Source organism: Desmodus rotundus, chromosome 2, assembly GCF_022682495.2.
Source record: "Desmodus rotundus isolate HL8 chromosome 2, HLdesRot8A.1, whole genome shotgun sequence".
Taxonomy (NCBI): Eukaryota; Metazoa; Chordata; class Mammalia; order Chiroptera; family Phyllostomidae; genus Desmodus; species Desmodus rotundus.
Genome location: NC_071388.1, coordinates 172,424,065 through 172,708,622, shown reverse-complemented (window position 1 = coordinate 172,708,622; position 284,558 = coordinate 172,424,065). Strand labels below are relative to the sequence as shown.

General features: G+C 36.0%; 1 protein-coding gene across 1 annotated transcript; it reads left to right on the top strand.

The window, feature by feature from the left end:
* Positions 1-139,605: 139,605 nt before the first annotated feature.
* COL5A2 (collagen type V alpha 2 chain) lies at positions 139,606-277,167 on the top strand. Its single transcript, XM_024563989.4, has 54 exons — positions 139,606-139,973; positions 208,623-208,847; positions 211,597-211,610; positions 216,040-216,072; positions 217,248-217,280; positions 218,747-218,800; positions 223,834-223,944; positions 225,256-225,333; positions 226,873-226,917; positions 227,894-227,947; positions 228,353-228,406; positions 229,452-229,505; positions 232,342-232,395; positions 234,054-234,107; positions 234,995-235,039; positions 235,516-235,569; positions 238,330-238,374; positions 239,968-240,021; positions 242,304-242,402; positions 242,718-242,762; positions 242,876-242,974; positions 244,641-244,694; positions 244,921-245,028; positions 245,831-245,884; positions 246,473-246,571; positions 247,734-247,787; positions 248,504-248,602; positions 248,708-248,761; positions 248,854-248,907; positions 249,854-249,907; positions 250,642-250,695; positions 252,260-252,304; positions 252,629-252,727; positions 253,720-253,827; positions 254,103-254,156; positions 256,183-256,236; positions 256,488-256,541; positions 257,107-257,160; positions 257,536-257,643; positions 257,751-257,804; positions 258,368-258,421; positions 259,109-259,270; positions 259,925-260,032; positions 261,159-261,266; positions 262,152-262,205; positions 264,536-264,643; positions 265,156-265,209; positions 267,307-267,414; positions 267,807-267,860; positions 268,877-268,984; positions 270,823-271,114; positions 272,549-272,736; positions 274,527-274,766; positions 275,280-277,167. The coding sequence occupies exons 1-54, from the start codon at positions 139,877-139,879 to the stop codon at positions 275,424-275,426; spliced, it is 4,500 nt and encodes a 1,499-aa protein (XP_024419757.2). The 5' UTR covers positions 139,606-139,876; the 3' UTR covers positions 275,427-277,167.
* The last annotated feature ends 7,391 nt before the right edge of the window (positions 277,168-284,558 follow it).

Here is a 284,558-nt window from a genome sequence, read left to right as displayed (position 1 = left end):
TATAGTAATCTTGGACGTAGGTCCTTGCGTTTAATCTTGGGTAATGTAATTATGATGTGTCTTGTTGTGTTCCTCCTTGGGTCCAGCTTCTTTGGGACTCTCTGAGCTTCCTGGACTTCCCGGAAGTCTATTTCCTTTGCCAGATCAGGGAAGTTCTCCATTATTTGTTCAAATAAGTTTTCAATTTTTTGTTCTTCCTCTTCTCCTTCTGGCACCCCTAGAATTCGGATGTTGGAACGTTTCAAGGTGTCCTGGAGGTTCCTAAGCCTCTCCTCATTTTTCCAAGTTCTTGTTTCTTCATTCTTTTCTGGTTGAATGTTTGTTTCTTCCTTCTGGTCCATACCATTGATTTGAGTCCCAGTTTCCTTCTCATCACTATTGGTTCCCTGTACATTTTCCTTTGTTTCTGTTAGCATAGGCTTCATTTTTTCATCTGTTTTTCGAATAGATTCAACCAAGTCTGTGAGCATATTGATAACCAGTGCTTTGAACTGTGCATCCGATAGGTTGGCTATCTCTTCGTCGCTTAGTTGTATTTTTTCTGGAGCTTTGAAGTGTTCTGTCATTTGGGCCATTTTTTTTGTTTGTTTGTCTTGGAGCGTCTGTTACTTTAAGGGGCGGAGCCTTAGGTGTTCACCGGGGCGGGGTAATGCTGGTCGCTGCGCTGTGATGCTGTACGTGGGGGTGGGGCCGAGAGGGAGCAATGGCGCCCGCTTCACTCTCCTCCGGATTTCAGTCTTTCACTCCGCTACCCACAATCAAACTGGGCCCCTCTGGTGCTGGTTCCCGAGTAAGTGGGCCTGTGCACACTCTAGGCCCCTGTGGGTCTCTCCAACAACCTCTCCTGTGAGGCTGGGAGTCTCTCCTGCCGCCCCAACCCCCAGGGGCGCTTTCAATCAGAGGTTTGAGGCTTTATTTCCCCGAGCTGGAGCCCTGGGTTGCGCAGCGGTCTGCTTCTCTGCCCGCCGTTCGTCCGGTTTATCTGTGGGCGAATGTGGTGCCACAATGTGCTCTCCGCCACTCTGCCTGTCCCACTCTCCGCCACTCTGAGTCCGGCCCTCTGGGTTTATCTGTGCAAATGTGGGACCGCAGGGTCTGCTAGTGCTCGGACTGCCTGCGCCATTTGTCCCACACTCCGCCAGTCTCAGTCCCGCCACAGCCACGCGAGTCCTCTCCACCCCAGTGCCGTCTCCGCCCCTCCTACCAGTCTGGATGAATGATTATTTTCTGTTTCCTTGGTGTTGGTCCCCCTTGCTGTTCGATTCTCTGTCAGTTCTGGTTGTGCGAGGAGGCGCAGTGTGTCTACCTACGCCGCCATCTTGGTTCTCTGAAAAAATATTTTAAATGTATAACTAATTAAGCTTAGTGGAATGTTATGGAATGAGAATTTTTTTAATAAAAGGAAATTGAAAAAGATCTTTGGATTTTTGATTGTCTCTATTTACAAAGAAAGCATCTCTTTAAATTCTAGAACTCCTCTATATTGTTTTGAAATCAGATTCCTCTTCCCTTCCTGTTTTATCTCTCTCTACTCGGAAAGTTTCATGAGCATTTGGAGTTGATCTTTGACATTTGGGTTTTGAGACTGGGGTCATTGGTGACTCACAGGCTGTGTAGAATGTGGACCTATACAAATTCCAGCTGTTGATGGTACACGTAGTTCTTTTGCAGACAGGCTTCTTAGGCATGTTGCCGAAGTTTAATTTCCATGTGTAAAGTCATACTTAAAGTATGTAAACTGAAACAGATGTTAGTACTCTGAGAATGCATTTGGTGCACGAAAGAACAGTTCCTTAGCCTCTGCTTCCACCCCCACTTTATTTTGAAAGCCCTTTTGAATAGAAAAAGGCCTCTGGAGAACCAGAGAATCTAGTATCTTTGACCCCTAAATTAGTATGTAGCAATTCATTCCTGGGAAACAGTTGCCCCAAATAAATGTTAAATTCTGCTTTAAACTTCCTTAATAACTGCATGATTTTCTTTCCTTCCCTATAAGCTTTGTTCTTTAATTAGGAAGCTATTCACTCTAATAACGCACGTTTTCTTAAAACCAAACTATATCTTACTTATATTATCATTTAAATAATAACTTTGAACTTTCATTTATGTACAAATTAGCAGCCAAGGCCGATGTTCAACCTACACCTGCGCACCTTCTCACTGCTGTGGTGGCAGATGTTAAAGCACTATATTTGAAAGTCTTCCAATATCTGAATTATGTTGGTTGTAGTTAATAAATGGAGTACAAATTACCATTTGTGCTCCCAATAATTTTCCAAAGAACAAAAGGCAGAGTTATTAGAAACAACATCTAATTACTTTCTTTGTATCTTCTTCCTCTGTCCTTTTCTCTTTTCAAAGATACTTGTTAAAGGCTTACCTCAGGTACTATGCTAGGCTCAAAAAGAATTTTTTTGACAGATGCAGGTCTTAAGGAATAGTCAATATAACTTAGAAAAGAAGCACATATTAAAAATCTTTCTCACAGCACAGATGAGCCAACCCAAAATTGTGGAGAAGTTAGGAAGGCTTTGCAGAAGAGATGATATTGGAGCTAGGCATTGATGATGGAGGGGAATTTCTCTAGGCAACGGGGTCGGGGGGAACACATTTTCTAGGCAGCAGAGTGGAATGAGCACTGGGTTTGTGGAACATGCATAACTCTGGTATGGTTTTCTTAATAGATGCATGGTGGTGGGGGGGATTAGGAGATGAGAATAGAGAGAAGGGCCAGGTTTAGTTACGTCTAAAGGTTTGGAGATATAAATGCAAAATCTTTCCTTAAACATTTATGATTATAGTCCAAAGTTTTGATGCATGTTTTGATTTGTGATAAAGTTTTAATTTACGTTACTTCAAGGTGAAATATATGACCTTTTTCTGCATAGTAAAAATTAAGATAGATATCATAATAGCTGATGTTCTTAAAATTAGTGAGTTACTGTCTACATGTATCAGCAAAATGCATTGATCGACTAAAAATTTGTGCAACTCCATGTATATTAACATTTTCGCTTTGTTATATAAGCATAAACAGTCTCCTTGAATTTGCCTTTATATTTAATAGTTCAAGTCCATAGATATTTAGCTTCTAGATTAAGAAGCAGAGTTTTTAGTCCTGGTTGGGTAGCTCAGTTGGTTAGAGCATCGTCCCAATACACCAAGGTTGTGAGTTCTATCTCTGGTCAGGGCACATATAAGGAGCAACCAATGAATGCGTAAATAAATGGAACAACAAAATAATGTTTCTCTCTCTCTCTCTTCCTCTCCTTTCCTCTCTCTCTCTAAGAATCAATAAATAAGAAAAAGAAGCAGAGCTTTAGTGAAAAATGTATATCGTGCATTTGTGTAATTGTAATACAGGTGTATAATATAATGTATTTGTAATTAATTGATAATTTGACTTTTACTAATGGCCAACTTGGCTAAATGATAGCTCTAGTGTATATTAAATGCACCAGGAATGATTTAATTGTCAATATAGTATTTTCCTCAAAAAGTAAAACCAAATTCAAAGTGTTTGTGGAGAAACTTATGTTCAAAAATTAAATTTCATGTTATCTTGTCTAGCTTTTAGAATCACTGATGGAAGTGTTTCAGTAGCTGCTTTGTTAGATACATAATACTGTTTAACTCTTTTATAAAAATAGGTTAAATCTTCCACTTCTGGTTTTAATATTTGCTTTATTCTCAAATCATACATCTTTTAATCTTGACATTACAGTCTTAGTTATGTTGAAATAAGTGATGGTATTTGTTGGGACATATGTGGATATCTTTAAAAATATTATTGGAAATTTGGCCTTAGAATATTTATGTATCTTATTTTTCTATTGGATCAGAAAAAAACATACTTCTAAATTAAGAGGGAAACATTCATATTGCTGTCTTCCATTTTATTCCTGATATAGAACTCCGTCTTTATTTTTTTTAGCCTGAATTATAATTCTAAAACAAACAGATTCTAAATGCTCTACTTTCCATTTTAAAGTTTCCATCAAACTGTGGTCATGGAGTGGATAGAAAATTATTATGGCACTCTTTAGGTATTTTAGTCTGCTTGAGTCATTTCATAAATAAAGAGTAAAGCTTCAGTAATTTCATTTATGAAAGCCACTTGAAAAAATAATTGACTACTACTATTGTCAGAAATCAATTCAGTCTTATAAAGGGGTGTTACAAAGACTGTCTTTTTATTTTTTACATTAAAACAATTCTATTTTTAGGATGCAGCGAATAGTTTTTAAAGGATTAGTTGGTAGTTATATACTGAACCTTGCAATTACTTAAGGATTCCTTGCCTCCCAGTTAGAAGTAGAATCTGTCATCTCTAGGACTTCTCAGAGACCGTCTTAAGGAGACACTAAAGATAATTCCCTTGTATTATTAACCTCTTACACCACAGGTGGCAAACACAAGGTCCCTGGGCCTAATCTGGCCCTCCGCCTTGTGTTATCGGGCCTGGTACCTGGTTTCTACCCAGCGGCAGCATCCAGCTCCTTGCCCCTAGCTAATGAGTAGTAGTTACACTTACACAGTCCTAAAATTACATTCGGCCCTTGGAAGGCAACCGTGAGGCTGATGTGGCCCCGGGTGAAAATGAGTCTGACACCCCTGACTTACACACTACTGTGTAACAATGCTAATTGAGCAATTATCTGATTTACTAGGGCAGTGATTTTCAGCTGGTGTGCTGCAAGAATTTTTAAAACATGCAATACCTGGCGCTGACCTCTTTTCCCTTAGATTGTAAAATAAAAAATGACAATAGCCCATATAACAATAGTTGTCTGGTGTGGGTGTGAATGAATCAAAATTATACCTTTTTTTCACATCAGCAAAAATATATTTTTTGGTGCGCCGCAGAATTTTAGTAGTTTATGTGTGCCATGAGATGAAAAAGGTTGATAATCACCGCACTAGGGCATATGTCCTACCATTTTGAGTGGATTTATAAAAATCAATAAAATGTAAGGGAGTTTCTATAACTCTGTGAGTAGAGTCTATCCCGTGTCATTTTGTGAGTGTAATTTTATGTTGAAAAAAAAAGAAATAACAGTGACTTTCAGAAAGAAATGTATCACTCAACAAGATCAATGCCATGAGGTGAACATTTTACACAACTTCAAATAAGGGAATGGATTCATGCTGATTTTCAGGTAAGTGACTGTCACCATAAAATTAAACTTGCAAAGCACTGAGATCATGGACACCCTCAGTTCACTTTCCTTTGATTCTGTCCAGGCTGGGTTTCTACAGCCAAAGTCAAGAGGATCAGTTGAATGGAATCCAGTTAATTATATTAAAACACCTGATAGATTGACAGATATCCCTGGGTAATTCCGGATGATGTGCGTAAGTGTTTTTGCCAGTACTTCCGTGAAATGCCTTTCATCACTACACACCACTGTGGTTCAGGCCTATATGTGGTCAGTGAAATAGTGTGGTGGTGACTGTATTTTGTCTGGCTTCTGTCCGGTGTTTAGAAAGATGGTTTAAGGCTGGTCGTAAGAAGATAAAACAGTATATTTGAATCATGGTATTTTAATTTTTATTACAATCCAATATTTTTTTTAAAAACCCTCATATTTATTTTTGAGATATAATTGACATATAACACTATGTAAGTTTAATATACAATGTGTTGATTTGATACATTTATAGTATATTTGTATTTAAAGAATTATTATTAAAGGTCACTGTGGTCACCGAGTTTTATTCTTTGAGTTGCCTTCCTTTTTTATGATTTATATCCTGTGGTCTTCAGACCTGTAATAAGAATTGATAGTCATAGAATTTTTTAAAAAACAGCTTTACTGAGGTATAACTTAAAAATAAAAATCCTATACCTTTAAAGTACACAGCTTGATGTTTTGATAGTCACTCGTGTGTTTGAGTATAAATGGAATATCCCAATTCCAGTTACATGGGAGTTTTATCTATGTACTTTCTTTCAACATCGCACCACCTGAGAGGCAAAAAGGAAAACCGTGCGTGTGTCCAGGTGCTACAATATATAATACAACGACTACGACATTACTGTAGATGTAAGTAACACCTTTAACCTCAGTGTCAGCTGTAGCTTCTCATTTCAGATAACTTAGTGTTACTTTCACCCAGATGTGTCTTCACTTACTTTTATCCCTCCCTTAGAAACAATGGCTTTTTGACTTGAAATGGGTCCCTGGTGCTAAATAATTGGCTAAATAAATAAAATTGTAAACAATTTTTTCTAGCCCTCCCCAAATTAGGGTGGATTACATCTTGACATTTAAATCAAACACATGAATCTGGGTCAAGCGGGGCCAGAGGAACAGACAGTCGATCCAGGCAGGATTGGACGGCCTTAAGTAATGCACTCTACTTTCACCATCAAAATTACTGCATTCGTCCTTAATGGACGGTCTTTAAACTGACATAACAAGATCTGGTGTGTAAGTTCCTATTACTGGAAAGGTAACCTTAATATTTTTTCCCTCAGAAAATGAAAAACAGAGAAACCCTCATTTCTTGATTATATGTCAACTGTTAGAAATGTCTTAAAGCAAGGAAAATGGAGCCTAGGTTTTTCAGTCCAACAGCACCAGGGAAGAAGTGTTGTCCTGCTCTAGTATTCCCGCAAGTTACTTTATCTGTTGCTTTAAAAAGAAATTTCGTTTCCATTAAAACTATGTCTCTAGGTAGGTGATTCATAAACAGAGGACCTGGAAATGGAATGAGTCCTTGAACCTATTTACATTCTTAATGATACACAGCTGCTGTGTTAATGGAGGATTGTGGATTTTTCAAAGGCAGAAAGAGTCTTATCTTTTGTGATTAAAATGTTAGTGTGGTCACATTAAAACAATGCCACATAACATACTTCCTTAGCTGAGTTTTGAAGAAGGTGGATACCCCTTTCAGTGTGTGGTGAATCTTTTTTTAGTTATTTTGAACTCAGCTTTTAGCACATTTTAAAAACTTTTCCTTTGATGCAAAACAGTTGTAGTTATGTTTTGAGTGATATAAACATTTCCCTTCTCCTTACACTTTCCAGCCTCAAGGCAAAGGGTTTAAAAACTTTGCCGTTTCTTCTTATCATGCACTTCCTACAACTGTTTACCTTTTTAACTAAATGACACTGTATAAAAAACTTCTACACAGATGGAGTTTGGACAGTTACTTGAAACAAATGACCTAAAAATGGTTGCAAAAACAATTGTGTTTTAGAAATTTAGTATAAAACCTTAAAATACCTTCTTAACAAATTTTACTGCATTTTCCCCTTGGGAAGACCGTGGCCAGCACAGATGGTACAAATTTATACACGTTCAATAGATATCTGGGTTTAAATGGGCAAGTCTGTTACAATTCTTTTCTCTTTGAGTTTATAGGAAGTGGCCCTTTCAGTGTCTTCACCCCTTATAAATTATAGTGCCCTCTTTCTCGATTTTGTGATGATTTGTCTATGGGCTCTTTGTCTGAACAATGTTACGATTTTGCATCATCATTGGTGAACTTCCCACATCTTAGAAACTGTAGTAACAGATTAATAGTTGTTTATTGGCATCTTGTATTTGAATAATATCATGCACAGGTGGCTTTTCCTATACAAGTAATCCAGCCTAAACCAATTTTTAACCTTCCCAGGCACATGGCTGGAAGGCGGAGTCCGGTCAAACGTGCTTAGTTAGAGACGCTTTTCCCTGTAGAAGTTTTCTTGTAAGATCTCAAGGAGTACTTTTTCTGCTGGAGCTTAGTTGGGGGGAAGAACTTGGTTTTAGACTAAGTTTAAGTACAAGGATAAGATTTTAATTCATGGCAGGAAATATAGATAAGAACTAGTTTTTTAGATTTTAACAATAAAAGCTTTTAAATGGCCTTGGAAATTTCTGAACATAGTCAAATTTTAGTAGTGTCTGAGTTGGTATTATCTCAGAGATGGAATTTAACACCTCTTTGTTTTAATTTTAAAATATGCTATTACACCAAAATACTATACAGCAGAAGAAATATATCTTTAAAAGCATTCATTCCATGTTTTTAAAAGTATAGCATGAAAATCGAAGTTAGATTGAAATTAAAATTCACAATTTCCAACATATTTTTGACAATGACTTTTTCTGTTACTTTGAACTTATTTCTTTAGTTGTTCCTTTATTAGAAGAGTTACTATTAGCATTTGGAAATGTGAAAATTAGTTGTTTTGTGCTTTGATTTTGGCTGAAATATGTTGCTTGCCTATTTCCCTTTCATCACTATGAAGTGGTTGCAAATATTCTAGGAACTAAGCTACTTGGATTCATTGATTTGAAAAGAAATTAGGAAGTTCAAATGATGCAACAGATTATTTTATTTGTCCAAAAAGTTTCTAAAGGCTCACAAATGTTGGCTAAGTTTCGACAATAGCTTTAGAAGTTGTCAGAAGAACCCTGGGACAACAGAGCTTTTCCACTGAAATGTGCTGTACATCTATATTGGGCTTATAGATACCCATCTAGTCTTACTCGCATTTTCTACTGCGAGCATAAAATAAATTCTGTGCAAGAGTTTCGTGTTTCGATTTTGCATTGTACTAGGTTGCATGCCTCTGCTTTGTATTTGTAGCCTAGTTCTTTTGGGTCCATTTCCTGCACGCCTCCCCAGTGGCCAATGTGTAGTATATATTTAGAATGCTACAGTCTTAAGAAGTTCTATGACACTAAACTTGTTGAAAGGAAATTTAATTGCAAATGGATATCCTGTGTCATTGTGTGATTTTTTTAGTGTTTCTTTTTATTTATTTTCTTTAAATTAATTCTAATACCTTCCCATTAGTAATACTTATATTGATAATAATGGCTAATACTTATAGAGAATCTCCCATATGCCAGCAAATTACTTTTACTGGATTATCTGATTTATTTCTCACAGCTACCCTATAAACTAGATACAGGTGTCATCATTTTTTCAAACCATCACATGAGGACATTTTTCATTGCTTTGAGAGAGAGTGAGAGAGGCAGAAGCAGAGACAGAGACATCCATAGGTTGCCTTCTTGTCACGCCCCAACTGGGGATGGAACCCACAACCTGGGTGTGTGTCCCGACCAGGAATTGGACCCGCAACCATTTGGTCTATGGGACGACACTCTAAGCAACTGAGCCACACTGACCACGGCCAGTTTTTGTCATCTACAGATGAGAAAACTGAGTTGCACAGATATCAGATAATCCATCCCATACCATGTAACTAGCAAATGGCAGAACCAGTATTTGTATCCAGTCTGTCTCCAGAACCCCTGCTCAGCTGCTTTTAGTAGGAAAAAATTGGATGCGTGTAAATATTTGAAAATGGAATTAGTGTGAACTACCTAAATCTTCTTATGCGTGAAACATAAACAAGAAAAGCAAGTATAATTGCCTTAAAATAAATTAAAATATTTTGTAAAAATTAGAATGCCCAACTTCCATATTTGTTTTAGAATTTCTTTTGAATAGAAAAGGTAGTACAAGCTCACAAATGAAATGAAAAATCAGATATTTAACAAAAAAAAGTAAAAAATGACACACTATTCACTATGAACACTAATATTATGTCTCTTTAGATACCATATATAAATATACATTTATTGAAATATTTTCTCTAACAATTTATTACATCTAAACACCTGACAGACTCATACATGTACTTGGATAACAGGAAAATGAAGTTAATTTACTGTTAAGATTTCCCTGGAGTGCCTTGCATTACTGCCGTTCTGTTCTGCATGTCAACGGAATAGTAGAGATGGTGATTGTATGTTAAACAACAGGTAATTAGACAGATTTTTATTGCTACTGTACCTCTATTGACTAGTTGTTTCAGCTTTACACTATTATAGTGAAAGGCAGGAATAATTTAGTAAAAATTATACATGTAAATGTATATGTAAAGTATATATAATTATATATAATAAAATTTATATAATTGTAGGGATTAGGGGTTTCAAAATGCAGTTTTTTAGGGAGGGACACTAACATTTAGTCCATAGTATAACCATTTCAAGAGTGTTCATTTTTTAAAAGGGAACATTTGTGTGAAGAACCTTAAAGGAATGGTTTTTTTTTCCTAAAACTTCCTGATATTCCTACTGCAACAAGATTAATATCAACATTATCCAGGAACAACTTAACTCTTCTGCTAAAGGTGTGAACCTAAAAAGAAAACACAGTGATGACTAGTAAGCAATTATAAAGGATTGGTTGCTGTGGGAACTTGTGATTGGAAGATGTGCTCAAGGGAAGGTCTGATTTAATTTCTGACTAATACAGTTAAACACAGGGCAATGGCCTACTAAGGATGGGAAGCATTAAAAATTTGGCTGAGAAGGAGTGAAACTTAAGGAGACAGATTGTTTTTTAAGGCATTAATGGCAGGCAGGCAGCTGGGAGCTAGTGTTGTGGTGAAGGCCCTGTATGCCATGAAAAAGTCAGGCATTAATAGGTCTTGCCATATGCTACTGTAACTGAGAGATGTTGAGGGAATTTTGGCATATAGTAAAGGCACACATTCATTTCTTTTGCCTTTCTAGGGGTATACGGATGGAGAGTTAAGAACTAGTTATTGAAAGATCCAGTTATCACTTCATGGCTAATATTTTTTCTTGATTAGAAAACAGTTTGTTTGTGCCACTGTTGTCCAGGGGAATCCAACTTTAAATCTCCCTGCTGTAAATAGCATTCCTCAAACTGCGAACCCATCCCAGCAACCAACAGACGTTATACGGATACTGCTTTGACAGTATCTGTGTTTGGGTGGAAATCAGAGTCTCATAAAACTGAAGTAGAGAGTTAGACTATAGAAAGAGGTCTCTGTAGTTCTAGCCAGTATTTAAGCTAATAAAAATATTAAAAACTGAGTTAATAAATATGTATATAAACTTTTAAAACATGAACATTTCTAGCTACTATAAAATGCGACATGGTCTAATCCTATTTAATTATGAGTTTTCTTTCATTTTACAGTTAATTTTAAGAAAATGGTGAACTAAAGAATATACATACATGTTGCCATACCCAAGACTAGAAAATCATAATTCCTTTATACATATGGAATAAAGTCATAACTGGAGCCAACTTCTTTTTATGTGTTTCTGCAAAATGTATTTGAAGATTTCAAAAAAGTGTCAAAAAATGAAAGAGTATGAATTCCAGGGGCACACATATGATGATAAATTCACATAGTTAGTTAGAAGCAAGTTGGCAAAGGACTTATTTAAATCTATTTGTTCTTAAAGTTTTTCATTTGTGGGTAGAGTTCTGTGCAGTAAAATAAGGGTAATATAAGGACAATGTAGGTGTAACTAGTATACAGACCTTTTCTTTTATAGATAGATGTGATATATCTTAAATTCCCCTTGCCTGGTGACAGTACTCTCAGGGTAGGTATTTTAGCTGCCCAGGTGATAGGATAATTTATTATTACACTAAATCCAAAGAGAGGATACTAAACAAGCCTTCCAAGTGGGGTTAGAGAGTAGATAGTGCGTCAAATGGTTGCTTGCATCTTGGGCCATGTGGTGAGCATGAGTTACTGTGCCAGTGAATTCTTACCCTGCTATACTGCTTCCCCCCTTTCACTCTGCTGTAAGGCTGGTCCAAGCTGTTTGCACTCTGGGAGTGATGGGATGAAGGGAAGCCACTCCTGGAGATAAAGTGGGATGATGTGCTTCTTTAGATCAGGGGATGTGGAAGCACATTTGTTCTTTAAAGTTGGACAATGAAGGGATGCACATCTTTCTAGAGGTGAAAATGTAAACTCTCATTTTGTTTTAAGAGTTAAGAAGATCATATGGTTTTTGTCCCTCACCGCCTGGCTTATTTCACTTAGCATAATGCTCTTCAGTTCCATCCATGACATTGCAAAGGGTATAAGCTCCTTCTTTCTCTGCTGCGTAGAATTCCATTGTGTAAATGTACCATAATTTTTTGATCCACTCATTTGCAAATACCATATGATCTCACCTTTAACTGGAACATAATCAACAAAAGAAAAAAGCAAACAAAATATAACCAGAGACATTGAAATTAAGAACATTGTAACAATAGCCACAGGGGAGTGGGGAGGGGATAGTGGGGAGAGGGTCTATAGGAGCTACTATGAAGGACACAGGGACGGAATCAAGGGGGAGGGTGGGGTGGGGGAGGGAGGTGGGACTGGCTGGGGTGGGGTGGAGGGAAGGGGAGAAAATGCAGACAATTGTAACTGAATAAAAATAAATTAATTAATTAAAAAATTATATTTGAATAAAAAAAAGAGTTAAGAAGAAGGGACAGATAATCATTTGAAATGAATGTGAATGTTTGGGACAACCAGGAGCACAGGAGGATAATTGCTCCTGTAGTGGAATAGATAAGGTCGAAGTCAGCATGCCAGTTTTGAGGAAGTATTTCCTGAATGCTGTACATGTACTCCTAGTTCTGGTTGAATCCACGCTCTGTTGAAGGTTGTGAAGATACATACCTGTGGTTAGGACCGCACTGGCAGCGTTTCATATCCCTCAATTTTTCTTTCCAGCTTTATATGGAAGTTTGAGTGATTGAATTAAGTGCAATATCTAAACTTTTCGTATATTTGATAACTTGATACATAAAAGTAAAAATGGTCATATATATTCTAATGTTAAATTTCCTTAAATTATTTTACTTTTAAAGTAGTGGGGGTAATGGAATATCATGTGTTAACATGGCAAAGAAATATATTAATAAAGGATAAACCAATATGCCAGGTAAACATTAATAACTTATATAGACTAGTTACCTAATGAGAACACCATTTCAATGTGATGTCAAACTTTAGTAATATTGAGATGCACAAGTAATATAAGGAAAATGTATTCTTTTAAATGGGAAGAATTAGTGGCCAATTAGCAACAGCATCAACAACAACAAATTAAACAATTTTATCATGTAGAGTGAGATAACATGATGTAAATCATTTTTTAAAGCAAGTTTAAATATTTTTCTTTTTATATTTCAGAAATAAGAGAAAAGACTTAATGAGTAGTATACCTAAGAAGGCCTTTTCAATCTATCTTCTCAGTAGGAACAGCCCTGTTCCTTATACTAGTGGGAGAAATCTGGTGGACAGTCTCTGAGAAAATTTAATGTATCAGATAATTAGTTTCTTTTCTTAAAAGGGAGTCTAGAGTAAATTACACTTAGCACATCACCTCTTCTAAGATGCTAGATTGCTATTTGTTCATATACCACCTTGTTCACCCTGGTTCTGTTCTTTGTGACCCCCATCAATCAGCATTGGTCTAAGGAACTAGCAAATTAATTTCCTTTATTTAATAGGAGCATTGGATTCTCATTTTAAATTTGTGTCAGTGGAATCATAGCCACCAGTCTGAGATGTCCACTGTAATTCTCACTCTCTGCAGCCCAGAAACCTGTAAATCTCCAACATCAAACTCAGTTTCCCATGTGGTGTGTGTGCTGGATGTTGGGCATGGAAGACAGGATTAGGGTGTCCTAGCATCCTACCTCCATTTCAGATCTACACCTCAATTCCATCTTAAAAGATCCAGCCAAATTTAAGTCTTAGGCAGGGGTGTCCAACCTGTGGCCTGCGGGCCACATGCAACCCAGGTTGGCTGTGAATGGGGCCCAACCCAAAATCATAAATTCACTTAAAACATTATGAGATTTTTGTGTGTGTGTGATTATGTGTCCCAGTGTATTTAATGGGTGGCCCAAGACAATTCTTCTTCCAGTGTGGTCCAGAGACGTCAGAAGTTTGGGCACCCTTGTTGGAGCATTTGTTACTTTCAAAGTAGTGCTGTTGCTTTGGATACATTTAAAAAATAAGTACTTTTAAAAAAATTTTGAAAATAGCAGCCACCAATTTCCATGACTAATAACTTACCTTTTAAGCCAACTTTAATAAACTCACATTTAAACTAAACAAACCTGTTGACCAAAAGGAAAACTTTATTATTTTAAGAAATTAGCATCTCACTCCAAGATGACAGCTTCAGAACATGAAAATAGTTCAATTTTAATGAATTTCAAAAATAAATAAATTGTTATAGATTTGCTAAATAAATCAGAGAAATGGCTTCTAAGTACTGACTGCCTATTCTTACCTTTGATCTTTTACTTTCTTGTATTCAGTTAGACTGTAAGGTGAAGGCTGCCTTTGGGAACTGATGGTTAAGATCACTAACATTGGGATAGATATAGGTGAGCATAGCCTATACTACATTTTTTGTGACTTTTGAGAGCAGGGCAGCCACTATGTTTGGATAGTTTCTTCCTTCCTTCCTTCCTTCCTTCCTTCCTTCCTTCCTTCCTTCCTTCCTTCCTTCCTTCCTTTCTTCCTTCCTTCCTTCCTCCCTCCCTCCCTCCCTCACTCCCTCACTCCTTCTCTCCCTTCCTTCCTTCCTTCCTCCCCTTCTCTTTCTTTCTTTCTAAATTACAGTTTACATTCAGTGTTATTTTGTATTAGTTTCAGGTGTATAGCACAGAAGCTGGACAATCACATACCAGTATCTTACAAAGTGTTCTCTTTGATATTTCCAGTACTGAGCTGGCACCATACAGAGTTATTCCAATATTATTGACTATATTTTCTGTGCTGTACTTTACATTCCCATGACTATTTTATAACTACCATCTGTACTTCTCATTCCCTTTACCTTTTCACCCAGTCCCCTGACCCCCATCCCCTCTGGCAACCACCAGTCTGTTGGAATAACTTCTTACCCCACGTTTTAATGTTTGGCTTGTCTCTGTCTATAGCCTTTATCTCATAACCTTATTTCCCTCCTTCCTCCATCCCAACTGTATGGCCCTGCCTTGCTAGGCAATAGCAGCTGGATTTGACTTGATTTAGAGTAATTCTAAGTTGTCTTCTGTTCTATTCTTCTGGGGCATTTCCTTCCTTAGGATGTGTGGGCAATCAGGTTTATAGTTATTTACTCTTAGATTCTGAAAAAATGTTGCTAAAATTTGGTAGTTTCAACCACCTTGGCTTTATTTATTAAAAACAAATATATTATTTATTAGACCTGTTTGTGTCCTTACCAACATTTTTGGTGACTCTCACATCATACCACATAGGTGGTATGTGGTACCACCAATCTGCTGAGGCTGTTCATGTCTTGGCTTGAAGGATCAAGCCGTCTTGGCGTACATTCTTGTGGTTTGTGCTGGTGAGCTCCGCAGCCTGGTGTTGCTAAGGTGGTGAGTCTGTACTTAAATACAGAGTCATCCTCTGGGCATTCATTTTACAACATTATGCTCTATTTAGGCAGTGTTTTGGGCTTGGCTTGCCAAATTTTGGGCAGGCCTTAGAGATCTAGGAAGCCCGTAAGAACTTGCTTCTGTTCCAGGACTCAGTCATCTTGCTCATCAGAATGACAGGCTAGGGTGCCTCCACTGACTAATGTGTTTTCACTATTCAAAAGTACTTCACGATATTTCCAGGTTTTAGGAAATTTAATGAGAGACAAAATGTGTTGATGGAATCTAGCTTCTTGATGCAATAATATCTTCCTTCCAGACTTCAGATATACTTAGAATTATTACAAACTCATTAATGCTGGCAGGTTATTAGAAGTTAACATTTCCCATTGCGGTGATCTTTAGTTTAGACTGGAATAGCATTTGTTTTCATTAATGACCCAATTAATAATCTCAGTATGTATGTGGTTGAGGTGTGGGGATTAGGAACTCTAGCTGATTGTATTTTCTTTTTCTGAAAATACAACAGGAATAAGCAATAATGCAATGGCCCCTATACAGATTTCAAACACATCATACATATGGTTATAAGACCAAACTGCTTTTTTCAATTTGAAATTTAAGTTATTGTATCCCAAAGATTGGACTGACAGTATATATTTGGGCATTCTAAGCGCACCAGAACAGATGAATTCTCTGAAGGAGAAGGTAAAGATGATCTTGGAAAAACATTTCTAGAATCTTTGCCATTTGTTCATGATGATTTTATTAAAAAGTTTTTTAAGTATGATGAATAAAATGTGTCCCCACATTTGTGTCTATATTCCTCTCTGCATATGACTTCCCGAAAGTAATATTTTTAAAACTCCCCCTGAATAACACAGGCCTATCCTAGAATCGTAGAGCATTAGAACCAGAAGATATCTAATTTACAATATTAGATCACAGCTGTTTGATGTAACTTGAGACAGGATGTTTGGATTCTTTCAGTGGTTCTTCCATTAGCATTTCCTAGGATCAGAACTGCCTATAGCACTGGGGATAATCTTATGCCCTGTTGATTAGTATCAGCACCAAGAATGTAAAAGGTACATAGAGAATGTTTGCAGAATGAATGAATGAATGAATGAGAGAATGAATGAATGGAAAGGAGGAAATATGCTGGAGGGACTTGAGTGCTGTCTCTGCTCAACATTACTATTACTTAGTGTTATGAAAACAAAGGGTAGCATAACTCCTTTAGTTGGTGAATGTACTAGACTCCTAGTTCTTAATTTTATCTTCCTCTTTTTTGAGCCTATATGTCTGCAATTTATTTTTTACACAACCATGAATTTTTAAAAGCACAAATCAACTCGGCTGTAAAAAAGAAGATTTTAGCCTTTGTGACAGTATGGATGGACCTGGACAACATTATGCTAAGGGAAGTAAACCACTCAGTGAAAGACAAATACCATATGATTTCACTCATATGTGGAATCTAATGAACAAACTCAACTGACAAGGAAAATGGAGAGACTCATAGATGGAGAGCAAGATGACAGCTGCAGGGGATGTTTAAGGGGCGGAGGGACTGAGCAAAAAGAAAAAAAGGACTCATGGACATGGACAGCAGTGTGGTGATTGCTCGGAGGAGGAGGTATAAGGGGATTAAATGGTAATGGGAAAAAGTGCAATAACGATTAAATAAAAAATTAAAAAATCATATAATGTCACCCATCTGCTTTAAGATCTTCTAATACCTTTTCATTGTAGTCAGTACAAACTCCAACACTTATCATGGCCTATAAGTGCATGTTCAGTCTGATCCTTGCCCACTTATGGAATCTCATCCCCCACGGCTCTTTTCCTCTCACACTGCACCCAGGTCACAATGGCCCTCTTTGTGTTCATGGCCGGTGTTCACTTCAGGACCATTGACTGACTGTTCCCCTTGCCTGGAAGACAGCTCTTCACATACCTGCTTCTCCCCATCACTTGGTTCTTATCAAAGGTCACCTCCTTAAAGATGCCTTCTTTGACCACCCTGCCCATTTCATGATGCTCCCTCCATCACTTCCTTCCAGGTCAGTCTCTATTTGTATACAGAAGTAATTTATGATATCTCTCAGGAGAACCATTTTACTGCTATGTTCTCAGTGTCTAAAACAGCACAGGTTGAATGAGTAAATGGTCTATTTTTTTATTGAGGTATAATTGACGTATAACATTATGCCATTTTATGAATGCTTTTTTATTACATTTTTAAACACTCTGTCAGGAAGAGTCAGGAATGAACTTTAAAGATTGATTTTGCTCCTTGCTGAGCTCCCTCAGGGCTTTATGCATATATGCATAATAATGCATATATTTAAATGTTTTTAAAACATATAAAAAAAATTCGTAAAAAGCCAACTGAAGTAGCCTGGAGGTCTCATCTTCTTAGATCTTATGCTGGGCAAACTATGGTAGATTTAGTATATTTGTGATGGAATAATGTATCAGTTCTTCATTATTGATATTGAGTCTAGAAAAGGATAAAGAGAAACAAAACTGAAAATGCATTAGAAGGTTATTAAATACCAATACTAATCAACACGTAAAATGCAAAGATGATAAGCATAAAAATTCAAGTAGAAAAGAATGAAAGAATAAAATAAAGTATAATATTTTATTGGAGTCATAAAGGCAGCATTGCTTACACACACTGTGGAAAAACTTTCATGAAGTCACCCTGTGGCCAGAAAAATAGAAAACACCAGAGAGGTCTCATTCTCCCTGTGGAGAACCAAAGGAGTAAGAGCCAAGTGGCAGTCTGAGCTGAGTTTAAACCTTCCCGAGGAAGGCTTGCTGTTTTTCCGTTGTTCTGACCTCCATCCCTGGAACTTTGTTAACGTGCTTGTAGAAAGGGTCATGCAGAAGAAAACTTTCCTCTTTATTAAGTTTCTTCTGTAGTTCAGATGTCTCAGTAACTATTTTCAAATATCACAATTTTTTATTAAATTGTGTTGCTTATTAATCACTTCAGCCCTATCTTGAGGTAAGATATTGGACTGAATTAGGCATAAGATCTTTTCCAGACCTGCAAGACCTGTCATAATTGATAATACTGTACTGGGCAAAGCTAGACTAATTTGAAAAATTAACATTCTCCATAGAAGTTTAAACATTGATAAATTATGTACAACTTACAGTATAAGCAAATACCAGACATCATGTTAGTTGACAGAAGAAGCCATTGTCCCCATTTTGATTATAAAACAATAATAAAATTAATAAAATAGTTATAATCTATATATGATTGTTCAATAAATGAAAATGGAAACTCCAAGCTATGTAGCAAAATATAGTTATAAAGTAATGCTATTTGATAAAGTAGATTGGCATAGAAATAAAAAGGTTTATTCAATAACTTGATTTTATGTTCATTTAAATTATTTCAGTAATTATATTTTATACTTCAATATATATATGTAGATCATTCTTAAATAAATATGGACCTTGTCATGCTGTTTCTTGCTTTCATAGATGTGAGGTTTGAATTTCCTCCAATTCATGTACTTCATACATGTGAATACAAATGTATATATTTATAAATATATTTCGATACCCCTTTATCTTGGTATATAATATTTTATTTACATTTTGTTTAGGTTTTCATTCTCGGAGCATATATTTGACAATTGAATCTTCTAAGTGGTTGTATTTCTTTTCTTTTTTTAAAAGATTTTATTTATTTATTTTTAGTGGGGGAGGGAGGGAGAAAGAGGAGGCGTAAAGCATCAATGCATGGTTGCCTCACGCCCCCTACTGGGGACATGGCCTGCAACCCAGGCATGTGCCCTGATTGGGAATTGAACCAGTCACCCTTTGGTTTGCAGGCCTGTGCTCAATCCACTGAGCTATACCAGCCAGGGCTAAGTGGTTGTATTTTTTATTAACTTTATTTAAGATTAAGGTGTGTCTTCCTCCTTTGCTTAGAAAACATCTTTAAAGAGGTACACAGTGTGAAAAGACAGTCTGTGAACTATTATACATTGTTGATTAATATCTGTTTATGTTTATTCATTCATAGCTTCTTTAGCTCACATCTCCCTTGACCTGAATGCACACTTTTAATTTGCAGAATACATGTTAGAGTAAATACTGAATATTCATCTTAGATGACTTACAAGTGGAAAAGACCTTACTTTAAGTCATGACACAAAAACTTGTTTGAAAAATTCCTTTAGGACTATAGCTTTGCTTTAATATTGTACCCTCCATATAATACAGAGGTAAAGTGAATCTTTGATAATTTTTTGAATTAATCAAATTAGCAATGTGCTCATTAACAATACATGTCCTAGAAATATGACTTCCCAATTATTCCATAAAATTGGTTCTCTAAGAGTTTTTCTGTAACTATGATTGGAAAATTCATTAAAGATCACTTTGAGGCAATGGTTAATTTCTTTCTTAAAGTGATCTTAAAACTACAAAAGGGATAAAATTGGACCATGGGGACTTGAGTAATTGTAAAAATCTGAATCCTCCCCCCAAAACATCTAAACTTTGAGATTGCTGTTAGAAAGAAAAAGAAATGTGAGAAATAATGGTTTAATTACTTCAATATCTAGTGAAATTTGAGCCCTACTCCACACTTTGTCATTCATGTGCTGTGTCTTGAATATGAATATAATATGAAAAATATTTCATATTATAGTTTCTTTATAGTAAAAATATTCCTTTTCAATTCCTAACTGTCCTTTGTCCTGATAACTTCTTTTACGGCTGCTTTCTCAGATAGGGTTTGTGCAGGTTGCTTCCTGTTACTTCACAGGACATTTTCTTGAACAAAATGAAATTAATTTCAAAGATAAATTCTTTTCATTTGTGTGCTCACAGCAAAAGTCAACCCATTGTTCCATTGCTTAAAAAAACAAGTTCAAAATAGGTATTTGGAAAGTGTGCCATGGCCTTAGTCACATAGGGGATTAATGGCATTTCCTGAGTGGAGATGCTTTTGCTTATAGGGTAGAGAAATTAGAGAACTGATTAATTTTAATTTTTTTCATATTATTTCCCTTATTCCTTTCCTCTACTTTTTCTTCTGTCAACTGCATGTTTTTCTGTGCACTTAGTATTTAAGCTTATATTGAATTTGGTTTCACATGATTCTGATGCCCTCGGTATGTGTCTCTGCCACGTGTCTTCTCAGACACTTTTCATCAACGTCATTCACAAGGAATATTATTGCGACTTACTGTTCGTAGTTATCTAGAAAGTCTGGCACAAAGAAATGTATAAAAGAATTTCATCCAGTAGGAACTTATAAGAGAGAAATATCAATTTGAAAGGACGAAGGTATGCTTATTTTGAAAAGTAGAAACGAGAGAGGTTCCTGCCCTTTGCGGATCCATAGTCCTCAGTGCTCATATTGAAATTCTCTTTCCATGTTTTTACCCCTTTAGTTGATGACTACTTGGATAATAGAGGATACCTAGTTATCTTTGTAACCCTTAAACATTAGCCAGTTTGTGGTACATAAAATGACCAATAAATGTTGAAATGCACTGAATTGAAAAGAACCTTTTGCACTTACTGAGCAGTAACTATAACCAACACTATAATGGTTGGGACTGTAAAGGCTACTGTAAAAATTAAGAGTCATATTTTCCCTGCTGAGAATTTAATGTCTGCTTTAACTTTAACAGAAAAAAAGGCAACCTCTGGGGGAGAAAGTGAGGTAAGACAGAAATTGGGTTTGCCATGAAATGATTCAGAACAATCTAGGGCATTCTGAAGTTAGTGCCAAGTGTGGCGTATGAAAACCTGTTTTTAAAAATATGTCAATTTTCCCAAAATGTGAAGTCACTGTATTTGGTACTAACTGATTGGCTTACAAAACTCACCCTCTGGAACAGTCTTAACTTCAAATGTGAGAGGTGTGAATTCACGAAAGTATCCAAGAAATACAGCTTATTTGTATAAATGTAATAAAAGTCTACAAACAGAAGATGAAGTAATGACTTGAGTCAAGAAGTCTTGTCCTTTGAAATGTAAATTTCAGTATGCCTACTTATGAGAAAATGCTTCAGGAAAAAGGGATAAATTCCATTTTATAAAGACTATTTTTGGAAAAATCTGTATTTACTGTTTTTACTGATTATATGAGCAAGGCATGCTCTTGTAAAAACCTTAAATAATACAGAAGGGCTTAAAATTCCAACTGGAAAATCCTCCTGCTAATGCACTTGCAGAAATATCATACTTTCTTATATATAATTACAGAACTTTTTCATATATAAATAAATAGTAAAAGATAGACTTTTATCAATTTTCAGTGTTTTATATATATCAAGTATGCAAATTTGGAATGATATTAAAGTTTGAAAAGACATACATGAGCTTGAAATATGTCCATGAGTTTTATACTATTTATAATAATACATATTTTAGTTAATCCTGAAGTCAATTTTAAATATTTTACTGAATTGAAAGTAACTACTCTGAGTGGGTAAAGTTAGTATCATACTGACATCCTAGAATAGTCAAAGTTATAGTCTCTATGAATGTATATAGAGCATGTAGCTCTGTTTGAGGTGTTATTCTATGTTTTATACTAATTAATTTAATTCTCACTCCATCTCTGTGGAGTAAGATTATGATTCTCCATTTTACAAGTTGAAATGCTGAGGTTCAGAACATAAGTAATTTGTCTAGTGATTTAACTTTAACAAAGGAAGAGCCAGCATCCATTATTAAACGTACAGTAACCTTTATTCAACGTTGAGTGAGCATATAATTTAATTTTCTAAAAATGTAAATACTAGAACCTATTAGAATGTAAGTATCAAGAGGACAGAAACTTTTTCTCTCCCACCTTCCTGTCCCTTGGCTTTTGGGCCCCAAGTAATTCACTTAAAAAAACCAAATAAATAAATAGATGAATCATTTGCTACCCTGTCAGACTTAGCTTTTTCCCCAGGAACTACAGCTGGGCCTCTTTCCCTTTCCACTAGTGCCTACATTCTGGTGAACACAGGTGTTTAATAAGTAGTACAACCAATTACAGATACTAAATAATTTCAGATACTAAACATGCTATGGAGAAAATAATGTATGGTTTAGATATATTGATTTGTGTGTTTGGCTGTTTGTGTTTGTGTAAGTAAGTTGTTTATTATATATGTTATATCATATGTTATATGTATTTTGTATGTGTGTTGAGTGATTGTATATTTTTGTGTTGTATGATACGTTTGTGCATCGAATGTGGTTATGTGTGTATATGTTGTGTGTGTCTTTTGTTTTAGATAAGATGATGGTCAGAGAAGACATTTCTGAAATTGCTTTGTTGAAATTAGAGATCAAACGTGTATGTTGTTTTTGATGTTGTTAAGGCAGAGTTGGTGTCTGATGAGCCCTTACTTCCTGGTTCATAGACAACCGTCTTCTTGCTGTGTCTTCACATGATGGAAGGAGCAAGAGAAAGCATTCTTGGGTCTCTATTATAAAGGTACTAATACCATTCATAAGAGCTTCATGACCTAATCCTCACCCAAGGGTCCCACCTCCTAAGACCATGACATTGGGGGTTAGGATTTTAGCATATAAATTTGGAGCAGACACAAACATTCAGGTCATAACACTGCCTTTTCCTAAAACTAGAAGAAAGGCCATAGAGAGAGAAGCAGGGATAAAAGTGCAGTTAGAGGTGGAGAGTGGAGAATTCATAATTTGAGATGGGAAGAATTTAAAATAATAGAAAATCATTTTACATATATTATGGCAAGATAATTGACTTACTGTATTAAATGAACTAAAATAGGCAAAGTAAAGAAAGCAATGCCTGGTGTATAGTATGTGCTATGTATGTTAACTTTGATTATTATTGCTGGTCTGGCAAATTTATAGGTGGAGCTAATAGAAGTTATTGACACATGTGGTTTATGGCTTTAATAAATGAATTAAGAATAGTTGGCTGCATACTGTATGTAGTTGAGCTGTGTACTAAGATGTTAGTTCTCACCATGCAAGCAAAAAACAATAGAAAAGTAACCCAAGTCAAACAAAGTTGCTGGATAACATGATCAAAGCAAACTTCATATTTTGCCCATGGAGCTATTACAAATATACTTGGAATGTTTTGTTTTGGAATTGTGTAATTTCCTTAGAAATGACCAAGAGTTCATTTAATCACATTATCATAGAACAGTGGTTCTTTATCAGTGCCAATGTCCTGTCATTATAACAAATGAAATACATAGTTGATACATGATTAAAAAATAAACAACATAAAAATCAGGACATATATATGTTTAAAAATCCTTTAGAAAGAAGCTTGACTAATCATAATCAAAACAAATGTACCAAATTCCCCCAGTTAAAAGACAAAGATTACCAGATTAAAAAATAAAATACAACAAAAATAAAATGAGCTATATGCTATATATAAAATACACAGGTAAAGCATAGGGACACAAAAGTTTGAAAGTAAAAGCATGGAAAAAATAACAAGCAAATCCCAACTAAAAGAAACCTAGCATAGTTGTATTAATGTCCACCAATATATTTTAAGATTGTTCAAGGTTATTAATAATTATCAAAAGAACTTAACAGTTTTCAGAGTCAAATTAGCCTGGGCCAGTTCAAGACATACAGGCGTAATTTTCTGAGCACCAGTGATACACATTTCTAACTTAAGTCTTTGATAGATCAAAGTGACTTTTTTCTTCCAGATGAATCTGGACTTTTAGTATGTTGTTTAAATTTTGGACTTTAGTATACTGTCTAGACAAAATAAATATTTAGTGTTATTATTTTGTTTTTAGCAACAACAAAAACATGTACTTGTGGTACAAAAATCACTTTTGTTTACTATTTTGTAGTGGTTGAATGACCTATATTCATTCGTGAGAAAGTAACTTTAGAAGGATAGAATTCCTCAATAGTACTTTTTTCTTTGTGATCACCCAAATAGGCCAACTTAATTGTGGTCATGGGACAACTAATTCGTAATGCCTCCACAAAAGAATGGTGGGGTGGGTTATAATTTCCCATTACAATTTTCCACTGTTACAATCTGAAGAGCTTGATATTGGCAATATAAATCAGAGAGATGAGTTCGATTACTAGCATCTGTGACAGTGTTGAAGCTAAATGGTTACAACTACAGATATTTGTTCTTTTTCTTTTTCATATGGACTTCTAGTTCTCTTGTTTTTAGATTTTATTTATTTTTTAATGCAGTAGTAAATTTTATTTATTTATGTATTTTTATTGTTGTTCAGTTACAGCCGTCCTGTCCCTCCTTCCCCCCCCCCCCCCCCGAATTGCTCTCCCTGCTCTGTCCCCTCCCCCAACTTCCACAGGCAATCCCCTTCCCCCATTGTCCATACCCTGAGTCCTCTCTTCATGTTCCTTGACTTTCCCCCACCCTGTTACCCCTCTTCCCCCTCCTCTCTGGTCATTGTCAGTTTGTTATTTCCACGTCTCTGGTTCTATTTTGCTCATTTGTTTGTTTTGTTGATTAGGTTCCACTTATAGGTGAGATCATATAGTATTTGTCTTTCACTGCCTGGCTTATTTCACTTTCTTGAAAAGACTGTTCTTTCTCCATTGAATTACCCTTGATTCTTTGTTAAAGGTTAGTTGAATATATATGTGTGTATCTATTTCTGGATTCTCTATTCTGTTTCATTGATCTTTGTATTTATTCTTTCACCAATACTATACTCTCTTCATTACTGTATCTTTGTTCAGGGCTTTGAACTTTGAACTTTGAACTTTGTTCACCAGCATTGTGTTGGCTATTCTGAGTCTTTTGACTTTCCATATAAACTTTGGAATTAATTTGTCAATATCTATGAAATAGATTCCAGATATTCTGATTGACATTGTGTTGATTCTATAGATCAAACTGAGAAAAATCAATGTGTTAACAATAATTAGTCTTCTAATTCATGAGCATGAAATATAGAATCCATTTGTTCCTGCATTCTGTCTATTTTTTCCTTTAGAGCTCTTATCATAATATTCACATTACATTTCCTATCTGATAATTCCAAAGTCTGTGTCATATCTGAGTGTGCTTCTGATACTTGCTTTGTGTCTTCAACTTGTGTTTTTGTTCTGTTTTTTCCAGTTTCCTCATTTTTAATTAGTTTTTAAATATATTTTATTGATTATGCTATTACAGTTGTCCCCATTCTTTCTTCCCTTTATTCCCACCCTGTACATCCCCTCCCACCAGCATTCCCCCACTTTAGTTCATGTCCAGGGATCATACATCTAAGTTCTTTGGCTTCTCCATTTCCCATACTATTCTTAACCACCCCCTGTCTATTTTGTACCTACCAATTATGCTACTTATTCCCTGTACCTTTTCCCTATTCTCCCCACCTCCTGCTTCCTGCTGATAACCCTCCTTGTGATTCCCATTTCTAGATTCTGTTCCTGTTCTAGTTGTTTGATTAGTTTTTGTTTTTGTTTTTTTTAGGTTCAGTTGTTGATAGTTGTAGGTTTGTTGTCATTTTACTGTTCGTATTTTTGATCTTCTTCTTTTTCTTAGAAAAGTCCCTTTAACATTTCATATAATAAGGGCTTGGTGGTGATGAACTCCTTGAACTTGACCTCATCTGGGAAGCACTTTATCTGCCCTTCCATTCTAAATGATAGCTTTGTTGGATAGAGTAATCTTGAATGTATGTCCTTGCCTTTCATGACTTCAAATATTTCTTTCCAGTCACTTCGTGCCTGCAAGTTTTCTTTTGAGAAATCAGCTGTAAGTCTTATGGGAATCTTTCCTCTTGCTGCTTTTAAGATTCTCTCCTTATTTTTAACCTCAGGTAATGTAATTATGATGTGCCTTGGTGTGCGCTTCCTTGGGTCCAACTTCTTTGGGAATCTCTGAGCTTCCTGAACTTCCCGGAAGTCTATTTCCTTTGCCATATTAGTGAAGTTCTTCATTAGTGAAATAACTTCATTATTTTTTCAAATAAGTTTTCAATTTCTTGCTCTTCCTCTTCTCCTTCTGACACCCCTATGATTCAGATGTTGGAATGTTTAAAGATGTCCTGGAGGTTCCTAAGCCTCTCCTCATTTTTTTGAATTCTTGTTTCTTCATTCTGTTCTGGTTGATTGTCTGTTTCTTCCTTCTGCTCCAAACCATTGATCTGGGTCCCAGTTTCCTTCCTGTCACTGTTGGTTTCCTGTACATTTTCCTTTATTTCACTTTGCGTAGCCTTCATGTCTTCCTCTATTTTGCGACCATATTCAACCATTTCTGTGAGCATCCTGATTACCAGTGTTTTGAACTGTGCATCTGATAGGCTGGCTATCTCTTCATCGCCTAGTTGTATTTTTTCTGGACCTTTGATCTGTTCTTTCATTTGGGCCATATTTTTTTGCTCAGTGTGCCTGTTACATAGTAAGGGGTGGAGCATTAGGTATTCAATGCAGGGGGGGTCACCCATGTTACTACATTGTGGCTGTGTATGTGGGGGAGGGGTCTAAGAGGAAACAATGCCTCATGCTTGGCTCTCTGTTGGCTTTCAGTCCCTTCCTGCACTACCCACCAGCAAATTGGGCCCTTCTGGTGCTGATTCCTGGGTGGGTGGTTTTGTGTACCTTCTAGGACCCTGTGGGTCTCTCCAACAAACTCTCCTATGAGACTGGGAGTTTCTCCTGCCACTGCAGCCCCCACAGGTTTTTTCAGTGAGAGGTTTTGAGGCCTTATTTCCCTGAGTTGGAACCCTGGGTTGTGTGGTCTTTCTTGCTTGCCAATTGTTCCTCCTGGTTTATCCACACACGAATGTGGGACTGCCCGGTCCTCCAGTCACCACCTTGACACTAGTCCTCTCTGCCCTGACTGCCCATCTCTTCCCCTCCTACTGGTCTGAATGAATGTTTTTTCTTTAACTCCTTGGTTGTTGGATTTCCACACAGTTTGATTTTCTGGCAGTTCTGGTTATTTTTGTTTTTAAATTTTTTGTTGTCCTTATTTTGGTTGTGTTAGGAGGACAATTTCTGGCAGTTCTGGTTATTTTTTGTTTTTAAATTTTTTGTTGTCCTTATTTTGGTTGTGTGAGGAGGACAAGTATATCTACTTACACCTCCATCTTGGCCAGAAGTCTCCTTTGTTCTGTTTTTTAATATGGTTAAAAGCTTTATAGTTTTGTTGTTGTTGTTGACATTACATGGTAATAGGAACTGAGATATATAGGACTTTATTGTAAAGTTATCTGTTATTCAGGCTAGGAGTTGCCCATGTTTAATGTTTTTTATAGCTTTAGTTGCAGGGGCTTCAAATTTCTCTAGTGATTTTGTTTTGTCTCTATTGTTATCTTCAGGTTTCTCTAAGAAGTCCTTCCTAAAATAGACTCTTTGCCTTACAGCGCTTTAAGCTTTAATCACTGATATTATATTCAATCCTCTTGATATGGTACTGAGTGAACAAGGGGAAGTATTCTATAAACTTATGATTAAATCTAAGTATTTTAGTGGGCCTGTGTCCCTGTGCTATGAACTTTACAAGTTGGGCAATTGCCTTCTGCTTATAAATCTATAGTAAAGTCTTTTTCATTAGAGAGTAGTTTTTTGTAATGGTGAATGCAATAAGCATATTTCATAATGGTTACTTTTCTCCTCTTGCTGTCAAAAACAGATGATTTTTTTCTTGGCTTTTCATGAGACCTGGTGAGGTCCCCAGAGATGGGGGGCCTCTAAAGCTGTAGCCCCCAGGAGTTTCTTATTCTTAAGCTAGTACACACTGAGCTTCCAGGAATTTGTCAAAATTACCTTGTAAATTTTCCTACCAGTTTATGATTGTAGCACCTTCTCTGGGTAAACTGCTCTCAGCTGTCTTTCTCTGTATTCTCCTGTCTCTCCAGCCACTGGAGTGGCATTTTCCCTTGCAACCTCAGTTCTCTGATGGGCCAAAGAAGGCACTAATTTTCAGTTTGTTGTATTTTTTTCTTATTGTAAGAATGCAAGTGATGTTTTCAAGGCCTTTACATGTCAGAGCTGAAACTGGAAGTTGGTACAGACTTTTAATAACATCATCAAGTGCAGACAATTTTGTAATATATTCCATATATAGGAAAAATAGAAAGGTAATTGCATCTCTTGCATGAATAGTCAAAAAATTGTTATTGATAATTGGAATGCAAGGAAGCTCACACACAGATGAAGTCATAGTTACTGGTGTAGCTATAGGTTTTTGTCCTACAAATCCAGGAATTATGATAAATACTATTTTGCAATGTTTAAAAAGGGAAATATGTATAGAGCCTTTAAGACTATTTTAGTTGCATTATCACATATATTCCTGACAGGGGATTGCTTCTGTTTTGTGCACACATTGGCGAGAACTGGCCCTTTGCTTATAATTTTATAAATATGGTGATTGGCGGAATTTTCCCCAGACACATATCTGGCTCTGTACGTTGGAGGCCTTGGTTCCCCCCCTTTATGCACGCATTTCCTGTTGGGTGATGTAGGGCACTCTGCCTCCGTGTCACAATGACACGTGGGCCAGCACAGCCGGTTCTAGTAGAACTCCTGAAGTAATTTCTACTCTGACAAAACTAGTAGCCACTTTACTACATGTGGGAGTGTCTGTGAACTACAAATATACTTCAGTCAGCTCAAACGGAATGAATCGCCAGTGTCATCTTCCCTTAGCCAGATCCCAGTGCCACCTACACCTTGAGCTACATCGTAATGTAGAAGAACTTGATCTTGTAGTTGATAATTTTCTGAAATCTCTTATTAGCTATAAGAGGCTACTGTCACTTTACATTGTTCTAGGTGGGTGATCACATAATTTAAATGAATATTTTAGTAAATATGTAATACTGAATAACATCATGATAAATTTATAAATAACATGAATGAAAAATACATCGTAGTCAAATTGGGTTTAGTCCCAGGAATGTGAAGATGCTTCAGCATCAGAGAAATTATGAGATTAATTCACCACATTAATTGATTAAGAGAAGTATAAAATAATTTTAATTACATATAGGAAAAAAGCATTTGATAAAGCTTATAACATATTTATGATTAAAAAAACTGTTAGAAACCTAAAAGAAATTTTCTGGATTTGATAAACCTTAAATATGAAAACTTACTGGAGAAACTTTAGATACATTACCTTTAAGACAGGGGAGAGGCCAATTGTTTCACTATTACTGATAATATTTAAAAGCATATTGAAGGTCCTAGATAATACTAAAAGGAAATTTAAAAAATTTTATGAAAGTTGTTACTCTTGGAACAGAAGAGAAAAAACTATTTTATAGACTTTGACCTTCTATTTGGACCAACTTTTAAGTTTCTTTAGTATTTAGTGTTCTTTTCATGTTCTCTATTTCTGTTTGTCAGATTTGTCATTTTATATTATTTTAAGAAAAACTATGCATTTCTTCTAGGTTTTAAGATTCATTAGCACATATAGCTGATCCAAAAACTCAATGAACATTAAAATGGCAATAAATACACAACTATCAATAATTGAATCCAAATAACAAACTAAGTAAACAAGCAGAACAGGAACAAAATCATAGATTTGGAGACCATTTGGAGGGTTATCAGTTGGGAGGGGGGAGAGGGAAAATGGGGGGAAAGGTGCAGGGATTAAGAAGCACAAATTGGTAGGTACAAAATAGGGGGATGTTAAGAACAATATAGGTAATGGAGTAGTCAAAGAACTTATATACATGACCCATGGACATGAACTAAGGGGGGATTGCCGGAGGGAATGGGGGTACTGGGTGGAGGTGAAAAAGGGGAAAATTGGGACCACTGTAATAGCATAATCTATAAAATATATTAAAAAAATAAATAAATGGATTCTTGACGGGAAGCATGTTCCCTGAATTTTTCAAGTCTTTCAGTTGGCACTCAGCTCTGTCATCCACCTGCAGTACAATAGTCTCTGTTTCTAATCTTACCTGTGGTGGGTATAGTATTGTGGTCCCTGTTGTCAAAGCCAGTTTAGGTCCTGGATTTAATAGACTCAAAATATCCCAGTTTCCCTTTCCTCAGTGTAAATTATTTGATAAACGACCCGAGGTCACTTGTGGGGAAGGACTGAAAGAATTACTACTCTCAATTACTATGGTGTTCTAGGGTCTTTCCTTATGGAGATCTGACCTCTCTTTTAAGTGGTGTTCTTTTCTAAGAACTGGCTCAGGAGTGAAATGTAGGTGAGAAATAGATTTCCATTGTTTCCAGTGGAGCAGCTTATATCATCCTTCTGCTCATCCATTCTCAATCTCTTTTGACTCTATATGTCTGCTTCTCTATACATGCACGTATACATGCATGTGTGTATGTATACATGCATGTATACATGTATGCATGTAAAACATCTTTTGTTTACTGTCTATTTTTCTTGCTCTCATGAGCCATGTTCTGTTGGTCATCGTGATAGTTCTCTGTGGGTCAGGTGTCCTGGATGCTATTTCGACCATGCTGCCAATTACGGTTCTTTCATGCACCTTGCCTCTGATAATTAAGTGAGGCCGTCCGCCTCTGCCACTCTGGAATTCTGCCAACCTCACTGATACAAGGGAGCCCAGTTCCACGCAGCATGTCCTGCCATCTGTCTCAGCTTGTAGCCAACAGCCACTACCAAGCTTCGCAGTAGTGGTGGCGTCTCACTCTCCAGTGCATTCCATATCGCCACAGTTAATGAAATGTTCTCCAGACCTTTCCATCTTATTACATAAGCATGTCTTATGTAATAGACTCAAGTCTACTGTGATGGACTCATTCTAACATGTTCACTTTTCTGGGACATTTGCTTTGTTTCCTCAGCATTCTTCCAGGGCAGCTTTAGCATCTCAAGTCTGTTTAATAAAAGGCCATCATTTTATCCAGGCTTCCAGGAGCCATCCCAGCAGCCTATCAGCTTGCCAGCATTAAATCCTGAGTCACAGAGAGTGCCCCATCTCATAAATTTTCTCTAATCCACCTTTAAGTTCAGGTCCCTGCCTGGTTAGGGCCTCTGAGAGCCACTGCAGGCATCTTCCCTGGTAGGAACCAGTTCACATTATCCAGGCCTTAAAGCAGTGTTGGTGAAAAATCCCCTTTCTCACCAGCAGAGGCAGATATTCTCGAGTCAGGTTATGGTAACCCATGGCTGTCGACAGCAGTCTAGTGGACCGGAGAGGAGAGGGTAGCCATACCTGAGGAGGCCAGCCTTTCTAGGAAGGCGTCTGCCTCCACTGAGGCTTCTGCATGGTCTTCAGGCTACTACTTAGAAATCAGTGTTAAAAAAGGTGAAGTAGTTTCTTTCTATCTGTTTCAAAGAGTAGCTTCTTCAGGAAGATCTATTCCTTCAAAGATTATACAGACTATAATAAATTAATTTTTGTTTTTCTTTTTGATGACAACATTGGTAATTAGAAATGCGATCTAAACATTATTTAGTGTGATGGAAAACCTGAAATATGTATGAAGTGAAAATGTACCTAAATAATATTTAATTGTTGAGCAGGATGTAGGTTTGGATTTTTAATTTCAAGAAATGGAGTATTTTCCTACTAATATTTAGCACTTTCCCATGAACATTTTCTCACCAAGACTAGTATTACTTAGCGTAGGGAAGCTGATACATTCAATAACTTATTGTTCTCATAAGCAGTTAACTACAGAGATGTAAAGTTAATAATATGCTTGCCAGGGAAGTTATAAATCAAAAATGAAAAAAAAATAATTCTGGCAGTGAGGACACAACTGGAATATTTTAAACTAAGACAAGTAGTTAATCATCCAGCTGTGCTCTTGGCTAATAACTCACACAATGTAAGAAGGAAACTAATGACCAATATTTTCCCATCATTGTGGTTTTAGGATACTGGGTTGACAGAATGCTGTTGGTAAAACTAGGAGAGTAGTAATGGGTGAGGGAAAATGGTCTATATATTTGAGGCATTAGCTGAATACTTTTTATTAATTTGAAACATTTACAATATTCTACATTCTTCTTTAACAGTCTGGTAGCCTTATAAACCCATTATATGATTATCTAAAAATTACATAGGTAAAATTCTTGCTTTTCAAGCTTTGTGAATGGTAGTAATTGATAGCTTTGTAAAAAGACTCAAGGTGATAAATTTATCTGTAGTATTAAAATCATTATTTCCTCATTTGCCTATATTTTATGCACTTTAGCCTGTGTAAAAAAAATGGACAAATGTCTTAAAAATATGGTCTAATATACTCTTACCCTGTCATAATGTTCACGTTATATGATCGTATATGTTTTCTTTTTCACATCTAAGTGTGACACTTACAGGTGTGAAAATAAATTTTATTAATTAGCATTGTACTTTTTGAGGGAGTTTTTTCCTATCCATAAGATTATATTATTACTTAAATTTATGAATTTTTAACAGGTGTCTATCATGTGTCACGTTCTTTTTGGGTATAATGAAAGAGATTAGAGTCTTCAGGGAGCTTGCAATTAGTGAAGGAAGCAAACAACAAAATATGTGAAACAAGATGCAATTCAAGAAATACATCATCATAATTAAACATTAAATTGGGTAACACATGCTTTATGGAGAAATTACTATGTAGAAGAGAAGTAGACTCACTGGGTATGGTAGTGAATCAAGAGTCAGTCCTAAAGGTTGGATAAAATTTATGTAAGAGGAGAAAATGGTTGAGGACATCTAAGATGAGAGAAACAAGGTGAACTAAAGTAGGAATGAGTATGGTAGGTGCCAGTGGGAGCAATAGATGTTCTGGTCTTCTTGGAAAACAGATTAAGAGCTTGGAATCAGGTGAAAATAAGTTAGGTTCAAATAAATTACTTGTAAATTTTTCAACTTGGCAGAAGAAGTTATATTTTCTGCAATAGACAACAGAAGATTAAACAGAGGCATGATAAATGCTTTTGTAGAAGAAAGTAATGATGAAAGTCTGGGTGAATTGGAGACTCAAGGAGGCTATTGTCGTGATCCAAGTATGAGATGATAGGTGCCAGAAAATGGTGCTATGAAGTGAGAGTGCAGTGAGAGTGGAAAAGGAAAGAGAAGACAGAGACAAATGACAGAAAGGTCTGGGGAAAACAGAGTGGGAGAATATATTGATATAGTAACCTAGGTTTAAGCTTCACGATATATTTTTTTCCTTTCCCTTCTCCTATTCAAGTAAATATTCCATTCTGCACTCACTGTCCCAGGATAGGGATGTGGCCAGGTAGAAACATAAAACTTGGCTTTTGTTTGAGAAATCTAAATCTGCTAATGGATTAAGATTTGTGAAATCAGTAAAATAAAATCCATGTGAATGCAAAGTGTCTTGGCTGGATATTTGAAGGAAGAATTGCCTTGAGATGGGAAAGAAAAAGAGTGGGCAAGGAGGAGGAAGCCTGGCATGTCCATGTATCCTAAAGATCTGAGTGTTCACTCTGCTTCCTGGCCATGCCCTTGACAGGGTGGGGCTTGATAAGACACTCTTGAGGAAACAACTTCGGGAGGGAATGGGAAACTTTGTGGACAGATTCTTGTGCTCCAAGAATGGTAAGGAAACTGTATCTGAAAGACCATAGCAGCATGGCATGGTGGATTTCTCAGTGGTAACCTTTATATGAGAAGTGACTTCAGCGCCATGTTAGTTTTCTACCTCCTCTCGTCCTTAACCCTACAAAATCTTTTCCTCTTTAAACCTCAGCTTAACCCTAGGGAACTACGGGAACCATCAAAAAGACTCAAGTTAAAGTTTCCAGCCTGCCTTACAGCATCATAATAATAATTCAGTGGTGCATTGGGAAATACAGTTGAATTTATTGTACATCTAAATTTGTGGGCTTCATTCATCCCTGCCACAATAGTGACAAATCCATTAACCCAATGTGAATACAAACCGTTTCTTTTATTAGAAAAGGATTAATTTACTAAATGGTAAAATTATTTTTGGAAAATACTTATGATCATGCATTTTCTCTTTTCTTATATTCATTCTTTCCTAGCATTATTATAATCTCCTAATGGGATTTGGTCCCTAGCAATAGGAAAACAAATAGTACACAGGCACTAGCGTCAAAAAGCTTAGTCTCATGAGAAAGGAAACATAAACAAAATGTTCTAACATAGGCTGTTTCAAATCCATTGCGGAATAATTAGATTAGCAATAAAGAAATAATTCACAAATAAAATCCCTATATCCTGTTATGCATACCAGATTATATATTAAATCTGACATTTACATGAGGAAGGAATTGTTTATTCATAAAAATATAATAGTTAACAAGAATTTATTTGGTAATAATCTGGTATAGAGGAAGGATGGAAGGAGGGGTTGGATATTATGATAGCTGTAAAAATCTTAACTTTGAGGAATTTGACGATTAGTTTTTAAAGAAGTGCATATACATATATAAAACGTGAAAGCAGGAGAGATAGGAAAGATTAAGTTCATTGTTTTGGGTGGAAATTCTCTTTGGGTAGGCAATCAGAGAATGGGTATATGTTGGAAGGTAATGATAATAAAAAAGGAAAAAGGGCAAGAGACAAATGATAGAACATATACAAATGTTGGAAGTGTAGTTTTGTAAATCATCTACAGATAAAAAGTGAGTGGACTATGTCATCAAGGGAGTATCTGAAGTACTGAGGACTAGTCCGTGAGCTCTGGGAAGTGCCCACTGCCAAAGCTTTGAAGGAAGATCTCAGGGAGGGAGATGAAGAAGTGCCTTAGAGCCACGTAGGAGTTAGAGCAAGGCAGTTCACAAAGAGGAGAGTCTGTGGCCAATGCCTCTCCTGAGGGGCTGCAAAGAGTCAGAGCTGAGGTAGGCCAACGTGCAATACAAGTTGGAACTTTCACTGGTGGGAATAAGAGACAGATCCTTCCATGGTTTCAGAAGCTAGAATTCTCACAATTTTCTTTTCCTTCTTCCTTCCCTTCTTCCATCATGTCCTTCATGTCTGTTTTTTATTAGTTTTTGTGTGCAGTTTCCTAAGGGCCTCATTTTTAAAATCTTGATTTTACTTTATTTTCACCAAACTTCTTTAATTTTTGAGTAGATAAAACTTGCACATGACAACATAGTAAAATTCAAAAGCTGCAGAAAATTACATGGTGTATATTGTATGTGTTTGCATACAGGGTGGGGTAAAAGTAGCTCTACAATTTTTTGCATGGAAAATAATACAATAATTAATTAATAATAGTACAAGAATAAGCTGTATTTTGTGTACTCACAACTGTAAGCCTACTTTTGCCCACCCTGTACTTTTTGGCCTTGTTCTTTACCTTGTATTTTATCTAACAATTATTACAGGGATTTTTCAGATTATTCTATATAGAGAGCTATCTAGTTATATTAAGGACTGAATATTATTCCTTGTATAAATATACATCAAGTATTCTACTAATCCCTTACAAATAGATGCTTAGGCTGTTTCCAAGTGCCAGGTTTTATACCCCATGCTGCAATGCATATCCTCTGTATGGTTCCTTGTGAGCATGTGTAAAAATCTTGGGACAGTTGTTTAGAAATGCAGCTGCTGGTTTTCAGGGTATGTGACTCGGTCATTTTTGTCAACTTCAAGGCCTTAGTTTGAAATATCATTTATTTTAGGTAATGCGACATGTGGTTCCCTCCAGAATTTAGTTATGTTTTTCTATTTGTTAGCCAGATGGAAACTTTTAGAGAATGAATAAGACTCTCAGAGCTAAAAGCTCTGCTGCGAATCTCATAGGCAGTTAGTAGCAAGGTGGAAATCCCATCAGTGTCGCAGTGGCAGGAGACAGAGCCAAGACTCTTATTCTGGTATTAACCAGGATTTAATTTTGTAAGTTTCTCGAGACATTACAGAAAGTCCTTTGTTTAAAATATTTCAAAGTCAGAGGGAAAAAACCCAACTTGTAGTTCAGAAGGTAGAGAAATTAGAAACATCTGGTAAATTCGGGTGCAGACACCACTTGTGCTGACATGGAGATGTAATAACCAGGTGGTTGACTAGTCCAGTCTCATTCGGGTGAATAATATTTTCTCAGCAGTCTCCTGGCCATGAAGTATCAAAAAGCAACGGGAACATGCTGTAAAGTGCCTTCGTGCCCAGAACAATTACACTCTGGAAACATTCTCTTGGCTGGCTGAATGTGTGACCTATGACCATGGCTCAGTTCATTCTACAAACAGAATTAGTCACAGAGTGCATGTGGAATAACACTTTCTGCAGAACCTTCTTGTGTTGACTTTTGCATGATACCATGATGGACCCTTGCACCTTGGAATGATATTACCTTATAATAACAGGGATGAAAAATAATGCAACACTTTGCTTTACACAATTATGCAAATAATTATATATGACTGAGGCTAATCTAAGAGTCTATGACTATGGTTTTAACACTTTTTACTATGTTAATATCATGTAAATAACTTGTAAGTTACTGGTGTCCTAAGAAACTTACTGATTCTCAGTTCAGCCTTGTACTTATGTATCTTTCTGATCCCTCTCATCTCATGAGAGAAAATTAATTACTTCACTTTCATGTAATACAAATGTACTTCAAACATAATCCAGTTGATTTACTTGTCATTGTATTTTAACTTATTCAGATGTCTATGCCTGGAAGCTAGTACTATTTTATTTTATAATGTGTTACTGGTGACTTTCAGTGTGCCTAGCTCATAATAAATGAAGAATAAATGTTTATAACATAAATGAATCAGTCAGCTAATCATAGACCATGATGTACCTTGAAATGAAATCCAATCTGTCTACTAATAAATCATTTTTCTCCTACAGGTACATTCTTGCATTTGGTTTCAAAAACTTTCTACTAATCTACATTGCTGGATAATTTTCTAAAGGCAACTATAAGTTTCTGAATACGTACTCTGAAAGCATCAGAATGTAATTCTGTAATTAGTTAGGATAGAGCAATTTTGTGATACCCCTTTCAAAGACTTCTGAGGATTGTGTTAGCTGATGGGAAGAGCTACTTTTTCTAACTGAAAGTGAGAATGTCTTGCTGTCTACTGTACCTGGACATTATAACCTATAAATATTGAAAATGTTGCACAAATTAAAGAAGCTTCACAAATATTTCTATGTTCTGAATTATTTATAAACTATCATCATCAAAAAGTTTCTACCAGACACTGACATCCCGAGTACTGTACCCTTAACTTGCCTGTGAGGACCCAATGCATGATGTCCTATTTTTATGGCTCGTTTAAATTCTTGATGTTGTATCCTTCTGATTTTGTTTAGAATTCTATTTGCTTTACAGTTGAACATGCCTTTTAGTTATTGTTTTTTCCTTTGCCACTTTTAATTTTCAACATATAATCCTTCCTAGTCTTTGTTGAAGACAAAGAAACAAACAAACAGTTTTTTCAACACTTTCTCCTGGAAGCTCCTGCTCTGCCCTTTCATGATTACGTGGGCTAGTCAAAGTTCATGTCAAAATCTTCACCCTCTTTTCTGTAGGAATATGGGTGTATCAAGGTATTATCAGACAAGACACAAACATATTATAATACAGCTCTTGTGTTTCAAGAAGCTAGGTGATGTGATACAAAATATGAGAAGTTAAGATTTTATTTCTAATAGAGAATGTTGGGATATTATGTTAATTGAGTCAGGTATGTTATGTAGCTTTGAGAAAATTATTTAATGTATCTGAGTTTTCTTGTTTAAACTGTGATTGGAGGTAATGTCTGTTGAGCTTCTCACATAGCTGGAACATATTAGCACTCAAAATGACAGCCAGTAGCAGAATTTATAGCTGCAAAAAAATGGGAGGCATAATTTCGCCTGAGCTTGGTATATATGGAGCATGCATCATGCTGCCACTCCATGCTTATATTGCCCACAGCAGACTCTCCTAATTAGTCACCATCTTTTCCAGTGAGTCTGGATACAGCACTGGGATTACTTATAAGCAGCCATTGCTAGTTAACCAAAGTAGGAAAATGAGTCAAATCCATTTTCCATTCCTTATGTAGTCCAACCCTTTCATTTTGCAGTAGAGAAGACAGGATTTCTATATGATTTCCTCAGGGTGACGCATTTAATGAGTGTCACCGTAGAGTGACACCCTAGTCAGCACCAGTACTAGAAGTCTTAACTCTTAATTTAGTCCTTCACTGCAACACCTGCCTTTCTTGTTCATATTTTATAGTAACCAGAGTCGGGATTCATTATCAGTTGCCATATTTTTCTTGAGTAAATAAATTAACCCATGATTTTCTTGAATTTGTTAGTTTTTATATATGAGGCACAGTGACCACTTTACACTGGTGATTATGTTTTTTTAAAAAAGCTATGATGTTTGATTCAAATCTCCTGTTTGGCTTTCAGAAAAGAAAAAGCCAAAGAGTTAGCAGATGTTGAAGGGGATATAATCAAGGTAAACAATTAGATAACTAGGAAGACATTTCCTAAGAAAGTAACTAAACATTTTCCACATACTATCCTTTGATCATTTGACTTCTTTTTTTCCTGGTTTGGATGTAATGCTGTAAATTTTGGGTTGAAATCCAGTGAAGCTGGCAACAGTTAAATTAATCCTTCTTTTTACTGAGGATATGCTTATGCTTGCTAACAACTACAAAATTAATGTGAATTTACCAGCCAAAAGAAAACTGGGATGAGAAAGACAAAGTGAAGTCTCTTTTTCTCACCACTTATGCTTCCACCCCCAATGTTTTTTGTTTGTTTTAGTTACATTTTCAAACATTCTCTCATTTTCCCATGTTCTGTGCTCACTTAGAAAATCCTCCAATGGCACAGATGACAAACAGAAGTTCCAGGAGTGCTGACTCATTACAGCAGAAGTCCAGTGGTTTGGCAGGAAACTTTGAAATGCTGAGACTGGCCCTTTTGAAAATGAGTTCCAGGCAGCAGATGTCACTGTTGGTCTATCTTAACTTCAGGGTCTTGCACAGTTTGCTCAAGGTTGTATGAGCTCAGTGATTGTAGATATTAGGCTGCAGTGTCTTGTTGGCCTGTGGTACTAATATAAGGACTAATTCTTACTCCTAGACCTAATTTAATTGTAAAAATCCTGTAGTTTTACGAGGCTAGCTGGAGGGCCTTTGGCCAGAAGGAATGTGTATTGCTTTGGAAATAAATTGTAATTCCCTCCTTCTCTTCTTTTGGGAGAAGCTTCTTGTCCTGTGTGACTGTTTCTTGACCTTTTCTCTTTGCACGTACACACCATGGTGATGTAGTTTAGAGTCACACACAAGACACATGCCCCCTTTGTCTGAGACCCCTTAAAATGAGTTGAACTCAGGGAGGTGTGGTCCTGCTTTGCCAATCTGCCGCCATGGGTGCTCCCTGTAATGTGAATCATAAAGGCTATGTCTGCTCCATGAAGTCCTCCTTGTGGTTTTTTTCAGTTTATCTAAATGAGCAGTCGAGATCCTGGGCTTAACCTCCTGGTTACAATTACCTCTTGGAGACTTTTGTGTGATAGGTATGAGTTGGAGCTTGAAATCTGTTTTTAATAAAGCACTTGGCCAGGATCTGGGGGATGTCTTTCTGGTGTTGCAAAGGTCTATTCTGCATTGCTGAGAACACTTATTAAGGTGGGTAGAAGATAGTATTTTCCCATCTAAACAGGGGAAATATATACTCCCAGAGAAAGAGAGAAGAATCATAGATTGTTGAAGATACCCGATTACCTAACTGAGGGGTTCAAAAATCTGTATGCACATCAGGATCGTCTGGGAGCTTGAAAAGGCCGATGTCAGCTCTTGCTGCAGACCAATGATGGTAGGATCTCTGGGCACTGGTCACCAGTACCTCTGCAAACTAGTCATGTTATAATCTCTGAGGGTGGGGCATCCCAGGTTGAGGACCATCTTGAATGGAGATAGGCAGACATTTTCTGTACAGGGCTAGTTTTTGGATTTGGTTTATTATTTGTGATATTTTTAACTAAGTGCTCTCTGTCACAGCTGCTCAACTGTGCCGTTGTAGTCCAAAAGTAGATATAGATAAAATAAACAAATGAATATGCCTGTGTTCCAATAAAACTTTATTTATGGACACAAATTTGAAACCATAGTTTTCTGACCCCCCTGATATTAAACAAATAGCTCCTCATTTAAAAAAAATTAGCTCTTTGTGTAGTTGACATAGAAAATTGTAAGATATTTGCTATGGTGCTTTGATGTACAGATACATTGTGGAAAGGTTTTTTTCATCTAGCTAACACATCCATCACCTCGCATATTTCTCTTTTCTGTGGGAATGCTTAAGTTCTACTCTCTGAACAAATTTCGGTAGTTACACAATACAATCACCAACTATAGTTATGTTATACATTACATCCTCAGATCTTTTTTATTTTATAGCTAAATACTCTTTGGCCAACCTCTCCCTGTTTCTCCCATCCCCCACACCTTGAGCCTCTGGAAATTACTTTTCTGTTCTCTGTTTCTGTGAGTTTGCCTCTTTAAAAAAAAGATTCCACATATAAGTATACCACATAGTATTTGTGTTCTTCTTTCTAGCTTATACTTAGCATAATGGCCTTAAGGTCCATCCATGCCGCCATTCCCTCTCACTCTATGTGTGTGTGTGTTTTGTGTGTATATACATCTACCTTACGTCCTCTGATAGATACTTAAGTTGTTCCTATGCCTTGGCTATTGTGAATAATACTGCCATGAACATGATAGTGCAGATCTCTCTCTGATAGCCTGTGATTATCTCCTTTGGAAATCTCTACTTTTAGGCTTATTGTTCCAATTTTTAAATTTTGGCAACCAACTAAAAAATCTAAATTTCTGTGTAAGTCAAACTAAACATGTATTTGTGCTGGACCCAGTTTGCTGCATCTGTGCAGAGTCTGATCCACAACAGAATCAAGGGTGTGAGGGGTGTGGAAACTGGAGAAGAACTCCTTTTCAGAGAAAGCAAGTTGGAGGGAAATGCCAAGAGTGAAGAAAAGGTTGAGGAGTGGACTAGGGAATAGAACAGCTACGGCTCACTTAAGGAGTCAAGAGAGATTGGGCCTCCTTCCGTTAACATGCCTATTAAATGAAGGAATAACTTTTATTTGGATAATACTAAAATTTATAATATTATACCTTCCTTCATGTCCCTATCTTTATAGTTATTACCAGGAAACAAACAAGATCATAGATCCATTTAGTGCCCTGGCTGGTGTGGCTCAGTGGGTTGAGTTCTGGCCTATGAGCCAAAAGGTCACCAGTTCGATGTCCAGTCAGGGCACGTGCCTGGGTTGCGGGCCAGGTCCCCAGTGGGGATGTGCAAGAGGCAACTGATCGATGTATCTCTCACGCATTGATGTTTCTCTCCCTCTCTTTCTCCCTCCTTTCACCTCTCTCTGAAAATAAATAAATAAAATCTTTAAAAAAGAAATCTATTTGTTAAAAAAAAAGAACCAGGTGGTTTATTATTTGAAAACTTTGGAAGAAAAGAAAGGAAAGAATGGGAGAGCTGGCTAGAGGAGAGAATAGACCTTGGAGGTGAACACTACAAATCTGTAAGTAGAGTGGAGTAGAGTTACATGAGTATGGGGAGAAAATGTACCTCAGGGATGGTATTAAATATATAGAACAGAAAGAGAAAACCAGGGTTAGACAAAAGTGGAGATTAGCCAGGAATCAAGTCCTGGTGGGTTGGGAGTTGACTTGGCAATATAAGTCAAAGTAGAAGCCAAGGTGAGATACTGAACTGGGTGGCCAAGATCAGAGCCAGAAGTATTGACTACAGAGCCAGGGATCTGGAGGCAGTTTGGAAGGATATACAATAGGGGCTATGCCAAGAATACGTACCCCCCTTTTTGGGAGTTTTCAAAAGGGAAAATTGCTGAGTTCATAATACATATTATGTAACATAGGAGCTCTTCTTAGGCTGTTCTTTAAGTCAGTGTTGAATTAAGAGTTAAACAAATATAAAATCTGGAATTTTGTTTACAAAATGAAAACATCCAAACATATAATTTTTCTAACAAATGTTTTTTAAACAGATCTTTTAGCCAAGTTGCCTAAGAACAACAGTTGATGAGGACTGCACGCTTTCAAACACTGTCTACTGCAGAATGGAAACAGGAACCTCTGGGAATATCTGTGAGTCATAGAATGTTATAAGGAACTTTCCAAAGACGTTTTCTTGCTAGGATGGAGAGTTCTAATCTCATATTGGCAGGCTCTGTTGGCAACAAGGTGCATTGTTTACTTTGATTCCATCTCAGCTGTCTTGCGTGACCTTGATTCATCAAGTTTTTGGTATTTTGGAGCAGAAGAGTCCCATAATATGACAAGGTTGTAACCGCTTCTGTTGTTCAGTTCTCTTAAAATAGATAAAAGTAATGATCCTAATCTATGCTTCTTCTGTGGATATGTTTAATTCAGTTGTCTTTGAAGGAAGTAGTCTGGATTACTTCCACAATTTTGAAAGCTTATAGTACTGGTAATTGAAGACATGTGTTTTCATTTCATTAAAAAAGGATGTCAAAAAAACACTTCATGATGCTGCCAGAAAGGTTTATTTCCAAGTGTGTGTGCATGTGTGCATTGGGGTCATTTACTCTAGTGTAAATATTAGTGCTTGAAGACGACACAATATAGACACAAATGCATATTTTACAATGGTAGTTATCAATGTTAAGAATGGACCAAAAAGTAGGTCAGAAAAAAAGAGTACCCAATCCTTTCCTCACAAATTCAACCTGAATCTAAACTCTTTCATATTTGATGGAGTTTGAATACTTTCTAAATTGATTTATTGTTTACAGATTTTGTTGTTTTTACTTCATTTTTAAAGTAGAGGTATACTTTACTGAACATGTAAAAATCTTAAGTTTACAGTTTAAAAGGTTTTGACTGTTTTAGAAACCTGCATAATCACCATCCAAATCAATATGTAGGACATTTCCATTATCCAGAGAGCTCCCTTGTGCCCTGTGCTGGTAACTGTCCTACTCTCCTCCAAATACCAGTAATGGCATAGATTAATTTTGCATGTCTTGGGCTTCACATAAATTGAATCACACAGTTTGTATTCTTAGGGTTTGGCTTCTTTGACCCAATATGTTTTTAAGATTCATTCCTATTATTGTGCATATCAGTTCATTCCTTTAAATTGCTGAGTAGTATTCCTTTGTATGAATAACCACTATTTGCTTATTTATTCTCTTGATTATGGACATTTGCACTGTGTTCAGTTTGGCCATATAAATAGGGTGCTAAAACATTCTGGTGAAAGTTGTTTTGTGGATGTATGTTTTTATGTTTCTTGGGTAAATATGTAGGAGAAGAATTGCTGTATCATAGGACTTTATCAAAAATTGCCAGTTTTCTACAGTGACTGTACAATTTATAATCTTATTAGTAATCTACATCCTTGCCAGTATTTGGTATTATCAGTCTTTTTGATTTTAACCACTCAAGTGAGTGAAACATTATAACACCATGGTTTTATTTTCATTGCTCTGATTACTAATGATGTTGAGTAAATTTTTCTGTGTTTATTGTCCATTTCTTTTTTTTTCAAAGATTTTTATAAAAACTTATTTTTAGAGAGGAGAAGGGAGGGATAAAGAGAGGGAGAGAAGCATCAATGTGTGGTTGTCTCTCATACGCCCCCTACTAGAGACCTGGCCTGCAACCCAGGGATGTGCCCTGACTGGGAATCGAACCAGTGACACTTTTGGTTTTTAGGCTGGCACTCAGTCCAGCCATACTAGCAGGGCTATTGACCACTTCTATATCTTCCTTTATGAAGTGTTCTTCAACTCTTTTACCTGTTAAAATACTTTTGTCTTTATATTTTTTAAAGGATTTCTCTTTATACTTGGTAAGTCCTTTGTCAGATAAATGTTTTCTGAACATTTTCTCCTACTCTGTAGCTTGTCTATTTATTTCATTGATGTTTTACTTTTTTTTAAATTGAGAAGTACTTTACATAGCAGAGAATTCAGCCTTTGAAAGTGAATGATTCATTGGTTTTCAGTATATTCACAATGTTGTTCAACCATCAGCACTATGTAATTCTAGAACACTTTCATAACCCTCCAAATAAACCCCGTATCCATTCACATTCACTCCCTCTTCTCTCCTCTTCCTCCAGGCCCTGGACACTGCTAATACACTTTCTGTCTTTATAGATTTGCCTACTCTGGATAGGGGATATAAAAGGAGTCATACAATCTGTGGCCTTTTGTATGTGGCTTCTTATGTTTAACATGATTAATGGCTGAATCATATTTTGTTGTATATATATACCACATTTAAAAAATCCTTTCATTGGTTGATTGTTTTGGGGTTGTTTTTATTTTTTGACTATTATAAATAATACTCCTATGAACATTCATGCATATGTTTTTGTGTAGACATACGCTTTCAATTCTTTTGAGTATATTCCTTATATGAACTAAATGCTTGTGTTTTCTCAACATTCATACATCGAAACCCTAAACCCCAGGGTGAGGGTATTTAAACTGGGCCTTTGGGAGGTGATTAGTTCATGAGGATACAGCCCTCTTCCCCCCCCCCCCCCGGAGAAAGCTTCCTTTTATTTTATTATTTTTTTAATTTTTAATTTTTATTCAGTTACAATTGTCTGCATTTTCTCCCTATCCCTCCACCCCACCCCAGCCAGTCCCACCTCCCTCCCTCACCCCAATCCTCCCCCTTGATTTCGTCTCTGTGTCCTCCATAGTAGCTCCTGTAGACCCCTCCCCCCACTATCTTCTCCCCACTCCCCTCCGGCCATTGCTACATTGTTCTTAATTTCAATGTCTCTGGTTATATTCTGTTTGCTTTCTTCTTTTGTTGCTTATGTTCCAGTTAAAGGTGAGATCATATGGTATTTGTCCCTCACCGTCTGGCTTGTTTCACTTAGCATAATGCTCTCCAGTTCCATCCATGCCATTGCAAAAGGTGTAAACTCCTTCTTTCTCTCTCTTGCATAGATTAGAGAGCTTGCTTCCTCTCTCTACTCGCCACCATGTGAGGATTCAGAAAGAAGGTTTCTAATCCACCTCACCAGAGACTATCTGCTGGTGCCTTGATCTTGGATTTCTCAGGTTCCAGAACTGTGAGAAATAAATGTTTATTGTAAGCTATGAGATACTGAGAAGTATTTCTTAGTTGTCAAATATTTGGGGATTTTAAGAGATAATTTATTGATTTTTAAGTTATTAATTGTCTTAAAAATGGCTCTATGCTTTGAATCTTTTGAAACATATGGAGACTTGTTTTGTGTCCCAGTGTATGGCCTCTCATGGTGATGTTCCCCGTGCTCTTGAAAGGAATGTGTATCCTGCCGCCGTGGGTTACAGTGTTCTATTAATGCAATTAAGTTAAGTTGGCTAATAGCATTCAAATTTTATATATCCTTATTGATTTGATTTTGACTACCTGTACTATCAATTACTGACAAAAGTGTTAAAATCCCCAATGATATTTCTTATTCTGTTTCTCCATTTAATTCTGTCAGTCTTTGCTTCATGTGTTATTAGGTACATACCTTATTAGTGCTGCTACATATTCTTGATGAATTGACACTTTACCATTGTGTTTCTTTTTATCTCTAATCATGAAGTCTACTTTGTCTGGCATATATTAATATAAAACCTCAACAATTCTATTATTTTCATACTTTAAAAAATAAGTACATATATTTTTCATAATTTTAAACATGCATCTTTATTTTTAAAGTATATTTCTTGTAAATGGCAAATAGTTTGGCTTTTCTTTTTATTCAGTGACAATATCTAAGATGAGAATTGAGTTCATTTACATTTAGTGTGATTTTTGATGCAGTTGAGTTGGTTTTAAGACCGTCATCTGTACTTTTTAATTAAATTTCCATTTCTGCGTTTTGGGGGGGTATTTATTCAAGTGGTTTTTACTATTACTTTTTCTCTACTATTGATACCTTTGACATACCTCTTTGAATTATGTTTCAGTGGTTGTTCTACTGATTGCAACGTGCCTGCTTTATTTATCACGATTCAATGAACATAGGGGTGCATATATTCTTTCAAACCAGTGTTTCAGTTTCTGCGGATATATTTCCAGAAGTGGAATAAGGTCATAATTCCACTAGGTCATAAGGCAGTTCTATTTTTAATTTTTTGGAGTAAACTCCATACTGTTTTCCCCAGTGGCTGTACCCATCTGCATTCCCACCAACAGTGCATGAGAGTTACCTTTTCTCTGCATCCTAGCCAACAGTTTGTTGATTTATTGATGATAGCTATTCTGACAGGTGTGAGATGCCATCTCATTGTGGTTTTAATCTGCATCTCTCTGATGATTAGTGACATTGAGCCTCTTTCATATGCCTATTGGCCATCTGTATGTCCTCTTTAGAAAGGTGTCTATTCAGGTCCTTTGCCTGTTCTTTAATTGGATTTCTTTCTAGTGTTGAGTTGTACAAGTTCTTAATAAATTTTTGTGTACAATTTAGAATCAGCATATCTGTATCTATAGCTAATCCTCCTTGTATTTTCATTGGAATTTTAGAATTGGTTTATTAGTATGTACAAAATGCCTGGAATTGTGCTAAATTTATATGTATCATTTGGTATAGAATTTTATATTGAGAAATTTTTTCCTTTACAACTTTAAAAATGTCATTCTATTATCTTTTGACCTGTATAGTTTCTGATAAGAATTAAGATGTCATTTTAGTTTCCCTGAAACTAATGTGTCATTTTTTCCTATCTGGCTGTATTTTGAAGAGGTTTTATTTTTATTTTTTAAAAGACTTTTTAAATCTATTTTTAGAGAGAGGGGGAGGGAGGGAGAAAGCAAGGGAGAGAAATATCCATGTATGAGGGCGACCTTTTGGTTTGCAGGACAATAACGCACTGAGCCACACCAGCCTGGATTACCTGTTTTTTTCTTTTAAATGTTTTTTTCTGTATTTTGGTTTTCAGCAGTTTGACTATAGTGTGCTTAGATATCGTCTTTTTGATGTTTATTCTTCATTGGTTTTGACGTTCTTGGATTTATGGCTTGATGTTTGTATTGGGGTTCTTCAGAGAAACAGAGCCAATATGATCTGTATCTCTAGTATATCTATTTAGATCTACAACTACATCTACATCTACACTGATCTATCTAGAGAGATAGATTTACTATAGGGAATTGGTTCATGTAATTATGGAGGCTGAAAAGTCCCACGATCTGCCACCTGCAAGTTGGACATCCAGTAAAGCTAGTGGTATAATTCCAGTCCTAGTATAAAAGCCTGAGAACCGGGGAAGGTGATGGTATAAATATTGGCTTCTACAACAAGTATGGGGCACTGATGGCAATCTGTGGGAATGGGAGGTACCTGGTTCAATTCCCACACAGACACAGGAGTATTAACTGATATCTTCAAAAGGGCAGATTGTTTCCTGATTCTAGGTGTCAAGAGGCCTGTAAAGCGTGCATCTGCACGCTGGATTGCCTGGGCCCGAGGGAGGCAGTGTCTACAGGAACCTCAATATCGGATTTCGTAATACATTTTAGCTCTCTGGGAATCAAACCTGTATATATTTGTTACCACTATAAATGTCTGTTTTTTCTCAAACTTTGGACATATAATTTTTGAATGCAATTTCAAAATAAATTATGTATAAAAGTAAGAAGTTTACTTAAGTGGTCAACTCAAGTAGTTAACTCATCGAAGCATTATCAGTCAGCAAATATGAGTTTCTTGGCACAGCAACTAACACATGGTAAGCCCTCGGTGTTTATTGTTTTTTTTTTGTTGGAATCTAATAGAACTACTTTGGGTGGATAAGGCATGGGTGAGCTTAGTTGAAAGCATTGTTGTATAATAGGGGCAGAACACATCTGGCTCTTCATGTGGACTTTATAGAAATTTCTCTGTCTGCACATGCAACCTGAATATCTCAGAAGGTAAACATACCATTAAATTCTGAAATTTTGGATCACATCAGCAGCATTATAAATGGATTATATAACATATAAGGCTTGGAAGATAACAGCCTATTTCCTGCTGTGACATTTTGAAGCTCTAAACTGGTTCAGCGCGAACTCCATCATGAAAACGAGCACTGGAACCATCCAGTTCTGTCAGATCAAGATGCGGAGATGAACTGTAAATTTCAGAGTCTGTAACTCTGCATTATTTTAAACTTCTACCTGAAAAAAAATCAATCATGTTTAGTTATATGGTTATTTGTAATCTGAGTAATTCCTTACTTATAGATGACCATTAGTTAATTTTATCAAATTATGTGAAAAATCTAGTCTGTGTATCTGTCGAGCACTCAGTTTTATTCATCATCAAGTCTGAATATTTTAAAGTAATCTGCCAAAAGGAAGCACTGAAAGGAGAGTATTTATTTGGCCATTAACTAGTTGATGAGCAAATGTGCATTTTAATATGTATCCACTAGATTTCTTTAAAAATCTCACTATTATTAGAGCCAAACAGACTCACACATGAAAAAGTTAAGATAGCTCTTACAATTTCCCTTAAACAATAAGAGTTAGAATCTGGTAGCATATGAAGTTTGGGTAGTGTTTGAAACAGTGTTTTATTTTTTTAAACGGTGCAATTATGTTTTGCTCTTGTTATGAGATATTCTGAATTTCTGAATTCTTATTAATTAAACATTAATAAAAGCACTAAATCAAAGCATTAAGTTGATTTTATATTATGTGCTTCTAGAAAATGTAGAATTTCCATTTATTTCTGTAGCTGTGCAGTTCTTTAGGAATTACATACAAATAACCCTTCAACAATGCTAGAATTCTGATATTTCATTATACAACTTTTGTTGATGATTTATTAAGGCACTCTGCATGACAGGTTATCAGGCCAATCTCTTGTTGTTATTTAAAAAATGTTAACTTGTCTCTTAGTGTCCTCAGAATTCTGAAATACAATCCCGTTTTCTCGTTCCACTATCATGAGGTCAGTTGTTCACATGGATCCAGATGTTACACCAAGAAAAATAGTATCACTAAGCCATTTTCAATAGGTTCTATACCTACAAATAATGAAGCAGCACATTTATTCAATTAATGAACAAAACAAGGTCTCTGAGAATAATGTCAAACCAGTAATTCAGAATAATTCCAGAGCTTGCACAATGTGGCAGGAAGAACAACACATCTACTCAATAAGGTCTGGGGGCATTGGCCTTCCCTTGCTCAAAGAGGCTACTCTTTGTCCTTTACTCTTCACTCTGGGTATCAAGCTTCTGATGACCAGTGTGGAGGCTTTAAGTCTCACCCAACCTCTTTACCATGACTTCTTTCATTTTCTCCCTCAGAAAGTTCGTACTCTTTCCTTCATCTTTCAATTCCATCTTAGACAATTTGTTTCTCACATATCTCTTTAACTGCAAACCTATCTTTCTTTTTCTAATTCCTTCCCAGAAATCTCTCTAAGGATATGGGTCTCTAAGGAGAGATTTCTTCCTTTCTTCAACCCATCCTTTTATATTTGTGGGCTCCTTTCTTTTTTCTTCCTTTTCTCAGTCTTCTTTCTCCCTGTTCCTTGTCCTTGCCCTGTCCTCATCTTTTTTCTCCTTATTGCTATTTGTGAACTAAACATGTCAAATAAACATGGCATAAAAATAAAAGAGAGGGTAGGTGGTAGACTAGTATGGAGGAAAGGGAAAGCATAAGTTATAAATGGAAATTAGCATAATTTAAACCCCAAAGAGTACAATATATAAAAACTAGAAGAAAACCTGAAAGAAAGTGAATCCATTTACGCTTCTCTGGCTAGTCAGACTGTGGCATAACTTGTGCTTTTTGTTTTTTGTGAACGTTATTACACTTTTTGTGGGGAGAGCGTTGGTACAAACAACCATCTCGTCCAAAGACCTTGGGAGTCCTTTCAGAATCTTTTTATAATTTACTTTCTAAATCTTTGCCTCTGAAGTTGCTCCTCCCCCAAGTCAGCCTACGAATTAGCCTTTTAAAATAAATTATTAATTGATTTGCTTGGTTTTGTCTTTTGTATATCATAATCATTAAAAAAGCTAGTTTTGTTCATCATTTCATTGAAAAATATATGGTATTTTAACAGCATAATGGGTTAAACATATTTTAGTGATGTGGATATACAATTCTCAACTCTATTTTTAATATTTCCATGGCAAAAACATTTTGGTTTAAAGAAAAAATTTTGGACAAATACCCATTTATGATCAAGAACTCTCTGAGTTATGTTCTTTGGGACTTTTGAATTGTTAGAGTGAGTAGAGGTACATTTTCTTTTAATGTTGTAGAGAGAGAACCTTGAAACTCTCAGATATATTGCAAACAATTAAGAATAAACAATTTAGGAAAAAAGTACTGCAGGTTACATGGATACACATAAAACAAATGAATGATTAAATGCTAAGTAGGTAGAAAATGTTGTAGTGCTATAGAATAGTTATGGCTGTGCTTTTCAAACATTTCCATTGAAGGACCAGTATAGACAGAGGAGAAGGGACATGGATGGTTAGCAGTAAGGAAGGAGTGACTTGGAGAAGACTCTTTCAACATGTCATGTTTCTGTTTTAAAATTTATTTAAATTTTCATTTTATTTTATGCCACAGTCATGTTTGTATGACTATAAAAATAATAACAGGTAAAGTTACTTTATTTTCAAATCTGATTAAAATAGACACGTCACGGGGCTATACCTTGTCTAGCTTTGCTTTAGAGGATCTCTTGGCACAGGACATCAATCATATCTTGGGGGTTTACATATCTTGAGAAGCACAGGGATATAGTGATATATAAACAAATTATAGTCAGGTTTAGCTTGGGCATTTGGAGGCAGCTACTTTAAATCTAACAGAGGATTATTTGCAGGTGGCTAAAGCAGCTGTGTCAAAATTCCAGCCTAAACCAACAGGCACCCCTGAGCCTCACTCTTTCTTTGGCTCCTTTTCTATCTCGTCCAGTAGAACTGTGGAGGACACAGAGTGATATTTGTTTCAAAAATTAATTGAAAGTAAGAGTTGGTGATAAAAGTTTAATGGTTTGATTTTTAGCTGTTTCAGAACAATATCATTTCAAAATAGCCTTCTCAAAATAGTGTTTATCTGTGGGTACTATTATTTGGAGGAGTTCATGGAGAATGCAAACCTCGGTGTGGTATAGACTGAGTTGAAAGGGCTTCTTGTTGAGGCTGTTTGATAAGCTAATGCCAAATAATTAGCCTATTTTTTAAAAAAATGAATTAAGTAACTAGAAGAAGCGGGTGTGTAAAGGGAACCAACTAATTCAAGGCTAGCATAGAAATCAAACACTGGAGCAAAGTGGGAGAAGTAGGAAATTTAGTAAAATGGGTGGTGAAGATGGTGGAACTCCCTAAACTTCTTGATTGGGGCATAAATAACATTATATAGGTTGACCGCTAGTAAGAAAAAGTTAATTAGTATTTTTATTCCCTTGTATTAGTTTTCTAGGGCTGCTATAACAAAGTAACACAAACTGGGTGGCTTAAACAACAGAAATTTATTTTCTCATAGTTCTGGAGGCTGGAAGGTGAAGATCAAGGTGTTGGCAGGATTGGCCCCTTCTGAGGGGCTGTGAGGGAAGACTGTTCTTTTTTCTTTGTCTTGCAGATGATCATCTTTATGTTTACTTGGCATCCTCCCTCTATGAACACCTCTGTGTCCAAATTTCCCCTTTCTGGGACACCAGCCACATTGGATTGCATCTTGCCCTCATGTCCTCACTTGAAGTTAATTACCTTCATGATCACCCTATTTTTAAATAAGGTCACATTCTGAGATCCTGGGGGTTAGGATTTTAACACATGAAATTTGAAGGGAACACAATTCAACCCCAAACTCACCTCCTCATACTTAATTTCATAAGTATGCTCATCAAATCTCCTCTCAGACAGTGAAATGAATTGAAATGTTAATGCAGTTTGAATTCAGCTCTGGCAAGGACCACTCATATCAGTGGTTGCAGACACAGGTACACTACTGTGGGTCAGATACAGGGTCTAGAAAAAAATGCATGATGGTATCTGAGCTCTGTGTATTGTACATCTCTCTAGAGAATTCAGGACTTTGGAGGGTAATAAAACATACTAAGTTTTGTGATAATGAGAAAACATTCATCAGGGACAAGTGAGTACTCATATTTTTATTTCCTTAGAATTGCAATCACATTTACTGCTCCTATTAATCAATCTAATAATCTTGGATGCCAGCTACTCTGTGATGCTATCACATGGTCCTCTTGAAGTGCAGTGTTGAGGCATTATTATTTTAGAAAAAAATGACAGTTGAATTAAGCATGATAAGTTCCCAGGAAGTAAAAACAAATAACACTAATAACTGGACCTGTATCACTTCCCCTTGAAGAGACCACTCCCCACTGAGGAAACTATGTGCTAGAATTCTCTGATTATGCACTTGTTAGCTTATTTTAGAGATGTGAAAATGATCTTTGATGGCAACTCTGAAGATGTTCATGATGGGAACACATTTATCACAGGTTGGGTTATGTGGAAACAGACGCTGAGAAAGAGTTTGGAGTGCAGGATAGTTTTAGGGATCTTCCCCTGTAGAAAGAATTAGGGAAGAAACAGGATTGTATAGATGGAGAGGTTAAACTCTGATGTGGATATGACAGAACTCTGACCAACTCCCCAGGGAGTGCTCTGGAAATGTATACGGGCTGTTGGAGTTGTCCCACAATGGGTCAAAGTGACCCAGATGCTGTAGCCCATAGTGATGAGCGGGCCACTCTGAGAAGGGAATGCCCAAGTTCCTCGGGGTCATTGAGAGTGATGGGAAGTGGAGGCATCCCTACTTCCATCCCTTGGTTCTTGATCTTGACATACAAAAGTACATACCACACAGTGCATAGTACGTTATAAAGCGTCTGTGGTTCAATGTGTGTCCAGTGTGTTGGGGAATGTCACCCCATTCCCAGAGAGTATGGTCTCTGAGCTGTTGCTTCAGCTGTGTCCCCAGCAGGGCCATTCCAGTGCGCTGTTAGACTGGCAGGTTCTGAACGGGGTGGGATGTGACGTGACCAGAGGATACCCTGGTCGTGGGCTGGCTCACTGGTACACCTCTTTAATACACTAATTTGGTGAATAGCACCTAATTATACAAATTAAAGTGGATTTTCAGTGAACTCTAAGTTTGGGATACAGAAAAAAGAGAAATCCATTGTAAAATTACCTGATTAGATGAGAAATTTAGTACCAAAATTTATTCAAATAAAATCATCTCAATTATCAGGGTCATAATGTTACACATTTTAATTTTGTCTAAATTACAGCATAAGCTCCATTATATATGGAAGCAAAATCCTATTTGTGTTTTGGTTTTTGTTTTTCTATGACTTAGAAACAGACCAGTATTCTCTATGATTTACATATAGCACAAACTGTTCCCTCAGGAAATTCCTGCTGTATGTATTTTTAGGCTTTACTTAGCTGTCTCATGAAATAAAGATACAACAAAATAAATCTCTTATGAAGAATATCTTATTTTTTTGTTTCCTCTGGAGTTGAGGATTTTGTTTTAGTTTGATGCATGAATTAAATCTCTGGTAAAATTTCTGTGTTTTGAGTTATTCATACAGTAGAACCAGACTGTGGAGCTGTTTAACTGTGTTATTAGCTATTTGTTCAATAATAGCCTTTGATAAAGTGATAGTCCATAAAATTAGGGCAACTATCTCATGTAGATAGATAAATCTAATGTAATTAAACACCCTTTAATAAAGAATAAAAATGATTAACCATTTTTTCCCTTAAGGGAAACCATTCCCTTCAGGCAAGGGAATGATTTCTTCCTTAAGAATACAAAAAAGGACATATCAGTTTGATAGCCCCCAACATAAAATTACAGGGATTCTTATTTCTCAAGTATTTGATGATTCTGATGCTAGCAGATGACATATTTTGCTGTGTTTAAACTGGTACAGGGATTGGTAGGATACCTCAAAGGTGCATTTTAAATGTTGTCATTCCTGAGTAATTAACAGTGTCACATTTATATTTGCCTTTTATTCCATAAGCAATTTAGTGTTCCAGACACTGAAGTAGATACTCTCACAGATCACCTTTTTTAATCCTCACAAAAATTATTTAAGGTGGTGTACACATACCCATTTTCCTGGAGAGGAAACAGAGTTTAGAAAGAAGACATGACATCTCCAAAGTCCCTTTCTAGTCTTTGGTGCAGTGTCAGAATGAAAACTCCCATCTGTCTGACACCAGAACCCATGATTATTGCAGGATCGGTTATCACTTCGCATGTTCGCTAGCCATCTAGGCTTTCTACTCTTAACCCCACCCCCAGTGCTTCTTGGATGCACCTGTCTTGCTATGGCTCCTAGAGGTGTGTCTTCTTCTGCCCTGAGGAGGTCATCACCTTATTCTTTGGAGCTTGTTTCCTTTTGAGACTGATTGCAGAGTGGGATACAGTTCCACTCTGTTTCCTTTCTTGCTACTCCAAACATAGAGTTATTTTTATTTCTCCAAATTAGCTAACAAGCACAGAACTATTTTATTTTTCTATTGTTAAATACAGTGAAGAAAATACAGAAAACCTGTGAACATTTAACATTTCTTATTTTTATGAAGTCTCTAGATGGATAGTCATAGTTTCTAATGTAGTTTTTGACTCCTTTCTGAAAATGTAATGAGTAGAGTTTAAAAAATACAGCTACAGAGGAAAAGACAGAAATATGCAGAAAGATATTTCCATACAACTTTGCATGCAGGGAGAAAATAAACTTGTACAAGATGTGCAATATGTAACATAGCAAGGAATATGTATTTTAAGTCAGAAGACTGAGTGTTATTTTTAAAGCATGAGAACCTTGCTTGGCTCAAGTGTCTATGTATGACAATACCTAAAGGGATTGTCTAACTTGAAGATTTGTGTACACTATGGAAAAATATGATGAACAGGGTTAATCCTATAATTTTCCACGAGAACGGTTGCCAATACATCATTTATGATGACCTATAAAGGCAAGAGAGAGCATCCCTTTGTAAGTCTCTAGTTCCACCTTTCTCCTGGAGTCAGTCTTTAAAAGTTCTGGAGGTTGTTTTTTTTTCTTTTCTCCAAGATGTCATGTGATTTGATCTATTTACATTAAAAAAGAGTTTCTTGATTTAGGATTGATTTTTATTAAGTTTTACTTAGGCAACCACTTCAGTAAAGTATGGAAGCACCATGACTTACTTTGGAATCAAAACAGAACTGATTATTCCAGAAGGCATTCCTATTCTCCAAAACACAGGTTATTTGTCAGTGAAAACGATGCCTTCTTCATTATATATAGGTGTTTTCAAGCAATATTTATCAGAGACCCATCATATTTAATGGCCTAAGAAAACTAGAAATATTGAAATACGTGTGTTCCCAAGCTACAGGCAGAGGGGTGGTATCAAGTTTTGGCAGTCCTACACAGGTTAGGTAGAATTGAGCCATGCATCAATGCAGGTTCATGGGTTCAGGGTGCAGAGATTTCCTAAACCTGATGATATTGCCACATAACAAAAATGCAGGTTGATCTCAAAGCAATGAGAACTTCAGTGAATTAATGCGTTTCCAAATTACTTTTTTGAAAGCCAATGGAATTGCATATCTGATAGCAAATATTAAAAACTGATTAAGAACTATAGCTTAAAGCTTTAGCTTAAAACTTCAGCTTAAAGATATACCTTCTCAGGTGGTAATCTGGGAAATTCAAATATTAGCTGTGTTCAAATAACCATGGGTTCAATACAATATTTTTCTGACTGCTTTTGGAAAAAAACCCCAAAACGAAAACTTCAGATAGTGGTGGGCAAAAGCTGTCTAAAAAAGTGTAGCATTAAAACCATGAACTTCCCTTCTGCAGCAGGATTTTCAGTGGGATTCAGCGTTCACTGTCTAGGGTCAGAGATGAAAAATGTGAGGTGTTATGTATCTCACAGTTTAAAGAGAACTGCCCAAGCGAGGGCATTATTACCACTTCTGTCAAAGTTATAATAATAAGTGGCAGAACCAACCCTTGTGCATCAGCCACCCCCACCCACTCACTTTTTTATAGAAAATGACTATATTGGGAGAAAGGAATCATCATGAATGCAGTTATTGTGTTAGACACTTTGCTCTCCCCTCCCTTGGGGAGGAACAGTGATGCTTTTCTTCCTGAGGCCAAGAGAATTACTTGTAAAGATTGGGGGTGCTTACCAGGAGAGACTGGCTGGCACTGTGGTTCCTGATCGGATGTGTGCTTAGCCAGGAAACTTGCTAGTCTACCTCTTGGCCTATTTCAACAGAGGCCGAGTGAAGAGAGATTGTTGGCAGAGTGAAGCGAGCCTGTACTCCTACCATCTGGTTTGGTAGAGATGAGATGAAGCCTGTACCAAGGAAAGTACACAGGCTTTGGCCTGCTTGCCTGCTGGTATAGACTGGCTATGCCCCACAACTCCCAAGTTTCACATGCTGAAACTCTAATCCTCAGTGTAAGGCATTCAAATGTGGGAGGTAATTAGGTTTACATGAGGTCACAAGAGAAGAGCCCCACGATTGGGTCAATATCCTTATAAAAAGAGAACGAGACATGAGATTTCTCTCTCCTCCCCCTCCCGCCTCCTTCCCACTCCACCCAGCCGCAGGCATGTACCAGGGAAAGGCCATGTGAGGCCATAAACAGGAAGAGTGAAAGAGCGCCCTTCCCAAAAGCTTGGTAATGTTCAAACTAATTTTGGACTTTCAGCCTCCAGAACTCTGAGAAATAAATGTTTGTTGTTTAAGCTGCATAGTATGTGGTATTTGTTATAGCTGCCTGAGCTGACTAAGATACCCTGTAGAGTTGCTTGCTGGACAAGGAGGCTCCAACAGGAAGAGGCAGTGGATGTATTGCCAGGCAGGGAGTTAGAACTGGATTATGCTTAATCTACCGTCGCTTAATCTACCTCAGCAGAGAACTGTATTATGGGGAGACCTGTTATGTATGGCTCTTCCCAGAAGTTGTACAGACCTCACAAGAGAATCAGCATTTGGATGGCTGCCACACATAGGCATCAATGTCCTGCCAGAGGAGCAGAGAAAGCCAATACAGAGGAGGCTATAATAGCAACCAGTTAAATAAAGAGGCACTTGTTCCTCTCCCTTTCCCTTTCCCCCACCCCCAACAACTGAAGGAGCTAGGCTTCAAAGGAAAGGGTGGCAAAGGGAGAAGAAAAATACAGATGTACGGGTTTCCCTTCAACCTGCACCCCGTCACTACCCTTAGCAGTCTAGGTCTACCCTCACGTTAGGGGCTGAGATGATTTAGATTTAGTATGAGATTGAAGTTTTATATTGGACTGAATTTGAATAACCAAAAATGACTGGAAAGTTATGGAATCTATCAAAAATGATACTCAGTGATGGAAAAGAGATTTGACAAAGCATTATTGAAAGCAGTGATTGAAATAAATGAATTCATGTTTATATTCCAACTATTTGAGATTGTAAGGGTATTCTTTTTGATAAAATATCTTTCATTGGCTTGGCAAATAGAGTGGAGAAATTAATGGGAGAAATGTGCAACAAGGGGCCACTTCTTTTTCACTTCAGCTTCTGGAAAAAAATGAAAATTTCAAGACTTTGGGTATTAAATTACAATAAGTGACATGAATGATATTTTTGTGGTTGTGGTTTTATATGGGATTATATTTCTATGTAAAAACATTTAAAGGAAAATACCACATAATAAAAAAGCATCTAGATTTCTCTTTATCAAATAACAAATAAATTGTCAATTATGTGAGGACAAAGGTAAATCACCGTGAACCAGTTTTTGCAATGGACACATCTGGAAGATGCCAGTTTGCATTCATGGCTCCGAAGAAGTACGAACAGATGGTAGAGCATGCATCCTCGGCGAACACCTGGAGCTCTGGAGAGCCCCAGGCCCCTGTGGTTTTAAGCAATAGCATTTTATGTTATCATTTGAGGAGTCCACATTTTATGCTAAAAATGCAGATGTTTCTCATGCTTCTAAGATACTATTTGTGGCTTTGATCCCACAGAGTCACCTTACACTACTAAAGCCTACTGAAGTTTTATCCTCTTGATATTACCATTGTCTTACAAGAAATAAGATGGAATACAAGTCTCATCCCAACCTATGATTACAAAAAATTAAACTTGAAAAACTTTCACACTAATCTCTTCCCACCCCTACTTGCCAAATATAGATGCTTCTTGATTTACAGTGGTGTTATGTCCTGATAAATCCACTGTAAACTGAAAATATTGTAAGTTGAAAATGCATTTAATACACCTAGGCTACCAAACATCATAGCTTAGCCTAGATCACTTGCAATGAGCTCAGAGCGCTTACATTGGCCCAGAATTGGGCTAAATCATCTAACACAATGAGTACACTGTAGAGCATCAGGATATACCCTCCCAACCAGGTGCCTGACTGCAGCTGTGGCCCAGCATCGCGACAAAGGATCATACCACACATCCCTTGCCTGATAAAGGGTCATTACTTTTTGCACCATCTTACAATTGAAAAATTGTTAATTAGATCATTGCAAGTTGGGGACCATCTCTGCACAGCAAAGTAAGAATCAAGGACAAAAACTATATATGCAAGAAAGCTTATGGTAAAAGTTAATATAAGATAATGGAAAGAACTTTATTTTTCATTATAAAAAAGAATATTAAAAATTAAAAGACACATTAGTTTAACATAGGTAATCATAATTTAAATTCTTGTTTGACAGTGTGTTTCTCTTTTACATTTGTGCTTTTGTCAATTATAATGTACTGAACTAAATCCAACTTTGGAATATTATAGGATTATTTTTCAAGAAGGTAGATATAGTGGATTGATTTTAGACCTTACTTAATAGGCACTCCCTAGTTTCTTTTACTTTGAGAGTGCTACTTAACCTCACTGTGCTGTTTCCCCATCTGTAAAATGGAGATATGAACACTAAGTGTCTTGAATAGTTGTGCATATTGAACAACAATCAAATGAGGTGTGAAGTGTTTAGCAAGAGTGAACACATACTGTAGTATTGGTTGTTATGTAGGTATGAAGATGGGGATATGGATTTGAAAGAAATGTAAACAAAGAGAAGTTAGTCTGAAAGATGTTTAGAAGGAAAATAGATTGAAGTCAATGGCAGAGAGGGAATTAAAAGTGAGTCAAACTTTAGCATGTCTCATCCTGATCCCTGCTACTCGCTGGTGAGACTGAGCTCTGGATGACTGCAGCTGAGAGGTGAGGGGAGGCATGGACTGGGAGGCCTGCTGAGAATGTTAGGGCCTTGATTACTCTATCCCAGCGCAAAAGGTGGTTTTACAGCAGGACAGGCAAAGTTGAGAAGTACTGCTAGAGTCTTTTTGTAATAGCGTGCTGAGCTAGAAGTCCCCGAATTCCCCACTAACCTGGTTTGGGGAAAAGGGAAGCAGAGCAGCGCCATTAAGGGTTACTTTGCATATCTAAAGAACTTGGCCAGTGTTTTAGTAACTGTAATAGCTGTGCTTGCCTAGAGGAGCCTGGGACATGCATGACTATGACCCGTGATGCAGCCAGTGGGCAGGCCTCCTCCATCCTGGCTACAGTGCCTGTGCAAGCGGCTTGGAGTCGGTTCCTACATCACCAGTCCAAGCCTGCCTAGACTGACAATGGCAGCTGAGAAAGGCAGAAGAGACCAGAGTATTGGTGGTATATCCGTTTTGGGGAGGAGTTGGAAATGGGGTTACAGAGGAAGATGAGTGCTGGGATTTAAACTCAAGCCCGGGGTCTCTTAACCACATGGCTTGGGAAGGAGAAGCACCTCTTGACCACGTGGCTTGGGAGTGGTCTAGGCCACGAGGTTTGAAAGGATGCAGAAGGACCCCCACCAGCCTACCACCAGGAGGGACCATGTGGTTTTGGAAGAAGAGCAGGAGCCTAGCCAAGCACAGATTCCTGGGAGAAGCCAGGAATGCTGAACTGAGACTGGGGGAATGCTGAGCTACAGACTTCTATTTCTTTTCCTGAGAGACGGTCCCCCTGATGGCCTGGTTTGCAAGGGGAGGCAGGACTGTGTGATTATAGGTGTTTTTTATTTCAAAAGGGAGTGGGATTTAACTGCAGAATTCTGCTGTTATTCTAAACCTGTATAACTTTCGAATAGATGGTTCCTTTCCTTTTCATAAGACTCTGGCATCAGGAGTCATGGTTTCTTCGGCGGCAGGCAATAGAACCCAGAGCAATAGAACCCAGTGGTACTGCTTCCTTTTGGGAGACGTTTCCTTACATTTTATACTACAGAAATGGACATTCTTTCTTTCCTCCTCTATAATTTGAGATTGGATATAACTAACAGTTTACCAGCCTAAAAATAAAGCCAAGAATAAAGAGGGCAGAGTGGAGAAATAAAAAGAACCCAACTCTTGGAAGACAAAGCTCAGCCACGATAAGAATTTTTATTGGTATTGCAGGCAGTCCAGAGGTCTGGTGGGTCCTGTTCTGGGATCTACTGAGCTTCCATACCCCCTTAAATGAGAGACAGTAATTGTTTCCTTAACATTTAAGCTACCTTAAGGTATGGCTTCTGTTTCTTGTAGACAAAAGCATTATAACTGACAGATATTAATTTATAAACAATTGGCTATTTAATTTATCAAAATGTACTATGCAATATAATTTACTGGAGTTTTTAAAAAGGCTTTCTATATTCAACTTATATGTTTCTGTCCCTTGACTTTCATTTTTATTATTCATTAAAGGAATTATTACAATTCTTTTTCTGTTTTTTAATTTTTTGTGTCTATCTTTTTTCCCCCTACTGTTTCCTAGGGCTATTTTTTCTTTAAGCAAATATTTTTGCCTTCTAATTTTAGTTTCTATTCATACCTTCTTTGCTTTTGTTCACTTTTGAATCTTGTGAAAGATGACCAAGTTATGTTATGGTTACAATACATCTCTTTGTTTTTCCTTGAATATATTTTCATTTATTTAGGTCCCTCTGCATCTTCAGGAAACCTATGTGATAGAATGTGTGATATTACTGATGTACTCTCCACCTCTGTTCGAAGAGTGAAACATGGAGTTATTTATACTTGGCGAAGGAGGGTAATGTTGTCAGAAATGGACAGCAAATAAAGATACCAGATTCTCCTAAACTGCAGATTCAGGTGTGAAGGGAGGTTTTGAGTGGCAGTGCCACCCTTTAGATGAGCTCTGCACTGTCTGTCTGCCATTGCAGCACTGACCTGTGGTCAGGGAAATCTCCAGGTTGGGGACGAGGAGAATTTTAGAGGCAAAAAAGAAGAAAAAGAGTAGGCCTTGAACCTGGCCTACATTTCCCACCATGCATCAGGGATATAGAAACCAAAGGGCCCTGCTCCACATTTGTCCCACCTTAGTCACAGAAACGGAAGGGAAGAGTCGGGAAGATCAAACACTGCACTCATCCCTAAATTTCCCACAGTGCTCAGCGGGACACAAGAGAATATAGCCAGATCTTCCCTGTGCTCGTGGGAAGAAAAGTGGAATGGGTAGAGCAGCTCAGAAAATTCAAATAACGTGAGGAGACTATGCCAGAAGTGGGTTCTGAGGACAGTGGTGATGCAGGGCAAAGACACCTGAGAACCATTATAGGATGAATTATCTATGCATTCCTGCAGATTAGCATCAGCCCCAGGGAAGGGAAACTGGGGACAAAAGGGCTGTGATTGCATTTTAAACTGAAGTCATTGAAAATCACTCCATTGGATTGAGTTTACTACAAAGTAACTAGATTAGGTTTTTATATTTGGCAGCATGGGGCCTCCAAGTAAAAAATATGAAATTAAAGGAAAATAAGCGGCATTTTGCACTTATGAGATTTGTGGTATGTTGTAAGTTTGTAGAATCTGAAATACATACCTGCTGTACACTATTTCACAAATTCCATACCCTGAGGCTTCCTTCACAACGTTCCTCCCTCAAGTCCAACACTTTGCTAACTGCTGCCCCTGCTTCCTCCTGCATATCTCTTGGATGCAATGTTTCTGCTCCATGTTTGCTGCCAAGTTAATTTTCCAAATTTCCAGCATTTCTCCGTTGAGTTATTATAGCATCTTTTCTAGTGTTCCTGCCTTGTTTTGTCCTCGTTTCAGTAAGTTTTATGATTTGTAACTGTTTTCGTCACAGTAGCATGTACTGTCTGAATTCATCCTTTGATTAGTCCCCTCACTTTCCAGGTCATACAAACCCTATTCAGTAGGATTTGGAGACCAAGGATATATTATGCTCTAGGATAATTTGTTTATGATTAACCATCATTCTTTTAATTGCTGAACTAGTTGTTTCTTTCGGAAGTGCTATTCGGCACAACCATGAGGTTAAGTTTCTTACAGCTTGATATTTGCTTGGCATGGTGTCTTTATCGTTAGGTTTATATTTTGAGACTCTCAGAACCTGATGGACTAAGCTAATGCAGATCGTCATCCTCAAAATTAAAAAATCTAGATGAAATATTTAACATACTTTAAAATACAATATTTTCAATGAACATAAATGTAATCTACAAGTGCCAGGAATTGAGAGAAATAAGACAGAGTTTTAATGGTAGCTGGGTGAATGAAAGCTCACAGGGGTTTTAGGCTTGATATAGGCTTCATGGGATGAGTATGGAAGGCTGAGAACCATACCTTTTGATCCACATGAGCTGGGGAGCAAGTACTGAGTACCCAGCTTAAAAACTGTGCTTGAAAGTAGTGTTCCAATTGCAAAAGTGGGACTAGAAACACCCTGCATGCAAATCTTGGGAAGCAGCCTGAAAATTTGCTCTCTGTTTGGAACTTTAAGTAGAAAAAAGATAGTAGTTAGTGATAAACTGAAAACCCCAGGACTGTGCCAAATGGGGTCATAATGGATACTTCCTGAATGGCATGGGAAATACAAGCTGAGAAGTTGGAATAAAAACAGGTCAAAGACCATTAAATTCTATTTTATTTTGCCATAAAAAGTGCAAAATTGATATGTGAGGATAATTTCACAACTCAAGGAATTTAAGTCTCCTGTTGAAAACACTGAAGATGAACTTACAGCTTGCAAAGTACATTAGCAAATGAATCAGTATGCAGGCATAGCAAACAGGAGAAGTAACACTGAAGAACAGAAAATAAATAATCTGAAAAGGACTGTAAAGTATATTTAAATTGTTTAAAAAGTAAAGATGGAACAGAAACCACGATGAAACAATAAGACAATATGAAATAAAGTATGAGAAAATGAGCAGTATAATACATAAGGAGATGTAGTTCAAGAGAGAATTTGTGGTAAATTTAAGGAAATCATCTAGACTATAACAGACAAACAAGGAAATGAAGAATAATAAAAAATAGGTATAAAGGATATAAAGGGTATCCTTTATATATCCTATACCATATATATATATAGATAGATAGATAGATAGATAGATATAAAGGATAGAATATGGTAATTAAATATATATCTAATAAGAATCTCAGTGGTGAATATAAAAATGGAAAAATAATAATAAACAAATTTTTAGCTGAGAATTTATTACCAGGTATAAAGAAGATAAAGCTATTGAATCAAAATAGCAAAGGAAAAAAAATCAAATTCCCCCCTAGAAATATCAGAGTGAAATTGTAGAATACAAAAGGAAAAGAAAGCTTTAAAGCAACCAGAGAGAAGGACTAATTATGTACTAAGTGTGAAGGAAAAAACTACCATTCATGTGTGAGGGAAAAAACTAAAGACATTTTCAGACAAATAAAGAATTGAGAGTACACCATTCATAGTTCCCTGAGGAGAGAGTTATTAGATTGTCTAGAAGAAAGGGAAGGGAATGTGAAAACAAATGGAAACAAGTAAGTTGGTGAAGATATGGTTTAACCTAAATAAAGAATAGACTGTAATTTTCTAATGAGTTTGTATGAGTATATTCTGCCTTAAAAATGAATTTCATTTAAGGATATTGAATATGTTCAGACTGATTGCACTGACAAGTGTGATGTATTCCAAGAATCACAGGTTATTAGGAATATAATAAAATCTCTAATCACTACAAAGTGCTATTATTTTTTCCTTCAAACATTAGATTAGAGTTGATAAAGAGGAATATGAATGACGCGGTAATTTCTGACTCACTATTTTAGAGTACCTATATTTTTATAGGGCCCCAAATATGTAAGTATTTTTATACTTCCCTAGTAGCAGACCTGGAGACAGAGTTTTGAGTGTCAGTAGTAATTTGAATGCTGGTTGCAGGAAACACTGGAAGGGGAGTCAGAGACAGGAAGGAGGGAAGAAAGGCAGGAAGGCAGGCAATAGGGTGCATTCTCAAACAGATTAATACTTGCTCCACTTCGTTGGGTAATTTTGGGAGATAGAGAATACCTCAGACTTGTCCCAACTGAGGGAAGAATTGGCTGGGATGCTTGTGCATCAACTCCCATCAATCCAGTCATTGGCTGAGAACTTCCCCCAAAGGGCATTAACTCCCAAGCCTTTCTGGTCTGACTCCTACACCGTGCTAGCGGGCTCTGAGCAGGTGAAGTCCTCAGGCTTTGGAAGCTGTTCATCAGCGTGCAGTAGATGGCCAATGTCAAAGGGTAAGTGTTGAGACTGACAATATCTTCTACTTTCAATTTAGCTCTTAAATAATTTTTTACCTAAAATTAATGTGAATCATGGACCCATTTTCCTAGGCAGATTTTTTTCTCATTCTAAAAGTAAATTACCAACTAATGTAGGTAATTTTAAATTGCGATCTTCCATATAATATGTGCGGCTCTTAGCTACCTATTGGGTATATAGCCACTTATATCAAATTAGGTTACCAGGTTACCATGAGTCAGACCACTTAGTGAAATTTCTTGGGTGGGGTAGATTACAGTTTCTCTTTTTAGCGGAATGCAAAAGTTCTATTTCATAGGCTGTGGAACTATTGATTAAACTGATTTCCTTCTGGGGTGTTGATTAAGATCATGTAATCAAAAAGATACGTGGATTCCCTGGAAGTGAGCTCTCCATTTTTATAATAGGGAAAATCCAGAAATGTCCAGATAGATTTTCACAGACGATCTATTAAAGGTATAAATTAATATATTTTAGTATAATCCAATAGTTGGAACAAAACATAATAAAATATAGCAAGCTCTTTTTTAAACCAAGAACTTAATTGTCCATAGTAAGAAACAGCAGAAATTTTTTCAGTGGTATAAAAGGAGAAAAAGTTTTACCAAGATATAAAAAGTCAAGCCATGATGAAGAGAAATGACTTCGCCTATCACAGTGAGTCATACTTTCCAAGTGAGTTTCTTTGAGAGAGTGGCTTACAACCACATTATATGGTATGTCTGAAATTCTTCAGGAATGAGAACAACACCTAATCTAAAAGAATTTATCCATCATTAAGTTTAAATGAAAATTTAATTAAATGTCATAATAAAGTTATAAGAAAAGAAATGCCAGGAATGCAATAATCAATTTCACACATAAGGGACTAAAACTGAGAAAATGAAAATGAGTAAAAATTTTATCGATTTCATCATTTGTGAGAATTAATGAATGGTTGAAATAGCACGTGTGACAAAATGAGAAAAACTGGTTTTCTATTTCCTGCCAGCATGTAGTTAGGATTATAGAGCTGATTCTCTGATCCAGAAAATAGCAGCAAAACTTCGGCCTTTCAATCTTCTGTCTTGAGTAAATATAAAGATAACTACTAGAACACTTGCCTTTTTTTTTTTTTTAACCTTTAAGGGAGAAGACTATGTATACCCAAGGTGCATAAAATCAAAATGTTTTCTGGGATTTATGAAATCAATTCATAGAATTTAGGTCAAAGTCTCTATGATTTTCATTAGAATGAGAGTTCTTAAATGTCTTAATTAAGTGTTCTGAAAATTTAATTGGCTGTTTCTTTAACACATCGTGTTATAATTTATCAACATAAAAGTAGAACAGCATGTAAAATTTTGAAATACTTTTTCTTTACTAAAATATGCATATCGTCAAGGACCAGACTCAGTATTTTAGAATCTACAATCTACAACGAAGCCATTATCTATGCCACAGGTGGCAAACACAAGGCCTGAGGGCCAAATCCGGCCCTCCACCTTGTTTTATCTGGCCGGCACCTTGCTTCTACCCAGTGGCAGTGCCAAGCTCTCGCTTAACTGTTAGGGATAGTTACATGTATACAGTCCTAAAATTACATTCAGCCCTTTGAAGGCAACTGTGAGGCTGATGTGGCCTTGGTGAAAATGAGTTTGACACCCCTGATCTATGCATTTGTATATTTCTGATGGCCTTCCTAATTCAACCAAAGGCCCTTTCTTACAGGCAAAGTTATTTTCGCTGGCTTTGAAGTTTAATAATAGTCATGTACTTGTTATGTCTAGCACACCCCCTAAAACAGATTGGAGGTTCCCTCTGTGTAGTAATGTTTGTGTGCATATGCATGGTTTCAGTCACTCTGGATAAGAAGCCATCTCAAATGCACTTATCCAGTCCAAATCTGTCCTTTTGACACTAGACTCAGCACTAGCTCCAGAAAAGCTAGAGTTTTGGAAACATTTTGGAGATTAAGTGGTACAGTTCAAGTTGCCCTTATCTAAAGGCTATGCATCTGTATTATTACATCAACATTGTGTGTTATTTTAAAATAAAAATTTGATGCATATCATCTATTACTATAACGCATGAAGGCCAATAAGAATTAGTTTGTAGTTGTCTCTCATTCCACAATTACAGAATCTATTTCTTTAGTACTATAAATGTGACTAAAATGTAATAGTAAAACTAGAAAAATAATATGAATTATAGATAGAACCAATTTGTGGAGCTTATTTTTGGTCATGCATTTTTTTCTGGGATTAATAGTGACCAAAACATATATTTTTACTGTATTTTACAAATGTATGTCATTGTAAATAAACCTGATACATGAAAATAATAACATACATAATGTGTATTTATGTTTAAGTGTTTTCTTTATAAAATCCAGGGGACTTTGTTAACAATTTTTGTTTATTTTTTCTCTGGTTTTCTTCAACAAGATTATACCCACATGCTCATTTTGTATTCTGCTTGTTCTCTTAATTTTTAGAATTTTCTCATAATTCAAGATATACTTCATATATATATTTAGGTTTTAGATATTGTTGCATAACATAAAAATAACCTTAATTTATTTGATAGTTAACTTATTATGAAGTATTTTTTATTATTTTTATTTGGTAATGGTACAGTGAATAGTTTTTGTGTCTGAATAGCTGTTGTTTAATTATATCTTTAGGATATGTTCTTAAAAGGGAAATTGTGTCCAAAGATTATATTATTTTTAAGATTGCTGACAGGGATCACTATTTTTCTGTAGGAAATCTAATCAATGTATAATCCTACTATGTATGTATGATAGTACTTCCTTTTGTATACCAATTATTATGGACTGAATGTTTGTGTCTCCCTGGTTCATTTGTTGAAATCTAATCCCCAATGTGATAATTGTTGGTGAGTACTTTGGGAGGCAATTAGGTCATAAGGATGGAACTCTCATGAATGATATTCATGCCCTTATAAGAGGCTAGTTTACTCTATTCCCACCGTGGTGAGGATACAAGAACGTGGCAGTCAGCAACCTGGAAGAGGGCTCTCATCAGACCTTGGCCATGCTGCCACCCAGGGCTCAGCCTTCCAGTATCCAGACTTGAGAGGAATAAATTTCTGTTGTTTATAAGCCCCCCAGTCTATGGCACTTATTTACAGCAGTCTAAACTGACTAAGACATTAGCATTATTATATAAGTTTAAATTTTTGCTCTTTTTATGGCTGAAAAATCATACTTCATTGCTTTAATATTTATTTCTTTGCTTACTAGTGAAATTAACAACTTTCTCATGTTGTTAATTATATTTCTTTTATAAGTTTATATTTATCAATTTACTTATATATTTAATTCTTTTAATTAATCTCAGAATTATTTATTTCTATTTATTTCTTATATTTAAGACAAATATTTTTCTTGGATGTTGTCTGCCTTTTGATTTTGTTATAAAATTTGATCTAGTTTAAAGGGCGCTTTTTATTTGGTTCTTATAAGTATTCACATCTTAACAACCTTTTTATTTTTTTCTATTGTTTTTATAGTAATGAAGTCCTTCCTTATTCAGGGAAATTATTCATATAATTTATTTGTTCCACCATCAGGCAGTCATATTATTGAATGTCTGGTATTGCATGTAGACCTTTTTAATAACCACACAGTCATACTTAGGAAAATATATCATCTTTTACCTTCAGGTACTTAAAAACCCAAATCGGAGATCGGCAGGGGTAGATAGACAATCGAACACCTCTGTATTGTCCAGAAGAAAGAGAGAAGAACTAGACTTGTTTAGTTAGACATGCATGGCCATGAACTTGTTATAACATGCTGCACTCAAGGTCCAGGGAACGAGAGGGAAGCAACTCAAACTTCTTTTTTTGGCTGTGGCTCTTGTGTTCACAAACTGTTGTACCTTTGTTCATTCTATAAACAGCAGGGGGCATACTTTCTTTTCTGATCTTTTTTTCTAGTGGAGCTATTTACATCTGTTGAACTCTCCACTGCTGTAGCTCTTTGCCTCTTGCACATGTGTAGCAAATAATTTTGGAAATCCTTGAATGGTTTGGGTTCATAAAAGATGAAATATAATCATGATTTCATATCATTGAATTGTTTGAGAAATTATTAGGTAAATATTACATTTAAAATTCAGATAGATGAAACCGAAGTTAGTGGATTAGTATTTTAATTTAGAAAGCATAAGTAAACTAGATGTCTAACGTAAAGTGACCAAAGGTGGTTGGAATTTTACTTTTTTTTTTGGCACATTAGTAGTAGAGTACGGCATTTTGAGATATATTAAGAAGATTAATCATAGTGATTTTCTTTTGCAGCGGCTTTGCATGTGTATGGCTCTACATCTTGTAATTTAACATGGTTCGTTAGAAAGTACCCATTGAATAACCCTTATGATACCACTCATTTTGGTATCTAATCATATGTTTCTTTATTCCATGTGTTCAAGTTTTGTCTTACCATCAGGGCTCTTGAAGGTAGGGATAGGGCATCTTTCAGAGGACTGGGACCGTAGAGGTAGTCCGTCAAATACTCGTCAAGCTGAATGGAGAAGGGGCATGGGGACTTTCTGTATACACATCATTGCATCTCCCCTGCACTCCCCTAATCCCTCCTGAAGTAGCTGGTCCTGTGCTCAGTGAGCTGGTGCCATACCTATGCCAAACCTCAGTGGTTAGTAACAAAACTGGAAAGGCAGATAACATCATTTATTCAGCTGCTCTTCTGCTCTTTTAGGAAGAAAATTTCAAAACGTTAATGATAATAACAGCTATCATTCATTATGTGCTAAGTACTTTGCAGATGTTATTTATTGAAATTCACAGTAACTATTTTCTTATATTCTTATATTCTTATTTTTATAGAGGACACCAAAACTTTAAGCTAATGAGTGACAGAGCCAGGATTATAAATGTATTACTAAGATTCCCATGGCAATGGCACTTTTCACATTTAAGCAGATTGTCTCATAAGTATAAATATAACTATTTTTTTTCTGGGAAGAAAGTAGTAGATATTATTATGGTATTAACTATAAATTAATATCCACAAAATAAATATTTCTTCTTAGGTTCATTTTTTATTTTGCTCCTGTTGTTAGAAAAAGAAATAATTGAGGGCAATTTCTTCATACAAAGAAAATTGTGCATCTAAAATTAGTTCCTAACAGAATAATTTTCTCCTTTGTTAGAAATAGACATTCTAAGATTTTTAAATCAAACAAAACTAAGTTTATGTTGTATTTATTAACCCAGAAGTAATTAAAATAACTTTAGAGGCTACATTGTTCATTTAGAACAATTTAAAAATTTTTGTTTCACTTTTGAAATAGTGCCATAAATTCTCTTAAAATCATTTAAGACTGCAAATCTGGCCCGCGTCATGGAGTGTCTTCAAGTGGAGCGTCGGTAGCTCACGTCTGAAGATCGTCCTTTTCTGGAGGTAGTCACGTGTGACCACCTCCTGTTTTCCCCTCCAAGGGCCTCCCATGGAAATTCTTGAAAAATAAAGCAACGTTTCAACCCACACTTTAATGAGTGGACTGGAATCCCCGTCCCTTTAGATAACTCAGTAGTGACTCATAGAATTGTCTAGCCCTCGCTTTCCTAACATTTTCCATTCACTGTAAGTTATTTCTTCATCTCCTTTTGCTGCTCAAAAGTGCTTTTCATGTCTGCCAGCTGAAAAACTAGAAATAAATGAGACCTATAGTTTCAAATTTGAATGTGCTATTTGAGCTTTTTAATGCAGCCCTAGTGATCTGGTGTTTGGCAGAAGTACTGTCTGAAAATGGACAGTTAGGATGCAGCTAAAAGCTGCTTGACTATAATTTACTAAATGCAGTGCCAGCCAAACTGTGCAATCTGACCTGCCTGTGCCATTTAGTGCTCTTTGCTGTCTTCAGTCATTTGTTTTACCACGTGTGAACTTCTGTGGAGTCACCCTTAGGCCACCCAAAGAATCAAGAGACAGAATTTCAAAGTAGGGCTAGTTAAATAAATGGCTGCCCAGTATAATAAGTAGTTTCAGAAACATATGCTAAATAGGGTATTATGATACTGATATAAAATGTGTTCATTTGGAACACTTGAGGAGATAGGCAACATCCTAATGAAGTGATTTATTCAACCAGAAATGTTTATGCTTCAGCTAGCCACTCATTTGTTTTACGGAAAAATTTACTGGTTATAGTTCATAAAAAGTATGCAAAAATATTATAGTGCTGAGAGAAATTAATCTCTAAAGGACGTACTGTTTTATCAAAAGAATTTGCCCAGCGTGTTGAAAGGAGACTGACTTGGGGTGGTGAACACACAATACCATATACAGTTGATGTATTGATATTACAGAATTGTACACTTAAACCTATAACATTTTATGAACCGATGTCTTCCCAATAAATTCAATAAAAAATATTTTTCCTTTTACTTTAAAGGGTCCCTTTTACCAGTAACTCTGAAATTAAGTCTTTGACACTGTGCCTGTCAGAAGCAGTGTTGCTGGTGGCCAGATGTGGAGTTAGATGACCCAAGGTCGTTTCAGTCCCACGTTGGTAGTCATGTGTGGTATATGACCTTCTAGAAATCAGTTGTTTTATTTCAACTTCAGTTTTTCTTTCTAGAAAATGAACATAATATGTCTTGCCTTTCTTATCTTGTAGGATTTTTGTGAGCACCAAGTGAAATGATACAAATGAGAAATTGCACTTAAATTTTTTTAAATTTACTTTTTTTTTGAGAGGGGGGAGAGAGAGAGAGAGACAGAGAGAGAGAAAGATCAATTTGTTGTTGTACTTATTTATGCATTCATTGGTTGATACTTATATGTGCCCTGACCAGGGATCAAACCTACAACCTTGGCATATTGGGACCATGCTCTAATTACCTGAGCTACATGGCTAGTGCTGAGAAAATGCACTTTGAATGTACGTAGGTTATTACCCAGAACTCAAGGGCCCTTTTAAAATTGCCTTAATTTTCTTTATAGGTGCAGCACCTGGAATTACAAGCAAGGTTTAGGTGTTGATGGGTCCAGGGCACTAATTAAAGTGAAAGAGTTGTGATTTTTCAAGCCTGGGGAAGTTTTCAACAGCACCGATTTTTGTCACGGTGGCCTATGGCAGAAGACAGATGCTCAATTCAAGGACAGAAGGCAGCAGAAAGGTTCAGTCTGCTTTGCTGTGTTTTTATTTTTTTCCCTTCTCAAAGGATATTGCCTCAAGAGAACTTGTTCCTATCCTCCTCTTACACACACCCATGTGCATGCTCACACATGCTCACACACACATGAATACCAGAGGCCTGCTCCGAGTTATCCATATGGATATCAATCACAGAGGTAAGGGCTTCATAAAATAAATAAAAACAAAAACAATCAAGAACAACTCCATCTCCAAGCCATGAAACCCCCTAACAAAGTTCTTAGAGCCATCCAAGAATGGCTTATATTCTAGTCAGTTCTTAGGTTTGCAAGACATGCTATATTTGGCTGCCATATTAAACCCACAAACAAAAAAAGTAGTCATTGATGGGGAACATTCAAATAACAAAAAATAGAATTAAAATACTTCTATATTCCAATTAAGTGATCACTGATTACACTTTGAATAAAAACTGTGAACATCAAATGAGGTTTGAGAAAATCCTTGGGACAGAGAAAAATGTGGAAGAGCATAGTAAATCTGATTTAGTAAGCATTTCTCTTCCTTCTTTACAGTGTTTAAAGAATTCTGCAATTTTTATATAATATAGGTAGTATTTCATTATCTCTTATACTTGAACTAGATAGGCATTCTTAGCATTTTTAGCAATTCTGTTAACAGAACCATGTCTGTATAAAAGTCTGTTTTAACATAGCGTTTTAATTTGAATTACAGACTATAAGAATCTCGCCATTAACGTTGATAACTGAAGTATGTTAGGCAGGACAGGCTAGGTTATGTTTATCAAATCCAGCAGCTTTCTGTGTGTTTATTGTGGGTTGACATTAGAACTTTGCTCATTGATGTCACTCAGGGGCTGAAGGTGAGAGTTGAGGGCCATCTGCTTGAACATGAATGGTCCCCTTGCCCGAGGGAAGGACTTCTAACGGATCTCCTGTTGGCATGGAAGGGATGTGCATCACTTTTGTTCACAATCTTTTGGCCAGAGTGTCGTATACTGTGCTTAAATGAAAGAATACCAGAAGGTGTAGTTTACCATGTGTGTGAAATGGAAGGGAGTAGAACAAAAAATACAACTTTTAAAGACATTTAAAATCTGGTTAGTATATTTTGAGAGGTAACTAACTATGTGTTAAGTCCACGCCAAATGATTTCCATGCATTCTTTCATGGAAATCACACAACACACCTATGAGATGCGTTGTATTCTTATGTAGGTTTTAAAATTGGGAAAAATGATGAGGCACTTTAAGTAACTTACGCAAGGGAAGTGAGGCAGCGAGTAGTTGAGTTACATCTACCTGACCCCAGAGGTAGCAACTGCGGACATGCTTCACTCTTAAGTGTCCACAACTGTCAATGTTCAGATTTAATGTGACGGACATCGAGGTGGATATCAATATATTCCCTGTGTTGCCCATGACAGATTTTCCTTCTTTCATTTCTAAAAAGAGGAGCCTGATGAGGAAAGGCCGACTCATTGACTGAAGATGTACATATCCTGAGGGGACTGGACAGGTACCTTCTATTTTAAGAATTCTGGTTCTAACTAGTTAGGTTAAGCAGCATTGCTGTTCCTAACCTGTAATTTCAGTACATTTTGTCAGATTAATGGTGAATTTGGTTCATATTAGAGACTGACTTTGGATTCACGTGGTAGATTTTGAACCTAGAGTAAATATAGGCCTTTTTTTTAAAAAAAACAATCTTTTAATCGTAGAATGATTCTTATTCACAGAAAAGTTGTGAAGCTAGTAGTTTCCTTATGCCCCACACCTAACTTTCCATATTGTTAACATCTTACATTAGTATGGCACATGCGTTGCAACTAATGATCCAATATTGATGCAGTATTATTAAGTGAAGTCCACACTTTCTTCAGATTTCCTTAGTGTTTACTTAATGTCCTTTGGCTGTCCCAGGATCTCATTTAGGACACCACAGTATTTTCCTAAATGTAAAAATGCATATACCGTGCTAGAAAATACAGAAAGATTGACACAACATTGTTTGGAGATATTTATTTTGGGGCTATAATGAGTTAGAAAAATTCTCTGAAGCCAAGCTGTATTCCAGGTCTCTTGCTTTATTCTCTTATGGTTTATTACTAAAGACTTGTATGATATAAATTCTTATTGTACTTTTTGATATTGTGCAAAAACTATAAGAAATTGTTAGAATTAAATACAAAATGGAGAATAGACTTGAGAATTCCTTGAACAGATGAAACTATTTAAACCCTGCAAGTAAAACTAAATCCAGCTTATTTCTTAAACATAAGCAAAACTTAATTTAGGTTATTTCTTATGAATGCCTCTAGTCAAAAGAAATTTAAGTCAAGTTCCTAAAAATGATATAAGATAATCATTTTTAACCAATCCCCTGCCATCTGGAAACCACTGTTGTAATAAGTAATCACTGTAAAGGTTAAACAACTTCCTCATTTTTACTTTATAAGCCACCCTGTAAGGTCAGGCCTCTGTGCTTTATATCAGTTTTAAATTTGAAAGCTCCCAGTTTGCAAACTGTTTTTAAATGCACAATAAATTCTTACTAACTACTAATTTTATAGATTTGGTGGTTTTAACCTTGCTGTTTCTGGATTTTTGACAAAATAAATAAGACAAAAATCGATTTTAAAATAATTATATGAAAAATAGAGAATTTGCACTTTAATTTTAACTATAGGAATGAGCAGCCCCTATACTTTCAAGAACGAACTTGATGGTATATCAAAATAAATGTTGCAAAAATGTTTAAATGAAGTTCATTAAATTATTGTGGGAAAGAATACACATATCATGAAAATGCAGGGAAAAAGAAATCTGTGTGGGGGTGATAGGCTTATATTAAAAGAAATAATTTTAACTTTCCATTTTAATGAACTCTTTTGCATTACAAAAAATTCAAACTTGAAAACTTGAACGTTTCCTCTTGCCCAACTGATTGACCCTGAAATATTTTAGATATATTGTATCTTCACACTTATATTTACAATGGTAAAAGTTCTATTTAGTACATTTTATAGACTTTTTTAATAAAACACTAGATGCAGAAATAAATTCTTAACATTCAAATTGTTTATATTACCTTTTTAAAAATTTGGTTTTGATGTCCAGTCTAAAAGTGTTTGTGGCTAGCTGATTTCCTTACAACATTGCTATCTTTACTATGCTCGTATGTTTACCACACATGCTAGAGATTTGGCAGCAGCCAACATTTGTGAATATATGGAGATGTTTATAAATACCACCCAATTCAAAAATGATTCTGTTTTCCTATTCATTATGACATATCTTTCTTTTCTAAAGAATCTGTCATTTAAATCTCTGGATATTTGTCTCTGGTATAAACTAGGGATATGTGTTATTTTACTCTTATGTTATTAGCTTAATAATCGTCTTTCACCTTATTTTGAAAGCTTATTCCTCTTCTCTCCAACCCATGCGCTTTTTTCCTTTATTAAATTCTTGCCATAGTAGAGTATGTCTGTCTTCTTTTATTTCTTTCCTTTTTATATTCCATTCTTTTCCTTCTTTTATTTTGGACTAAGATTTTTTTTTTACTGTGGTACATTTACACAATGGAATACTACTCAGCAGAAAGAAGGAAGGAAATTCTACCCTTCCCAACCACATGGATGGAATAGAGTATTATGCTAAGTGACATAAGCCAGTTGGTGAAAGACAAATACCATATGATTTTACCTATAAGTGAAACCTAATCAACAAAACAAAAAAGTGAGCAAAATAGAACCAGAGACCTGGAAATAAAGAACAAACTGACAGTAACCAGAGGGGATGTGGGAGGGGGAAAACAAGAAAGAAAGGGAAGGGTCATCAAGGAACATGTATAAAGGACCCATGGAAAAAGACAATGTGGGGGGGGGTTGAATGTGGGAGGTGGGGTGGGTAGGGGGCAAGGGGAAAGTAATGGGGGGAAATGGGGACAACTGTAATTGAACAACAATTTAAAATATTCTAAAATAAAAAATAAAATAGAGTTTGGAACAAAGATAATGCATTGAATTTAAGGATATCTTGTCTCCTTAATGTTGTATGTATCTGAAATACTACATTCTAGAGAAAGGACAAATTATATAGAAATGTATTTAAAATAAGTATAGTAATATTTGCAGAGAGCTAGGGAAGTATAACAGAAACATAAGGGAGAAACAAACTCTTGTGAAAAAACAATCAGTTGGATACAATTCTTAAAATGATGAAATAAATCCAACTAAATAGAAGAGGTACAGCTTCAGAACTAATTAGTTATTTGAAATATTGGGTTAATGAACTCTCCTAGAAGGCATTAGAATAGGATAAAGTGATAGAAAGATTGAGAAAATAATTAAAATATATGGAGAACAAAAGAAGTATCAGTACCTAACAGCAGTGCCAGAAAAAGAAAAAAAATCTTTTAAAAGATAAAAATATTTCAAAAAGTACATAGAATTTTCAAGAACTGCAGAAAAATGGAGACTTCAGGTTGAAAAAGCTCAGAGTATACGAAAGAGAATATAAGAAAAATTCAATATCATACCCTTTTTAATGAATCTTAAGAGTGAAGGCAGAGAAAAAAATCTAAAAGCTATTTGCAGATAGGACTCATGTCTTCTAATGTTTTATGTTCTGTTTCCTTCCAGAATTATGCTTTGCAGATTCTTGATATACTCATACAATAAATTTTCTCGACTGACTGAATGTTCTCCTTACTAACCAAGTGAGATGTTAAGGCCACCCACTCTCTTCCACCCAAACTTCCTGAATAAAAACCAAGATGGAAAACTCTACTGTCTCTGAGAAATGACTTCATTAACTAATTCTTCAGAAATAAAAAAAAATATTGATTCTCCATGGGAAGTTAAATATTTTTTTCTAAATTTATTTATTCCTATCTCAATGTCTGGCCAAGAATAGAATATGTAGTTTAGCATACAAACAAAAAGAATATAATAAAGATGATATCAAGTTGTGATTTAAAAGAAATGTGTCATGAAATATTTCTGAAAATTGCTTCATATTTTCTCAGTAGAATATTAACTGAAGTAAGATTATTTATACACATTCACTTATATGTAGCCTTTATGTTCCTGGTAACATTCAGAGTCAGGTATATCTTCTGTTTAGGTCATATTTCTGGAACTAACTTTAAGAAAGTAATTTGCAGAGCAATTTTTGATTAAATATAAAAACCTCTGTATTGCTAAGTTATAAACCAAAGAATTGTTTGATAAAACATTTAAGGTAAATTTTGTCTAACAATTGACTTAGATATAAATCAAAATGAGTTTTCTTCCTAGGAATTTACATCTATCAAGGGATGGCAATCTGGAGTCACGGTTCTGTTTCACCTCTGCTCACCCTTACTGTTAGGGGTCATCGGTCTGGTGAAAAATTTTAAACCAAGACCTATCAGTTGGCTGCCGGGTTTCTCAGATGGCCCCAACTTCGCTTCAGGAAAGCAATTTACTTTGATTCATGTATAATTTTAGACCCAGGTTTTGTTTGCTACTCTGTCTTGTTAAAACTGATGCCCTGGGCCCTGTACTGCTTAATTTTCCTTCTGTGGTCATAGCTCATTTTCAGTATTGAATATTCATCTTGTTTGAACCACTGAGATTGGAATTGAGTTTCTAATTCCTCCAGGGGATCCTGCTTTAGTCCATTCACTACATACTCAATTACCTAACCCTTCCTATAGGTCATTTTCATATTGACCACTCTGGATACACTGATCCGAGTTGCTGGGGGCACTCTGATTAGTGTGGCTCCGTGTCTAGTACTGAGCATACTCTGTCTATTTTGGCTTCATGGCCACTGCTGACCCACTGCAGTGCATCTCTACAGTTTCACAATTTCTTTTTCTTGCCTGAACATCTCTCAGGTGTTTGCTGCTAGCATTCTGGGGCTGGAGGCTATTTTTTGGTGGAAACTCCCTATTTTTAGTTGCAAAAGTAATGTTTCTGGGGATATTCTTTGACTACCCCCTGGAACCCACCCACTTTGTAACCTAAATGATTCCAACTTTTCCTAAAACAGAAAGTTTTTGACTACCAAACCCAGTGGCGACTGGCAGAACATTATCATTTTGTCCATTGTATTTGGTCAAGTAATAAATAGGTAGTGACACTGACAGATGGCTAATCTTTTGGAATATTTTAAATGAGTCTTTAAATATTTTAAAATGAATATTTTAAGTGATGGAGAAGATACTGGATCTATGAGCAATTGTATGCAATGAAAATATAGAGTAATCTACTTTGGTTTTATTCAAAGATATATTGTTTTCATAGAATTTGTATATACCTAGTGGCTACTAAGGCTCTTCTTGTTTCTGAAACCTAATGTCTTCCCAAACTGTGGCCCACAAAAGACCTTCATTTCATTATCCTTAAATCTTGGAGAATTGGCTAGGTAGTTCTTTGTAATGTCCATGATGTTTTGCTATTAAGGAGTATAGAGAGGGACAAGGATTTATTATGATTGACCTAAACTCTCAGGTAATAATTAACCCAGCTCTTGTGTTTTCAACTTGTTATTTGGCTAAAGAAGCCATACTTGTTCTTGCTTACTGGGTTTACCTTAATTATGGGATGTGCTTCAGTGAGTCTTGGGGTCAGGTTAAGACCATTTTGATCGACTCATTCACACGTGCAGTTAGTCCCTAGATAATTGAAAGATCTATGGCTATAAAGCTTGTGGTTTATTGGTTAAGTAATATTAACATTATTAATAATTAATACCTTTAGCCCTGGCTGGTGTAGCTTAAGTGGATTGAGCACAGGCTGCAAGCCAAAGGGTCACCGGTTCGATTCAGGGCACATGCCTGGGACCCCAGTAGGGGGGGTGCAAGAGGCAACCACACATTGATGTTTCTCTCCCTCTCTTTCTCCTTCTTTTCCCCTCTCTCTAAAAATAAATAAATAAAATCTTAAAAAAATAATTAGTACCTTTGTGACAATATAAGTCAGTCATTAAATTACATGGTTTATATTTGTTATGTAATTTGATTTCTACATTTAGTTTTCGTTGTCATCATCTTACAAATGAGAAAACAGTTGGGTAAAATGATGTCCTTAAAGTTTCATAGTTGGTAAAGAGTAGGCAGAGTAGATATTCAAATACAGTTCTATTTTATTCCAAAAATCAAATTAAGCTATACCGATAAACCTTCACGAAGTATACCTTTTCTACATTACAGAAATAAGAAAATTAAAATGCTAATAAGTCAAGAATTTAATTTTTAGATAAAATTTATGGCAATTGAACAGGAATTTCAAAGTTAACAGATATAATAGAAATGAGATGAGAATTTTAAAATCTGGAAAAGTAGCAGATACTATGAAATAAACCAACATATTATTTCATAGGAGAAAATAAATCTTGTGTTATTTAATATATTAAATCTAAGTTATGTTGTTTTCCTGGAAAAGTATTGAAATATGGTAACTTCTGTTTAAATATCTTCTTGAAATAATTTTCTAAAATACTATAGCTTAAGTGAGTCAAATTTGTATAAGATGAGTCATAAATGAGCAATTCCTAAGGAGAATTTAAATGCGGCAATAAGGCAATAATTGTATGCAATATGGTAAGCATGCACTTTAAAACACTAGGACAGATTTAGCAGTCTCTTGGAAATTTGATGTCATTGGTGAAACCAGAAAGAATTCCTCAGGTTTTTCTATGTCCTTAACCTCAAAGGAGACCATTTGCCGTAAGTAAGCAACAGGGGATGAGGCATTTCACCAGACATGTAATCTGGTAAATATATGACATTAAATATCATGCGGTGGTCATTACACATAGCGAGTAAAAGTCATAATGCTCAACCAACTCCACTCTGCCCTCAGAATGTAGCCTAATTTGGAGAAAAGAAATATAAAAGTTGGTTTTGGCTGAGATAAAAATTTGAAATCATAAGAAGTCTCTGTGTGTGTATGAGAGATTACCACAATTTCCTACTGGCATTATGTGTAACTGACAGGAAGGAATATGTGTCAATATTTTTCTTCTGGGGAAGAAACATAATTATTAGTTTGAACCATCTGAAATTGCTGTTATTTGGCCATTTTTTGACATAAAAGTGGCTATTTCATAAGGTTCAACATAATACAAATACTAAATGAATTGGTCAATAGTTGGCTTATTAAAAACAATAAAAAAGAATATTGTTATTTAGAAATAAAGAAATTTTCTTATATTTATACGTATTTGCAGTTAATAGATTAGTTGGTGTTCAGAGGAAAAAGCTTAAAATATAGAGCAAAACAAATTAATGGTAATCTGTAAGATTTACTTCCAAATTGTGAGCAGTAATTCCAATAGATTGAACTTTGAGAGATAAACATTCTCTTTTATTTGAAAAATAATATATTTGGAGGGGTATTCCATGTTTTACCCATTACATATACATGAATTTACTATATAATGGTATTTTTTAAAAATATGTTAAAATAAAACATTTAAAAATGTGCTGTAGATGGTTAGAAGGCAATATTTTTCTTCAATGAGAATAATTAAATGCTAATAAAAATACTTTGCTAATAGAGCTATCATATGACCCAACAATTCTACTTCTGAGAATATATCCAAAGGAAATCAAAACACTAACTTGAAAAGATAGCTGTATCCCCATTTTCATAACAGCATTATTTACAACAGCCAAGACACGGACACACCCCGAGTGTTCGCTGATGCACGCATGGATGAAGGAAGCTGTGGCATGTGTGTGTGTATAATATATATGGCATATGTATGTGTGTGTACACACAAGTACTTATAATGGAATATTATTCAGCCATAAAAAACAAGGAAATCCTATCATTTGTAACAACATGGATGGATCTTGAAGGCATTATGCTAAGTGAAACAGAGAAAGACAAATACCATATGATTTCACTTATATATTGAATCTAAAAAAACCCCACTGAACTCATAGTAAAAGAGATCAGATTGTGTTTACCAGAGACAGGTTGTAAGGTGAGGGGGAATTGGAGGAAGGTTGTCAAAAGGTAGAAACTTGCAGTCATAATGATTCAGCAGTAGGGATGCATTTTGATGATGGCACCGCTCGCTGTATGATATATAGGGAAGTTGTGAAGAGAGGAGATCATAAGAATTCTCATCATGAGGAGAATTGTTTTCTTTTTATTGTATCTGTATAAGATGATGGATGTGAACACCTATTGTGGTAATTATTACACAGCATGAATAAATCAAATCATCATGTTCAACACCTTAAATACTTTGCTGATATTTAAAATTATGAGGTTTAGGGACCAAATGTCACACAATTTAATTAATAACTTCTAAGAAAGGTTTGTAATAAGAAAATAAGCAATTTGAAAGATTATTTTCACATTAATGATCTCAGACCTTCCATAAAATTTACTGTTGTGTGGCTGATACTTTAAAAAAAATAGAATTAAAGAATTAAAATTATAGAAATGCTTCCCCCAGTCAAGGGCTATTCTTCTAGAAATAATTAATTCACTTAGCAGAGCAAGAACTGCAATACCATAAATAGAGCAAAGACATGGATTAGGTAAAGATAAAAATAATTATATACAAGCTCAAAAAAATAATAGTGTCCATTCAACCACTGGCACAGGTCTTACTTTGAAGATGCATTTGGTTTTGATTTTTATTACTGCAATGGTTGACCATGGGCACCAGAAATATTTTAAACTCTAAATTGTAAAGCATAAAACAAATATTTTAAAGGTTCAAATAGTTACCATAATTCAGTATGTGTTATTTTTAGTTTTGGGCATGTCATAATTCCCTTCAGTGCAGTTTCCCTCGGGAATGAATGAAGGAAGGTAACATTCATTAAGCAAAAGCGCTTTGCCTTTGCAGTAGGAAAAATCAGGTGCCTACAATTCTCTAGTGCCTTCAGTAATGGGCTGAGCACTTAGGGCAAAGTCTATGTTTTTAGAGCAGAACCTGTGGCTGGACCAAATAGTTCATGTAACAAAAAGTGGAATGATGAAGGTTGTGAGGGTGACGCAAGAGGAAGGAGACCTGGAAGACTGAGCTCAAGGTTGCCGGAAGAAAGATCTTATGGCTGAAATCTGGAGAAAGGCTGCATAGAACTATTGAGTGAAATGTATGTGCAAACCCCAGAGATGTTGTAAATCTTTAATAAAAATACCCAAATCAATATATCCTTTCCATAATGGATTTGCTATTGATGCTTGTGAAGGATTCTAATTTTGTACCAGTGTCGTGACAGAGTTAGCATGAGTGGTGAGAAGATCACATACATCTGCCATACCTTAATTATCTTACTAAAATTTCCCAACAATCCTAGAAGGTACATATTATTCTCAATTGAATTTGAGGAAACTAAGGCCTAGAGAAATTAAGTAATAACCTATGGAAGGACATAGGCTGTCAAGAGGTAGTAAGTCACACAATTTTGAATCAGATCTCACATTCAATACTTTTTATACTTTGTGCCATCATAATACCTCCCATCATAGCAATTTAATTTTGTCTGAAACTTCATGTACAGAAAGCACAACACTTGATATTGTAAGAGGTCAGAAAATAACCAGTGTTTTGATCCACCTAATTTGAAATCTATCTTTCCTTAGAATACTGTAAAGAAAAGTTATTTGTACCTTCTGGTTTGTGGATGGTAAAGGAGAACCACCCAGTCATTTACACTGGCATTCTTGGCAAAGAGAAAGTTATAATCATTTCACAAAATTGGTGGTCGTGATACTCAATGAGTAAAGGTTTTCTTAGTTCCTGAAATATCTGTGATGCCTGTCCATGTCCACAATCTGGTAGAGAATTGCACTCAGCTTTCTTCAGATCCCCCTTGAATTTTGTTGTCTGTGTTTGGGACCCACAGCTAAAATCTAAAAAACTTGGAGTGGAATCACAGAAGAACCACTACAGGATTAGCTGGAAATTGAGATTTTTAAGGAAAGTCTGGGGTTATTCAACCTGGAGAAGAAAATGTGAGGTGTTATTTATTAGCTCTATTCAAGTATGGAATTAATTTTTTCCATACAAGGAAAAGTAATTATCTGTTTTCTAACCACATTATAGAAAGAATTATTGGAAGGGCTTGAGATTTAGGTTAGCCAAGAAGAATTTCCTGATTGTGAAAATGGTGAAGTATTAGAGTTGGCAACCGACCAGCTGTTTGGAATCTCTCATTTCATTCCATGAAGACAAGGCTAGACTTTGGTTTCAGAGAATTACAGAATTCTAGGGATACGACTGGTCATCTTATTTAGTATCCTTCTTTTACAAAGGATCTGAGAATTTAAGCAACTGCTGAGTAGTTACTAACCCTAAAATCTGATTCTTGTAAAATTGTCTTCTTAATCAAAAGCTGTACAATTTTCTGTCTTCTGTAATGTGTAACTATGTAAAAGAGATATTGTTTTAATGGAGAATTAAATTTATACAAAATAGACACTAATGGCGGCAGTTTTTCCTCTAAATTTTGTCAAAAGGAGATGATTCATCTTTCGGTCAACTGGTGAAAAGCTCCTTGTGTATCTTTAAAGTTTATTCCCACGGAAAAGCATAGTTTTCTATATGTTCACTCACCGTTGAGCAATTTCTTTTAGTTTAAACAGTTCATTACCAGCAAATTTGTAGTTGTGAAACATGGATCTAAACCTCAGGTACACTAATTCTCATTGCTTCCTACTTCTTGGAGGTAGGATGTTTGTCTGAAAAGTTGTTCCTAAGTGAGGAGTATGCTGAATAGAATTTGCTCAGATGACTAATGTAAAAATAGCACAAGGTCTGGAAACAATTTAAACTTGTGCCACATATTCAGTAAACCAGAGAAATGGTGCTGGAACTACTGACAATTTTAGGCAACAAAATGAAATTTTTATTCAATTTTACTGTGCATTTGGTATCCTGGATCTTCAATTTTCCAGCATTCTTTTATTATTTACTTACTTATTTATTTATTTATTTATTTATATTGTTGTTCAAGTACAGTTTTCTGCCTTTTCCCCCAACCCCAGCCCAGCACCCCAGCCCTCCCAACCTCCCTCCCCTGTTTCCACCCCCGCTCCTTGTTATTGTCCATGTGTCCTTTATAATTGTTCCTGCAAACCCTTCACCCTTTTCCCCTGAAATTCCCTCCCCTCTTGTCACTATCAGCTTGTTTTCAATTTCAGTGTCTTTGGTTATATTTTGCTTGCTTGTTCTTTTTGTTGATTAGGTTCCTGTTAAAGGTGAGATGAATGGATCAAAAAACTATGGTACATTTACATAATGGAATTCTGTGCAGCAGAAAGAAAGAAGGAGCTCCTTCCCTTTGCGACAGCATGGATGGAACTGGAGAGCATTATGGTAAGCAAAATAAACCAGGCAGTGAAAGACAAATACCATATGATCTCACCTTTAATTCCCCAGCATTCTTATTTTGCTATTTTAAAGTGATAGGTACATGGCATGGGGATTAATTAATTCCCTTTTATTTCAAATTTCAGTGCTCCTATTCCTCATCTCTTAGGCAACCATTTCAATGTATGTTTTTGCAAAATGTATATTTTCATGCATAGATTTTTAAACAAATAAATATATACATATTTTATTTCTTCCAAGCATTATCTTATTCAGATTCACCCACATAGAAATATTGAAATATGTGCATCTGATTTGTTTTTTGAAACAGCTGCCTAATACTTCCTAATGCGTATCTACCATATTTTACCTGTACAAATTTCTAGTAATGGCCATGAAGATTGCCCCCAAGTTCTCGAAAGTGTATATTACAATATAATAAGCATTTTTGGAGATGTTATTATGTAACTATCCAAGACTTTTGGATATATGTATAAGTATGTGTATGTGTGTGTGTGTGTGTACGAGTAGAATGGCCGGATATACTTTATTTGACTAGTGACAAAAAGCTCTTTTACAGCAATATTTTAAAGTGTCCTTTTTATAACAGGTTTTTTGAGTTATAAATCATATACCACAAGTTCACCCTTATATTAAAGTGTACAATTTAGTATTTTATAGCATATTCACAGAGTGTAAGCAGCATCATTATTTAATTTTAGAACATTTTCATCACCTCCATAACAAAGCCTGTACCCCGTCACTCCAATGTGTTTCTTTATACCACTGTGATTGCTTCAATAGAAGCTCAGTTTTCTACTACGTGTATTTCTGCACTGTTTCTTAAAGTCTTCAGCTTGTACAACAATTTGACTAAGAAGAGAATTCTCTGTAGATAGTACTTTTTCTCAGAACTTTGAAGCTGTTACTTTGTGAGCAATATTCTTTGTAGGTCATCTACTTTTTTTGACTTGAAGTATTAGTTTAATGATTTTTTAATGGTGGAAGTCTAAATAGTAGTTTTTACATTGTAATAATAGAAATGTTACTCTAGCTTAGACCTCTTCTACAGACTGCATTGTTCAAATTGAGGAGGTCACACAAAGCATTCTTTAAGAAAATAATTCAAATCTGAAATCAGTTCACAACGCATTGGAGCAGAGAGCTGCGGAGGTACTTTCTCTCTGGAGCTGCAGGGCTTGACTGCTGCTGCCCAGTTGAATATAACTTTGTACTTGAAGAGAGAACATGTTGGTCAAGTGGAAGTTGGTCAGCCACGGAGGTAAAAGATCTGAAAAGACAGGCTTTGGTGTATATATATCAAGTACCCGGGCAGGGGTCGGGGGGTGGGGGACTGGCGCTGTGCCCAAACATAGCCTGGGGCCTCCAGAGGCAAACGTGTTCTTATTGTGGTGACAGACGTATCAGATGCTCCTAATCTGTGGTCACTAACCATTGAAATGCCTGGGATTTGGTATCCAAGTAAATATTTGTTGAATGAACTTTCCTAGCTGTAAATCCATGGTTACTTAACAGCCTTCTGCTTAATTGACTCTATATCACGAAAAATAAATTTAAGAAAGAAATTATGCTTAAGAGAAAATTTCTGTTTAATAGATAAAAGATTATTGGCTCTTTTGATCATTTAATCAGGTAGAATGCTTCCAACTGCGATTGGCAGAACACCGATTGATTCAGGGCTGGTTGATTCAGAAGTGCAACTGTGTCATCACGGACATAATTCTTTTTTTCTCCTCTGACAGTATCCTCATCCTTCATCCCCTCAGAGTCATAAAGTGTCTGCACTTTAAAAAAAATTATTGTCACTATTACAGATGTTCTCCACTTCCGTCCACCTTTGCCCCCTCCACCCAGGCCCCCAACCCTGGCCTTCACCACAGTGTTGTCTGTGTCCATGGGCTATGCATATATGCATATGGATTCTTTGGCTAATGTCTTCCAGTTCCCCTTACCCACCTCCCCTCTCAGATCTGTCAGTCTGTTCCATGAAGTGGCTATTGTTTCGTTATCTACATCTATAGAAAAGAGGAGTTCTTTCCTGCATATATATGCAATGAAAATATTTCCTCCCCATCTGATTGGGACATTTTAGGTCAAGTGCCTGCCTCTGGACCAATAACGTCTTACACTAATTAATATAAGCCTGGCAGGGAAGAGAGGTCTGGGAATGAACATAATTTGCTTAAAATAACCAATGCCTGTCCTTGAGCTTTGGGGTCATGTTTCCCTAGGTTACTTGGGCTCCTTTTGGGGAATGGCTGTTACACAGACAACATCTACTACAACAGCATCTACTACAATCTCCAAAAAATGTAAGTGACAGCTCAGTGTCAGCTTCCTCAGTTAATGATCTTTCTGAAGTGGATTATGGACTTAAATGTTTGTTCTTGCTTGCCCCCACCCTCTCCAATATGGAGGGAGCCAGAGACAGCGGCACAGTGCTGGGCACATGGATTAGAATCCCTGGTCTTCCTGCTAAGTAACCTTCACCCACACAGCAGGCCAGCTGTGGGTTTGATCCCAGTGAGCATGTCCGGAAAGCCGTGGAGCCTGCGGTGGACCCTGCGCAGTAATTGGGGAGCCTGTGCTGCTGCCCTACAGACAGAGCTCTGTCTGGGACTGATCAGTTGTCTTCCTGGTGAGGTGGAACTAGTGTCGGATGGAGTTTGGTGTATCCCCTACCCCAGGCAAATTAGGTTTTTATAAAGCCCCAACAATTTAGGCTCTGGTTAAATAGTTTCTTTTGAGGGCAGACTTTGTTGGGAAGAACTGAGTACTCTGGTGTGTTTCAAAATGGTTTACTTTCCTCTTCCCCAACCAGAAGCATGAAGGGATTTTTTTCCCTATTCACTGTGAGAATGTTGTAGAGCATCAGGAAGTAAAACTCACAGAATGGTGCAGGTCTCCCAGATGACTGGGACCCCTCTGAATTTGTATTGCTCGGACTTGCCCACACGGAGTCTCCAGGAGTTTGTCAGTTACAGGTCAGGGGTTTCTACCCTGGTACTAGTTCCTATACAGGTTTCTGCTCAGGTGGATTGTGATTCTCTGTATTAGTTTATTGGTCTCTCCAATTTGAAGGACTGTGGTTTGCCCCATGATATCACCTCTCTGACAAATCCAAGAAGAGTTGCTGATTCTTCAGTTTGTTTAGATCTTTGCTTGCTAGGATGGAGTAGCTTGGCCAAAAACTAGAAATTCTTGTGAGATTCTGTTGGACTGATGTTAAATATTTATATCATTTGAAGAAAATAGACATGGTAATATTACTGATTTTTATTTTCAATGAGCACAGTAAATCTCTCAATTATTTAGGTTTTCTTTAATGGATTTCAATAAAATTTTATAATATGCTTCATGGCACTTTTTCAATATATTTTGGTATGTTTTTCTTTTGTATTTCTTTTTGCTGTTATACATTCTTATATTTTTAAGGCACTTGTAGCTATATGCAGAAATGCAATTGATTTTTGAATATATAATTTAAAATTTAACTTTCTGTTATTGATTTCTAACTTATTTTCCTTGTCAGAGATCATAGTTTGCATGATTTCAATACTTTGAATTTGAAAATATTTGTAACAGCACATATAAGTTTTGTTACAATGTTCCCAGAGGAGCTACTCCACATTTCTCTATGAAGCCAAGATTGATTCTAAGGTGAATAGGGGTTTCCATCTAGCCCTGTGGTTTTTAATGATGGTGGTGGGGGCATGGTGTTGCTTTCTAGTAAAATTTAGTGTGTTTGTAAGAAACTTGTGGATGCCATATTTCCTAATATTATTTCCTATATTTCCTAATATTTCCTAATATGCCTCATATTTCCAAATGCAGGGTACAATTGTCCCACATCCTACAGGACTTGAAAGTCTTGAGTTACTTATGTAAATTAAAAAAATTTGTAATTATTTGAGCTTAGAAGCAACTTCACTATATATATGCAAACACAAAATAATTTCCATAAAGTTTTAATATATAATGAATTTCTTTGGAATGCAACTGCTAAGTACAGTCAATATGGGTATAATTATTTAGTCTTCCCTTTATATCTAGATGCTGAATGTAAAAAAATACTGCAATAATTAGATGGCTATCGTCCTACTTGTATTGTATAGATACAGTTGATTGTGAGTAGGTACAAAAATCTTAGCATTTTTTGTCATCTAGTATAGTCATGGCTGAACACATATATTGAAATAAATATCTTGTTTTAAAACTCTTTGTTTGCATTGTAATTATGACATATTGCTTTGTTAAAATTACATATGTTTATGTTATATATTCTGAGAACTTCATTCCATGATAGTACAAAAATGTTACAAACTCTTTTTTCTATAAAAGAAAGCTACTCAGTGTTTAGAAGCACTGGTCTAAGTAGAGAATCAGTTGGTGAACTATAAATAATAATTCTCTTCATAAACAGTTTTAAAGTTTCACCCAATTCCATAAATAGAGCAGTCCAATATGGGCAATAATTTCATCCAGTTATATAAAAAGATTAAAAAATGGCCTTTGTCCTGAGAAGATGAGAGTAAGATTTTGGGGTATGTGCACATGTGTGTGAATGTGTGTACATGTGTGAGTCAGTTTACAACGTGAAGAGTAAGGGAGTTAAAAGCTTTCCGTGAAAAAAAACTGAGGAAGGTAAAGTTTGGACAGGTGGTATCTTTTTTTTTTGTGGCTTATATTTGGTGCTGCTAATATTTTCCTTTTATCTGGAAGGCGAGCTGGGAACAGTGCTAAAGAAATGGAATAATTTCAAATTATTTTTATGTAATCTTATGTAAAGAGCTAGCATTTGCACACTTTGGATTAGAGTCTGTATTTTGAAACTATTCTTTGAATTTGTATTTCATTAGAAACTAAAGTTAAACTATTTAACAAACTCTTAGATGGTCAAATAATTATAGAAAATAACTATATCTTTATGAAGAATACTATTACTGTGATGCAGATTCTCTTAGTTTTTATGGTTTGGGATTATGTTTGAAAATTCTTTAACTGTCTTCATACCTGCTTGTATTTGGAATTGCTTACCTCTTTCACTAACTCTGCTTTCAAACTGTCTGTTTAGTCTGTTGCTATGGCAGTCACTACCATGCTTCCTAATATTTGGCTAGAAAGTCAAACTTCCTCTGTAGGTGATAGACATGGCAATTTTGCCTCAGCAATTGGCCCAAATAAAGGGTGGTATGAATGGATGGGAGGATTGTGACACTCTACCCCAAATTCTGTGTGAGTGTGAGCTACGTTTATTACAAGTTGAAAGAACAGGAAATCTAAGCTTGGTCATGAAGCCAAATTTATAAAGTAGTTATTGACTTGTAGAATTGAGGCCAAGAACTAGCTAGCAGACATCTGATTCATATGCATTGTATGATGGAGGAGATAGACTTTTATGATTCACATTTTCTCCTGATCAACTGCCAGCTCTTTTCTGACTGACTGACCAAAAGTTAAATATCCTTTGGAGGTTTTTCTGGTGTTTTTAGTCAGTCTGTAAATCTCATTACTTTTCTAATAGTCTTTCCAGAACTTTTATTGTGTTTACTTTTCCATTATTTTCTGCAGTTTTCCAGAGTGTACTTTACTTAAGATATTATTTTCAACACGTGTATGTAGATCTGAGTTATTTTGCTTAAAAAATGTAATTTCAAATACAGATATATAAAGGGACACTACCTCCTATTGTTTTAACTATTAATTCTTATTAATAAATATTAATTTGAATTAATAGGGAAACTTAAGATGATGAATGGATTCTGTATGATTTTGCTGATAATGTATTATATTTTGTATATTTTAATTCTCATTTTTGTATAGAAAAGTTTGGGTGAAGTGTAAGATTAGAAGAATTCAATAGATTTCAAAAATAATTATAAAAATTGTTATAATTAAATAAATGTCAATTATAGACCTGCCGGTTTTTCGAGAAATTGGAATGTGTCCATACATGTCTGACCTGATCTTGTTTATGACAACTATATTCAAATCACTGAAAACATACAAAGGTCCAATCTATTTTTAAATATTTCATGGAAAGAAAATAAGTATGTCCATCAATAACTAGGTCTCATATTTTACAAAGTTCATTGGATGGAAGATTTTCTTTTTATATAACTTGAATTCCTATTACTGTAATGTAATTTCATTTTTTACAGGTTCTAAATGTAGAACATCTGGACACCATCTTTCCTTCTTTCTTTTACTTTTGCCAAAGCCATTAGCAGAAACCTCTTCTCTGACCTTCACTATTCAAGTCTCACCCTTAAAGGCAGCAGATTCTTTGTCTTAGCCTCATTGGATGTCTTATTTTTTAATAGTTGCTCTCAGGAGCTGGACCCACTGGTATTCTTATCACAAGTCAGTCCTGCTCCACTTCCTAGACCAAACAGAATACTCAGAAGGTAGAAATAAACAGCTTCAACTTCTCAATGAGGCTTACTATTAATTATCCTCCCAGTTCTAGAAATTGCAGCCCCTTCCCTGGTCATTGGGCTACCCAAATACTCTCAGCTGCCAACTATACTTAGCATTTGCTGGCTACTACCATCCCAGATCACCCTACAAGGTCACATCTCTCTGTGCTAAAGGTTTTAGATTGCATTCTGTGGGTAAATTTCTTGGAAGCTGTGAATCCTCTGGAATTGCTTGTAAGACATAGTCTGTTTTTCCTGACTCTGTAACTTTAACAGTGTTTCAAAGAGGAATATAATACAGCAAAACTTAAAAACAACTTAATATTTTAGAGATATTTGCTGAAGGATTTGAGTGCAATATTATGATATCAAAAGCCAATATACAATTAAATGAAAGAAATCAACATTTTCCTCACTTCCATATGTCCTTGTGCCCAGCAGTGGGCATTTCCTTTGGTACCCCCAAAACACGCCTTGCCCTTTTCTATTAAAAAACATAATTTCAAATGCAGATATATAAAGGGACACTATCTCCTTCCTGTGTGGATTACTAGTAGTAACAGGGACCTCAGCCCAGTTACCAAGGCTCTGTAGCCATTGTATATTCTGCCCAGATGACAACTGCCAGCCTACTGGCTTCCTAAATTTAGCTGGCTTCCCTTCTCCAATAGAGACCCTAATATCTCAGCAATTTTGACCTTGCTTCCCAGGCCTTCTAAACTCTATGTGGTCAGTTCTCATAGCCAAATCTCTCCCAGTATCTGTGTCTATTACAGGTGAGTCTGTGTCAGGTTCTAACTTACTATGTCACCATATTGGCTTGTGAAACCATTAACCAAGTACAAGATAACAAATATGAAAATCTGGGTCTCTCCTTAGTCTATTCTTCTCACATAAAGTTTGTTGCTGTAATCAGGGAAGAAAGACATACATAGAAGGAGAATAATTAACTTTATGGGTAATCATATTCTCTAAACTTAAAAAAAAAGTGGATAAAGTCTAAAACTTGGTTTAAATTTGGGACAAAAAAATTGGAATTGAGACTGCCTTGGAAAAGTGGTGACATATGGTTACCATAGTGAAGTAGAACAATCATGTTGTTACTGTGTGAGGTTAAAAATAGCCTTGAAAATTAGATTTGAATGAATATTACTATAAGACTCTATAAATGGAAAATCTCAGAATGGCTTACAACATTCAGTTACATACTTTTTTCAAATTTGAGAAGGAAATTAACACACATTTCTTGCTTGCATGATTATCTCCTAGTGCATTTTTCTTTGAATAGCAACTGTTTTACCACCAAAAAGTATTTCTGGGCTAAAATGGACCAAGGGTTCCTTACAGATTACTTTTGTCTGTAATGTTTGGGCATTGTGCACAGGCAGCAGATTCTTTGATTGCCTAAGCTTTATTGGATACCTTATTTTTGAGCTATCTCTCCAAGAGCTTTCATTTCTCTCCTCTGTTCTGCTCTGTTTGGGATGGTGACTGCCAGTGTTGGATAAGGCTGGAATGATCAGAATGTAGATTAGGATACTGGACAAGGAAGGAATCTTGCAGAGTAACTAGTCAAACTTTTCAGCTGAGGAAGTTGGTCAAGGTTTGGCAGGTGATGCTCCCTGGCTCATTCGGCTGTTACAACTGGTCAGCACCTGTTCTCCTGGCTCCCGGGTGAGTACTCTACTTGTGCTGCCATCTTGTTCCCTGGTCATTTGGCTATTTTTTTGGATGCTACAGCTGATTGTCCTTCTTCTTTCAGGTGAAAGGAGTGAAATCCCAGTATGAAAGAAAAAGAATCTTTCTCATTTTATATGTCTTCCTTTTTTTTTAAAGATTTTATTTATTTACTTTTAGAGAGGGAGAAAGAGAGAAAGAGAGAAACACCAGCATGTGGTTGCCTCTCACATGGCCTCCACTGGGGACCTGGCCCACAACCCAGGCATGTGCCCTGACTGGGAATCCAACCAGCGACCCCTTGGTTCCCAGGCCACGTTCAATCCACTGAGCTACACCAGCCTGGGCAATGTCTCCCTTCTTATTCAGAAACTCAAACAAGTATCACCTTCCTTAGAATCTTCATTCTGAGGACAAGATTTACATAAGAAATGCCATATTGCTCTTTTAGCAGTCTCAACTGTAATTACTGTGTTAAACAAAGGTAAGACACTTTCAGTTTTTACAAAATTAGTTATTATCTTCTGTTCCCAATAAGATAATCATGTGCCACTAGCTAAGATGTCTGTTCAGGAAAGAATAGTAATTTAAAATTATAGAGAAAAAGTAATAATGTAAAGGAATTATTTTGGATACAAACTTAGGCATCACAGAGAAACATTCAGCCCCACTATTTTAGTTTTTATATACCATTGGAAGAAAATATGAGGCAGATGATTAGTCTGCTAAAGCATGTGGTATTATCTACTGATTTGTCTGAAACTGTACTTCTTCAATGACAAAAATTAAATTCACAACAGAACTAACAGGAATTAATCCCACAGAACTTTACTTACAATAAACTTAAGCATGCTTATTTCACAATAAAAAGTATTTGGTGTATTTTAATAAGAGATAATATGATATAGATAAGAAGGCTTTTCATTGGATAAGAAGAAATATACACATCTCCATTTGGGGTTATATTATAATTGGAAGATTTGCTTCTAAAGTATATTCTGTGATAACTGTTTACAGATGGTAATGGCTTTGAGGGCAGGAGCAGCCATTATGTTATTTTTATTTCTATTGCCAAGATCTGGTCCATTTATCTACATATTGTATTTAACTGATAATGATGACATTTATTACTGTGTCTGTAGTAATAAACATGAAATCTAAGTATGATATAGATATTTTTGCATTGTAAATTCCAATCCAGAAAGTTAAATGTATTTAATAGTTATGTGCTAGAATTAAATCTAATTATATTGAAGCTCAGATCATGTTGTCTATATTCTATGAGATAAATTACATCTTATTACACAACATTAACATCAAATAATTGAGAGAATTCATCTACTTTGATGTTTGCATCATTTTTATATTTCAGAACTATGTGGATTAAAGCTTAGAAACATCCTACCATAATAAAAATTAAAATTTTTAGTATGCCATGACAAGAAAATGACTCATAAAATATGTCTCTTAAAAACTGAGGGACCTGTTTAGGATTCTAAACATTGTGTTGGCAAGCATGGTGGGGGCAAATGGACTCCCATATGTCGCTGTACATAAATTAGTACTTTTCCTGCGAAAGACAATCTACTAAAATTATGAATGTATGTAGCCTTTGATTCTGGGTACTTATCCTAAAGATAAACTCATAATATGTGAAATAAGGAACATACACATCACTAATTGCAGTATTGTTTGTAAGTAACAAATACTGCAAAAGTTTGAAAGTAGCAAATTCCAACAATAATAGACTAGTTAAATAAATATGGTGCATTCAAAAAAGGTTATTGTGCTGGTACTAAAAATATTGAGGACAGTCTTGATTTGGAAAGATATCCAAATTTTCCTAATTATAAACTCTTGTATTAGCCAGCCTTACCCTCCCAGTTGCAGTCAACTGTGGACAACTTGGGACCTAGAGGAGGTGAGTGAAACATAAATTCTCTGAGGGCGGGTGCTCTCCCAGGAGGAAAGGGCCAGGTTCCACAAACCCAGTTTTTTTTGAAATTCACCAATCTGGAAAGTCATTTTTCCACCTTAGTAGGAGAAAAGAAGCCAAGGGTAAGACTGCTAGTAACCCTCATTCTACCAGGAAGAAAACAGCACAGGAAACACATAAGTGTCTCTCGAGACATACCCATCTTTTATTTTCAATCTTCTGTGCTGTCAGAATAACATGTTGCCAAAGAGCAGTGCTCTCAAATAAGGGCTCATTCATTTCATCTGTTTCCACAAGGACCTTTAGAGGCTTCTTGTTGCCTACAGAAATGAACTAAGATTTGCCTTAGATTTGTCTTCTAGACTTTCTAGATAGAAAGGCATGGACTGATTCTTAATCCCCACTGAATCCTCAGTACCAAGTGCTCCATTTGGGATATAACGGGCATGCAATAGATCCATCTGAATGTATAGTACCTAAATAACAAATAACTGCTGATGGCCATAATCATTCTCTAATCATATCTAAAGCCCTACCTGCTACTCCAATGCTCCACATACTCTGGCCATTCCACACTGTCATCCTCCCTGTACTTTGAGGCATGATGTTCCAGAGAGCAGACGGTTCTTCCATCTCTTTCCTATCACAATTCTACTCATTCTTGAGGTGATCAAGTGCCGCTCCTTTATGAAACATTACCTGATTTCCCTCATCAAGATGAATAGTTCCTTCCACTGTACTCTTATAACATGCTTACAGTTCACTTTATTTCTACATTATTCCACTCTATGTTATGGTTAGATATTTTCATGTTTATTTTGCCTGTTAGATGATAAGCTCCTAGAGGAAACTTATTTTATTATATATAGTGCCTAGCATCAGAACCAACCTATAATATGAATTAATGTCCAAATTTAAGAACAATAAAGTGTTTATTTACATGGCAGTGACTCTTTTGATGTTAAAAGTATTATATCATGAGCAATATAATTTTGATTGTTTTTGAGAAAATATTGGCATCTTTCAAACATTTTATCCAAATAATAGAGGGTTTCATGACAGAATATCGACAATAAAGAGATTTTGGGAGTTGGGGTTGGGGAAAAGTAAAAATACAGATGGTATTAAAATTACCTTATAAATTTTATTGCACATTGGAAAGAATGTTGAAGGACTACACAAATTTGACTGTTTTAATAATTAATTAGGTAGCTTATATTTTTTATTTTCATGGAATTTATATTTGAACTAGATTTGTAATATATTTGGATTTTAACTGTTCATCTTTAAATTAATCACATTCTCTTAATCAACATTTGGAATTTGTTTGGATTCTTCAACTCATATCAATCCAAGATTTGGATCAGAGGCACATGTTTCTAATACATAGGAAAGAACCTGGCTAACCTGTTTTCTGATTGGTGGTTGGGGCAGTGATACATTGATTTTGTGCTCTATGACTTTAGGGCTACCTCTTGGTAAGGAATGTATGAAGGAGTGTGCAGAAACTTTCTTTCGTATTTGTTGAATAGACATAGCAACTGTTTGCAGGTAGTGGGATAGACTCTATAAGACACAGAGTGATTTGGTATCTTTGGAATGAAAGAGGTGTGCACTGATGCATTCAAGTGATAGGAGCTTTGTTGCAAGGTTGAGCAAGAATTGGTGAGGTGGTTTACTTCCCAAATTCGCCCATATTTACATTTTTCCTGGTATCTCTCAGCAGCATTTTCTTCTAATACAGTGGAACACTGTGTTTTGGCGTCTTGTGACAAGCAGAGGCAGCCTGATTATGGTGTAATGTCAGGGAGAATGTTCTGTGCCACAGGTCTGGAGAGGCAGCAGCCAGTGCAGGAATGCTGCTAAGGTCCACCCGGCAGGAGCACACCACCGAAGGGCAGGAGAAGTGGCTGTGGGGATAGTCTGCCCTGAGCATGCTTAGGCACGTTTTCTTCTCTCTTCCTCCAGGACTTGGAAATCTGGATAGCACATGTGTTTGGCTGGCTGCCCTCCCAAGGCATTTTAAAGCCCTGCCCCAGATCCTTTAGTGAAACAGTGGTGCTTGTTGAAATCATTGGCAAAGCAGCCTTGAGTTTCTAAACTAAGTATAAGCCAAGCAATATTTACACCCTTCCTAACAGCTGTTTGTGAAACATTCAGATGCCTGCCTACACAATGAAATGTAACGTGACCCAAGCAGGATAAACAGCTATCATCTGTTAAATTATAGCACAGCATGTGCTTAAAAGTTAAAATTATCTTAATTGAGAAGACCTGAGTTTTACTTTTTGGGAAGATTTTGTAAGAATAATAAAATACCAAAGAACATTCAACAGTGTAAACTCAAGACTACTTAATTAGCATCTTTCAGATAATATTCCCAGCAACGGGGTCCAGGCCGATGAGACGTTCAAGGTAAGTATTGGCTATAAGGACAGTCAGTTTGTGGCATTAAGGAGTTTATAACCTAGCTGGTGGCTTTCCTGGGAATTATTTGTCATTGAGTGAGTGAGCAAATCATCAAGTAATTATGCAATAAATGTATTCTTCCAAGACACCATTCTGATCACATATAAAGCCCCAGAAGAGTTGCAGTGGAGAAACGACTCATGGAGCAATGAGCAGAGATTCGTTACATACATCAAGCCTTCAATGCAACAATATATGTGTAAGGGTCAAGAAGATACAAAATTCTATGAAAGTTTAGGAGCAGGAGAAATCATGTTTGATGAGGTTTTCAGAGAACTTTGACCAAATTTAACTCAAACCTAATTAACCGAAGTGCTGGGAATTCAAAGATGACTAAATCATGGTCCCTGGGGTTAGGTTGTATTTTGGCAGATGGAAATCAGAGTGAAAGAGATGGCATGAAAAATGACCTAATAGAGGTAAAATGAAATATGAGTAGAGTATAAGGACCATTTAACAAATTTAGAGACACACAAACCTGGGAGGGAGGCTTCAGGTCCAAATGATGCACCTACCTCTCTGTATTCAAGGGATCCAATTTATAGCCAACATTTATAGGCACTGAATAACACATGGTGCCAAGAACTTGTTATGAATTATTGACTTTGATTCCCACAGAATCCTTGGCTATAGGTACTTTGTTTATATCTACCTTACAGATGAGAAAAATGATTCTAAGGGAGGTATATAAACTTGAACTAGGTCATACATCTAGTAAGTGGGGAAGTAAGGCTGGTACAAAGGGAGTCTGACTCCAAAGCTACATAACCATGAAAATGTTCTGCCAACTAATCTCTGACCTTATTGATAATAACTCTGAAATGTTTCTTAGGAATGAGATTCTTCACTGCATTAGCTCCACTGCATTATTTAGCTATCACCATCTCTCATCTCAATTTTATAATACTTTCTTAGTTGCCTTTCATGTGACTAGACATCTCCTTTTCAAATTTACCACTGCCTCCAGAATTCCCTTTGGGTCATATCACTCCTGTGTTAAAACAGGCAGTATTCAGTTTACCTTTAGGAGTCAACTCATACTTCTTAGCATGGCATATCATGTTCTTTGTAATCTGACTGTAGTTCAATTTTCTTTACAGCTCCATCATCGTCAACTCCATCTTTTCCTCAAGCCTCTCAAATGTTGTAGACGTACTCAGACAGGCTTTGATTCCAAAACTCTACAGGAACTCCAGAGGAAAAGTTGAAATAGTAAGGAATAGACTGAAAAAGTAGATTGGAGTTTAAATAAATAAATAAAAAGACATTGAATGACAGGCGAAGGGGGTTGGAATTTACTAAGTAGACAATGAAGAATGCTGGAGCCTTCCGACCAAGAAAGAACTCATCATGGTGGTTCTTTAAAAACAATGATGTGTTAGAGTGGGTAAAATCAGGCAGGAGAGAGATTCTCTCTGCTTAGTTGCCTGATGAATCCCAGGTGTCAAGAACATTGCCTGGAATATAGTAGGTGCTCTATAAATATTTGTTGAGTGAATGAATCCCAGAGCATTTTTCAGGATCAGTGCTTATACAATCTCATTCCCTCTTTCTGTTTTGTTCTCTCTCTCTCTCTCTCTCTCTCTCACACACACACACACACACACACACACACATTCTCTCTCTCTCTCTCTCATACACACACACATTCTCTCTCCCTCTCATATACACACACATATACATGCACTGTTTCCTATTCATACATTGTGACCTCTTCTGACCTCTTTCATCATTTATTAATATAGGATCATTTCTATATTATCATTACTATCACTTATTACTATAATCATTATAATTCACATTCAACAAATATTTCCTAATTATTTATTGTGTTCCAAGACAAATTGGAGACAGATTTTTTTCATGCTTGGTTACATGGACTTCTCACAAGAAACCACATGGGACAGGTATCATTGCTCACATTTTATGAATGATTGATGCCCAGAATTCATACCGTTAAGAGCAGAGTAGATTTCTCGCTCCAAGTCGCAATCTCTTTACATTAAAGCAATTAAATAATTAATATCGTGATTTTTTTGGTGTCTAAATAATGACAATTGATTTAATCACATTTCTTTAATTAAATTATAAAGTTCAAGAGGTTGTGTGAAAGTGGGATGATAGCTCTAGAGGGGAGCAGGGTTGAAGGAAGATTCATTTTCCTGAAGGAAGTGGAGATGTAAATGTATTATAGCCTCGGATGAAGGAGGAAATATGTGAGGGAGTATGAGGACAGTTATGCATCGAGATCATTTAAAGAGTATGATAGGAGATGGAATTAACCCTAAAGTGGAACATTTCATTGGTGTTGGAAGGAAGAAGAATCCTTATTTTTTTCAGTGAAGGAAAAGAGACAAAATACACGGTAAGATGAAATTTCAAGCAGGGGAGGGGAGGTGGATGAACAAAATATTAGTGAATTTAGCCAGCCTATTAAAGATTCTAGCTAAAATGACTCCAGATTGGTTAAACAGAAAACAGGGGGCAATTGGCTAAAATACTGGTATTAATCTCTAGAATTGCAAAAGAGCCTGGTGAAACTTCATGACTTGGTTAAGAGCATGGTTTATGAAGTCAAAGTGTCTGGGTTTTAATCATGGCTCTTCCGTTTATCAACTACATGCTTTTGACAAGTTACTTCACCACTCTGTGCTTTAGTCCTCTCCTGTAGATGGGATAATATAGTACCAACCTCATAGGCTTGCTGTATGAATTATATGTGTTAATAGATACAAGGCTGTAGGAACTGTACTCTGTAAACAGTAAGTGTGAGATGCTGCCGCCATGTGGTCCGGTTGTTAGATATATTGAAATTGTTCATTCTTTTCATAGAGTGTACATTTTCCTTGGAGGTTGTGCCTTAGCTGCAGACCAGAAGTGAAACATGCTCTTCTTCCCTCCACTTTTACAATCATATCCACGTACATGGAATGATACACAGATAACTATGCTGGTCTTAATCCAGCTGACTGTGATTGCATGGTGTCTTTGTTATTTGAATTGTTTTATTTTTAATTAAATAATTAAGCAAGAGCATTTGATTAAGGGTGATTGTAGAAAAAAGGACTACTTTAAAACCAATTTTAATTTGGAACTTTGGAATAAAATGACAAAGACAATTCATAATAAAGTATGTTGAAATCACCTAATGAGTTCTGGATTATTTTTGAATAAAGAAACTTTGGATCCTGAATTACCATAGGAAACTATAACCAATCTACTCCCTCCATAAATTAGTCAGTTGCTGGAGTTTGGCCATAACATACACAGTAAACCTTAAACTTCAAGGCCAACTGGAGAAAGAATTTAAGCTTTGCATTAATGACAAGTTCATTGCTTAAACTGCTACCCTCTCTTAATATCACAAATAGACATTTTTGCTATTTTGGTATATGATTGCAATGAGTGATAATGGTATCAAATATCAACAGCCATCTTAGAGAATTTTAGCAAAGGGAAAAATAATCTGAGATATTTTGCCTATCCTATATATTACTAAATTCATTCCCTTAAAATTTATTTTAATAAGATCTTTTTTGGTTTGCCAAAGAAAACTACAGAATTGGATCCCTATGACAAATGGTTAAAAAATTCATTGCAAAATTTTGAGTTAAGCCAACTAATGTTTTTTCCCCCAAATCCTTTGAAATGCTATAAAAACCTTCTTTTCAGTGAGATCATCTTTTAATCTGTCCACCAAAATAGTCTTAAAGTTACTTTAAAGCTATTTTAGTGATGTAGAAACATAGCTTGGCCAAGAATAAAATGAACATACTAATGCAAAATGATCAGATATGCCCAGAAATTTGAATTATTACTCAACCACAAGAATCTTTCAGAAATTATTGTGGAAAAGTATTGGGTCATGAATTAGTCTATTTTCTTGAGCAAGAGTTAGTTTAAAAGCTATAGTAAAAATTGTAGGAAGGAAGAGTAAAATTATTAGGATTAATTTTAAAAATCAAATATTGTAACGAGCAGAAAGAATGTGAAATTTTTCAATGTATTACATTGAAATGTATGTAGCTCTATGGAATTTTGCAGAAACTCAAAATCATGATGAAATATAATATTCACTAAAAGTCATTTTCTATATTAATAAATATCTGTATAACACACATCAACAATTCTCCTTTGTCTCATTTTAAATTATTTTTCTTTCAGGGAAAGTACATGCAAAATAAACTTCCATTTATACAGAGTTATTCTTCCATTAGTGTCAGCCCTTACTGCCAAATATTTTTGAAATAGTTTAAAATATACTTCACCATTCAACATCTGTTTTTCCTCCAATAGTGTAAAACATGGCAACAGTTGTAGATAAGGGAAACTTCTCTGAAATGCCAGACTCTGTTATACAAACATAAACTACAAATTTGGGACGCTGATAAAAGCACATGCTATTGAGATAGAAACTGTGGCATTTTGTAGGTTGATTACATAGATTCCTCTTTTCTAATATTTTGGAGCTAATAGACAAGGCAAAATGTTATGAATATGATTTTGTAATGATGTATATTTCTTTTTTTAACTTTTTTTATTGTTGTTCAAGTACAGTTGTCTCCATTTCCCCCTCACTAGTCCCCCCCACCCCAGCCATCCCCACTTCCCACCCTTGATGTGTATTTCTGATCTTAGTTTTGTCTTAGATTTTCCTCCAGATTTATTGACTGACTGATTGATCCACTAATCGCCCATTGTGTGTTGATAATACTGTGTTATATTAGAGATTGAGTGCACTTGAGAGCTGCCAGAAAGCTTCCTCTGAGAACCCGGCAACAAAGTAAGATGTCCTCTGAGACGTACACGATGAAAACAACACGTAACAGTTCAGAAAAGGGACCGACAAAGCTATCTTAAAGACCCTGGGTGACCCCTGGGCAAAACAGGACCAGAGCAAACTCAGATAAGCCCGTCTCAGGAACACTAATTGGCTGGAGAGGCTCAGTTAGAAGAAAGGAGAGTTAAGCCATGAAACGTGAACAGTTTACAACCCTGTTCTGTAAAGGCCAGAGATCGTCTGAAGTTAGCTAATATTTTAAACATTACCATCCTGGTGGTAAAGCTCTTTTTAATATCTTCTCAAGGTACTTATTTTTATGATCTAAAGGCTGGAGTTTGGCTCACAGATATGTTTAACTTGGCCTGCTTAGATTTTTTTAAAATATTGAATTAGTTTCATAACACTGCTGTAACAATATATGACAAATTTAGTGGCTTAAAGCAGCACACATTTATTATTTTACATTTGTGGAGGTCATAAGTCTGAAACGAGTCTCTTGGAAAACAAGAAAAGATGTGAGCAGCCTGCATTCTTTGTCTTGCGGCCCCTCTGACATCCTTAAAGCCATTGATGTTGTGTCTTCAAATCCCTGTGACTCTGACTCCTGCTTCTGTCCTCACGTCTCCCTCCCGGCCTCCTTTCTTCCCTTCAGGGCCTTGGTGATTAAACTGGGCCCAACTGGATAATCTAGGATAATCTTACCATTTGAAGTTCTTTAACTGAATCACATCCACAAAGTCATTTTTGCCAGGTAAGGTTACATATTCACAGGTTCCCAGAATTAGGATAAGATATAGGCATCTTTGGGAAGCCATTAACCTATTACAATTTTCAACATTTGTAAATCTGAAGATAAGCATTAAAATTTGAAGTGACAGTGACCAGAGGGTGGGGGAGGGGGATAACGAGGGTGGGGGTAGAAAGGGAAGGGTTTAGTCCAGGAATGTGTATAAAGGACCCATAGATAAGGGTAACAGGGAGAGATTGACTGTGGGAGCCGGGAGCAGGGCCAGGGGGGTGGGTGGTGCAGGGGAGAGCAACAGGGGATGAACTGGGACAACTGTAATTGAACAACAATAAAAAAACCTGAAGTTCTAGAGTTTCTTAAAAAATTAGAAGATGTCAACACTGGGTCAGCCAGAGGTGAGTATCTTGTAGTTCTTTTGTTAAGGACTTGTGGCCCTTCATTTTACCAAAGTCTTCATTTGGGATTTCTTTGCTAATTGATATTTTCTGCCTGATCTCTAAAGCTTTGAGCTTTTGTTCTCTCTTGTAAAAGGATGTATAATGCTACTTTGAGCAGGATGTAGTAAACATTAAATTTTTCTGAGAAATTACCTTATTTTAAAAGTGATTTCTGATTATATTTTGGTTTCTCATGTATATTTTCCTAGATCTGCTTAGAATTTATTTCTCATGGAAGTTTACTCATTTGAACTTTGAGTTCATACTTTGGGATCATGATCCATTCTTTGACATTAAATTATTGGGGTGACATTGGTTAATAAAATTATATAGGTTTAAGTGTACAATTCTATGATACCAATGTACAGGTAATTGGGTCTCTAAGGCTGCAAAATAGAGGCCCAGCTCCTGGCCAGCGATTAACTCGTGGAGACGGTGGTGCTCAGTAAGGCCCTTGTGAAGACGTGGTACTGGCCACCGCATTTGCATTTTTAAACATCAGCATGGTTGAAACAATCATGGTTATAACAGGGCAGCTGAAAGGATTAATGCTGGAGCAATGCAAGTTCTCCAGCAGGAGAGGAGAGATATAACTGGCAATATTCTGGAAATTAGAGTGAACTTTAATTATATGTATATATATTTCGGCTTTGGATGGGGAATATAATAGCTCACTAATAGAACATATTCCTGAATGCTGTTGATAATTTTAGTTATAATGAGGATATTTTGCTTTTTTGTAAAAAACCTGATTAAGGTCAGTTTTTATTTTCAATTAGTCCAATGAAAGCTTTTGAATGGCACTAATATATAACCTTAATTAACATGGGGATGTTTAAATTTATTGATTCATAACCAGACCTAGAGATAGTCAGTGTCAAGGAAATCCAAAGACCATAAAATGTAGAGTTGTAATTACTTTGTCACATTTAATTATTATTTTTTACTGTTATAAACTTCCATGAACAAATGGAAAATTTGTATCAAATAGAAATGTAGATTTCAGTTCATTATTAAAAGTACATATTATAGTGTGACACTGAATATTTGTTTGGTCCATAGTGGTTAGAGATACTGCCAAGATAACTATATAGCCTGTGCCTGGCATGGACCAAAATGTCAGACTCCCAGAAGGAAAGCAGATGTTCACATAAACCATATTGTTTTTACAAACAGTTTAGGCACAGTGAGCCACTCTTAAAATTAGGGAAACCTTCCCAAATCCAAGTTTCCAGATGCCAGCCAAGAGCCAATGTGTATGCAGGCCTCTTTAAGGATAGCAGTCAGACCTGCTATGTTTAACTCTTTTCTGCACAGCTCCAAACTGGAATCGTTCAGAAGTCTATTGATGGTAGAATTGAAGAATGGATAAATAAGTTGTTGTGTATTCATACAATGGAATATGATACAACAATGAGAGTTGTCATCTAAACTCTTATGCAACAATATGGATGAAACATGATGCTGAGAAAAAGAAACCAGACATAAAAGGATACACGTTGTATGTTTCTATTTGTATAAAGTTCAGAAACAGGTAAAATTAAACACTATAGTGTTTGAAGTCACCTGGGGAGGTTATAATTGGACTAGATAGAGGGAGCTTTGGGATGCTGGTGCTGTGTTGTTTACTGACCCGACTGCTAGGAAGACACAGCCTGCGAGCATTGTTTGGCTGAAGTGCTTAACAATTTGTGCTCTTTTCTGTATTGCTACATTTCAATAAAAAGCTTACCGATAACACTTTTTAATTTAAAGGAAGTAGTAAGACTCCTGCACATAATCAGGCAGAAAAAACAGTTTATTTAGAAAGCAAATTAAAGAGAGTTTTCTGACAGTGCTTCTGTATAATATTAAAACAAAACAATAAAAATATGTACAATTTAGTACGTATTTTTTAATGCAAGACACTCAGTTGAGTTGTATTATATTTCTCTGCACTCTCTAGTATGGTAGCCACACATACCTACTGAGCACGTGCAGTATATGGCAGTTGCGAATTTATACATGCTATATGTATATGGTATCAGTGTATGTTGTAGCTATATGTGTTGAGTGTAAAAATATACACCAAATCTTGAAGACATAGCATAAAAAAGCAATACTTCATTTATATTTTTATATTACATACATGTTGAAATGATAATTTATTAGTGAATTTATTGGACATAGTAAAATATATTGTTTAAATTAATATTATTTTTTTACCTTTGAATATGACTGCTAGAACATTTAAAACTAATATGTGGCTACTTTATATTCCTATTATAGCACTAACATAGATGATGTCATTACTTTCTTACATCAAACCTGAGAGTTAAGTAATACTTCTATTTATCGATGAGAACACTGAGTTTAGAGTAAGAAGAAAAGGTTATGTTATTTGTAAAGTCATATAGCAAGTAATTAATGAGCAAAAATTTAAAACATACATATTTTTATATGATTCTAAGTCCAGTATTTTTCACCTCTAATGTTCTACTCTCAGGAGACAGGGAGCACTATCTATCAGATTTTTAGGGGAGAATGAGTTTGATTAAAGAATTTTATATCTAAGCTATTATTCCCATATAAATGCAATGGAAAAACTTTCTTATCTACTCAAAGACTCAGGAAGTATGTTACTAACATATCTGCCTTACTAAAATCTCCATTTAAATACTCAATTCAGTCAATTTAGGGAAAAAATGTAAATAAAGAATCTTTGAGTGGTAGAATTCTTGGTGTTAAAGGCATGGCTGTGGGTTTTTAATCTATATAAACAGAACTGAGTCTAATTATTGTCTTAAGTAGAATTTGAATAAAAATATAATTTCTTGAATGAAACATAGGTCTCAAATAAAATAATTTTTAAATGTAATATAGTAGTGATTTCAAAATCGCAGAGCATACAAGCAAAAACTAGAGTGTGTTTAGGGAAGTGGGACAAGGTTGAGGAAGTCTTCAGGTTAATAATTTCTTCCTATTTCTTAGGAGGAATTTAATAGAAACCGTTTTATTCCTTAGCTTGGTAAGCTGGTAACAATATGCTTAAGCAATGCCATTAAAAGACATAAAAATAAACACAGTGGAATTAAAAACAGAATAGTTGCAATATCCTGAGAGTATCACTGAAAAATAGACAATAAAATAAAAGAGCAAATGGCAAAGAGCAGAAATAAAATAGAATCTTTAAGATTAAATGAAATGAAATAAGCTTAATTTAAAATAATTGAGTTGACAGATTAAGAGCAGAAATATGAAATAGGCACACTTACTATTGAGGACACCAAAGTAAAGCTGTAGTAACAAAGCTGTATTTAATGACCCAAAGGTATGTAAATCCATATGCTCTCCTCGTGTTTGCCATTTAGAGTTCTTAGGGTCTCAAATCCTGTTGTCTATTTAATACGCTTATATCCATTGACAAGCAGCAGTGTGAATTAGACATCTTAATGTCTCATTTTTAATAATCCTTTTTAATTTCAACTTGTGGCTACATGTGCTTTACTTTAGAATGCAATAACAACTTTATTCTTAAATGGAAGCATTTAAAACACTTTTTTATCTTTCCTACAACTCAGCTTCCAATTACCTGGAAACAACGTTATGGCAGAGTAAAGACGCAGATACCAACAGGAAAACGATAATTTTTGCACACTCAGTATAAAAACCTCGTGCATCAGATACCAACAGGAAAATGATAATTTTTGCACACTCAGTATAGAAACCTCGTGCATCCCAGATGCAGCAACCATTATAATGACGTGGCTTCTGACTGAAATTTTCTTACTTTATTTTGAGAAAATTTTGAAATAGCAAATTCAGTGTACCAGGAATCTAGCTGCTTATTTTCTTAAATTTGATTGATATATCAGTGCTCCCAGGCCAGAGCAGCCTTGAGGACATAAACTAAGTCTCAGTAGTAGTTATACAATAGAAAGCAGGTGGGATCCCACGCACTCTGGAGGAACACCAGCCTTTTACCACAATATATATTCCTTTGCTCTGCAGGTATTTTTCTTCTACTCCAGGCACAAATCCTACCATTAACTGCAAGATATCGCCCATTTTTTATCTCCCACTTTATTTCATTGTGGTGATGTTTTCTTTCTTCTCAACAGGGAAGTTTATCATTTATGCCCACTCAAAATATTTCTGTAGATGCATGTGGGAGAAGGTGCAGTTGCTTTCTGGAGTCGAGTGCTTATGGCTATGTAAGCATACAACGTAACATATATGTGATATATGATATCCCATATATTTATAGAATTTTAGTTTTACATTATATTTATTAACCCATTCCATTGACACACATTTGGGTGGCTAGTGGTTTTTGGCTATGAATATCCTTGTACATGTCTTTTGATGAACACATACATGCTCCTTATACATTCCTTACAACTTGATTAGCTTTCCTTAGATTTCCCAGCTTATTTCTGACCTTTTGTCAGTCTAGCTTGGTCTAGTGTTCACGGAGACCCCAGTGATTAAAGAGAATAATCTGAATTTGGAAAAACAGGGAGAGACTACGGGTTAGGCAAGTGTGGTTGTATGTATGAAGTACCGTTTGGACATGTAGTTTTGTTACACCAAATCTTGTGCATGAAATAGTCTGGATGAGGAAAATCTTTAAATCTGCATGAGAAAGATGGCTTTTCCAAGATGGCTTCACTTAGTAGTTTTTTGGTGGAATTTTTTTTGTGTTAAGTCATTTGGAGAAATTTATTTTCTCGTAAACACAAGATAGTAAGATGTCTTAATATAAAACTAATTTATATAGCTGGGCTATATAAAGTCAGCTGGGCTGACTTAGAGAAACCCAGATGTTTGTCTTTTTGATTGAAATTAAGCATTTATTCACTTGTAGTCCTTGAGTGGTGTCCATGAATTTTTCTGACATGCATCCTGGGAATACTTGTGCTGGGCAAATGAGAATTTCTCAGCACAGGCGATTAGAGCAACCTCATATGCAGTAGTTCTCATACCAGAGCTGACTTGCTCTGGTCCTGAGATCTGTTTTTCATATGCTCAGTGATGTTCTGCCTTTGGTCTGTAACAGAGCAGAACTGTTGGAATTCTGGGAGGCTTTCTACTGGGCATCGGTGATTTCCTCTCCTAAACTATGAACACAACTGCCCCTTCTGAGGAGGAAAGCAGACAGGTTTGCCTTGGCCAAAGTCCAATGGCCCAGAGGCAAGACCTTAAGTGGTTTTTAAGTGCCCAGTCTAGATTCTCTGAGGATCAGTCCACTTGGTAGCCCAAGAAGGAAATTACCCAATCATTTCTCTTCTGGCATTTACTAGTACACAGATGTTTCTTTCGATTCTGTCGAACAAACTTGAACTGGCACTTCTCCTGAATAGGAGGATACAACTGGTAGGAGATATAAAATATTTTTCATTGACTTAGAAGTATTAGAGACTATATTATGAAAAATCAAACTTGAAAATATTTTTATCCATTACATATTTCTTATCTGTGCTACATGATTAGTGTTTTTGACACTATTTCCAACAAAAGCTTGGAATTCATAGGTATCTGTCCCAAGGTTTCTTAATATGTGGACCACACTCCCAGTCCTACTAATGCAGAATCTCTGGGAAAGAGGCCTAAGAATTTCCATTTTTAGCAGTCATCTTAGATGATTTTGATATATACTAATATATGTGGACATCTGGCTTAAACTATAAAGCACACTCAGCTGAATGTACTCTGCTATTAGAATCTATTTGAGAATAAGAGGAAATGTAAATGACAATAAAATGATAGTGCTTAACCTGAGCAGTTCTTAAGTAATGAACTAGAGTGTTAATTTTTTCAAAAATTATTTTTATTAAATCAGGCAGGCCCAATGCAATACAAATGCAACAAAAGTGCTAGCTGTCACTCCCCCCAAATTTCACCAGATTTTGCAGTTTCTTCATGTTGGTCCTCATTGATCATTGAAATATCCATAGTTCTGCCCATGATAGCAAATTTAGATTTTTAGATCCACTCAATTGATGCAGATTCTGGCCAGCAGTGTCCAAGGTGTTGTGGATGCAATGAACAAAATCACATGTACTGCAGAAGTCCTGTGGAGAGAAGGGATAGCATGGCCACTTTATACATGAGAGAGTGCCCTGACCCTTGCCTGGACAGGCTTTCTGGGAGCATTACATCAAGGAAGGTCCTCATTCATTATGCTCAGGTTTGCTTTAAGTGATTACTTCTTACAGATAACAAAGAAAAGAATGTTGCAAATGCAAGGGAATGATAAAAGTGATTGGTCTGGTTACATTCCATCCTTGGAATGGCTTAGCAAAGACTTTAAGGAGTTACTTCAAAGATATACATTAAACATCTGCTGTCTTAACTCAGGGTGAGGTAGTCTTAGCAAAAGCAAGCCTCAAAGCAGCCTAGATATAATGCAGGCCTGATCACCCCCGGGGAACCACCTGTTCTTGCCCAGGGCTGCACTGCCCTCCGGCATTGTTTCAGGCTTAAGTCAGGTGAGGGATGTAAGGCAGACAAGAGATTAGGAGACTTCTTACAGACAGAATGAGGACTCAGGCTATGTCAAAGCTGAGGGGCGAGGGCCCATCACCCCCTTTTTCTATAGCCCCCCAAGTCCTCCCATGAGGGCCCCTTTGCAACTGTACCTGTCTTAGGTCATCCCTCCCTTGAGGAATCTTATCCGTCATTGGCTAACCAGTCATCTGCCTGGGGCCAAGCAGGGTGAAGTAAAAGGGGGCAGAGACAGCGCCCCTGCCAGGAAGATAAGCTTTGTCTCCTTAGTGGCTTATGGTCCCCAAGGTCTCTTTACTCAGCCTTAGCCATGGGGGGGTTACAGCTTCTGAAACCAGGCAGGGCAGTTCTCAACACTCAATGCTGATAAAGATGGACATTTTTGAGTATACACAATGTGTCAGAGAAAATGCTAAGGGCTCAGAGTATTATTGAACTTATTTAATCCTTGATAACACTAGGATAGTATTACTGTTTACCCTATTTGACAAAATGGACACTAAGAAAGCCTAGGTAATTTACCCAAATTTACACAGCTAATAGTGGCAAAGTCTAGGATTAGAATTTAGAATTGTTTGACTTTAGACTTTGTGATTTTAACAATAGTATTATATTATTCTTTGTTTAGAATCCTACATATTCTCTCCAATGTGACTATGTAACCTGATTAATTCATCATAGTGACATGTACAATCTTTACTGTAGCAGTATCACATTATAGTTTGTTGTTGTTGTTTATATACTAAGTCTTCAGATCCCAAGGAAGCAAGCATTCCAGTTGTTCATGTCTGAATTCTCATGACCCACCTCTTACAGAAAAGAATACTGAATGAAAAAATGAACGATAGTGACATATTGAATAAGTCTAATAGCAGCCACTAGTGATTAGTGGCTTGGCCCAAAAGGGTCATATTGTCTATAGAGAAACTTTTTTAAAGAACTACTGAAAGTTGGTCTGTTTTATATTATCAGCCTCCACTGGCTATTCTAAACACTGTCAATGACGAAATAATCCTCTCCACCTGGGTAGATTGCTCTCACTGTGCACTTCCTCCTCCAAGCAATTGATCTCAAATTAGGCTACTGGATTTTTCTGTGAATAATTGCTGGCAGCTATTTGGGGATTTTCTGTTTCTCTCAAATGCCTCCTGGTCTCTCTTGACTTCTCTGACTTCCCCCTTCACAGCTTCCTTTCTCACGCAGGTTAGTCTATTGGTTGTTTGTTTCCACACACTTGTACATTGACATCTAGTTTTGTTGTAAATGTTGTCTACAGATTTACTCTGTAGCTCTCCATCCCTTTTTTATGTATTTTTTCTGGAAGTTCCAAAAACTATGCTTTTCTTACTTCTGTCATCCTCCTGGTATTTTTAATTTTTGTCAATATGAGATGTGAGAATGGTACCTCATTATTTTTAACTTTTCATTTTGTACTAAGCCTGGTAATTATTATCTGTGTATTTATTAATTTATATATTTTATATTTTTCTTTTGTATGTGGCCTGTTCACAGTTTTGCCCATTTTTCTGTTGGAGTCTTTGCCTTTTACATAATGATATGTAAGAGCTCTTAAGATATAAATCTTTTGAAAAATTATATTTTACTTTTTATGCTATTACAGTTGTCCTTACTTTTCTTCCTTTGCCTACCTCCACTCAGCCCGTCTCCCTTCCCTCAGGCAATCCTGTCAATTTGTCCCCATGGGTCACCCATATATGTTCTTTGGCTAATCCTGCCTCCTTCTTTCATCCAGTAACACCCCCATCCCCTCTGACAATGGTCTGTTTGTGGCATGAAATGACTTCTGTTTCTATTTACTTTGTTTGTTGGTTTATTTTGTTCAAGATACCAATCTTAATTCTCTGTCTATCAAATAATAATAATAATTAATAATAATTTTTAACAGTGTGGCATTTGCCATCTAAATCTATTTTGATGGTTTCAAACATTAAGTGAATCAATTTCTCAATTTAAAAAAAAATAAGGTATTGGTTATATTTAGAGAAACCTAAAAAACTGGTTGTTGAAGAGTTTGTTAAGTTTAACTGACAAACTATTTAATTAATGTAACTCTAGGATAAAGAATAATGAAATCATGAAAAGCAACACATTTTCTTAACATTAAATCACACCAGTTTTATTCCCATTCATAGATGATCGCTACATGCTGTGATCTATTAAATGATTAATAACTAAGGTTAATGCATTGCCTCATAATTTGAAGACTTCTTGCACTTATATAATTTGAGCCTCACAATAATTCATACTTAGAAAAATAACTGCCGAAAGTCAGCATCAATGAATTTCATTTGCAAGTGAATTCTGACTAATTATAAGTCTTTCTTGTTAAGGGATCTGAAGGTCAGTTTTAGGAACTACAATAAAAAAAAAATCATGGACAAACCAGTTAGCAGACCTTTGCCAGGAAATGGATTGTTTGCAGATTACTTGGCACAGATCCCTGAAAAGAAGCAAATCATCTGTCCCACCCCTTTACACTGCTTTTCCTGCCTGTTCCGTTCCAAAGAAGCAAATGTTTAGACACATCTGAACCATCAAATCTAGCAGTTTATACTAATCTGAACAAAATAAGTTATAAAGGCCAGATGATATTCAAATATTGCCCACTTTTTCTACAGCTGACAAGATCTTTATATATTTTTAAAGTATTATAAAATTATCCTTTTTTAAAGGTTTGTCTCTGATATTAGGTTAAAAGTTTAAGAAAACCATAAAGCACTTTTATTTGATTTGGGGAATTATTTCTTGAATACAATTTTTAAAAACGTATCTTTATACCAAAGTTGTAAGTTTCTGTGCTGCTGCAGTTCTGGTGAGTCAGAAACAAGCCATATTTGGACTTTCCATTTTCCACTTCCAATGGCTTCCTCTGTCTTTTTTTTTTTCCAGGCTCAGCAAATGTAATATATTTTAATCAAGTGAAAACAGACGAAAATGTGACTCATTCTTCTCCGGCTAGGGATTGGTTTGCTGATGTCATCCCATTTTCTGCTGCCAAATCATTCTAAGGCATATAATCAATCTAGGGGATCCTGCATTTCAGTGTAGAAACTAAAGCATTTTGTTCTAAACTTTCTTTATCTTTTTTCCCTCTTCTTTGTGTTCCTTAAAAAAAATCTCTTGCATAGTTTCATACTTTTGCTGTGCGTCATACCACATATATTTCCTTTCACTCCCCGGGTCCCCATTCCACTGCTTAATATATATTTCTTCCGTACACACTTTGCTATTCTTTATGTAGATAAAAGAGCCATAGGATTTATACTTAGCTTGAAAACTATGCTCACTCTCTTTCCACACCTCCCTTTCAGGGAAGGCATTGCCATCTGCTACCATGACTTTATCTGGCACCTTTATTCTGAGGGCTCTGACATCTTTATCTTTGTGTCAACCATTTCAAAGGATCCGAATCAAATTTACCTTTCAGTGGACATCACTCCTCAGATGCCCCACAAGTGCATAGGAGGAGAGTATAGGGAGGATAAATGGCGATGGAAGGAGACTTGGGGGGGTGAATACACAGTACAGCGCACAGATGATGTGTTGTAGAATCGTGTGCCTAAACCTGTACAATTTTCTTAGCCAGTATCGCCCCAACACATTCAATAAAAAGGGAAAAAACTGAGTTATTTTTACCGGGCACCCAATCCTGATCTTTAAAAAGTTTTTTCTGTTGTAGTTAATAGCTTCATTGTCTAACCAGTCACCAAAACTTAAGTCTCTGAGTTTTGTTTGGATTCCTCCCTCTCTGTGATCCTTTATGTTGAATGAATGCTTATATACTCTTGCTTCTTTCTCAGAATTAACTCAAGATTCCAATTCTTTTTTTAGTTGTTAAAAGGAAGGACTTTGGAACCTTAAGATTAAGATTTAAATTTTGACTCCACCACTATTATCCATGTGACCTGGGGTCTGTTAGTTAAAATCTCTCTGGGCCTCAATTTCTTCTCTATACAATGGAAATAAGTATTGTAGCTATACCATAAGAAAGTAGTACATATAGGATTTTTCACTAAGAGCAGGCCTTAGCATATGCCTGTTCTTTATAAATGTAAGTGCTTTATAAATGTTAGTTGTTATTGTTTTCATCATTATCATCACTGTTAACAGCTTTACTGACTTACTTTCTCTGTCTAGAAGATCGAAATGGCCTCCTAACTTCAGTTTTTACTACTCCTTTTTCTAATCCACAGCAAAATGTTTATGTCAGTCAGGGTCCGTTCAGAACATTGGAAGTCACTCTAGGTATTTCAACATAGAGAAATGAAGAGATGCTGAATAATAGTGATCAGAGGACTGATAAAACAAAAGGAGTTACCAGAGGAAGAGCCGCAGACCCCGTCACTACTCCTAGAGCTGAGGGAACAGAGGCATGAAGCTGGGGTTTTCAGAAACTGGAAGGCTGAAGGAAAGGCCCTGTGAAGGGGTTCAGACTTGGAGGAAGGGGCACTGCCTGGAAGGCACTCAGGCCTCCACGGGCCTGACGAGGCTGGGTGTGGGAGGGTCATAAGAAGTCCAAATGCCATGGTGAGGTGACTTTGACAAAACACAAAGCAAACAGAAAGGAGAGAATTTTTTCCTTTTATCAGTCTTTTGTTTTTCCCTTTACCATCCCCTATTGACAGAATCTAACACAGAACCAGCTGGCAAATGAGAGTAGTTTGCAGACTCCCAGCACCAGCACACCAGAACTGAGAATAGAAGGGTGGATTGGAAATGAGAATCAATAGCGTAATAACCAAAACAGTATGCTTTCTAAAAGCATCATCTCTCCTCAATTTGGAAATATTCAATGGCTCCTAGTTGCCTATGGGATAAAGTTTAGACTCCTCACACTCTGGTCAAAACCTACTTTTTCAGCTCTTTCCCCAATCCTCCTTTTTCTCCCTTATTACTATTCCACTACATCTCATAACTTTCCGTTTCCACTCCACTATGCCCTTTGTTCTACAGCCCTTGAGCCATTTTCCTGAAATATTTAATACTTCCATTGCCTCATATTTTGTTTCCTCTTCTGACTCCCTTTATATTTTGACAAAATCTTGTTCATCCTTTGAAAGTCAATCCTTCCATTAAACTGGAAGTTCCAGACAAATTGAATGACATGTTCCTTTGCATTTCCATAAGTTGTTCATTCATTAAAATCAAGTGTTTTTGTCCCCATATTATGTTACAGACATTGTGCAACAGATTGTACGTACAGTGATGGCCAAATGTCGTCACGGACTTGTCTGAGGAGGTGACTTTTGGACTGGGGTTGGAGGCAGTAACTGGCACAGGAGGGTGGATGAAAGAGAACAGTAATGATTCAGTTTTGGACAAGTTGATTTTGACATTCCTTTGAACCACCAAGGGGAGAATTTGAGAGGATTGGTGTACAAATGAGTGTGTAGCTCAAAAAAGTAAGGGCTAACTGGAAAAATACATTGACATACTTTAGCATAGACATTCTAATCAAGGTCCTGGGAATTAAGGAGAGAGAAGAAAAGAAGGTGATGGCTAAGTTTATTATTAACTGCAACAATTAAATGCTAAATCAAAGGGGATGGCCCTAAAAGGAGAGAAGAAATGACCAGAGACACAGGATTAAAAGCAGAAACAGTGAGAAAAACATTTCAAAAGATGAAGTAGCAACAGTGTTGAGTGCTGCTGAGGTTTAGTGAGATAAGCTTGCAGGCCTTTGTGCTGGACTTAGTCATCTTGTCAGTGACCCAGTGATCACAGGGGATCCCTTCCAGGGGAGTGGTAGTCCCACCACACGGAGTAGCGTGAAGAATGAGGGAGTGAAAATTTTTGACAGCTAATGTAGAGAATTTGTTCAAAAAGTGAACTAGGGCACTTATTTCTTTATATCACAGTCATTTATCAGCTTTTCTAACCAGTGGTAGCATGTACTTCCTGTGGGCAGCTTGTTTATCTTTGTAACTTTAGCACTTTATACCAGAAACTGGCACCTACTGGATGTTTGACAAAGGAGTTGAATGACTGGTGAAGGTTAATAAAGAGGACTAATTGAAACGGTGAAGTAACAAAGTCTAGTTCATTTGGGCTGCTATTACAAAATACCACACACAAATTGATTAGTTTATGAACAATGGAAATTTATTTCTTACAGTTTTGGAGGCTCAAAGTCTGAGTGAGCTCTACTTTCTGAGGAAGGCCCCTCTTTGGATCACAGATGTATTGTATCCTCACATGGTAGAAAGGGCTGGAGATCTCTCTGAAGCCTCTTTTATAAGGCACTAATCTCATTCATGAGGCTTCTACCCACATGATTTAAATACCTCCCAAAACCCTGCCTACAAATGCCATTGCCCTTGTGGCTAAAGATGTCAAAACATGAAATTTGGGGAGATGCAAAAACACTGAGCTCATAGTACTGAGCAAGCTCTTCATGGCTTAGGTGTAATGGAAGTAAAGTTGAAATGTTTGTTAATTTTTTTCCTGAGTTATTTTTGGCCTAATTTTAAAGACATGTTTCAATGATTCAGAAATATTTTGCATGTTAAAAGTTATAAAAAGAGGTTAGAAGAACCAATTAGAAAATATAGCCAATATTTGAAAATACCACAATGCCATAAACTTCACAACTCTAATCCACATTCCTCTTGAGTTTGAAAAGTCAAATACGTTTAATTCCAATTTAATATACACAAGAGGAAAACTCAGCTTTTGTCTGATCTGCTGTAGTATTGCTAGTTTCTTTCAATATGTGTTTTCTAGTCTTATAGGATCCAATGTCTCAATTTTCATCTTTAATTTGTACAAAGTGTAAGGTTATGTTTACAAAATCACTTTTGCTATTTTTAAAAGTATAAATTAGAATTATGTGTAAAAATTACCTGCAATATTACAAATCAAAGGATTTTAATTTAGGCTCCCAAGTTTAATATTACTTAGATGTTCTTATTGAATAGCTGCTCACATTACAGATGAAAACAAATTAACAGATGAGCTTGAGCTGAATTCTGCACAAAATTGTCAAGTATGTGATGTTATTAAAGCCTTTCAATGTCACCTTTCACAGCCCTGCCACCCCCTGGGGCTCTCCTTCCCTTCTCTGTCTCCCACATTTGATCAATTTCAAACAACTTCCACAAAATTGCTGTCAGTGTGAATAGGTTGGATAAATACTTTTTCAGGTAAGTTGTAATGACAAATTAAGATTCCATCCTGTATGGTTTTTCGGAGTTGGTTCTAACCCTTCATGTTTTTAACAGAGAACCACCCCTTAGCTTAAAGGACTTTTATTCATCACAGGATATATCTGGGAAAAGAAACTTCTATTTCCTCTCAGTCACAACATAGGCAGGTGCTGCTCCCACATACAGGCCTGGAGGGCACACATGCCCAACGTGAAAGCACTGCGTCCAACCTGGGAGCAGCGCCCTTGCAGGCCTCAGAGTGCCGTACCAGACCAGGGCAGTGGAATTGGGTCTGTGACTCCGTACCTGTACTCCTTTGTGGAATTTACTCCCCTGAAGCACCTTTCAGGAATGTGGTTCAAGGTTGGACATTCTTGCTCTTGTCATCTGTTTTTGTGTTTAGAATTACCTCCCTGACTTTGACATATTTCTAACCACTTGTCCTTCTTCTGGAATCTACCAGTGGGCCCTCAGCTCACTTGAGCCAGCTCTTTCTCTGTAGTTTCATATTCCTGTCCACCCATGTCAGGAACCCATCATGTTCACTCACATGTCTATCCCGCCCCAACTTCTATTCATAGTAAGTGGTAGAGTAACTGCTTTTCTACTTTCAATGGTTCATTTTAGGAAATAAGGATTTTGGTGCAGTATTATAATTACTTACAATCTCCACCACTTTTTCTAATAAATGTGATATTTTGATTCTAGTATGTTACACAAACTTATAATTAACCAAACAATCTTCATTACTTTTGCTTCTCTAATTATAGTTCTTTTTTTAAACTTTAAAGATCTTACTTAGAAGAATTATAAGAAATTAAAATATGAGGGCAGACAATAAACAATTATTGACATCTACTATTGGCTACATGCAATTATTTTACTAATCATTATCTCAACATTTAGTGAGCATTATCTCCATTTTACAGACAAGGGAGGAGTGTCTCATAGAGACACAGTTAGGTAGCAATTATGGCATGGACACAGAACTCTAATCCAAGGCCAAATGCAAACTGTGTTATTTCTGTGCATTAACATTCAGTTCAACTATTTTACTAGAAACTAAAGGTGGCCCATTGTCTCACTGAAAGAAGTAAGCTCCCTTTGTAATTAAGGACAGGGGAATTCGATTTCCTATTTTTTATTCTTTCCTCTCTCTCTCTCTCCCTCTCTTTCTTTCTTTCTTTCTTTCTTTCTTTCTCTCTCCCTCTCTTTCTTTCTTTCTCTTTCTTTCTTTCTTTCTTTCTTTCTTTCTTTCTTTCTTTCTTTCTTTCTTTCTTTCTCTCTTCTTTCTTCTTTCTTCTTTCTTTCTTTCTTTCTTTCTTTCTTTCTTTCTTTCTTTCTTTCTTTCTTTCTTTCTTTCTTTCTTTCTTTCTTTCTCTTCTTTTCTTCTTCTCTCTCTTTCCTTCTTTGTTTCACTACTTATCAGCACTGAAGCTCTAAGCATATCACTTAATGTCTACAAACCTCAATTTTGTTAGCTCTTAATTAGGGATGATGATACTAAAGATGATAACAGTTCCCTTCTTCCAGAATTGTCTGTGCTAAATAAAATAATCCATATAAAGTAGTTAGCATGGTGACTGGTATAAAGTAAACACAAAATAATAGTTCTTTCCTTAATTCAGACATGTTAGGTTTTTAAAAGATCTTTCTTCTCTTTGGGCTAACAAATAAGGAACAGAAAAAGTTATGTCTTTAGGGCAGGGATATCCATGTTTCTGTGAGGGGGAATTGTATTTCTTTGCTTCTTTATATATGCCTCAATATAAAGTTCGGTGGCAGATCCTTAAATGAGGCAAAGATGAAATGTCTCTGTTGTTAGGGTTCTATTTCCCCTTTTAAAGGTATGACAAACTGCGGAGAATGGAGAATTCTGCAGAAAGACATGTGGTGACTTTATATAGTTGAGTTTTATGGAGTAAGACTTTAAGATCTACCAGTAGATTCTGAGGCCTGGGATTGGTTGCAAATAAATGGCAAGCATTCTACCACTTTATGTCCCACCATTCTAAGCTAATTGCAGACATAATGAATCCAGCACCACACTCTTTCCTGTTCAGTGCATAGATTTGTCCTCAAGTTCCTTCCAGTAAAATGCTCTAGTCCCTAGAGCAGAATCTAACACAGAACCAGCTGGCAAATGACTTGGCAGTCCCTACAAGTCAATCAAAAGTCAGCCCACACAATGAAACCTATTTGTAGTCTTTGTAGAACGCTCATTTTTTAATAGTATTGGGAGAGGAAACCTAAAGGGAAAATGAATTGAAGAAGGAAAATATCCTAGTGTGCTGAGATTAAAGTTTAAATATGAAATGGATTTGATTGTTTGAAAGTAAGTCTAAGTCAGTTCAACACCAATTGCTGAAACACAAATAGGTGTAAAACTCTGCATCAGTCGGGAAGTTAGACACACATGAACACATAATTTAGAGACAAGATAGGCTGTAGAATGTTGTGATTAATTAGTCCAGAAAGAAGTCCTAAAAATTTCTAAGAGTGGGACAAGTAAGTCCCTAAAGGAGCGTCCTGTCATTATTTATCTAGCAAACATCTCTGAGTGAGGCCCTATTTGGTACTTCGTTTTTGAATTTGAAATGCTAAAGAGGCATAACAAACTTCTAAATTGGAGAAGGTGAAATGCTTTCTTTTTAGACAGGGATAGTCAAGGACTGACTTCTCCAATTTTATTCTCAATAATTGTCCAGCATTGCTTTTCAAAATTTCAATATAAAATATTTCACCTTTGTTGAGATTCTCACACATTCATAGCTAATTATTCACCCATTTCAATTTCTTTTACTCTGAAGAGTCATTAGCTTTCTGGAGTTTGCCTGTGCAATATTTGTGGAAAATAGGAAAATATCTAAATCGAAACAAGAATTGTAGTCATGTCAGTAAGATGTGGCCTTCAATACAGAAGATGGAAGTTTTATGTTACAACTGACATGGTGACAGAAATGCTTAATAAAGTAATTTATTCTATAAAAATGTAAAAAAAAAAAAAACCCCTCAGAATGGCACTCTGTTCTCTAAAGTTGCTGATACATTGCAAATTTGGATATTATTTTATGTCTGATTCAGCAGTTTTACAAACACTAAAATACTCAGCATACAGCTGTGTTCCTATTTGCACAGGCTCCACATTTGCCAAAGCAAATACTGGTCCGCTCCCTGTAATTCTACCACGCCACCGGAGTTTCTCCTGTATTTATGGGATGGGTGTGTTGATTGTAAGTTAGAGTTCTGGTGTTTGGTTCTTGACTACATTGTACTTAAGTTCATTCTATGTTTTTTTGGTTAGAACTTGAAAGCAATGCCACTTTTAGATTTGGGAGGGTGCAAAGAAATAAGACAGGACAATTATATTATGGACATGATATATCCTTACTATAGTTCCTTCACTTGTATGTATGTTTGAAGGACTCATCCTTTCTCTTGTCTCCAATGTATACTTCAAGATACTCTATTTCAAATTCAAATTCTGTACTGGTGGGAGGTTACTGAACTTGAGTTTTAATTCACAGCATATTAATGAATTTTCATGTTAGAGAAAAACAATTAGCAGAGATGAGACTTGGAATGTGTCAGTAATAATATTATTCTTGAAACATTGAGCTGTAAGCAAAAGGGTTTGAATGATAAATAATTTCATTTAAATATTTGTATACTTATGTAACAAGCAGTGAAATATGAATGATTAAAATTGATCTGTAGAAAATGAGCTTCATGTCTCTGATCCCTCTTTCTCTTCCCTTCATCTTCATTTCTACTTTCTGTCTGAATTTTCCAACAAAGGTAATGATTTTAATGATGATTCTCAGGTTCATCATGCCCACAGTAAATGTATCATCTTTCTCAAAGTGAGTGATGGACTCTCAGATTATAACTTATTTCTTTCAATTTACCCTACCTGTTTATAATGTACTATAGTACTCTCATCATTTCTTTGTTTTACTCAGTAGCTCTCACTTCTCTACTACATGAATTCTAAAACTGGAGATATTAATTTCTGTGGCTTCTGAGCATAAAACCTCTGCCTATTCTGGCCGGTTTACTTATTGGCTCTTGAGTAAGTAAAAGTTATTTTATCCTCCACACTTTCCCTGCACTTATTCTCCTCATCTTTCTTTTCCATTCATTCCAAATCCTATTTGTTTTAAATACCTAGTCTAACAATCTACCGTATTTTGGACTATAAGATGCACCGGACCATAAGATGCATCTAGGTTTCAGAGGAAGAAAATAGGGAAAAAACCCTGCTCCATTGCCAGCCCCCCCACCCCCAGTGAGCCAGGTAAGCTACATTCAGACTATAAGATGCACCCCCATTTTCCTCCCAAATTTGGGAGGAAAAGGTGCATTTTATAGTCTGAAAAATATAGTATGTCTTTTAAAAAAAGATTTTGTTTATTTATTTTTAGAGAGAAGGGAAAGGAGTGAGAAAGAGAGGGAGAGAAACATCAATGTGTAGTTGCCTCTCATGTGCCCCCAACCAGGGGCCTGGCCTGCAACCCAGGCATGTGCCCTGACTGGGAATCAAACTGGTGAACCTTTGGTTTTCAGGCCAGTACTCAATCCACTGAGCCACACAAGCCAAGCACAATCATGTATTTTAATTGCATAATTCACTTTATTTACATTTACTGTGTCTTAATTTTTAAAATTGCATCTCATCTTTTTAATTTCTTTTATTGAATTTATTGAGGTGACACTGGTTAACAAAATTATATAGGTTTCAGGTGCATAATTCCATAGCACGTCATCTGTACACTGTATTGTGTGTTCACTACCCAAGTCAGGTCTCCATCCATCACCAAATAACCTCCCTATACCCTCTTCCACCTCCCTTCTCCCCCTCATCCCAGCAATCACCACACTGTTCTTGTCCATGAGTTCTCTCTCTCTCTCTCTCCTCTCTCTCTCTCTGTCCCTGTCTCTCTCTCTTTTTGCTTAATCCTTCCATTCCCTTTCATCCAGCCCCCTAAACTACCCACCCCAGCAGCTGTCAGCCTGCTCTCTATTTATGAATCTGTCTCTATTTTGTTTCTTTGTTCATTAGATTCCACATATGAGTGAATTCATATGGTACTTGTATTTCCCTGATTGGCTTACTTCAGTTTGCATAATGCTCTCCAGGGCCATCTTTGCTGTTGCAAAGGGTAAGGTTTCCTTTTTCTTTTTTTATTTTTAACAGCCAAGTGGTATTCCATTGTGTACTTGTTCCATAGCTTTTTTATCCACTCATTCACTGATAGACACTTGGGCTGCTTCCCAAACTTGGCTATTGTAATTAATGCTGTAATTAACATAGAGGTGCTTATATTCTTTTGAATTAGTATTCTGGATAAATTCCCAAAAGTGAAATTGCTGGGTCATAAGGCAGTTTCATTTTTATTTATTTTGAGGTAACTCCATACTGTTTTCCACAGTGACTGCACCAGTCTGCGTTCCCACCAACAGTGCACCAGGGTTCCCTTCATTCCACATCCTCGCCAACACTTGTTTGTTGATTTATCCATGACTGTCATTCTGACAGACGTGAGGTGATTATCTCATTGTGGTTTCAATTTGCATTTCTCTGATGATTAGTGACATCAAGCCCCTTTTCATGTCTATCAGCCATCTGTGTGTCCTCTTTGGAGGTCTATTAAGTCCTTTGCCATTTTTAATCAGATTATTTGTATTTTGGTATTGAATTTTATAGTTTTTTAAAAATAACTTTTGGATATTAACCCCTTATCAGATATATAACCCACTAGTCTTTTTATTTATCTTACTTTTTCTCTTTTCTCCTTCCTTTTTCAGGGAGGTGGTTAGTAGATTTTTTGTTCACATTCTATTTTCATCTCCCCCAACTAGATTTTATTTTATGCATTTAATTTCTATTCTTTTTATTATTATGTTATATTTTCACACAACTATTAAAATTGTCTAAAATTAATATCTTCAACCTCTTACTGACTAAAACAGGAGCTTGAAATGTTTTACTCCCAAAACCCTATGTGTGTGTTTATATTACATATTATACATAGAATACAATATAACATTATATATGTCATGTATATGTGTTTATGCTGTATAACACATAGAATATGTTATATGTAGTATATAATACATAGAATATGTATAGGTATTCTATGTAGTATATAATGTAGAGTACAGTTGACCCTGAACAATGTGGGGGTAAGGGACAGTGAGCCCCTCCTGTGTTCAAAAATCTGCATATAACTTAAGTTGGTCCTCTATATATGCAGATTCCCAACTGTGAATCTAAAATCTAAACTCCATGTATAAGTGCACTGGCACAGACAAGTCAAACCTGTGATGTTCAAGGGTCAACTGTATGTATACTTTTAGTTTTACATTATATTTATTAACCCCCTGGAATTTTTAGAAGTTGTTTTATATGATCACTGATAATTCAGATTTACCTATATGTACACCATTTTTCTTTGCTTGCACCTCAGATATTTTTTCTGAGGTAACTTTTGCTTTCTTCCTAAAGTATATCCTTAAAGTGACTTACACTGTCTGCTGTTTTCTATTGTTTTTGTTGAGAAATTAGCTCTTAGCTTATTTTTTCTTTCACAGTAATTTGCCTTATTTTTTTTCTTGTGCTTCTTGTATAATACTATGTTTCTGGCATGCCATGGTTCCAATACAATCTGCTTATTTGTGAGTTTCTTTTAATTTATTGTGTTTAGATTTTTTACATTTTTAACCTCCATCTATTAACACATAAATTTTGACTCTATTAATTTATTATTTGTGTGATTTGTTAATAGAAATATGGCAGTCTGAAGAACTCTCTGTTTAAACCCTCCTCTGTTTTCTTGTGTATTGTCCTGTTCTTTCTCTGCCTTTTGCTTGCATATATTTAGTCCTTTACTTTTTAGTTTCTCTTTTTGGTTTCCATGCTGGCACTTAATGGGGCTGGAATTACTGATAGATATAATGGAGTGAGGAAACAAGCTGGAAGCATCTGTGACTTTGATTTGGATTTGTTTTCTTGAGCTCTGTTCAAGGTCCATCTTCACGCAGTTTTTCTCATCCATGAGATTGGCAGGGTTGACAGCAACATTTAGAGTGAAGCTCTCCTCGCTTACGTGTCTTTTTCCCAGTGACTTTCTAAGCTCAGATCTTTAAAATAATACAGGTCATTCCATTAACTGCTATGAGACCTCATTTTATATATATATATGCATATATACACACACACATATACACATGTATGTATATATGATGTAGATGATGGTACGGAACAGTGTTTCTCAAAGTTCTGGTTTGGTCTCAGAAACTCTGCATTTTTATAAATATTGAGGACTCCTAATAACATTTGGTAGATTATGCCTATTGATATTTATCATTTTAGAAATTAAAACAGAAAAAAAATTTAAAAGTTATTAATGAATTTCAAATAACAATAATATGACTGTATTGTGTTAATATAAATAATGTATTTTATGAAAATAAATATATATACTAAGAAAAAATTAATAATAAATTTTTTACATTTTTGCATATTTCTTTAATGTATGGCTAGATAGAAAACAGCAGGAATATTATATTTGCATCTGATATCTATCTGTTGCTGTATTTTACTATGGTTAAAATATATGAAAAAATATGCCCCAAGGAAAATCTTCACAGGACAAGGGCAAATCTTCACAGACTCTTTCTCACCCCAAGCCCCTGAAAGAAGGTGTTAGAGCATGGAGGAGTGCTTAGATCTGCCTCTGAAGCACAGGAAGAACTGGAAGGCAGATCTGAGTTTGAGTCCTGAGTGATTTACTTACTGGCTGTGGAGTTTTTGTGTGCCACTTAATCCCACTGAACTAAAGGTAATTATCTATAAAATGAAGTTTTTATCCTACAGTGCAGTTGAGAAAATTTCATGCAGTGTTGTGAAAGTCCTCTGAAGTTTCAAAACAATGACTTAGGGTACGACATATGTCTTTCTGGAATTTTTTTCATATTTCCTCTATTCAATCAAATAAGATCTTTTATAGTAAGTAGTTATGTATGAAGCCCTCATAATCATAAATGGTAAAAGAAAAAAAGAATATTTTGATTCTGTATATTTTGTAGTTCTAAGCAAATGGAAAGTTTTTTTCCCCAGGAGGATATCAGATTATCTCCTTCATTATACTTTCTCACCCTTTCGTTCCGAACTCCTGTTCTTTTAGCTCATCCTGTTAAATAATACCCTAGTTGGAAGTTCTTTCTGAGTGTAGGCAGTCTGAAGGGACCCCTGCCAAATCAAAGAACAGTGCATTGCTCACTTGCCTTGTCCTTTTACCAACTGAAAATACACTTTTAATGGCTAAAAATAACTTCAGGATTCCACATATTCACTCTTAAGCAAAGAATAAGTAGAGCTCTTTTCAAAAAGTCTATTTGTATTTAATCATCCTGTAAATGAGGTAATAGTGATATGAATACTATATTTTATTAATTTTTATAATTGATAGAACTCATTCATGAATTGTTATGAGTAACAATGCTTGGAAATGTGAACGGACTTTCACTGTCTGATTTTGCCAACAAGGAATTGGGCTCTGCTGATGGGCTTCTCAGTTCAAGTGGTTAGTCAGAGGCTGACTCCCAGGGCCCTCGCACAGCCAGAGATAATATTCTGCATGAGAGTTCCTTCAGAGTGATCACACTGCAGGTTCTCAGTGACTCAAGTTGGTTCTTGGTAGTTTCCTTTTTTAAAAGCTAAAATTACTTTGATTACACTAACTATTCGTTCTCTTTCTTCAGGACTTGGGATTTCGAACTGCATTTATCTTTCTGAATACTTTATAGGGCTTCTTACACACACAGAGTTAGATAAGAGAGAGGCATACAGATGTGTGTTTCCCAATTCTCTCTGCAATGTTGACTCAGGCTACCGAAAAACCACTTTGGAGAGAGCTGAGGAAATGAGATGAGGTTGCTATGTGAAAAACAGAATTCAAATCTATGTATGGTTACTGATTCATGCACATTTTTTCTTGAGTTATGTCTTCTTTTGGAAGCAAAGATATGGGTGTGGTTCTACAAGAAACAAAACCATGCAGAGTATCAGAAATGACTTTTTGCGACATGGGTAAAGATGTGGAGATATTTTTTATTGATGTCTTTCTGTGCCTCTCTAATGACAGAGCATTCTGGAGAATCCAGTTTAGTAGTTTATTAGTTTGGTGAGACCATAAAAAAATTATACTACCTTGAAATAAACTACTTTGTCATAGGTATTTTCTTGAAATACTCAGTATATCATTAAAGGAGGAAGGTATTATTAAGGTTGGAATTTATTTATTTTTTTCAAGTGTCTTCTTCAATGGTCTTTTTAAAAATTTTTGTTCAACTACAGTTGTCCCCATTTTCCTCCCGCCACACTCCCCCCCTTCCCACCCCCACCTCCTACATTCAGTCTTACACCCCCCCACCCTGGTTGGCTTTCTCCATGGGTCCTTTATACATGTTCCGTAATGAATTTATTGCAGCTAGCTTTCTATGCAGCAGAAAGAAAGAAGGAGCTCCTACCCTTTGCGACAGCATGGATAGAACTGGAGAGCATTATGCTGAGCAAAATGAGCCAGGCGGTGAAACACAAATACCATATGATCTCACCTTTAACAGGAACCTAATCAGCAAAACAAACAAATAAGCAAAATATAACCAAAGACACTGAAATTGAGAACAGGCTGATATTGACCAGAGGGGAGAGGGGAGGGAATTTCAGGGGAAAGGGTGAAGGGTTTGTAGGAACAATTATAAAGGACACATGGAGAATAACAGGGGAGGGGAGTGGAAATGGGAGGGAGGTGGGGAGGGCTGGGGGTTGGGCTGAGGTTGAGGGAAAAGGCAGAGATCTGTACTTGGACAACAATAAAATTTAAAAAATTTTCTGGCCCTTCTTCCCATTTGCTTTACTGTAAATACTTCATGCTTTTTTTAAAGTATTGCCCCTTCCCTCCACCTCTTTGTACTGTTGAATGGCCTATGATTTAACTGTGCTGGGCTACTAACAATTTCTTTGTCACTTGAATGTTCTTTCTGTGTCTTCCCTAAGCCCCCTTCAGCCACTCTGAGAATGGAATGTCATTCATTCTTAGAAGATCTGCTTCAATTTCACCACCTCCATAAATGGTTTCTAGAATCGTGTTCTTCCTACCCTTTTTTTCTATTGCTCTGTGTACTTGTATAACTCATTCCAGTAGTATGTGGATTATAGATATCAGTGCTTGTGTCTCTGACCACCAAACCAGATAAGCCATTGGAGGGCCAGGATTATGCCCTACATATATTTGCATCCTCAAAGTTGTCTCTCAACAAATGTGTATTATATTAAATTGCATATGACTTTTGAAACTAGAACCCCCTCTTCCGTAAGTAGATAGGAAGGACACATTGAGATGAGCAAGGCACATTTGAAATGAGGGAGTAGTGGCTGATGCTCATGCCTTAGGAGCCCAGTATCTTAATTTTTCCTGTTACTGATCATTTCCATGTTCCAAATAATTGAAGTAATTTGGAAAGTTCTTAACATACTCAAAAATTGAACAGAATCTAGAATACATTTAGTAAGTTAAATACGATGTGGCTTCTATAGCCCAGTAATGGGCCTTAGACATTAACTACATGACATGAATTATAAATAAGTGTGTATAAATTTAATTTTAGTTAGGTTAAAAGGGAGAAAATTGCCAAATGTTCTAAGTGCCCCTTCGTTGTTTTAGCTATATATTATATTTATGGAAAAGAGAGTTTAGATGTTCCAGGAACAATTTTCCAGATTCTTCTCCTTCTAAAATCATACAAGTGGATATGATGCTGAAAAGGAAGACAAGGCTCATTTATACTGTTTAAGTCATCCAATAATATCTTATCAGTGCAATTATTCCAGAAGAAACAAAAGTGTCTGTAAAACAAGAAAATAAGATCCATGTGGTTCCCCAAATCACATGAAATGATATCACCCACATACTTACATAAAACATTAAAATAATATACTTTTCAACTAGGAAAACTACATAATATTTTATTTATAGTAGGAATAATAACCCATCTGTCTAGTAAAGGGTCACAGGAGAATTTGATTTTCTTATCCTCGGTGTCAAAGAGGACTCAGGTTATTGTGGATGCAGTAACTTAAGAACATACTCAAAATTAAGTTGCTCTCTCACTAACTTTCTGTATGTATGTGTTTCTGTGTTTAAATATCTACATGTTTTAATTACATAGTAATTAGGACAGTATGAGCTAAATATAATGTTCCTGACTTTTAAGCAGTATAATCAATGAGCCACTGGGTCCTTGTGATGTTTAGAACATTCAAAGACTTGGCTACATAATGACTAATTTTAACGCTTAAGACTTCACTTAAGAGCTTATCTTAATTCATATTTGTATATTTATACCCAAAGTGAACTCATTGATTACTTGAATATATTTAAATAAAAATTATAATCCAAGTGAATCATATATTTTCAATCAATAATGTCATGTTAGCTTCTTATAAGCTAACATGAAGTACAGATAAGGAATTGTGAGAGTAGGAGCTATATGCAGAAGTTTCTGCTTTTCAGAATTAATTAAGACTTGACCATGACCAGACATTTCCCATATGATATATCTGCACTGGGGAGAGAGAGACAGACACAGATCTTTTTATTAGTCATAGATTGTCTAAAATGCATTTTAAAAAATTGGTATTGGATGCTTGTGACATATTGATAACTGGTATAATTTTACATTTCAAATATGAAATGTAAAACAATCTAAAACATAAATAACACATAAAATGGCAGGTTTATATAAAATGTTATTCTTTTTCAAAAGCCAGTTTACAAAAAGTTCTTGCATTTCCTTTCAAAGACAGAATATCTGCAAAACATAACTGAAGTTATGAGGGAGTTAAAGTAGTAGTTTGCCTCAATCACAGAAAAATTTAAAATATTAAAACACTGATGGACTTGGGAAATGTGTTAAAATATGTCACTTTGATTTCCTTGCCCTCTACTGCCCTCTCCATACCAAGGCCACATTTCCCAGGCTTCTGGCCACCACATAATTGTCAATTAAACAATGTAGGAACTCAGTGTCTGATGGGCTGAATGACTCCTTATTTTGTTGAGAAACAACTTGAGACTCTTAGGCCTTTAATTTTTTTAAAACAGTATATAGAGCATAGCAAGCTCATTTGGTAGAAATGGCCTTTGATGTCACTGACTTTCTGGACAATTTCCCCTTTGTAGTCTGTACCTAGTCCTGCCATCTAAAAAGTTTCCCTCTGGGAAATCCTGACTCATGGACTTTCATTTTAGCTACAGAGAACAGTCTATTCCAATACACACAGTCATCCATGGTTCAGGATTTGTTAGGCTTAATAAACAAATAATGGATTAATGGCTAAGAATAAGGGAAGAAAATAACCATGTAAACATAAAATTCTTTTTTAAAAGGGAATGAACTGCTGATACTGCAATAGCCAGGATGGGTCTCAGAACCAGACAAAAGCTACATACTTTGTGATTCCATTTATGTAACATTCTGGAAAGGCAAAGCTATAGGGATAGACATCAGATCAAGGGTACCAGTGGTGGGGATGGCAGATTGACTGCAAATGGAGAAAATTTGGGGGGTGAGAAAATATTCTCTAGATTGTAATGGTGGTCACGTGATTGTATACATTTGTCAAAACTCAAAGGAACTGTATGACCAAAAAGGTGAGTTTTGCTCTATGTAAAGCATGCCATAAGAAGTATAATATAAAAGAAAAAAATCAAGGAGGGAATGAGTGGAGAATACAGTGGTGGATAACTAAACTTCCTGTGGTTTTTTTGGGTTTCAATCTTTAAATTTTAATAGTTAAATTTTATATTGATGACACATTACATGTTTTTTAAAATAAGCACTAACACAGTTGATTATTTTTATTTAATCAGTACTTTATGCCAGATACTGTCTTAAGAGCTTTACAAATATTAACACATTTAATGCTCATAACAGACAACCCAGTGAGTTAGATAATAGTTTTATTCTCATTTCACAGATGATAAAAGTGAGCTGTAGAGAAGATATGCAATTTTTTTATGGTCACCCAGCTGGCAAGTGGTGGGGCCAGGACTTGGACCTTGTTAGTCTGGCTTCATAACCTGTACTCATAACCACTACAATTACACAGGCTCTATCATCATCATCATCATCATCATCATCATCATCATTGTTATTATTGCTTTTTTCCAGCTTTATTGAACTATAATTGATATATAAAATTGTACGTATTTAAGGTGTACAACATGATTTAATATATATATACATTGTAAAATGATAACTACAATCAAGTTAATTAACAAACTCGTCACCTCACATAGTTACCATTTTTCATTTATTTTTTTCTTGTGAGAACACTTAATACCTACTTTCTTAGCAAATTTCAAGTCTACAATACATTGTTATTAACTGTAGTCACCGTGCTGTGTTAGATTCCCAGTCTGCAAACCCTCTTAATGCTACCTTCTTAGTAAAACTTGCATTACAGTTTAATTATCATGAGGTACAGTGGATGGAATGCTAGGACTTGGAAACCTATATTAGAGACTGTTGTTTGCATTGTGTGGCTTCTGAAAAATCACTTAACTTCTCTAAAGCCCAATATGCAATGGGAATGATCATCCTGCCCATATTATTTTGTTGCGTTACTGTGAGTCTCAGAGTATGTGTGCGCCCTAACAGTATATAAACAGCAGGGTGCTGCACAAGCCAGCAGAACTTGTCAGGTCATCCATGATTATGGCTCAGAGGACTGTCCATAACTTCTAATGTGACTGCTGATTGCTTTAGAAGATAAGACAATATTTTAAAATGTAAAATTGTAATCTTTTCTAACAAGAAGACATAAAATGTAAATATCCAAGTTAAAAATGAGAGCTCATACTTAAAGTCATTAAAAATTTTAATACAAAAAGAAAATATTTCTAATCCTGCCTAAATGAGGGAGGTGTATTTTTAGTACAAATATTCAGATAGAGGTAGCTTTTATTCATAGTTTGCAGGGAGACATCATATAATATCTTGGAACTTCAACTCCATGGTAACAGGAACAACCGTGCAGCTAGAGTTCCAAAGCTGGATCTAGTTATTATTGACATATGGCTTTGTACAAGTTATTTAGCTTCTATGAGCCTAAATTTCCTTTTTTCATCTGTAAAACAGATAAGACAATAATACATATTCCATACCATTGATTTGAATATTATGATAATTAATATATAAAAAGTGCTTACAGAGTATTTGGCACACAGTAAATACCTAATACATTCTAGCCCTTATTATTATTTTCACATTAGCATTTGTCCAGAAAGATAGTTTATTCACAATATGATATATTTTTCTGTTCAAAAAGTGTGGTTATGCCATTTAGTGTAATATAGGTGCAGAGATGTACCTACTCAGTTATTCTCTCTTCTGCTCTGTTAATCAGTTTCTCTTCCTTGCTTAGAGATTTCTTTCACTGAGACCATCATTTTCCTAATCCTCTGGGGTCGACATCTTTGAATCATTTTTATTTATGATCACTGCTACTTCTCTCATGGCCATTCAATCTTCAAATTTTCCTGATTTTATCAAACAATATGAATTCAACAAAAAACTTTTGCACAAATATAAACAACAAAATAGTGTCCCCAATATCAGAGAGCTTTTAATCTGGTAGAGGAAACAGACATATAAATATAGTATGATGTTAATATGGACCTAGTAATAATAACTTTAAATGTAAATGGCTTAAATGCTCCAATCAAAAGGCATAAGGTAACTGAATGGACAAGAAAGCAAGACCCATATATATATGTAATATATATACTATTATATATATTACATATAATATATAAGACATTATATATACATATATATGCTATCTACAAGAGACCCACCTCAAAATGAAAGATATACACAGACTAAAAATAAAGAGATGGAAAAAAATATTTCATTCAAATAGAAATGAAAATAAAGCTCAGGTAGCAATTCTTATATCTGACAAAATAGACTTTAGAACAAGGGCTATAATAAGAGACAAAGAAGGACACTACATAATGAAAAAGGGAGCAATCGAACATGAGGATATAACCCTTGTAAACATTTATGCACACAATATAGGAGCACCTAAATATAGAAAACAAATCTTAATGGACACAAAAGGAGAGATCAACAGTAACACAATTATAGCAGGAGATTTTTAGCATCCCATTGACATCAATGTTTAGGTTGTCCAGACAAAAATATCAAAAGGAAACATCAGCCTTAAATGACACACTAGATCAGATGGATTTAATTGATATCTTCAGAATATTTCACCCCAAAGCAGCAGAATATACATTCTTTTCAAGTACTCATGGACCATTTTCTAGGGTAGACCATCTGTTAGGACACAAAACAAGTCTCCATAAATTTAAGATTGAAATCATATCAAGCATCTTCTCAGACCACATTGGTATGAAACTAGAAATCAATTACAGAAAAAAAACCCCTGAAAAACACAGGAAGATGTGGAAGCTAAATTACATGTCACTAAACAATGAATAGGTTAATAATGATATCTAGGAAGAAATCAAAAGATATCCTGAAACAAATGAAAATGAGAACACAACTCTAAATCTATGGGACACAGGGACAGCAATCCTAAGAGGGAAATTCCCAGCCTTACAGATCTAACTCAGAACATTATGCCAAGTGAAATAAGCCAGTCAGAGAAAGACAAATACCATATGATTTCACTCGTATGTGGAATCTAATGAACAAGCTGAACTAACAAGGAAAATGGGGACAGACTCATAGATGGAGAGCAGGGTAACAGCTAGTAGAAGGTAGAGCTTAGGGAGTGGAGGGATTGAGCAAAAGGGAAAAAGGACTCATGGACAGGACAACAGTGCAGTGATTTCTGGGGGCTGGGGGGTATAACGGGGCTAAATGGTAAAGGAAAAAATACAATAAAGATTAAATAAATAAATATCCCACTTCTAACAAAAGAAATAAGAAAAATCTCAAACAATCTAACTTTCCACATAAAGGATCTAGAAAATAGTAACAAATAAAGCCTAAAGTGAGAAGGAATGAACTAATAAAGATCAGAGCAGGAATAAATGAAATAGAGTCTAAAAAAACAATCCAAAAGATCGATGAAACCTAGAGCTGGTTATTTGAAAATATAAACAAGATTGACAAACCTTTAACCAGACTCATCAAGAAAAAAAGAGAGAGGACCCAAATAAATAAAATCAGAAATGAAAGAGGAGAAGTAACAACCGATACAACAGAAATACAAAGGATTGTAAAAGAATATTATGAACAACTGTATGCCAACAAATTGACCAACCTGGAAGAAAGAGATAAATTCCTAGAACATACAATCCTCCAAAACTGCATTAGGAAGAAACAGAAAATCTGTATGGATCAATTACAACTAATGAAATGAAGCAGTAATTTTAAAAAAAGAAAACTCTCAGCAAAAAAATTTCCTGGACTGGATGGCTTTACAGGTGAATTTTATCAAACATTCAAAGAAGAACTGACACTTCTACTTTTCTAAGTGTTCCAAAATCTTCCAGCGGAGGGAAGACTCCCAAGCTCATTTTATAAGGCCACCATTATTCTAATTCCAAAACCAGATAAAGACACTACAAAGAAAGAAAATATTTATTTATATGCATGTGTGTATATATATACATGCATATAATATATATGTGTATATAACATACACTATATACATACATATATAATATATGTATTACATACATATATAATAATATGTATGTGTGTATATATATATAATGAAAGCCTCTAGTGCATTAAGGAAAGGAATATTTCTTTTTTTTTAAATCCTCATTTGAAGATATGTTTATTGATTTTAGAGAGAGACAAAGGGAAGGAGGTAGGGGAAGAGAGAGATTGAGAGAGAGTGAGAGAGAGAGAGAGAAACATCGATGTGAGAGAAACATCGATTGGTTGCCTCTTGTATGAACCCTGACCAGGGATCAAGCCTGCAGCATTTTGGTCGATGGGACGATGCTCCAGCTTAGGGAGCCACCAGGCCAGGGCAGGAGTATTCCTTTTTATTGATGCCCGAGAAGCCTCTTTTAATCAAAGTATTTTATAGATCTGATCTCAGTCATTTTATTAAGAAATTCAGTTCCAAAATGTTTGCTTTTTATATTAAAAATCTTTTAAATTATATGTAAGTTGTTTTAATCAAATATGCATTATTAGTAATTGTAGTTACAACTCAATCCAGACAAAAATAACTTTCAACGTTTAGAGCAATATGGTCAGAGGAAATTGAAAATATTTCCATTTCAACATGTTTTTGTTGTAGACTTTTTGGATGAGCAATAAAAGACTTTTAAAGAAAAATATATTATGTTAAATTCTGTAGAAGAATTTGAATGGAAATATAATTTTAAGAAAAGAAAGAAGCAATATAACATTTTCAATTGTTAATGAAGAGTTTGTGCATGCATTTTATTTAGATGTTATTGGGTATATAATCACTTTGGTATTAAAATTCTATTACATATATTTAGAAGCTCTTATATGAGTTTTATTTGAAAATATAAATATTGATAATATAGTGGAATTTATAACTTTTACAGCTATTTAAATTTAGGGTAATTCTAAAATATTTTAGAAGTCATCTTAAAAATATGTGAAGGTGTTATAGTTTTCCAAAATCTGACTGCCATTAATGTAATTCACTGTTTGGTCTACCAACATGAACCTGCTTTGAATACAGTGCAGAATTACTGTCAATGTATGCTTATGCTCAATCCTCTAACTATTGTTTAAACTTGTATCTTCTACAGACTGGCGGAAAATATCAGTCACTGAAATTCATGCAATTTCTCAAATGTTTTCCCTTAAATCTGAATCTGAATAAAGCAAAACAGAGCAAGAGAAAAGTGAACATAGTGTGATGTTAGAGTGATCTATACAGGGCGTAGCAGTTACCTCCGTGAAGGAGCGGGCTGGCTTGTCAGAGGGGCAACACGAGGGCCTTGTCCACTCAGTCACCTACTCAGCTGGGAGGAGTGTCCTCAATTTCTCTTTATCCAGCTTCTCACAATTCATATTTTTATTTCTAAAACATATCCTGAATCTCTCCTCTTCTTTCTGTTTTCACTGTACTTCCCTGGTACAAGATACCATCATTTCTCATTTGCACTAAAAGTGCTTCCCAATTGATATCCTTACTCCCATCACTGCCTTGCTGTAATTTATTTCTCATGAGCCGTTCAGATTGTTTGAAAAGTCAGTACATGAGAGCCTGTCAGTCCTCTGTTTAATTTCCTCCTCATTAGATTCTCATTGCGTTCAGAGAAACAAATCTAAACTCCACCCTATGACCTGTAAGACTTTAAGGACAGGCCTGTCTCCAACCCTGTCATATCAGGGCAACCATAATGGCTTTCTTTCTACTCTTGCACACTCAAAGCTTATTCCTATCTTTGGTAGAAGGAATAATGGCCTTTCAAACATGTCCATGTCCTGATCCCCCAAACCTGTGAATGTGTTACCTTTTGTATCATATAGGACTTTGCATATGTGCTGAAGGGTCTTGAGATTGAGAAAATTTCCCTGGATTACCCAGGTAGGCCCAGTGTAGTCCCACATGCCTTTAAGAGGAGAGACCCCTTCCCGGCTGTGGTCAGAGACAGAGATGTGACTCCAAAAGTAGTTTCAGAGTGATGCTATGTTGCTGCCTTTGAAGATGGAGGAAGAGGCTGTGAGAATGTAGGTGACCTGTAGAAGCTCAAAAAGGCAAGGAAATGGATTTTCCCCTAGAACTTCTAAAAAGGAACGCAGCCTTGTGGACATCTTTATTTTAGCCTAATTCAGACCCAGATTTCTGACCTACAGAACTGTAAGTTAATAATACATTTGTATTGTTTTAAACCTCTAAGTTTTTGGTAATTTTTACGGCAACTATAAAAAATTAATATACCACTCCAGGCTACTCATCCGTGACATTCCCTCTGCTTAGAATGCCTTTTCTTGCTTCAGTGCTTTAGGGATAGATCTTTTTAAAATTTTGGGTCTCAGATTCACTCTTGCCTCCTTAAATGGGTCTATGCTGATGCTGCATCCGGCCCACCAACAATTCCTGGGCAACTCTAAAACAACCCCTGTTGATTACCTTCATAGCATATCACTGTCTGGAATTACCCTGTTTGCTCACTCACTTACTGCTGTTTTTCCACGCTACTGGTAAGCTCCATAGCCTCAGGCATCTTTGTGTTGTTCACAGCTGTATCCTTAGTGTCTTGAGTAGAACTTGGCAAATATTAGATAATCAACAAATATTTGTTGAATGAGGGAATGAGTTAGACAAAGGAGATGGTCAGAGCCTGAGCAAAATTCTGAGGTGTGAAAGTGCTTATGTGCCTGGGAGAATCTATGTTTCTATGGCTGCAGCCAAAAGAGGAAAGCAGGAGATGGGAATTAATACGGAAAGTAGAAATACTCTTCTACTCCTCCTCATTATTATTCATGTAATTAAAAAATATCATGTTACCGTATCTGCTAAGTACTTGGGAGTTAACTTAGTGTTTTAGAAAAGGGAAGTAATTGAGTGAAGAATGCACAGCAAAATCAACAGGACTCTGTGACCAATTGGTTGTAGGTTGAGGGAGAATGAAGAGTATTTCTGGTTTCTGATTTTGGGACTAGAATAATGGTGGTAGTGTTACGTAATTGGTATAAAGAACAATGGAAGATAATGGTTTCATTCTGGACTCTGAGTTTCCGGGTCTTGTCTGTAGGGAGATGTTCAATGCAGGCACTTAGCAATACAGGTCTATCTATAACTCAGGAGGCAAGCCTTGACAGGAAGTCATTAGCATGTAAATAGAAAACAAAGTCAAGGGATCTGTTAGTTAATTTAGCCAAAGACAATAGAGAAGGAGGGACAAAAGCTAATTATACAACACTGGAGAGCACAATAACTTTCTGAGAGGAATTAGCAAAGGCGTTTGTGCAGAAAAGTGAGGGGGTGGGGTGTGTAAGAGGACTGTTTGGGACCAGGTAACCATGAGAGGCAGGAGTTTTCGTAAGATGGGAGTGAAGTATCAGACTCTATAGAGAGGAAAGAAGAAAGATCTTTGGGTTGATCAGCAAAAGATATTGATGTCCTTGCGTTGCTGGTGATGATATCCTAATACATGGGGTGAAGTATAACTGGGAGGTGGAGGAGTGAAAGGAAAATAAAGATTATGGAAGATGTGGAGTTAAGGGAAACTTTTCATTTGTTCATTTCTGTTTTGAGGAAAGAGAGGAGGAGATGGAGGGTTTTGTCCTGAAGGAGATGTGATAAACAAGGGGAGTGATAAAAAGTCCACAGGGGTATTGGTTTCTATAACCAGACGCTGTCTAACTCAGCTCATCTTCATGTCCTGTTGACTTTTTTTTTATTATTCCAGATAACTTAAAGAAAATATAATGGATGAGCATCTTTAAAACCAGCTAAAACATATATTCTTGTTAGTAAAGATTTTTTGTCAAAATGTCTTGGATTGCACTTTTGTGGAGGAAAGACAGTATAAATAGTTAAAAGTGTTGATAAAATTGAAACATTTGGTTATGGAATTGTGTGTGGTGTTAGAAAGTTTCTGTTTGTGAAGTGTATGTAACAAAAAATAAAATTTCAAAAAACTTAAAAAAAAGTACAGAGAGAGGGATCATCCCTGAAGGGTACAGAGGTGCCTTTTCTTCTGGACTGGAAGTATTGGTGTCAGGCAAACCTAAGAGTCAAGAAGCAGTGGGACCTCTCACTTTGGAGTTAGACATCCCTGAAATAGAGTATTAAATCTACCACTCATTAGCTGAGCAACTTGAGCAGGTGAAATTCTTCAAAGCGTAATTCCTTATATATGTGTTGAGAAAAATAACAAATACCTTTTAGGATTGCTTGAATAATTGAACTGGTAAAAATTCACCAACCAGGCACATATTATTATATTATGTACACTAGGGATAGGTTTCATTGGAATTGCAACAGGTTTCTGAGCTCTGCACCAAGGCCCAAGGCCTAGAATTGAAAAGTTTTTCAATGATGAAGAAATGGTGGAGTTCTCTCTCCTGAATTCAGCCACATCTATTAAACGGACACACCTGGTTAACACCTGCATATGCTTTACTATTTACCAAATTGAATGTAGGGATCCCAAAGCAAACAACTGGAAAAGCCCAAGTTGCAAATCTCACAAGGACATGAGAGAAGGCTAATTCATCTCAGCTCTCCTGCAAACATTTGCTCTGTCCCTGTCATACTATGTAGTTGTGGTAACTGGGAAGAGGACGCTGAAACTGGGCGAAACTGTGAGGGTTTGCCTTGTGTTTTTAATCTTTCTTTTAAAAGCCATGTTTACAGTTCAGTTTAAAATTACTGTATGGATAAGCTGGTAATAACTGTTTTAATAACAGATACTACGATGCTAGTCTAAGCAAGCGCTGAGCATTTATGCACACTGGTTCTGCTGCAAGTCCCGTGATCTTACCGTATCTGCAGTATCTAGAGCATTTTCTGAGAGTTGAGTTGAGATTCCCTGGAGATGAGCAATGTCTCTGTGCTCTAGCTGAGATTCCACAGAAGGTGTCTTACAATTTTGCCATCCCTTTGGTATCGGGGTGCTTGTGTCTGGCTCTCCCCCACAATAGTTAAATTATTTTCCCTGCACTTATTTTCCTGATATTCTTTTTGAATATTAAGCAAGGTGTTTTTCAAGTCCTAGGCTCTCTCAGAGATCAAGAAAAAATTTAGTAAAAGGTGATTTTTGATCCTTACTCAGCCCATTCATTTAAGTGAGAGCAGGCCACCTCTGGGGGACAGTATGGTGGTGACAGAATTGAAATGAGACACATCTAAGTGGAAAGTTAAAATGAGATGCCCTGGGCTAGAGCTGCTTGCTTGGAAAGTTGACCTCCTATGGAATACTTCTCCAGAGACTGTAGTTCCAAGAAAGTGCTCTTGGATTTCTCCTATGAAGGAGAATATTTCTCCTATTAACTGACAATAATGCAATACTTACCTAATCTCACCCTATATTTTCCTCCTTCCTCTGAATTTCTACTGTACTTAATGTGCCTTACAATATTTATTTGCATGTTTGTTTTCTTAGCATCTACATGTGTTCCTTGAAGGCAATGGCCGTAACTTTAAATTCTTCCATGTCATCTTCTCCCTCCCGTTGCTTAGTACAGTGCAGGTACCTGATCGCTGCTGAGGAACTAGAAACAGTTGACTCACCTGTATCATACAGAATAGCCATTCCGACTCCAGGTAGACTCAAGGTAGCAAATGTGTTAGATTATATCTGAGGTCATTAAGATCTTGGCAAGCATGAGTGTGGCACAGGAGTTCATGGGCATTGCTCTTAAATGGCGAGTGCGACTGGGACTACCGTATTCGCTGAAAAGCTGGTGTGGGGATAATAACACCACCACCTACTTTTATGTAGCAATTTGGAATTTAGTTAATAATATATTACTCATTTTAGTGTCACTAAACCCTGTACACTAGTCAGGGCAAAGTCCTCTAGTCAGATGAGAAAATTGGAATGCACAGAGATAAAGGACTTTGTGTTTACAAAATTGGTGAGTGGCAGAGCTGATGTTTGAAGTGAGGCTCTCTGCATCCAAAGGCAGTGTGCTTCCCATTCCTTTACATTAGCATAGCTGACTTTTTCTATGTAACAACATTTTCTGGGATCTGCAGATGTGTCTCCCTAAACAAGAGAGATGGAGAGTTAAGGAGAGGATCTTAATTCAAAGTACGGTGCATTACAAATTTGTCTAAAGCAGTTTCTTCACCTGGACTTTAACTGGGCACTGTTTTATTACTCCCCTCCCAGACGCTAGGAAAAGAGACAGAATCTGGCAAGGGGACATACATACTTCATCTTTAATCAGAATAAAGGGTTAAAATTTGGTCCTTTGAAAGTTTAAGGTGGACAAGTGTCCTGAATTTTCTAAATGCCAAAAACTAGGCTGTATTTCCTCCCTAATGTCTCTCTCAGCTTACAGGGAAAAAGTTAAGGGGTGTGTGTCTGGGGGAAGGGTTAGGGAGGGGAGAATAAAGACTCTTTCCTTCTAAAAAGCTTTCTTTAAAAAAAAAAGGAGAAATAAACGTTTGTTTCTGTGATTAAGCCCCATTTATGTTTAAAACATAAATGAAATGGGAAAAGTTTAAGGCACAGAGGCGAGTGTTCTGATTTGGTTGTTTACCATCAATCAGACCGTTGCTTGGCAGACACTGGATGGTTATGAGCCTGAACAAGCTGAAAAGGGGCAGGAAAAGAAGTGGAGGCAGCATTCTTCCTATTTAAAGCTGCATCGCTTGAAAAAACTTTTCGCAGTCTGTGCTGGAGCTGGTGCTGAAAAAGGGGGTTTGCAGAGGCTGCCCTGGGGCTGGTGCTGAAAGAAGAGCCCGCAGTTGACTTCATGGTGCTACAATAACCTTAGAATCTACTTTTCACTCCCAGGAGGACCCACATGTCTAATATTTAGACATGATGGCAAACTGGGTGGAAGCAAGACCTCTCCTCATTCTTACTGTTTTATTAGTGCAATTTGTCTCAATAAAAGCCCAGGAAGAAGACGAGGATGGTGAGTTTGCATTTGCTTTGATTGTGCTGTTTATTGCAAGGTTTGGGAAATAAGTGGAATGTTAAGCCTCAGGAAGAGTGTGAAGAGGAGGTTCTGGTTTGAAGTTGAGAAGGGGGCTGACAGCACCTGGAAACGGCTTAGAAGACAATAGGGATGTTTGTAAGCCTGTAACTTTTGCATCTGCCGAGGGGAAGAGTGCACTACTGAATATTTCTGGGAAAACCGGGGATAAGTCCTTTTGCTTGAATATGGAGAGTGGAAAGTTTAAAAGAAAAGAAGAATGTTTAAAACGGAGCATTAAAGGCACTTTCAGTTAGAGGAGCTCTGTTCTGTGGGCTGGAGTTTTCAGAGCAAGGAAAAGTGGCAGCAGAGGCTGGGTAGGGTGGAGTCTTTTCTGTAAGGAACTTCAGCTGCTTCATAAAATTCTTTGTTTAGAAAAACCTCTGCAGCCACTCTGATAACCGATTTTTCTTTGTCTTTGGCTAGTTGTCCTTTTCTCTTTACAGGCTTTTACTTCTTTCCCTTTTTCATTTGTGATCTTAAACTCGCTTTTGCTTACTTAGAGACAGTCTCCTTTATTTCTCCATGACAGAGGCTGATAGAAGCCAGATTTCTTAAACAGTGGTATTTTCCCATCCTACTGACTTTATCATCAGGACAGTGCCGGTTCCCTGTTGGATCGCAGAAGGCAGGAAATCAGCATGCCTTCTATAATTTATTTATCATTGAGTATTTGTATGAACAGTATGCTTTAGATACAAGTTTTTTTTTCCTCTCCTTTTTATTTAAAACAAATCTTGCCTAGTTAACAGTTCTTTTCTTCCTTTGCAATTTGCATGTGTTAGGGTTGGATTTTATGGTATGGTTAAGCAAAAATGCGTGGCTGATATAGAATCAAGAAAATATTTAAATTGGTTCTACTGATTATTGAATCCTTACTCTCCATGGCTGAAATTTCAAAAACAGACATGTACTGTTTTATAAAAGGGCATATAGATTTTCATAACTATTTAACATCAAGCTTGAGCTTTTAAAATTTAGCACATTTATTAAACTTTTCTGTTACTGTCTTTCATATGTAATTATATATATATACACACGCATATACACATATATACATGTGTGTATGTATATATATATAAATACCTGCTTCTGTGTATTTTTGCTTTAATGATGTTTATAAAATTAATCTAGAGATCAGAAGTTCTAAAAAAACAGTTTAAAGAGTAAAAATAAAAGTCTGGATGAATACCCAACAATCTGTGTGGAGTCCCATAGAGGGGGCACTTTCTAAAATCTTGGAATTTCTGTTACTTTTTATGTTTTAAAAATCTTGGAAGTTCTGTTACGTTTTATGTTTTAAAAATCAGCTAATTTATAAAAGTTAAAAACTATTGAGTTTCTTTGTACTGATGTGAACAACATATTGTTTGGAAGGGTAAGGAAGATAATTGGATAGGAAGTAGAAGTCAGAAAGGTGACAAGAAAATATAGAATATTACAATAGAAATAGAAATTCTGATTATAAAAGGAACAGTTGACTCCCTGCCCCCACTGAGCAACCAACAACTTTAAGTTAAAACTTAATACAGCTTTCTTTGTTAATATATTTTAAAATAAAAAACTTTTATAAGGTATGGAAATACTTGAACATGTGAATAAACTAAAGGACTGTTTTCAAAAGATATGTGAAATAGGCCACATGTTAAAAGATTTTCCCAAATAGTAGTTATTCTGTAGGTGTTTCTGATTAATGAGCAGTTTAGTTTTTCTCAATACTAATTTATGTAAGTGTTGGGAATGTGATCCTTGGTGAAAAAATATCCCCAACTCCACACCAATTCCTCTTCCACCAATATAACCAAACAGCACAGATACTGGAATTCCAAATATCAGATTTTACAGAAAAAGAGTAATTGCTTGCATGCAGATTGCAAAAATAAATTCCTCTGTTTTATTACTCAACCTAAGAGGATACATGTGATAAGTCAATGCAAAAGAAAGTAGTAATAGCCTTAATTAAAGGTCATATAGAAATAAATTTCAGAATCCAGAGTTATAAAACTTGTAGTTATCATCCATATTTTGGTTTAAGTTCTAGTGTATGGTTATGTCAATACTTTATTTTCCCTGTTCAGGCTTGTCATAAGCTTCATAACAGTGTCAGAATTCTGAAACTCCATGTGATTTTAGGTTTGAGGAGGAACAAACTTAGGTAGATGCTTTAAATTAAAATATCTAAGGCAAACATGCAAATCACGTATAATTTTCCTGTTTTAACTGCCAGTCAGTCATAATGTGATATTGACTATATGTACAAATATGTCCCCTTGGAAATGTAGAGGCCTGTTATCACATGTAAGTACATATTTACAAACCTTTTTCTTTCTAAGACTTCAAGGTATATTTTTCTTTTAATTGACTGTGGTTGTTTACCAAAATATAAAACATAAGCATGCCTGATAGAAATACTTATGAGTGACGAGAGTAAAGGAAATAAATAAAGTTTTAGGCTTTTCAGGCCATAATCATTACTATTTCTCACTACATTTTAGGAACTGAATCAATTTTTTTAAATTTGTAAAAACTGAAAGGAGAAAGTTTGGGAAGTGGGTTAACTTTAGTAGAAATTATTAAGCAACAGAAATCAGAATTAAGATGACAAAATGAGCTTTTCATGAGTTTTTGTGTATTTGTGTTTGTGGTAGGGGGTGTTTTGAAAGGTTCCCCATTTGTGTTTTTTGTAGGAAAAAAATACTAGTATATTTATAGTAACTTTTATATTCCTAAATAAAGGTCTAACACCTAATGGGCTATATATGAGTACATTCCTGTTCTCAAAAGTGGATATACTTAATCTTAGAAAATAATCTTTGCTATCAATCATTGATATCAACAATAGAGGAGCAGCGGAGAGAAGTGAAGATGCATAAATGTACTATTTTATTTCCAGAGACAGTAAATGCCAGTGCTTTTCGGAAGCCAGACAGGTAACATAAACAAGTAAAGCAAGCACGTGTTTGCACTTCGACAGCGGATGCTGGGCCTGCAGAGAACTGAAGATGCATGGCCACTTTAAGGCACTTGAAACTAACATTTTTAGACAGCATTGCATAAGCCAAATACATTATATCTGAGTGCCAAGTCTGGATCATGGACAATAAATTTGCACCCCTCTTGTTGCAACTCTACACTGATATCCTTGACCCAAGCCAACTTCTGGTTACTAAGAGATGAGAGGCTCACAATCCTTTCTCTGTCATGGTCTTGTGCATTTTATTATGTACGAGTATAATTGCCATTTATTTCAGAGTTAAAATACAAATATAAAGAAGCAGATGCTTGACAATCAACCATACTTGGATGGGATCACTTTTAAAGGAAACAGAGAATATGAATACATAGCTTATATATTCACTCATAAATGGTATTAAACTCATTGCTATTGAAACAGATACTTTGGATCATATAGTACATACACATTTTTTATAGTGGATATTTTAATCTAGGTTCAGCTGCATATAGCAGAATACAGTAGTTTAAACAATAAAAAAGGTGTTTTTTAAAAATATGTAAAAGAAGCTCTTAGGTAGTAAAAGGCTGGTATATTGGCTCTACAAAATCATCAGGGATTCAGTCTCTTAAAGCTCTATACTCTCATATCCCTAGAGTAAAATCCTGATGTTATAGTCCTAGATGGCTGCTGGAGCTCCAGCCATTACATTTACTTTCCAGGTATCTGTATAGAGAATGCAGGACAAAAGCTACTATTCTCTTATTTTTAATGGAGATTATTAAATCTTCATACCAATTCAACTTACTTATAATTGGCCAGAATTTAGTCATATAGTCACACAAAGCTACAAGGACAACTAGGAAATGTAGTCTTTTAGTTGAGTGACACTGGCAATGCACTCTACTAAATAGAGTCATGTATGTTATAAAGGATATAAAAGGGAGAATAGCTATTGGGAGTCTGTTATAGTCCTGATCTCATTGAGCATCAGTGTTAGCTCCTTTCAGTGGAATAGATAGATCTAGTTTCAATGGGTAGAATATAATTGAGTGACCAGATCCACCCTGGTTATTGCTCACTTTTGATTAGACTACGAAGTCAAGAACACTGAATGGCACTTAAATATTAGGTAGCAATTCTTTGTTTCCTCATCCGATTCAGATAAATTTAGGAGTACGTAAAACTTTTATTCAAACTGAAGTGAGTCTTTATTTTGAAGAGTAATTCTCTGAGAGGGAGATTGATAGATGATAGATAAAGTAAATGCTTTATGTTTGTTGGCGAACACAATGTATATTTTGATAATTAGTTGGTAAGCAATCAACAAATAAGTATTGAGCTGGCTGCATGAAGGCCCACCTGAAGAGCTTGTTAATAATATAGATTGTAGACTCCCTCCTTTGCAAATGCCCTGATTTAATAGATTTGGATGGGAATTGCAAAGCTTTCTAGGTGATACTGATTTATGTTGGTGAACCACTGTATTAAATCTCTGCCTAACATGCTTTTGATCTTGATGTGGACCAGTTGACTTCTTGTTCCAAGGCCACACACTGTGACTTTGGTATTAAATTGCTATTCTAATTATCCCTTTCACTTATAAGGGTACCTAATTAAAGTTTGCATGTAAACCATTGCAAATTCACCATCCTTTTTTGGAAAAATAACTCAAGGCCCAAATCCTCCTCTTTGCAGGGTAGGTGAATCAGTCTGTGCAAAGGACACAAATTATTCAAGCTTATTCCAGGAGAATATAAAGTTTTCATTTTCACTCTTTCTGCTCTTCACACTGTTAGCACTATCACTACAGGCCTGCCATTCACTGTGTTGATTATTCTAGAAGTGCACGTAACGCGGGATGTGAGGTAAAAACAAAGAGAAAGTTTTGTTTTGAAGATCTGGGACTTAGTAGATTGGAGTCATGTTAATCCATGGCCACAGAATGGAAGTTTTTAATCCAACAGTTTGCTCCTACTTGAAGGATAATTCATGCATCATCACTTGACCTGATAAAACATTCATAAAGTATTTAAAAATGGATCAGTTACTTTTTGATCTACTCTTTTTTGCCCTTCGATAACAACCTTGAAAAGTTTTGATTTACAAATGAGAGATATAGTAATGGTAGGGGGAAAAGAGTAAAATTGTTTATTATTAATTGAATCTAGTGTATAAATTTGAGTGAGTTGCACAGATTATATAAGACGATGGAATTGTTAGAAAGATATTGACAACTCAGTTTTCCTTTAATTTTCTTTCCATGTAAATTTCATGTAAGACTGTTGAGCTGTTAAAGTCAGTATTTAAAATAATATCTGCTCTTGGCATTCACCTGGGGAGTAGTTAATCTTATGGAAAATTTTGGCTTAGAGTTGTGACCATTTAGTGGTTTTAGTGTTTTTATTTTATTTTATTAATCTGTTTAAAACTGAACCTTTCGAAAGAAATCTTTTACTGGATATATTTTCTAAGGAACAATGTATTAGAGAAGTTACAATAGCACAAGATTTTCTTTAACCACATGTTGCCTTCTACAGAGAATACAGTAAAGTTATAATATTAATAAATTAATATCAGTATATTAGTGGAAATTTGTCCCTACAGTTTTCTGATATAATGTTGAAACTCAAAAATGTTTATATGCTTCTTTTAAAATTTAGTTGTAGGAAGGAGAAAAGATAGTCACAGTTTTTTTTCTTTCTTTTCTTTTTTGGATGTTTGCTTAATCAGAATTATAAATTCAGTTTTTTGGGTTTTTTTAAAGAGAGGGAGAGAAACATCAATGTGCGGTTGCCTCTTGAGTGCCCCCTACCAGGGACCTGGCCTGCAACCCAAGCATGTGCCCTGAGTGAGAATCGAACTGTCAACCCTTTGGTTCACAGGCCAGCACTCAATCCACTGAGCAACACCAGCCAGGGCTATAAATTCATTTTAAGATTACAATAGACTATCTTCTTGGTGGAAACACTGCTTGCAATATAAACATCATAGGCTTGTTGTAGTCTCTAAGCTTTAATGAGTGGAGTGAGCCCTAGCCCACCCATCAGTGGGAGAACACACAGGTTCTGGTTCTCCCCTGGTATTTAGCAGTTTTCCAACCTGCAGAGTCCTGTAACTTCGCTGTAGCTCTGGGTCTGCATATAAAATTGGGCCAATTGTATGCAATCCAGTCAATTTGATGAGACTCTTAGGAGGGTCATTTGCGAATTTTACCTGAAGGTAATTTTAGAGCACTTAAATGAGACACAGAAAGTGATATTACAATCTGATTTCAGTCATCACAAACCTTTGTGGTCTATTTGTCACTTCCACCAAATCTTTGAATTTGTTTTGAAAAACCTTGTGGATTTGTTCTTCTGTATTTTCTTCAATCTCCTTAGGGAACTTACTCTATCAATCATGCTCTCCTTTCCATAACTTCAATCATTTCCCTTCTGTGGACTCTTCCTCCTCAGCCCATAAACAAGCTCAGCTCTCTCCCAGGGCCTAACTCCCACCCTCTCTTTATCTTTAGCCAACTGCTTTTTAAAAAAAGGAGTAGTATAGTTTTTTCTCTGCCCCCCTGCTCTTACTCATCCTGCTGAACTGTGACTTTTGCTCCCCTCCATTCTGTCCAATTTGGTCTAATACAATAAGGACTGAAATGTGTGGTGTTCCAGTAGTCCCCTTTCACCTCTTATTAGGCCTTTCTTCTTTATTTGATATCATTGACCACTCCAGCTTTCCTTAAAGAAGCTACTCTTTGAAGTTTCTCCCTCGCCCTACCTGACCTTTCTCTCAGGTTCAGGGCTCCTTATCCTCCTATATCCCTTAGAACTTTTTCTTACAGGATTTAGTTCACTGGTCCTCTCTGTATGTTCTCTTCCTAGACCATCTAGGAATCTTACTCTCAGTTTTGCCTAACAGATACTTGGTGATAATTCTCAAGTCTTTCTCTCCGATCCTGACCTTCCACATGAACTTCAGAATACCCAACTGAATGTGCCCACTGAATGTGCCCAAACCACTTTAAGTTCAGTGTATCCAAAACTCAGCTCATTATCTTCCTTCCAAGATAGGATCATCTTTCTTATGCAGTCCTTACATCAGTTAATGGCAATATCATTCTACCTGGTCATCCAAAAATTGTAATCAGTCACAAAATTCTGCCATTTTACCTGCTAAATATTTTTCAAATGTACCTCCTCTCCCTCTCTACTATAAATTCCTAGGTTCTGGCCCTTATCATTATTACAATATTACTGCAATAGCATCTACATTTGTTTTTTTTGCCTCCCATGGGACCCCTTCCCACCTGCAGGTTTATACACCCCCTTTTTGCCACTGTGATATAGAACTAAAATCTAATCATGCCATTACTTTTCTTAAAATCTTCATTAACTCCCATAACTTGAAGAAAAAGTAATGTTGGAGCTCCTATGTGTAGTATACAAGACCTTCCATGATCTGGTCCATTTCTAGAATTTTAGTCCTATAAGCTGTCATTCTCTGCCTCAGAGTAAGGACCTGCGTATCGTTCCCACCTCTTACTACATACACACACACACACACACATATACATACATACATACACACACCCTTTTCCATTTTTAACTTCTGCTTTTTCATGTCATGAATTTATTATTTTTGTATTTGGTACATAATAATTATTCTATGCATATATGCCAAATGAATATTATTCCTAAAAATCTAAAAATTAACTTTTCACCATTTATTCATTCAAGTATGAGTGAACTGATTTCAAATTTAGGTTTTTCAAATTATATTTGCATATTATTGGGCAATTTTCTTGATTTCTTTATGTCTTACTTTTTTCATCTATAAAATTGAAATAATAATATTTACTTCAAATAATTATGCTGAAGACTATCATGAATGTAAATTACCTTCATAGTAGTATGGCTACTCATCAATAGTAGGTGCTCATCAATCTATAGTTAAGATGGACACTCCATTATATTTAGTAATATAGCAATTAAAATAAATGCTTATTAGGTGATTATGAGAACAAAAATGTTAGATGGCAAAAAATAAACAACTTGTGCTCTCAAAGAGATTAAAGTCTAGTGTAAAACTTAAAATGCAAATTGTATGTACTATTTGATAATAGTCATTTTGACAATACATCAATATTTTTATTGAATACTAAATGAGCTATATTTTAAGCCCTTTAAAAAAGTTTATTATTTGAATAGAAGAGTTTTATTGTATTGTCTCCTTGTGTAGGTTTACTCCTGAAAACAAACAAACAAACAAACAGAAGAAATAAAAATCTCTTTCTATTGGAGACTTTCTAATGGCCATGTGATTGGAAACATCACTCCCCCTCTCCTATTTCATACCCCCCCACACACTTTGTTCTCTGTGATTGTTCCCAGTGTGTGAGCAAGCCAAGCATGATCCATTCCTTGCCCCAGTGCTACCTCATGCCTGTCTACCAGTTCTGTCTGTCTCAGAGTTTACTCTGAAAATATGATAGTCATAAATGTCTCTGATAAAAATTGGAAACTTATTTCCACACTGCATTGCTCTGGGTTGCATTTGGAATCAGAGGGATTGCTTCACTCTACAGGGTTTTATAAGGCAGCTCTCGGGATTATTTGGATACAGTAATAAGGGTGACCGTCTTTTCCCAGACTTTGCAGCAATCTCTTCATTTTCCAAAGGCTGCTGGTTTCTGTACTCTCTTTGCTCCCAGGAGAGATTTGTGAAACTGACTCCAGAGAGCAGAAACTGATGTAGGATGTAGTCACATATTTCATACTCAGACTTTACTACTTCACTGCATTTTTCTTTTTTCTCAGTTTCTCAAACTTCCATAAATTGGTGGGTTTGACTTAGAAGGAGGTATGCACATGAAATTTTAACAGATAATTTGTAGCTATGAATTCCTTTAATTAAATCTTTGTTATTCAGTATGGTTGTTCTGTGGCCGTCAGCTTTAAATATTTTCATTTTGAAAATTTCAAAATATGGATGGTTCCAATAGCAAATAAAATTTATTTATAGAGATTAATATTTTATTGATCTTAAATAAGTTACATGCTTATTATTGGCTCCTGAAGTAGAAGAACCTATCAGATTCACTTATGCTAGTTTGAAAGTATTTTTAAGCCTTTTCTACTAATTTCTTCCAGAGCTTTATATTGAACAAATGATTAAGTTACAGTTTAATTCAGGACATCATATTTCTTGTGTTACTGCTAAAATTTTAGCTAGAATTTCTGGTAGGATGAACTGGTGGATAGTGAGTTTAATGGGTAACCATTGGAAGACAAACTACAAAAAAAAAGTCTCTAGTTTTCGGGTCTTTGGCTACAAACACAAAACCTCTGAAGTTTTACACAGAAGTCTTATGCTTTCTTTTGAGAGGGCAGAAGGGCACTATCCATTCCAAGGCAAATGAGTAATTCTGATACAAGAATTTTCTTTTACATGAGTTTGTACTGAAAAAAAAAAAAAAAGACTCAGGGCCAAGGAAGGAGGAACAACTGACTGAACATTCTGTTAGGGAGCTTGTGTTCAAGCATTAAGACGCTGTAAGTCTTATGTCTTTCTGAGTGTTCATAAAAAAAAATCTATCTTCTCCCTCCAGCTTTTCTCTATTACCCCTTCATCTTCATCTCTCCTGGTTAGATTAGGCATGTGTTTGTGCTTTTATTTTTCTCCCTTAAGCAGAGTAAAATTGATTTGAATTTTGCTGGAAAATAACTAAAAAATTCCTGAACCAATGGAGTTCTCATTAGCATGGGAAGATTTCAGTAAACTTAGAATCTGTTTGTTTAATTTAAAAAAAGGTGGGGTAATTACTTTATGTAGAGAATGAGACACAATTTAAACAGATTAGTTCCATAGGACTAAATCAGAGAATACATCTAACACTTCATCGGCAGTTTTTGTTTGGGTACATGAAGGATAATGTAGTAAAATTATATTAGTATTTTCAAATTTTAATTAAATTAGTATTTTTATGATATTTTGGTATATTCAGAATATAAATATGTTTTGTAAACTTGCCAGAGGCATACTCATCTGAGCTACCTTGTGTCCCTTCCACATCTGCCCCGTGGATGCGGTGTTGTGAAAGCCCTAGGAAGAGGAGCAGGTCTAGTTCTAGGGGAAAAAAATTAATTACATAATTTATTTATTTATTTTTAGAGAGGGGGGGAGGGAGTAAGAGAGGGAGAGAGACATCAATGAATGCTTGCCTCTCATGTACCCTCTACTGGGAACCTGGCCTGGAACTCAGGCATGTGCCCTGACTGGGAATTGAACCTGCAACCCTTTGGTTCTCAGGCTGGCACTCAATTCACTGAGCCACAGCAGCCAGGACTAGGAAAAAAAATTTTAAATAAATTATTTTATTTTTTAGGGAAATATACTTTCAACCTCCTTACCCTTTCAAGGAGAAAAATTTGGGATTCTGGTGAGAACCAGGGTCTCACCCTGTAGCTCCATCTGGATGTCACACTCTCAAATTCTTCTTTAAATTACAGAATTTTCCTTATACCCTGACCTACTATCAAAACTTACCTGTTTGGTGTCCTCTTCATTCCTATCGCATAAGGAGCTAATATAAAACACTTGCCCCCTGTAGTTATTATTCCATTTCACAGCTTTAATAATTTAACTCTTCTGTAATGTGAACTCATTATATGATGATTTGCCTGCTATGATCTTTTCTTCAATATTCCCTGGCCATTAGGTTCCGCTGACATGGGCAGGTGAAACACAGCTGTTATGGGCATTCTGCCCTTGTCCACAGAAGATTATACAATCAAAACATTAGAGTCACTTCTAATCCATTCTGATAGAAGCTGAAGTTGCCTAAGTGTAATCAAAATGGAAATTTTCCTACCGGACCCCCAGTGTTCCTGAAGAGGACTTCTGAGTCTTTGAGAGAGAGCCCTGTGATTGTGCGTCATACGGAAGGAACACTTGCATGGAAAGACGGATTGTCTGTGGGTTCACAACGAACAGTTGCTCATTGAAATACACTAAAATGTAAGGCTCCAAGCTAACCTAGGGCTCCATGACCATACCTACTTCATGATTTGTAAAATTTAGGGAATTTCAAAGAGGTTAGGGAAGTTTGTGGTTATCTCTTTATTTTTGTTCTTCTATTCCTCTGAATTTTTAAAAACCTGCATTCCTAAACCATAGCCATTTAAAAATAAGTAAATAAATAGATAGATAAATAAACCCTACCACAATACTATATCTCTATTCTTTTGAGCTCATTGCATATATACTGTCAATGAGGCCCATAGGCAGTAGGAATAGGTCTTTGTCTCACAGTGAGATTTTTTTGATTCTGGGAAATTCTTTTCAGTTCCCAACTATTACAGTTTTTCTACACTTAGAGCCTTGGACAGTTGACAATTTCTACATTTAGCACTTCTCCTTTTCCATTTACTTTCAATGGGCAGTTAACAGAACATGAGTTGCTGGGGTTTCACACTGGGATCCTGTGTCTTTGCCATCTGTAACCTTGTGACCTTGAGCAAGCTACTGATCTTGAGATTCAGTTTTATCATCTGCATGTTGAAGAATTAAATTAAAAACCTCGGCACTTTATAGGCACTAAAGAAGGTGAATATTATTAGTGCTTTTAGGATGGATTCCCTGATTGAGCCATTGCAGATTATTTTCTCTATAAAAGAAATAATTTTCCTCAGATAATTCCCAGTTACTAGGCTTGACAGGAGAAAGTATGGGGAGCAGTAAGTCCTAGGTGCCTGGGGCAGAACAGAAGGGTGGGGGGAGAGGTAGAACTGGGAGTTTGAAATGGCAATAACAGTTTTTATCTTTTGTTTTTCCCTTGGACCAGGTCTGTGCTGATTTCTTGATTATTCACAAAGCAAGTCAGGAAAAGCAAAATAGCAAAAACCCTGGAAGTTATACTTTGGTATTAGGATGCATTTCATAAACTTGGCAGTACATACACTCATTATAGTTTATCCCTTTTTCCCTGATATAATGACTTTGGAAATTGTGTGCATATTTGGTTCAGGTAGAGTTGTTTAGGAAAAGTGAAATTGTGTTCAATATGTAAAACATTTGTTTACTTCCCTAGTATTTTACTGGAGTCATGATGAACTTAATTTGAACCTCGGGCAATGGTTTTGTGAGGAATGGCGTGCACCTCCACCTGGGTGGTCCCTGGAGAGTGAGGAGCGTGTGTGAGCTCACTCAACTTCTACTAACTCAACATGGCAGCAGGGCCAGAGAGCACTGACCTCGAGTCAGACGACTGAAATAAAGCCCTGACTCCTTATACAATTTTGATAAATGTAATGTGTTGGAGCCATAATTTTCTATTTATAAAAGAGGATGATACTTTTTATTTGACACTCTCACAGGTTCAAAATAAATAATTCATATCTGTGGAAATTGTGTCAGCTAGAAAGGCCTATGTGAAGGTAGTGTTGTTATTTGAGCATGCCTTTACTATGATGAACAGTTAGCTGAATGCAAAATAAGTACTTTAAGTAAATGATAACCCAGAGGAATATACAACTGTTCACAAAAATGAAAGAAAGCAAAGTTGCTGGATTTTTTTAAACCTTGAATCAGAAAAGTAAAATACCCTGTTATATAACTAGAAACCTCCCAAACCCTTCAACTAGGAAAATAAATAGGAAAAAATTAGAATAGAGGCTTTGACTTGAGGATAAACAGAATAGATGGAAAAACAAAATGTGATTTTTCTAATATAACTGAACTGTTGTCTCTCCACAAGCAAAACTGTATTGTAGTTTCCTGGCAGAAGGCTGAATCCACTATTATTATTACTTTTTCCCTATTCATCTCTCACCAGGAAGCCTGTCTCAAAATCAAAGTTAAGCTCCAAGGGCCTGTTTGTGGCATGGTATCCTTTTCCCTGGGTCAGAAGGGGACTTTGAGCTAGAAATTTAAACTGGTGACAAATATCCACAGCACTCCGAGCCAAGTGTTTAGACAAAGGTTCCATCATCCCTCAGGCCTGTCTACTTTCTGGTATATTTTAAGACTGTGTACTTGTACGGAGAGAAACATGCAGTTAAAGAGATGAAGGCCTCAACTAAATAGACTGTTTCTTTCATGAATGAATTGTTGAAATAATTTAAAAGAAAAGCTTCTAAATTAAAACTGGACCAAGACACAGGAAATCAGCATTCTAATTGCAGCTCAGTCGCGAACTAACTTGGTGATGTTGTGGAGTGACTTAAATCTCTGTGCTTCAGTTTCCTCCTTTGTGAAACCTGTGATGATTATCCAGGACCACTTCCTGCTCTGAGTCTCCATAAACTTTCTTCACATAGGTCTGATTTGTGCTATACGGCTATGTGAAGAATCTTGTGCACGTTTTGGTAGATTGAGGCACCATGCATAACTTCTGTAGGTACTTTTAAATTAAGATTTGAAGTTTTGATCCACGTTTCTACAGGTTATTTACCTATGATTCATGGAAGGAACACAACTCCCAATTTATCGCTTTATATCGATAAAATGATCTGCTTTTCAGCCAATGGCTTTACAATACAGTTTTCAGATACTGTTGTAAAAGGAAATTGTGAAAAAAGAGTTCACAATAACCTGGTGAAAAGTTTTGTAGATGTTAGATTAATTTTGAACTTTTCAGTTAGAGAGGAAATAGATAAATGCATCCTGTGATGTGTTACACTATCACAACCATGGTTCAGTGTTCTCTCCCTATATTTTTTGGTGGGATGTGTGGTCAGGATTTATCATAGACGCTTGTCCTCACAGTTGATTCATCTTTGCAGTGGAGACACTACTTATTCTGACAGCCTACTGAACCTGGTAAACAGCTATTCTACCCATCTTTAAAAAAAAAAGCAAAAGAAAAAGAGAGGTTATGGGCTTTTACCTGAAGAGTAGATAGATTTTCATACTTGTTCTTGATTCCTTATTTTATACTTGTTCTTGAGTTCTTACTTTTCTTTGCAATCTTATTTGTTTATCTGAATATTTAGAAGGTTTGATTTTTCTTAAGCACAGAACTTTTTGGAACATACTCCTTATTCATTTTTTTAATATTTTAGGAAAATCGGGACTCCATTTCTGTGTTTTTTTTCCCAGTTTCACTCCTTCACTAAACTGACTGAGCCATCTAAATGTTTATGCTTCTAAATCCTGCTAAAATTTCACTCCCAGGTATTCTGAGTAAAAACAGATTTTTTTCCGTATGTTTTTACAAGGAGGGTGTGTCCAATCCAGGTACATAAAACGATTAGATTTAAAACATAATGCAATTTTAAAGAAAGTACTCACAAATACTCCCACCCATGTTCACATTAAAGACACCAGAGGAGAAAATCGTCAGGCTCCGGATTAGTGCACACTTTAATAAGTGAGATTGAGATTTACTTGGACATTTTAAAGCACTTGACAATAATTTACTTCTTTGGGGGACATAAATCCCATTCTACCTTTAAATCCATTTTAAAAGTGTGTTAGTAACATTAGAAATTGCTTCAGATGATTCTGAAAAATTTGACTTTTTGTTAAAAGAAATAATACTCTTATCACAAGTGGTGGAAATTTCAACTTGCTTTTCTCTGCAGGGGTGGATATCCTCATTATACAACCTATGGGACAGTTACTTTCACTTGTTCATTATTCATTAATTCAGGAAATACTGACTGCCTATTGTTTACCAGGCACTGTACTGGATGATAATGGAAACAATATTTAATTTTTGCTCCCAAAGAGATAGGTGTTTAACGGGGACAAATGAAATCAAGGACAGTACCTCCTGGTCTGTGATGCAGTGGAGGCGGTAGGGACACAAGGGGAGCCGTGGATGACATGTGCCCTATGCTGCCTGAGAGGTGGAGGGCTAGGATGAGACTCGAGGGGACTACTCAGAGGAGGGAAACGTGAGCAGTCATTCTCCTGCATTCACTCCATTATTTCCTTTGTCTGTGTGCCTTCCCCTCCTTCACACATCCAAATCCTTCACATCCTTATCGAGTCTGATACGCATCCTCTTTGAAACCTTTTTTATTAGAAGCGCCCTTTATGTTAATTATCAGATTGTTGCCTAATTATATTACTCAATCTTCCCTAAGTTTTTCTATACATAGCTGCACACTTAAAAAAATGGAATCAGCTTTTATGCATAGGTTGGCTATATTTAGTGTCTTTTTGTGCAAAGCCTCATAAAAAGGACATACTTCAAAGCATACTAATTGGCTACTAAGTAGAAACAAAAGTTAATTTTGTAACTTACCTATTTTATTTCCAGTGACTTTAGTCAGGTTACAGGGACACAAAGGTGATTAACACACTATCCTGTATTTAAGGGGTATCCATATGAGGGGAATTAACACATGAACAAATAAGTAAAACACAATATAATAAGTGTGATGAAAAATAATGGTGTAGGAGTATCCAACTCACTTGTGAGAGCAAATGTTGGTTTCCTGGAGACGGACCCAAAGCATAAATGATGGCTGTGTGGTAATCAGCAGAAGACAGGAGAGGAACAAGAGGATGGGATCTAGGTAGGGAAAAAGTACATGAAGAAATACTCAGAAGTAGTAATTAACGTTGTTTGGCAGGAAACTGCAACTACTTTAGTGTCTTGGAGCATAGAATGGAAAGTAGAATGATCTTATTTATTATTAGAAACTTGATTTTGGGGACAATTTATTGACTTATTATTTATAAATTCAGTATATAACAGTAGTAGAGATAGCAGGTATAGACTATTTCTTTTCCTTTTCCTAACCATCAAAAAAGCTGAATTGCGAAGGGAAGAAGAGAAATAGGACCACAATTGAGATAAGAGGTAGCATTGAAAGATTTTGCTTTAATTTGTTTCCAGATGACCGGATGGGATGTTTAAGGGCCGAGAGAAAGTGTCCCATGGAGAGGGAAATGTCGAAGATACAGAAAGCAAGGGCAATAAAAATGGACTAGGATATGGAAGGACACGATGTTGGGTGTAAAGGTGGAGGGGTCAGCCTCAAAGGGGAGACTGGATGTGCTGTCTTTGACACTAGATGCAAGGAAGCAAAAATGCAGCTGTAGCTTCAGGTGAAAGTGGTATGTTTAGGTACAAGGGATGGCACTGGGAGGCTGTGAAAGTTCATGCCTGAATACATCAACTACTTTTATTGACTCAATTATTTTAATGCTTCAATTTTAATTAAATGCAAAATTTAATCAACTTTATTTAATCAATTAAATTACATATACTGAGATGTCTTTTGAGATCAACTGATCTACCTGTCGCTCTGTTCGTATTGATACTAGCATGATGTGAAGATTAAGTTATCCGTATGTCATTTGTTTTTATCGGAAATATTGGTTAGATATTAAACAGTTGTTCAAATGATCTTGCATCGTGATACGTAATATTTCTTTTTCCAGTGGGGGAATGCACTGGGGAACTTGTGGATAGTCAGCTTCATACTTCCACCAGAATGTAATGCTCCTTCGTTCACCCCCTCCCACCTTACCTCCACCAGGTGTTACCAAATCACTAAATCAAAAGAGATTAACTTTCTCAGAGGCAAGGCTAGGGTTTTCTGTGCTGGCCAGTGGTCTGTATTTAGTTGACACTTTAATTTATGGAGTATTCTGCCTTTATCAGTAATAATACCACACTACGTCTAAGTAGGATTGCATAGTTCACTCATCTGCTGCATACATAAAGCCTAAGAGCCTTCATTTACAGATGAGGAAACTAACTGATAAGAGATGATGCAGTGGGTGTTGGACAGCGAGACAGAACCTCAGTTTCCTGGCTCCCAATCCACAGCTCTTTCAATTGAGAGAGAATATCTTATATAGAGAGAAAAGTAAGAAGGAAGATAATTTTAGTGGAGCACCAAGAAAGGCACTCCATACTATATGAAAATCATGTCTGTTCAGTGCTGCATCTTCAGAGAACTTAGTGAGACCAAACCGTTGGCAGACAATAATTAAGGAAAGTAATTCAACCTTGTAGAAGCTTAGTTTTTTGTCTTTTTTTAAAATTTGTTTTGCTTTTTAAGATATTTTTTCAGACCTGGAATTTGGGGATTATCATGAACAGTGATAGTGAGGAAGAAATAACCAGACAACTTTTAACTTACCCAACTAAAAATTTTACTTGAGATGAAATATGAAATCTTTTTGAGTGGGAATCTTCATAGAGATGAAACAAATACACTCACAGGATAGGTTATAGGACAAGAGCCAAAACTGCTTCGGAAAGAAAAATAATGCTGGTTTAGCATTCGCTGAGATACCTCTCATTATTAGGCTTTATGTCCTGGCTTTATATACTCCACTAATTATAAAATTAATGAGACAGTCATTGACCAAATATTATTGAGTGCCTCCTCAATCTCAGGATTCTAAGTGCCAAGTTAGATGCTGGAAATATATTTAAAAATGGTCTTCATATTTAAAGAGTCTCAATAGGAAAGACAGAACTAGTTATAGGTATTTGTAAAAGGCATTGATGGATATATAAGTAATAGTGTGGGTATAGATGAACTTAAGCTGGCCTATAACTTACTTAAAAGCTATAAAGACCAGACATATAAACCAAACATTTTAAGTAGGAGAATTTCCAATGACAGTGTTTATTTGTTGAGAAAATATTTTCATCCTGCTGTATTGACAGTTTTTTAAATCAGAATATTTGTTTGAGTTTCCATGAAGGTTACAAATGAGTTAAAAATTTAATCATCTGGAGAAATGTTGTGTTGCGTTTTGTGAATGCTGCCCATTGGTAATCAGTTTGCCAGTAATGAATATTTGTCTGACATCTGTGTACCAAACTAAGTGGTATGGTCCACTCAATCTATATGTTTATTAATAAATTCATATATGGAATCCTTGGATCCTGACCTTGGGAAGTTTCCAATTTAGTTGCAAAGTAGACACTTGAAATAATTAAGCTAAGAAATAGGATATATAAGCAATGAACAAAAACCATTGAACTTTCGCAAATAAGCCAGGAGTAAGTTCAGGAGAGGGGAAAATCTGCTGGCGGTCAGAAAATTAGTGAAGGGTTCAGAAAGGAAGAAGACAGGACAATACGGCGGTGTGTGGACACCTCAGCAGGGGCCTCAGAAGAGATCGGCTGCATCTCTGTAATTGCAGCTAAGGGAAGGGTGACAGAGGAGAGGCGCTGAATCTGGCTGGCCATGTGGCGTTTTCTGATCTTTGGGAGAGTGGGTGTCCAAACAGTTAAGAATGAAAGCAGAATGTCCAGAGGTTAGGCTTCTTATACATGCTAATACAGTCACGCACCGCTCGGTTAATGACTGAGATGTGTTCTAAGAAACGTGTTGTTACACATAAATAGTCATATATGTGTAACTAATATCAGATAAAAATTGTTTATTACTTCAGGGATTTCATTGATGGGATGAATGTTGTTTCTCCAAACCAGCACATTTCAAGGGGAGTAGGGCATTTGGACCAAACTCTTGGCAAAATTTTTTTTCAAAACACCTAGTTCTACTGAAGATTAAGTTCACATTTTATTTTTGTAATTCCAAGCACATTACAGACTCCCTATTGTGTGAACATTGTAGAGGTGTACTCATGCAAACCTAGATGACACAGCCTACTACACACCTAGGCTGCGTGGTATAGCCTATTGATTCTAAGCTACAAGCCTGTACACATTATTACTGTACAAAACAACACCTTAAACAACAGGTTAACAACAGGTTAAATCCAGCACAAGTGAAAATGCTGCCATCAAGAGACTAGCAAACACTTGATGTATGAGGCTGCTGACAGTATACCATGGCATACTGTCTTAAAGCAAAACTTTTATAAGTGGGACGGGTACTCTCCAAAATAATAACAAAAAGTATAGTACAGTAAATACAGAGACCAGTTACATAGTTGTTTATCATCATCCAGTATTATGTACCATACGGAATTGTGCATTCTATACTTTTATCCAACTGGCAGCACAGAGGGTTCGTTTACACGAGCATCACCACAAACATGTGAGTAACGCGTTGTGCTGTTACAATGGCTGTGATGTCACCAGGTCATAGGACATTTTTCTCTGTTGTTGACTGAAACATTGTTATGTGGTGCATAGCTGTATATTGATTTCTGAGCTAATTTCATGTAGTGGCCATTGAGGTCTTATATTTAAAACTCTACTCAGCTAATTTTACTTCCATATTGTTTTCTAATCCTAAGGACCTATTGGATATTATTAATGATATGATCGATACACTCTGTTGGTTTTCCCACTGTGCTAATAATTTTAGTTCTAGGAAATATTTATAATGCTGGTGAGGTATTATACAAAAATTGAGACCTGTGATCAGTAAGTTAAATAAGATAATTTTATGAAATCATCCTCAGCTCGATGATATTTAATCTCTATGTGATAAGAATACTTGTTACCATAAAATTAACAAAAGTTTTCATAAATTACTCAGTAAAGTCATTACTATGCAGTCAATCATTGCACGTGGCTTCGGCTATTATTGTGCTGATTCTCAGAGACTCTTCTGTTGATTACTGGTACGATTACCTAAAAACTTTGACTTTCTAATTAACATTCAGTGTATATTTGCTGAATGTTCCAGGCATTGTGTGAAGCTGTAGGCATACCTCTGTCCCTGCCCTCCCTGAACTCACAGGTCTGTCTGGAGAGAAAGGGGAAAGGGAGTATGTGGAATGGGAATATTATAAAAATTTAGTTGTCACAAATAAAATGTTTTGTCTATTTAGGTCAAGAAATAGTCATATATGTGTAACTAATACCAGATAAAAATTGTTTATTACTTCAGGGATTTCACTGAGGGGACAAATGCCGTTTCTCTAAACCAGCACATACCAGGGGGAGTAGGGCATTTTGACCAAACTCTTGGCAAAAATTTTTTTTCAAACAAGAATACCGCAAAACACTTAATTCCACTGAAGGAATTTTATTTTTGTAATTCCAAGCACATTTTAGCTTTGTAATTCCAAGCACATCGCATTCCACATTTCCTATTACTGGTATGTGTGAAGGACACCTTGAAGTAGACAATAGCATGGGCTGGGATTCCATGTCGTCCACTCTGTGCAGGCAGGTCGGCAAAGTGGTGCGAACATCACTTCTTGTAGCGTGAGAAGGTGACAGAATCCTGCGTTTGTGATCATTGTTCAAAATAAGTGATGAGATTATATTCTTGTTCTTTTTGGACCTTTTTATTTAAATATCTTTAACATGCCCTGTTCAACAATTCCTCTGTACCACAGTTTTGTTTTTTGCTTATTTTTGGATTAAATTTCCAGATATGCTATTATTTGTATATGCCTTAATTAACTTGGATGGAACAAATTAAAAAGAAACGAATTGCACAATGGTCACTTTAATGCAACCTAATGGGATTAGCATTATTTGTACTCGGATTTTCATGGATCTCCCAAAGCTCGTTCAGAATACTGTGATGTGCTCTGGTCTACCTATTTACTGATAATTTTCATTAAACTTTACAGAATGCTTAGCAACTGGCTTTATTGTAATCTGAGTGCCGAGTGCTGTTCTTTGGGGAGATGGATGGAAAATATAGAAGGTAGTCGGAGCTATTACATAGTCATACTAACCATTGCCTCGGCTAAATTTTACATTTTGTTGATGAGCTGTTATTCTTCAGCTACCATGGCAACTAATCCTCAATTACATTTCCATTACTTTATTGCAAATTTTTAGGGTTACTTAGAAGATCATATGCTTATTATATTCTATAGTGTGAATTAATACTGGATTTTATAATAGCTTTTTTGGACATTTCAAAAGATAATATGATTTTATATTGTCAGTTTAATGGAATTTATTCTTAGATAATACATTCACATATTTGGCACAAAATGTAGTTGAGACATCTATATATTTTGAGGTATGCAAAAATAACATTATTTTTAAATTATTTAAACTTTACCTTTTAGTACACTTTCTTGTTTGTAAATTTTTAAAAAGTAGGAAAGAAAGCAATTGTCCATAGTCGCCATCAAACTATTGCTAACATCTTTACAAACCTTCTCCCAGGCTCTGTTCTATACCTCAATGTGTGATAATATTCTGCTTATTTAATGCATATGTCTCATTGGGGCAATCTGTCCATCAAAGTGATATAACCAGACTTTTAAAATTAATGCACAAGGGCAAGGCCATCAGTACATATCAGAAAACAAAGCTTATTTGAAACATCCAAGACTTGACAAGTCCTTATGAAAGGATATTCTATTGAAAAGAAGAAATAAAAATGGGGTTTTTAAAAATGTAACATAAATTATAATTTCATGGTGTTTTTATTTTTTATTTTTCTAATTCTACAGTCTTCAACATACATAATCAAAAACTATTCCCTGAAATTAGAAATTTAAAATTAACTTATTTAAATATATTTATTGCATGCAATGGGACAGACAGAGTCTGTGGCTCTGGGGATACAGCAGTGCGTAGGTCTCTGACCACATGGCTAGAATTCCACTGCAGGATGCGGCTGGCCAATAATGGCCCCCCAAAGATGCCCATGCTCTAATCCCTGTAACCTGTGGATGCTTCACTTCACAGGGCAAAGGAGAATCAAGTTTATAGATGCATTCCGAATGCTAATCAGCTGACTTAAGAGAGGGAAATTAACTTGAGTTAACTGGGTGGGTTCATGTCATGAGTATATGTTCATGACATAGCCTTTCCAATAAGTCAGCCAGGCAACTGCTCAGCTAGCTTCCTGCTGAGCAGGCCGGTACCAAGGAATAGACAAGAGTCACACCCAGTAACTATGCTATTCACTCAGCTTTTATTGAATGCAGGTTCACTCAAAGTAGAACATCAACATACATTAATAACACACTCACACGCTAACAATCTAAGAGAAATAGAAGGCACACACAGACACAGCAATCAGTGGGGAATAACGAACCCTAGTCCCAGAGCCTCAGGCTGCAGGTCCAGGAGACAGCACGGTGGGCAAGGGTGTCTTCAGAGTCTTGCAAGGAAGGATCTCTGGAGTCAGGAGGGCAGCAGGGCAGGTGAAGTCCCCAGTCCAGCAGGGCAGATCCTCCAGTGGCCGATGCCAAGGGAGATCAATGTGGTGTGGAGCAGCACCCTGGTGTAGGCAGCTCAGCTGTCTCGGAAGTGGCCTAGAGCCTGCCTCCGTTATACCTTGAAAGTTGTGTACTCCACAGCTTCTGGGTTTCTTGATAAGTGTCTTGGCACCTTGATGGCAAGTGGGGAATTTCCCCAGGAGCTTGTCTATGGGTGGTTCCTCTCTGCAGACACAGCTGTTCTGATCATATGTGTAGGTATCTTAGGTATGTCTCTTTGCCAGATGTGTCTGCTCTGACTTAGGTAGTTTCCTTCTTGAACCAAAGTGTCATGGCTGACTGGCAGCCATCTTTGTTGACATGAGTGACTCCAGTTTGTTTTATATACTTTACATATACTTTATGTTATCTTGATCAGACCAATGCTGTTTATTGGTTCTGCTCTCCACAATTCAATGTAATTACAAGGGTCTTTATAAGAGGCAGAATAGATGTAGTCAGGAAAGATGATATGACAGCAGAGCAAAATGAGTCAGAGTGAGAGATTTGAAGATGCTATGCTGCTGGTTATGAAAATTGAGGATGGCTTCATGAATCAAGCAATGCAAGTGGCCTCTAGAAGGTGGAACAGACGAGGAAATGGATTATGTTTTAGGGCTTCTAGAGGAAGTGCAGTCCTTTTGACTCCTTGATTTTAGCTTAGTGAATGGCCATTTCAAACTTCCTACCTCCAAAACTGTAAGATGATAAATCTGTGTTGTTAAGCCAGTAAATTTGTAGTAACTTGCTACAGCAGCAAGAAGAAACTTAATACAATAATATAAAAGTAGAAGAGGGAATTGGAAGAAAGAACCAGAGAGATGGTAGTGTGAAATGGACTGGCCTGATGTTGCTGGCTTGGAAGACTGAGTGCCTCCAGGAGCCAAGGAATACAGGCAGCCTCTGGAAGCTGGAAAAGCCAACGGAATGAATTCTCTGTGAGATCTCCAGCAGGAATGCCAGCACCTTAATTTTAGCTCGTGAGACCTATTTGGGACTCCTGATCTCCAGAACTGCCAGATAATAAATTGGTGTTGTTTTAAAATCACCAAGTCTTTGGTTGTTTATTATAGCAGGAATTGAAAATTAATATAGTGGGATAAGACAATATACGAACAAAATATTTTTGTAAAAATAGGTATTTTATGATAATAGTGGCATAAAGAAATAAAAACAGAGTAGTGCTCTGAAGCTGTGTGGCCCCATGTAGTATCCACTAGCCACTTGTGGCTAATTTAATTTAAAGTTATCAGTGCTTTAAATAGAACAGAAGGATGTGACAAGAGCATTTAAAAACCTCCCAATGTGTGTTAGAGACATGATTCCCATTTTATTTTAAAATGTCTGTAAAGAACCATTCATTCATTCAATAAGCATTTACTGAAAACCTAATTTTGTGTCAGGCTTTATGCCGGATAAAACATAAACAAAATGGAATATGACAAGGATGCTAAACCCATGAAATTTACAGTCTGGAAGAATTTTTCTTTTAAAACTATGGTTAATTTTGATAACTTTGGAAGGCCATTGATTTTGGAGGAGGTGGAGAGTTAAACTGCAATATCGCATTGTTCTTGGGAGGGCAAGGGAAGAGAGGAAGTGGCAGGATTCTGCCACCCTGGGACTGCCCACCACCTGTCCTGTATCAAAGACACTGGCCTCGTCATTTTGTGGAACTGATTCCTTCATGGCCAAAACACAAATCACATCAGTGGAAGAAGAAGTAGGACTCCTGAGTTATGACTCCTGTAACAAATTAGGTTCATCTGTAGTAAACTTTGTTAAGTTCTTGAACTTAGAACTTTATCTTAATAGTATGTGTTTATTGTTATTGTTGTTGCTATACATTCATTCCATTGTTCTTTTGCAGCTTACTTTTATCACTTTTTAGTGACATCGACTTTCAACTAACATGTCTTATAGAGTAAAAAATAGAGTTTCTGGTATGGTTGTCTCCTTCAAGGAATCCAGAGAATGTGTGTGTGTGTGCGCACATGCATGCGTGTGGACACCTTTTGTTTGTTTTATCATCTTTTTCCTTTTAAACTGCTTTACTTCAGGATGCTATAACATCAACTCATAAAATGTCATTATTAACGTGATAGAAAGTGCAGGGTTTGCAGTCAGTAAGCTGCAATTTTCCATAGCCAGGGAATATTGGAAAACTGTTACTCAAAGGTAATATGGAATCTCAGGGGGTCTATATGGGAACTACCTTTTAAGGCAAATGCATCTTACCGGTGAAAGTGATGGAGGATGATTTCCAGATGTTGGAATGCTTGTTTTGGCAACTGCTACAGAAAACTGAGACATGTCTTGCCAGAACAACCAGAAGGGATGTGAAGCACTTGATGTAAGAGGGATCAGGCACATGGCAAGCCAGGCAAGCAGAACTCAGAGAGTATAGATACAGGGAAGATCGTTGAGCCAAGAGAGCACGATTTGGAGCTCCCTGTTACTGCCTGTAGTGAAAGCGTGTCTGCTTCTGTACCAGGATGCAAACACAAGCTTATCACTGCCGTGCACCCCACTTATTCCTTCCTGTACCTTCATTATCGTTCCTATAACTGCTGATGTTAGTATGTTAATCAGGGAAACTCTTCCTGGCTCATATGTTTGTTGGATATTATGGGGTTAGTAAAACATGCTTGACTGGAGTCAAACATGTTTTCAAATCCTGAGTTCATTGTTTATTACCAGGGTGGCCTTGACTGAGTTGCTTAACCTCTAAACAGTTCAGTTCCTTCCTCTGTAGAATGGAGGTTATAATATCGCTGCCAAAGTCCTGTTATGAGAATCAAATGAAAAAATGTATGTGAAGTTTATACATGAAGAGATTTCTTTTCCCATCTGCCCCCTCCACCTAGCCTCCAGAGTTAACATTACGTTTTTGTCCTGTCAGGAAAAACACATTTTTAGACGACATCTGAGAATCGAATGTGATGTTGACAGACCCACAGATTGGATATTTTTAACCAGACTGACTTTTTGTGACGTCTTAGAAGAGCATTACATAGGCAGCCAGGTGTCCTGTTTGTATTAGTTATCCTGTTAAGATTGTGCTCTAAAAGGTGAAGAAAATATGAAAACGAAACTTCATCCTCAATGGAATATGTCCTTTTACACACTAAATATCCATGGTGCTTATTTTACTCCATTTTTTAACCTATATGTTGATTTTAAAATGCTGACTGTTAACTGCCACCCAAACTAGTCAATCAGTTTCTAAGCGGTTTAAGATAAATAAAATTGCCCACCTGCTCCATATCGTAATGAGCCCTTGGACTTTCATTTCTAAATCATTTTGATTTCCCTCCTCCCCTCTACAACACTCTTTGCCCCAGATCTTTTCTGAAATAGAGATTTTTTTTTTTCTCTCTCAATCTCTGTGTTAAACCTGGTTTTGGCCAGAAAAAGCCAGGCTCTTCCAAAAAGTCAGTATCTGCAGGATTTGGAACCTAAAAACCTAATTCCCTACTCCAACTATTTTCCCAAGGGGTGGAGTAACGGGAGCCAGGATAACAGGATGTGATGCCTGTGGTGAATAAGCTTACTCCACACCTGGACATCTGGCTGTGTTCCACTGTGACTTTGCTGGGGAAGCTTTGAAGTCTGGATACTGAGTTGAGCTACACTGTGTGTTGATCTCCCCACCACTTCAACTCAGCACATTAGTTGCCCATGCCCCTTGCCATCCTATTGTCTATGGAGAAACATCACAGAGATATAATGTAGAATTTTTTGGCATCATGAATTTTTGGAGCCTAGAAGTCATGGGGTGCTGACCTTACTCATTATACTTGGAGTTAGAAACCTTCAGCATAAATCATAGCTTCTCCATCTGCTAGCTGCGCAACCTTCTATTTCAAATTATACACAGAAGCCTAAGGCTCCACATCTATAAAATGTGGAAAATAAGAACAGTCGCTCTGACTGCCTTGCAATGTGTGAGGCTTGAATGAGATCCTGTGTTGAAGTACTTAAATCAGAGTGGATGACTTCCTACTGAGTTCTCCTCTGAGATTTTGAATGATTCTGTTCATGCTGCATTGTCATTATTGGACTGTCCTTAGTGACTAAATGACAGAGAACATTTTTATTCTGTGTACTCGTGTCAGCCACGGCACCTAGCACGTGCTCGGCCCAGGAGAGGTATATGGAACATTCTGAAGACTGGTTCCTGTGATCGTCATGCCACTACAGATCGTGATCTCAGGCTCCCTTGTTCTGTGACTTTGAGCGGGACAGTTAGCTTCACTAAGCCTCAGTTACTGCATCTGTAAAATGGGATGAAAGTTATCACTTGCCTGATTTACTTATTAAACAAGAGAACACACCTACAGCATTTAATATAATGCGTGGCATGGATTAAGCTTACAAAAGCTAACTTCATTTTTATGAAGACACTCAATATTTTTTGAAAAGGTCCCAAATGAGATTTTCTTTACCTAATACGAATTTTCTTCTACATTACAATTATGCTTTTCTTTTCCTCCTGAAAGTTGGAAAGCAATTTTGTGCCTTGAATGGCAAGGCTTTATCTTTTTAAGCCTCTTAAGCAAGGAAGGAACAGCACAGATCTCTTTGCAATATAAATACTAGAATCACAGACCCATCAATACAACTTCTAGGTGAACTTCAAGGTTGTATGATCTCTTAAAAAGTAGCTTTTAAAATAAAAAATGCCTGTGTTAAATGACCATTTCTTATTGGGGTGTGGTTACCAAAGCTACTGAGAGCCATGTAAGATATATGTGACTGTTAAAGAAACTCGATTACAGCAGAGCTTTAAAGATAATTATAGAGAGTAAAATTAGAGAAGGTATTTTAATGTTTTTTTAGTTAAAAGTATAGGCAAAGAGTTGTAGAGGAATATGTGTTTTATGGTCCCATATAGATTTTAATTTAAATACATCTTTGCAACACCTGGTGGAAGAAGGGTAACCAAGCTGAAATGGACTGTTATAAAAGCAATAATGAAATGTCAAGTGTTTATATAATTTGCAGATTATCTAGACCATCATTTCTCTTTAAGCATTTGCCATGTATTCATGTCTTCTGTCATGGATACAATGAAAATAAAACAGCCAAAGTGCAATTATTTTCACTACTGCTTTTCTTGAGAGGATCTTTTACCTAGATTATGCATGCCTTAACTCTGAATGAAGATTCTTCCTTTGTTATCATGCCTTTATTAAATATAAATCATAAGCCCATTTTAGAATCAGTTGTAATACCATTTGTCTTAGAAATTGTTTTAGTTAAAGCAGGTACATTCTGAAAGTATGTGGTGGGGGGGGTATGGTAATTCTATTATAATAGAAAATGTGAAGTGAGTGAGTTTTTATCAAAGATAAAGGAGAACAAGGTAGGGGCCTTGTTAACGCCTCTTAAATATTTGAAGGGAACATTTATGTGGAAATGAATTGATTTTTTTTTCTCCAACTGGCCAAAGTAGCTCCATATGGTAGAAAGTATAGGTAGGTGATTTTGGCTCCAAGTAATCCGTGATATGTTCATTGAATCACATTAAACACCTGTCTGCTTTGTATTTATACACAGAAATGCCCTAAAATGCCATGTAGGATTCTCTGGAAGATCTTTTTAACAATTTGACCTAACTGAAAATAAAATAGCTCCCAGTGAGGTGGTGAATTCATCATCTCTGGAAGTAACCTAGCAAAGGTTTCATAGTCACTTCGGGGTGTTGTCGAAGGAATTCTTAAGAAATTGGATTAAACAGCTTCTTGTTCTCTTCTGATGCTCTGAGTAAATGAACTTAATGTTTGAGGAACCAAAGACAAGTTCCATAAATTCATTCCAGAACAAAGATCTGAGAATAGAAGTTCCAATGACTATTAGGAAACATTTATTGTATACACACACCTCTTTATCTTTCAAGGATTTTTTTTAATAGGGTGATGAAATCCAAGCCCCATAAAGAATTCTAGTTGATGAATCTGCAAAAAGAAATCCTTGCTATGCACCGTATCTCAAGGACTGTTATGCTGACATTACAGAACGAGATTTGTGTTCGTGCCCTAATACGTGACAATTATCCTGAACTTTATTCACCTCCTGTGCCGTTGCTTATCATCTGCGAGCATATTGGAGGTAATTTATTGCCTGTGAAGCCATATCTAAAGTACAATTGTAACATAGGAAACAATCACAACCCTGTAGGGGCTGAACAACTGGTAGCTTTCATTTGACCTTGTTATGCACTGTGAGCTTGTTAGTTTGATTCCTGAAGGCACACACATCGTTCAGGAATGTTTGCCAGTAATGAGTGAGGGCTAGTTTTCCATGTTGACCTCATACATAATTACATAAATTAAAGCAAACCATAACAACTGAGGGTACACATAAAGGACACTTCACAGAGGGATTTTAAAGGCCTTGCATCGCACTAAGCTTGAAATGGCACAGCCATGTAAGACATATATCATCTTTGAAAACTGTATTTTTAAGTTTCTACCAAGCCTTTACAAAGAACACTAAATAAAAGGTTCTGTTTTAATAAGTGTTATCATGAAGTTTTTTTTCTAGAAAAAGTTGCCTATGAAAGAGAAATATCAATAAAGAATGCCACATTTTTATTCTGGAAGTTAATGACTTGAGGATAGAAATTTCTAATGTTAGCCTTTAAAATTGTCTTGAAACCACTAACTACTGAAAAAAGGAAAATGTAGAATTTAGACTGTAACCTACTGGAAAGGTAAGCTATTTTTAAGGCACTTATAGTTTCTTCATTTTCTGATTATTAGAATGCATTGATTTTAGCAAAGTTCAATTTAATTTTATAATTAACTTTTATCATGTGTAATTTTTTTGGTTAATAGTGTGATTGTTGTTATTTTTAAAAGTAAAGTATAACATTAGTTTTTATTCAATTATATTTTTGCAAATGAAATTGTGTTCCATGTGGCTTAAAAGAATCATAGACCTGCCTTGTGTGGCTCAGTGGGTTGCGTGCTGGCCTGTGAACCAAAGGGTTGCTGTTCATTCCCAGTCAGGGCACCTGCCTGGGTTGTGGGCCAGGTCTCCCATAAGGTGTGTGAGAGGCAACCACACGTTGATGTTTCTCTCTCTCTCTCTCTCCTTCCCTTCCCCTCTCTCTAAAAATAAATAAATAAAATCTTTTAAAAAAATCATAGACTTTCAGAATTAAATGAAATTTAGACCCAATATTAAATATATTTATAAATAATTTATTTTATATTGTAGGAAGCCAAAAAATTTAGTGTTTGATTAAATACTAATGTTCCAAGTGTTTTAATCAGCAAGTTTTACTGCATTTATTTTACTTTTTAAGATAATATTGTTAGAATTTTGTAGATGTTTAGTTTTAGTTGTATTCACATTTTTTTCTGAAATAAATGGTGAGAAAACCCTTCACCTAAAATTGACATTTCAAGTTTTCTTTTTGATAAAATGAAAGCAAAATGGCCTTGATGGAGGAATAACATTTTCTATTTTTCAAACTTTTTTGGAATGTAGTCAGTATATCTTATAATAGACCATATCACAATGAAAATGAGCTTAATGACAAATCAAATATTTTAGAAATGCCATCTTTGGTTTAGGCCATGGTCTGTATGAATTAGTTTTATGTATGCGGGATCAAGATTGTGGAGTGAAGATTCTTTGAAGAAAAGTGAAGATTCAGCTAAATCTATGGTTCTGGAACATGTGGAGGATAAAAGAGTTGTAAAGATGCTTCTAAATCTTTATGTCTTGCCTAACATTCCAAAGTTTAACTAAATCTTGATCATTAAAGTACTGCATACTTTTCAAACTCTGATTTGGAGGGCAATATGGGTTTTTATATATATATATATATTTTTTTTTACCAACTTTAAAATGTTCTTTTCTTTTTAATCCTGTACTTACATCTTTCAAGCCTCAATTGACACCCTCACGACCTAGCAGACTTCACTGGCCCATCACACTCTGCTGGGCTTCACCTTCTCAGCCTGGAAGCCTCATGTCTTCTGTAGGGGTTATCCAGCGTCTGTAACGTCACTTGGGTTTGTGTTTGCCCTTTGCTGGATTTTCTCTGCCTCTATGGATCTTTCCTCAGATGTGACAAGCTAAGCCACATGACATATTCCAGGCCAAACTATGTTATGATTTTGTTTTAATGACAGATACTACTTTATTTGTATACTTTTCTCTCTTCACAAATATCTTGGCTTTTTAAACTAGCATCTTGCTGGACTGTCTTCAGGGAGAACTGTGCAAAAACTCAGATTATTATTTTGAGTCCTTCCCATCATAATGTACCTTGTCATCTAAGGGAAATTTGGATTCCTCTTCCACCAAGAAATAGAAATTAATTTTTCTGTGAATGTAAATATAGTTTCCACAAATAAGGTTTCATTAGTTCTTCATCTGTCTACTAAGAACACCTCAGAACTTTTTGGTGATAATCACTCATGATTTGGTTTTATAATCCCCAGAATGGTTTGGGAATGTCCAGTAGCAATTCTAAGGATTTTTTTATAAGATGCTTAAGAAATTCTCTATCACCTCATTTGGTAGAGTCCACAAAGCATCAGAGAAGAAATGAAACTTTTTTTTTTCTCTTCCTCCTCCTCTTCCTTCTCTTTCTCCCACCTCACTCTCCTTGCCCATGGGACTATGCTGGGGCTGCTGCAATACTGGCGGAGGCAGGTCTACAGATTTGAGGGTAATAGGCACTCTGATGTTATTTATAATCCTAGGGAATTTTCTGGGCACTGCTTTGTCTAGAGAAGATATAGTTGTTCAGTCCTTGAAAGGCCCCAGTACTTGAGCTTCTCTATCTCAAGAAACACTTATTTGACCCTACTTAATGTTTTCTAACTTTAAGCCAGCCCCTTATGCTTGTCAAAACATCTTCCCAAATCCCATGGTGACTCAATATTCAAGTAGTTTTGGTATGAAAACCTTTTCAGAGACCTTTTGAAATATAAATGCACCACATTCACCAGTTCTTTCTTGTCCAAATGCTTACTTGGCATGACGACACTAATAGGTTAGTCAAGCATCATTTCCCCTTCCAGGATCACAGTTCCTTTGTGAGCTCTGTTGTAGTAAGTACATAGTTATCCATCACTATATAGAAGATTCCATAAGAATTTTTGGATAGAAATGAGTTCGTTTTCCAAGGTCTTCACCAGAGTATATGTTTATGAATTACTATCATATAGACAATTTATCTTTTTTGTCTTGGTGTAATTGTTATGATAAGTCAGCTGTCTTGGCTCACTTTTCAAGATTTCACTCTTAAATTCATTTTTAAAAATTATGTTTTATTGATTATGTCATTACAGTCATCCTAATTTTCTCCCCTTTGCCCCTCTCCACCCGGCAACTCCCACTCCCTCAGGCAACCCCTACACCACTGTTCTTTTATATTGTAATTTTTGTGTAGATGCTAAAGTGTCACCGATATTTATCCGTGACAGATTTTCTGGTGAATAAAACACATATTTTTGGCAATTTGAATCTACTACCTATGATGAACTTACTTCAATATGCAGTTTCAATGTTGAAATCTTCAAGGGAATGTACCAAAATAGAAAATAATTAACCATTCTTTGTGTATTCTCCAACATACTGTTTTACAATTAGGATTCCTTTGGATTCTGCAGTTACATTCCTTCTCTTTGACATTTATAAGAATCCTTTTCATTATTGGCTTTGAAGTTACTTGTAAGATAGTTTCACAAATAGTTTTCTGGTCTGCCTAATTTCTAGTTGTATGTGATCTGTCACATTTTGGAGGTTTCCCCCTCGGTTAGTAAATCTTTACATTTTATGCCTATTACTCTCTGTGAAGTCAGCCTTTACTGTAAAAGTTTGCTGTGAAAGCATTTCTTTTCTTTTTTTTTTTTTTGCATCTGGCTTGTTTTTATGATTCATGACAAAAAATTCATCTTGGGCTTCTATTGGTGTATTTTAAAATAGTCTCCAGACTTTCTGTGGCTTATTTTATTTTAAACTATTCCCTCTTACTCTTTTTTTTTTAAATAATGGCCACATTTTCCTAAGATCCCTTTCCTAAAATTAAATAATTTTATATGGCATTCCTTCTTCTGTCCAAATGCTGAGCCTAATTGTTGTAAATAGTGAGTAGACAAAAATGGGCACCCATGATAAAACCTGCGTCAGTTCTTGCTCAAATTTGTCTAGACTATGAAAATTCAGTTTTAACAAACAAATGTTTGTAATCACCTGTATTCTTTATTCTGCTGTGCATTGTATCTGCTTGTAAGAGAATGACAATATAAATCCACATTATTGTTACATTATTAAAGATTTTAACTTTCTTTTTTTTTTAAAAGATTTTATTTATTAATTTTTTAGAGAGAAGGGAAGGAAGGGAGAGAGAAACATTGATGTGTGAGAGATACATCTATCAGTTACCTCTTGCACACCCCCAACCCGGAACCTGACCTGCAACCCAGGCATGTGACCTTACTGGGAATCGAACTGGTGACCCTTGGGTTTGCAGGCAGGCACCCAATCCATTGAGCCACACCGGCCAGGGCTAACTTTCTTAATTATTGTTTATTATTCTGAATATTTTGCTTTAAAAATGTTCCCCATGGCATTCAGAATAAGGTTCGAATTCTTTAGTTTAACAACCAACGCCTTTAATAATTTGGTCCCTAATTACACTATCTTTTACTTCCCACGTGAACTTTTTCTTTTCTTTCCCAGTGCAGTTCTTACGTGGTATTACTTTACAACTGTGTTTTCTCCTAAATCATCCTGGAATACCTTTCTCTATCTTTTTCATTGTCCATATATTGAAATGTAATAGAAATGCCTTTACTGTATTCAAAACGTTAGCTGTAAGCCACTGTCCAGTTAAATTGCATGTAACTTCCACTAAATCCATGATCCTTTGCCTTTTATGTAATTCTAATGTCATGCTGTGTATGAGTCCAGATATGGGCATCAGCATCTCACTCATATACACAATAAAGGATATTCCTGCAAAGTTTTAGAGAATTTAATAACTAAATTTAAAAGATTTAGGGTTCTAAGGAAGGGTCACATTATTAAAGACTAAGATCTCAATTATTTTCTATATCCTTTTTCCTCACGCCTGTCTCTCTCCCTCTTCTTCCCTACTTCTCTTCCTCCCTCCATCTATCTGTATCTGTATCTGTATCTGTATCTGTAGATATAGATGTATCTTTTTCTCTTTTTTTCCTCTCTTACCTTCTTTCTCAGAGAAAAAAAATATTTTTCTTAGCTCATACAGTTTTGTAGCCTCACCTCACCTTTCATACAGATTTTCTCCTGTACTTTAAGCAACTTAACAAACATAGCCTTTCCTGTAAAATATTCTAACTACCCAGTGTAAATCCCACTAAGTAAAATATTCTTTAGTTCATTACTTAGTAATACTTTTTTTGAATGCCCACAATGATCTAGGCAATGTAGCAGACACTCTGATTATGTAGTGGGAAGGGTGCAGGTAATATTTTTGCATTTATATGTTTTCTTGTTTAGTACGCAATCCCAACAGCAATGCGTAATTACAAATGATTTGATTTGGATCCCCAGTTTGATTTGAATGCCATTCCTATGGCTACCACAGCATCCAGGACATACTTCTATTCCCACGTGTAACTGCGAGTTATCATAATTATTTTTGGGTTGGTCTCTTCTACTAGCCTGCAGACCCTCAGAGGAGGGATGATGTCTTACTCACTTGTGTTCTTGGAGTTAGTGTAGCACTGGCACACACTATCCCCTACTGTAGTGGGCATTCAGTAACCATTCCGGGTCGTATGAAGGAGTCTTATATTTTCAGCTTAGTTAGTTTCATTATTTTAGTGAAGCATGGTATGTTTACATTGCTGTACTTTTACTATTAAATAGGGAATTCAGCAAATACTACCTTGAACCTATGTGAAAATATTAAGCAAGAAAAAGATGCTTACTTCCTGGCATAAGTGATTTATCACATCACTTTAGATTTAAGTAAGATTTCTATTGGATTTATAGATCCCATATAGTATTTCTAACACTTTCTAAATGCTAGATCCTTTTATCCTCTCCTATCCCACTTCTTCAGAGTCTGGGGAAAGCAAGTTTTTATGAGAACATGGGAACACTCATGGCTTCTATTGTTCCATAACATAGGAATTTAGAAAGAATTCCGAAAAGCTCTGAAGGCAATGCTGGTTGTGGACTAGGTTAGCTCCGCTTTCCATGAGGTCCCAAACTCAAAGAAGGGCTAGTTCAGTAAAAGTCACTGTAACAGGAAGAAAATTGTGCGCTAATGTATTCCAGGAGATGATGAAATCTCTTATCTTATTAATTTGGCAGTGCTGAGTTCCTCTTATGTAAAATGTAATTTCCTTTCTAAAAGAAAATGAGGCATCTGTTCCTACTCAGAACCAAATGGAGAATTCTTCATCCACATTAGCAAGTCAGGGCTGCTCTGTGCTTAAACTGTGCCTCCTGCTCCGGAGGTGCTGCTCCTGCAGGCCAGGTAGTGCTCCACGTGTCACGTCGTTTGTGGGAGTTACGAACACCTACATCTCCCACGTTCATTTGGATTGAAAAGAACTCTGATAGAATGTATATATTTTAAAAATGTATCAAGATGGCTCGTGGAACATATTTAGTCAGATTATTTTTTTAAAGTTTCACATATTATTATTTTATACATGTATTTGTTTGGTCCCAACCCTCCAGCATTGTGTGGTTGTAAGTCTCTTGCAACCTACTGAGTTTGTATAAAACTAAAGATATAAGTATAAAAGCACAATCTAGTTTTCTAATTCAACATGTACAAGAAACAAGCACTGATTATTTGTTTTTCCTTCCTTTCCCTTGAGAAAACGCTTGCTAAAAATAAAACTTTTGTTCTCCTAATGAGGTAAAACTAAGCAAATTCCCAACTGTAGATTTATGCATTGAACTTGAGATTCCTATTCTTAATGTGTGTCAACCTGCATATTTCTTTTTTAAAATTTATCTATTTAATTTCTTGAACTGTTCAGAAAACCCTCAAGTACTTTTGAGTTGTTTTTAGAGGCTCAAGAGTCTTGCATCATAGCAACATGTTTCTGCAGGGGAGGAATGTCGTTGAGAACCCACAGCCCTTTCCATAACCATCTGGTCTGCAGATGATAAATACAAGCACCAGGGTTTTTTTTCCCCCCTCCGAAAGTTCTGGGAAACAGATTGACCTAAAATTCTATCCTGGTGATCCCTAGCATATTAATCTTCATTACCATGTCAAATTCTTCAAGAATTCAATTCTCCAGCTATATATATTTTTAAAGACTGAACACATAATACCTATGACTTTCCACTTGTAGGATGTTTTCCATGGTGCTGTCTTCATTCTTTCCTATAGTCTAATCACATTTTACTTCTTTCTCAAAGGCGGATTTAAGACTTGCTTCCATTGTGAAGTCTTTCCTAATTAACCTTCATGCATCTCTGTTTCATTGCCTGGAGCACTGGTCTTTACCCCAAATGAAGGCTTATGTTAGTTTAAATGTTTCATGTGTGTATTTTGATTCCCCAATCAGAGTGTACGTTGTTTGATAAAAGATTTGTCTTTGTTTTATTTTGTAACTTACAAGGGACAACATAAGGGACACAATGGATATTCAGGAACTAGAGTAGAGTGAATACTACATTAATGCCATTGAAGGAAGCCTCATTCTAGTACAGAATGTAGGAGACTATATTAGGATGGGATTAAGTTAGGAGAACATTTCTACAATGTGAAATACTAACCTCAATTACAGAACCAGGTCTAGCCTTCACATAGCTTTTGTGTTAATTAGTGAAGGCATCACTGCTGGGTGACCGTAGGAAAGTAGACAGTACCTTTATGTAAACAAGTAAGCCTCCCTTCCTCCAACAGGTGCATCATTCAAGGTAGGGCTCATCGGTAACAAGGAGATCTGGGAAAAGATGTCAGCTTTCACTGGTCACCTCAATTGGAGCCTTTGTGAAATGTACAAATGGCAGACATTACACAGCAGCTCTCTAAATAGTGGTACAGATGATAAAAGCAAGTAAAGGAAGCTTGGTAGTTTAGGAAGTGACTACTCTGCATGGCATATTGTGTGTGTCTAAAGCTAAATGCTAAGAACCTAGGTAATTTTATGTGTTAAACATTGGAAGAGAGATGTGAGTAGTTGTAGCTGGTGTGAAAAGATTTGTTTAATGGCCTAGATTTCTGATCAGCATACAAAAATGGTTTTTAAGAAAATGAATAGGTCATAAAGTGGACAGGGAGGTAAGGAAGCAGTAGGTACGTTCAGAAGATGTGAGCAATGGTTAGAGTAAAAAAATGCACATCTGAAGGTGTGGATGAATTTGTTATTGGGGCAGAGTGCAACTGACAGCAATTGCTGAGGCTTGAGAAAGGTGACATGGTTGAAGGCAGTTTAAAAAGACAATTTTAGTAGCTACATTGAAGGTAGATTGCAGGGTAGCAATGGTAGAAAGAAATTAACAGGATGTCCATGGTATTGAAAGCAGAAAGAAATGGTAATGATTAAGCTAAAATATAGACAGATATTTCTGATTGATTCTATGTGGGTGTAAATTTTGAGGATGTGTGCTCTGCAGATTGAAGAGATGGAATGGCTAAAGATGATTTAAATTATAATTCCTTAATGGATGTTTATGAATGTCATTATTATTATTATTTTAAGGAGTTTATTTATTCATTTTTAGAGAGAGGGGAAAGGAGGGAAAAGGGAGGGAGAGATATATCAATGTGTGGTTTTCTTTCACACGCCACCTACTGGGCACCTGGCCCACAACCCAGGCTTGTGCCCTGACTGGGAATCAAACCAGCAACCGTGTAGTTCACAGGTCAGTGTTCAATCCACTGAGCATACCAGCCAGGGCTATTATTATTATTTTGAGAATATACTTTATCGAGTTCCTCATATATGCTCTCAATTATTAAGTCTATGTAAAGTACATTTTTATTATTTAAAAAAGCAAGTGTATATTATTGAGATGGCATTCAAAAATATGATCTCCTGAGTATAGTTTTAAAATATTCTTTTTTATTTAGGGTCATTTGTTTTCCTTAATTTATAATCTACTTTGGATTTTTGTAGCATAAGCCAGCTTTAAAAATTACACGCTAAAATTCTATGATGTATGGGAATGTTTTCCTAAGCATAAGGCATTTTCTCTAGTGGTACACAATACAATTTCAGGTTGTACAAAACATTTGATATTTTGCAAGTTATTTGTACACATATATTAGAAAAAAACTATAGCTTATCAAACCTGAGATTTGTTTAAAAACTTAAAACTTAAAAAGTGAAAAAGTCAAATTAAAATAGATTTTTAATGGAAAATGTACATGCATAATGGTACGTGACATACACAAATATAGAAAATTTATAATTATAGTGAACTAGTGAACTACCACATGGGAAACCCTAATCTATAGCCTGCTTACATCATAAATTTAAACATTTGTCTCAAAAATAAGAAAAAAGGAATTTAAGGGAATTATAAATATTTAGACAATTTAGTTGTAAAGTAAACTTGTTTCAACATGGAAAGATTTTACTATTTTAAAGAAATTTTTGTTTTAAAGTTATTTTCAATCATAATATCAAAATATAGTTTTAATGTAAATCTTAGAATACTGCATATCTATTTCAGTGTAGCTTGTGAAATCTGTTTAATGTTTTTAATACCTACATAGATTAGTCGAAAATTTAGTTGGTAATTACATCAAATTTATATTGTCTCAGCATTGAACATAGAGATTTCATAAAAAAGGTTTGATAGTATCTATAAAATAACCATCCATAAAACATTTCACATTTTTTCCTTAGTATCATGAAGCTTAACTTGCTCTTCGATCTTTGTCACAAACTTTATTATGAAATTAAGCAAATGAAATGTATTGCACAACTGGATTTTTTCAAGTTTAATAGAGATAGCTTCACCAATAAACTCTATAATCTCTTTGATGCAATTAACTGGCCAGCTAACTTTATTTTTAGGTCAAAAGTCACCTTACGGGTCCAGAGGAAATTTAGCAGTGCATTTCACTCTTGCTTTGCAGCCCTGGTAAATTTCAAGAATTCAGGGAAAAGTTGAGAGATGAGAATGTATCAATTTGAAATGTTGCTTTAGCTGTATGACCCATGTGACTATACAAATTTTATTGGGTGTGAAGATCTTTAACCAGAGCCTCAAATAAATCATCCTAGACAGATGGGTACTCCATTTATATTAATGACATGTTAGCTAAAGAAATAGAAAGAATACCCCTTACCTTATACAGTCACATAAATAACTGAAGCTTTGAAAACTGACTCTTCACTCCTTTGAGGAAATCAATTGCCTCTGTGAATCCCAGTTCTTTTATCTGTAAAATGGGGACATTGGAAAATAATCTTACCTCAGTCATGAGTACTTAGTAAGTATCATCTGAAAATGCCTTATATAAAATAACACTTATTAAATGATTCAAATTATTCATCTTAAGCGTGTTAATTAAACAATGTCTTCAGTGGTCTGTAGCGCACTATATTTCAACTGAGCCTCTGCATTAAACCATCTGGACTGCTTAGCTCAGGTATCTCTGGCCTGTCAATCTTGCTTCAATCCCCAGAAGACCTCCCTTTCAGCATGTCTTTATCAAAAGGAGTACATCTGGGTATTTTATAGTTCCTTGAAATAAGAGCATGATGATTTATTATAAAAATATATGTAAATCTCAAATGGTCAAGGTATGATCTTTATGACTTTAGAATATAATATTTGAATCTACATAAACTAACAAGGAATATTTGTGTAGTACTCAATAGTTTACAGTGCACACATATACATTATGTTTTTTATAGAAATTATTTGATTTGAAGTGAGAATTACTAAGCCTGTTTTTTTTTAATTGGAAGAATTTAACCTTATAAAAATAACTTACTCAAGGTGTTCCTGTTAGTAATTACTGGAGCTGAGTCTTCTGATGCCAGAAACTGCTTTTCCCAGTATAAATTAAACTTCTATAATGAGAAATGAGACTAAAAAAAAAAAACAACAAGGAGAAGGGGTAAGGATAATACCCTAAAAGGAAAGGAATATGGAGACTGAAAGCTCTGACTATATGGCATTATACATTTGGAGCAAAGATAAACTTCTCCATTCTCTCTCTTCCTTTCTGTATATATGTACATACACACACATATACATAAATTTCTGTATCCTTATCTTTAGTTTTGTTGAAGCACAATGGTATCTCTATGTTTACCTTTCTGTCCTATAAACATTCTTGTTTCATAATAAAGTGCCAAATGGGCCTCCGGGCTTAAAATGTGTTGATGTTCAGAACAGTTCTCTAATCTGTTTAAGACAGAGTAAAGGAAAGAAGGCAGCTTGGCCCCTAGGAAAGAACTCTGGAGGGAATTACAGAGCTCTGTTCCTCTTGGAGCATGCATATACTTCGTGTTTGAATGTTCTGGGAAATTTATGTTTTGTCCTTTGCTCGTATTATATGGCATATGTATGTGTGAGTTCTGTACATTGGTTTGCATGAACTGTTTTTTAACTTTGATGGTAACTTTTATTTTTGCTTTTTATAAAATGCTGAACAATTGTACTTTGACATGCTTCACCTTCTAGTCATTTTTTAAAATACATTTTTATATTAGAAGTTTTAGATATACAGAAAATTATAAATAGGTACTCCAGAGCCGATTTTCCTCCTTCTCAACATCTTACATTAATAACTAATGAGCCAGTATCAACAATTATTATTAACTTAAAGTCCATACTTTATCCAGATTTCCTTGCATTTGACCTCATGATCTCTGTTCCAAGATTCCATGCAGAATCCCATATGACATCTAGCTATCATGTCTTCTTGGGCTCCTCTTGGCTGTGTGAGTTCTTCAGATTTAGCTTGTTTTTCATGAGTTTGCCAGTTGTGAGGAGTAATGGGCAGGTGTTTTATAGAATGTCCCATAATTGGGATATGTCTGATTTTCTTTCTTTTAAGGTTTACACTGGGTTGTGGATTTTGGGGAGGATGACCTCACAGTGAAAAATGCCATTCTCAACCACCAACGCGACTATCACTACCGATGCTCAACTTTATCCCCTGGCTGCCCTGGTGTTCATCTGGTGTCTCCACTGTATATTTGCTCTTTTTGTTTTTCCGTACAGTACTCTTTGGCAGAAAGTCACCATGTGCAGCCCCTCCTTGAAGAGTGGGAGTTAATGTTCCATCTCCTTGAGGGGGTAGTATCTGCATAAATTAATTGGAAGTCTGCACAGAGATTATGTTTATTCCATTAATTAATTGATTCATTTGTTAATTGGTCTATCTACCTACCTCCTATTTAACTGCATTTTTTCAGTATGAACTCATAGATAAAATTTTTTTTAAATTTCCGGTAAAAATTTCATCCTACTTTGCTTATTTTATTGGTCAAACTGTTCCAGCTTTGGTTATTAGGAGTTCTTTCAGTTGGCTCTAGTGTCCCTTTGATATACTTCTGTCATTGTGGGGAGTTTTAAATACTTTCTTACTTTCTAGCATTATAAAATGCTCCAGGTGTATCTTGTATATTTCCTGCCCAATGGTAGAATCAGTCATTTCTTCAAAGAGCCTTCTCTTATTGGAGTATGTTATTAGAAACCACAATCTGTGACTTCGGTGTGGTAACTGTTACTGGGGGCAGGGTGGTCATTCTTTATATAATCGGTTAAGAGAGCCAGGAAATATATGTGTGTATATAAACAGGTATATGTATATACATATATGTCAATATTTTAATGAATTATATTTTTATTAATATTTTGGAAACAAGGACATCTTAAAAGTAGGATAGCATTGGATTTTATAGCATTTATTTCCAAATTTCCATGTGTGGGTTATCACACAAAACAGGCGAATTAGGACGTACCATGGAATACCATGAGGGTAGAGCTAGGCAAAGGCTGGAAACAATATCCTCTAAACCAGAGACCCCTACCAGAGTTCATAGGCTGAATAAGCCTGCACATATGTTTTGTTTGGCTTACATAGTGCTTTTTAAAACTGTTTTACATAACTGAATTACATAACTAACATTAAAAAATTGAGAGACATCGGATACAAATATTGATTTCTAGATTCTCTTTAAAGTTTATTGTGGCTGAGAAACACTGGATCCACATTATTAGGTGTCAATCAGCTTGCATTGAATGGTGGCTCAAATCTTGGTGAGTAGTGCACAAACTCCCGTCTACCCACCACAAGCCCACGTGCCCATGCCTGCTCCCAGCTCATTATCCTCTGGGCCCTGAGGAGCCAGCTCAGCTCCACCCCATGTGTACTGGTGTTTTTCTCATAATGAGGAGGACAGGAAAATATTTCTTGAACCTATGGCTAAAATGTTGGGGAAATAAAATGTCTACAACATATATGTTTTAAAAATTTATTTATTTATTTATTTTTAAAGGGTGGGGATGGGAGGGGGAAAGAGAGGGAGAGAAACACACATCATCTGTCTCCTGCACGCCCCCAGTCGGGGAGCTGGCCCACAACCCAGCCATGTGCCCTGACCCAGAATCGATCAGGCGACCCTTCAGTTCGCAGGCCAGCATTCAATCCACTGAGCCACACCAGCCAGGGCTACAACATGTGGTTTTAAGCACAATGAGAGAAAGCGTATGCCTCTGTTCTGGTGAGAAATATCCCTAGTTGCTTAATATGCAAATGAGACTGCATCAAAATAATACCACTTAAAATTCTAGTGCAATATGAACCTTGCCCATTAACTGTGGGCCTGTTTCCCAACCTTTGGTTTTTCAGTAGAGATCAGAATTTAAGCCTTCCTATCATTTCTACAAAGTTATTTCATAGAGTGGTATGATCCCATGCTTAGCTGGGATTTTGCTGTGGCCTTGATGTACATACCATTACTATTTGGCTTAGTTTTGAATCTTTAGAGGGCATGTCTCCTTCATTTTCTGTGACAATTTTATAGATCTTGAACTACCTTATTTTGTGTACAAGGCATAGATAACAATTTGCTCAAGAACTACAGACTAAATTTCTACTGTTATACTTAATACACTGTATTTGTATTTTTTTGCCTGCAGAGATCAGTCTAGTTAGTTTTATTCAAAAGGGATATGAATAAAGAAAAAATTTGTTAATTGTAGAATATAGATTTCTAGTGTGCTGAAGAGATGGAATATGGATTCAACATCTTATTTGACATTTCTCTTCTGTTTTCAAAATTGTGATCATTATGTAAAAACAAAAAGTTTGCACCCTCAGCAGTTAAAATAAAAATAAGGTTGAGGTTAAAAGTATCTGGAAGTAAAGCAAGCTTGCAGTTTCCCATGTTTTACTGATTCAATCAAATTAATTTGTCAAGGCAACGGACTTATGGCAAGAAGGAAAAAGGATTGTAATTACATAAATAAAAGTGAGCTTAGATCAAAGTTTCAGCATAAAAATAAATATAGTATAAAATAAAATTTAAAGGTATAAAAATGTCATGTCTAGCAGCTTGACTGCCTCTGTCCCATTCAAATATCATCACATAATTGTCAGCATTATAAAATTCCTTGCATGTCTGGCTCTCTGTAAAAATAAATATATAAACACAGATTTGACCATGCTCATGCATGTGTAATATTCTATGTATGTATAAAATAAAAAGTCTATAGCTGCATAATAAGAGTGTGTATAACCATCAATATGAAAGAAAATATCTACAATATACAACATGAAACTAAACTTACATTTGTAAGTACATGACACAGTTTATTCTTGTATTATTATTTATTAATTATTGTATCATTTATTTGCAGTATAACTGTAAACCTATTTTTGCCCATCCCATATCATATATATAATTTATATATATATTTAATATATTTTTATATATTTTGTATTATATGTATATATATATATAAGAATGTTTTTTACCAGACATCTTTACATATGTACATCATAGTAATTTTACTGTAGAAGACACTGATGAACTCAATAGAAATTTCTGGTCTGCTGAATAATACATTGTTTTTTTATATGCAAGTTAATTTCTATGATCATATGCCACATAAATTAGCAGTTACAAAAATAAATCTGATAACTACATTTTGAGTTAACCATGAAGATTCTGGATTTTCAATGTTGAGAAATCAGAGCTCAAGTGAGGATTATACACCCCAAAATACCAGTCATTTTATTCTAACACCCAGTTGCCCATCCAGGGAGTGCATATGATTGATGAAAAGCATATGATTAATAAAAACTTACATCTCTAATGGTTATTTCTAATGAAGAAGCTTACAGCTGCAATAACAGAGTCTGGTTTGAAATTCAGGACCTCTAATTGCTGAGGTGTTGGAATCTTTGCCCCAAGGCAAGTTGTTTAGTCACTGTGACCTACTATCATTTACCCCAGGGGACAATACTGTGTTGAGGATTAAATGAGATCAATAATGTAAAACAGTTTGCACAGGTTAGCACATATGAAGTATCCAATAAAATACAAGCTTCTGTAGCTACTTCCACTTTTTAAACTACTTTTTTGTAGTTTAAACAAAATCCTTTATATTTTAACTACTCTTCTAAAATCAAAAGGGGCCAACATCCAAATGATGGATCACCAGTTTCTTGTCATTAATCTGGGATTTCTCAAATGTGTAGTAATGACTATATAGTGTTGTAACTGTTTGAAACTGAAACAATCAAAACACTTTAGCCTGAAGATTATTATTAGATAAACTGCCAAGTGGAGGTCAGTTGTCCCTCCGTATCTGCAGGGAATTGGATCCAGGAACACCTCCAATACAAAAATCTGTGGATGCTCAGGTCCCTTATATAAAATGGTGCAGTATTTGTGTATAACCTATCCACATCCTCCCATGTATGTTAAACCATCTCTAATTACTTATAACTAATACAATGTAAATGCCGTTGTATGTAAATAGTTGTTAAGCTGCATTGCTTAGATAATAAGAAAAAAAGTCTATGGGTATTCAGTATACACCTAACCCTCTTATGCCTAGCTACAGAGTGCACACAAGCAACAATGTAACATTTCTTTCAGATATTTTTGATTAGTGGTTGGTTGAATCCACAGATTCAGAACTTATGGATATGAGTGGCTGATTTACATTACCTTTTGTTTTCCAGGTCACTGTTTGTAACCAACATTTATGACACAAAAGATAGAGGATTTGTTAGAAATCATTGCAGTGCCTCATTTGCAAGCTTAGGTAGTGTTTCTCTTGCCCAGTATGTACCCTGCAGTTTCATGGAGCATTGAAAACACTTATGTTACTAATAACACCTCCCAATTGCTTGTGTGGCAATATTTTGTCATAAAATAGCTCCATCATAAATTATATATAACATGTTATTATCCAGGCTAAGGAATGAAAAAGTTGCTAAAGATGTTGTCTAATAGTCTAGAAATCCATGACCATCTGTAGTAGGTTCTCTTTCTGCTATTTGGTTTGAATTAGAAGTTATATGTTTTTAAATTAAGCCAGTAATTTATTATTTTACTTCAGCCAAAAGTATAAACTGAAATGGAAAATAGAAATAGAAAAACAACAAGAAGAAAATTATGATTTAATTGAAAATATGTGTGTGTGTGTGTGTGTGTGTATATATATTTTCCAGCTAATGCTAGGTTGTAGAGCTGGAAATATGGATATTGTTCTTAAGGACCAAATGACTTTTCAAAGCTTTGAAACTAATGCCTCTTATACTTCCCAGATTATACTAATCTCATGTGATTAATAAGGTATATAGGAGCTGGTATTTTCATTAATAGTAGATTAATTGGGACTAGGGTTATTTCACTTTGTAAGTTTTAAAACTGATTATCTACCTCACTTCCCTCTTTTAGCCATTTATGAGATATAAATGGAATTTTTTGCATTAGTATTTATGATATGGCTTGCCTAATTTTCATGGATTTTGCTCTTTACTTCTAAATGCATTTGCTAACTCCCATATGCCAAAAGGGTGTTTTTATGTGCTTTTTTTCATTCTATAGTTCATCAATTGAATTTGGCTTATGCAAAACTGTGGAAAATGATTTACTCCAATATAGTCTAGAAATTGCCAAGAGATTGTTATGTTTTATTGTCAGCAACCTTAAGAGAAATAATTTCCAGGCTCAGGTTATAATTACTATCAACTCTGTAAAGGTTTCCTGGCGGGTGAGAGGACAATAAGTTATTAAGCAACTGAGTTTCGAGCTGAGAGGACTAAAGGTACTAATAACAGGGTGGTGTGAAGAAGATGTTAGATCTAGGAATGTCTTCCTACCAAGAAACACTGATCAGCATATCATTTTCTGCATGTGTCTGGGGTTTTTTGTTTGTTTGTTTTGTTTTGTTTTTAGTGAAATAAGAGCTTTCAGGAATGGTGAATCAGTCTTTACGCCTGGATCCTCACTAGACTGCAAGGTCCATGAGGGTGGGGCAGTGATTTCCTGTTTATTTCCCCAATCCCTTGTTGAGAAGTAGACACCTGAAAGAAGAGCAAAAGAATTGTCTTTTCACTCTTCAAGGCAGGACAAACTGCTCCAAAAAGTCTTTGCCTTGTGAAAGCATAACTGCTGAACTCCTCTGCCTTTGTCACCGACATTGGCTTCACGTGGCTTCTCTAGCTTCTATTTTTCCTCCTCTGTCCTTAGGCTGAACCCTCCTCAACTCATACTAGGACCAGAGTAATGACCACCTACCTGGTTTGCTGCATGCAATCTTTCTCCCCTCTGTGATTCTCCCAGTTTACTCTGCAATCTCAGGAAATTCAATCTTCCCTCTTCCTTTGCTGCTCAACAGAGGAAAAGACTTCAATGCTATCATATCACCATCAACCAAGTTAAAGTCAACACTCTTAGTTAATTTTCAGGATTTCTGTGATTGAAAGCAACTGACACTTTGTGACATTCTTCCACTCATTCCCTAGATAGAATACTCAGTATAAGGGAAACCAAATTCTAAAATGCTCCCCAGGAACTTCCCATCTTCAACCCCTTATCTCTGAGTAAATACTTAAGTATCTCCTTCATTGTTATTTCCAAAGTTTCTAGACAGACATTCACAGGCAGTGAATACTTAATATTGTTTTATTGATTTTTGACAGTAAATTAGATGGATAGTTAAAATTATGTATCATTTATTCCTATGTATCTTGATTGGGTTATTTGAATCTCATTCATTGTTTTTTAAAATTCTATTATGCTTTTCTAAAATGATTCATAGTATTTGGTTTAAGTAAAATACAGTCAAATTATTAGAAAGTTAAGATAGTTTTTACTTAATATTTGAAGCCAGGGCAAATAAAGTTATTTCTATATCTGCCTTAAGCATACAAAGTTCATTTTATGTGATTAACAAAAGGTTTGAAAAAAATTTTTAATGTGTAGTCAGGTTTGTAACCTTTCCTGAAATAAGTTCTCTTTTTTCTCTGATTTTCTGGAGTTGTCTATACCAAAATGATACTGTTATTCTGGAATGCTGATGTGGTAGGAAACTTCTACTTATGTCTCTAAAAAGTAGGGCATGATTACATATCATAAAAATAGATGTAAAACGTGGCTATTCTGGCCTTTTGAGGTCAGAGAACCTTGCCATGAGCGTGTTTAATCACATGTCCATTCCTCTCAATGACATAATTTTTTAAATAACAGACAGTTTAATGTAGACAATCAAGTTATGAACCTCAGTGGATAAATTAACAGATACCTTATAATCAAAATCTATTATCTTCTGAATTAACCCAAAATTTAATATTCATATTTTACCAATTATATTACATAGAATTATTTTGTTGAAAATATTCAAATATATCCCTGGCTTGGTGACTCAGTTGGTTGGAGTGTCGTCCCATACACCAAAATGTTGCAGGTTCGATTCCTGGTCAGGGCACATGCCTAGTTCGTGGTTCAATCCCTGGTCAAGTCGTGTGTGGGAGGCAACTGATTGATGTTTCTCTCTCACATTGATGTCTCACTCTCTTTCTCTTTCCTTTCCTCTCTCTCTAAAATCAATAAACATATCTTCATGTGAGATTTTTAAAAAATCACCATTTAAAAATATTCAGATATAATTATGAGAGATATGTAATTATTGATTAACACATAGAACATTTGCCTTTCTCCTTTAATTTGTTTACCAAGTATAAAAGGTGAATGGAGCTGAAAGTTTTATATATGTAATAAAATTCTCTTGGAGGGACTGTATTACTAATTGAATCATAGTTGAAAATTTATTTCTGTCAATTCAGTTCTTAAATCCACATTTCATTAAATTTGCAATATTTTCATCATTTGGGACAAAACAGGTTATCATCAGTGTGTTCTCCTGAAGCCAAATTGCATGAAGAATCATCATATTTTCCTTTCCCCAGGTCTCGACAGGATGAGTGTCTTATTAGTGACCTCTAAGTCTACTTGGTGGTTGTTTCTGCTCAGAAGAAATCCACCTGCTTGTTTCACTTAGCATAATGCTCTCCAGTTCCACCCATGGTGTTGCAAAGGGTAGGAGCTCCTTCTTTCTTTCTGCTGCATAGTATTCCATCATGTAAACACATTATGCTAAGTGGAATAAGTCAGGTGGTGAAAGACAAATACCATATGATCTCACCTGTAAGTGGAACCTAATCAACAAAACAAACACGCAAGCAAAATATAACCAGAGACATTGAAATTAAGAACAAACTGACAGTAACCACAGGGTAGGTGGGAGGGGATAATGGAGGGAAAAAAAGGGAAGGGTTTTTCAGGAACATCTATAAAGGACACATGGACAAAATCAAAGGGGGTTAGGATCAAGGGTGGGAGGTGGGGATGGCTGGGGTGAGGGGAGTGGAGAGGAAAATGGAGACAACTATACTTGAACAACAATAAAAAAATAAAATTATAATAAATATTTTTAAAAAAGAAATCCAGCTGCTTGTGACACGTGCCTTTCTGTATGAATTAACAGAGTGCTTACAGCTGCCCTTGGTATCCAACAGCAGCTCACAGCCAACTTTGGCTCTTAAAGTCCAACGCCATTTTGTCCAATAAAATGTCCTTAGATTATCTATCTTGGTGTCATAAAATAATCTAATTCATTAAATAATTTTTTTCAGCTGAGAATTCTTTAAGCAAAAGTTTAATTTTTCAATGAATGGTTGTCATATTTTCATGAAATTTTTGAAATAGCATTAATAGTTTTAGGGCAGAAAGGAATACTTTTGATGCTTTTGTGTTTTATTTGGTAAGTCACCTTGGCAAAGTGTCCCATTCTATGAACTTTACAATGTATTTAACTGTCAAAGTCATTTCCTATAACCCAAGAAAGAACTTAACTTGCTGGTAATGATGATGGTACTTAAAGCTGACGTTTCTCTAATAAGAATGGTTGTTTGAAAATAAAATATTATACTATTCCCTACATATCTCTGCTCATATTGTACTTTACCTGTGAGATTATCCCTCATTATTCAAATTAACCTCATTCTCCCCTCCCCACCTAATTCACTTCTCTCCCAGCACTGTGTTTGTCTTTACCTTGCTGCAGTTTTCTTTGTAACACTTGTCACTACTCAACATACTATCTGATTATGTATTTATTTGGTTATTTTCTGTTACCTTCCACTAGTATGCAAGGTCCTATTGAGGAATAGGAATATTTTGTTCACACTTACATTTCTAACACTGGTATTGTGCCTAATATATAGTAGTTTCTCAGTACATATAGGTATTAAGTAAATGAAAACAAAAAATATTGAGCTTTTTGATGTGACTTGGGATTTAAAAACTGGACTCAAAGTTCAGTCACTTGTGCAAAATATAGGATTGCAGACTGCTTTACCTTCTGAATATTTCTTCATCTGTACAATGAATGAACACTTATTCTTGAGAAGAGGTGATACAAAGGTGTGAAATCTTTTCAGAGCCTAAGTAGCTATATAAATATGGTAGCAATTCTCTAATTTGTTTTCCTTCCTTCCCTTTTAGTTCATGCAGCTGTAGTGAGCACCCACTCTGTCTCCCTGCTACATATCAAAATACAGTTATGAACATGACAAGCAATACCCTACCTCAATGGAGAGTGTAGTCTAGGAGATAATAAAGTATAAATTAGGGATGAATGTGATCAACTTCTCTAGGTGTAATATAAATTGAGCATATTATGTGCTCAATAAATGGCTGTTGAATGAGTAAGTGGTTTTTAAAACAAGTTCTAAGGAAAATTTAATAGCTTTTTTCTGTTATTTCTATAACTGAAAAATCAAACTTTTATTTTTTACTGAATCCCCTCTTACAATATCTCTGTGACTAATAGGACTTGGAGTAAATTGTCCAAAAGAACACACACAGATTCTATGCACAAAATACCGCCATCTTTCCATGAGTTACTAGAGAAAGGGAAATTCTTGTGAAAACCAGGTGAGGCCGTGTTTATTCAGAAGTGAAAGTACTTAGGAATGTGTTATCCATCAGTCCATCACCAGTGTCCAGGGAAGTGTCTGGCACAGAGACGACAGAAAGTACATTTTTGTCAAATTGAACCGAAGGAATATAAGGAGGGAAAAGTATTTTCATTCTGTGGCCAAAAGATCTCTAGACTATCACAATACAGACATCTTACTTTAGTTAACTGCTTGTTTCTTTCATTTTTCTTTGCTTCAAGGTCAGTTATGGTTATAAAATTCATAACTACTAGAGACAGAATGACTAAGAGTCCAATTTAAAACAGCTAAAGCATTCATGCCACATGGGGGCATGAACTTTACTGTAAATCTCCCAGCATCCTACTGTTTATAATGTAGCTACATAATACGCTTATTTAACACGCAGCTGAATTACAATCCAAACTCTTCCCCTAAAGCTCAGCATAAATAAAATTTGAATGAGTGCGCATAGTACACAGTTAAAGCACTCTGTGATTCCTAACTTGAAAACAGTTACCTAGGCCATATACTGTAATTTGTCCATTTTGACATTAAATACGTCATTTGTGAATGTTAACATCACCTAGTAGTCTTTGCATGTAGAAGAGAGGAGGGTTTTTAAAGATGAAAACAAAATTGACTATTAGTTTGTTCACACTATTTTCTCTTTATTTATTCTTGCATATTTGAGGAGTGTTTCAGATTCATCTCAAAATAAAAGGGACTAAAAAGTCATTCTTTAGCCATTGTATATATTTCATATTCAAAATATGGATTTTCCAGATTTTTTAGCAAATTATTTATGGACTGGGCCCCTGTTGATAAAAGGTAAGAGCTTTTTCCTGCCAGTTTATGAAAGCACAAAAAAACAGGCTGAGGGCACAGCTGACGACCTTCCAGCTTCAGCAAGCTCACCATCTGCTTTCTGTAAGGTAGCTGTTGTTTCTTCTTGTTCAATTCGCCCTGTGAAACGTTTTTCTTGAGATTTCTTTCTTTCTTTTTTTTTGGTGTGTGAATTCTACTCAGTGACACAACTCATTAGTGGGTCATAAAGGCACACCAGATTCTGCAGGGGGGGCGGGCTTTGTGACTTCCTACATCACGCCAGCATCTCACAGTACTGACGTAAACTGGATACTTTTTCAGGGAGATTTATTACTAAAATACAGAAGGGTCATACTGATTTGAGTGATTTTAGGAGTGTTTGTACTTTGAGAAAGATGATGATCGAGTGAGAGTTTGGGTTTGTGGTAGTTGTTAGTGGTAAATTTTCCTGTGGTGGGGAATACCATTTTGTTTTTTATCTGTGTTGGCATAAAGAAGGAACAAAAAATGTATTCTCCTCTAACAACTGGACATAGGAAGGAAAGGCAACAAATGGCCGTGCCCGTACTAAGGAACAATAGTTTTCTTGTCGTTCCTTCCAGTTACTAAAGACGTAGTGCACCCATGGAAGTGCTTATTGTGATGATTACAGTGATTATTCCCAAATCTGGCATCATAATACTAGAGAAGGTTTTTTTTTGAAAATATACATTTCCAGTTGCAAAACATATCAGAAGCACAAAAAGTAGGGTCTAGGAATTGATATTTAAAAATATTCTTTGAGTGATTCATACTCAAAGCCAGATTTGAGAAGCACCAATGTAAAACAAAATCAAGGCTGAAATTTTTTTGAAAGTTGAAAAAGAGACCCTTCAATATGAGTGATACACAGCATTTAAAGGCACAGAACATAGAATTTTTATGGGATTGACTTTGGGTGAAATCTTTGAATGAAAAAAACTGAAATATCATAAAACATGGTCATATTCTGCCACAATTTAAAAATCCTCTTGTCAAGGTGCTGTGTAATTATCCTCAAAATCTTTCTGACTGTGATTATATTAAGCACAGGTGTACTGGTGTGGGGAGGTAGGTCAGGTATTGTGACATTACAGACCCAACTAATTGCTTTGTCCAGTATTATATGCTGACTCAGAAAAATCCCTCCTGCCCTACAGAAATCATCTTTCCCTTTTGCCTTATGTCTTATAAGTGCTGTCCTTGAAATCTGAGAGCGCACTATTTTGTGATGTTATTTATGTGGACAGACCAGAAGCATGGTTGTTAAATAGTTGACCTCAAGGTGTTTTGTGGGAGAAACAGGATTCCTCCACTATTCCCAGCTCTATGCAAATGGATTTCTGCCAATAAAATGCAATCCATGAGTTTTCTCTCCTCTGTCACCCTACTCTAGACTGTGATAGGTTCCGGTGAGGGAAAGAGAGCTCTTGAGCATGAAGTTGATTTTGATACACATGTAAATGGGGTTGAGACAGATAAGAAAAGCCTGGGAACCTTTGTGCTAAAAAACAATTATGTTTGAATAGCACGTGTTGATTTTTCAGAGCACTTTCGTATCTATTTAGTTCTCAAAACAACCTTGTGTGAAGGGAGTATATTACTCTTAGTTTTTAGATAAAAAATGTTGAGGATCAAGAAGTTATTTGCCAATGTTTTTATAACAAGTAATTTTCAGTGCCAGAGTTCAAAAATCAAAATAAAAATAAAGCTTAGGGTTCCTTACCTCCTCTCCTTCCATCCCCTCTGCAACACTTTGCCTTTTAGGGGTTCTCAGTGACTAAGAGTCAAAATACATCTGAAGTCTTACTAGTCAGAGCTGCAAGTTTGCCCTTGCATTCCCCATTATTCATTGTCTTCATTTGAGTTGGCAGAGTTCAACTTACTATGAAGGTGGAGCCCAAGGAAGAGGCCTGAAGTGCATCAGGAATCTGTGCTCCAGACTTGTGGTGCTGCCATTTTTTCCAGTCCTTTCCCTTTACCCCACCACTCAGCTTCTTTTTCCTCTTCTTTTTCTCTCTTTATTTTTCTAGCCGTGATAAATTACATATAGCTCCTGGATAAATTCTACTTCATTCTCAATTATAAGCTGACATACCTCTTCCACAGGAAAGGCTAACCTATTCCTCCTACAAGATTCCTTTAACAAGGAATGTTTCCTTCCTTAGCATCCTGTACTTTTTTTTCATCAAGGTACTTATTATGTAGTTCAGTTGCTTGATTATGTGACTGTCTTCCTCATTGGGCTATACTATAGCTTCTTAGAATGGTGTCTTCTGTTTTATTTAGTTCTACTACCTAGTGGAGAAATGATATGGAGTAGGTGTTCAATACTTGCTGGATGGATAAAGATCATATTCTCTCTGCTCATGGCCCTAGCATTTCTTGGAGTATTTCTGTGGATATTTCTTTGGAGACCTCAATTTGCTCCTTCACTCTGCCAAGACCTTTTCAAGGCCCCTACGTATCATACTGGGTTATATACATTTCATTTAACTAAATATGGTCATTTTTGTTATTGCTGAAGTTAAGCCTAGTTTGGAATGCATTTTTTTTATTACAATGCTACTTCTATGTGGAAAATGAGATTTGATTTACATTACAGACAGTCCCTAAATTACATGGTTTGACTTACAATTTTTTGACTTTAACATGGTACGAAAGTGAAATGCATTGATGTTTACCTGGGCTAGCAATATTCAGTATGACACTCTCTCATGATGCTGGGCATTGGTGTCCAGCCCCAGCTCCGAGTCGGGCACATGATCATGAAGATAAATAAGGAATATTCTACAACATACTGTCTTCTCACTGGTTTTTAGCTATTGTGTTCTGAGCATGTTTAAGCGAGGCTACACTAAGCTATGATGTTTGGTAGGTTAGGTGTATTCAACTTACGGTGGGACATAGCTCATCGTAAGCTGAGGAACATCTGTATTTTATTTGTATATTTTACCACCAAACATAACTTATTCTTCCTGAGTTGTAGGACTTTTTGACATTTTAATATAATTGCCAAAGAACTGATTTCCTTTTCCTCTTAAGAAATTCTGTGGAATGTTCCACTTGATGTGTTCTAAGTACCATATCTCTCTTCTTGAAATTCACCTTTGTTTAGTGACATGAAAAAAAATAAAATTCTATAAATGTGTTTTAAATATTAAGGAAGGAAAATATTTTTTAAAATAATAAAACACTTAAGTAAAGCAATACTATTAAAAATAGTAAATATTTGTTTGGTGCTAGTAATCATAACAGGAAAGTTTGAAATAGTCTCTTTCCATCACACAAAACATTACCATTGTAAAGAATGAACGTAGATACTGTTAGATAGTATACATTTTGGTACTTTATTGACACATTGGTTTTTTCCTTTACTAATATTTTAAATTACTTAACTCTTCAGATCAACAACCTGAATGACTGTGAAGCTAAATTAATTCTAAATAATTTTAAATATAGTGAAGTTCCTACTTAAGAGTCAATTTTTAAGTTTCTGATACTCTAAATAGTGGAATTTGTGATTCATCATACACAGGCTGACACAAAGTAGCACAAAGTCATGGCATGGAGATGGTTATCACCACATATTTCATATTCCTGTAAGTTCTGGGCAAACTCTTTGCTCACTCTATGGACAGTTAAGGGAATCCAAAGTCTGGGGGGCCCACAAAGGATTAAAAACCTTACCTTAATTTTATGAGTTGAAGTAGAATAGTATTGAATGTATATGCAATTTGGTGTGCATATGGGGAACGATTTTGTTATCCTTCAGAATTCCGAACTCCCAGAGAAATCACTGGTAAATGTAGATGGGCAGGAAATAATGCCTTTAAATCTAATCCGTTTAGCAATGCAGTTGCTGCATATGGCCTTGTTCCCCTATGGCTGAACCTCCGCAACTCCAGAGAAATTTCTGTTGGTGGAGACATAGGTAGTTTACGTTTCTTTTTTATCCAGTCTGCACTGTCATCTTATTTGCTAACATGGTGCAGTCATGAAAAGTTTGGCTGAGCTCATGTTGAATCTCATCAGCCTTTGTGCTTGATATTTAGTCAATACATTTCCATTAAATAACTCTTAATCTCTATTATTCCATTAACATCATAAGAAAGTGCAGATTCACCCAATTGTCCTTTATTAAATAAGTATGTAAATGGGCCAGGTTTAATTTTTTTATTAGATCTCTCTTTTATTATTATAAAACAAAATGAGCAATCACATTTATTCTATGATTTGCTTTTATTTCTAATGATTATCCACAGTCAAATTGATTACGACTGAACTAATGATTACTAAACAGGAAAAATTGAAGTTGTAGCTTAGTTCTTAGAGGAAATTTTATTTTGAAAACTCTGAACAGAAGATTAAATAACAAACAGTTAAGATCTTTTGTAAAGACTAGTTCAGACCTCAGAAAAATAAAAGGAAATGACTTGAATAACATGTTATTTAAAAAGCAGGTGGTTGATGGTTTGCTTAAATCGTATTTTTCAGTGTTGAATTTTATTGAATCTTTTCCTAATGGCTTTTTCAGCATCACCTCTTTAGTGTAAATAAAGTAGATAGAATACAGTACATTGTTTGCTATTAGGGGTGTCATGTTTGTAGAATGTAAGCAGAATTTTCTGGGGGAAAATTTCATTTCCTGTACCCTATAAACCAATCTAAGAAAGAACTGAATAGTAGTTGGTATGCAGTCATTTACTATCCTTACTCATCAAAATGCCTGAAGCCTTGTTTGTGTCCTGGAGATAGTTTTTCCCCATCAATATCCTGTGAAGCCCCAGGAAAGCTAGGGGAAATTTCACAGGATATTAAGATGGTAACATTTGGTGGCTACACAGGCATACCATTAGGAAATGAAATACAGACCATTTAGAGTTGGGAGCTGAATAGAAAGAAAGATGAAGTTCACATTCTTAGTATGTTTTACTTGCTTCTCTTTAATAACAAATTCAGTAAAAAAAACAAAACCAAAACCCAAAAACCATTGTAATCGCTCTTTTTTCCTATTCTTTTTTACCTTTCCTAAGGTACACCACACTTTACTCTCTTTTTCTTTCTTTCAAGTGAATCCAGACTCCTCTTGCTTTTCATTCTTCCTACGGGCTGTCAGTTCACTACTCTCACTTATTCAAAATTTTACATTTAGAGTGTGAATTTTAAATTTTAAACACACAAACTTGTCTTCCCCTTATTCTCTCTCTAAAGTAGCATTCCAATTGTCTAACTTAGAATGCAGTAGTACAGTGTGTGACTGTCAAATATTGGCTCTGTAGTCACTAACTTCGTGATTTTGATTGACTCCAAGTCTCTACCAGCTTGGTTGTAAGGATTAAGTATAAAATTTTCATAAAGCATATATATAGCTCTTACAACATATAAATTACAGCGATTAATATTTATACTGGGTTATTCTTCCTTAAAATTCATCCCAATGTGCCTTAAATAGGATTTAGAATTTTCCAATCAAATGTATGTATCTTTCAAATTTCTATGTCATTCAGAGTCTAGACTCACTCTTGTGTTCTGTAGCAATCTGTACTAGTTATCAAGGGCTGCTGCCTGACAAAGCATGACAAACCTGGTGGCTTAAAACAACAGAAATGTATTGTCTTACAGTTCTGGAGGTAGAAATCCAAAATAAAGGTGTTGGCGGGGCCATGCTCTCTCTGAAACCTGTAGAGGGAGAACCCTTCTCCGGTTTACAGCTACAGCACTTCCATCTCAGCCTCCACCACATGTGTCTGTGTGTCTTTGAGTCTCTCATCTTAAGTAATTTTATCTTCGGAGGACTTACAGCCAAGTAACATCGATGTATCTTTGGGGGGAGACAGGATTCAATCCATAACCATATCCAATAGATGTTACTTCCTCTATTCATACCTAAATCTCTGAAGTTTTCTTTTTTAAATTTTTGTAATACTTATCCTAGCCATAGTTAATGAAACCCTTCATATTTTCTATCTGGATGGATTCACGCCCCCTTTCTTCATTCCTGATATGGCATGTCTGCCCTTCTTTCCATGACTCTCCTAGGTGGTTCCTGCTCCCTCCCCAGGCAGACTTCCACACCTCTGCCTGCTCAAATATCTTGCATTTTTCAATGCATACTTTATTTTTTTTACTTGTTTAAAATTGTTTTTCAAGTACCAGTACAGTTGTCAATGCCTACTTTAGAACCCACTTCTATTTACCCCTCTTCAGATATATTCAGCTCACTGTGATCCCATCTTTTCTGATTTCTTATACATAATTCCTCAAACCTAGTATCTTACATAAAAAATTGGCTACCTTAACTAATTATGGTCATTGGAGAAATAACTGGGTAGAAGATACTTTATATTTATATAATTGTTAGTAAATATTTTTTAAAAGCAAATAATTTTATAAGCTTCCTTTTTATTTTCTCAATGAGAAGCTCTTCTGGAGTAGCTTGCGTGTCTTTCACTTTTGTATCTCTCCGGCATGAGCTGTAGTGGAACTTAGAGTAGACTCTTGGTAAATACGTAAGTAATCTGAAAGTGTATATGAATGGATTTCCTAAGTATAAAATAAGTGAACTTCTAGCACAGGTATTTAATACCTTAATTCACACTGTTTTCTAAATTATAAACTAGCATCCATGGATGAACATTGTCTTTCAAACTAGACATTATACAATACAACTATTTTTGACTTTCTAAAATGTTAAGGCAGTATAATCCCGAATTCTGTATCTAAATTTGAAAAATGGTATTTAAATTTGGCTTTGCTGAATTTCCAAATGGCTGTAGAACTGGATCTGGAAAAACGCATTTATAATTCATCACGGTGTTGCCAGATTTAGTCTCGGTGGCAACTGATTCCTCCCACGCTGCGGTGTGCAAGTGTCCTGGCTTCTGCACTGCTGGTTGGCACACCTGCTCCCCTCTAGGGCACCTACTATAGTGGCACCAGGAGGTTTGGAAACAAGAGGGTTGTTGTTTTACTCTCGGACGAGAGAAGAAATGGCTAAGGAAGGAAAGTAGGAAGTAAAGAGTGAGAGGAAGTGCCCATGCTCCTTCAGATCATCCTGGCCAGTTGGCAGAGAGAAGGAGTGCGTTGCCAGTTACTAGCAATGGGCCAGGAGTGACAATTTTACACAGCTTGGAAATGATTTTTTGGAAGAAACCACTTTGGATCTTAATTTTTTCACCTAAAACAGTTTTAAAAGTATTAAAAATAAATAAGGAAATTATGGAACTTGAATCACAGAACTCTTTTGACTTCTCTTACGTAAACTTCTCCAGCCTAAGCAAAGTGCCTTTTTTCAGTATTCCCACAACTTGGTTTGCTTGTAGTTTTATATTTAAAAAGGTGTGTTCTACTAGTCTATAGCTGGGCCGGTTCTCTCACTAGTCTGTGGGCTTCTTAGGTGGGGTGGCATTCATTACCTTATCTCTATATTTCCAGCGCTTGACAAAGTAACAGATAATAAATAGTTGTTAAATAAATAAACTATATTATCAAAGAGCATACATCATGTTATTTTGATGTTTGCTTCAATTACTTTATACTTTGAAATTAATCTTGATATCAAAGATACCGGAAGACAAACATATCTGAGGGAGCCTAAAAACCACACATGGATCTCGAAACGGCCCTTAGCTGTAAGGCTGCTGTCCTGTGGGGACCTGGATGGCGTGCAGTTGGGGGTGTCTGCCCTTTTACTTGTGTGAGTCAGGCTGTCCTAGAGTTTGAAGTATACTTTGTTACCAAATAGGTCACTGAAGGTCAGTCAAACAGGTGATCAATCTACACTTGATTTAATGCCTTTGAAATTCTGTGTTTTGTTCATTTTAGCTTATTCAAAGTTTGCTTTTACTAACATAACTTTTTTTTTCTGCAATGATTAAAGGTTGTTTTTGTTTGGGATTCTAGAAAATCTTCAAGTTGATGTTCCTGAGAATTAGTTGTAGTTAAAATAAATAGTATTAGGCAAAGACCTCTTAAGCACAGAGGAACATTTCCAGGATGCAGACCAATAATTCAAAAGGGCCCAGGACTCATATAGTTAATGAGAAAAAAGGATTGAGTTTATAAAGTTTCAATGTGTATGCAGATTTTCCAGAATGGACTGCATATATGTGCAAACTTATTTTCTCTCCTACAAGAAAGTTTCATTGCCTATTGCAACTTCTGTATATTTTGATTGTTTTTGGCAAGGAAGCTGGACTCCAAATGTCTCATTTCATGATCCAAAGTATGCCCTTGCACTAGACAAGTATTCAATGAAACTTGCTGTACAAATAAATATTGACTAAATGGATTAAATAAACCCTCCGGTCCTTTTGCCAGATTGACTAATTCATTTGGATTAACTTTCAGCAGCAATTTAAGGCAAATTTATTTGTGATATTCTAGAATATTTCATTTTGCCTAAAAGTTATGTGTCATTTTATCTTAATCTATGTATTAAATAGAGAAACTAAGGCACACTTTTTCTTTCCTAAAGCAAACAACCTATTAATTTGTCTTTTTGTCCAATCTAAATTTTACACTCCACAGGTTAACAAATGTTCAACAGTTTTCTCTGACTTCAGCACCTGCAAACCATTATGTTTAGTACAAAATAAGTGTTCCATATCTATTTAGGATTTAACAAAGAATTTAAAAACTTTGAAAATTTTAAACCTTCTCACAGAAAATATCAAGCTTTTTTTCTTTATAGATATTTTCTTTATAGTCATTATGGTTTAAGAAATTAAAATATGAATTAAACAGTAATGATAAAATTCAGAATTAAAACAAACTCAAAGGAATAATTTTTTATTTAATCTTTATTATATTTTTCCATTACCATTGAGTCCCCTTATACTGCCCTTGAATGATTATTAATAATTTAAAGCTTTTGGAATTTCAATAAAACTTTCCATGTTCACATTTCCTCTACATAAGAGTATTTTAATTTGGTTTCCATTTGTTTACTTATCAAAGAATATTACTCCTCAGATGCACAAGAATTTACAGGTCAAAAGTTTAGATTTCTATTTTTTTGTATTTTTATTATCAAATTATAGGATAATGAAATATCCTTAATTTATTTCTGTATCTCGCTAAATAAACTTGCAGATCTTCCTTCTCAATGTAGGAAAGGTGTATGGGGGGAAGAAACGATCACCTTTGTTGTTGGTCTTCTCTGCTTCCGCCCCTTTCCCTTCTGGCTCTCCCCGCTGTCCTCCTCCTCCCTCTCCTCTTCCTGCTTCTATCTTTGCTTCTCTTGTCTATTGTTCCTCCTACAAGTACAAAAATTTCCCAACAAATAGCTTTGCTGTGCATCTAGAAGGTTATTACTACAACTTCCCAGTAAAGGCAATGGCTTTTTTCTTTTGTGAATATTGCTGTGGCATTTTTCTGGTGTTGAGATTGGGTACATACTGAGGCTTGATCTTAAAACTGCCACAAATAAAATGGCTTCTCCCAGTCATTCATGATTATTATAGAAATATGCTGAACATGAAGCTGAAGAGAAGGATTTTAATTCTGAAATAATGATTTTAGTCTTATTTTCAGGAGTCTGTCACCTGCTCTGATAGCGATTTGGTAGGGAATGCCAGAAAGAAGGGTAAAATCTATTTTCATTTCTGTTCCTCGGTGAAACCACTTTTATAATAGCTACAAAATAGTCATAAATAAAACCTCGGTAGATCAGGACCAAATTGGGTACTATGGATTCAATTCTCTGAACATACCAGGTGGAAAAACCTAGAAATTCTGCCTTCCGGAGGAAAGCACTAGTGCCCACCTTCCTCCGGAAGTGAGCTCCAGAGGAAATAGTGCAACCCCTTCAGGTCGCCTTTAGACACCTCCAAATATTTTAGAATCTTTGGTAGTAAAGGGAATGTGATTTAAAAAAAAAACGTTGAGAACTGTGGAATGGTTCATTGTAAAAGAAATTTCAATTTGGTCAGGAGAAGAGCAGTGAATGAAGAACAAGTCAGTAAAGAATGAATTAGAAGAATCGAACTGACCACAATCTCTGCAATTTCTCTAGAGGCCTAAATATTATTCTGTATCAGGGAAGATAGAAAAAGAAAGCAAAATATAGCTGAAAAAGAAATCATAAGATACAGAGTTGAATTGATTCTAAACATGTTTTGTATTAAATATTTAATTTTATACCCATCTGAATATCCTATACTGAATGTTCCCTTATAAAAATAACTCATTTTAGTTAAAAATGAATAAAATATATGTTTTTTCAAGGATACAATATCTGGAACAAATCACATGAATACATTGTGGGAACACAAGGCCAGGTATTTTAAACCCCTGTAGATATGGCCCACATTTGAATAGCAGCAAGAAATGGGCCTTTTCTAAAGATGATGTAATAACCACAGGATCAAAGCAAATGACTTTTGATTCAGAATGGCCTAGAGCTCTTTCTTGGTACTCTTACAATTGGTTCCTTCTATATAGAGTATTATTAAATGATTCCACCCTCTAAAGCTGCTAATATGAACAACTGATTCTGAACAAATTAATTCAACAAATGTTTATTGAGCATCTACTATGATACTAACACTATTCTAAGACCTCAAGACATATCAACCACCGAGCCAGAATAATGAATTATATTTGCTCTTATGATGTTATGATTCTATCATGGGGAGATAAAAAATAAGTAATAAATAAAATAATATAGCAGATTTGAAAGTGATAAATACTACATTAAAAGGAAAAAACCAATCAGGGATTGGCTGATGGAAAATGACATGGGTGTGTGTGGTAATTTTTAATTTTTTGTGAGGTAGTCAGAGTAGACTAATGGGCACTATATATGGGTCAGTTTGTTACTTAATCTAGCTTTAGACTCCAACTCAGGACAAGGGCAGTGAGTAAAGAATAAGTCTACAGAGGATGAATTAGAAGCATGAACTGACTACAATGTCTGTATCTTCTCTAGAGGTCTCAATATTCTTTTTTATTAGGAAGGATTAAAAAAAGAAAGCAAAATATAGCTACAAAGAAATCATAATACACAGAATTGAATTGCTTCTAAAAATATCTTACCACCCATTTAAAAGTGGAATAGCTGAGTACCTTTTTGGTTCTCTTCTTTATTTCAAGCAGTATCATTCTGGGGAGAGATTAAGTAAATGGACTTCATTCAAAACACTCATAACTATTAGTGCATTTAGGTAGGCAGACACATTTGGCATAGCACAGATTCCACTTTATTCACTAAGGATAATGTTATAAAGTGAGACTTGGGTTTGCTATAGAAATTACTACTGAATTTTCTACTGTATTCAATGTAAGGCAGGCCAAATTCTCTTTGTGGTGTTTTTACAGCTATTCAATAACAGTTTGAGCCATGTTTTTGGAGGGGAAAAATCTATGTCAAGTGTATTAGCAGACTGCAAGTTGGTTTTCCAGACCAAGTTGCAGATGAGCATCCCCTGTGCATCGTGTGTAATTTTAGTTTCACGTTTTGGCCACGGTCATTTAGATTTCCCCCGTGATGCATGGAAAGGAACTTTAGTAGCTAACATGAGAGATCTCCTTTTTAATTTTTTCCATTTTAAGGAAAGTTAAAACAGCAGTTTTACTAGTTAGCTGGAAAGCCTTGGCATATGGATTGAGAACTGTGTGATGGGCACACTGAAGAAACTAACCACTTTTGTAGACAGTATCTAATCTCGTTTTGTTTGTATGCTCCATTGAAATACTATGTATGTTTTCTTCTTTTTTACTTTCTCAGATTTCGATATGTTTTCAAAATTCATTGTTATTATATTTAGAATATAAACTATGATTGTCCTACAAGAGAGGAAGAAAACATCAAAAGAGTAATAATTTGTTCTTAATTTCAAATTATTACTCTTTTGATGTTTTCTTCCTCTCTTGTAGGACAATGTAACAATAGCCAGAGGGGAGTGGGGAGGAGATAGTGGGGAGAGGGGTCTATAGGAGCTACTATAAAGGACACATGGACAAAATCAAGGGGGAGGGTAGAAGTGGGGGAGGGAGGTGGGACTGGCTGGGGTGGGGTGGAGGGATGGGGAGAAAATGCAGAGAATTGTAACTGAATTTAAAAAAAGAGTAATAATTTGAATAACCACCCTAAAAAAGGGATTTGGAGGGCTCATTGGGAAGTGAAAGTCTGTAGGTAGACTGAAAAACAAAAGATGCAAAATTCCACAGGCTTGCTCCCTACTCACCTACCCACCCACCCTCTCACAGACCTTGAGGCTGAGGTGGAAAAATATTGTCATAATATGTAACTGATCCCACTCAACTATTCTTGGTGGCTTCATGTGTATCTAACTTTTCAAAGTTTGGGATCGGGTAAGGAAAGAGAAATGATGAATGTGGAATTGTTGGCATTTACTCAGAAGGGTCTAAAGAAAGAACTAAATACTCTAACCTCTTTGTCTCTCCCTTATGACGATAAACAGAAGGAAGGGAGGGATTTTCTTGGAAGGTTCTCTGGAACTGAATCCAGCATCTGGGGCTATGCTGTGCACTGGTCAAGGCAGCGTCTGTGGTTTGGTCCAGAGGGACAAGTGGGGCTGCTCTGCCGCTGCCTCCTGTGTCGCATTAAGATTCTCTGCCCACTTTATGAGGACACCAGCTGACAGTGCCATACTTCTAGCCCTTCCAAGACTTTTACTGTTAGCGCGACCTTCACAACCCCAGGAGGGACCGAGGCCAGCTGGGGCAGGGAGGCAGAAGGGCTGCTATAACATTCTGAAAATTGTTCCACAATATGAGCTGCTGTGGTTGACACATCATTTTTCCTTTCTGGCCCCACAGAGGTCTAGACATCAGGGGCATACTTGACAAGAACCACCAACTGACCCATTTCCCTTTCATTCAAAACAGGGGTCTGAAGTGCACATTTTCTCTGGGACGCTTAAGGAAGGAGGAAAGAAGGCTTCATGTACTATTTTTAAAATAAGTACATTAGTGAACTAACTTCTTCCTTTCTTCACTCACTCACATATTCATCCATGCAGCAAATATATTTATCAAAGACCGATTATATGACATTGGGCGTGAAGGTAACTGAGATGAGCCTATGTCTGGTTCCCAAGAAACTTACTGGCCAGTGGAGAAAAATGTATGAATAGAAGATTTAAACATTTTGTGACACATGAACACTTTATTTCTGCAAGGAAGAACTTCCGTTAATGTCTGGGGAATGTCCAGCATAGGCTTGGGGACTTATATATTTTTCAGATTCTCTAGGTAGACCCAGTAATTTAATACACAAATAGAATCACATCTCTCCTGAGTCAAAGGTTTCAATATGGTCATTTCGATGAAGGCTTCTTTTGCATGAGTACAATTATATCAAAGGACGTAGACCCAGGGCATGCCCCATCACTGTCAAGCAGCAGTTCTGATGACTGGGACTCTTAACTGTATATCGTAATACGATGATAGATTTGGTCTGCCATCTAGTGATTAAGAACTGAATGCTTACAACTAAATTTAAAAGCACATAAGCTCATAAGCTGCATGAGAAGACAAATCTATGAGGGTATGTAAGAAACACAGGACAATGAGTTACCATCAAATAAAATTTGGTCAGATGAAACATAATCTCTTCTCTCTAAGATACCAGTGCCAAAACGCTTGTGGTAATGACTTCACAATGGCTCAGTTCAATTTGTTAGACCATTTGATAAGAGTAAAAGAATCCTGTAGCCTGAAAGATAAAATTTCAAGAAGTTACAACACCATGGGAGATTGCAAAAGCATGTTAATGCTATCAGCTATGTGCCAGCCCTCCTCAGTTTTAGGAAACATAAATAGGAGAGGAAACATAAATAGGAAAATTACAAGTGTCACAATACTGTGGTTGTAGAATTCTTTTTCAGATTTCATAAAAAAATATTTGTTTACACAGGTACTTTAAGACCAATACTTTTTTTAAACTTCTAGACTTTAGAGAAAGGTTAATGTCATCTTGGGTTAGATTTATGAGTTGTGTAGAGGAATCAGGAAGACAGTATATACTCTCTCAGCATGTCATATGCAAATTCCTATTCCATTACTTTTTATAATATTGTATTCATAAAGTAATTATGTCACGACAACTTCACTGCAAATTGGCTGCACTTTGCTTTCTATCTTACTTTTCTTTTTATTTAAATAAACATCCGTGTGGAAAACAGAAGGGTCAGCCTAATCATAAGGTGCACAACTACCATGTTCAAAGCCGAGAACTGCAGGACACCCTGTATTTTCCACCCAGTGTTTCTTTTGTACGTGTCTCTCATTCAGACACGAACACTGAAAGTTCACGGAGTTTTCGAGCCCTCTGTGATGCGCATGCGTTCTTGTGTGCGGGAGAGAAGGCAAGGTTTAACAGAGAATGTGGTTTTTCATCTCCTTGCCATTTAAAAGCATTCCAACTAACTTTCCACGTCATCTTACATTTAATTATAAATTCCCAGGGGAAAAGGACCAGTAATAACTCAGAGTATAAAACTAATTTTTAACATTGTCATTTAAAGAAAGAAATACAGTGACCCACTTCTTGGTCCCTTGGATTGAGGTCACGCTGTTTTAAACTTTCAGGAAGAAACTGACCTTCTAAGAGTTAGCACAAGTCTATTTATTCCAACCCTGAAGGAGCTGCAGAAAACTGGATTAACTCACCCCAAAAGAATCTGTCACACATTTTAATGATAATTAATAAACAACATTATTGCATGTCATCTTGTTTATGATTTGTTTGTTCATATTCTCTATTTCCATATGTCTAATTGTTTCATTGATACAAGTGAATGAAATCTACATCACAATAATAATATGTACTTTTGAGAACAGAACACATATACTTTCAGTATTTTGCACTGGCCATACTAGGCACATACTTAGTACTTACTCCTCAGTAAAAACATGTGAACACCTTTGTCCCCAGGGTATGGGAAGGGAGAAGCAAGCTTACTGAATCTGTAGTGTATCTCATTTTTAGCCATTGGTATTTAATGCTTGTTATTAATAAACAAAGTTACTAGTAGTTTATTTACTCAATGGAATTCTTTAATAGACTATAGATATCAGTCCATTTTTGTATAGGTTGTGGTTTTTTGAATTGTTCATTATGGAACTATATGGCTTCCCAGTGGTTTTTGATCTAAAATTAACACCGCTGCCCTGGCTGGTGTGGCTCAGTGGATGAAGTGCCAGCCTGTGAATCAAAGGGTTGCCAGTTCAATTTCCAATCAGGACACATGCCTAGGTTTTGGGCCAGGTCTCTAGTAGGGGGCATGCGAGAGGCAACCACACATTGATGTTTCTCTCCTCTCTTTCTCCCTCCCTTCCCCTCTCTAAAAATAAATAAATAAAATCTTTTAAAAAATAAAATTAACACTGCTTATTTGAGTACAAATTTCTATTTATTTTCAAAATAGTCATGTCTAAAAGCATATTAAAATAGATTTATATTTTCTTTGGTTAAAATACCTTTAATAGCACTATACAGAGCTATATACAGTATACATAATCAATGTTGTTTTATTGATTAGCTATGTATTGCATGATGAAAACATTTTGATGAAAATGAAACAGATTAAAACTTCATGCTCTTCTTATGAATAGCAAAGAACCAGGGTGTGGTGTCATGTTTCTAAAGCAATTTTCCGTTTGACAAATATGTGTGAGGAAAAACTAAAGATGAAACAAAGTGGTCCGTAGGGCAGTGAGAAGAATGTTGTCCAAGAAAAACATTCTAACGCTAGGAAGACGGATGTCTGGGTTAGTGCCTTTATTCTAAACTGAAATCATTTTCATTTGTTTTTCTGTATCATCATTTGAGTCTGTTTATTGACAAATGATAATCTCTCATAAACTAATTTCAAATGCATTTTAAAATGTTTGGTTTTATTTTTGTGAAGTCCAAAGTTAATGCTGGTGCAATGAAGTTAATGAGCTATAATTTACTCTCATTCATTTATTTATATCCATTCATCAGACAACTATTTGCTGAGTGTTGGCTCTCTGCCAAGTATTGTGTCAAGCTTTAGAAATACCAAAATGAGCAAGCAACACTAATCCTTACCTTCATGGAGCTTACTGTCTAATAAAAGAGATTAAAAATAAACAAATAAAAATAAGTAAATTAATGTTAATCATGATAAATTTTACGAGGACAGTGATTTTTGCCTATCTGTTCACGTTTTAGTAACGAATTACCTTGCATACAATAAAAATGAATGAATGGATAGATGCATAAATGAGTTCTTTGAAGAGTTCTGTGAAGCATATCAATTGGGTGAAGGAAGTCTACTTTTATAAGGTTGTCAGGGGACAACTGGGGGGGCAGGTCACAGGTGAGCAGACCATAATAGTGAGCTTTGGGAGCCTAATATGAGGGAAGGAAAGGTAGTGCAAGGGATACCAGGCAAAGGGAGCAAATTGTGCCAGGTCTAGTAGGAGGGCCTTTGGGCTTTAGAAAGGAGTTTTACATGTAAGTAGTTGGGAAGCACCTGAAGGAATTAAGAAAAGATACGATCTACCTCATGTTTTAAAATACTACAGTTTGTTTGTTAAAAATCACAAAGTTACCATTGTATGTGTTCATTTTGTGGTAAACATATAGTAGAATTGCTGTTACTATGTATTTATATATTTTCCAAATGTGCATTAAAATTTTGCCTAAATATATAAAATATTTGGCAGATATTTTATAATAGCTTATTATAAAATATTGTTTTGGTCATGGCTTTCCTTAATTAATTTTGATGCAGAGATAATTACTGCCTTGCTTGTATAAGCTCTGCATTTTTGTTAAAGTTTAGCAAGCACCTTTAGTTCAGGATGTCTAATGTAAATGTATCCATAAAATAGGACAGTTATTCTTTTTTAACCTTATGTTTAAAACTAATTTCAATAAACCCATAAATGTTTTGAAAAAGATTTTCTTCATGGTATAAGAATACATAGTATCTTCTGTTGTTGAGCGGTATACTAATCTTAAAGTTTCTACTGAGTTGAAAGCCATAAAGGGTTCACCAAACACTAAAATTACATGCTCTGTTTAGAACCATTATTTTTCTCCCTCTTTCACATGGTTTTGTAAAGAGAAGAAAAAATTGTGTTTGGCTGCCTGTCACCACAAAAGCCAAACTTGTGAGGCAGTTGGTGCAAAAGGAAAGAGGTTTTATTCAGGTGCTGTGCAATCTGGAAGAATGGCGGACTCATGTCTAAAAGCTCATCTTCTCAGTCAGACCAAGACAAAAGCAAGTGTCCAGAGTTCCTGCTCCACTGTAAAGTACAGTCCTTTGGAGCCTACAGGCAGAAACATCTTAGCTAGCTTAGCTTGTTCTTGGCTGCTATTCATTTCAGGTTCCCCCTCCTGGAGCCTGCAGGTGGTCCCTGCACAGCCATGGGCCATGTGGCTGCTGGGGCCACATAGTCACAAACTCCAGGTGAGAGTGCATGGATGTATTAGTCAGTGCATCACCAGGTGGGCAAGAGAGAGAGAGAGGCTCCCTCCTGGAGGCCATAGACCACGTGGCTGCTATGGCCACGTGACTAACGAGAGAACAAGCCAGTTCATGGAGTGAGTGCAGGTCATGAGCAAGCTGAGAGACATGAGCCACAGCATTTCTTTGTTCCACTGGGATTATGTTAGCTTGGGTGTTGGACAGACCAGGTGCTTTCTCAAAGTGACAATCAACTTCCCAAATTTTGCATACTTTAGGTGGGTCCACCTCCCAACCAATCCCTTCTTTTCTCAGGCTAGACTGACAGACCTCTTTGGTCTAACACCTCCACTGCCACCATTTTGACTTCTCTGGTGCATATGCCTTCCTTTCCCAGTCCCAATCCCAATCTGAGAATGGGGTGGGGGCTTTTTCTTTATCCAGTTATCCTGCTAGCTTTTCATGTGCTCAGTGTAAGAACCTCCCCCTGCTGCCATTTTGGCCTATGGGGAAGACTCCTCTGGTGCTCTGAGTGGACTGTCTACTGGTAACAGTTTGTTTTTATTCCTCCTTACTGATCTGCCAAGTTTTGTTATCTATACTTTCAATAAGGAAGCCTTTTGGGAAGGTTTCTCTGATTAAGCATACCAACCTTAGATCACTTTTTTTTCTTCCCCTAGCATGCTAGAATATAACTATCATAATCATTCTATTTTGAATTATGTATTGCTTTAGATATAAATACTAAATGAAGTAAGTTTATCTGTGTTTTGCATCTTGGGAAGTTACTGCTTAGCCCAGAATTTTTTAGAAGCCACAAAATGACTCATTTTCTTAATTTTTCCCATATTCTCAAATTTCAGAGTACTAATATTCTTCTTTTGTTGTTTTTATTCTAGAAGGATATGGTGAAGAGATTGCCTGCACTCAGAATGGTCAGATGTACTTAAACAGAGACATTTGGAAACCTGCCCCTTGTCAGATCTGTGTCTGTGACAATGGAGCCATTCTTTGTGACAAGATACAGTGCCAGGAAGTGCTCGAATGTGCCGACCCTGTAACTCCCCCTGGGGAGTGCTGTCCTGTCTGTCCACACACAAGTGGGAGCGGCAAAAACAATTTTGGTAAGAATGCTTAGGGCCAACTCAGAACTGATCCAGGTGACCCATACTAACGGTTGCAGTGGATTTTGCTCTCAGATTTCAGCAATTCAAGAGAATAATTAAGCCACTATTCAATGGTCTTATGGGTTAATGATTTTGATCACACATTTTATCTAACATTAGTGAAGAAAGACAGTGATTTCCTTTCTTTTTAAAAACCAGGGGGATTTTTGACAAAATTTTGCATGATTTTGTCTAATTTGAGAATTCCTCATAGGACTTAAGATGGTCATTTGTTACCAGACCATGCTGGATACCTCTGAGATACTAGTTGGGTTTTCTGTGAAGTTGATTAATGTTCTAAGAGAAGATCTAGAAAAAACATTTATCTTCTCTGGTTCCCACTTTGTCCTTGGAAATGGAATAATTATTTCCGATGTAATATAGTGCCACAGAACCCTCTATTACACTAGCTCATAAATGCAGAATGCTTCTCCTGCTGACTAAGAAAGACGAGAGAATGAACGTACATCCTGCAGAAAACAATTATGTGAACTACTGGTTTTTAAAACTTCTTTGTTTTGGAGAAAAGTGCTCATATTTAACATAGACTGTGTATATGAAGTACTTACATGTGAGAGAAACAAGTTTATATTTTTGGTTTTTTATCAAACCAGGTAAGAGGAAAGTTAAAAGTTACAGCTTATTTGTTTAAGTGGCCACGAATGACGACTCGTGTGCATCATCATTAAGACTGTGCCAAGGCTTTATTTTTCACCTCAAACACTGTAAATAACAAGTACAATTAAGTATTCAACAGTATGTCTGTGGAAACATTACACAGTAATTTATCAATTCTCCCCTTGGATATCGTTCAAACAGCATGCCTTGAATAAATACCTAAACTCCATTTTTAGCCATATAATAAGGGGTACATAATAGAAAGAATTAAAACCAGGATATGTAAGGGCTACCTGAAGCAGATACGATCTTCAAAGAAGCCCCGAGGAGTGGGGCAGGGTTAAACCCGTGGGGATAAGTAGATAGTACATTGGGACAATGATGGCAATGATGGCAGTGATGGCAGTATCGAAAACAAGGCAAAGCACACAGCTTCCTGCACATGGCTGGTGTGGGAAAGCTCAGTTCATCCCCAGATGAGTAACAATAATAATAAAGACCTGGCAACAGCACTGATATAAAGCTACAATAAAAAATGGTAGGCGAGTTTAACTGATATTCCATTATCAAGAACACATCAATAAGTATCACAGAACAGGTAAAAATTCGGACCAACAATTTCACCAGAAACTAAATAAAGCTTCATAAAGCAATTGCTTCTGAGAAAGAAGGCCATAAATTAGAAATACAAAAAAGATGTAATGATGAGGAGAGAAGTAGAAGGAAAACCAAAATCATAATAAGGAAATGCAGGTGCAACAGGAAGGAGCACAAGGAGAACCGGCACTGCAGACAATACAGTAACACACATAGAAAACGGTGACGAGGAAAGAAAAAAATTTTTGAAAGATTTGAAAGATAACAATACATACACAAAGCAGGTAAGGGCTATCTCTGAAGAAGAATCTCCAGAGAAGAAATACATGCAAGGGAGCAGAACAAATACATATAGTAATATGATACAAAAAAAATTTTCTGAAGTAACATTAAACTTTAATTTTAATATTGAAGGGGGAAACCAAGTGTCTGAAAAAGTCCACCCGAAATAATTAACATTGAAACTTATCTTAATAAAGTTATTAAACTTAAAAAAAAGAAAGACTTTTTTGGGAAATCAGAGAAAAAAGAATGTTTAACAATAAAAACATTCTTTCTAAACTTAGAGATAAAACATGGATTTTTTTATCGCAACAGCAATTTAACCATATTGAATGTACCTGAACAATTAGTTAAGAAAAAAATATTAGAGGTTTAGAAGTTAGAAGACAGGAGGTAAAACTATCAATTTTCAGAAAATAAAATTGTGTATTTATAAAACCTAGGGGAATGGGGTGAAAAAACACACTACAAAAATAAAAGATTTTAGTAAAACAGTGCAGTGTAAAATAAACAAATTAATAGGCTTACTTTATGCAATTACATCATAGTATAAATAATGGGAGTGAAAAATACTTTTATAATAGCAACAGATAGGATAAAATAGCTAAGGATAAATTTTACACAAAATGTTCAAGATCTATCGAAGACAACTTTAGAACATTATTAACTCAAATGATGACTTTAACACATGGGGTATCTGTTATATTCTTGGTTAGGAAGGTTAAAATAGGACAATCATGACTAGTGGCCTCCTGTTGGGAGTGAACTGTGGGAAATAAGAGAAAGGAGACAAGAAGGAGACAAGCATTCTATTTTTACTACATAATCATATACCTTTAATATACTTGGATTTGTTAATCATATGAGTGAATAGCTTACTTAAAAAATATAAAAAATAAAAATAGAATATTGACTAAAATATTTCATTATAATTTTAACTGTTAATTTTATAATTCAGTGAAATTTAAGTGCTATATAATAATACGAAGAATATTCAAATAATGTCAACATTTTTGAAAGGGATGTATTATTTTGCCTCTTATGTATGTATTGATCCAAAACAACTTTTGAGTTCTGCTCGCTAGTGATAGGGAAAGTCTGTTTAAGTTAAATTTGGACTCCACAAAAATACCTTTGATAAAATGAATATTTAGGAGATCCTTAGAAACTGTTTCTGCATAAAATAACATTTACTTTTTTCTTTTTATAGGTAGAGGAAGAAAGGTAAGTTTTTCTTTGCATAGTTTCATTTTTGTAAATGTATTTTTCATTCTAATACTATCTACACAGAAGTGTTTGAAAACCTTTCATAAAATATAAAGTACCATAGAAATATAAATATATGAGCTCAGTTCAGCTACTTTGCTTATAGGTTAGATGCATCTATTTTATTCACTTTGTTAATTTTTGTTTATAGATGTTTCTTCCAAAAGATTATGAATCCCTTAGGTACTGAGACTGTGTCACATTAATCTTTGAATGACTTGTGTTTATCACAGTGCTTAGTTTATATACCTTAAACATATTAGAAATACAATCAATATTTAATTGAAAGATGGAAGGAGCAAGGGAAGGAGTGCAATGAATGGAGGGAAAGAAGAAGGAAGGAAGGAGGTAAGGAAGAAAGGAAGTAGGTAAGGAAGAAAGGAAGGAAGAGAGGGAGGTAGGTGGGTAGTTCTGTTTCAGTGGCAATTGTGGTCCCTCTTCCATTAGTTGAGAAGTAAAGATTTAACTAAAGGAATTATTTGAGCATTTTACTGAACACACATACTCTCTCCATCTCTCCCCATCCTCATCTTCAAGGTGCCTAAAATTTAATCTCAGAGACAAACCTTACACTCAAGAGGAAAAGTGTGTAATACGGCCATGACCCTAGCACACTGGCGGTTTCGGCACTTGACATCTGGAAATAGGCAGTCCCACTAAGTGGGGAGAGTCCACTTCCCTTGGTTGTGTTTTCTTTTTTCTCGTTAACTTGAAAACTATGGAATCTGCTCCAGTATTACCCAGATGGGATGGGCACAGGATTCAAGAACGGAAATGAACAGTCATCCCAAATTTCAAGGCAATTGTTAGGCAGATTACCTGTGAATTTTAATTGTCTTTACATTTGCATACAGGAGAACTTCAGTAAAGTGATAATCGGATATTCAGATAAAGCAATGCTATAACTGCGTGGCAAATAAAAGTGATGCTACTGCGGGGATTGCCAGATCGCTTTACACTTTTTAGTTCAGAGGGCAATGCCATAGATTTTTCTTTATTGAAATGAATATCAGTGAAGCTATTTCTCTTTGAGTGTATGTCAAATGAGAAGGACCACAAATACCAGTTTACATTTAAGTTATGTCTGAAATCTAAAAAAATGGAAAGTTAAATGTTTGAGTACAGGCCTCAAGCAAACTAGATAGATACATATATATAGATGATCTATGAACTAAAAAAAAGAATAGCCCTGGCTGGTGGAGCTCAGCGGATTGAGTGCAGGCTGCAAACCAAAGGGTCGCCAGTTCAATTCCCAGTCAGGGCACGTGCCTGGGTTGTGGGCCAGGTCCCCAGTAGGGGGCATGTGAGAGGCAACCACACAACGATGTTTTTCTCCCTCTCTTTCTCCTTCCCTTCCTCTCTCCAAAAATAAATAAATCAAAAAGTCTTTATAAAAAAAAAAAAGAAGAAGAACTGATTGTGAGAACTGCCCTGAATCAATCAGTTTAATTTGTTTAGTAATCGCCCAACTTGCTGAGGGACCCTGTTAGGCTCTGCCGTTTAGATCACTGCTTGTTCCGAAGGAAGTAGGAAACAGCTGGGGGAAGGCCACACTCAGAGCAGTTGCCAATTTAGCACACTTTAGTTGTGTTCTTATCTTTATGCCTGTCATTTATTATCAGATGTCATCAAAAATAGGAGAGAAGAGTAATGCTATAAAAATGCATTTGTGCTTGGTTTATTTCAATATTGAGTTTTATTTATAATTTATTCATTTATCCACATTAACCACCATACAGTTCCTTTGCTATAACTCTGTAAGAGGCCAATGACACAGATGATGGGAAAGTGGGAAAAACAGTGACCGTCTCCATGGTGATGGCATCTTATAAAAGTGATAAGGCATGTCCACATAGTCTTAACTGACAAGTAACCGACAAGATGGAAAATTAAACTGTGATTCTCATCTGAATCTGAGTACTTAAATGGGTATGAGATTCAAATTTAGTTAAACTTTAGATAAATCATTTCACATAAATTAACTTATTCAAAGCCCATATTAACAAAAGCAACAGATATTTACTTTTGTAGCTTTTTCCAAAGGAAGAAATATAGAATCATTAGAAAAGTTTATTATCATAATCTGATGATGGAATACTTAAACCCATATCAAATATTGTCGAGAAATAGAGAGCTCATAATAAGATATCCCAAAAGCCCTACAATGGAGCTAAGAAAGACATCAGCTGGTTCATTGTACATACAAAGAGCAAAGTGTGTATTTTTCTTGCTGGTCTCTTAGGATGGAGACAACCATTCTTAGCTGGCTATTCTATTTGTCTCATTTTGGCTAAAATAAGTTTCCCTCCCTTTTTACTTGTTTTTCTAGACTTGTTCTAGAAAGAAACTTTTTCCCCCAGCATCATTCTTACAAAGTCCTTCTTAAAATTGGGCACAGATTTATATATCCTTTCTATATCCTTTCTGTTGTCCTTTCTAAGCAATTCAAATTCTTTCGATATTTCAAGGAAAGCACTTATAGCTCTTAAAAGGTTAATTTTTATTACCTTCACACTATGTTAACAATGAAAAGACCCAGTCTGGGAGTTAGCAGATGTGGAAATGCAGATATAAGTCTGTTCTGCTTTGCTCCCTATACGTGCTGATCCCTTCTGCCCCTAGTCTTTTCGTAGGTTGACTTTCAGTCTCTTGTGTTCTACCTTGAACTTACTCACCTGAGAGTTTGCCCCTGCTTCTGTAGAGCCATTTCCTACTTCTGAATTCTCAGTGTACTCCCAACTTCCAGAGTGTTAGCTACTTTAGCATTAGAATCAACAAGAATGATCAATGTCAATTGTTCTGCCACTGAGTTCGTCATTAAGACTATCAAGATTGTAAAATAACTTTGAAAATTTCACATCACAAAATGTTTTCAGATGTGAGACTATTGTGGGAATGTAGTTAGATTGTGCCTTTTGGGAGTACAATTCGGTGATTTATTAAAAAATCTTAAGAATATGATCTTTAATCCACAACTTTAACTTCTAGAGATATATTATAAGGTATTAATTAGAGATGCTACATAAACATTTATAAACAAGGATTCTTATTGTAATGTTATTTTTAATTATACAAATGAAAGCAAAATCTAAGAGTAAAATACTAAGGCTTTGATTAGGTAAACCAAGTTCAGGTACGTGAAGGAAAACTAAGAATACCAGAATATTAACAGTGTTGTTCTCCTGAGTGTTGAGTATGTTATTTAGTATAATATTTATGTTTCCTGTGTTTAAAAAATTTCCTGCTATGAACTCATATTATGTTTACAATCAGATAAAAGAATAATATAAATGAAAGAAGAAATTAAATAAAATAGAACTCATTACCCTTGCTTTTTCTACATTTTTGGATATAATCCTTAATGTATTTATTTTCTGCAATTGCCTGGTAAAAAGCATTGATTCATAAGATATTAATGAATATTAATATATTCATGAACAATTTGTTCAGAACTTAAGTGTGCCAAATGGAGGATGTAAAGTAGACATGATTGTGACCTTGGGGAGACCACAGTATGTTGGAAGACAAACCCTAAAATAAAAAAATACAAGTAAATATGTGATAAAATAAAGATACATAAAGGTACAACTCATCTAATATTATTTAACCTATGTACTTGACGTCATAATATGAAAATACAATTTTTGAGGTTCTAAAATTCAAAGAATCAAAAGAAATTTCATCAATACCTTTTATGTTTGCTACATCTATTATTAAAACAAATAAATCTGCTTGATTTTATTTACTTCAACTTATGAGAGTTTCTTGTGTTATTTTTTATTTTCCTATTCAATTAATATCTCTCTAAATATTTTTTCTAGATTTTCCTCAGATATTAAAATTACCTAATATTATCACATCTTTTCTTATTTTCTCCTTTTTTTCCATTAATGTGAGCACACTTACCTCTTGTTAATTCTCAGATTCTTCCGTGAGTTTTAGAAAAGGGTGATAGTGTTTCAGGACTGGCATCTGCTGAGTTACTAAACACTAGGCGGCATGTGATAAGAGTGTGAAAGTTCACATATGTCCACATTTCTAGACTTCTTTTATATTTTTAGTATTTAGGTGTCTTTTCCTGTGGTACTTTGACTTCACATCTTTTCATCACAAGCATTTCTTGGTCTAGTCAACTCTTTGGTTTTGGTTGCTATACAAACTGAATTGGATTTATTTTCTTTTTCTGTCTTTCAGATAAGTAGTATGTTTTTTCATGAATAATGTCTACTTATCCAAAATTGATTAACTTTCATTTCTGAATTTTTTTGTTTCTTACAAAGAAATTCCCACTGTTTGTTTATATAGAATATTCTAGCATGACGTGTTTATGCCCAACAAACCATTATATCATTCTATTTTGCTAATTAAAGCTTTTTTAACTTCACAGGGAGAAAAAGGAGAACCAGGATTGGTGCCTGTTGTAAGTATACACATGTCTGTATTGTTTCCATGTGCCTTTAATAAAGTTAGCTATAGTGTAGTTGCATATTCTTGTTTATACGCTTCCTCTCAAAGAAGGGAAATTAGTTATTTTATAGGCAAGATTTTAGTGTAAAACAAGAAAACCAAGATAGATTTATTCTTTATTTAACAAAAGTTAATGTTAATACAAATTTTGTTTCTTTAATGTAATTTTGAATGTTAACCAAAGCATATTAATTTTAATACAAAATTTAATGTTTATTTAATACAATATTCTTTACTTTTACAGTCCCATGACCAAAGGTGAAAATCAGGGTTTTACAAAATTAAATATATTGCATGTGAATATAGAATAATAGTTAAGGTATATGTTTTTAATAGTATAAATGGACATGTAATCCAGAGAGAAAGGCATGATTTAATATTCCACACTTCTGGAAATATGTCATACCATTATCCTGATTGAGATTCCATGTCATATGAGTTCTCAAGAGTTATTTAGATTTGTAAATGATCAAAAAGTATATCATTGAATAGGATTAAAGTTCTTGAACAACCACTCTCCTAGATTTTAAAGGCGTTATCATCCTTCTGCCAAAGCAGAAGTGTGTGCGTGTTGATTTATTTGGTAGGGTTTGCATTTTGGCTTTGCCTTTAAGTTGGCCTGTTTTTAACAGATTACCTAAAACCAAAATCATTCATATTTTTCTTTCATTTAAAAACACTTATGTGTACTTACTATGTCTTAGGTGCTGTTTTAAGTACTTTTAAATACTTTATTTGTTTGTCTTCACAACACAACACTTCTTGAAGAAGTAATTTCATAATCGTTATGACCATTTAACAGAAGAGAAACCTAAGCGCAGAGATAATACCTACGGAGTCCAAGGCGGTACAACTGAAAAAGGATGTGCGGGCAGGCTCTGCACCCTGACTCGGCTCCAGTTGTGCTCTGAGTTACTCCGCCAATACCGCCTCCCTACATTAGCATTTAAGTTAGATGACGTTTTAGCTCATAAGTCAGGGAAGAAACAGTCATCATCAATTGACAACCTTTGTTTTTAAAAAATTCACTGGGGCTTTTGTTTTTATTCTTATTTGTTTGACTATTGACTTTTCTAAAACTCTGTAAGTAGAGATTCATCTTTACAAATTACTCTGTTTATCGTTTAGGTAACGGGCATACGGGGCCGCCCAGGACCAGCGGTAAGTAGTTTCCCCCAACGCACGTGGCTCTCTTAAGTCCTTGGAGATACTGAGAATCTTTATGAATATCATATCCATGAAAAGACAATAGAATGCTTTCTCGAAGCGTTTTTTCTTGAAATATCTTAAAGTTTAAGTATTCTTTTGCAGCAATGAATGCCACTTAGGGGTTCATTTTATTCTGAAGTTGAAGTGCCCTGTTGTTCCTGGAGTGTTAGTGTTTCTCTGGTTATGTGCAGGGCAAGACAATCTTCTCTTACGCTGCCAATTTCAGGTTAACCTTAGTCATTGGAATTAGGGCATGCTCTGCTGTTTAGCAATGATTTAGACCAGATCACTCTGACCTGTTTAATGAAGCAAACGGTTCATTTTACCTGTTAATGAAATTAAATCATAGAGCAGTAAAACTCGACACTACACATCCGAATAGCACGTTTCTGGTGTAGCATAAAAGATTACTGCTTTCCGGTCTGAATGAGCAGACTCATAGGTCAATAGACTGATAACATACACACACACACACACACACACACACACACACATGATGCCTGTAGAATTTAAAATCCATTAAATCAACATAAGTAAAATGCAATATGCTTTAACAGGCCTACTTCAGTCATTCTGAAACTTCAGCTTTTGGACAATATTGTATGTTGGATTGAGTAAATGCATAATCTAATTTTCGTAACACACAATAGAGACTTTTGAAGAGAAATAAAATTCTCTGGGAAATCGCAGTTGTAAAAAAACGTTAATTTAAGATATTAGCACAATGATGTCACTTTTGAAATATAATAATCGCTTGCTATTTTAAAGGCTAAATAACTGCAATTACTATTCAGAAAATTCTAAGTGGGTTTTGAATATACCGTGGAGATGATACAACATTTTAAATCAAGTAGAAAATAAGATTATTGAAGGTACGGTACATAAAGCAGTAGTAGAATAAGAGGCTTTTCTTTCTCTCGTTTTCATTGACAACGAGAGACTCTCGTTGGACTCTGACGAATCGTTTGGGGTATTGTGTACCAATACGATCTTTTATATTCCCTCAGATAATTGAAATTTGAAGTTCACACATCTATGTAGCTGTCAAAATCTGAAGTACAAGTTTTTGTGCCCATAATTTAGTGGCAAAAACTTGTTTGGGACAAGACAGCAAAAATGATACTTGCAAATTTGCCATTACTGTTCAAACTACTCTACTCAGCTCATAGGGCTCCACAGTGCTATAATGTAACACTTAATTCTTCACAGACCTGTAAGCTTCACTGCTAAAGCAAACAGCCTTTCTATGCACATTTGGTATGCACACGGCTTCATTTTCTATGGCCTTCAACTGCACTGCATTCAAAAAGAATGGTGATATTTCTGTTTTCCAATTTTCTTATACCAAGCAAACCTTTAAAACAAAAACATCTGAAGTATACATGTTTTGCAGGCATAACCATTATGTTCTGCTTTAGGGACCTCCAGGATCACAAGGACCAAGAGGAGAGAGAGGGCCAAAAGGAAAACCTGTAAGTGGGCTGTGGGTTCCCTTTGTGCAGATTGTACTGTGTACTGAGTAAGGCCCTCTCTACACCACGTTCTCTGGACGAACCGAAGTGCTGGCAGCTCTGTTCTCTCACCTCCATTAAATGTGACATAGAATTCAGGTCACGAGTAGATTATCACATGCTAATAACTATCTCATATTTTTAGATAGCACAAGTGACATTTATTTGTCCTTTATGAGTTCAACTTAAAATGATGTAGAATCTAAGGAAACATAATGAAAACCTCATGTTGTTTTCAGAAGGTGCAACTCATGAGTAAACAATGCCAAGAATGTCCTGTTGAGATAAAACACCCCAGTTCTGTGATCTGTGGTCGCTGCAGGAATAACCAAAGTGGGTAAAGAATAAATTATTAGAGGACAAAATTTTCTCTTAAGCGGTGGTATAATGAATTTATTTTGCAAGTAGTATGCTGCATTTTTCATTGAGCCACTGCTACAAAGCTGTCAAAGGAATACTTTTAGAAATCAAGAAATCCATTAGCAGAACAAAGGCAGCACCTTTAAATTCAAATAATCAATTCATACCCTGGAGATAAAACCTGAGAACATCAAATGTTTCCTCTTATCACCAATTGCTGTCCTAGGATAGTAATTCTTATCTCACGCACAAAAACTAGTGACTTTCATATATTAAATAACCGGATTAATTTTTATATTGCTACCATTATCTCATGTTTCAATCAGAAAAATTTGTGATGCTTCATTTTCTGTGAAATGATATTTGCTAAAATTTAACTTTGTGGACTTTTAGCTTTTCAAATATGTATTTACTCATACCTAAATGTGAGAAACTGGTGAACAAGAAGCACTTGAATATATAAGTGAGGGAAAACGTATTTTGGGTCATATCACTGGGAACTCTTGCACCCTGGTTTCATCTTTGATGCTATTTTATGCTTGCATACATTTCATCAAATAGAGCATTATGCTGATTCTCTTCCACACTGGAGTTGCAGTTATCAGCAGTGTTGTAGGCATGCAGGTAAATAACAGTGCCCGAAAGAAGTGGGCCGTAGCCATGTTGGTGGCAGCAAAACCGTGGTCCCGTTATCTTGTGCCCCATCCTTCGTTGCTGCTCTGCTGAGCTGTCTCACCGGTGCTGGCAGCTTCCACACTGTTGTAGCCCTCAGATGTCTGTCCAGAGTCTAGAATAACGGAGACAGGTAGAGGGAGGGTAAGAGGGAGGTAGTCATGCAGAAAACATTGTGCATCCATGTGTTTGTGCTGAGAATAGTTAATAACAGTGAGTGCTAAGTCTGGGTGAAAACTGTTATGAAAAAGTGGTTGGACTCCAGAATTCCTTGTTAGGATTCAGTGAATCTACTCCTTACCGCTCTTGACTTCTTCGCCCCCCCCTCCCCTCCTCTTCTCTTCCCTCCTCTCTCCTCTCCTCCCCTCCCCTTCTCAACTTTCTCAGCTTGGTGTGTGATTGCTCCTTTTCTTATCTTCGTTAGGTCTGAAACAATCAGTGCGAATAGCCCGTGTGTGTACATGTAAAAAGAGTAAGGAGTTAATTTGGAATTAAGCAAGACAATCTGGCAGATACCCAAGTAGGAAATCTATTCCTCTTTCTTAATTCTAATAAGCATTGGTGTGATGCTGTTTAACAACTGATTCACTTTTTAAAAAAAAATCTGCCTCTAGCTTTTGCTAGAGTGTAGCAATTTACACCATTTTCCTGGTGTAAATTATCTCACCATAGCTGATTTCAAAATATTGGCATGATGTCACAAAATACCCATAAGTAGAATGTTTTGCCACAGATCTCAAGATCTGCAGGAGCTGCTTGACCAAAACTATGCCCAGCACATTATAGGCTGGTACTGCGATTGTAAATGCCCCTTTGTCCCCCTATTTCCATTTACTATCAAACACTACAGAAGGCTCACAATGTAGAGCAGTTTCTAAACTTCAGTTCTATTGCTATTTGGGGCCAGATGTTTTCTTATGCATTGTGGGATGTTTGGCAGCATTCCTAATGTCTACCCACTAGATGCCAGTGGCAACACCTGTGCCATTGCCGCATACAATTCTAACAACTAAAATTAGCTCTTGATGTTGTCAAATGTCCCTTGGAAGGCAACATTGCGCAGGATTGACTACCGATATAGAGATACTCCCAAGAAGCCTTCATTCTCAGCCAATGATCATCACGAGTGTCTCTCACCACACGTCCTTAGTTTAAGTGCATTGTCCTGGTAACTTCACAGTGATGACAAACTAGCAACCTGTCAGATACGGGCAGTCAGCAGCATGCTGAGTTCTAATCGCACACGGCACTTAACATCTATAGGTTCACTTGCTATGTGTAAAATGGGAAATATACCAGTTCTGACATATCATAATTTGTGTTTGTCCAACTACTAACCAGCAGAGAATAAAGTTCTTCATGATCCTGGGTCATCATCACTTCTTTCTACTGGTGGACGTTTAAAGGTCGCCACCTAGTGGCAATCTGCAAGTACTTTTTATTGTGGATCGCTTCCTGAGGTACTAGAGTATCCTGGGGGTTGGGAGAACATTAACCTTAATATAAATTTATGTGATTTAGCTCACTTGGAAAAATGAAAATATATATATTTTAATGGATTCCAAAATTACAATTTTTATTTTCAACATTTATCAGTAAAATGTGCACATATATATTTTTTCTTATTTTCACTTATAGTTTTGCTTACTATGTTTCTTTTGGATAATTTTTGTGAATTTTAATCTCATTCTCTATAATAGCATATCATGTAGGCTATTTAAAGAAGATTCCATGAAGACCCAGAATACATAAGAAGTCAATGAAATAGTGTGCTGTCTTCAGACCAGACTTTGAAACATGATTATTAATCACAGAGGGCTGGAGAAAAGGCACAATATTTTGAATATTAATATTATCCAAATCTCTCTCTACTCCCATTGACACTAATGTAGTTTTGGCTTTGTCTTTAGAAATATCTTTGAGAGCAGAAATAATGTGTCGGCTCATTTTTTGTATATATTAATAACTGGTAATCAATTAGTAATTTCATGTTTCAAAACACATTAGCTTTATTTTTTATTTAATCTTTATTGTATTATTTTCCATTACCATTTAGACCCCCTATGCTCCCCTCCCCACAGCTATCACCACACTGTCGTCCATGTCCATGAGTCCTTTTTCCTTTTTCACACGAGGCTCTGTGAGTAGGGTAGACTACTACTTTGTGCAACTGTTGACAATATGTATTTGCCGTTCCTATTGCTCACACTCTTACACTTCAGAAATCCTATAGAGCAATTAAAATCAGCCTCCATTAACATACATACAATGAAAAGAGTTCAGTGAATTGCCAGTGGCTTAGGAGTCAGAAAAGGTTTGATAGTTAAAGGATGAGAATATTCTTCTGAAAAATATTTTTCACAATGTCACTTTTTTCAGACTAAATTATCTATTTCTAGTTGAAAAGATACATTTGCTTATTTACTCCAATCTTCCATGAAGTAAACATGTCTGTATGAATGTTTGAATATGTTAAAATACATTAAATTGAATAGGTATTCTGCCACCTTCCCCAAAGCCGTCACATGCAAACTGCCCCCTCTCCCACCTCAACTTCTCCTCTATTTACTCCTGCTATATGAGCTCTTACTTTAGTCACTTATTTTGGGCCACTTGGTAGTCTCATGTTTAGGTATGAGAAGCTTCTTTTACTATTGAACTCCAATTCATTTACCATGTTTTTCCCAATCCATGCTTCTAATTATAAAAATTATATTGACTTTTGAATTCCGTAGTCCTTCCTTTCTTTTTAAAGTTGGCTAAGACTCTTTAGGGTTATAAAGCCAGAAAATACTTAACAGGACTTGTGGAAATGGTGAGGTTAGGGGACAGAGGATTTACAGAACCGAGGATGTGGCTGTTCCCCAAGCTGTGTTCAGAATGTGGCTTAGGAGGGTGGAGCGTGGGGGCTAGAAATCATTGCTCACTTCGCTGAGACATAGCCTTGGCTGGGTCACCGTGCCTTTCCCACTATTTCTATTGGTCTGGTCTGCCTTGGGGGTGGTAAGGGAAATAAAGTGTGCTAGACTTCAAGTACTGGAGTAAAGCGGATTGAAATGTGAACATATAATAAATATATCGCCAGGAACTATGTGCCAGGAACTATGAGAAACATTAAAATAGTAAAAAGATGAAAACCCCCCCACAAACTACTATCAAGGGTCCTTCACATTTTTGTTGTAGTTGGGGTGGGAGGGAATTTAAACAGGCACAGACATAGTTAACTGTCATCTATGACAGGCAGGCGAATTTAGAAATTGTTGATTAGTCCTCTTGAACAATACAACTCGACCAAATAAAGAAACTTATTCTAGGTAACTAATAAACTGACTATAATTGTGTAAACATTCCAGGAAGGCTGATTACTGGGGATTTTTTATATCAAGAGGAAAATTCCTACTCAGAATGTACCGTGTCCCAGCAGTGGACTCTGTGACCAGCGCTAAATTACTGAGGGTGGCTGGATTGTTCTTCTTTTTATTATTTTTAAGACTTTATTTTTTAGAGAAGTTTTAGGTTCATATCAGAATTGAGAGGAAGGTTCAGAGTTCAATACACACTCTGCCCCAAACGTTCGTAGCCTTTCCCCTTGATCAACATCCCCGGCCAGAGTTCATGGTTTATGTCTGGGTTCCCTCCTAGCGTTGTACATTTTATGAGTTTGAACACAGGGATATAATGACATATATCCACCTTTATACTGTACAGAGTATTTTCACTGCCATAAAAATCTTCCGTGCTCTACTTATTCACCTTCCACCCCCACCTCAACCCCTGGCAACCTCTGATCTTTTTTCTGTCTCCATGGCTTTGCCTTTTCCGGAATGTCATAGTTGGAATCAAACAGTACAGCCATTCATAGTAAAATAATGAACACAGCGTCTCCACCACGAAGTCTCTTACCTTTCTATTAAGTGCACATTTGGCAATAGGTTGTCATTTCCACGGGCTTGTTTTTGCAGGGTCCTCGTGGTCCTCAGGGAATTGATGGGGAACCAGGCGTTCCTGGTCAACCAGGTCCTCCAGGGCCACCTGGACACCCTTCTCACCCAGGACCCGATGGCATGAGCAGGGTAAGGGCTGTGCATTGTTCAATGCCATATTTAGATAATATGTTAAGGTTTTGATTTATCGCTGTTATTTTAAATTGTGTTGGTTCAGTCGTTGACCCTTGACTATAAGATCAGCTTAATGAAGGCAATGGTGCTATGAACAATGATAAAACTAAGAAATCCACAGAGAATTGTTGGAAAAGTCAAAGTAACATTTTTTTTAAAGTACTGCTTCAAAGGTAGTTCTCAAGATCAGTTCCAGACTTTGTGAACTTTATTCTTTCTGTTGATTCTAAAGGACTGGGAAATGAAAAAGGCTCCGAAAGTGTTGAACTGTGTGTTGTGACCTCCATACCACGGGAGGGTGACACATCTGTGATGATGTGTGAAAAGGGGCCATCCAGTTGGCACTGAAAATCTATCTGATTATTCCCCAAATTTTGGTTTTCTACTAGAAGTAAAATAAAACAAACTGTCTTTCAATACCTGTCTCTTTGAATTCTTAGTGGCAGACATAGGGATTTATAAGTACATTACATAGCATAACAAGGGACCATACAGAGCCCTGAAATATGATTTTTGTTTTATAACAATTCATACATTTGTTTTTCAGTTGATGGCAGGGAGAATTGCCAATTTATTTTTCAAACAATATGCACATTCTTTTCCTGCTAAAATCTGGAGATTAGAACTCCGGGAATGTATATGGACAATTTTGGTCGGTTGGGTTCCCAGAGTTTTTAGATATGAAAGACAATAGGTAAACCTGTTGCCCATTCTTAGAACATTCAGGGATTCCGTAAAAAGGATTATAAAATTTTTATTAACTTGCATAAATACAGTTAAAAGCTCACTGGCCGTGAACAAGAAAGAAGAATACCAGCTATGGTAAGGAATATATTCTGAAATGGAATCTGGAATCTGTAGGACAGACGTTTCAAAAGCAGTCTTTCAGGCTCTGTTCCGATGTTGGCATGCTCTAACCTTGGGAGGAAATCAGACAAAGAGATTTACAGCTGAAATTGATGAGAGTGGCTAAATACTTAACAGAATGAGTCATGCTTTTATCAAGTATCAGACATGTGGCCCATAGCAATAGCTGTTCTGAAACAGCATAGTTATAAGATACTCTGTGGAAGGTTGTTCGGTTAAAAACACACACAATGAACAACAACTTGAGTCTTTTTTTTGCTTTAAAGCAAAACTTTAAGATGATTCTTAGAAGGGCCATTCTTAAGGATCCCAGAGAATTTACATACGTGTCTCAATTTAGTAAGTATTTTGATATACATCTTTTATCGTGGAAATAACGTCAACACATTGCTTTTCCAGCCGTTTTCTGCTCAGATGGCTGGATTGGATGAAAAATCTGGGCTCGGGAGTCAGATAGGACTGATGCCTGGCTCAGTGGTAAGCACAAATTTTACTGATAACTAAAGTACCTTTGAAAAAAACATTTTAAAAAGAGAGGTCTCAGTTTGTTAGAGTAAGATGTGTCTTCTTAAACATCTCCATCCATTTATTCATTCAGTTTATTTATCAGACCCTGCTATGTACCAGTCAAAAAGCCCAGAGGTACAAAGTATTTGTCGACATTCATAAAAGACTGTCTATATATTTCACTTATTATCTAAGGAAAAGGAATTTTAAAACATATAACTACCAGCACCACATCAAAAAGGGTACTTTTTAATAAATAAAACAATTGTTTTATGGTGGTGTTAGAAATAGTGATTTGGCAAAAATTGAAACAAGTTTGCCAGTTTTATTTTTATCATTTCTTAGTTTTCTAATTTGGCTACCTGTAGCAACAACTTCAAAGTTTCCTTGCAGAACCTACTGACCATTCCCATTCTCTTTTGAATTTCTTCAAGAGCCAGAAAGTTTCCCATTTTTCTCTAAGCAGGTACTTTAACCTGAGTATTTGGAGCAATGAAATCTCACTTGATGAATTAATACTTTTAAAACCAACTCTCCCATGCTTTTCTACTCACAATATAATTCAAAAGCACTCCAGATTGATAGTATTTGAGCCACATCCTTAAGGCCAGAACTGTATGTACTATTTAAGTCATTAGTGATATGCTCTCATCAATGCTTATCTTGGGATAATTTCCTGAAGTATATGAGTTTTAATCCATGTGAAGTTTAACTTACATGTGTTTGTTTTTGTAATGAAGTTTTAATTTTCTTACTAGCTAAAAATCTAATCTATTCAAAACAAAAATGTAAGCTTTTACCTTAAGAACAAACTTGATTTTGATTTAATTGAATTTACTTTTCAAAGGATGACACTAAACATTGTATAGACATATTGACCATTTTTTAAAATTGCATTTTCCTTTTCTTCCCTCAGTTATGTTTCAGTGTAGTCATTTCACGTTTCAATGAGGAAAGCCTGTGAGGCTGCTTTAAGTATATGTTATGAAAGAAAGAAATAGGCCAGAAATCTCAGTTCCCCCCCCCCCAAATTTTAAACTTACATTTCAAATGATCTAGTCATTATTTCTGATGTTTCATAAGCCTTTAATTCAACTTGCTTATTTAAGTTATAAGAGTTATCTGCTGTGAAGCCGAAGAATTAAATAGTCAGCGTGATAAGTCCTTTAGGCCTGCCAAGAGTTTTCCTGTCAGATGTTCTGTTTTAACAGAACCACTCCTCAGCATGCAAGCATTCTTGTCCCAAAGGCACTGGGTGTGCACAGGCATATTCTTTATTTCTCTTTGTGACACTGAGAGTATGTATAAAATCACCCAAATGTTATCCTAGCTTCAATTTTCTTGAATTTAGCTGCATTACAGATGAGCACAGATGGAGAATGTCATCATCTTCCACTGTCAAAACTTCCCTTTTCCAGATTCTAAAGCTTTTCCAGATTAAACATTTTTTAAATGTTTGACCTAGTTGTCATTAGCAGTATACAACTTTTCTTCTCATTTGCTTTTAAGGGTCCTATTGGCCCAAGGGGACCTCCAGGTTTACAAGGGCAGCAAGTAAGTATTTTTATAATTAAATTACATACTGTAGCAAGTAAATAAATAAATAAACAAATACACCTCTGTGACATGACTGCTTTGAGCTGGTCTTTAAATTGCACATTGTAACCCTTCCTTTGAATGGGTTAAAGTCAATTAATTTTCACTTAGAAATATATGCAGTATGACTTTCAAAGTTCTTTGTGGGGCTGAAGTTTTATCGTCTGGTTTATTTAGGTTACTGACCTTCAACACAAATAATTTTTATGTGCCTTTGCTTTTGAAATAAGATGTCAGGATGAAAATTTTCATAATTGGTTATGTGCCAACTCTGAGATTATAGAAGGCAATTACTATGTGGTATTATTAGAAAAAACATTCAGGGTGATCACTTCATAGAATCTTTAAAAAGATCATAATAATACTAAACTTTTTTTCTGTAGCCTGCAAAATATCAATAAAGTAGTGGTAGAGAGCTATGTTAATTTTGTAGGGATTTGACAGGCAATAGGAAATAATTTTTTAAAGGAAAGGTAAAAAAGAATTCTTATCTCAATCAAAGATACCATATTATCATTATCATGTGTGTGGAGTTTTACTTTAAGTCATTTTATATTACTACCATTGGTGAATAGAAAATATAGTTGTTATTTAAGATGAGCAAGAGGAAGAAGACAAAGGAGAAAAAAGAAGAAAAATATTATGATGATAACTACCATTGAATGAACACTGTTTGCTGGCACTATTCTAGGTTCTTAATATGCACTAGTTATCTAAAGAGATATAAAAGCCTAATGAAGTAGGTACCATATTATTCTCATTCATAGATTAGAAAACTGAAGTATAGACAGAGTATGCAACTCACACGAAGTCATACAGCTAGAGAGTGATAAAGCCAGCGCTTTCAACAATAGCACTCTACTCCAGAGAATTTAGGATGTAGTGTTCTGTTTGTTCTGTGGTTTGTATGTATATAACCTGTTCTCAATTTTAGGGTGGTGTAGGCCCTACAGGACCTCCTGGTGAACCTGGTGAACCTGGACCAATGGTAAATGTCAAGTAAGCATGTAGATGCAGTTAAATATGGGTCCACCATTATAATGGTGTCCTGAGTTATTTATTTTACCAGCCCTTTACTTATGTAGCAAGAAATTGCGGTCCAGTTCAGGGGCTCTGTAGTATGGATTGTGTTTAAGCTACGTTTCATGTGGCAGAGTATTTAAATTCTGAGACTTTGAAAAGGATCAGCTGACAGTGCTGAGATATTTGCATTTGTGAATGCAAACTTGTTCTGTTGAGCAAGTAATATGAGTGATACAACATAAAATTCAGAATATTAATGGAGCTATTTTCTGTCTTTTTACTTTGTCTCAACAATATTTTGGATTGAATCATTGGTTGAAATAGATAAATATAGGTAAATATTCTTTTTTTCCTTTTGTTTTGTTGTTAGGGTCCAGTTGGTGCACGTGGACCAGAGGGCCCTCCTGGAAAACCTGGTGAAGATGTACGCTTCCTTCCTTCATTTCCCTTTGAAATTTTTTAAGAGCCTAAGAGGGAGATACAGTGTTAACATGAGTATTATTCATTAATTCCCTCTCATTTCCCCCACTTTTAGCTTCCATTAATGTCAATCAAAACTAGAGAGCTCAGAAGGGAATTTTACAAAATCTAAAGTGCTCTTAATTTTGATGGTAATACAGTACTAGATACTGTCTCTTTCCCTACATTCCCCAAGTTTTCCATTATGATTTCTCTGTGAGATACTGGAATTGTCACAATAGCTTCAGCCTTTGCTGATGGAAACTCTCAGGTGATCTGAAGGGAAAATTTATTGCTCTGATGGCAAAAACATTATGAAGTCGTCATTAAGTGGATTTTTAAAATGTGTTAGTGGGCTAGCATCAATATCGCTCTCCATTGCTGAAAAAGTCATTCTTCAGTTGAATTTTTAATTACAGTTAAGACTCAATTTCAGATTTTAACGTTAAAAACATGTGATCAAAGAACAGAGTGCAACAACAAATTTGCTTTTTGGAATCTGGTTAGTTGTACCAAAGTTGAGGATAAAATTTGGGGTAGGCCATGAATTTCTATGTGATACTAAACTAAATATTTTCTCTTTATCTGTCATGTGATTTATTTAAGCAGATTACATTGAATTAGGGCATAAGGAAAATACCTCTGGCAGTTCTTAATATTTTTTATAACAAGAAAAGAAATGGCATGTAGTATTTTAAAAACCATTGTTTAATTCAGTGTCTCATATTGGTATAGAATTTTATTCATATATACATGTGTATAAATTTTGGTGAGCTAAGTCAGACCAGTATTATTTACTCATTTCTTCTTGATACATTAATGAAATCTTCACAAACTGACTTGTTAGAATGGGCTGCCATCAAAAATAGAGCTCAGTGTGTTTACACTGTTTACAGCATTGAACACGGCTTTCTAAAGAAGACTTCTTATCTGCAGTGGATTTGTCATTTAGTCTCAGAAGAGAACATTTTAATCCCTCTTTGCTCTTTTGCTTTTTTTTTTCCATAAAGGGTGAACCTGGTAGAAATGGAAATACCGGTGAAGTGGGGTTCTCAGGATCTCCAGTAAGTTTATATTTATCAATACGGTAGTGTGCAGTAGACGCTACTACCAAGGTACATTCTCTTCTGTCATGGTGGAGCAGAGCATTTTGCCAGAATGATAATTCTAAGTTCCTTGGCATTGTAGCATATGAAATACCTTTGTAGAACTAGAGAATTGGATGATGCTCTAACATGGATATCTCTAAACTACACATCGGATTTTCAGATAATTAAGTCTGACATACTGATATGTTACATCTCCATCCTGTTTATCATTTTTCATCTTTTTAATATTTTTGTTTTGTATTGTTCACATGTTGGAAACAACAGCTTGAAAGAGAACAGACTTATTATCTGTTAGGGACCATAAATTGTGGACAAGATGTCTCTTTGGCTGCTCCTCAAACCCTAGTGTTGGCTGAAATTCTTGATTGATGTTTTGGGCCCTAGAACTTGTGACAAGTTGCATTGATTGCCAGCGCTCCTAACACAGCTGTTTTCTTCTCCCTTGGATCACTACGGGGACAGGACCCTGGCAACCCAGTCCACCGGAATTTAGGATCCGGCCCACTTGGCCACCCTCCGACCCACCTCTCTGTCTTTGCGCACATTGTTTTGATAGGCCCTCCCCTAGGATGTGCTACACAGGCAATGGGGAAAATTAGGGAATGATAAGAAAAAAAATCCTCTAACATTTCTGCTCTTGAAGTTTTTCTTTGTTCAACATCCCCTAAATTGATTTGGCCTTTTACTTATTATATTTTCTATACTTTCCAAATGTTTTTACCATTGAATGCATCCAACAATACTGAAGTCCTTGCCATTTACTTTCTGAAAAGTGATGAAGTCCAATACTGGGATTTTTTTGAAACAATGAATGCCGATCTTTTAAGGGAATTTACAGGGCTCTAAGGATTATTGAGTTTCAAATATAAAACCAGTTCCCAGCCCCTCTCTCTCTTTCCTTTCCTCCCCTATCATCCTGGAAAGTCAGTGCAGACAGAGGCATGTGGTTTAGTCATTAGCACAGATGTTCATGTCAACCCACCTAGGCTCGAGCCCCGCCCGCCCCCGTCCCACTGCACTCTTGCAACTGCAGTGTGGGAGCCTCCACGGGGAGGAAACGTGCCTTGCCAGCATGTCACAGATGCACTGTGCAAGTGCAGCACAACGGTGTGTGATTGGGGTGTGATGACAGTCTCGGGTCAGCAGAATGAGAAAAGTTTACGAGCGCTAGTACATCTGGTTCATTTCCTTGTTATAGAGCTATGTAATCACAAGAGAATTCCCTTGCAGACCACAAAAACTCCAGAGTTAACAAATTATTTGAAATAACATAGCTTAGTAATTCCCCTGTAGGCTTAGATAGATGTGCACTGAGTTTCCTGCTTAGGATGGAGGGCAGGGAAGTCTCAGTCAAGGGGTACATTCCAGTGGAAAAGCTTAAAGGGTGTTCTTGAAAAGAAAGAATTTTTAAATAGGGCTGTGTAAACAGAAGAATTAATGGAACTTTATTTGTTCAGAGAGCAATGGTTTGACTGTGATAACACCCCTCCCCCAACAAACACTGCAGAAACGTCCTGCAACCAGGGGAATTATTATTTTGCTATTATCATATAAAGTTTATGGATTGAGTTATTTATTCATTAACTTAATTAACAGTTATTGAAGGCTATAATGCAAACAGATGGATTTTGCTCTCTGTATAAGATCGTGCTGGCACAAATGAATTTCCTTGAGAAAGGTTTAGGAAAGTGCTTTGAGTGTTAAAGAAATAGTAAACCATTTCTTAATTCAGATGTTCATTCAGTGATTATTTATTGGATGCCCACTAGTCAGGCATAAGGCTTAGTGCCAGGGATATACAGATGAATAATAATGATTGATAATAGTGGCTAACATCAATCTATGCTATTGAGTGCTCAATCTACTGGTGGCAGTGGTAATGGCATTCATTTCAAAACCAAATTTATTACAGGCAATGAAAATAAGTGAGAAAGTCACAGGGTCCTTAACTATTTTAAGAGGTTATGAGGAAAAACTTTCACGTGTCATTTCATAATAGTCTTACCATTTGCATTTGATTTTTTGTTTGATTTCTATTTTTTAAAATTCTGTATGGTTAGGTAAAGGATGTATACTATTAACAGAAATTTAAAAATCACTGAGTCAAGGAACCAGCCCATTCTTTCTGTATTTGTCTGTATCTGTTGACTTTCTTTTCTTTTGGATATTTTATTTCCTCAGTTTTTTAAACAATTATAAATCCACCAGCTTCTATCTTTTGCTTTTAAATATTTTATATTTATTCATTTCAATATAATCTTTCTAATCATATTCTACTGCCAATATTTATAAGTTCAGGGAAAATAAAACACATTGGCTGCTACAAATGCATTTATTCTTTTACAACAAATAAAGCACATATAAAGGAAGGAAATCATACTTCTTAATTTTTCTCCTGATTTCTTCCTATACATTGACCTAGTTGAGTTAGACACTAGTTATGTTGATTTAGGCTTATTTTCTTGTTTTTTGTTTGTTTTATTAATAACACAATGACATTATTTGAAAATTTGAAAATGTTGTCAGATCCATACCTGGCATTAGTCCCTGTCTCTGTGTAAGTCAGTCATGTTTCCATTTCTAAAACTGTTTGCCTTGCTAAGTTTTGATAACCTAAATGTATTTTGGTAGATAAACACATACTGTTCTTTTTTCTTTTTTGCTTTATTGGTTAAAAAATAAAACACTATGTGCCAGATATTTTTTTTGCGGGGGGGAATGTATTTTAAGGAATTTCCTATTCTCATGAATGATTCTGAAATGCCTTATATGTTCTCCCCACCCCATACAGGGAGCTAGGGGATTTCCTGGAGCTCCCGGTCTTCCAGGCCTGAAGGGTCAACGAGTAAGTTCAATCCTTTGTAATCCTTCCAGACACTGTGATTTACTGAGCAGGGTCTAGCGAGCATTACTTTCGAAATCTCTACAATTACATTTGTCAGTTGTCCTAGTGGCGGTGGATGCAGTGGTCATCTGAGGTTACCAAAATGACAATGCTTTTTTACATTTCTTTTGAATTTCATTTGTTTCTATAAAATATATTTTGAGTTCTTACTATATACTGAATACTATGCTACAAAAAAGGACACAGATCATCAAGAAACATCCGTAGCTTTCAGCTTCGGGCTAGCAAGGGATTCAGCTAAGAAAACGGTCAATTACTACATAGTGGAATAAGTGACATAGCACTAGAGAGTGCACTCTCTAGATTGTAGGAGAGCCCAGTCAACCCAGATGTGGAAGGCTGTAGAGTGCTTCTGTCTTTGCAGACAGAACTCAAGATCATTAATTTGTAACTATTGGGCTGGCCAAAAAAGTCTGTTTAGTTTTTTCTGTAAAATAAAAGACACATTTTTCATTTTCATCATTAACTTCATTGATTTGTATATTTTTAGTATGTCAGCTATTTCCTGCTATTGGCTTCTAGTGGGTAGAGGCCAGGGGTGCTGCTAAACCTCTTCCAATGTATAAGACAGCTCCACAGCAAAGAATTATTTGGTCAAAATGTCAATAGTACCAAGAAACTTTGCAAACCACTTTTGACATGTTTGATCAGTCACACATAGCACCTTCTCCATACACTGCACAAATCTTTTATTGCTTTTCATTTGTGTTTTTATATTTCTTAAAATAATAAAGCATGACATGCTGACAATGTTGTGTATCTTCTTCCATTTTCAATATTAACATGACTGCATAAAAATTCACTGCTTTTTATAAGTTTTTCAAATGCATGCTGGTATGACAGCTGTCATAATACAATCTTCATTCAAAACAATTTTGTTAAATTTTATTAAATTGTTTCAAATGAAGTTAAAGACAACTAAGCACTACTAGAGTCATTGTATGTAAAAACCAAAATGAACTTTTTGGCCAGCCCAATATTATATGTTAGGTACATATACAGGGTGGGGCAAAAGTAGTGAGTACACAAAACACAGAGCTTATCAATTATTGTATTGTTTTCCATAGAACAACTATAAACCTACTTTTGCACTACCCTGAATAGAAATTATCTGTGCATGTGTCTGTCTATCTTTCTATCTAAAAGCATGGCTAATATTTACTCAGTATATACTGGTTGGCCTCTGTTCTGAGTGGATGAGCTTCTGATTAGAATGCTTGCTACTGTATTTACTGTAATAGTTATTACTTTGAAAATCACCCTTCTATATAACACGTATTTAATAACTATATAAACTCTGTAACTATTTTCTTATAAGTTTTTTATTTATAGCTATAGCTTACATTTCTTTGAAGTCAAAAAGTTTGAAAGGTGAGAGAGAACACTGCATATTGAAAATATTCTTTAAAGGGGCAACCTCTAATTTTCTTTGAACAGACTTTCGGAAATGTTGAGAATTTGGAAACATTTTGAGTAACCACCTTAAATTTGAGATCCGTTTTCATAAGTCACTTTCTGTAAGCTCATTTTTGGTTCTTTTATGCACCTGAAAATTAAAAAAAAAACAGTAAAATACAAATTTATATTTTTCTCCTCAGGGACATAAAGGTCTCGAAGGCCCTAAAGGCGAAGTTGGAGCACCTGGTTCCAAGGTGATTGTATAGACCTCAGTATAACCTCACTGTAGTGTTTCGGCTGTGCTTCAAGGGCCACAAGGTTTTTCAGAACCCCCTTAAATAAGTCTGGAGGAAAGAGGAGTATAAAAATGAACAGTTAAGTAGATAAATGTAATTTTTCACAGATGAGTTGCAATAGACTTACCAGGATACATGAAATGACCTAACTTTGCCACAGGAATGGCCATGATGGCTCTGAGTTTCTGTCGGTGTAGGGTGGACATTGTCTTTGTGTGACACGTGGCACTATGAATCCACTCCTCAAACACACTCACTCTGTTTTCTTCTTTAGACATGTCAGAGAGGATTACACAGTATATTACCCGTTATTTACTGTCCTGTTACTTTTGGGGCCTTTTGGCCATTGCTTCTTCCCCCAATTTTTTTATGCTTCTAGGGACAGAAAAGATCAAGGAGGTGCTGGGGGCTTTTTAGTGGGAAGTATCATGAGTTTAGTATGTGCAAAAACATTCGGCCTTAAAATTGTTATTTCTAAGCTTCCTATAATAGAACCTAAAGAAATATTACAGTCAATTTTAGCTTTGTAAAGTTTTACTTGACCTAAAGTATTATCAGACATAGACAAATAATTACTTTTTTGGATACTAATTAACATGACTAGGTATGATAGTTCCATCAATCTATCACCAATTTTATTTTAGACTTATTTCTATAGAAACAAAATTTTAATTGCATTTTAGAAAAAGTAACACAATAGACTTTTGAGGTCCTCCATTGAAAGTATGCTTTTCAAGTGTTCACTTTGAAAATACACATTTAGAATGATACACACGTAGAACAAAATGATGTGAATGTCAATTGTAGGTTCCTCATATTGTGATGTGATCTCATTTTTGCTTTAGGGTGAAGCTGGCCCTACTGGACCCATGGGTGCTATGGGTCCTATGGTACGTATCAATTTAATTCTTTGTTATTTCTTTGCTTTTTAGATTATATTGAGAGACTGTTTAAATGAAATAAACAAAAAACCATAGAAAACATGTTTGCTGGTGAAATAGTCTTGTTTACCAGCTGACAGGCAAGCACACTCTAACAACTGCATGTTTCAAATAGAAAGTCTTCCTGCATTTCATTATTTTTCTTAACTGTGAGTGCCCTTATTTTTTTCCCCTATACTCAGTGATGAAATCAGGATTCTTTTGGGTTCAACCCATTAAAACTAGATTAAATGAAATCTACTTAGGTAAAGGTGGTAGGTTATATATCTTTACAAGTAGAGTGTTCAAATCCCAATTTGCCCCAAGAAATACTATTACTTGGTGGCCAATTATATTGAGTCTCAATTGTCTTGAGTAGCATAATCAAACTGCCATAGAGTTTAAATAATATGCTTCAATAGGTATTTTTTCTCTCTTATCTACAGGGCCCACGGGGAATGCTGGGAGAGAGAGGGAGACTTGGACCTCAGGGTGCTCCTGTAAGTACGTGTGTTCTAACACCCAGGCGCTGTGCTGAATACGCTTTTTAAATGAGAACAATAGTACTGATTGCCTAATTTTAATTTTTTCCTTTTTCAGTTGAAATAAATTTAGGTTTACAGGAAAGTTGCAAAGAGAAGATAGAATTCTCATGTATTCTTCACCTAGCTTCTCTTAATGTTAACATCTTACATGACCACATTATATTTGTTGCCTATTTATTTTACTACAGAAATTAAGAAAATAATGAAAACATGTAGCAGTATGGAATATAATCCAGGGAAAAACATAAACTTTAGAATAGTAATAACAGTATAATAACAGGTAACATTTATCAAGCACTTATTATGTACTAAGCATTCTTTCAAATATCTTTATGTTGGTCACAACCCTAAAATGTAAGTATGAATGCCACCTTTTAAAGCTATGAATCTCCTGATCACCTGCCTTTGATCTATTTTAAATTGAGAAATGCCCTTGCTGCCTGTCCATGAACCTCAAACCTAGGTGGGGGCATATTCTATTAATTCTCTACAGAGTTCCCTGAAGGTCAGGCTAGACTTGGTGATATTTAAGACTTGCAGTTTAGTACTTGGCACTCACTGTGTTCCTGACAATTAAGGAGTGCCGGCTGGCCTCTGTTATTTTGGCTGTCATCCCCATTAGTATTAAAAATCTCAGGTTTACGGCACCCCCTGCTGTTACCCCACTAAAGATAACCACCTGTGAACTTCTCGATGGTACCAAAGGCAGGGCCCTGGTTTGAGAGAAATGAGACCCTCTCACGAGACTGTTCCTTATCACTTTGGTAAGCAGAGTGTCTTCTGGCCATGTGGAGAATACTGTGGAATCTAATCAGCTCTTGCCTTATCCAGCTTTACTTAGCATGTCCAATGTAGTGTATTTACTTCTCTGTGCTTTCTTCTACCATCGGCCAGGCAGTTATGGCATTTCTGACTCACTCAGTGTGGACCATTGCTCTTTTCAAGTTCCTAAGAACCATCTCCCCTGTGCGCACCCCCTCCCAGGGTCTTTATCGAGGTGTTAAATGTGTCTCATGGAAGAGTGTTCCCATATCATTAACATTCTCAAACTTTATATTTTATCCCTCTCAATCCAGTACCTTTAGGACCGAGTCCCATTAATTCTCTCTTGGAACCTGCCTCTACGTGGTGTATAGAATGTAGGTCTTTTTGGTGTATAGTCTTTCTCTCTTTAATGAGAAATAGCACTTCCTCAACCCCATTATTTTGTGACTTTATGCTAGTTGTTGGTCTGGTGGCTGGAGGGGGAGGCGCAGGCAGTGGTGGTAGTGGCATGTGTTGCCTGGTAAGCTAGAGGCTTCTGTATCATCTTTAAGCAAGGAAGAAGTATAATCTGTTAATGGTGGGAATGGGCCATTCTTCAGGCCCATGGGCTTCAGAGTAGCTGAGGTTTTGAAGTTCTTAAGATGTTCCAATGCCAAAAACCAAGGTCCCATTCCTTCCGATCAAGGATTCTGATCATGGCATAGGAGGCTTTACATGTTTTAGAATTCAACCTTCTCAAGAGCTTTTAAACCTTTGTCATTAAGTCCTGAGTTGGATCTTCAGCTTTGTCTTCCCTCTGGTTGTGGAAGATCACAATACTTTTAAATGTTGCCAAAGAGCCTTTTATTGATGATTAATCACCATCAGGCTTTCATTTGCTGGATTCACTCAACAAGATCCATGCAATTCCATCAACTGTTTACCTGCCCTTTCCCTTAAACTGTCTCAAATGCCTGAGTTACTGCACCCATAGCCATTCCCTTGCACTGGTGGCCTATCTCATTTCACTCCTGGAGTCAATATTTGCTACTACATCACCACATCATGCCAGTGGTGAGCTGTACTGTATCTCTCACAGTTGGTCAGTGAGGAATCCAGCTTAAAAATTCCATTTTAGAATCTACCTTCTTATACTTCTTCATGCACCAAAGATATTGAAGCCTTAGGTCTAGTTTCCCAGAAAATAGCATCAGAGAAGACTTGTGTGCAGGAAATTTATTGGGGAGTGCTTCCAGAAACTACACCTGTGAAGAAATGAATAAAAGAACTAGGGTTTTTCAGAGGTAGAAATTAAACGGTGTTACAACTGCAGCAGAGACCTCAGCCTCCACGAGTCCTCAGTTCCATGGGAACTCTGGGAGCTGGGATGGCTCTTCAGTTCTTGAATGTGGTCAATCCTTGTACCACTGGATTGACCATGGAAGGGGGCATGACTTTGGGAACCATCAGCTTCTCACTTCCAGCAGTGGTAGTGAGAAGCTGATAGCTCTCACTTCCTTCAGTGCTGAAGGGGGGTGTTGGTGGCACCCACACCATTCACTGCTGCTGAGTCTCCTTGTGTGTGTGTGTGTGTGCTTTATTTTATTGTTTCCCCAAAGAGTGTATTCCTTGTCTGAGTTAACATGGCTATTAAGAAGAATGAGGTGCTCAAAACTCAATTGTCTTTGAGCTAATTTGATAGAAGGTGATACATTCAAGTCAAAAAGAATGATTTTAATCTGTTTCATTTTTTTCAAACTTGATTTTTCTTCCTTATTGCTGTAAGGACAGATGTATGTATTTCTACCTTACTAGTGTTGTATAAATGTGCATTTTTATTTCTAGTAACTGAGAAGGTCATTGTTAGTTAATCTTGATATTTATTCTTTAATTTGTAACATGGACATTTTTATAAAGCAAATGAATTATGAGCGAATAGAATAGAATCTTGTCTCTTTTTGTTCTAATTAGGGACAACGAGGTGCACATGGTATGCCTGGAAAACCTGGACCAATGGTGAGTTGTACTATTTTCATACTCATTTATTCATTCTTCTATTTTTACATTCATTAACATTTATAAAACATCTACTGTGTCCACTTAGAATAAAAAGATGATGAACACACAGTACTTGTCTTTGAAAATTGACTTATTAAAAAAGAGAGACACAGCAATTAATATTGTAGTTTACCGCTATTGCTGACTGCTATACCACAGGACACAGCTTGCGGTTTTGGTGACAGAGAGGAGAAAATACCTACACCTGTAGCTAGAGAAAGATGTCAAAGAAGACTACTTAAAGAGAAGCAACTTTCAAGCTAAGTCTTAAAAGAGGAGTGTATAAGATGAGCGAGAATAGTGCATGGTTCATGGGATAGAAAGATGAAAAAACATGATGAGCTCGGGGAAATACTGGGAGGGTAAATCAGATTTGAAATTATTTGCCCTTAGGACATTTTCTCCCTTTTTATTAATAAAAGGAAACAAAATAAATATAGTTAAAAAGGGCTTTTTAAAACACAAAACTGATGGAATTAAAAGCTGATGGTTCTTAAAACAAGAACCAGGATAACCTGGAATGGAATTCCTCTTACACTCCTATCTTTTAAATCATTGTTTTAAACTCCATGCAGGCCTGCCCAAATGTGGGATAGTGAGAAATATCCATTTCTTTTTTTTTGTATTTACAGTATTAGTATTTTTTAAAAGTTTTTATTGTTCAGTTATAGTTGTCCCTATTCCCCCCCATTATTCTCCCTTGATCTATCCACCCCCCACCTTCCACTTTCAATCCTACCCCCACCATCGTCTTTGTCCATGGGTCCTTTATACATGTTCCTGGACTTGACCCTTCCCCTTCTTTCCCCATTATTCCCCTCTCTCCTCCCCTCTGGTCACTGTCAGTTTGTTCTTTATTTCCATGTCTCTGATTCTATTTTGCTGGCTTGTTTGTTTTGTCAAATATCCATTTCTTATTAGCCTGAAAAAAATTATTCTAAAATATTTAGATGATTCTTAGGCATCATTTTTATATTATAGTCCTAGATTTTGTAACTTTAAAAAAACTGTATTAGCCCTGGCTGGTGTGGCTCAGTGGATTGAGCACCAGCCTGCAAACCAAAGGGTCACCAGTTTGATTCCCTATCACAGCACATGTCTGGGTTGTGGGCCAGGTCCCCAGTAGGGGGTGCATGAGAGGCAACCACACATTGATGTTTCTCTCTTTTTTCTCCCTCCTTTCCCCTCTCTCTAAAAATAGATAAATAATATCTTTAAAACATGTATATTAATTGATTAACACAAAGAAAGTACACTTCTTAAGAGCCAATTATTTTAAACAATTTGTGGTTGTTACTGACTTAATTTTCCATGTTAAGACTAGGAATCCTATTATGTTTAATACCAAAGGACATGTTTTTTAGCAAAATTTCATGTCAATGTTGGAAGGTGCTTATATTAAAATTACATTATTATTTTTGTGATTTTAAATCACTGAGTGGGTTATTCTTATTTACGTGTCAAAAACAGTTTTGTCAAATAATAAAAGATGGCTTATTTAGATATTGATCAAAATACATGTCTGATCACTTTTCTGGTTTCTTTTAACAGGGTCCTCTTGGGATACCTGGCTCTCCTGGTTTTCCAGGAAACCCTGGGATGAAGGTAAAATGTTAATATACTTAGCTCTTGAACACATGAATCCCAAAGTGAAGAATGTCATTTCATTTACCAAAGAGTATGGAGATTGCTCTCAACTAAGGAATGAGTCTGGAGTGTTCTCTATGTCCATTATGGTAGGAAAAAATATATAAGAAAATGTAAAAATTAGATGATTATATAATATGTAATTAAAAGGGAATTACTTATAATCATACAAAGTAACATCAAAGAATCTGTTGCTTTAGGACTCTAACATCAGACAGTTGTAACAGCTGCAAGGAATAAGAGCTTATCTAAATTGGAACTCTGTTCTTGGATATGGTGCCTGGCAGAAATAAATAGCAGAATGTTCTAAACAATAGGCGGCTAAGATAAATCAGAAGTTGTCACAAAGCTGTTCTCTCACACAATGCTGGCTTTCACTCCTGTCCCACCTCCTCCCAGCACTCCTGCCCACCCCTACTTCCTGCCTTTCACTCCTGACCATTTAAAGGAATGGTCTGAGAGGCTATTTGGCACTCCATGTGGGAATGGATTAAAGTATTCTGCTGGGATGATTTACATCTGTAGAGGATCACAATTGGTTCTTTCCCTCAATACTCTGGATAATAAATTCAAGGATTACAGTAGGAGATTATTAAGACTAATTAGCTAAATTAGTGAATAAATTCAGAACACTACTTTCAAATTTTAAACAACACAATATATTTGATTACCCTTCACACCCAGTTTCCCACTGGCAATAATGTTTTTCATCTTAAGGAATTTACTCACAAGATTCTACTGTACAAAAATGACTGTGGCCATGGAAGTCACCTCACTTGCCTAAATCGTGTTTTCTCGTGGAATTTTGTTGACGAGCAAGTGAGATAATCTATGCAAACCCTTAGCATAGGGCTCGATGCAGAGGATCCCCTTAAAGTAGGTCATTGCTTTGTTAGTGCTACTCAAATCGGACTTCAACTTGGAAACCAACCAACAAACAAAAGTCTGTACTGGCACTTCAAATACTCTTTGAAGTGTGAGAGTCATCAAGTAAAATTATTCTTCAAGCTTTCTCGAACACCATCTTCAAACTCTGTGCCACAGGGATGCGGCTGCTTTAAACTGTTGCCCTCTTCACTAACCAGTCCCCTCTTTTACTGAAAGCTTGCTCTGAACTCAGGCACGCGGGACCTCCCTATGTTCCCCTCTGTATCTGTTCTGCTCCCTGAAGTCCCAATCCTGTTGCCACCGACTCTGGCTGAGGAGGGCCCAACTTCCCTGTGTACTCTGGCCAAAATATGCAAAGTACCCTCCCTCTTCTTGTAGGACCATCCACCCTCAAATTGTGCTCTGGCTAGAGAATTAAGGAAAGAAGACTCACAATATTCAGGATTGTAACTTAGCAGAAAGTGATTTCTACTCCTACTATAACGTCTAGTTAAGACTTCAATAGCCATCACAGTTTGTATAACAGCTCACTGGGTACTTCCCTCTCTTCCTGGGTTTTCCTAGCACTGGCTGTTGGCTACTGAAAACTGCTTAATAAAGTCAAACATCTAGCAAAACTGTTTCTCACAGAAACTGTTTCCTGATCCAACACTGTCCCCAGCATAAAATTCCCAGGTTTTTGTTTTTGGTTAGGATTCTGGTATGCCTGTAAGGTTCTTCCATGGCCTCTGGCTCTCTGGGTGAAGAATAAACTTCCACATCCAGGTCTTTGAATTTTATTGAAGAGTGCTAGGAATTGAATAGAGATTTTATATGTTTTGTTGATACTAATGAGCTCCCTAAGGCTTAGAATTTTAGTTTTGAAATTTCAGATCCAGGTCCCTCTAAGATTAGGCATACACAGGTACATAATATGTTGGATAAAATACAGAAACCTAGTTAAATTTGAACTTCAGTTAAATGAAGAATAAATTTAAGTATAAATATATCCCAAATATTTCATGGGACAAACTTATACTAAAATTAGTTGTTTATTTGAATTAAAACTTAACTACACATCCTGTATTTTATTATATCTGGACCACACTCTGGGGTTGAAATAAGGGGAGCTATCAGTTGCTTTGACCACTTTGCTCTTCTCTTAATAATGAGGCAAGTGTCATTATGCCTGAAGATGTAGAAGGATGAGTCCATTCCTCGGTTAGGCACATATCCCCTGGAAACCAGTGTGTGATCTTGACCCCCTTAAATGTTTGGGTGTAAAATGTAAAATTCCAAATAAGTAATCCACTTTGAATCATACCATGTTTATATTTTTCTTAAATTAACATTTCCCTTTTGCACCCTTTTAGGGAGAAGCAGGTCCCACTGGGGCACGAGGCCCTGAAGGTCCTCAGGGACAAAGAGGTGAAACTGGGCCACCAGGTCCAGTTGGTTCTCAAGGTCTTCCTGTAAGTTCCTAGTATGTTTAAGAAACATCACAGAAAGCTAAACTTGTTTTATAAATCAAAACAAAGGCTATCTTTTTAATAAAACGTATCTGATTTCTGAATGAGTGTTTACAACTCCTGAGAAACCACATTTCCCTTGAAAACTCTTCATATTTTGACTTTTATGGAAAACATCATAAAAGTGACTTTTTATGATATAATGGTAGTGAATTTTTTTTGTAATTTTTTTCTGCCTCCTTTTGTAAGATGGATGGCATCTGAGGATATCACCCTAGATATGGCTTAATATTGTATAAACTTTCATGTACCTTTTAGGGTGCTGTGGGAACTGATGGTACTCCTGGTGCCAAAGGCCCAACGGTGAGTGACTGCATTTATGCCAAATCAAGTTCAAATAAACACAGTGCTTTGGACATTGGCCATAGATTTGTAACTAGGTTTCTGCTCATCATGTCACTCTTGCACTCTGATAGGGCTCTTTGGGCACCTCTGGTCCTCCGGGCTTGGCAGGGCCCCCTGGATCTCAAGGACCTCAGGGTAGCACTGGACCTCCAGGAATTCGAGGCCAACCGGTAATGTTAAAACAACTCTTATCCATTAATGTAATCAAACTGAGACCACCAAGAGAAATAACATTTAATGAGATGTAGATAATGTGACTTATCTGAAGGAGGCAAATGAAGATATGATTCTTTGTAAAGTGAAAGCAAATGTTAACATACAGTTTTGATGTTTAAATCCATAATGGAACATTATTGCATTATGTTGAATTTTAGTGCTCTTTTATTTAAAATAATAAGGCCATAACTGCATGGTCCACCTCATAGAATTTTATGAGTAGTTGAATAATAAACATTATAAAAGCATTTGCAAGCCAGTGTGGGGAAATGTGGAGGTTTAATGGGAATTTATAATGATGTTTTGGCTAAAAATTGATTCAACAAACTTATTTCTCCAGAGTTATTCCTTTTGAAATTTTTATTTATTTTTTATGGAATTTATTGGTTGACATTGGTTGATATAGGTTTCAGGTGTACAATTCTGTACTACATCAACTGTATATTGTATTGTGTATCCCTCACCCCAAATCGAGTCTCATATCATCATTTATCCCCTCTATACCCTCTTCAACACCCTCCCCCCACTCCTCTTTCCCTCTGGTAATCACCATGCTGTTGTCTGTGTCTATGAGGTTTTTATTTTTTTCTTCTTAATTGCTTCACCTTTTTCACCCAGCCCTGCAACCCTCCACCCCTCTGACAGCTGTCAGTCTGTTCTCTGTATCTATGAGTCTGTTTCTGTGTTGTTGGTTTATTTTGTTCATTAGATTCCATATATAAGTGAAATCATATGGTATTTGATGAGAGATTTGAACATATTGTTTGTATTTAATGAGTTTCCATATTTTGTAGAAATTATTTCTAGGAAAAATGTTGTGATGAACCCATAAGAAATAAACAGATTGAAAACTTGTGTTTACATATGTTTTAGCTTGACATATAAAAATTAAAACTTTTTTAGTACTACTTAAAACAAATATTTTGGATTCTGTTCCAAGTAATTTGGTTGTGCTGATAAATCCTTTTTAAGTGCTGGTGACAGATTTATTAAAACATGAGTGTTACTGATATTTCACATTTTCTTTTATCATGTTCACAATTTAGCAATCTGGTTCCTACAACACACACTGTAACTGGTATTCAAAGACACACATACATAAAACCCTGAACAAAACAAAACCCTAAAACCTTTTGGAGTCAAAGATGAAATGCCTTCCTTGAAGTTGTTAAACACTCAATAGATGGAACAAAATGATACAAGTATTTTGATCTGGGTAAACAAGTCTATTTCCTGAAGTAAACCCTAAGTAGGTTTTCTATAGAAATTGTCTTTGTTTAGTTCTGATTTGGAATAATAACTAAATTGGAATAATAACTAAATTAGAATAATAACTAAAAAATTATAATTATTTTAGTATGCATGATAAAAATCAATATTTTAAAAATCCCTTGAAGACCAATATAAAATAAATTAACTGCTACCAAATTATATCGAATTTTATAAGAATTCACATACATTCTGTAAGATTTTCAAAATTTAAAAATGATTATATATGCTACTTATTCAATACTGAGTCAGCTGCAGAAAATTTTCAAAGTCCATTTATTAAAGTTAGTTAAAGTAGGCTGGACTGGCTAAATATCCTGGCCCTTACAACTAAAGATATTTTTATTTCAGGGTGACCCAGGAGTGCCAGGTTTCAAAGGAGAAGCTGGCCCCAAAGGGGAACCGGTAAGTCTTCATTCTTTTAAATGACAAGAAGAGCGTATATATTGTCTAGAAGTGGACAGCTTAAAACACTTGTGCTTAAAACAATAACTATGAGAATTCTAATCCCTGTGTATGGAAATAACCTAACATAGGTTAAAATTTATGACTGACTTTATCAAATGAATCTTTTGCTGTAACTCATTTGTCGAATGGCTTTTTCTGGCAACCATTCTTCTGTTTTTAATAGGGGCCACATGGTATTCAAGGTCCAATAGGTCCACCTGGTGAAGAAGGCAAAAGAGGTCCCCGAGGTGATCCAGGAACAGTTGGTCCTCCTGGCCCAATGGGAGAAAGGGTAAAATTTGAATAATACAATAAATTCTTATAGTTCTGGGGGAATAAGTTCTGGAATAGTAAAGAAAGCAAGAACAATTTAAGAGGAATGCTTGTGGGGGCAGCGCACAGTTCAGTCTGGTAATCTGTGAATTAAAGGAGCCAACTGATCACTGTTTATTCATTCACTCAACTAATGAATTCAGCTAATAATGAATGAACAACTGTGCTGTGCTAAATTATTATACTGGTGCTTGGGATAAGTCACTGAACAAGAAAGCTATGGTCCCAGCCCTCAAATGCACTTTGAAAATAACAGGGTGATGTGGCAGAGGGTAACTTCAAATATATGACTGTGATGTGACATTAGATTAGGTGGTTAGTGATTTTAAAGTTCATGAGAGGTTGCTGTGACCAGACTATAACAAAAACAGGCCTGAAAGGGGCAGCCACAATATCACCTTACATTGATATATATGTGTAAAACTTCAGACAATGTACAGGGCTTCACATACAAGACTATACTTTATATCTGACATTTTGATTGTGGCAGATGGTGCCATTTTTTGTCTATATGTCAGTTTCTGTGTGATTTCACAGTGAATCGTTAGAATATTTCTTGATTTGAATAACTTTTTGGCTCAGTACTTATATATTCTTTGATTTCTTTCTGTATAGTCACGTTTTTTCTATGCATGTCTCTTGCCATGTTGGCTTGATCAGAGCTTCTAAAACCTTGTAGTATTAAAAATAAAAATTATCTACTCATTATAAGTTACAAAAACATGAATGACTATTAAGAGTCAAATTTTGGTCATTTGTAGGGTGCTCCTGGCAATCGTGGTTTTCCGGGCTCTGACGGTTTACCTGGACCCAAGGTGAGGTTATTTCATCAACGTTGACACTCATGGTGCTCCGAAAGATGCCATCACCCGGCATGGTGATTGAGCCTTGGCCCATGTGGGTCCAGATCCAGAAAAGAGTTGGACACAGAGGTCAGGCCTAATGCCAGATCCCTCTTGTGCAATTTCTGCATTGTGAAGACATGCGGGGTGGAGGGCGACGATGGTCGGAGGTACATGGGGGTTTGTTTTCGGACTTGCCAGGGAAATTCCTGAGAAAAAAAGGTCACAGACCTTTCCTTTAGCTGATGAGTAATGTTTCCTTTGTCTTGAAATTTAGACTCTTTCAAAATTCTGTGGGTTTTTTCCTTATCTAAATAACTGGAGTGAGTCTCTAAACACAACTTTCATTAGATAATGATTTAAAAAACCACTCTTCTACAAGGAATCCAAATTACAATACAGTGTGAAGTGACATTGTCTACAAAGAAGTCTTGGTAACTACTTTGATAAACTCTTTGTATGTTATATTAATACTTTGATTTGTAAAACAAGAATTTTATATATGCTTACTTTGTTTCCCTGCACTCTTTTTCTGACGTGTTCTGCTTTGCTTTGGAACAGGGTGCACAAGGAGAGAGGGGTCCTGTAGGCTCTTCAGGGCCTAAAGGAGGCCAGGGGGACCCAGGACGTCCAGGTGAACCAGGGCTTCCAGGTGCTCGGGTAAGAATGAAGCCTGAGAATTCATTGAGAGTGATTTTTTTCTTCTATTTTTAAGTTTATTTTTTTATTTAGCTCATTTTCACACCATGGAACATTTCTTTGTTTTTATGGTTTTAACCTGATTCATTATTTTTAAAATATTGGTTTGTTGTTTTTATCATGTATAGAAAACATAGTAACTTCTGGCCTTCCTTTTTCAAAGGGGTATATATTGATAATTTTACCACTTTACATGAAAAAAATACTGTTTGTCAATTTTTATAATTTTTTACTTGACAATAAACAACTTAGACATTTTTGACTGGGAGAATTTCTGATAAATTTCATTTTAACAAAGATGTTGTTTGAAATTTTATTTCAACTTTGGAATTGCCCTTGTATTCAAAGGTCAACAAGGCCTCTTAGAGAGAAAGGAGTTATACAAAGAGCTGGGTGAATAGATACTTTGGGCTCAATGTAAATTCTTTGTCTTGAACTCAGATTTATATCTGTGAATAAAAGTCTACTATAGCCCTTTCTCCTTCTACATGAAAAACTGGCCTTGGGTTCATCTTTGCTTAGATATTCTTTCCTTAAATACTTGAGAAAGGCGGAATGCTGAGTGACCAGTCAACATTGCTTATAGTAAAAAAATGATTCCCGATGTTAGTCTGCATTTGGACTAGAAGGGCCATGAATGAATTATATAAATTTGGTGGGAGCATAGCTTTGGCTTTTCTGATTTTGGGTGAGTTATACCTGCACATTTTTCCCTGCTGGGACCAGTATACTATGTTGGAGGTGCTATTACAAATAGTGGTTACATGAAATTTCTAAGCCAGGGCAGCTCCTGCACCCACTGTGTAGACTCATTCCCTCACATCTGGCCTGTCCACTGCGGGAAGCTTGGAGGATGCCCCTGGAGATTGTGCTCTTAGGACTCCTCCCGAAGAAGAATCCCACCCAGTGCTGCCCTGTTGGCCTGCCGTGTTGTCTGCCCTGTGTCCTGAAATCAGCTGGGTGAGGCCCATGATGGTCCTGTGAGTCTGCCTAAAGGAACCTAAGCCTACTGAGAGTGGGCATTGCAAAGCGGAACTGGATCCCATAAATGCAATGCTATTTTTACTCTTTAGAATCTTCAATTGTAGATCAGCTACAAACTGACAATTACTTTAATTTTCAGGGTCTGACAGGAAATCCTGGTGTTCAAGGTCCTGAAGGAAAACTTGGACCATTGGTAAGCAATTTAAACCAACGTCCACAACCATTAATCTTTCTTAATAGATGCGTGACTTTCCTGAGGTTACTATTTTTGATCGTGTGGATGCTGATCGTGTTTATATGTTTAAAAGGCCCTGTCCCCTGGAAGCAAATAGTTAGGATCTGCATAACTTCAAATTGACCAAAAATTGATCACATTCTATTGAAACAAATGTTTGGGGTTAAAATTCCTTCCCTGACATCAATGAAAAAGTTGGAATGATGTATTTTTAATATTGATGGAATTTGTCTCATAAGAAACATTCTTATTTCTTGATGTTCCTTCCAATTTGATACATTTAAGAGATAAGTAGGTATGAATTTTGACAGCTTATATATTCTGGGCCCTTCTCTTATACCACAAAAGTGAAATACAAGTCCCGAGTTTTTACTACCGCAAACCAAAGTAAATGAAAGAAGGGAACAAAGTTTCCTCTATTTATATGAAAGTATACAGAGACATGAAGATGAGGCTTGTGTATAGAAGAAGAATAAAATCTCTGTTCTAAATAATCCAAATACGTTAGCAGTTTTTTTAGATACTCAACTGTTGTATAATAATCCACTAAGATAAAATGTGTCAGATAACTTATATATAAGTTTTATAGTAAGCAAAGGCAAGTAACAATTTGGATAATGTGATATTTAGAGAGAACTTACATACAACTGACATTGCTCCTGTCAATTTTGTAGGGTGCTCCAGGGGAGGATGGCCGACCCGGTCCTCCAGGCTCCATAGGAATCAGAGGGCAGCCTGGGAGTATGGGTCTTCCCGGCCCCAAAGGTAGCAGTGTGAGTACAATGTATGATATGTTTGTCATTTCATCATCTTTCTCACCTGGAACAGCCATGTTTTTAATAGACTGATTGAAATTTAAATTTGTTCTATTTTTTTAGGGTGATCCTGGAAAACCTGGAGAAGCAGGAAATGCTGGTGTTCCTGGACAGAGGGTAACTATACACATTTTCTGCTAAAGAAAAAATATGAAATTGTCCAAATTCTCATGGTCCCCATCTCACCAATTATCTCTGTGTGGTACTAGGGAGCTCCTGGAAAAGATGGTGAAGTTGGTCCTTCTGGTCCTGTGGGTCCCCCGGTATGTGATCTTTTAGCAAAAATACATTCATATTGCATTTTTCATTGATGTTTGTCCAAGACTTTACTTATGGTGAATTTCGGGGGAAGTCAATAAGAAGTGCAGACTGAAGAATTTCAATTACATCTTTTCTTTTGATTCTTGTGCTGGCTTATTCTGCCTTTTATAAAGAGAATGATTGATCTCTTCATTTTAAACCATTCCAAGAAATACTTAAAATATTCACAGAAAAAGCTACCCAATCATCTTATATATCACTGTTGGAAAATATGTCAACTAAGGAAAATAGTGTCTGATAAACATTTAATACTGTATTTTATTTAAAACATAAAAATAGTATTATCTATACTATTCTAATAATGTGTCTTATAGACATTTATTTAAACTAGTTTTTTTTAAGGGATAAGAAGGAATAATATTCTTTGAGGTATATTTTGATCCTAGCCTAGGATTTTCAAATTTAATGTTTATCAGAATACTTTGGTATTTTATTTGTTTAAAATGCCAAATGTATTAAAATGTTAGCTTTACTTTCTTTAGTTATTCCAGTTTTGAAGGTTTGATTAGTAATTTTATGACAGAAATAAACTGTAGTGAAAATATTATTGTTTTAGATTAGATGTATGAAAGTAATGAATTTTTCCATCTCCAATTTGTCCAGTTTCCCCATGATTTTATGGTTGGCTCCAGACATTTTATGTTTGGATCAAAAAATAAACTCTTGTCATCAGTCTCTGCTGGCTTGAGATGTTTTCTCACTAGAAGAAACTTCAGACAAGACCATTGGATGACTTTTAATACTGGTTTATTATCTGGATAAAGTAGAAAACATGTGATTAGAAGAAATACAAAGAAATAGAAATACTTCCAGTGATTCACATAAACAGGCAGCAAGTGCAAAGATCTGGCTCCTGATTTTCACAATTTTCTTTCCTTTGTGGCTTAGGGTCTCGCTGGGGAGAGAGGAGAGCAGGGCCCCCCGGGCCCCACGGGCTTTCAGGTACGCATGGGTTCGGGTGTCCATGTCTCCTTCCACGGGCTTCACTGCTTCTGTAAAATATAAAAAGGTGACAAAATGATGTGAAACTTTACAATTTTCCAAGTCATCCCTCTTTTAGTAAATAAGGTAGACATTTGAATAAAATCAAACATTTTTGTTCAAAGAGGAAGAATAGATTTTACCTGAAAAACTGATTAAAACCCAAAGTTATTAACAAATTAAAAATTACAAAATGTTCTTCATATCTCAACAAGGTTTACTTAATTATTTGAAGGCTTATCTAATTTTATTAGCACAGTGTCTAAAAGATTTTGTTAAGTAAAATTTGATGATTTATCTAAATACATTGATATGTAGATTATTTAATAGCATGGCTAATCATAATTTCAGGGAAAAAAACTGGTAAGACTGACTTCCATTAGTAATCAAGTAGCCTAATATATTGTTTTCAGAGCCATTAAAATCTACAAATATGAAAAACCACCTGTTAGGTTCTTTTGTTTCGTTTTTGCTAAGTGTGTGTGAATGAAGACCGAAACCTGTAACCTAGCTGCTGTGTGATGTTAGAAGATGTAGGTTTCTCAGTCTGTTTTGCTTAACTTGTGCTTGAACAATATCTTTTGCTTGAAAACACAGTCATGAGGCTTTATGAATTGTAAAATGAATACTGTTAACACTGGTGGCCTATTGGACTTTTATAGAGTCACACTTTTATTTTCTTCCCTTTGTTTTAGGGGCTTCCTGGTCCTCCAGGGCCTCCTGGGGAAGGTGGAAAGCCAGGTGATCAGGTACACTTTTAAATAAAAATAATAGCAATACTAAAAATCACTAGTTCATAATATCACTTATGCATGAGGCTCTGTTCTGGTTTACTTTACCTATATTATCTCTTTTAATCCTCAAAACAATCCTGTGTACTAGGTACTACTCTTATGCCCATTTTACAGATGAGGAAATAAAGAGGCACATGGATGTTAGGTCACACAGCTCATATGATTTGACCCCAGGTCAAAAGCTTCCAAAGGCTGTGTTCTTAGTCAGTAAATATGTCTTTAATCATACTATAGAGTTTTACTGGAAGCTTTATAAACTGTTATGAACAGATACTATTTTATTTTTATCATTTTATAAGCACGTAGATTATTTAATTTATTTTTCTCTGAGTTACTCATTCATTAAGCCATTCAATAAATATTTGCTGAGAGCTGTGTGCTCAGCTGTACTTAGCCTTGGCTTTAACCAATTGAACAAGATAGACATGGAACTTGCCCTGGCATTGTATTATAGCAGGAGACAGAGAGTGTAGGAAGATAGTTACCATAGTTCTAATTGTTATGGTAGGAGAGGCACTGTGTATAGAAACACAGAAGAGCAACCAGTTCGCATTTGGGGGTTTAGGAAAAGTTTCCTGGACAAAGTTAATATCTCTTATGAGATCTGAAGAATGAATGATGGTAAGCGGGGAGGAGGAAAGGTAAAGAAGTGCACTAGGAAAGGAGCCACAAGTGCAAAGACTTGCTGATCAAATTAAGGCAGTGAAAAAAATTCTGTAAGTCAGGAATGTGGAGTACGATTCAAGGGTGGATATGAGGCTGTAGAGGTGAATCAGGAGTCAGATTATGGAGAGTCTTAATTTGAGTCCTATTTGTTCTTATTATTAGAGTAATGGGAAGCAAATGAAGGGTTTTTAATAGGGATAACACTATTAGATTTGAGTTTTAAGAAGATCACACATCAATGAAGAGAATAACTCAAGGGTTAAGAACAGAGGCCTATTTGATACAGTGATTATATCTTTATCAAAGGAAGAAGTTTTAAATTACAAACTTTTCTTTAGTTAAAGACAAACTTTTAATATAGTCATGCTGTACTACTTTTAACCCACAATTGCTCGTAGAGTGTGTTATCCATATTATATGTTTAAGAAATATTTACTAAATTGCATTGAATTGGTTCTATTCAAAAGATCAGAACTTCATTGCTTTTAATTTCACTTTCCTTTATTAAACGACTTTTTACATTTAATTAGAAAGCAAAGGCTTTTAGTATATATTTTTTATCTCTAAAAAAACTAATGTATTATCTGTATGAGATAACATTTTGCATGTTCTCATTGCCAAAAATCAATATTCAGTTGTAAATGTTTACTGGAAAAATATTTTAATCTAATATATGTGATATCTTCTTATTTATAAAAGTGTACACATTTTTCTGCTTTTAATAGTTTGGGTCTAGTCAGACATCAAGTGGTACATTAAAAGAAATTAGGTGTATGATCTAGAAAGATTTCTAGTAAATATATAAAATTTAGTTCAAAGCTTTTCTTCCAATTTTTTAAAATTTATTTTACAGGGAGTTCCTGGAGATCCTGGAACAGTCGGCCCATTGGGACCTAGAGTAAATATTTTCTCTTTTATGATTAACTTTGCTTCCATTGGCTTCAGTTTAAAAAGCACCTTGTATCTTAAGCTGGACTGTGTTAGCATAATTATTCTTCTACTTGATGAAAATCAATTTATGAGAAATGGTTTGTGCTGTAAAATTAGTATATCTTTACTTCAAGTTTATTTCTTATCACTAAATTAGAAAATGTTGAGCCTCAGTAGTTGTTCATTTCTAAATGTTTCCCCAGCAGAAGTCATGTTTTCAGATTTTCAGGAATGTTTTTAACCCATTTTGAGATTAAGCACTGAGACTGTTTGACACCCCGATGTGTGCTAGGGAGAACGAGGAAATCCGGGGGAAAGAGGAGAGCCAGGAATAACCGGACTCCCCGGTGAGAAGGGAATGGCTGGAGGACATGGCCCTGATGGTCCGAAAGTAAGTGCCCTAGTGAGCTCAGTATGCAAAACATTCTAAAATCACTGCTCAATAAGCACATGATGGTACTAGGATTTATTTCTCTTGTTTCTCCAAGTTATTTAATGATGTAATTTTCTCCTTCAACAAAGAGTTAATGAGCACCTAAGTGCCTACCAGGCTTTTTCTTGTCACTAAAGAGTCAGCTAAAAAGGAGTCTCACTTTTGTGATGGGATTTATGGCTCAGTATGCATAGTGATACATTCTTATATACAGACCTATTTCTAATATTTATTATGTAAATTTGATTAATGACTTCCATTAATAAGCAGAAATGAGAGACAGAAAATTAAATAATTTATAAGGAGGTATTTCTAATCAAATGTTCTATTTTCTTCTTTTGAGTTCCACGATTCTGCTTACAAAATATATGAAAGTATATTGTTTTTGAAATCCAAAAATACAATACATCATAAGGCAAAAATCAGTATTCTTTATTTTTGGGTGCCATTTTAACATTGGTAGAAGACAATGTATCCAATTTCAGTGCAAACGTTTGAAATAGAACTTCTCATGACTGTGCAACATTAGATCTTTATCATCTTTAAGGTTCCAGGGTGATTGTATAGGATCTGCTCCCATTTGATACACTGACTGAGCCTGAAATCCAGCTTAATGTCATGGGTTTATTACAGAGAGAATGAAATACTCTCTAAAATGTAATGGCTTCTTTCTTTAGTAGAATCACATGATGTTACCCCCCCAAAAGGAAGCTCTATCATTTTTACTTGAATCGGTGCTTAATTTGTCCCAACACAAAAGTTGAAAACATAAATGAACAATCAAAATCACAAGTCTGATATTTTTTAATTTTTTCAAATGCAAAATATAAGCACTAGATTAAACTATACGAAGTCTTTGAGATTCTATTATTTCGACCTACCAAAGTGGTAATTCCATGTGGTTCAACTTGAATATTTAGGTGATCTCACTTATTGTTGGTTCATTTTAGGGAAGTCCAGGACCAACAGGGACCCCTGGAGATACAGGCCCACCAGGTCTTCAAGGTATGCCGGGAGAAAGAGGCATTGCAGGAACTCCTGGCCCCAAGGGTGACAGAGTAAGTCTGGTTTTTTGTTTGTTTGGTTTTTTTTAGTTCATTCATTTAGATTGGTAGTGATTTCCTAGGCAGACTTTCACTTCTACCATCCTGAGTCAAAAGTCATTCATTTTCTTAATATATATTTATTGAGAGCATATACAGTGCCAGGCATTGTTTTAGGCTCAAGGGGATACAACCACGAACATAGGAGATAAATCTCGACTCATGAAGCTTCCATGGAAGTGTGGGGAAAAGACAACAAAATGAATAAATGGTGTTTTGTGTTTTCCCAGGGTGGCATAGGAGAGAAAGGTGCTGAAGGCACAGCTGGAAATGATGGAGCAAGAGTAAGTGAAAGCATTCTTTTTCCCACGGGCTAAGAATCAACATTATCCTTATTATATGAATTTGCCTGAACTTTCCAAAATAAAGTTTGAATTGTTACCACGGTGGTCAGGACTTGGAGAATCATAAAATCTGAGATTTGATGTTGATCAAAATGATGACTTAGTGAGTTGTTCTAGATCTAATGTCGGTTCAGGCAAGTAGAATTTTGTAGAGTAGTCAAAGCTCTGATAAATGTTTCTCAATATACTGGATGTTAGGGGTGAGAAATCTACTGCATGATGGATCATGACTAATGCTTTCATCAGTTAGGAGGCCAAACAAGTGAAATGTAAAGAAGGATGGTTGATCCCAACATTGTTTCATGTCATATCAGAAATTGACATTTAACAAGTGTTGGGTCTTCAAAAATAGAATGCACTTGCAATTCTAAGAAAATCAGACAGGCCAGATTGGAAATATATCTTTAGATGTGAATGATTCTCTCATGTAAGAGCAGGTAGGCAGTTGCTCCGATGTTCACCTTTTCCTGGAATAGTTCTTGATATTTGATAAATAGCCCCTCTCGGTTGACATGGTTTGCCATTAATTATCCCTTGTGCTCTGGCAATAGCAATTATATATATAAGAAAAGGCATCACACCAAGCCACTGTTAATATATTGATTCTGTACAAAGAGTCACCATTAATATATTGATTATATTAGCTTTTGATTAGAAAGTGTATAGAAAAGATTTAGCCTTAGTGGTTATTATCCCTTTTTTCTTTTTCTTAAAAGCTACTCACTTAGTTTAACCAATTATGGACACAAAAAATCTCTTGCCTTTTAATTAGATCTAATATTTGATTTAATATTTCAAAGAAATCTGCTGTATTGTTTGTATTTTATGCCATCATGGTATGTAGTGCATCGTTAGGAGCACAGTGCTGTTTGAAGGAGTGATGCGTTGACATTTCATTACAAGTGGAAATCTGAGACGTGTACTTATTGTTCTTATGAACTATTTCAAAAATGCAATGTAATAGGATCAAGACATTAGCAATAACTGCTTTACTTTTAGTGAAGGAAATGTGGTTTTTTCAGGAAAAGAGCAGAGTATTTGCTGTAATCTCGCAGTAAAGGGAAAAAATGAGTAACACATTTTCTCTGTATGAAAAAGTCTATAAATTTAACCCATATATTTCATGAAATCCTTTAAGGAAGTATAGTAGGTAAGTTATTGGAAGAATATTGTTCCATTACAGATTCAGAGAATTTAATGTTATAGTTTTCTCATGTTCTTGTCAAAAATATAAAATTGAGAGTAATTTTTGTTAAGATTCTTCTGTTGTACATACAGAAATACAAAGGATACTTGGGCTGCATAGGAAGAGGAAACGCACAAATATCAGAGAGAAAACTTGTTTAGAAAGAACTGCAATGTACTGTAGGGGTTAGTGTGACCACACATAGTGAAGACCCAGTTCGTACCCCCATGTGGTGGCTGCTCCGTGCTCTGAGCAAATGGCCCGTCCCTTCAGCTTAGCTGCAGAGTGACCCCTCTTTTCATCTCAGGAGAATGAGAAAACTGGATGCTTTAGCACAACTTCACTTTTTTGAAATAAAAAGAGCTATATTTTGCTAGTATATTATAATTTAAGAATATAGTATTCTGTACAAAAGAAAAAAGTCTCTTTTCAAGCTATACTCAAATATCAAATAAGTATTAGCAAAATTAATTAGGCTAGAAAATAGGGAGACACTGGTAAAGAATTAATTTGGAACTAACGTTTGAAGACTTATATTTGGATAAGTTGAATTGGATGAGAGAGTTTAAAACATTCTGCAGAGAAAATTAAGGGGAAATTGTTTTAGACTAGATAGAAAAATCTTGAGAATATATAGATTATATTATTTATTTTAGGTAATGTTTTGCAAGAGTAGCCACACTATAAGAAAATTGTCTGTTCTTAGTTTGCGTGTTTGTTTAAACATGGAGAGTTGTGTGCATGCTCTCTCTCAATATCCTGTGTTCTGTTCATTGACAGGGTCTTCCAGGCCCCTTGGGACCCCCAGGTCCTGCAGGTCCCACTGGAGAAAAGGTAATGCCATAAGTTATTTTGTGGACTCAGAATCATGAGGTCTGGATGTAAGCTCTTTCTCATGTTTTCTCTTTCACAAAATATGGTATTTGCGCTAGATCATCTCAGAGTTCTCCCCACTATCTGCCCTGCATACAGGTTCCTAGGCAATATTCTCATTTTCAATATATTTTGGTGGACTAGCACATCTTACAATGGTGTTATGTTTTCCCACTGTTTTGGACAATAACCATCTAAAATCTGCTTTCTAGGGTGAACCTGGTCCTCGAGGTTTAGTTGGCCCTCCTGGCTCCCGTGGCAATCCTGTAAGTGACAGTATCTTGATGGTCTTAGTAGGACATTAAGCAGTAAACGAGTCATTGTTTTGTCTTAATATTTATATAAAATCATGCCAATTAGATTAGGTTACTTATAACTTTCTGGTTTTCAACTTTTTTCTCATTAAAATAAAAAAATTATGAGTGTATTATTTTGATACAATCTAGTAAGTCTAGGTAAGCAGCTCATTAAATAAATAATTAAGAGACTTCTTTGAAACTTCAGACCTTGGAATTTTGTCCTGTGATCCTTATGTTTCTATTCCACATAAGAATCCTCCTTGACCAATATGTCTGATTCTTCTATATGTAATTTCAAGACACTCCCAATTTATATAATTGTATTTTTAATACCATTACTGTTTATAAGAAAGTGTGAATTTATTTTTATTTAAAATTTTTTTCATCTTTTTCTGGTTATTGTTCAAGTACAGTTGTCTCCATTTCTCCCCTCCCCCCACCCCAGCCATCCCACCTCCCACCCTTGATCCTACCCCCACCTTTGTTTTTGTAATAAAGTGTGAAAGCCATAGTAAACTTTGTCTTCTCCTAGGGTTCTCGTGGTGAAAATGGTCCAACCGGTGCTGTCGGTTTTGCTGGCCCCCAGGTACAAATGTCAGATATCTCTATTTTATGATGAATACTCCTCTTATTTGACCATGGGTTTTGAATATATATTAAAGATTTGGGAAAGGTTACAGTGTCCTAGGCAATATTCTCATTTTCAAGGACTAGCACAAAAATGGATGAGTTTACACAACTTCAAATTCTATACTTATTGTTGAAATAAAAATATGGGATAACTTACTTTTCAGACCATCTTTAAAGATCTCATCAGGATGTTTTTTTCTTCTATGCTGCAGTAGTGATTACAAAGCATCATTTTACAATAGATGATTAAATTATGTGTTCATAACAATTACTGTAAAATAATTTGTCTGTCAGTGTTATAATCAATTGCTTATTTACACAATTGATATAGGGTCCTGATGGGCAGCCTGGAGTAAAAGGTGAACCTGGAGAGCCAGGACAGAAGGGAGATGCGGGCTCTCCTGGACCACAAGGTCTAGCAGGATCCCCAGGCCCTCATGTAAGCTAACAAAAAAAGGCACAACTTGCGTCCAGTGCCCAGTGCTTAACCCTTGTGTTTAGCCCATTTTGCTTCACTACAGTGACCATCTGTTTCTTTCCATTTAGGGTCCTAACGGTGTCCCTGGACTCAAAGGTGGTCGAGGAACTCAGGGTCCACCTGTAAGTTGGTTCAAAGCTCAGAAAATTACACATAGTCAGATATCTAGTGCTGCATGGATATTTTAAAGTTAATCTGAAGCTGTAACTACCCATTTTTACGTATATAACTACTCCGTAGTGGACAGGGCATTTAACTCAGATGGAGATCTGGGTTAAAATTAATTTCATGGTCTTGGAGATCCAGCTGTGCCTTATATGTAATATAAATAATACATGGCCTATGGAAGAGGTCATGAATAATGATAAAGCACTTTATATAATTCTTTTATGTAAATTATTAATGTGGGTTTAGCATGTGCCTAAAACATGTTTGTATATGTTCAAGATAAATGGAGAGTGGAAAGACAAAAATAGTATCCGTGCTACTGGTTAATCTAGATCTACTCTAAAAAACATAGGATAAAAGAATATATATATTCTTTTACATATATATATATACATATATATGTAATTGATCACAACAAGAGAGGGAATCTAAAGACCTAAGTATCCCTGTGAAGAAATAGATCCCAGAAAGCATATGTAATTCATTGTTATCTTAAAGTTGCCTTATATGTTTCTAGGGTGCTACAGGATTTCCTGGTTCTGCCGGCAGAGTTGGACCACCAGGCCCTGTTGTAAGTTAATATAGCAGTTCAAATTATTGATAGAGGAGCAATTACACACACACTTGAAAATACATACAAACATACATACATGTACACGCTGTATAGATATACATATATTTATTTTTATTTATTCTTTAATTTAATCCATTAATGATTTTTTTTCTTTCACATTAACAATTCTTATCTTGATAATTCATACTGGTATGCTGTCAAAGAACTTTCATCCTGTGTTTTTTGGAAGAGCTTAATTTGCAAGTCGTTTTTAGCCCCAGTATTGGACTCTCATCCCACATGGTTACTAAATACTAACAGAACTGTGTGCTAATAATCATTTCCTTCGGTTAGAAGCATCTCTGAAACTTTGTTTAATAAATGTTAGTCTTTTTTTATAAGATCAGATCAGACAGAATAAGATGTTATATATTTATTGTTGGATCAGAGCCTTAAGTTTGAAAATTCAAGTTAATTTCAGCACAGTTTTAACATTGATTCAGAGGTAATTTTCTGCAAATAATCTAGATTTTCTTCTGGGGAATGAATCTGCAGCTGTGTTTTCCTTAATTGTGTTGAAATTGCTGAATGACTGATTATCTAGCAGGAAAAATGGAAGCTGCCTCTGAGGCATAGACCATCCCATCATTTCCTCCAACGAGGCTTCCACTTTGCCCTCCTGGGTTTCTCTCTCTGTTGTACTAGGGAGCTCCAGGGCCTGCGGGGCCTTTAGGGGAGCCTGGGAAGGAGGGGCCTCCAGGTCTTCGTGGGGACCCTGGCTCTCATGGGCGAGTGGGAGATCGAGGACCAGCTGGCCCCCCTGGTGGCCCAGGAGACAAAGGGGACCCAGGAGAAGATGGGCAACATGTAAGTGTGACATCTTTTTCTAGACCTCCTCTAATTGAGCTGTTCACTGATAGAAATCCATAATAATTACTTTAACAAAGAAACTGTTTATATATTATCCTGAGTACTTTCATAAATCTTTATACCCTATAGGTTTTTAATTTGCAATTCTCTGCTTGAGAAAAAAAGTATATGTGTAAATATAAAAATATAACAGTAACGGATATGGTATTCAAAATCTAAACGAGAAAAAGCACTCTTTCTTATATATCTTCACTGTATGAAGAAAGGTTTTATAAAGCACACTATCTTAATATCCAAATGTCTTGAAACATGAATGTGTTTAGATAAAATCATATTACTTTCTTTATTTTTAAAATGTGTCTTTTTAGAAGGAAGAATGATATGTGGCTGAATAGTTACCTCTTTTATTCCATCAATATTCATATTAATTTTCAAATTCTTTTTCAATGGCTAAGCTATTTTTACTTTTAAATAATGTCAAAGGTTCTGTGTCGATTATAAATTATGGTTACTTATACACAGTATCGTCTTATGAAACAGAGAACTTTTTCTTATATTAAAAAAAACCTGTAAAGGAGTGATCTATTGTAAAGTTCTTGCATATAGTTTCACCCTGGAAAACTTCTAATTATAGTTTATCCTCAAAATTAGGGTCCAGATGGCCCCCCTGGTCCAGCTGGAACTACTGGGCAGAGAGGAATTGTGGGCATGCCGGGGCAGCGCGGAGAGCGGGGCATGCCTGGCCTGCCAGGACCGGCAGTAAGTAGCTGCATTGGTCAATATGTCATCTGATCATGTGCAATATCATTTATATATATTTTTGCTAAATAGATGTAAAGTGTTTTAGATATAAATTCTGAATGTCTTCAACACCTTTTGACTTTAAATGTCAAATTCTTTACTTTAGTACCTTACAAAGTCTTTGAAAAGTATATTTATTTAACATTAGGGCTAGAGAACTAAACAAATAAGGATATAGATTTTAGTCAACTTTAAATCTTTCTTCAAATATTAAAAATATCTAAGGAGCTAGAGGAGGGGATAGTCTCCTGGTGAGTAGGTAGCCTCTTTATAAATAAACAACCCTAACAAAAACATCCAGATTTCACAGTTCAGAGAGTAAGTTCTCATAAACCATCAAAGAGAAGAAGGAATTGATCTAAAGTAATAATATTAGAGGTGAAAGTGGGGTGAATGATAAATAGAAACTCTGAAAGTAATCTCCTGTCCCCTGGAGGGGCCTGGGGATCTCACATTCTCTTGAGTCTGGATAAAAGTTTGACTCACTATTAGCTTTGAAGAAACTAAATTACACCACTTAAAGTTTATATGCTTTAGAAAAATAGTAAATGATGTTTTTACAGGGAGTGTTAACAGAGAAATATACTCCTGGGACCTTGGGACTGGGGTCTGTGTGGGTAGAGATCTGAAACCAGCAAAGAAGGAGTTAAGGAATGTCTTATATTTTTCAGACATGAGCCAGGGACCTGGAAGTAAATTGTCCCAACAGTGAGACAGAAGTGCCAGGGTATAGAAATAAAGTGAGCAAGGCAGAGTAAATAAGAATGGATATGTCTTACTAGTGATGCACATTCCTGAAGGGCGACCAGAATTGATCGTGGTGCACCAAGTTAGAACCGAAAATGCACACCTGAGCTGGTGGCAAAAGATAACTTTTTAGTTCCTATGATACGTCGGGATGAGAGCCATGAAAACTAGGCATGCCTCTAAGAAAGCACTACAGTGATGTGGATGTTGTGAGGTAATGGGTAATTATTACTATAGAAGGAGGGACTAAGGTGCCATTTGAGAAACATAGTCTTCATGGGAACTGGCATTCCTAAATTTCTTCAGAAGTGGTTGACCTTTCTGTACTTTATTTCAGGGTACACCAGGAAAAGTAGGGGCAACTGGTGCAACAGGAGATAAAGGGCCACCTGGACCTGTGGGACCCCCAGGCTCAAATGGCCCTGTAGGGGAACCAGGGCCCGAAGTGAGTACTGCTGAAAGTAAATCTTGTTATCTAGGTATTATGGGGATTTTTTATTTTTTTAATTTAGATATCGATTTAGAAGTTCAGAACTTGATTGTACAATTTACCTGGAGGAAGTTTTTTGTTTTTTAAGATTTTATTTATTTATTTTTAGAGAGAGGGGAAGGGAAGGAGAAAGAGAGGGACAGGAACATCAATGTGTGGTTGCCTCTTGTGCACCCCCAACTGGGGACCTGGCATGCAAAGTAAGCATGTGCCCTGACTGGGAATCAAACCAGAAACCCTTTGGTTTGGAGCCCCACGCTCAATCCATCGAGCTATACCAACCAGGGCAAGGAAGTTTTTTCATTATGATTTGCTGTACTATACTTCCCTGGAGAGTTGACAAAATGATGACATAAAAAATGGTAATAAGATAGGTACTTTTTGTACTATCATCTAGTTTACTTATTTATTTATTTTTAAAGATTTTCTTGATTTATTTTCAGATTGAAGAAGGGAGGAAGAAAGTGAGGGAGCTAAATATCAACATGTGGTTGCCTCTCACACCCCCCTACTGGGGACCTGGCCCAGAACCCAGGCATGTGTCTTGACTGGGAATCAAACCAGTGACCCTTTGGATCACAGGCCAGTGCTCAATCCACTGAGCCACAGCAGCCAGTGCAAAAAAAATAAAAAAAAGGAAGAATTTAGATTAAGAACATAAATTTTACAAACAATTCAAAGTAGTAGAAACAATAGGAGAAGCTTTCCTTTTACTCAGAGTTTCACAAATGATAATTAGAATTTACAGAATGGAGGTATGAACATGCTGTAATTTTTCTGGCAGGTGGAATGGGATTTATTTAACTGCTCAGTTCATATTTTAAATATGATTGTTTATAGGGTCCGGCTGGTAATGATGGTACTCCGGGACGGGATGGTGCTGTTGGAGAACGTGTAAGGAGAATTTCACTGATTAAAAAAATGTGAAGTAATGTAAACTTGAAATCTTTATAATACTAAAGAGTAAAAAACTATCCTTTCTCTTCATAGCTCCAATACAATCCTGATTTTCCTGATAGAATCAACCTTTTTTGTAATGGTATAATTTTGGTAGCTCTTATAAATGAAATGAAATTTTAATACACATCAAAGTGAGGTGGCATTTTTTATTAAGAGCAGGAAAGCAAATTGCTTTCATATTTTGTGCAACACGAGGGCTTTGAGTGAGGATACCTATGAGGTAGTCGAAGTTTCAAACTCATTCACCAAAGTACAGGACCTATGTGACATCTATATTTCTCTCTTCACCTACTAAATTTAATGCCCCATGGAGAAACAAACCATGTGGCTTTCTAAGAATTTCCTGTATATTTCCTGTTGGGTTTTTAAATTAGACATGTATTGAACTGGAGATATCCCCAACTTTATCAGAATCTGCAGGCCCTATGTGTAGTCACACAGTTGTCCCCAACTACATATCAATGCATGGAAGGCAAAAGTAGCCCCTGCTCCAATGTCTAGTACAATGTAACGGCTCTTTCCACTCTAAGAGCAGAACAGACTATGAAGCCAGACATGCCTGGATTGGAATCTTGATTACTTAAGTAACTAGCTATGTGACCTCGAACATATTTTCTGAACCTCAGTTTTCAAATATGCCAAATATGATGAACACATTTGTGTTTTAAATCACATGTTTAAAGAAACTAGTAGGCATTCAGAGGAAGCAGAAGTTCTGAGGAATCTTGGGGTACCCACCATCTACAGTAAAGCCAGAAAATGTAAATTTTGTTGGCATCTGGGGTTTTCTCTTGGTCAGTATATGTTGTTTAATACATTAGTCTTCAAAGATTTTGCTGAATTATGCCCTGGTATAATTTTGAATATCTATGAACCCCTATATGCCTTTTAAGTTTCCATCACATTTTAGATTAGTCATTAGTTTAAGTACTTGCAAAGGAGGTCTTTCTTGGTATTTTCTTTTATTATTATTATTATTATTATTATTTAAAGGTTGTGTTTATTTAATTTTAGAGAGGGGAAGGGAGGGAGAAAGAGTGAGAAATATCAAAATGTGGTTGCCTCTTGAGCACCCCCTACTGAGGACCTGGCCCACAACCCAGGCATGTGCCCTGACTAGGAATTGAACCGGTGACCCTTTGGTTTGCAGGCCAGCCCTCAATCCACTAAGCCACAGCAACAAGGGCTCTTGGTATTTTCTAAATGTATATTTGCTTTCTGTATGTTTCTTTCAAGATATTGGAGTTGCCAATTTAACTGACTCAATGTATTATGTGTCTTTTCCCCAATGTAATTGTTCAAGTTTATCCTGGTTGCCAAACTAGTCAGTCAAATAAGACATTTTCTGTCAAAAAAAAATGGTCTGACTCCATTAATTGTGTTAATCCATGTTCATATAACAATCATCTCACTTTTGATTTTTTTAATTGTTCAATTACAGTTGTCCCCATTTCTCCCCATTACTCTCTCCCTCCCTGTCCACCCCCACCTCCCACATTCAGTCCCCCCATTGTCTTTGTCCATGTGTCCTTTATACATCTTCCTTGATGATCCTTCCCCTTCACTTTTAATTTCTTAAGGAGACAAAATAATATTTGGAGCCTTGTCACGGCTGGGTCACTTGGATAAGGAGCAGCCTCTTCCCCCCACCCCCACCCCAATACTTCTTTGCTTTATTCTCAAGTAAAATGTGCATTCTGGAAAAGTCCCTTCACTTTGTACCAGAGGTATTTACTCCTCGGGGCATTGCACCACAATAAGACTGCAGTTGGTATGATGTCTGCTTTTGTTTCATACAACGGGAGAAGGGTACTTATTTAAGAGGAGTGGGGAAGGATGCTCCAATCTGGAAAATATGGACTTGAAAATCTGGAAAGTGGTTTCCTTTAAATATGCTGTTTTCACACTCTGTGGCAAGTCTTCGTTTATTTCAAGAGTACAGATACCCCAGCGTGAAGGACCACATGCTAAAACACACGCTAAATTCTGGAGGTGACCACTCCTGTGTCCCAGCAATCTTGACCATGGGAGTAATAGGGCAGGAGTGAGGGGGAGCAATGAGGTCTGAAATTGGGGAGAAATAAATAGTCATTCTTCTGCTTGATTTATTAATAAGTAAATAAACTAAGTTAATTATAAGTAAAATAATAAGTAACAATAAAATTTTAAAAAGGTACTCTTCAATCATGAATAGCACAGGCATATAGAATCCCACTGCTTTAGAATAAATATCAAAAGAATAATATCATGGTTATTTTTGTCAGGGTGATCGTGGGGACCCCGGGCCTGCCGGTCTGCCAGGCTCTCAGGGTGCACCCGGCACGCCCGGCCCCGTTGGTGCTCCTGGAGACGCAGGACAAAGAGGAGATCCGGTAAGCACAGTCAATTCCACGCTGATAGTTACAGACAGTTTTCTAGATATGCGTGCATACAAACACATGTATGTCCTTGATTAAGGACTCTAACCAAAGAGTGATAAACAGTTAATTATGAGTTACTTTTGTGCTTGTCTTAGAAGAAAACCCTTGATTTCTAATAGGTATTCAAAAATTCTAATGCTTTGACTTTCATCACCTAAAAACGTTGTGATTTATAGGAAATCATGTGAAATTTAAGCAAGTAATAGTTCACCATAATCAACTAAAGTGATCATTCAGTGAAGTCAATTAATAAAGCTGATTGCAGAAGTATCATTGGAGTTATAGTGAGCACGTTCTTATACCTAGGGATATTAGTCTGGTTTTAGTTCATTACCCATAAGAGTATACATAGATGAACACAGACATAAATAGATACCCAACTACACATATATATATTTTGAATTTTATATCTATATAGTATATGCGTTGTTTTACATATCAATATTTGTAAAAATTTCTTCTAGGGTTCACGGGGTCCTATAGGACCACCTGGTCGAGCTGGGAAACGTGGCTTACCTGTAAGTTCTCTGTTTTTCTTTAAAAGTATGTCTTCTTACATAAAATACACACCCAAAGGAAAAGTAAAATTTAAAATTTATAAATTAAAATTATTAAATTTCTCGATCTTTTGACAAAATATTAATTTTAAATAATACCCAGGAGTTCATATTTGGTTTTACAGTTTTACCATAGCGCCTCTGAATGTGACCATGGATTCTTTCAAATAATCAATGGAGACTTTTAGAGTCACAGTTTTCTTCCAAAATAATTGAATTGTATCCTTCTTTCCAAGATTTTCTAGAAATCACATAGGATAATGAGTTTAAAAGCTCTTTGTAAATTTTAAAAGCGCTATTCAAATATTATTTTATTTTCAACTAGACTGCATTGTCTGTGTTCAATTCTTTTTTCTATTTGCAGTTGCTTCCAGGTTAATAATTATTATAGATATTTTATCATGAATAAATCATATCTATAGGCAGTATCTTATGTTCCTTTCACATCCACTATATAAATCAGTATCTATATTTGTGAATATCAATTATAGCCTTAAAATCATGGCCTATTATTAAATCATAATTCTCAGCTTTGATTTGAGCTTGACTGCAGAAGATTTCATAGTTCCATGGCATGTCAAGTGAAATGTTTTTTAATCAGTTACAAAAACTATGTGGTTTTGTTTTACATGATTAAATTAATTTTAATTAATAAAAAGCAATAGGTGCTTTCTGGTTTAGTTTATTTTCAATTTTTAAATTTCTGGACATCCTAAAAATAAAAGAACTTCTCTAACGTTATACAAAGTATTCAGGCTGATTTTATTTAAATTTGCATTGTTATGTAAAATGTGAAAATTTACTGAGATCTAGTCTTGCTTTACTATAAAAAGATTATACTGTTTGACAATTAGGATATCCAAGTTAAAATTAAAAAAACAAACAAAATAAGAACAAAAAACTAGTAAGGGAAACATTAACCTAAGAACCCATCTATTTGGTGATATTGTTCATTCTCCAAAGTCAGATTGATAAGAGTTTCAATTCTCTTTTAGGAAACTCTAGACAACAGAAGCCGTCCCTGTAGTTGACCCCGGCCCCTTGTCAGTTTACTGTGAACCACTGAACCTCTGAAGTTGATTTTATTCCCTAAGACTTAAGAAAAAAGAAAAAAATGGAAAGAAGGGAGGAAGGAAGGAAGGAAGGAAAGAATGGAGAGAGGGAAGGAAGGAGGGAGGGAGGAGCCTAAGACCAGTTTAGACTGATCAGATAATTTTAACCAGTTCTCTGAATACAGCATCTATCCTATAATAAGATTCTTAATTATTACCTTTTCTTTAGTTTCTCTGGATCACGATGGATGGATTTGGGTACAGATATTGAAGAAATGATGATAACATAGATTTTTGTGTGTGTGTTTTCTATAAAGGAGAGTAGCTTGATGATATTCCTCTTCCACTTGCTCAAACAAGTTTTTGCCAATTTATTATTTTCTCCCCAGTCTTTGAAATATGATTTGATATATGTATATACTATGAAATGATTACCACAATGAATTTAATTAACATCTATCATCTCACACAGTTGCAAATTTTATTTTCTTGTGATAAGAACTTTTAACATCTACCATCTTAGCAACTTTCCACTATGCCGGTTTTTTAAAATAGTCCCAGCTGTCATGTCCAGTTTATCTGCATATGCAAATTTAACGTGTTTTACTTTAGAGGTCACATAAGTAAATAAGAATTCATGTTTTGATTTAAAAGAATCTATTTGTGATGGTAATATTTTTATATAACAATATTAGCCAAGTATGTGAAATAAAGTTTTTGAAACAGATAGGTGAGACCAAAGTTAAAAGTACTTCATTTTAGTATAAATGGAGGGTAAACATTTAAAAACTAAATCTTTAGATAACTAAATCTTTATATGTTATGTTTTAATGATCGACTTCATACCTTGAGAAAAATAGACAAAACATCCTAGGTCTACCACTATTTAGATAAGTAAATATTATAGCTCATATAAAATACAGTATACAAAATTGTAGTAAATACAATTGTAAAAGGTAAAATTGTAGTAAATTCTAGTCTTAACAGGCCATGACCTTGTTTCTAGGGACCCCAAGGACCTCGTGGTGACAAAGGAGATCATGGAGACCGAGGCGACCGAGGCCAGAAGGGTCACAGAGGCTTCACTGGTCTTCAAGGTCTCCCAGGGCCTCCTGTAAGTGATTTACTGAATTATTATTTGCCCTCCATGTGAAAATAAACAGATTTCTTGACATGAACATTTGTCTACAGAGTGGATGGACTTTTTGTATCTTATGTTCCTTTCAAAGAATGTTTTGATGAGGAACTAATTACCCACCTGCCCAATATAATTACCCATATATTGACTGTAATTTTGTAGGAAAGAAATAAAACAGAAGGATATATATACCATTGCTCCTACAGTTATATTTAGTATTGATCAACTCATGAAGACATTGTAGAGACTGATGACTTTATGGAAGTAGTTTATGCAGCTAATGTCAGTGACATCATATTTAAAAAATCTGAGACTGGCAAATGTGGGATGTAAATATTTTGGTAACATTTAAAAATTTTCCTGTTTAGGGTCCAAATGGTGAACAAGGCAGTGCTGGGATCCCTGGGCCATTTGGCCCAAGAGTAAGTAACAACTTAACAAGTTGCAGATGTAAATAACAATGCTTTGGTGATATACTGGGAGAGTCTGAGTGTCACTTTCATGGATCAGAGATGGAATGGCCCAGATTCTCTGAAGCAGGCAGCAAACATATGAAACAAACTATTCAGCAATTACCTTTAAGTAGAAATATCATGTAATATGACATATTAATTCATGGCCCCACATTAAAGTCTCTTTCCTACGGTGAATGTACTCATCCATTGGTTCATTTTCTTACTCTGTGTTCATTGAAATTTCCGTTAAACTCTCACTCTTTGAGATGATACAGTAGGACTTACCATGAAGTGGAGACAGAAACTGGATGTTCAGAAGGTGGATATATATATATTTTTAAGTAATTATGATACTTCCTCAGAAGTATTTTGCTTAAGGTTAATTCAGAAGCAAATCATGAAATGAAACCAATATTTGAAGCTTTTAGAAATTCTACATGAGTATTAATGCTGCTTCTAATAGGTTATTAATGTCATAAGACAATTGGCAGACATAATTATTTAGGAAAATTATTAGAATTTCTGCTATGTCTAAATACAATATAAACAAGTCATACATAAGTCTTAGAACAGTAGTATTTAAATTGTTAGGATATGATGAGATTTATATAAGCACATAAATTTAATTTATAGTTATATCAAACACTTCAACTTCTGTCATTTTCTTACTCCTAGTTAATGGAAGTTCTAATTAAGTTTATAATACATGAGACTCGATGAAACAGGCCCTTTTAGTAATGAGAGGAGGTGAATAGTCCATTAAGGTTTTTAACTGTTACTGGTATTTTACCTTGCATGGATGGTAATGTATGTGCAATGAAATAGTAAATGTTAGAGTGGGCCGGAACTCCATTTATTAGTTATTAGGAACCCGAATCTGAGAAATCACTGTGATAGCTCCATAATGAAAATAGTTCTTTGATTAGAGAAAGGCACTGTGAAAGTTTTCTTATCAAATCGAAACTAGTGTTTGTTTCTTGCAGGGTCCTCCAGGCCCCGTGGGTCCTTCAGGTAAAGAGGGAAACCCTGGGCCACTTGGACCTATCGGGCCTCCTGGTGTGCGGGGCAGTGTTGGAGAAGCAGGACCTGAGGTAAAACCACAGGGGTTTGCATGCAAATAACTCTATTGGTTTCTGTAGCTTGGATTCCAGCCGGGGAATATGTATGCAGAGTGATGGACAAGATGAAGGAACTCTAAAAACAAACCCAAAAGTCACACAAGAGCTTGTCTGTATAAGTAACTATTTCAAATATTAATACAGGTTACTCAGAGTATATAAAATCAGAGTCCAAGCTTCCTAGGCCTTGATTTCATGTGGTACCAGTGAGAGCAAATAGCAAGTCGTGATTATATTTATAATGGAACTTATGAAAGTGTTGCTTTGCTTTAAATAACATACTAAATATGAGATTCCATGAATATAGTCATTCATGAAAATATATGAAGAGTATGAAATTAAAGTTTATTGAAAATGATATTCAAAAAAGGTTCAGTTAAGACTTTTCATTAAAATATTCCAGTAGTATCAACTTGAGGATTACGCAAAGCTAAATTTGTATTAGACTCTGACTCCTTGGGTCTTTACGCCCTCACGTGTCTGCCATATAAGCCTGTATGTGTGCATGTGTGTGTGTGTATGAGCTGACACCTCCCTTTCTGGCGTTTCTTCCTTTTTGGTCTTAATTACCTGTCAGTGTTTATTCTGTCTCTGCCCCTTATTGGCAGTGCCACTAAAACAAAAATTTATTATTTATTATATGAATTGAAAACCTTATTTTTCCTATGGTCAAGGGAGATATTTCCTATTTATTTGTCTGTGAATGGAAAACAGCTACAGAATTGGAATGCCTCTAACTTATGTGGCTCTTGATTGACTTTATGTTGTGGTTCAGTGGTCCTTGATAGAGAAAATAAAATTCTTCCCCTGAGATTAAAGGAATGCATGGAATCCTGATGTGACCTTAACACACACACACACACAGATTTAACAGTCTCTTGGGGTGAGGAAATGTTGGCACTCAAGGTTGGAGCAACTTGCCCAGAGCCATATAAGTGGCAGAGCCAGTATTAAAACTCCTGTCTTCTCACTGCTGGGGCTGTGCTCTCCACGTGAGATGTGGACCACACATCTTTTCCGCCTGTCAGCTGATTCTCTCAAGCTGCTGAGTTCTTCCTTGGGAAAATGCAAAAGGGAATTAGTAAAAAAGGACCCACTTTCAAGCCTCTGCCACTTTTGGTGCTTGTCTCCCTTTCACTCCAATAGTTCTTGTTGGCAAAAAAAAAAAAAAAAAGTAAGAAAGCTCTTCATATTTGTTAATCCAAGGACTAAAGAGAATGTTCTATCACTTTGTTTAGTACAGAGAATTTTGATCTACACATTAATTTATACACAGAAAAAAAGACTTCCTGTGCCTTCCCTCTTACTTGGAAATGGGGGAAATTGTCTTAAGGGTGTTTCTTGTGGGAATTTCTGTGGTATTGATGTGCAGTCTCATAAAACTAAGACCCACAACTTTTCTGTATTTCCCCTTTCAGCTTCTGTCCATAAATCCTTCTAAAACATTTTAGTTGTGCCTTGCCCAAAGTCATGTGGAAATGCATATACATATCTACATATTTTAACATAAAATATATTGCATCTATAAAGTAAACATCAGAGCAAATATTCTCTGCCTTTACTTTTATGTATCTCAGAGCTGATTTGCAGATATGTTACCTGAAAAACACTTACATATCATTTATCATCCTTGGAATGTTACAGGTTGGCAAGCCCGTTAAAAAAGGCATGAGTCATAGATCTCTCTGTACCATAGAGCTGGGGTGTCGCATTGTAACTCCCTGTGCACCCAGTCCCATCAGTGCCTTTGTCCACCAGAAAAACAAAACCATACCAAGGTGTTAATGTATTTCCAAATTTTTTAAAATTAGGGTCCTCCTGGGGAGCCTGGGCCACCTGGCCCTCCGGGTCCCCCTGGTCACCTGACAGCTGCTCTAGGGGATATCATGGGGCACTATGATGAGAGCATGCCAGACCCACTCCCAGAGTTCACTGAAGATGAGGCGGCTCCTGATGACAAAAACAGAACTGACCCTGGAGTCCACGCCACCCTGAAGTCACTCAGTAGTCAGATTGAAACCATGCGCAGCCCTGACGGCTCTAAAAAGCATCCAGCCCGTACATGTGATGACTTAAAGCTTTGCCATTCTGCAAAGCAGAGCGGTGAGTAGAAAGCTGCCCGTTTGAGCAACATTCGTTGTTTCTGATTGAGATAGTGTTATTGTCAATTGCATTCCAAAAATATTTTATTGACTGCATTACAAAAATAGACATAAGAGTTAAAATGGTAAACATGTCACAGAGTTTGTGGTTTAATGGTGTTAACTGTCAATGACATGAAAAATTATGGGGTGAGGTAAGTACTATAACAGAGGAGATATCTATTAATAACTTAATTTCATTATGGTAGTTCAATTTCCATCAGAAGTTTAAACTATTGGTAATTTCATGGTGATACAATGTAGAAAATATTTGCTTAAGCAAGGTTAACATTTATTTACCTGTGTGAATCTCAGAGATTTAATATGCTAACATATATCACTGGGTCATCAAGAGTAGAATAAAGTATATTTTATTCCCCAAACTTATTTGAATATAAAATTCCTTCATGTAGTTCAATGTGCTGTGAATATTACTTTAGGAATCCCTGCTGGCAGGTTTATGTTATAGCGATGTTCTAAAGTATTTTGGAATTAAGTGGTCTTTCTGTCCTAGTTGTATAAACCGTGCCTAACGTTTGCATTATTTTATCATTTTTATTAATCTAATAAGACCTGGAGAAAAGGGATTCTAGGCCATAGAAATAGGCTATGAAATGCTTAAGAGCTTTAGTTAACTTTGAAATGACATCTACAGAAATAGCTAAAATTAACTTTGAAGGCCAGGCAATTTGATTCTCAGCTCTATACTTTACATCCCACCAATGTCCCTTCATTTTACTTTAAATGCAGTTTTTGATATGTATTTTATATATATATACACACACACATATATAAAGTATACATGTGTGCAGGAATATATACACACAGGTATGTGCACAAATATATATTTGTTCATTTATTTGATTATATGTCCATATGTATATAGCCCCTTTCAAGTATCTTTTATTTATGAAATCAATTTTAAATAGGGTCAGTGAGATAACATAACATTCTAATTGTAGTTCAACTCACATACTTACATTATTCATAGTTTTGACAATATTTTATTACATTTCAATTACAATTTACTTTAAAATATTGGCTTTATGAATTTAATGGGAACACATCCATTTTGGCAAAGTCACTTAATCACGGTGGTTTACCTGTTTTGGTACAGTTTTCTTATCTATAAAACAGATAATGATATTTCCTTTACCTGCATGTTTTAAGCTTTTATTTGGCAAAGTGCCTCAGAATAGTGCTTGTAGAAAGAAACCAAATGCATGACGGTTACTTTTTCCTTTGCTGCAGAGTATTTCCTTAACTGGGATACTTTCTTTTAAAAGAATCCTTAAGCAACGAGTCACATTTTCACACCCTCTGTTAATCCTTTTAGGACTCATCAACATGTTTGAAATTCACTTTATTTAGCAAATACTTTTATTTTGGAAAATAGGTGAATACTGGATTGATCCTAACCAGGGATCTGTCGAAGACGCGATCAAAGTTTACTGCAACATGGAAACAGGAGAAACTTGCATTTCGGCAAACCCATCCAGTATACCCCGTAAAACCTGGTGGACCAGCAAATCTCCTGACCATAAGCCTATTTGGTATGGTCTTGATATGAATAGAGGATCTCAGGTAATTTAATATGCTTACTTAAAATTACATTTTTTGCATTTTATTATTTATTATACCTTAGTATTTATTTAGGACTATGCTATTACATTTTGACCAGGTTTATTTTATCATGTTAATTTTAAAGTCATGTATTCTCATTAGCTGTAATTGTGGGATCATTGCATGAACAAAGTTTTATAAGAATGAAATTAACATAAATTTTGAGTAATAATTTTTCCATTGCTGGAATGTAGAAAAGTAATTATTTTTATTATTAGTTCCTATAATGCCTGTCACACTGACTGTGAAGTATATTTGAAGGGATCTTGCCACAGCTGAAAGACAGGGATTGTATTTAACATCAGGAGGCCTAGGTGACTGCTACCTAGATCTGTTATTGACTTTGGGACAGTAGGAAGTCATTTACCCTTTCAGAGCCTCAGGTTTTTCATTTTAAAGTGCAGGTGATAATGCTGACTAGTGTGGCTCAGTTGGTTGGGCATTTTCCACAAAGTGAAAGTTGCCAGTTTGATTCCTGGTCAGGGAACATGACTGGGTTGGGGGTTCGGGTCCTGGTGGGGCATGTACAAGAAGCAAACAATTGATGTTTCTCTTTCACATCAATGTTTCTCTCCATCTCTTCCTCCCTTCCCCCCTCTCTAAAAATAAATTAAATATTAAAAATATTTTGAAGTGTGGATGGTAATGTTTACCTCATGGTCTGTGTGAATATAATGTGCTTACTATAGTATCCAGTACATGGTAAATTATGAATATATATTAGATAATCTCTATAATAGTTATTTATATAATTAAATCATTTTATAAACTTTGTAGTATTATTTAAACAATGTTTTTATAATTAACAAATTCAATTAGTATTCAATCTGAGTCTAGTCTCTTCTGTGTTTCTTTTGTGACCCAGTGTTCAGATTCTCAACCGATCTTGCCACTTCCTTTTTCAATATGAGTCTTTCATCCTGGATCTCTTTATGGCAATCTAACTGAAATTTTCTTCTCACCTATGCTCCTGATCTCTGCTCAGAACTCATGTTTTTAATAAACATAATGTGAGCATATTACAAGTGTGAGTAGGATGTACCAGAATCTACCCTTATTTAATGAGCAGAAAAACCTTTAATTTAAATATACCCAACTGAAATGTAATTTGGTTAATATAATATTATCTTAAAAACTCAAAAAGAAACACTGAAAATAAAGCTCAAAGTAGAAGATGACTAGGAAAGAGCATGTAGAAAATTGTGATTATTTGTGGTAGCCGATGAAAAACTTGTAATTCATGTTTCCTACAAATGTATAATAACAGTGTGGTGATTGCTGGGGGCAGGTGATTATTAGGGGACTAAATGGTAATGGAAAAAATACAATAAATATTAAATTAAAGAAAGATTTTATATAAATAGTTGTCATAATTATTGTAATTAGCAATAAAAACAATGAGTTATTTTTGATACATGATTACATATCCAAGCCAATGCTCACGTATATAACTTCTAAAAAAAATAAGATTTTTAAAAGAAATGGAGAAGCAGATTTGAAAATACATAAACTTTCTCCAATGAGTATAATTTTTGATTTCTTCACCTGTCATTTGGGGTGGTAGGGAAAGAAGTTCATACTTGTGAATATTTATAACAATTTTAAGGTATTTTATAAGTAGAATAATATACTGACATATGAAAGGATAAAAGTAATTCTCTTCAAAATCAATTTATCTGAAATCAACACACACACAGCTCTGTGAAACCCTGAAGTGTTGCATATAACAAAGACCCGTTTTGTTTCTCTAGTTTGCTTATGGAGACCACCAGTCACCTAATGCAGCCATTACTCAAATGACCTTCTTGCGCCTTTTATCAAAAGAAGCCTCCCAGAATATTACTTACATCTGCAAAAACAGTGTTGGTTACATGGATGATCAAGCCAAGAACCTCAAGAAAGCTGTGGTTCTCAAAGGGTCAAATGACTTAGACATCAAAGCAGAAGGAAACGTTCGATTCAGATATATAGTTCTTGAAGATACTTGCTCTGTAAGTACTTTTGATCTGTTTAAAGAAAAAAATTATTTTTGTTAGAAATACTGTTATGACACTTGAAACTCACTTTGGCTCTCCCACAAGTTTATTTATTTAATCTCAGTTTCATGTGTAAAATTTCTTGATTCTAAAATGTATAATCAATCTGAGACACCTCATATTTTTTACCGATTTGTATGTCTCCTCACTTGCATATCTAGATGTAAAAAAAGGAAAATATTTAATGATGAATTATGTTTTCATTTGCAAAAAGCAAAAAGGCTTTCTCAACGCACTTATCAGAGCCCATTTGGGAAGCTGAAAAGAACAAAGGGCATTGTCTCAATTTACAGCATGCAAGAAACGCCTGCCAGCCTTGCTCAGAACTCACCCTGCTAGCAGTGCTCCTTTAAGTGGTACTCTAAAAATCCTTGCCTTCTGGTGGTCACAACTGGCTTGGAAGGTGATGTCTAACATCTCTGGAATAATTTTTATATACTATTAACCTGTTGCACAATTTAATTCTAGAAACGAAATGGAGATGTGGGCAGGACCATCTTTGAATATAGAACACAGAATGTGGCACGCTTGCCCGTCATAGATCTTGCCCCTGTGGATGTTGGCGGCACAGACCAAGAATTTGGCATTGAAATTGGGCCAGTTTGTTTTGTGTAAAGTGAGCCGAGATACATCGACAACGAGCAACACCCTCACCATCAACGACCACCACCATTCACAAGAACTTTGACTGTTTAAAGCTGATCCTGAGACTCTTGAAGTAATGGCTGATTCTGCATCAGCATTGTATATATGGTCTTATGTGCCTGGCCTCCTTATCCTTCAGAATATTTATTTTACTTACAGTCCTCAAGTTTCAATTGATTTAAAATATTTTTCAATACAACAGTTTAGGTTTAAGATGACAGTGACAATGACCACCTTTAAAAAAAGTAAACTGATTGAATAAATAAGTCTTTGTTTTCTCCAATTTATTTCAATGTAATGACAAAGTTGCTTAGTATTTATGAGAAAATTCTTCTTCCTGGCAGGTAGCTTGAAGAGTGGGGTATATAAAACAACAACACATCTTTGTTTCACTTGTCTGCAATTTGAAAATAGAAAGTAGTGCCCTTTGTGACCTCTCATACCCAGATTATCAGTTAAACATGAAATCAAAATGTTCATCCTTGTGACTGAAGCCCTTGGTCTTGGTATTGTGTGACTGTCACAGACTCTTTGAGATAATCTTGAAACAAATAGGTTCTCACTGTTCTAAATGGATTTTTTAAATAATATATATTCAATGGAATTTCTTGAAAACAAAGTGATCTTAGATTTTATAAAGGGTGGTAAGTTTAGACTTTTTTTCCTCATTCAAATTTAAAGGTATTTTTCCCTCTTGACTAAGTCTATTAAGAAGTTACATGAGTATAACATTGAATACATTTGTACTTTCTTGGTTAAGAAGACATTGAATGCAAAAAAAAATTACGCATACAACTTTATAAACATATATGTCCAGGACCCAAAGTTGAGAGTCTTCCCTAGGTACAATCTCATCATCTTGAAGCCTATAATGAAGAAAAAGATTTAGAAACTCAGAGTTGTGGAGCTGACTCTAATCAAATGTGATGATTGGAAATAGAGCGTTTGGCCATTGAACTCTCATAGGAAACATGACCCAACATTTCTTAGCATGAGCTACCTCATCTCTAGAAGCTGGGATGGACTTAACTATTCTTGTTTATATTTTCGATACTAAAAGGTGCTATGCTTCTGTTATCATTCCAAGACTGGAGATAGGCAGGGCCAAATGTATTATTATTTTTCCTTGAATGATGGTGCTAAAGTTCCTTCTAGAAAATTCTTTGAAAATAAAGATGGTTTCATCAATACCATTTGTGAAAGCGTAACTGCTAGACGTGCCCGTTTCTGAAACAGGGAGCATTGCTCCAGTGCCTTTCCCACTGTTCATCTGTCATACTGTATCTGGAATGTTTTGTAATACATGCATGTTTCTTAGATCAGAACATGTAGGTCCCCTTGTGTCTCAAGGTTTTTTTCTCTTAATTGCATTTTGTTAACTCCATTTTTATTTTTTCTTTTAAAAATAAACAGCTGGGACCATCCCAAAGGACAAGCCATGCACACAACTTTAGTCATGTATCTCTGCAAAGCATCGAATTAAATGCACGCTTTTGTCATGTCAATGGTTTTTGTTTTGTGGAATTCCTTTGAACATATTAGGTCCAATTCATTTCCAGTAGTGAAAAGTAAGGTATTGTGGTATTCTTTGTTCACCATTTGTTTAAAGGATGAAACAGCAATGATCTTCCACTGTGTATATATTGGCTTATATATGAAAATCAATTTGCAACATCACTCATGAGGAAAACATGACACTAATTATCACTGTCTATGACTTTAAAAATCTCAGGGTAGTATTATTGATAAAAAGGGAAAAGCAACTAATTTTTATGGTTGAATAAACTGTGATAATAAAACATATGTCTCAAAGTGTACCACATATGAATTTAGCCTAATGTTTTCAGTTTTATTTCAATATTTATCTAACAACATTGTTTTTCCCCTAATTGGTTTTGAGTTGAGCTCTACATCTTGAATTTGAATATTTATATACCTAAAGACGTTTGTGAGTTTCTTTGCATTGCAACTTCTTTCATGTCTAACCTATACAGGTTGTCAGAGTCAGATGAGCCAAAGGCGTGCAGCGAATCTCTTAAGTCAAAAGCACTTACAATCTCCAACTATAAAAATTCTAGTTCTTATTTGGAGCTCAGCAGTGTGACCCATGAAGGGCTGCCCCAGACAATTCCAGAGGCCCTGAGTTCTAGATTGGTAGGTCCCATTGGGCTAGTAGAACTTCTTTACCTTTATGTCCAACAGACACCTCAAGCTCTACTTGATCAAAAACAAATTAATCTACATCTGGGAAGATGGTGACATTAATTTCCTAAAAAAATACAAATGAGACCTGGATGGTGTAGCCCAGTGGATTGAGCACAGCCCTGTGAACCAAAACATCACCAGTTCGATTCCCAATCAGGGCACATGCCTGAGTTATGGGCCAGGTCCCCAGTAGGGGAGGCATGAGAGACAACCACACATTGATGTTTCTCTCCCTCTCTTTCTCCCTCCCTTCCCTTCTCTCTAAAAACAAATAAATAAAATCTTTAAAAAAATACAAGTGAAAATTCCCAAAAATCAAGACAAAGGAAGAAAAAGGAGAAAAAGAGTAAAGAAAGCATAAACAATGCTGAAAAATTCCCAAACTTGTAACACAAAATTTGGGAATTATGGCCACGTTCAATATATTTCATTCCAAATTGAAAAGAGATTCAAAGAAATTATAGACAACATACCTTCTCAAGAGAATGGTGTTCTGTAGCAGAAAGCAAGTGCAAAAAACATGGGCAAATTAAATGATTGGAACTACTGTGCTGAGTCCCTATGCCACCACGAATAAAGAACATCACACATCAATTTTTTCTTTGATATTATGAAGATTTCAGGAGACTAAGAATAATCTGTTAAAAGCTACTTTTGGGTCTGTGGTCCAACAACAGCAAACCAAGGCAACAATGCTCCAGTGAAAACCAAAAGCCTGTGGAGCATGGGGCATGCCAGTAAGGTGATCTTTTTAAATCAACATGGCTGGTTTACTCAAGAGCAGCTTTTCTCCTCAGCCTCCTTTATCAATCAGTGCATCATTTTATAGAATATCTAAGTGGCGGCATTCCCCAGGGATCAGTCTTTTTCTCTTTGTCTTCATACTCAATGCTCTCTCATCACTGGTCCTTATCCATGCCAATTGTTTTGATTACTATATATATGACAATAGCTCCAAATTCATATATACAACCTGAATGTCTCCTTAGAGCTCAAGAAATTCACGTACAGCCTTAGCAGGGCAGCTTAGTTGGTTAGAGTGTTGTCCTGGTAGGCCAAGGTTGCAGGTTCAATCCCCGGTCAGGACACGTACAAGAATCAATCAATGAATGCATAAATGAGTGGAACGACAAATCAGTATTTCTCTCCCCCCACATCTTTCTCTGTTAAGCTCTGGAAGGACCTGACCCCTGCCTACTTATCATGCTTTATTTTGCAACTATCTGCCTTACTCTTTGCTCCACACACAGTGGATTTCTGTTCATTTCCTAAAAGCATCCTTTCAAAGGCCATCGGCATATGTTTTCTTTTTGTCCAGTTTACTTGTACTCATCTTTTAGTGCCCTGCTCAATGCTACATCCTCACGAAATCTTTCCTAGACTCCACAGCCTTCACTACTGCCCAGGTTAACCTCCCCAGTTATAAATTTTCTCAGCATCCTGTACTTTTCTTTACCTATGATCCTTTATATAGTTATATGATTATTTGTTTGGTGTCAGTCTTCTCTATGAATAGTATTTGTTACAAAGGCAGGGCTGTTTACAAGGATCCAACATACTGGTTGGTATCTGTGTTTGCTCAAAAGACATTTAATGAGTGAATGATGATAAGTTACATACTGTGTAACTAGAAAAGTATGTTTACAGAGTATTTGTGTTTGCTCAAAAGACATTTAATGAGTGAATGATGAGAAGTTACATGCTATGTAACTAGAAAAGTATGTTTAGAGATTATTTACACTTGATTTATGTACTACCACGAAATATCCATTATATTGCGTTATTACTTTTCTAATGGTATTATGGATAAATAGCATCATAGATGAAATGATTCTATCCACAATGGCAATAGGAGCATCCAACACTAAGGATTAACATAACACGAAATTTTTAGAAACTGACTGAAAAAAACCATAACACTGAAATATGTAAAATAAGAAAAAATGGGAAGAAATATGCCTATTGTCACACAAAGAAGCTCAATATTTGAAAAATTCAATTCTTTTTTTCTACATTAATATATATTCCTTCCTATAGGATCTTTTTAAAAAATTTTTATTGTTATTCAATTACAGTTGTATGCCTTTTCTCCCCACCCCTCCACCCCACCCCAGCCCAACCCCCCTCCCTCCCCCAACTCCACCCTCCCCCTTGATTTTGTCCAGGAGCTTATAACCTTTGCAACAGCATGGATGGGACTGGAAAGCATTATGCTAAGTGAAATAAGCCAGATGGTGAGGGACAAATACCATATGATCTCACCTCTAACTGGAACATAATCAACAGAAGAAAAAAGCAGACAAAATATAACCAGAGACATTGAAGTTAAGAACAATCTAACAATAGCCAGGGGGGAGTGGGGAGGGGACAGTGGGGAAAGGGAATTACAGGAACTTCCTATAGGATCTTAAACACATGGAACATGACAAAACCACTAAAGCTCATTGGAGTAAAAAATATGCAAGAAAAGTGATACAGGAATCTCCTTCAAAAGCAAAACAAAAATGATGAATTAAAAATCTACCGACCATGGTGAAAGAAGAGTATTTAGAAATGAATCGATGTATCTATATTAGAATTTAATATATAATTAAATTAATCCTCATTTATTTAGTAAATGGTATTACAGAGATTTCTAGATGTTTATCATTTTAAAGCATGTTTCCTGTCTTAACCTTTAAAACAAGACATTTCCCAAGTGGACTGAATATTTCAATTAAAAAAACCCTGTAAGTATATTATCATAAAATATTTTGAATAGATTTGTAATCTTGGAATGAGAATAAAAACAAATATGTAAAAATAATGTTAAATGTTGGAAGATTAGGTTCTAAAATATATTTTAAATATATATTATAAAACTCTTAATAAGCATCCTTACAAGCATGCTCAAGCTGGAAAAACTTTTGTAGTAAATATAACAGAAAACGTTTAATATACTTTACCTGCAAAAAGGCCTTAGGAACCAGTACAAAGAAAGCAGAGAAAATGTGTAAACTTCTATATAGAAAACTCGCAAAAGTCATGATATAACTGCCAATTAACATGTGGAAGATATTTAATGTTGTTAGAAATAAAATAATAACTGAAATGATAAGATATTAAATTATATCAGAATTTAACAAATATTAAAATATCTGATTGTATTAGGTATAAAAGAAAATGCAGGAAAGCACTCACACATAATTTTTGTCTTTTTCCATTGGATATGAAAAGCATAGTTTTTTAAAATTCTTTTTTTAAAAATTATTTTATTGTTGTTCAATTTCAGTTGTCTGCATTTTCTCTCCTCTCCATCCAAACCCACCTTCCTCCCTTGCTTCCACCCTCCCCCTTGGTTTTGTCCATGTGTCCTTTATAGTAGTTCCTGAAAACCCTTCTCCCCACTGTCCCCTTCCCTGTCCCCTCTGGCTATTGTTAGATTGTTCTTAATTTCAATGTCTCTGGTTATATTTTGTTTGGTTTTTTCTTTTGTTGATTATGTTCCAGTTAAAGGTGAGATCATATGGTATTTGTCCCTCACCTCCTGGCTTATTTCACTTAGCATAATGCTCTCCAGTTCCATCCATGTGAAAAGTATAGTTAAAGTCACTTTCTCCAAATGGTTTATTCAGCATTCCTGTAAATGTGAGAAGGTAGTGAGGCCAAATGTGCAGTGAGGGTAGGAGAAATAGCAGAATACGCTGGGGTATCCTCCAGGATCATCAGTTTTACTGGATGACAATTCATATAATTTGTAAAAATTACAGATATTAAATAAAGTGAAACTTAAAACCCACATCACAATGGTGGCAGATTGATTTAAACTATAGCTTAAGAATCTGTTGTGCGGGTATGTTCTGTGTGTATATTTTATGTAAGGATGTTGATATTTTTTATTGGGAATAAAAAGTGATTATCCAGTCAATGCTAAAAGAAGTCACCCCATGATTTCTATGCTGTGTTTAATATTTAGTGGGTAAAAAAACCCCAACTTAATTGAATAAATACATGGTGACAAGTGATGTTAAAGAATTATGCAGAGTGAAACCAAAGGATTCAGTCATCTAAACTAGGCTGGGATTGGAGGGGAGGGAAAGCAAGGAAGACCACCTGGAAAAGGTTTTTCTTAATGAGCCTTAAGGAATAAAGACAGTGTCTTGAGCAATCGAGGCACGCCAGACAAAAAGAACAATATGGGTCTGAGCTTGGAGTAATGAAAAAGATGGGGCTTGTTTGGGCAATCCCACTTGGCTGGCCATGGCAGTAGCTTATATGCTAGTGTTTGTTGGGAGACAAATTAAAGATGTACTGGCTGGTGTGGCTCAGCAGATTGAGTGTCGGCCTGCAAACCGAAAGGTCACTGGTTCCATTCCCTATCAGGGCACATGCGTGGGTTGTGGACAACTGATAAATGTTTCTCTCTCTTTCTCCCTTCCTTCCCGTCTTTCCAAAAATAAATAAATCTTAAAAATAAAGTAGGAAGAGATAATATGAAGGGACATTTAGGTCAAGCCAAAAAGATTGAAAGTTATTCTGAAGGAGGGTTTTTTTTTCTGAAACTATTTTTTGCTTCTCAGCTGGGAGTGTAACCATACCCTCTAGAAGTCTTGGATATGTGTGAGTAGGGGCTTGTAGTTATCATAAAAATTGGGAAGTATTCTAGGCATTTTGCAAATGGGTCAAAAATGTCGAATATCTTGTATGTAAGACAATCTCTTTGAACAAAATCTGAACCATCCAAAATATCAATAGGACTTTTACTTCAAAATACTGTTTAAGCAAGTAAGACATGTGTTGGATTTTCATATGAGACAGAAAACCTTGGCAGCAACCCTTGGAGAACTTCTTTCTTTCTTTTAATTGTTTTCCTATTACAGTTGTCCCAATTTTCCCTCATTGTTCTTCCTTGCCCCACCCCCCCACCCCGCTTGCACAATCAATCCCCACCCTGTTGTTTGTGTCCATGGGTCATTTGTTCTTGTTATTTAATTAAGCCTTTCCCCTTCTTTCCTTCCTATCCCCCTCCCCCACCCCCTCCCCTCTGGTCTCCGTCAGTCTGTTCCCTGTTTCCACACCTCTGCTTCTATGTTGCTTGTTTGTTTGTTTTGTTCGTTAGGTTCCACTTATAGGTGAGTTCATATGGTATTTGTCTTTCGCCGCTTGGCTTATTTCACTTAGCATAATACTTTCCAGTTCCATCCATGCTGTTGAGAAAGGTTAGAGTTCCTTCTTTCTTTCTGCTGTGTAGAATTCCATGTACCACATGGAATAATGTAAATGTACCACAGGTTTTTAATCCACTCATTTACTGATGGGCACTTGGGCTGTTTCTGGCACTTGGCTATTGTAAATAACACTGCTATGAATATAGGGATGCATAGGTTTTTTTGAATTGCTGTTCCAGGATTCTTAGGGTATATTCCCAGCAGTGGAATTGCTGGATCAAAAAGCAGTTCCATTTTTAGTTTTTTGAGGAAATTCCATACTGTTTTCCACAGTGGCTGCACCAATCTGCATTCCCACCAACAGTGCACTAGGGGTCTCTTTTCTCCGCATCTTTACCAGCACTTGTTGTTTGTTGATTTATTAATGATGGCCATGTTGACTGGTGTGAGGTGATACCTCACTGTGGTTTTAATTTGCATCTCTCTAATTGCTACTGATGTTGAGCATTTTTTCATGTGAAAATGGAGGGCCTTCTGTATGTCCTCCTTGGAGAAGTGTCTCTTCAGGTCATTTGTCCATTTTTCAATTGGATTGTTTGTCTTTCTGATGATGAGTTGTATTAGTTCTTTGTATATTTTGGAGATCAAACCCTTGTCTGAGATATTGTTGGCAAGTACATTTTCCCGAATGGTTGTTTCCCTTTTCATTTTGCTGATGTTTTGTTTCGCCATGCAGAAGCTTTTTAATTTGATGTAGTCCCATTTGTCCATTTGTTTGTTCTTTCCTTTATTTGCTTTGCCCTAGCAGGGGTGTCCAAACTTTTGGCATCTCTGGGCCACACTGGAAGAAGAAGAGTTGTCTTGGGCTACACATTAAGTACACTGTGACACTTAACTACAAAAAAAATCCCATAATGTTTTAAATAAACTTATGATTTTGTGTTAGGCCACATTCACAGCCATCCTGAGCTGCATGCAACTCATGGGCCTCAGGCTGGACACCCCTGCTGGAGGACGTATCCGTGAAAATATTGCTGCATTGGAATCTGAAATTTTACTGCCTATGTTCTCCTCTAGGACATTATGGTGTCACAGCTTATGTTTAACTCTTTTACCCATTTTTACTTTATTCTTGTGTATAGTGTAAGTTGGTGGTCTAGTTTCATTTTTTTACATGTACTATCCCAGATCTCCCAGCACCATTCATTGAAGAGGCTATTTTTACTCCACTTAATGCTTCTGCCTTCTTTGTTGAATATTGACCATAGAGACTTGGGTTAACACTTGGAGAATTTTTAAGGTGAGTGAGATGAAAACAGAGATGAGTTAGAACTACACTGGAAAAAAAGACATAAGGGAATAAGTTAAGGCCACTGAAGATGAAGAAAGAGATGGATTGAAGAGATATTTTAGAAACAGAAATAACAAAATCTGACAAAAGAGTGAGGGAATGAAGGTAGCAAGAAATTTAATATTATTCTTAAGTTTCTGGCTTGGGTGGCTGGATGGAAGATGATGGTGTTTACTAAGGTGGGGAATAGAGAAGGGGACAGGCTCAGGACGTAGGGCAGGGGTGTCAAACACATTTTCACCGGGGTCCATATCAGCCTCGTGGTTGCCTTCAAAAGGCCAAATGTCATTTTGGGACTGTATAAATGTAAATACTCCTTAACTAGGGGCAAGGAGCTCAGCACTGCCGCTGGGTAGAAACAAGGTGCTGGGCAGATTAAACAAGGTGGAGGGATGGATA

Excerpts from the sequence above, each read along its gene's own strand:
- COL5A2 (XM_024563989.4), top strand. The coding sequence starts at position 139,877 with ATGATGGCAAACTGGGTGGAAGCAAGACCTCTCCTCATTCTTACTGTT. Across the intron at positions 234,108-234,994 it reads TTGGAGCACCTGGTTCCAAG|GGTGAAGCTGGCCCTACTGG; the intron begins GTGATTGTATAG and ends TTTTTGCTTTAG. Across the intron at positions 249,908-250,641 it reads CGGGCCCCACGGGCTTTCAG|GGGCTTCCTGGTCCTCCAGG; the intron begins GTACGCATGGGT and ends CCTTTGTTTTAG.